Source organism: Leucopleurus acutus, assembly GCF_964270905.1.
Source record: "Leucopleurus acutus genome assembly, chromosome: 1".
NCBI classification, from domain to species: Eukaryota; Metazoa; Chordata; class Mammalia; order Artiodactyla; family Delphinidae; genus Leucopleurus; species Leucopleurus acutus.
Window position 1 is genome coordinate 24399094 of NC_139142.1, and position 276591 is coordinate 24675684.

Consider the following 276591-nt stretch of genomic DNA (forward strand, 5'->3'; position numbering starts at 1 on the left):
AAAACCCCCAAAGCCATATCAGTACACCTTTACAATATTCATATCACAGGGTCACTTAGACAAAATTTATTTTTAACATAAGTGCTAGCATTTTATACACTCAAATACACACATACAATTTTAACTCGTTTACCTATTAAAAGACATGAACATGAACATGACATTCTTTTTTTTTTAGATTTTTCTTTTTCAGTTTGACAATCCAGTGTTTGGTGTAGGCACCCTAAGACAGAGCCTCACCTTTAAATTTTTGAGAGAAATATTTATAGGAATCAGTGAAAATAAATCAGAAGGTGAGTAATGAACAAAAACCACTCGTCTCTTAACTAAATGTTGGGGGAAAGGTCTTCTTGAAAAAAATACGTGCTTTGAGCCTTAAAAAAAAAGAGGCTGAGTGAATGCTAGCTCTTGTATGTGGAACTTTGAGAAAATGTCTTAATCTATTTGAGTTTCTATTTTCTCATTTATAAAGTAGAGAAAATAAAAGACTTTTTCCAAGGTTGGAGAGAAGATTCAATGAGATCATGTACTGGAAGATTCTAGCATGAGGCTACATACATAGTAGGTGAACAATAAACACTACCTTCTTTCCTTCCTTATTTCTAGGTAGGAAGGGACGAGAAGAAGTGTCTGTACGTGTGAGTGTGCACATGTCTGTGAAGTGGGGCTAGCATATTAAGACACATTTTTTAATTAAAAAAACTGCAGAATGGACAACAAATGAACAGTTAAGGAATGTCACAGACCTAGCGCATATTACGCATGTTTTATACTGATTGGAAATGCACCAGCACCCAGTCAAGGGGGTGATCTGGTCACATAGCGGAGTGGAGACTTCTGTGTTCACATGAAAGCAATGAGTGCAATTTCCAAGAGCTATGCAAGTTGCTGCCTATTAATAGGCATGTTTGATAATTCACCATGGTCTCTGTCAGACCACTGTCCACTATTTTTATAATGAGCCCTGCTTTGAAGAGGCCAACACTGTTCCTTAAGCAGGAACAAACACCTGTTTCCCCTGAATAAGCAAGCCCAACCAAAAAGAGGCTGATTAAATCCATCATGAGGAAAGCCTCTGTTGTATAAAAGGTCTTGTCCATGCAGTGTTTCCCAAGTGTGGCATGGGCACCTCCAGGGGTGCAAGGGATGCTTACTAGAACATGGGCACAGCAGTGTGGAGGTGCCAACTCATGCGGAATGTGAGAACCAACTATTAACATTTCAGAAATTTTTGAGCTGGTTGATGACACTTTGGTAGCATGAAATCAACTATGCTAGGAATATTTACACCACAGAAATAGGCAAACATCACAAATCAGAGTCTGAGAAGATGAGATTTAAGGAAAGTCTTCAGAGAGGGTGAGAGAATTAGCCACATAAATATCTGGGGAGAATGTTCCAGAAGTAATAGTCAGTGCAAAGGCCTTAAGCCTGGAGCAGGCTGATATGTTTGAAGAACAGCAAGGAGGCTGGTGCTATTGGAGTGGAGTGAGTGGAAGACATGAAGCCAGAGGTGAGGCGGGTTATCAGGTAGCTAGAGAATGAGTGATGACCTAGTCTCTAAGAACGTGATCGTCGTACGAGGTGAGTTATGCCAACCAAGGCAAAAGGCAACATCCCAGGGGAGAGAGGAGATGCTTGTCCCCAAAGAGGGCTTCTTCTGGTACTAACATCTGCCATGTCTACATATTTTTTTCATCAAATTTTTGAAAAGGGGCCACTTTCAGGGAATGTGCTCAGAGGACAGCAGCTCCCCTGCCCCCTCCCCCTATCGTGCATCTGATTTAGAAGAGCGGGGAGCAAGGCAGGCATGAGCACGAAGCCTCTCCAGAGGAGTTTCCCAAGCCAGGAAATATTAATGAGCTGGGGATGTAAAAATCATGTGGTATGTGATGGAGCCCAAGGCGTGTGAGCCCCAGAGGCCTGGGCAAGTGTTTTCTCAGTGACGCCACCCTGGCTGCTGCACCTCCCTCTCCACTCCCTGTCCTGCCCATTTAGACCAAGGCGTGCAGCTCAAGCAAGGCCCAGGATCAGATGGCTAAAGCCAGTGGGACCCTCAGTGGGAGGCAAGGACATTCAGATGGAGGGCTCAGTGATCTGGATGAGCAGGGAGATGGGAATCCCTCTAAGTGGATAGATAGCTCCAGAAGCTTTCAGACTGGTCTAGATGTCAGCTCACCTCTGGGCCCCTGCAAGTCTCTTATGTGTCTGCAGAAATTAAATGACTTGCTCAATTCAATCTAACTACTTATTGAGCTCCGATCTTTTCCAGCCACTCCTGGATCTAAGCAGAGTAAGACACGGTTCTCGCCTTCAGGGGCATCACAAAGTAGTGGGAGAAAGTGTACTTTAGAGACATAAAGCAGAGCGATAAAGAGTCCAGGCACTGGAAGCTCCGTGGGACGCAACCTGGGGGCACGGACTGCTTCACCATGGTGCTGCCACAGGGCCTTGGCATGGAGTGGGAGCTCAGCAAACATGTACAGGAAGAATGAACAGTAAAAACAGAAGCTGAAGAGCAGTGCTGAGGATCATCTGACTTCTGTCCCACGCGGCGGCCTCCACACCACCCCGCTTTGTACAATGACGGCAATCCTGCGCCTCCACACTTCCCTGGATGCCCACCTCAGATGACTCCTCAGGACAAAGCAGCACATGTCTGGTGATCTGGGGTAACCCACGAGTTAAGAACTAAGCTGCCCAGGACCACTTGCTGTGAGGAGGATCATGGGAATTTACCCAGCCTGCTTAGGGGTGACCACTCTATCCCGCCTGCTGAGCCTCCTCCATCAGATTGGCAGTCCTCCCCTCCAGCCCGGACCAGCACTGGAGATACTGACGTTCCCCTGCCTGCATCTTGGGGAGTCAAAAAGGCTAACCAAGGAAAACCAAGCTTTCTCTCCCACAGGCGCCAGGTAGAATCTGATTTCAGGACTGGTAACATCAGAATTGGGTTAATCTACACTTGACACCCTATGGTCTGCCCACATTCTCTCCTAAAGCCCTTCCATTTCTTTCTTGGACTGTGGACATTTCCATGGCCTCTAGAAAATTGCCACAGTGGCCCAGCCAAAAGCTAGAGACGACCTTACATTTAATATCACAGGCCTCGAGCCAGCTGCCCCAGGCATTTACCCTTTGGCCTTCTCTAACCCTCTGGCTCAAGAAATGGGAAAATGGGAGCCAGGGAGTGCTCTCTACCGGGTAGGCCAACTGCTACCCTCTCCTGAGCCACAGGAGGACGCAGGCAGCCACACATGCAGGTGGTTTGCTCCAGTGCCCACATGGAGGGCCCAGACTGGTGCAGAAGCTCAAAATGCTTGTCTACTGTGTGAGAATCCAGCAGGAGAGGGAAAGTGAGTGACATTATCTAATTGCCAGCTAATTTACATAATTATTAAATGGCATACTCCTTATGGGGGATTCACATCTTTGCAAACGTCTCACGATCCAGCTGCTTAGGAGGCAGCGGGGCCCTCACACAACTCCGACACATGGGCTATTTGCCATCGGCACAGCTCAGGAGATCTGGCTGCCATGTGCCTTTCCACCTCCCTCCCTACAGCTCCTCTGTTCCCTTGACAGACTCAGAGGAAAGTGGGGCCTGTGTCTAGAACCACGGTCAGTGGGAACGATGATTACTGTCCTCAGTGTCTCAGACTGGGCTTGCCAGTTCTTCCTCTAGAACAGCGGTCCCTAACCTTTTGGCACCAGGGACTGGTTTCATGGAAGACAATTTTTCCACAGACCGGGGCAGGGGGGATGGTTTTGGGATGATTCAAGCACATTACATTTATTGTGCATTTTATTTCTGTTATTATTACATTGTAATATGTAATGAAATAATTATACAACTCACCGTAATGCAGAATCAGTGGGAGCCCTGAGCTCGTTGTCACTTGCCACCCACTGATAGGGTTTTGATATGAGTCTGCAAGCGACTGATTTATCATGGTCTCTGTGCAGTCAGATCTCTCTGCTAACAATCATCTGTAGTTGCAGCCGCTCCCCAGCACTGGCCTCACCGCCTCAGCTCCACCTCAGATCATCAAGCGTTAGATTCTCACAAGGAGCACGCAACCTAGATCCCTCGCGTGCGCAGTTCACAGTAGGGCTCCAGTTCCTATGAGAATCTAATGCTGCCCCCGATCTGACAGGAGGCGGAGCTCAGGCGGTAATGCGAGCGAAGGGGAGCGGCTGTAAATACAGATGAAGCTTCGCTTGCTGGCCCGCTGCTCACCTCCTGCTGTGTGGCCTGGTTCCTAACAGGCCACGGACCGGTACTGGTCTGTGGCCCAGGGTTTGGGGACCCCCTGCTCTGGAACTTCTCATCAGCATCCTTCTTATGTCCCTCATCAGGACCAGAAAGTCCCTATAATGGCTCTCTGTTGGTTCTACTGGCCTCCCTTTCACCATACCTTTTGCCCCCCTTTGAAGGTAAAATGATTTTCACCACCAATCTGAGTCCAGCTCATTTAGGTGGGCTTCATCCCAATCCCAGATCTTGTGAGCCAATTTAGCCAGTTAGGACATTCCAATCTCCTGCCATAGTGATTAGTTTAAGGATGGGTCTGTCACCCAAACTGAGTCAAACTGGAGTTCACTCTGGAACTTTTTCTGGAATTATTGGGAGAAGGGCCCTCTTTTTTTACCTCATTGTCAAACAACTATAGTGAAATCCAGAATTGATGAGAGATACCATTGTTACTATTCCAGATAATCTTGTCTAATAATGAAGACAACAAAGAAGTAGAGCCGAGAGATGGATAGAGATGGATTTCTAGTGATGTTTTAGCACCTAAATGTAGCCAGACCTGAAGCCCAATGGATCCTGGGACTTTCATTACATGAACCAAAACTTTCTTTTCTCTCCTTGTTTAAGTAAGTTTTAGTTGGGTTGTGACCAAGCGTCCTGACTGATACACTCCTAATACTAGACCTTAAAAAAATACTGTCATTGACACATCAACAGAAGCTTTCATTTCATATGGCCACTCATGCCTGGCAGGACTCCCCGTGACTTGAGAGACATGTCAGATGTCTCACCCCCACCACCAATGCTCTACACCCCTCTTGCCCATGTCCCTGGGCATGCTCTATCCCCAGGTGCTTTGGAGGGGATGCAGGCTCATCCTTGCACAGCAGCCTCAGAGATTCACTCTGTCAACTAAACTATGCCCCTCTTGACACTACACCACTAGGGCAGCCCCTCACACTCATTACTCTCTATCTTAACTCAACAGCAAAGGCTGTACTGCAGGCGGGGGGGGGGGGGGGGTGGGGGCGGTGGGGTGGGAGGGTGAAGGCATGAATTCTCTCCGAAATATGAAAGTAGTTCAGGGTAGGGATGCAGAGCATGGGCTTCGGCGTCAGGCAGGGCTGTATTTAAACCCAGACCGTCATTACTATAGCTATTTAGCCTTGGGCAACTCTCTGAATCTTTGATTCATCTGAGAGACAGAGAGAAAGAGAGAGAGAGAATGATAATACCTACCTCATAGGGTAGTTTTGGACTTTATTAACTTTTAAAATGCACAGAGAGGTACAACTACTTTTGGAAAACTGCATGGCAATAGCTACTAAAGCTGAATATTTTTGTCCCATGACTCCGTAATTCCCCTCCTAGGTATACACCAGCAGAAATGCTTACCTATGTCCAACCCAAGACATGCACAAAAATCTTCATAACAACATTAGTCCTAATAGCCAAAACCTAGAAAATAACCCAATGTCCATCTGCGGTAGAATGGAATAGAAAATTGTCATCTATTCATGCAAAATGCCATACAGCACTGAGAAAGATTGGTCTTCAGAGAGCCACATGGATGCATCTCACAGAAGAGCACATATTCTTTCTTTTTTTTTTTGCGGTACGCGGGCCTCTCACTGTTGTGGCCTCTCCCGTTGCAGAGCACAGGCTCCGGACGTGCAGGCTCAGTGGCCATGGCTCACGGGCCCAGCCGCTCTGCGGCATGTGGGATCTTCCCAGACCGGGGCACGAACCCATGTCCCCTGCATCGGCAGGTGGACTCTCAACCACTGTGCCACCAGGGAAGCCCTTCTTTTTTTTTTTTTTTAACATCTTTATTGGAGTGTAATTGCTGTACAATGGTGTGTCAGTTTCTGCTTTATAACAAACTGAATCAGCTATACATATACATATATCTCCATATCTCCTCCCTCTTGCGTCTCCCTCCCACCCTCCCTATCCCACCCCTCTAGGTGGTCACAAAGCACGGAGCTGATCTCCCTGTGCTATGTGGCTGCTTCCCACTAGCTATCTATCTTACATTTGGTGGTGTATATACGTCCATGCCACTCTCTCACTTAGTCCCAGCTTACCCTTCCCCCTCCCTGTGTCAGTCTCTAAGGTCCAAACAGAACACAGGCATTAGAGTAAGTGCCCATTTCAGGGAGGTTAAACCCATGGGCTCTGGAGCCAGATCTCCTGAGTGCAAATCCCAGATGTACCACTAGCTACCTGTGTAACCTGGAGCAAGTCACTTATCTTCTCTGAGCCTCAGCTGCCTCATCTGTAAAATGGAGTTAATAGTGAGTTACCATGGAAGGGCACTTGATAAGGGTAAAGCCCTTAGAGAGCAGTGCTCGGCACAGGTAAGTACCGAGTGAATGCTAGCTACCGCTGCTGCCGCTGCTACCGCTGCTACCGCTGCTGCCGCTGCTACCGCTGCTGCCGCTGCTACCGCTGCTACCGCTGCTGCCGCTGCTACCGCTGCTACCGCTGCTGCCGCTGCTACCGCTGCTGCCGCTGCTGCCGCTGCCGCTACTTGCCCTTGATGCCTCTATTTCCTCCTAGCAGCATGGCTGACGTTGGTGCCTCAACTGGCCTGCTCGGGGAGAGTAACATGGACAGATGGACATCTTTTAAACTTCATCCCAATGACACAGACAATGGTAAGAGTCACATCTGAGTCTTCGTGTGAGGAACCTTTGGAGGTACAGGGGTGTTTGGACATACAGAGGCAACTCGACAGTAGCAAGAGCAGTATCTTCAGGGGCCTGAGGCAGTCTTAAATTGGAAGGGAGATCCCACAGGCTCTCTCAAGGACAGAGTTTCTGTCTAGTGAATGGAAGTTCTAGAAAGAGTATTTGTGTCTTTATCTTACACACAGACCACCTTCAGATGAAGTGGGCTACCCCGTCACTGGAGATATCCCGGAAGAGACTGGAAACCCTTTGGCGTTGCATGTCCAGTACTAAATAGGTCTTTGCATGAAGTGCAGTAGAGTCCAGAAGAACAAAAGATAACTCTGGCCCAGTGTGGTCAGGGAAGAATTCTCAGTGGAGGGGGAACTTAATGGAAACTTGAAGGATACGAGGCATAGGCAACTGAGGAAAAGTCTGCTGTGGGGAAAAGACCGCTAGACCGGAGTCAGAATGAGGCTCTGTCTTTCCAACTATGGGTCAAGTGACCTTATGGGAAACTCTATGATCTATCCAATTTTTATTTCTTCTCTTGCAAATTAGGGAAAACAATGAATCCACCTTCCAGGATGTCGTGAACACCTAGGGAGGTAACAGACTACACAACGTAAGGTGATAATCATGCCTTCTTATCGTCATGCCTGACAATCCTTTAAGGTTCATACTAAAAGCAACTCATGGCATTAGTCTCTGCCCCTCCTATCACTTTTACTCCATCCTAAGGGTGTCCTGAGTTTTCTAGTGTGCAAAACGCAACCACGACAAACGCTTCCCCGCAGACGACAGAACTCGGGCCTTGCAAGGTGCCGACAGGCTCTCCAGCATCCTAGGTGCAGCTAGGAACTCAAGAGGCTGGGGTCATTCCCTCATTCATCCTCCTCCCTCCCCCGTCCCCTCCTCTCCCAGACAGCGGGCCTCCCAGTCCGGAGTTCCAAGCCATGGGCTGGGAAGCCATCTGGCTGCTGGGAGAGTTAATAATTTATAGTGAAGATAATCACCCTTCAAGATCCTCGCCTCTTGGGACCATTAAAAAGGATTCCATTGAGAGTCAGTGAGTTCTTTACATGAGGGGACAGGGAGAAGGGGAGAGGGGAGGGCTGGATGCGGGGAGGAAACGGGGAAGAGAAAGGGAGGGAAAATCAACTAGGTGCTCAGCTGACCTTCCACCTAACTGAGGTAGGGGGAGAGGGAAGGTATTCAGTTCAGGAAGACAATCTTATCCAGCTTGCGCAGCACCAGCCCAGAAAGAGTGCAATTTACGGTCTTTTCTCCTAGCCAACTCTCTCTACACAAAGAGAAAAAAATCAAACATGCAAGAGATGCAGAGAGAGATGCAGACAAGAGGAAACAAGCCTGCCCAGCAGTCGTGTCTGGGGCTGCTGGGATGGCTCTCTCTGTTCTCGTTCCAGGGCACAGTAAGGCCCCCACTGTGCTAACTATTCCCATTACTTGACAAATTCTCCATTAACAAGCAAGCGGTGCCAGAGCTGACGGGGGCAAAGCAGAAGGACTCACCGGGGCTCTGCACAGACTCGAGATGCGCAGACCCAGACCCGTGAGTCCCCAGCTTCATTACGGGGCAAACGCAGGGCCTGACACAGCCCATCTGTGGGGTGCACCTTGGAGGCGTGAGGTGCAGGCTACGCTTCCTGCAGTGTGATGCGATGGCTGAGGGTAGAGGAGCACGTGCGGGCAGGGACAGGGAATGCCATCTCTAGGAAGGATTACAGCGGGAGTGTGGACTGAGCCTGGGGGTCTGGGGCAGGCTAAGGACAGCCTCTAAGAAGGAGGCAGAGCTGAACAGTGTGTTCAGGACCAAGGCAATGGCAACTTGGTCCTCCCATGATTTTGGAAAGCCGCACTGTTCTCCCAGCACACACATCTTATAAAAGAGAAGCGGCACCCACAGCAAGCACTCCTATCACACTCACTCTGTGCAAGGCATACACCAAGTATCTTACACTCTAAGAAGTAGTAACTATTATTATTCCTATTTTATAGATGAGTAAACTGAGACCCCCCAAGAGATCAAATAATTTTCGCAGAGTCACACAGCTAATAAGGGGCAAAACCAGGTCTGGCTCCAAAATCCATGCCGCGGCTCTGCCATCTCCTCTTCTCCACACTCAGGCTGCCCAGGGGTCCCTGACTCTGTGTCAGGACATTCCAGTCCTGGCCCAGAGAGCCAAGATCTCAAAGGGGAGTGCTCTGGCTACACTCTGATCAATTTAACTATACCAATGATTCCCTCTCCCCAGACCATGTACCAGCCTCCTAACAGGTCTCCCTGCTTCCATCCTTGCCCCTTATGGGATATCTTCTACACAGTAGTCAGAGTGACCTTGTAAAGTGGAAGTCATTATTTCTTTATTCAAAATCCTCCAATAATTTCTCTACATACTCAGAATGAAATCCAACAACCTCCCTGTGGCCTACAAGACCCTACATGGTCTGGCCCCCAGGCCACCTCTCCAATCTCATCTACTACTTCTCATCTCCTTACTTACTGGGCCTCAGACATGCTGCCTCTTTGGAGTTTGCAGAATTCACCGAGTACAGTTTAACCTCAGAGCCTTTGCGTGGGCTGTTCCCACTGCCTGGACTGCCCTTCCCCAAACCTTCTCACGTTCCACTCCCTCTCCTCCAGATCTCCACTCCAGCATCTCCTCTTTCTAAAATAGCTTTGGGGTACCAGTTAGCACTCTCCAGTCTTCTCACCTTCCATCTTTGTGGGGAAACTGTGTGCCTCCTTATCTTCCCATCCTATCTGTTGCCTAGGAATTGAAAAGGAGATGCAGGTACTGCCAAGAAACAACCAGACCTTAGCGCCGACCCTTCCCAGGAAGTCATAGCCTGAGAGAGGGAGGTGGCCAGAGGAAAGGGATCTAAATCAGAAAAGTGTTTTTGTCAGATGAGCATCCCTGTCAGTGGCTGAGGAGACCTGGGCAGGGCACAATGACCCAATGACCACATCTGTTGCAACACCCCCAGATCCCACTGGCCACTGTCCCCACTGCCAATTCCCACAGACTATGAATTGTTGCCAACCCTCATAGTCTGTCCTGCAGAGAGGCATAAACATGTGAGGGAGAAAGAGAAGAAAGGAAGACAGTGGCAAGGAAAAGACACGGCTAGGGGGCACTCTTGGGACTCTCCCAGATCAGGGCAAGTTATTAGCAGCTTACAAGCTTTGCAGGAATGTGGGTATGGTGCCTGGCACACAGTGAGTCATAGATAAATGTTTGCTGAGATAAATGTTTGCTGACTCAACTAAGGTGAGGAAGCAAATGGAAGTTAGAAGAATTCAAGGGAGAGACTTCTGGGTCAGACCACTGGCAGACCAGGTCTAGTATCTCATTCCCGACAATATAATAGGTACTGCTGCCGCCCCGCACCCCCGAAGATGAAGAACGTCAGAGCTCGAGAAGACAGTGAAGATCACCTGATTCAAACCCTTCATTCTAGGCGGGGGAGGGAGGAAGGACCCTGGGGATGGTCAAGCTAGTGTCCAAGATCTCACAACTGGGCAGTGCCGAAGTGACACTAGACCCCAGGGATCTGGACCCTTTGTCCAGGGATCTTTCCATGAGACCAGTGGCTTTCCTTTCTTAGGTCACTGAGACACTTATTTCTTCCAAAAGAAGAAGTAATGCATCAAAACCCAAAATATGACAGTGAAAAGCAGAGTTGCTCTGTAGAAGTGGGAGGTGAAAGCTCCCTTTCCCCCACCTTGACTTCCAGAGTGGTTCTCAAGACTGTATCATCAAAACCTCTAGAGTCCTAAAGGGCAGTTTCAAAACCACTGTACCATACCAGCCTCAACATAGACAGGGCTATCCCTCAGATCTCCTACTTTCCTCTCCAAAAGCTACAAAGAGACTGTCATTTACACAAATCTCTCTTGAACAGATTTGCCTTTTCATTCGTACTAGCTTGGGACTGAGTCTTACAACTTTGCATCCCTTACAGTTGCTAGCAACAGTTGCTACAGTATCAGTGAATACTCAGGAGAGGGACACATTCCTTGAGTTTACCACCCTCTGCATGAAATGGGTCTGCCTATTATTTGTCCTGAGTTTCTCCCCAGTAAATTTCAAGCAGTGTCCCTGCCCTCTGCCCTGGTATTCTGAGGTTTGGTTAAGAGCTAGACTCTGAAGTCAGACAGAACCAGATTCTGATCCCAGCTCACCACTTAGGAGCTATGTAAACTTTGGCAGGTACTTAATTCCTCTGAACCTCAGGGTTCTCATCTGTAAAACAGGAGAGGTAATACTAGTAGCTAAAGGTTTGCTGTGAGGATTCAGGGGCAGTGGGGGTGTGCACATAAAGGCCCTAGCAGAAACTGGCCCGCAGTAAGCATTCAATGACTGTTAGCCGTTACCATCACCATCATTGCTATTTCTCTGCTTGCCTTATGCACATAATAATTCTGGTGTTAATGACCAAAATTCTTCACCTCTCTCTATCTCTAGGCACTTTACCATCTAACATTACTGCACCCAACCCTTGACACCAAGCTCAGACATGTGACTTGCTTTGGCGGAATGGGATGTTAGCAAAAATGACATGAGCAGAGGCTTGGAAAGTAATTTTACCTTGCTCCCCTGCCATGAGACCATGCCTAAGCTCACCTCCTAGAGGATGAGACATGTAAAAGGGAAGTGAGTCATCGCAGAGAGCCCCAATCCTGAGGCAGCTAAGGAAACAACGCCCAAGTTCTTAGCTCCAGATTTACTGTGAGCCCTTAACATGGAACCTCCAAGCCTATGAACCCCATGATATGGTCCAACCTCAACAGCTTCAGTGTCACTGCCTTTTCCGAAGGACAACACCACAGAGAAGCAAAAGGTGGGAGCCTTGTGAGAGCAGAAGCTAGGTGGTGTGGAAAGTCAGTGGATCAGGGCAGCTTCTGTACGCTGGGAGCAGAGAATGTTCAACCAGCAATACACATGGAAACCGCCATACATAACACGCATGGAGCAAACAAATAGGTACTAAGTCCCTATAGCAATGACCTCATAAGGTTCATTAAAAGTAGTATGCACTAACGTGTGTAGAGTACCTCAGAGTTTACAAAACACTCTCGTCTTACCTTCATAGTGACAAGATGTCAATTTTTTCAACTCTCTTTTACATATGAAGCAAGTGAAGCTCAGAGAGAGAACGTGGTTTGTTCAGGTTCACAGAACCAGTAAGTGATGTAACTGAATCTTAAATTCAGGCCCTTGAACAGTAAGTCCTATGTTTCTATCATTATGTCACACTGATTAGCATTAGATCATTATTTCTGGGATCTGTTAGATAAGGAAGGAGAATACATGAATCCTCCCTTCACATGTCCGCAGTACACTTCACTAATCAATCATAGAAACTTTCTATTAAGCCAGATGGAGCCTCCGACTCCCTCTCAAACCAACGGTCAAAGCATATACTACCCATACGTCAATCACACCATAACATTTGAAGTGAAACCTCTGGGCTTACCCTGCAGTAATTAAACACATTGGATGGCACTCAATGGACTCACCTATGCCAGACTGTCTTATAACAGATAGTGACTTATTACCTAATGACAAACTTCTCATCTAGGTTACCAATCCAAAATCTGCAATCATTCAAACGCAGTTTTCATTATCCTCAAAAGGTAGAGAGTTCCCATGACATCTTTCTCTACAAAGTTCTAGGTTTAACTTAATAGTAAAAATATCTTGAAGTTTCCAAAATAAAAAATCAGTGTCACTTTCAAACTCATGGCTCAAAAAATTAACTAGTCTATCAACATGACTTCAACTTTAGGGCTCATTGAATAATTCTGTAATATTTAAGGTCTTTTGTTTATGATACATTATTATATAACCAGGACTACCTGTAATTTTGCATTAATTTTCCCAATTTACTTATTAGTACCCATTTATATCTTAGCTTTAAAAAATGTGCTATGTTTGAAAGGTAACAAAATTACACCTCTTCTGTAAAATATCCTATAACTCCATCTCTCTAAGCCAGAATGGGCTTTTGTTATTCTCAACTAAGGAAGTCTTTTTATAAACAGAAAGGTGAGTGCCTAAGAGACGGTGACCAGAGGGAGCTAAGAAGTCACAATCTTCACTTCATTCAACACAACTCACACTTATTCATTCATTCAACAAACCCCCAATAAATACCTGCTGCTTACCAGGCACCACGTAAGGCCCTGACTCCCAAAGATCCCAGCCACTTAGGGAGTGAGGGGAGATAAACGAGCAAGCAACAGTCATAATGGGAGGTGATGGTACTTTAATAAAAACGTACAACTGTTACACGAGCACAAAAGATGGAGCCAATGACTAGCCAAGAGGGAGGAGAAGACTTTTGAGCTGCACTTCAAAGAATGAGGGTTTTTGCTAGACCAAGCCATGGGGGTGGCATGCCAGCAGAGGGAAAGGCATGAATGAAGCCAGGGAAAAGTTAAAGATCGTGGGATACTCAGGAAGTAATCAGAAGTTCTATTTGGCTGGAATGTAGGGTGGGTGGGAGGTAAGAGTGGGGAAAAATGTAAAGCTCGAGAGCCGTGCTGGAGGCAGAGTTCCAAAGGGCTTGGATGCCAAGCTCAAGAGACCTTGGGGACCCACTGAGAGACTTTAAACAGAGGGAACGATGGGATAAAGTCTGCATTTTAGATGGTGTGGGAACTAGTTTTAAAAGGAATACATGAGGACACAGAGAAACCAATTAAGAGGTCATTGCTCTTATCCAGAAGATAGGGAAAGATCCTGAACTTGATCCCTATACCTAGTTCTTAACCATCCATGGCCATACCCCACATACCTGAACAGCCAGGTTGATCCAATACCCGAGACCACATCCTATCCATGTAGATAATCCAAAAGAGGGAGAAGGTAGCTAATAGTCCCTGTTCTAGACTCCGTGCTTTCCCTTGGAACTACCTGATTTTCAGAATTCCTGACTCTATCTTGACATGTCCAGACCTCTCAACCTCTGGTCACATGCCTACACAACCAAGTGCTTTTGTCCTCAAGCCTCCAGATAGATAGTTATTTGATGCCTCAAATCCTCCCTGGGGTGCAGGGTGCTCAGGGGTGAGCCAGGGCTGCTCTAGGAATAGTGGACCAAAATAGAAGCTTAGCAGGTATGACCCAATTCTGAAACCTGAATACCCACCACCAACGTCATCAGGACAAAGGATGACCACATGTCTGAACCCACTGGGTGCTCTAAAAGGAAGCCAACCCCATCCTGAGCACAGAAAAAGAAAAAAAGAACACATTAAGTCTGGTGCAAGTGTGCCTATGAAGGTGGGATAGGGATGGCCTTCAGAAGAAATTCTACAAGGATTAGTCCACCAGAATTAGCCTAAACCCACATTTCCTAAAGTGTGCTCCTTAGAAAACCAATCCTATGAGATGCTCTAAAAACAAAAAGAAAAAGAAAGAAAAGTCTTCATGGTCAAATACGTTTCAGAAACATTGCTATTGACAGAATGTTGACAAACATTCATATATAGAAGCCTGATACCCAATGTGATGGTATTAGGAGGTAGGGCCTTTAGGAGGTGATTGGACATAAAGGTGGAGCCCTCACAAATGGGATTAGGGCCCTTATAAGGAGAGACACGAGAGAGCTTGCTTCCCCCCTCTCTCTGCTCTCTGTCATGTGAGGATACAAGAAGACAGCCATCTGCAAATCAGGAAGTGGTTCCTTCCCAGAAACCAGATCTGCCTGTACCTTGATCCGAGACTTCCCAGCCTCCAGAACTGTGAGAAATAAATGTTTGCTGTTGAAGCCACCCACTCTACAGTATATTTATTATAGCAGCCTGAGCTGACTTAGACAGACATCAAACTGTTTCCCCTTTTTAGAGATTTGCAATGAACAGTAGAATATTAAAGGCTCCAAGGAGCCTTGTAGGAAAGAAATGTGAATGAATCTGGTTGAGCTTCCTCTTTTGAAGATGGGCAAACTGAGGCTTGAAACATTTCTTCATAGCTCTTCATTGTTAGTTACTGTTCCCTAAGCTGCAAGTGAAGATAAGCGACCATCTGGCAAGGACCATGCCTTACTCTCTATGAATGCCCAGAGCCTGGTCACCTGCTTGATATTCAAGAGGTCCCTGAATATTTGTTGACTGATGTGGACAAAAGAAAATCTGGAGTTCTTTTGAGTGGAGATCAGTACGCAAGCCTTAGATATTTTATCATTCTCTCATTCATCCACTCAAAAATATTTATTGAGCACCTATTATGTTCTGTGTGTGCTGCTAGCCCTGGGAAAAGAGCTATGAATAAGACAGGCCCAGCCTTTACCCTCAGTGAGCTTACAGCCTCATCAGGGAGGGAAGATCAAGAACGCTTGAAAGGTAGTGACAGGCTCTGCAAAGATAAAGTATAGGTTTGAGGTGCTCCAGCCCCCTCCATCTTTCTCCTAGAGTCTCTCTTTCCAAGGATGGCTGTTATTTCTATTACTGTATCACCATTAAAATAGTTTCCTTCCCACACTCACCCTCTTGCTTCCTTATTTGTAGTACAAAAAAAAAAAAAAAGGAAAAAGAAAAAGGAAAAAAGAAAATTTCCCAACACACTGTCAGAGTAAAAGTAATTGTGAAATCCCAAGTATATATGGAGCTGTGACTGCCTCTCCATGGAAACATCTCCTCCCCAGGAAGCATCTGCCCTTCTCAGTTAGTCAGAAAGAGCCAGCACACAGAGCCCCATTCAAGGCAACGTGGGGGCTGGTCTCTACAACACCTTCCCCAAATAATAAGGCTCCCAGAGAGTTTACCTTGGGTCAGCCCAAGCTCCTCTAGCAGCTGTGTGTGTGTGTGTGTGTGTGTGTGTGTGTGTGTGTGTGTTCTTCCCATTTTATTCCTGAGGCTTGGACTTCCCCACTCAGGCAGTTGCTCTCCGACCCTGGGTAGCCAGCTGTGCCTCTTTTGAACTCTTCCCTCTGTGGCCTCTGGAATTCTTGTTGTTCATACTTGACTTCTCACAACACAAAAGACTGTATCTTCTCTAATCGAATGATTTCTTTGCCAAACACTCTTAGTTGGGGCCACTTCTATCTCAGGGTGGGAGCTGAGTAGACAATGTCCTTTCTTCCCACCCTTGTTCCTCCATTGTCGTTCAAGGGTCCTATGCCATCTGCAACCCCATCCTCTATCCTCATAGCGCTTATCTACTACCTGTGGTCAATTAGGTTATTGTTTAAAAATATTCACTTACCAACCCAACTACCTCCATGGGTAGAGTGTACTTCCCCACCCCGTGACTTTAGCCAAAGAAATGTTAGCAGGCATGACATGACCAAAGGTTTGAAAACGCTTGTTCTTTTACACCTCTGCCATCATGATGAGAAGAGCAGCCTGAGCTAGCCTGCCAGTCTCAAGAGGTGAATGACCAGAGCCATTTCAGCCAGCCCCCTCAACCATGACCAACCCAGATCAACCAGATCCCATACAGCCTGCAGATGCAAAATCAACAGAATTAGCCAGATGAGTCTGGCCCAAATCTACTATCTCCAGATGTGGAGCTAAATCAATGTGTGCTATATGTTAAATGCCAGCAAGATTTTTATAGTTATTTGTTATGCAGTAAAAACTGACCAATACATCATCCCAAGATTACTCTGTCACATTTGCTGAGACATTTAACTGGCCAACAGTTCCCTCCTACACCCTGACTCCTACCACTGTGTACAATTCCCACGTGCACAGTGCCCTAGATTCATAGCCCTTGTTCTCTTCTGCTCCATAACTTTCACCTTCATCCTTACCCCCTTCATACCCACCTGGACTTTGACCTCATCCAGAACTACTTCTCCACCAAACACCTATCTTAGAAAATCTTATTTCTATCTCGCATCCTGTCCTAATCCTCTTCTTTAAACTTACAGAGCCACTCTCACAGTATATCGCCCCTTCCCCACCACCGCCTTCGCTTAACATCTTCCCTAGAAGTTCATGGCCAGTCATTCCCTCACCCCTTGGACTCCCAACACATCCACACCAACAGTCCTCCCACTTGAGGAAATCTAAGCACACACTTCCCTTGCCCTTGAGCAACTGATCAGTACCAGAAACCAACAGCCCATCCGTGTCATTGAGCTCAACTACAATTCTGTCCCTTGTCACCCTCAGTGACTCAGCAAGCCTTAAACTTTTTCCCAATCTGCTCCCTTCTACAGCTCTTCTAAACCCTTTCCACCTTCTTCACTAAGCAGGTGCTACAGGGGCTCCTGTGTTACTGAGAAAAATGGAGGCCTTTAGTCATGAAGGCCTGTAATCCCCTCCCCTTCAGCTACACTTTGCTCCTTCCCGTCTCGATGAAATCTGGTCCTGTCAAGACTGCCTCCTCGTCAGTGCTTTCTCCCAGCCATCCCACCTCCCAGGAGCTTCTTCTATCAATACTTCCCTCTCTTCTGTACCCTCTCCACTCCTTTCCCACCTACCCACTGCTCAGCAGCATTCTAGTAATCTGAAAACGAAACAAAAACCTTCCCTCTTCCCCCACCTTTGAGATAATCTCTGTAATTCTTTTCTCCATTAAAACTCAAAATCTCCATTCCTCCCATTCTGTCCTAATCCTCTGCATTCTGACTTCTGTCTCCCATGTGTCCCCGACTCACAAAGCTCTTCCCAAGGTTACCAGTGGCTCTGGGAATACCCAAACCAGAGCTTCTTCTCCACTCCCACCCTCTGAGGACTTCTGGCTGCTTTTGAGCCTGTTGGACCCCCTTTCATGAATCTCCTGCCTCTATCCTCCACTTCCTTCTCTGAAAACCACTCTTTCAAAGCCACTTCACCTTTGAAAGTCACTCTCAGTGCAGTTGCTGCTCTTCTCCCCTCCTCCTTTGGATGTCAGTGTCCCAAGGTCTCATAAACTACCCACTTCTGATCCAGGATGTCACGCAGGCAACTCAGACATAACTAAAACCAAACTCATTATTTCCCTCCTTCGCATCCTCCCTTAACAGTTTCTCCTGACTTTTTATCTTTCTTAATATCATCATCCATTCACTAAACCCAGCTAGCAACCTGGGCGTTATCCCATTAGCCTCATCTCACAACTCCACATCCCATCAGCCTTCACATGTTCTGATGCCGTCTCTCAAATATCCCTCATTTCCTTCTCTCTCTCCTGTCATCTTTCCATATCCCTCTCTCCTCCTTCCCTTCCTCCCCACCCACCCCACTCACTCAGTTCAGGCACATCTCTCTCATTTGGATTATTTCATAATCCTAATAACTGACCTTTGTATTTCCAGCTTCTTCCTACTCCCAACTCTCCTTATACACTGCTTCCAAGCCAGAATTAACTTTCTAAAACTCACATTTATACATAGCACTCCCATGCTTCTAAAGAAATTCCAAAGCCTCCGTTGTTGCCAAAAGGAAAGAGTCCAATCTCCGTAGAATCAGACTCCAGGATCAACTAACATTTTTGAAATCTTACCAGATACCAAGCACTGTTCTCATTTTATTCCTACAGAAACCCACTGATATGTCATTACTTCAATTTTAAGGATCGGGAAAATTGAGATTACAAGGCTAAGTAACTTGCTCAAGGTCACACAGCTAGGAATTAGCTAAGATCAAACACAAGCCTTCTTACTCAAATCGAGGTGCTTTCCATTGAGTCCTTTAGTGATTAGCCTTTGAGATTAATAACTTGGACTTTGGCTGCATGATAGTCTATGTATAGCTGATGGAGCTCCTCGAAAGTGGCCTCCCTCTTCCAAATTTGTCACCCTATTCAATTTCCTCTGGAAACCAAAATTTGAGTGGACCTCACTTTAATCCTGGGTTTTCTGGTCCTACCAACCTTAAACTAGAGCTGTGACACAATTTCATTTTCCCACCAGCTGGTCAAGGACTCCTGTGACCTTTGATTATTGTTATATTCTAGGAAGACTAAGTTCTTGGAGAGAATTAACATCCCAGATAATGGGCCTGCTTTCCAACCAGGACTGGGGGAATCTAGTCTTGGGTTTTCAGACTTACAGATATTGTGGAGGAATAAAACCTGATCCTCCCCAAAAAAGAGAGCTAGCCTAATATGGAACATAGAGTTATCAATATTTTATTTCATCATGTAAAGACTTTTTTTTTTTTTTTTTTTTTGCGGTACGCGGGCCCCTCACTGTTGTGGCCTCTCCCGTTGCAGAGCACAGGCTCTGGACGTGCAAGCTCAGCGGCCATGGCTCACGGGCCCAACCGCTCTGCGGCATGTGGGATCTTCCCAGACCGGGGCACGAACCCGTGTCCCCTGCATCAGCAGGTGGACTCTCAACCACTGCGCCACCAGGGAAGCCCCTAAAGACATTTTTTAAAACAACAAACTATAGATCAGTTTAAAAAATTATACACACACAAACACATATGTGTATTATATATGTATTTATATCGATATGGCTAGATCTAAAAAATGTTGAAGGGAGAAACAAAGCAAGATGCAGAATATGTTATGATACTGTTTATATAAATTAGAGGAATACTTATGCACAACAAAACAATACCATGTATTGTTTATTCAGGCTTGTAAATGTATGCAAAAGTATGAAAAACATTTCTAGAAGGATACCTATCAATATCACGGTAGTGCTTCTCTCTAAAACAGAACTTCTCAATCTACAGACTATTAACATCTTGAACCAGATAATCCTTTGTTGTGTGTTACGTGTGGTGAGGGCTGTCCTATACATTGCAGGATGTTTAGCAACATCCCTGGCCCCTACCGACTAGACAGGAGCAGGCCCAAAATTGCCCTGGTTGAGAACCACTTCCCCAAGAGAAAGGAGAGGACAATGTAACTGAAGAGAAGATGGTTAAAAATAATTTTAAAAATCTATGCCTGTAATATTTTTATTCTTAAAAAAGTGCTTGAGTCAAATACGTGCCTTTTGTTGTTCATTTGAGTGATAAGAATATGAGGGGGTTACTTTTCTGAATATTATAAATTTATAAAGTAAAAAGCTACCATCTATGATAAAACCATAATTTCATAAAAAAGAATGGCATTTTAAAAATCAAACAAGCAGGAAGGGCGGGCTAAAATACGGTGTTGTGGGTTAAATCGTGTCCCTCAAAAAGATAAGTTGAAATCCTAACCCAGGTACCTGTGAGTGTGTGCCCTTCTTTGGAAATAGGGTCTTTGCAGATGTCACCAAGTCAAAATGAGGTTATACCGGAGTAGAGTGGGCCCTAAATCCAATGACTGGTATCCTTAGAGGGAGAGAGAGATTTGGACACTGAGATATACAGGAAGAGGGCCATGGGATGATGGGAGCAAAGGCTGAAGTGATGCAGCTACAAGTCAAGGAACACCAAGAACTGACAGTAGCCACCAGAAGCTAAGAAGAGGCAAGGAAGACTCTTCCCTAGAGTCTGCAGAAAGAGCACGGCCCTGCCAACACCTTGATGTTACTCTTCTAGCCTCAAGAACTATGAGAGAATAAATTTCTCTTGTCTTATGCCACCCAGTTTGTGATACTTTGTTAGAGAAGCCGTAGGAAACTAATCCATAAAAGGAAGGCTATTCACCTTTTCAAACTCACTGCATTCCTGGCAGGGTCTTCATTCTCCCACCACCCAGAGAAAACTCTGTCTCCAGCAGGTTTGCCTTTGCCACCCACTCAGAAGTTTCAGGGTCTGGTTGGCTAGAGTTCAAGGGGCCCTATGGCTCTGCCACCTCCAGTCAGGGCTGTGGGAGGTGGTGGGACAAGGTGGGAAGGGGCAGAGCTGATACCGGAGCTGCCACTAGTTCCGTGGACTTTGCCATGCTGGGCCTCAGTGTGCCCATCTGCGAAACAGGAACAAAAACAACTACCAGGCACAGGGACACCAGGAAGACACAATGAGATCATGTACATGAAAAACACAAATTCACAGTTATTAGCCCCAAGCAGTCATTTCACATCTAGACCAAAAAAAAAAAGACAATTAGCCCCAGAAAAGACAATTAACTTGATCCCTGTAGGAAAAAAAAAAAATCTGTCTTTGACTATAATTACTTTTACACTTGCTTGGGAAATCTCTATCCAGTCTCAAGAGGGTTAAAAATGAGGAAGGGAAACAGATACATGCTGAAAACAGAATCAAAAATAAAACCGGTTGAAGGTTTTACTTCATGTTCCCTAAAAATTTTTAATCATACTTGCTCCTCTGTTTTCTCTTTAGTTGGTCATCTTGGCCAAAAATTCCGCACATTATCCTTAAACCCAGAGTGGTTACAAGTCACCGTGCTGAGCTTTTCCGATCTGGAGTGGCTGCTGACACCAGCGCCATTTCTTGGAAGTTTGTAACTGAGGAGGAGGAAGGTAAACAGAGAGGAAGGGCCACAAATTCAGAGTGCAGGACAGCGGTGCAAGGCCCGGTAGAGCTTTCACCAGGTACATAAACCCTAGAGCACAAACATAGCAGCAGCGAGAAACAGGTGTGCACGACAGGAAAGAGTGTGTGGAAAGGGCATCTCAACCCCGAAACTTCACAGCATCTCTTGCAGTGTCAGTTATCCGTAGGGTGGGTATCACTTTAAACGCTTCCCAGTCTATTTCCCCCGTTCCAACAGGACTATAATTGGGTTTTTCTTTCCTTTGCAAAGACCTCCAGAAAGCAATTCCCACAAACCTGGTTGCCTTCTCCATTTCCAGCATTTAACTACCCTCAATGCCAGAAAGTTCTTTCTGGGATTCAGCAAATCTCTCAAGCTAGAGGCCATGACAGTCCACTCTTGCTCTGTGCCCTGTGGTTGGGAGTCTGTCCAGTAATAGCTTCCTCCTTCCCTATTTGAGCCATTCCTATTCATGAGGGTCTATGGGGCTTCCTATTGAAAGGAACCTTTAGACGTCAGTTCCACAGTCCCTCCTGTCACTGATGAAGGGACCCAGGCCCAGGGAGGCTGAGCAACTGACCCAAATCATCCCTCAAACTTACTCTACTATATTCATAGAGCTGATGCTCCAAAAATTTAACTTTTTCAGCTCCTTTGAAGAAGAGGGGGTTGGAGTGGGCTCAGGGCACATGATCGGTGACAGGGCCTGGATGGCATCCTCACCCGCCCCCATCACTGGTGACTTTGGTTTTCTTTTACCAAACAGAAATAAAACATGATACAGGAATAACACCTGTAAAACACTACAGAGTTTACAAAAAGCAGTCTTTCCCATATTATCTCATTTAATCTTCACGTTTCCACTTATTTAAAATACACCTTATCATCCCCACTTTAAGCCAAACAGCTTAATGACTTAGTCAAGGTCAGGTCAAAGGTGAGAGTGGATCGAGCCTATACAGAAGCCGGGCATCCATCTTCAAATCGTATGCCAAGTGCCCACACACAACCTCCCTTAGCAAAGTGAGCAGGGGACTCGGACTTGAGAGACTAAGGTGTGAGTCCCAGCCCCCGAACCCACTAGCCGTGTGAACGTGTAGAAGCTGTCCCACCAGCCAGGCTCGGTCTGTTCTGAAGTGAGACAAGGAGGTTGAGCAAACAAGGACCTTAGAAGTCACTTCCAGCTCTGGAGGAGTCTGTCTTGCCTGCCTTTTATTTTGTTGCTGTGCCTATTTTACTTTCACTTACTGGACATCCTAGTATTCTTTCCACCTCCTCCTTTGTGAATTAGTCACTAGAACAAAGTGTGTGATTGAGCATCTGCAGTGTGCCAGGCACAGAGGTACAATGATCAGCAAAGACAGAGGCAGCCCTGCCCTTGTAGAGCTTCTATTCTAGTCTAGTGGGAGAGCCAGGGATTGAATAAACAGTCAGCCAGAAAAGATGCAAAACTGTGCCTATGACAAATGCCACCCAGAGAAGGAACATGGTATGTGAGAGCCACTATAGGGGACTTGCACCCTCCCTGAGGAAGTGAGCCTGAACCAAGATAGAAAGAAGAGAGAAGAGGAAGGAAAGAGCATCCTGGGCAGAGGGAAATCATGGACAAAGGCCCTGTGGTGGAAATGAGCAAGGCAAGGACAAGGGACTGCAAGGTCAGTGGGGCTGGAACAGGGACAGGGACGGGGTGTGTGTGTGGTGTGTAATAAGGATGCAGGGGTAGGCAGGGCCTGGGGCCAGGCCAAAAAGCCCAGGATCAAGGGAGTGGTCTCTATCCTAAGTGCAGCTGAAAACCATTGGGAGGGTTTAGGAAGCTACGGTGCAAGGATGACATGACCAGTCACATCAGGGTAGCTTCAGGTAAGGAAGAGGGATCTGTTACTGCAGGCCTGCTCCCAACAAGCTCAGATAATACCCTCACACAAGCTGCACAGAATCCCACTATGGCTGTCCCCCTGGTCAGGAAAATATGCCTTACTTTCCTTCATTCCCTTGTTTCAGCAAACACCTCATTGCTCTCTGGATGGCCCTCCTCTATAGGGGTGGCCATGGAGGGGCACCTCTCAGATCTCCTGCAGGAGGACTTGCTACAGGGAGCAGAGCTGATAGACAGCCCCAGTGGCCACCCCTTTGGATCCATCGTGGCCCTCATACTGAGCTCACACTTCCCCAGGGCTGCTCCCAGTCAGTGACCAAGCTCATAGGAGCACTGGTGGTGGCCATTCCTGTGCAATGCAGAATTCCTCTAATAGGCAGCTTTTGTCTGGAAACTTCCCATCAGCCTGACTGAGGTTTTCTCAGAGCTGTGCTGCAGCGAGGCTCTTCCTCCCCAGTCCTTCCTTCCTTGCTCCTTACACAGGTGTCAGATCTGCAACAAGGTATGAACACTCTCCATGCCTACACCTGTCCCCTCCCCCTTTATCCTTCACAAGCATTTCCCCCAATAATATTCTTGCATATCTAATCCTGTCTTGATGTCAGCCTCTTGGAGGACCGAAACTGACACACCTACCATCCTCACCCTGTTTTCGTTCTCCTCCCCCCACCTCAGATGAGTAATCCTAAGAGAACTGAAAAGATCCTCTGTCCTGGTCTTGCTTTCACAGGGTTTTTCTGGGACTCAGATAGCATACCCTGTAATTTCTTACAGCATCTTGCCCAATATCCAGGCTTCCAGCCCTCCTAAAATGTCAAGAATCATTTGCCTTCAGGGAAAGCACTAGATGAGCTTTGCCAAAGCTATGGTTTCTCAAGCAGTCAAACCAAAGGGTTCCTTACAGAAGAACTTTTCAAACCATACCTATGATACTCAGGTACTTACAAATACTCTATGTGGATCTAAAAAAGGGGAGGCCTGGTTGGCTGATCTTGGGGGCCTCTAGCCCCACTTTATCCAGAACTGCTCCACTTTTTTCTTTTTGTTGTTGTTTACTTTTGTTTTTGATATTGAGATCCTATTTAAGATTTCATTTGGAAAAAAAAAAACAACAAGGTTCTGCTGCCCTAAGTAGAAATATATGTAATTTAAAAACCACTATTGAGGACTTTCTGGTAATTGCAGGCTATTACCATTGAAAACAACTAAAAATCTGGATAAAATATGCAATATATCTTTTTTAAATCATCAGAATGAAGATTACATAGTAAGGAAATACTAGTTTAACACTGAAGGGAATCAGAGTAGATTCTCCCAGAGAGGTATGGACATCACTTTTGCCATGAAGGTATTTTCTGAGTTTAGCAAATATGAACTTTGTTTTGAAAGCCTGGCAGTGTTAGAGAGATAGAAATCAACGCCCAGAAACTGCATAAGATGGGGGGACCAGAAGGTGACCTTTCTCACAATAAGCTGTGACCCTTGAGTGAGAAGGAACAAGAAACTGACTAGCCCTGAAAAGGATCTGTAGAGAAGGTTTGAATTTGCCTGTTGTTGAGGGCACCTTAAGCTTTTAATTCGATTTGGGAGGTAGGGCTGGGGGGAAGGGGAGTCCTAGATTTAGAGTACCTTCAGATTCCTGCCAGAAAAAAGCAAAATTTCTCTCTAGAGGAAAGCATCGTTTTCATCTCAGCTCTTTAGAGTTATAAATGGATTTCATGTACAATGACCAACACACAATCAAAGATAACCAGGCAGACTATAAAACCATGACTGAGAAACCAAAGCGCTAATACATATGAATGAGCTTTGCTTTCCCTCAGCTCTGAGACCCTGTTGGTACTAGATCTCCACTGGGTCAGAGTAACTGAGTTCTTCTAGGACTACTCCCTGGGATCTGACCAGCCCAATCTATAATCTCCTTTCTAACAATGTGGGAACCTCCATTCTCTAATCAAGAAGCTCAGCTCCCATACTCCCTAAAGGACACGCTGAAAACGTGAACATATGATCCCAGAGTCAGCCTTAGGCTTTCACCACAGGGAGAAAGTTTCACAGTTCTGTCCTGTGGGAAGGTGGAATCACTTACACCATAAAGACAACAGTGCCTTCCCTTCAGCCCATGACCATCACATCACTGCCCCACTTTTCCACTTTCTTCTCTCCAATAGTTCTGACCCTGCCTGCTCTCCCTCTTGGTCAAGACCGCTCTCCTAATTAAAATAAACAAATGTCAGGAAGCAATTACTGCAAAGAGGAGGCAGATGGTAGAATCGTGGCACTCTGGTATTGGATTAAGCAGTAACTTGCTACCTCTTCAAAGTTTCTGCACTTTAATTAAGCACCATTATAGACAGGTTCAATGAGCTTTGGAGTGGGGTTTATCAAATTAGCTTCTTGCAGGGCTGATGCTGTATGATTGTAAGAGGTGTTCCTGATGCACAGCTCAGCTGCCTGAGAGGGCCCGGGAGAGAAGCAAAGGGCGAGAAGGCCCAATCCCACCCCCTCTGCAGGCCAGATCGGGGGTGAAACTCTACTCACAGGGGCAGGGATGGTGAAATAGACTGGGGTAGCTTAAGGGAACACTGAGGTAGGGAAGCCAGACATCCCAGAGCTGAACGCTAGCTCTTCTCCTTCTTGTATGTGCACCGCACAGGATTCTGGCTTGAAGGGGAAGGACCAGAATGGGGGAGGTGGTAGAAAGAGGTTAAATCAGACAGACTCAGTTCTGATCCTTCCTGCATTCCAAACAACACTGGTCAAACTACCTTACTTTTCTGTGCCTCAGGGCTTTTTCCTTCATTTGCAAAATGGAAGCAATAACAGCTAACAATTACTGAATACACACTTGTGCCAGGCACCATTCTAACCACTTTATGAGTTTAGTTTACCTCATTTAATTCTTCTCCCAGCAATCCTATGAGGTAGGTATGATTATTACCCCATTTAACAGATGAGAGGCCTGAAGCACAGGGAAGATAAACTTGCCCAAAGCCACACAGCTGGTAAGTGGAAGAGCCAGAATTCCAAACAGTCAGCCTGGATCCAGAGTCCACGCTCACTCATCGTCACAGAAACCACAGAGCAAAATAAGAAACTATTCCCCACCAATCAGCAATAAAATCAAATGAACCACTGCTACATGCAACACAGATAAATCTTAAAAACTTTACCCTGAGCAAAACAAGACATGAGTATGAGTCTATTTATATGAAATTATAGAAAAAGCGAAGCCAGTAAATAATGACAGAAGCTACATCAGTGATTGCCTGGGGCCAGGGATTGACCACAAAGAGGTACAAGAAAACTTCTTGAGGTGATGGGAACGTTCTATATCTTGATTGTGGTATCAGTTACACAGGTGAATATATCTGCCAATACTCATTGAACTGTACACTTCAAATGGGTGCAGTTTATTGTATGTAACTTAAAACGCTAACAAAAATTTTTTTAACTTACATACTGAATGACTGAATTCAAAAATATGAAGGGTAGTTATCCATGTGTGGTGGGATTCATTCATTGCACAAATAATATTAAGCACTTACTAGGTGTCAGGAAATGTTACAGGTGCTGGTGACATATCAGTGAACAGAATAAAAAACTTTCCTTTGTGGATCATAAGTTCTATTGGGGAGAGATAGATAATAAGCAAATACGTAAGTATAACAAATAGTGTGCCCTATGGTGATAAGTACTCTGGAAGAAAATTAAGCAGAGAAGGAGGAATTGGGAGTGCTGGAGGGAGGGGTTGCAATTTAAGACAAGGGGCTCAGGCAAGGTCCCCTTCCCAGCAAGGCATGTGAGCAGAGATAGGAAAGTAGGTGAGATAATCATGCCTACCATGAAAGCCAGCCCATCGGGCCTCTGTGTTCTCCCTCAGCCTTTCTCCACAGTCTTCTACCCCAAAGCTGCCTCCCAAGAACACATGTATCCAGGCTGCTACCTCATTTACCTCACGCTCTCCAGACTCCCCTTGCCTTGTCTCCCTCTTCTTCTTCCCCCAGCCGGCACAGTCCTGCCCACTAAGGTCTTCAGGTCCCCCTCTCCCTCCCTCTGCTTATGACCCCCCCCACATACATACCTCCCAGGCAAGCCTTCACACCTTACTTCATACCACCTGCTCAGTTTAGGACATCTTGCCACCTCTCAGGTGTAGACTGTCTCCTTCAGACAGGATCCACCAAGAAAGCAAAACCAACTGTATGGTGGCCAGGACACTGACTTCATCCCAAGCAAGATGGCCCAGGGGTTCAGATAACCACCAGTACGTGATCATCTACTAAAGGAGATGCTGGGATTATAAAGCTGAGTATACAGGGCCCCAACCTTCATGGAGACACGTATGTAAACTATAAATTAAGTAGTATGTGATGCCTGTATTAATGGAAACACATCATCATAGTAAAGTACTTGATGTCAGCTTACCATGTGCTGGGAGTTGGACCCAGCCCTTAGTATGCATAGTACCATGTAATTCTTACAATAGCCCCATGAGGTAGGTAACTTATTACTCCCATGTTACAGATGAGGCTCAGAGAGGTTAAGTAACTTGCCCAAGGTCAGACAGCTGATAAGTGGTTGAATCAGAATTGGAACAATGTCTGTTCTGCCCCAGAGCCTCCGGACTAACCACTATAATGAAATATACCCCACAATGAAAGTAGCTCAGGGGAAGATATGTTATCTCTCTCCAGTACTATGGGGATGGCTTCAGATAGGAAGCATTTACTCTGAATTTTAAAAGATGAATAATTTATTTGAAGGTCCATAAGGGGGAGGAGACATTGGAAAGAAGAGGGAAGAAGAATAATCCCGGGATAAAAGGAAACACGAGGAAAAGCATAATGGTACGAAAAGTGGCAAATTGTTGAACACTGCTGGAGGCACAGTGCCAAGGACAGGAGGGTTAAGAACCTGAGCTTGGAGAGGCCATCAGGGACTGAATTTGGAAAGGCCTCCATGCCAAGCTAAGGAGTTATATAGTTATTTTATTTAACAAACTCTTATGCAGGGTTTACTGTGTGCTAAGCACTGTTTTAAGCACTTCATAAATATTAACTCATTTAATTCTTATAACAACACTGCGAAGCAGGTATATTATTATTATCCCCCATTTTATAGGGGAGGGCACTGAGAAACAGAAACGTTATGTAATCTACCCAAGATAACTCAGCTAGTCAATGGAATTCAAACCCAGGCAGCCTGACTCCAGAGTCCAGGCTCTCAGCCACTATCTATGGTATACTAAAGAGATTTTACAGGGGAGGCAGTATTTTATGCAAGGAATGGGTTGACCAGGTTTGTATTATATTTCCCTTACATCCTTCCAACAGTATGTAGGAGAGGAAGAGAAGATGGAGGAAGAAAAGAATGGAGAGTAGGGAGACCACCTGAGAATGTACCAAAGTATTCTAGTTGGAAGCTGGTGATGGTCTGTTGGCAAGAAAGACGCAGAGGAGCAGACGGAGTCCACAGATGTTGAAAAGGTAGAACCAAAGGATTCAATGGCTAATGAGGTGGAGAGAAAGGGATATTGTAGCTGGCTCCCACCTCTCCAGCTCTCATTCCTGGGTAGACAGGGTTGCTGCCCACTCAAGATATGCAGGAAAAGATGAAAAGCAGACTTGGGTGTGTAAAGTTTAAGTCTTAACTTACTATTGATTCTCAATTGCAAGAACCAGTAGGCAGTCACCTATGTAGGTCTGAAGCCAACACCTTTTGTTTATAAGCTGCTGATTTTGATGTACCCGTGGGAGGAGAGGACCAGGATTGGTGATCTAAGGTGTAGGAGGGGGTTCAAGGCTGCCAGTACCAACTGGGGAGTCATCCACTCTTGGATAGCAGTGAAAACCACAGGAGTAGATAGGACCACACAGAAAGAGGAAGTAGAGTATAACGGAAGAGGGTGAGTGGCAGGGCTCTAGAGAATTCAGACATTTAAGGGTTACATAGAAGAAATGAATCAAAAAGAAGGGGTGTTTATAGCTCAGTAAGATTTCTTTAAAGTTCAATGTGGTGAAGTAGGAAAAGAAGCCAGGAGACCAACTCATTGTCTGACCTTGGAGAAACCTCTTTACATCCTTTTGAGGCACAGTCTTTGCCAGTTATGAATCTATGGAACAGGTCAGCAGCAGGCCCATAAGGTGCCCCCCGAATGGGGTCTATTTAACCAAACTGGGAACATTCAGGAAGGTGGCTCCATGGAGGGAGTGCAGGCCAACCAACCAAAGAGGCTACCATCAGGGAATGGAAGCAACCTCGCCCGGCCTTGCCCCTCTAACCAGAGAGTAAAAACCACCTGAGTGACTATATTCTAAGAACACGCGGACACCATTTCATGGGACACTAATGGTGGGGGGATCCCTGAGAAGTAGTCATGAAGGTGTTTTGGAAGAAAAGTCCCACTGTACATAAAGAAACCCCTCCATGGTATCAGGAGGCAAAAAATGAGCCTCTTTGGGGTAGTTTACAAACTGGAAACAAAAGGTGTCTGCACTTCTGTGTCCCACGGGCCTTTTAAACACAACATGTACCAAACTGGACTCATCAGCATCCCACCAGCCCCCAAATCTGCTGTCTACCCTAGTTTCTCTGTCTCAATGAATGCACCCCCAACCTCCCAGCTCCTCAATACGAATGCTTCCCTCCCACCTGCCTGCCCCTCTCTAGCCTCACTGCCACTACAGTGGGTTAATTCCACCATCACCTCTTGCTGGAATTACTGAAATAGACTCTGGTCTCCCCGCAGCCAGTCTTGGTCCCCTCCAACCCACTCTCCATACTGGAACCAGAGGGGTCTTTCCAACAGTTGAGGCAGATCACACAACTCCTCTCCTCACAGCTCTTCAATGACTCCCTGTTGTTTCCAGTCTGAAATCCAAACTCCGACCTGGCAGGACAGGGCCTTCATCATCTGCCTGTCTGCCTCGTCGTTGTCACCACTCTTATCACTTGCCTCTCCCCCAGCAATCAATGTCTCTGCATTGTCCCTCCACCTTTGTACAGGCTGTTCCCTCTCCCTGAATACTCTTCTTTACCCTTTCGGCCTAGGCATAGTCACTTTTTAGATCTTCCATCTAAATTTTTCCAGGCAGACTCCATGGTTCACCCCGAGCTAAGCCGGGTGCCCTTCTTGTGTGAGCTCATAGCACCCTATACTTTACTAGGTTGGTCACATATTTGCAATAATCTATTTACCATTTACTCTTTCAATTGACTGTAAGCTCAAGGATCTAACAGTTTGTTCCTTGTTATATCTCCAACACCGAGCAGAACACATGACAAGTATAATAAGTGCTTAATAAATAGTGAGCAATGAATAGATTATATACCCAAGACGTACACATAAAAACACAGAGTTTGAGAAGAGCAGACTTGGAATGACTCTTAGTGGTCATGTAGAACAACCTCCCACCCAGTGCAGGAATCTCGTCTGACCAACGTTTGGAGGCTCTGCTGAACCCTTCCATTGCTCCACTGACCACTGCTGGGAGGCTCTACTTTCTAGAAGGGTCTTCCTTATACTGAGCTGAAATGGGTCTCCCCAGAACATCTCAGACTTCATCAATCACAGCTCTGCTCTCAGGAGTCACACAGACCAAGTTTACTCTTTGTTCCTTATGACAGCTCCACATATATTTGAAGGCAGCTGTCATGCTCTGCTCATTCCCTCAATTACCTTTTCTTCTACTATACTCTTTACTTGTTTTAAGAGCTCTTCCCTGGCCAGGAATTCCAGTCCTCTCCCACCCTAACCACTCCCTGCTCTGGACAGAACCTCAGACTTAAAGAGTGATGCCCAAAGTGAACTGAGTGTCTTCATATTCAGGGCACTGATAGCCAAAGACAAACAAGGTAACAGAGCATGGGGCTTTAAGTCATAAAGGTGAGTGAAATCTCCAGTTCTCAGCGTTCTCCTCAAACATCCAGGATGAAAGACATAATAGGAGAAAAACCCATGCCACTGAGTGCCTGAAACTCAAAAAATTAGGGCATCTCCACATGGAAACCTGAGTCTGGGGAAAATAAATCCATTTTATCGTTGACTCATCTCTCTGCCAGCTCTCCTAGTATATCTCCCCTTATTACAAAGTTCAATATTTCTTCTTCCTTTGAATATCATTTAATAATTATCATTTTATAATGAGGAAAGACCGACACTGACCTCCCCCCATGCCCAATCCTACTACTCAGAGAGTTAAAATATCCTCTTTCATCCAAACTCTAACCAAGCAAGTTCAAGTACTTAAGAGCCATCCAAGTATGCTGTGAATTATCTCAGCCAATCAGACATACCCAACACAGGATATATTGCAGCATCCCAGTGGAACACTGTGATGGGGGAAAAGAGACACTGCCTTGGGCCAGTGACTTAATCCCTCTAGGTCTCCACTTCTTTATCAGTGAGTAAGGGGACTAGCATAGCACTCAGTCCCCAGTATACGTGTCATTATCAGAAAAACACAAACAAATCAGTCCCTCCAGATGACATTTAGATATCAATCTTCTGGCATTCCTTGCCTTTCAGTTTCCAAACACCAACCCCAGCGGTCCTGAGAGCCACTGATGTCTTGGATGACATGTCCTACACACCCTGTGGTCCAGGGCAGTGGGCATCACAGATAGGTTCTTTCCCCCCTCCGCCACCTTGTGCTCCCAAGTCCACACAAAGGGCAGAAGAGCAGATGGAAGCTATTCTGGGTCTCCCTACTTTGGCTCTAGCCTCATTAGAAGCCCCTGCTATAAAACGGTCCTGCAAACTCCAAGGAGCCCCACGACCCTCAAAGAACGTAAAAAGACTCAATAAGCCACAAAGTTTGGGAGGGAATCTAAATGACCCAGCATCCAGTTACTCAGAGCTCTTTATTTCCATGTATAACATTTTAGAGTTTACTTGCTAACATCTGTTTTGTGTATGATTTCAATAGTATTACATGCATCTGTTAAAAGCTTTTGAAAACATAGGGGGAAAAGTATAATTATAACATACAGAAATGACTAACATTCACCTTTATAGCCTTTCTCTTATGCACACATTATTTAATTGAGATCATAATGTACATATTATTTTACAGCCTGATTCTTCCCTATGCCATTAAATTATTTTAATGATTGCATAGTATTCCATTATCATTATTAATTTAACTAATTTCTCATTTTAAACACCTAGGCTTTTTCAACTTTTGCTCTTATAAATAAAACTGTGACAGATACCCTTTAAAAGATATTTATATATGCCTCTTTCCTTAGGGTAGAGATCTAGTGTGCTTGTGTTACATTGGTAAAAGAAAAATCAAAGGAGACAAATACAGAAAATCAAACTGAGATGGCTGACATCTTTTTTTTCCCTTATAGTCCCAACAAACCCATCTACACATACTCACATTCTTTCGTAAGAACTGCTTAAGGTTGAAACAATGAAAGAGCTTTTTTTTTTTTTGGTCCTATCAAAGCGGCTAAGATTAGCAAAATATATCATAAAGGTATTGGAAAATGTTTGTTCTTATATACTACAGGTAGAAATGTAATATGGCCTAACCTTTAGAGGGATAAATAGTAATATTTCTAATCATAGAAAATGTAGGGTCTGGGCTTCCCTGGTGGCGCAGTGGTTAAGAATCTGCCTGCCAATGCAGGGGACATGGATGGGTTCGAGCCCTGGCCCGGGAAGATCCCACATGCCATGGAACAACTAAGCCCGTGCTCCACAACTACTGAGCCTGCACTCTAGAGCCCGTGAGCCACAACTACTGAGCCCACGTGCCACAACTACTGAAGCCTGTGTGCCTAGAGCCCGTGCTTCGCAACAAGAGAAGCCACCGTAATGAGAAGCCTGCACACTGCAATGAAGAGTAGCCCCCGCTCGCCGCAACTAGAGAAAGCCCGCACACAGCAAGGAAGACCCAACACAGCCAAAAATAAATAAATTAATTCATTTTTAAAAAAGAAAAAAGAAAATGTAGGGTCTAAATATCCAACAATAGGAGATAAAGTAAATTGTGACATCTATATAATAGAATATTTTATATCCTTACAACCTTTTAAATAAAATGTTTAAGAATATTTCTGACACAGTAATACACTCATATTATAACACTAAAAGCAGGAAAAAAAAGACCACATACAGTGTTTCATTACTGTAAAAAATTAAAAGTAAGTGTATCTCACTCACACACACACACACACACACACACACACACACATACCTGGGAGACTCTACACCAAAATGTAAATCATGGTACATGGTAGGAAAATAGTGATTTTTGCTTTGGCCTTCGTGCTTTTCTGAGTTTTTAAAGTTTTCAGTATTAATTATGTACTATTTGCATTACATAAATGCTGTGTGTTAAGGTGGTAACTTAAAAATTATCAAATCAGTGAAGAAAATAAAACAAAATTAACTCGGGTTTCCAAACTCCGAGGCGGTCAGCTCAGTTCACCACGTCTCCTTTCTCAACCTCCACCTTTGGCCATACTCAAGAGGGAAAAGAAGAAAAACAACTACTAGAAAGTGAGCCGGAGACATTGCCCAGCCAGTTCTGAAACTGAGCCAAGTCACTGAGAAAAACTGGGATCAAAGAAACAATCAGACTTGGGAGCTGGAGCCAAACACCATGCTACAAGTTGCCGGTGTCTAACCCTGAAACAGTAACACTGGGAGAACACTTTATCCAGCTCCAAGACACCAACAATGAGTAATTAATACTCCCCAGGCCCCAGGAAGCCTCATTTCATGCAGGGAAAGGCTGAAGCAAAGAGGAGGGGTCTCCCTCACAAAAAGGGCCTTCCACAGTGCACCTGGTTGGCGCCCCACACCTGCCCAGTAACTCACAACCCCAGGTCCCACTCCGGGCAAGCTCCACTCCGGAAGCCATTTTAGCACTGCTCAGAGCACCCTCTCTCTTGGGACACAGACGTAAGAGGAAACATTATCATGTGTAAAGAGAAAGGCACCAGGGACTCAGTTATGAAGCTTTGCATGCTCATATCTTCTTCATGTATATCTTCAAAGAGACAAGCCCTCAACCCAGCCAGACAGGTAGAGTTTGGCAGTCATGGCCCAGACCAGGGCTGTACACTGGATGTCTCCACTCGCTGTCTGTGCAACAATAAGCAAGTGTTTTGATGTTTCTGCACCTCTTCTGGAACATGGTGAAGAGTAATCCTATCTATCCAATGGATTATTGTGATGATTAAATTGAATAATACACATGGTACTTGGAAATTGGTTCCATTTCCTTCACTTGCCTTTGTCCCTGGAAAAAGCCAGGATTCTTACCGGCTGAGAGGGACATGTTCCCCACCCTTAGCAACCAAGACTTCCCTCTCTGGGTGTTAGTAGGGGGACTGGGCTTGATATAAGGCCCACTTGATCAACACATATTGAACAAGAAGGTCCATCACCGTCATTTATTTTTCCCAAGAATCCTAGAGCTAAGAGTTGGGAGGGACTTTAAGGTTACCTAGTTGAACCTCCCCCCCTCACTGCTCCCTTTGTCCTCCAACCTTCCAGCCCTGACAGGTGACCTCCCAGAGGAATCCTCCAGTGGAACGTTCTGGCTACGATTAGCCCAAGCACTTGACAAATGTCACATCATTTTACTCTTGACATTCCCAGAAACAGAAACCATAATGCTGCAACATCTTTAAATGACAGGGAATCCGCAAAGTCCTTTCACAGAGGCTGATTTAAATTTCCCTCATTTCACTTTTTATTTTAAAAATTCTGTCAAATCCTTTCTGGCTGTAGACAAGAACAGGTGTTCCCTGCATTTTCAGGCAGGGAAATGGAGTCATGCTAGTCTCGAATCACACAGCCTTTTGTTTCCCCTCCCGCTTTACCCAGGATGGCACTCTGCTCCCAGATCCTAGAAGCTGTGATGAGGCTCACCCATGGCAGCGACACACCTTCCATGTTAATGGTGGAGAAAAAAGTCCAGGAGGGATAAAAGGGTGTTGCTATGGGTGTTTCTCCCATCCCCACGGCTGCCATTCAGAGCTGTATCTGAATCAGCTACCCATCCTTCCCCTAGGTCGGGGACCTAGCCTGAAATGGACCTTAGATTAAATGGTCTTGGTCCCTGTAACCCACTTCTGCCCTGGTGACCTCGCCCAGAGAGAGGTTTCAATGGTGCGTGTTCAATCGCACTTTCTTCTTGCAGCCCTGGAGTCACACTTCAGACGTGCAGCCTCTAAGAAGATGGAAGGCAGCATGTCGGAGTGTCTAACCATGTCATGGCCGTTCTGGCTCTGCCCGCTGCTCCATCTCTCACCAGCCCATGAGCTCCCCTCCCGAAGCGGTGATATTTCTCCTCTCTCCTCCACCTTCTGCTTCCAGCCCAACTTGTCGGCAGCCCCTTCATGTAGCAAACATACAAGTGGGTTTGGCTTAAAAGGTCAATTGCAGCAGATTTGTACGTGTTCTCTCCCTCTGACGCCAAAGTCCCGTGAAAGCAACGGGAGAACAAGCCGTCCTCAAGGCAGGCTCCCCCTTGCTCCCACCCCCAGCTTCTCGCTCCTCCACCCCCACCCCCACGCCTGAATGGTGTCTTCAGCCGAGGAAGGACAGACGCTTGCAGGCCGAGCGTTCCCACCACCTTCCTCGCAAAGAAAAGCTTGAGCTCCAAAGCTCGGCACACACGTCTGTTCAAGTCACAGCAGAAGCCATCGGGGGTCAGATGGAGAGAGACCTGGGGCTGGGGACGGACCCTTCTGAGCAGATTGACCTCTGTGCTCAAAAGGCTACAGTGTAAAGAATTTAGCCCGGTACAAAGTCAGGGAGGCTATTTGGCTACATTCTCGGGAAGTCATTTCTATTAATGAGGCACCTGTCCTAAAATGCAGTTCTCAAATCAGGGTCCAGGGCCTTTGGTGCCCTGGGAGATTCCTCCAGATGGTCAGCAGGCTGTCACTTCCAATATTAAGGCTTAAAATATGACAGCATGAACACTTCTGCTGCCAGCATGACGTAACCATGGCCTTTTCTTGGGACATCTCTAAGAACCGTGGACTGTCACCACAAGGGACCTTAGAGAGTTCCAAATCTATCCTCACTTCACAGATGAAGAGCCTGAGTCCAGGAGGCAGGAAGAGCCATGCCACAGCCCCTGAGACTAATGCCAGAACCCCAATGCAGGTTCTTTCAACTACACCAAGCCACCCTAAGGAAACACCCATTGTCAACCATAGATCTCCCACCCAAGTCCAGTGAAGGATCTTGTGTGACAAGGGTGGGTGGACCATGGGGAACTTTGCCTGAATCACTGGAACCACTGTTGTTAATCCGATTAAATCCAAAGAGGATTTATTAAGTATATTTTTCATTAGACAATATAAATCCAGCACTTTATAAATATAAATTCAAGGTTTTCTCCGCCTGAGAGCTGTAGGCTGTGTCCAGGATACTACAGTTTAATTGCGCTAGTTTACTGTACCGCTGTGGTTGTCAATCATTAGCATGTATCAGAATCACCTGGAAAGTGTTTTAGACTGCAGCTCGCTGCACCCCTTACCTGAGTTTCAGACTCAGGAAGTCTAGGGCAGGACCAGAGAATGTGTAGTTCACATACGTTCCCAGATGACAGTGGGACCCACTTTGAGAACCATGTACTTAAGCGTCGCTAAGATGGACATTTCCATTTCCAAAGTCCCCACTCCATCTCCCAAGCTACACGTCCACAGCTAATATACACTTTCTCAGTCTCCTCTGCCACTTTATCTGATGGTTTTGCCCAATTATGGTGACGTGCTCGTGCTACAACATAATCTATTGCTCCATTAACAGATGGCTGAAGATTCAGGCTGGCCTCCTTCCCAAGATCGCCTGCCGCTGTGCTATACAAGTTCCCCCAACCTAGACAGAGCAGATGAACCAGCGAGGGGTTTCCAGCCACTGTCCTGACAGCAAACCATTCCTGAAATGCCCCCATTACACCAGCTTTGCCCGGAACTGTTGAACCCCAGGAGTTATCACAATCCAAAGGGGGGAATCTTCAAGTCAGCACACACCCTAGGTCTCCTCCATCCATCTCCACCTTGCAGGGCTTTGCTTCATTTCCAGAAGCAGCTGGTACCAGAAGCTACAGGTACAAAAGTCTATGACATCATTCTGGGGGGACAGCTACTCCTACATAATGTGTTCAGTCCCTCCCTGGCTCAGAGCAGGTTGGGTTGGCCCTGCTTCCGAAAGGGCGAGGCAGCTGCTCACATCAACAGGTGTCTTCCAGCCTCTGGGGCTTGGCAAACCTCCTGGAACACCGGGGTGCTCAGTGGGACATAGCCAAAGAAAGAAAATGGGACCCCAGCTGAGGTTCCGGGGTGCATATTAACCAATAAAGTTCCAGAGTAGGCTTAAGAGCATGACCGTGTGGTCAGACGCCAGGATCCATGGTCCGCTCACCTCGGGCTAGTCATATGGTGCCTTAGGAAAGTCAGTTCCGTTTTCTACACCCTAGTTTTCTCATCCGTCAAACAGGGAAATAATGATAACTACCTTATAGCTCTGTTCACAGGAATCTTTTTTCAAAAGCCTGTGAAATAGTTAACAGAGCACCTGGCACAATAAATGTTAGCTGCTCTTATTATTGTTTACGATTAAGGAAAACCAGAAGGCATGACACCTGGCTTCAACTGCCACATTTCAAAGGCCTTTGGGAGTGTGACCTCAGATTCAACCAGGCCCCGGTAGACAAACTGGCTGGACACCTCTGTGGGCCCCGGGCACCCAATCGCTCATCCGACCCCCAGCAGGTCTGGCCGGGAGCTGGCCGGTGGCGCACTTGCTCCTCTCACATGAGGCCTCTTTGGCAGTTTTCTGGATAGTTCATCTTGGCCTCTCATCAACGTCCATTTTAAGCCACAGTGCAGGCTCCAACAAAATACTTCTGCGGACTTCAATGCTTCTCCCATTGCTGGGCATCACTAGAACTTTCCCTGGAGCCAGGAACCCCATCCTGCAACCGGGGATCAGCCAGAGGTTTTTTTCCTCAGTCACCATTTGACCAACACACGCCCATCACCTGGCCCTGACAGGAATCTGCCAGCTATAATCCAAGTTAAAGAATCTTCCAGGGGCTTCCCTGGTGGTGCAGTGGTTAAGAATCCGCCTGCCAATGCAGGGGACACGGGTTCGAGCCCCAGTCCGGGAAGATCCCACATGCCACGGAGCAACTAAGCCCGTGCGCCACAACTACTGAGTCTGCACTCTAAAACCCACGAGCCACAACTACTGAGCCCATGTGCCACAACTACTGAAGCCCATGCGCCTAGAGCCCATGCTCCACAACAAGATAAGCCACTGCAATGAGAAGCCCGCGTACCACAACGAAGAGTAGCCCCCGCTCGCCGCAACTAGAGAGAGCCCACGCACAGCAATGAAGACCCAACACAGTCAAAAATAAATAAATTAAAAATAAATTTAAAAAAAAAGAATCTTCCAGGAATTTTCCCCAAACTACAGGAAATGAGCTGGCATCTAAATGTTGCTAGACGCTACCTGAAATGAGACACAACTCTAAACTCTACTCCCAGCCAATCATTTGACAAAAGTCTGTTCTGTTGCCCTCACCTAAGTGCTGGACAACTCAGAGGACTTGGACGTTTTAATAAACCTTAGATTTGTAAGAAACAAAGTCTCCCTCCAAGTATGGTTAGGATAAGGGTTTGTTGGGAAGATATGAGGAGCAGGGCAGGCTGGGACCACAAAGCCGTCAGCACAGGAGGAGCTACACCCTCTTTTCCCTTTTCCTTTCCTTCAGGGCGCTACTGCTCTGCTTTCGGCATCGTGCTCCATCTTCACTCTCTGCTGGTCACCATCTCCTAAGGTCAGTTAGGACTAAATCATGATGTTTTAGCTCAGAAACCCCCACTACCAGCTCAGTTTCCCAATTCCAAACTCCTGAGGGAGCAGAGCCGTCAGCCTGACTCATCTTTTTTAAGCTCTAGCTTGCAGGCCAGGATGTGGCTGGGCAGCCATGGGGGCTCCCCTCTGGCACAGAAAGCCATGGCGATGGGGTAGGGTGGGCAAGGTCACAGGATACAAAGCAGGGCTGCTGTCCACTCAGCAGGGGTGATGGGAAGGGCAGCTTCTCTCAGAACAAGGTGTAGCTAAGCTGGGAGGGGAACGAAAGAAGAAAATCAAAGTCATGTTCCAGGCAGAATCCAGCCCAGCAGAGCACTTCCCAGCCCAGGGCTGTACCAAAGCCTTAGATTTGTGACCAGCAGAACAGCAGCCAAAGAACAAGTGTGAAGGGTGGACCTGGGTCCAGGGTTTTACAAAGGGCAGAGATGAATCTGAGTCATATTCTTTCCTCAACTGGAAACACTGTCAAATGTCCCTTGCTCTAGGTTGGAAAAGCTATAAGGTGGGTCATGTTTCTCTAACTATACAGTCAGCACTCCATTGACATTGTGGGAGGGACAATAGGATGGGATGGAGGGGGACGGTGTCAGAGGAGACAACAACATCTCCCACCGTTTGGAGGTATTTTAGAAGTCATCCCCTCTCCTCCCTGATCTGGGCAGGAGGGGAGGAAGCAATGGGAAGGAAATGACCACAGCAATGTCTCAGAGGGATAATGTTGGGTCATGGATACCCCAAGAAGGGACATGTCAGGGCCAACCCAGCTCTTCTCACCAAGAGAGGGGGAGGTAAGACTGCCCCACCTAGTAAATACCCAGCCAGGAAGGATACGAGGGAACTCACACTCTCTCTTGCCAGCCTGTCTGCCAAGACTTGGACACTTCAGAAGTGGTCAGAAGCCCGTGGAAGGACCAAGAACGGCAAGAGGAAAAGCCAAGTGAAAGGCCCGCATGCCAGCAGCCTAGGAGCGCTTGAGCTGAGGTACAACCAAGCATCTCCCCAGCTGCTGTATATGAGGGTTCGGTACAGTTACAGGAACTGTGGCCCACCTGCAAAATCCTGCAGTGCAGCCTTACAGAGTTAGGTGGGAGCCAGAGGGAGAGAGGAGGAGGGGCACGGCATGGAGGAGAAAGCCAGTGCACGGCTGAGCTCCGTGAGAGTGGAAGGTCTCCAGCACCCCAGCTAAAAGCAGTGGCAGCCTCCCGTATCGATTATGCATGGGGGCCGCTGAGCGAACAGACCGGCTGGGCAAGGGCCGAAGCCTATTGGATAATTGATATCCTGGCATTAGCATCCACAGAGCCGCGGGAGAAGTTCCAAGGAAAGAGCCAGAGAACAGACATTCAAGACCTAAGCAAACTGCCACACTTCTTCAGCTTCCTGTGGGTGGAGCAGAAAGGTCTCCTAAGGAGATCACGCAGAGTGATGCCAAAATGTGTGTGTGTGTAGGATACGCACCTCCCACCGCCCATGACATACCCTCCGGTCCTGAATCTCCTAGTCAGACTCCTTCAAGCCCAGGGGGGTGTCACCACCTGACCATTACTGTGAAGTCAGGCTAGGTGACCTCCTTGGTGTCCCTCTGATAACCTATGGCTGCCTCCATCAGAACCTTCTAACTCACTCACCCATCAATTCAAAGCATTTCTTCCATAGGGAAGCCTTCTCCAATGCACCTGACGAACCTCCCATTAGGTTCAAACAGCTCCCTAAAGCCCTCCTTCATAGCTTTATCCCAGTTTGTACTTGGATTTTCAGTACCTCTTTGCTCACTTTCCCTCCCTGCAAATATAAGCTCCATGAAGGAGAGGACTTGTCGGCTCTTTTTGCCACTGTACCCCCAGACCTGCCGCAGTACTTGGCCAGCGTAGAAACTCAACAATCACCTAATAAATAGATAAGTGAGTCCTACTACAACATATTACGGTTGTGTTTATTGTTCTTTCCTCCCAACTAGACTGCGAGATTCTTTGGGGCAAGGACAGTGTCTAACTGGTCTTTTCTCCCCAGCACCACAAGAAGGGGCTGGAGTCAAGCGTTTCTGGCACCCTCGGGCGATTATTTTCCATCACCGGGATGAACCAAACAGCTCACCTCATGTTCTGTCACAGCGCTTAGCATAATTCCTAACCCGCAACAGGTGCTCAGCTATTTTCAGATGATTTACCTCTCACGGAGCCCACACCTAAGACTGGGAATCAATCCTCTACGGCAAACAGTGGCAAGTAGGCCCCGAGTGGTGGTGACACTGCCAAGCAGCCCCTCATGGCCACCCGACATGGACAAAGGCAGTATTTAGAGAAGCAGGAGCCCACCCAGTGGGTGGGAGAGCTGAGTATCAGCCCCCACCCCTGTACTTTCTGGCTGGTGACACAGAGGAAGCATCAGACTTCCTGGTGTGCAGTCTTCTCATCTCTAAAGTGGAAGAAACCTCCCCTGGCCCACAGGTATCCAATCTACCATCCCATGTTGTGGTGACTAAGTACAGCTGCCAGTCATACAGACCCAAGTTGGAGTCCCACCTTCTCGGATTTTCAGCTGGGACGTTGGATAAGGTACTTGACTGAGACTTGAGTCTCAGTTTGCTCATCTGTAAAATAGGGCTAACGATAGTTTACAGGTATGGACTAAGATGATGAGTGAAAAGGCCTTTGTTACAAATGAGCACAGCTAGGCATTTACTGACGGCAGCAGCTTACAGTGGAAAGATCACGGGTTTGAACTCACAAAATCTACTCCAGTTAGCTGGCTGATAGTGGACAAGCTGGGTTCTAAGCTTCAGTATCCTTGTCTGGAGAATGGAGGAAACAAATCTGTCTCTCCTCACACTGGCCGAGTTCCCACCCATCCGGGACACCCGTACTTGCTGCTCCCTGTGGGAAGGCCCCTCCCCAGCATTTCCACGGCTCTTTCATAATTCAGCTCTTAGCTTAGATGTCATCTTCACAAACGGCATTCCCTGCAGCCCTTCCAAGTCACCCACCTGCCCTTTATCTGATTTTATTTCCTTCCTGACAGTTGCTTCTGTCTGAAATTGTCTAATTTTTATGTGTTGATTGTCTATTACCCTTCTCACTAGAATCTGAGCTCTATGAGAGCAGAAAACCTGGTCTGCGCTATGCTCTGCTGTATCACCAGAGCCTAGAATGCTACCTTGCACGTATTACGTGCTCAACAAACACTGAATGAATGAACCAATGAACACCCTCCAGGATCACTATGAAGATACAAGTGGATAATGCATATGAAAGTGCCAAGCACAGTGCCTGGTTCATAGTAGCCTCTTCATGTTCATTTTCCCTGCTTTTCCTGTGAACTTATTTTTTAAGAACTACAGTCCTTAAACATTATCTCAGCTTGAGTACTTACTTAAATTGAGCCAAGGTTACCAGATGGGGGATAAAAAGACGGGAGGGGGAGCAGCCATAATTAACCTCCCCACGCAAATCTCCACCAAGAACTTCTTAACACCTCTGAAACGTCAGAGCGACTGAGCCTCCCAGGATCCCCTGAGCGCTCCAGAAGACAGGTCATCAATTGAGCCATAAGTGCGTCTGCACACATTGCAGATCAGACACAAAGACAAATGGCGCTCAAACCAGTGCCACGGGGGCAGCATCAGCCAGGGTGCAGATCGCAGTCTGGGCCCCCGAGAGGGCTGGGGGCTGAAATTCAGGCCCAGGCAGGTATTGACCAGGATGGGGCCCAAGATGGTCACCCCAGGACACTGCAGCATTCTGCCCTGCTCTGTGACTATTGTCCCCTCCCCTTGCCATCCATCTCTGGAGCCCCTCTGCTCATTCTGGCACATCTCACACTATCCTCCTCTTAGCCCACCAGCTGGGGTGGCTCCCCTACTCTGTCCAAGGTCCCAGGCCAACATGGTAGATGTCTGTCCTCCCTCCTCCTGCCACATGCTGCCAGACTATCCCAGGCCAGGCTCTGACCACGAGGGGGCAAAGGTGGCAATGACTTCACCTTGTCCACACATTCTAGGCATCTACATTCTGAGCGACTGAGCCACAGCTGCCCCAGAGGTCAGAGAAGCAACACATCAGAGGTCAAGAGGCTCACACCGGTGGCTGTCAGGGCTGTCTCCCCAGTGGGCTCTCTCCCAATGGGCTGAACCTAGATACCAGCCAGAACTCACAGCCCTGACCCTCTCCCACCTCTGCGGGACAAGATGTGAGAAGTGTCAGATGTGAACCTCCATTTCAAGTGTCAAAGAACAGCTCTGCAGTTCTCTATACTCAATACCACATTGCCTATCAAAAGGCCAAAGCAAGGCCACAATGGGGATAATCTGTGGTTTCCAACCATCGCACTCAGTGCATTTCACCCAGAAAACCCTTACCACGTGGAGGAGATGGACTGACATGGGCATCACGCCTCTGCCCCAAACCCAGCTTGCATCATCTCCACTGGACTAGAGCATAGGCTGAGTCTCCTCTCCATTGCTATGGGGCATATTCCAAAGGCAGGGGGCTAGAATTAGCCTGAGAGCCAGCTACAGAAAATAGGCACTATGATACCAAGTCTAGCAGAACAGGTGGGTGAGGCAGGGAGAGAGACAAAGAAGGTGGCCCTCAAGCCACCACACATCAATGGCCACAGTACCTGGGGAGAGGACTTCCCAAGGGCACGGGCTGACAGATGACCTTGAACTCTGTCTTCAAACCAGTTCAGCTGTATCCTTGACCCCTTCAGTCCCATTTCCACTTGACACCAAGTTTCTTAGTAAAAGAGAGAGCCAGTTCTTTTACAGGACAGGAGTCCTTACCCTCCACTCCAGCAGACTCCTGGGGTAGCCTGAAACTCCTAAATAACACTGTGCTGACTCTCAGATCGCTTCATTTGGTGTTTTTCGGGCCTCCTCTCGCCAGCTTTACAATGACTTAAGCGATATTGTGTCCCAATGTCCAGCCATACCAAGCTACTGTGTGACTTTATGCTATCCTTAACCTCTCTGAGCCTCAGTCTGTGTATCCCTAGAATAGGGGGTTAAATTAGACAAGTTCCAAAGTTTCATTTTAGCACTAATATTCCACTATTTCATAACTGTTTGAAAGATTATCAGCTGAGTCATCTGTGATAATGGTATCTACTTGATCAGAATTGGACTTGAAACTATTTGGGACCTGCCTGGGTCCTAAGCTGAACGGGCTTTCTGAAGTTTCCCTTAGCCTGGTAAATGTTCGGTCAGTCAATTTCCCCTCCTCATATTCTTATTCCATATAGAGGTGGGGGATCAGGAAGGCAGAAGGCACTGGGCACACTGAGGAGGAACTGGGAAGTACTGCTGAGTGCCCACTTCTTGTAAGGAAGAGAAAAATGCACATGTTCAGGCTCAGTGGCTGACACCTCTCGGGGCCTCTCCTACCCCTCCCCTTTTTGAAATACTTGAAATCTGCCCTAGCAATCTGGAGCCATGCCACCCTCCCTGGGAGAGGAGTTCTGGTGCCAAGCTTCTGATGGCGACCCACATCGACACCCTGGGAGTTGTTCTCCACACGGATCTCTCCCTCATCCCCATATCCAATTCATCATCAACTCCAGCCAATGGTACCACCAAAACATGCCTCAGCTCTGCCAGCTGTCACCCACACCGCTGACCCCACTCCATCTCCAGCACCCGGCACAGTGTCTGGACCCAGCAGGTGCTCCTGCTGAATGAATGGAATCCCAGAGGACTTCTTTTTCCCTGAGAAACAGGGTATTTTGCAGGGCAACACTGAGTTCAACATGTCCAACCCAGCTAAAGCATAAATAAGCAGCCACACCAAACCCTGCACCACCACCTGAGTGAAGAATCCCTGTCGCCTTCCTTCTCGCTCCGGTCTCAAGGCTCAGGAGTGACAATGAAACCACAGGCATCTCCTCACTCTGTGGATAAGATCTGAGCGTAAGTATCAGTTTAACATCTGAGCAGCATTAATTCCCAGGAGCCATCTCCTACCCTTAGGCGGTTTAACAATATCCAAACAACACACAGCCTGTGCGCACGCACGCACGCACGCACGCGCACGCACACACACACGCTCACGCACACACACACGCAAACACACACAACACTCCGGCGGCAGAAGAGAGCACGGCTACAACTCGGATCCAATGCTGGGGCCTCATGGCCCCGTCCCCACAGAAATTTTAAGAATCTGCACCTCGGTTCACTGGCACTGGCGTGGTCTTCATGAACACAAAAAGCAGCCCTCCGACCCCTACCCGCAGCCCCTATCATCAGGGCCAGATACTCAAAGTTTGCTCACAGCTCGAAGAGGAGAAGGGATGATTTAAGATCCTGTTTACTCCAAGTTTCTAGAGTCCCACATTCATCTGTAGGGAGCCACTTGCCACAAAAGCCCTGAGCTGCAGAGCGATGTGGGTGGCCGTGCGGCTCCCCTGCCACGCCCATTTCAAGACTGTCCTCCTTATTTCACCTGGTGGCCCCGCCTCCAACCTTCTCACGCCAGCACACCGGCACTGCACCTGCCTGGGAGCCAACCTCCCAGCCAAAGACACAGAGCCGGGCTCTCGCAGCCCATCTGGCCACATGGCAGAGCAACTCTGGGGACCGGCAGATCCCCAGAAAGCCCCAGCCTCCTCCCTCAGTTTCATCAAGTGCATATCCATGCTGGCCCTCCTGCCTGTCCGTTCTGACTGCCCTGGGAGCATGTTTCACTCTGGTTACCAACACAGGCTCTGGAGTCCAACAGCCTGGGTTTGGATCATGTATCCCTCCCGAGGGGTGTACCTGGAGAAGTCACCCAGCCTCTCCAAGCCTCTGTGCTCTCACCCATAACAAGAGCGCATAAGGTGACTCACAATGCCTACCACACAAGACTGCCGTGAGGACTAAGTGAGTTAACTACCGTAGAGTTCCTGACACCACGTGAGGGGTCCCTCCACTGCTGTCAGCTCCCATGCCCCCGACCCAGCTCCACGAATCCCGCCAATTATGACTTTGATTGCACTGAAACACACAGTTCTCATGGCCTTAAAGAAAGCTCCATGCAAGTAGATGCTTTGAAATATAAGCAAAATAAAGGGAAATGAATTTCTCTTTTACCTTTCCTGCGGTGTCTCTTCCTCTTCCCTGTGTAGAGACTTTTATCTGATTAGAAACAAACTGAGTTGTCAATATATGAAAGAGAGTCACTGATAGAGGCCAAATTCTTCCAATTCCTAGTCACACCACTTTCCACCAGACAACACTGTTAGTGTCACTGTCATTTCGTTACACATTTCCTTAATAATATCCTTCATTTGTAGACTACTCCTCCCAATTCATCCCTCTCCCCAAGAAAGAAAACCTGTGGGTTGGAGGAAAGCCTGAGGGGTGCGCCTCTCGACAGTGACAGTGGTTCCTTCTGGCGGGAGGGATTCCAGGTGATCTTCAATTTCTTCTTCATGCATTTCTCTGTCTACAGAATTTTGTTTTGATTCTCTTTTTTTCCCCCCACAATGTACATGGCACATGTATTCCTTTTTAAAATGAGAAAAAATATAAAGTTACTTCAAGAAGTTCCAGGCCTTGTCTCCAAAGGTAGTTCATGATAGAGAACTAAGGATGATGAATCATTCTCATTTGACCCTCAAGGACTAGGCAAGAAGTGGCCTGACGTAACAAGGGACCTGAACTGTGGAAGCAGGAAGGACGGTACTCATTCATCCCCATGCAAGGTGCTGTTTGTGAACAAAACAAAGTCCCAGCCAGCCCTTGGGGTGAGGATGTCCTACTGGGGCAGACAGACAATGAGCAAAACAAACAGGTATGTAACCTGTCACATGGTGGTAGGTGCTATGAAAATTAAGTAACATAAGAGGGATAAGAGTGCTGGGGAGGGAAGTGCTGTTCTGGAAAGGGTCAGGGGGAAGGTTTGTCCAATGAGGTTCACTTCTGCAGAGGCCTGGGGAAGGGAAGCAGCTGAGGAAACAGCCAGGACAAAGGCTTGGAGGTTGTACTGGACTTGTCGAGTCCAAGGAGCAGCAAGGAGACTCGTGTGACTGGAACAGCACGAGTGAGAAGGAAAGTGGAAGGAGAGGAAGGTAGAAAGTTGCTGAGACTAGATCTGGTGGGGCTTGCCAGTCAGACTCAGGACTCTGGGGCTCACTCGGGGTGGTATCGGAAGCTATAGGAGCCTTTTGAATGCAATGACATAATCAGACTTTCACTTTAAAGGCTCATTCCAGCTTGCTGTGTGAAGAAAAAAAAAAGTATAGAGTCAAGAGTGGAAGCAGCAACCTAAGTGTCCATCGACAGATGAATGGATAAAGATGTGGCACATATATACAATGGAATATTACTCAGCCATAAAAAGAAACGAAATTGAGTTATTTGTAGTGAGGTGGATGGACCCAGAGCCTGTCATACAGAGTGAAGTAAGTCAGAAAGAGGAAAACAAATACTGTATGCTAACGCATACATATGGAATCTAAGAAAAAAAAAATGTTCTGAAGAACCTAGGGGCAGGACAGGAATAAAGACACAGACGTAGAGAATGGACTTGAGGACACGGGGAGGGGGAAGGGGAAGCTGGGACAAAGGGAGAGAGTGGCATGGACATATATATACTACCAAATGTAAAACAGATGGCCAGTAGGAAGCAGCCGCATAGCACAGGGAGATCAGCTCCATGCTTTGTGACCACCTAGAGGGGTGGGATAGGGAGGGTGGAAGGGAGGGAGATGCAAGAGATATGGGAACATATGTATATGTATAGCTGATTCACTTTATTATAAGGCAGAAACTAACACGCCATTGTAAAGCATTTATACTCCAATAAAGATGTTCAGAAAAAAAGAGTGGAAGCAGGAGTCCAGTAGGGAGTTCATTGCAATAGTGCAGGTGAGAGGTGGTAGCGGTGGCTTGGACCACAGGGGTAAGAAGTCTGGATATATTCTGGATTTAGCTTTTAAATGAGAGGCTACTGGCTTGGTTGATAGATTGAACGTGGGATGTGAGAGCAAGAAACGAGTCAAAAACAATTCTAAGTGTGTCCCGGTGAGCAACTAAGAGGATGGAGCTCCCCGTCTGGGAAGAGTAGGTGGGAGCAGAACGTATAATCAAAAGATGCTAAAGCGCGTAAAATTTGAGTTGAATTAGTATTACACAAACAGGTAGAGCTGACGATCAAGCAGGTGGATGTACAAGTTTGAGTTCAAGTGCAAGGTCCAGGCCAGACATATAATTAATTCTGAGAGCCCTAAACTAGGCAGTCTACTTATAATTCCTCACTTAATATTCCCAATTGACCTGTGGGGTGGGTGTGACTTTATTCCTGTTTTGTAAATGACAAATCTGAGACTCGGAGAGGGGAAGTCACTTGCCCAAAGTTTGTACTCATAGAACAGACTCACTCACATTCACATCTGGGTCAGTCTGATTGAGAACCCATGCATCAGGCCTTAAGAAATCCAGATTATAATAACCACATGGCCAGTGAATCCAGGAACATGGCAGCCTGTACCTTCCCCATTCAGTAAGCTGAGCCTTACCTCCTTACGAGATCTTCAATTGTTCTTGTTGCCTCAGCATTGTTCTTGTTGCCTCAGCATCTATGGGCCCAAAGTAACGTCTAGCTCTTACGCGTGGGCTTCTGCCTTGGTTTCCTGATTTGTCCCAGATCCTCCAAGGGACCCGAAATCAGGCTCTAAACACAAGCCTACAGCACTGTAGCCCTAATGCCCCCTCACTTCTTGTCAGTTCCCTGCGTGGGCAGGCACCCCAGGTATCTGCTATACATTTTGAAGTAACCATTACCTGGAGATCTCATGACCTTGACCTCAGATGGCTCCTCCCACTGTGGGACTTTGGTCAAATCATTTGGCCACTAAGCCTCTGTTTCCTCAACCAGCAGAAGGTGGAAGTTAAAATGGAATCTTTTAGGAGTCTGTGAAACATGTCGAAAGGGCAAGTTTTTCTAAATACAGATATTCTATAGTGGAAAAGCCTTGCATCCTGTAGTCCTGTTTTGCATCCTGGTTCTGAGGCTCACTGGCTAGGGAGTCATGAGCAATTTAATCCCTCCTTCCCTAAACGAGGGTGATAATATCAACCTTACGGGGTGTGAGGAACACAATCATATGACACACGGGTGCTCCCTACATGCTAGTTTACTGAATACATACTTTAGAAAAGTCCAAGAACACACAGTGAGCCCAAGCTCCCCAACACCACCTCCTAGGGACTTCTCTTCCTCTGTAGCACACATAAAAGATTCCAGCATGTTCCACGCAGCTATCTGATGATCTCTCTCACCTCCTGCCTTGATCTATGCCACATCCCCCAAAACCTTACATCCTAACAGCTCACCTTTCCACTTGGCCCTAGTCTCATTTCTTCAACTCCTACTCCCAAGAAAACCCTGAGAGATGTATTTGGAGGGAAAGGGAAAGATGAAAAGAAAACCTCCTTGCCTGTCCTATCGGTCACCGGAAGCAGAAGCTTTCTATTAGCAGAATCTGACCAACAGAAAATAAGGATTATCACCACCAGTATTACTGTGGTAATGGCTCTTATATACCAGGCAGAACCACAAAGTAGTAGAGAAAGGGGAGTGGCATGTGGATTAGACCACAAAGGGTTCTAATCTCGTCTGAATCACCTTACCAACTAGATGACCTCAGACAAGTCACTTGATTCTAAGCCATCCCCAACTACCAATATGATGTCATTACCTCTGATTTATAGATAACGACACTTGAATATTAGCTTCATTATTAATACTCATATGGCCTTGGACGCTTGGCTTTGAAGTTTCAGAGAACAGCTATGCAGGACCTACTATGTTCCAGGGCTGCCTTGGACCTGTGAATTTTCTCATTTTGAAGTAGCCCTGAGGTAGGAGTCACAACAGAGCTGTAAATCCAAGTGGCTCAGGAGGTGAAGTATCTACTTAGCTAGTAAATAACAAGCAGGGAGTTACCCTAAACCAAAGCTCATGATGCTTCCCTTGTCATATCTTGACACTCAGAGCACTACAGACTTTGAAGTCAGAAACCAGTGGCTTTACATCTCATTCACTTGCTGAGAAGCCTTGGGTAAATTACTTAACCTCTCTGAGATTCCATTTATCTCATCTTTGAAATGAAGACACCGCTACCTGTCTCATGGGCCGTCATGAGGATCTAGAGAGCATGCGAACAGTTTAGGCACAGTGCATTGCACAAAGAAGCTCCTCAGGACCTAGGGCTCCGTTCTCACTGCTACTTCAGGGCCACTTCAAAATAAGAAGCAATCACACGTTCAAGGCAGCCCTGCGATACAGTAGGTCCTCCACAGCCGTCCTCTGAAACTTCAAAGCCAAGTGTCCAAGGCCATGTGGCTATGAATGACAAAGCTAACATTCAAACACAGCTCTTTTGTCCCAAGTCTAGGGCTCCCCCAAAAGCCAACTCAGAGCAATATGACCGTCCTGAAACCTGAGAGCATCATGGTCTCACTACCAGCCTGCTCCTTTTATCCCCTCTACTCTAGTTCAATTTTCAGCTACCTATACAGATGCACACACCGGAGGAAAATCACCAAGTCAGAAAGACCCCCTCTTGCCAGTTCACAAGGGATCTCCTAGTAAAAAGGCTTCTATCTCCATTTCAAGGAACAGAAACAAAAAGCATCCTATTGACTTTGCGGCATAAAGCAATTAATTCTCCAAGCACAGTTCAGAGCACAAACAGTCCAGCAAGGTCCAACTAAACATAAACGGAAACCAGCACAGCAGCTCTGAAGTCATCAGGTCCCTGAGGAAATGGTGATGCTGCGAAGGCACCTATCAGTCAAAGCTGATGCTGGAGGAGCCATGCATGTCCATGCTGCAAGAGGAATAAAAAACTCAGATCCACAAAGTATAAACTCAGGTTCCTGCACCTCAGGCTCTACCTAGGAAACCACAGGCCCATCTGAAGTATTTTGCAAGAAGCACCAACCCTCAGGCTTCCCTAAAAGATTCTTAGCCTTTTCTCTCTGAAAAATGACAAAATCTGCAGGAGAACAATGTTGACAGATGAAGACTGGCTTGGTCCTTTGTAGTTACTCCCTTGTTCCGCCTTTCCTCCTTCCTGCCCTGTGCCAGGATGAATCAGATGCACCCACATGGACCATAGTCTGGACTTGGCTCAGTGGCCAGTAGAGCCAGTGTCAGCCAGGTAGTGCCCTCCTTGCCTCCGATTCTGCCAAATCCAGTGACTTCTCCATCCTGCCTCCAGAGTTCTGCTCCTACACCACATGTGAATAAGCCACCACTGCTCTAATTCATCCCATGTTCCCAGGGACAAACAGACTAAAGTCTAAATGCCTTTGCCTACGATCTGCATCTCCCAGCACCCACACCAGACCCCACCCATGGCAAAGCAGCCATGTGGCTGGGGTGTGTTGGCTCCACCCCCAGCTCCAGGGGAGGGAATCAAATGGCAATTGGTTCAGAGAGGGGCATGTGACCTAAGCTGGTCCAACCCAAGTGAAGCCCAAGATTTTTCCTCAATGGCTAAGGGAGAAGTTTCCTCTAGCTCTTATGGGTCAGGCTGCTGACCTGAGGTCTAGAGCTGCAGAGCATTTTACTACCATGGGCGAACCAGCCTGAGCCTCTGATAATATTGGACAGCCTTAGACCGAACCAAAGCTGAGATCCATTCTCTAAAATTTTAGTTATGTGAACCTATCCCCCAAAATTCCCTCCATGGTTAAGCCTGATTGAGTTGGGAGTCCCCCTGCTAGGGATCATGCTAACTGAAACACCTACCATTTCAGGTTATTCAAAAACTTGCCTGAACATACCTTCCAGCCCCACGCTCACTCAGTCCTCCACCCATTGCTATAAAGGTCAATCTCCTGTTTATCGGAGGGAATTCCTCATTTTCTTTCTTTTCCTCATGTCATTTCCTTGGCCTATCATCCTTGGTCCTTCTTCCCCATCTGCTGATGTCACTGTTTATGAATTCCACCACCTCAGTGAAGCCTTCTTCACACTCCCTTCTCTGGCAAAAAATAAGCATCCCCTCCATGGAAACCCCCTTCTATCCTGGATCCAGGCCTCCCGCTACGATGTATACATTCATAATGTCCTTTACTAGAGAATGTCAACTATCACTTTTCTCTGTATCCCTAGCACTAAACACAATGCCCCAGGCAAAGGAAGGGTCCAGGAGCTATTTGCTGAGTTGAGTTCATGGAAGCCTGCACCGGACCAGATGGGTCTATGAGCAGTACTGACTTTCCAGAGGGCATTCCTCTCTCCATCCCACCCCCACCCCACCCCAGGCCTCTGTGGAACCACAGATGTGCATTTGAGAGATGGTGGCATGGAGTATACTGTAGATAAGGAATGGGGTAGGAGATCAGCAAATCAAACCCGTCTTGCAAACCTCTTTTAAACACAGTAACCAAACCAAGCAAGGCCAGTGGAGTCCCTCCATCTGCCCAGCAAGGGGTCTCTCTGAACCACTTCTACCAAATCCATCTCCAACCGCCGTGCAACCCTCCCTAGCACCACTCCCCAGGCTCCAGTCCCAGCTGTGCCGTCAACCATGTGTGTGTCCTCGGGCAGATCATCTGACTGCTGATGGCCCTCATCTATACATTGAAGAAGGCGAGCTAGCCATGCTCTAACATGCCACCCACTATCTAAGATGCTGGGATTCTATACAGGAGAATGGAATCTCTCCTTTCCAAACCCCTCATCTGGAGAAATCCCAGACTCTAACACTAATAAAGGGTTAGAGTTTTTCCCACCCTCCAAACCTGTCCCTTCCTTATTTCCAAGGTAAAGGAACACATTTCCCCCCAAGGAGACTAACACAGCACCTGCCTTATGTGCTGAGGAGAGAGGCTCAGCAATCTTTCCTTCCTTCTTAAGACATGAGACTTCAGATGCCAAGATTTGCCAACTGCCTCGTTACACCCAAAATCTAAATCTGGAAGCTCAACAGCACGAGTGGCTGTTGTGGAAAAGTGCTCATGATGTATCTTTAAGTGAAAATCGAGCTAGTGTGACAGCCTCCAAAATGTGATTTCAGTGCATGGCACAGAGCAGGCACTCAATTAGTACTTGTTAAATGGGTGAAGGAATGTCTTTAGAAACAGAATAGCACACCCTGGATTGTGGATGCTTAGATATTAAGCTGGAAAATAGAAATCAAAATTTCCCCATTGGTTATTTTTGGAGTTGGGGACTTACAGGTGAGTTTTTTTTCCCAGTATTTTCTAAATGTTCTGTAATGAACAAATAATATTTTGCAATAAGAAAATCATTAAGTCACTTTTATAAGGAGTTAATTGTTGTAAAAAAAAAAAAGAAGAAGAAAAGAAAAGAAAAAAAGAACCACACATATACAAAAAAAGAAAGAGTGACTGTCATCCAAACGCGCAACCCACACACAAGCCACCCTTCCTCCCTCCCACACATCTCACCCCTTCTCGGAGAAAGCTTCCCCGCCTTCCCTTTTGTGTCTTGATTCCAGGCATCTGGGGAGTCAAGCAATTGCCTTCAAGTGTTATCCTCATCAGAAGCAGAGCCCAATATTGAGGCAATCCCCATTACTCCAGGGCCAGGAGAAAAGCAGGCAAAAAGCTACTCTGCTCCCTTAGGGTGCTCCCCCCGCTTTGCCAGACCATCCCGTCAACCCTGGAGGCGATTCCAGGCAGGGCATGGAGAAGCCGCCGTCTCGTGGGGCACTTGTCTACAGGTGCACATTCACTCACCTGCAGGTCAGGGAAAGGATGCTGAGGAAATGAACTCCCGTGTCCTGGCAAGCTTTTCAGGAAGTTAGTATTTTATCAATGACCCATTAACACATCTCCTTCCGCTTCTCACATATTCTTGCCTCTCTCTCATGGCTCTAGACCAATTTTGTGACCTGAGTCCCTGTCCTTCTTCCCACCTCAACTCACATCGGCCCAGTGCAGATCAGCTCAAGGTGGGCCAGTGGGACCACATGCCTCGAGGGCAGAGGCGACCTCAGGTGAACACGCAGGGAGGGTATTCGGGGAGGCACCAGACAGAAAAGGAAGGACGGAACTGCAGGTGACAAGCATCTAACTAATTAGCAACAAGTCAGAGGTCCTGGGCCATCAGACCTAGAAGAAGGCTGGCCTGGGGGCTCTTGCCAGACGAAAGAAAAATGGAGATGGCTCACAGCACAGAGGGGCAGCCATGCCCCAAAGAAGTCCTTTGTTCCTCCTTCCTCTGGGTTCTCCCCAGCCAGGACAAGCAGGCCTGAGGGCTCTGAAGTAATCCCCCTTGTCACCCACTGTTCATGATTAGCAAACCCAACAGGTGAGATCCAAGAAGCCCAGACAGGGCAAGATTCAGAGTGTCCACCGTCTGTGAACTTTACCTCTCAAAGCCTCAGTTTCCTTGCCTGCAAAAAAGGGAATAAGAATTCCTACTTTTCCTAGCTGTTGCAGAATTCAGTGAGATAATTTTAATAACGCATTTTGCACAGCGCTTAGCATCTAAGCGTTCCATACGTGGCCAGGATTGGCAGCATTTTCTTAACTTCTCTGGTTTTGCTTCACCCCCACCTCATCCTTCAGCTCTCTCTCTGCACAAACATCGGTTTTTCCAACCCACCTCCCCACTCTGAGATGGGATGTTAGAGAGGGGAGGAGAGTCAGACAGACCTCAGTGTTAGGTCCAGCCTGGACACCTCTCCGTGGCTTAGTTTCCTCATCTGTAACAAGGGAACAATAATAACGTACCTCCCTCCCTCCAAGACTCACTGTGAGGATTAAGTCTAGTGATACATATGAAACCCTTACAGTAGGGTCTACATATAGTGAGAACTCTAGCTATCATCTTCCCCCTTGATCCCATCATTCTAAATTAGGTCTCCATAATTCTCAGAGCATTCATCATAATTTATAATTACGTATTTCTTTGTGTTATATAATATCTGCCCCTCCACCCAAGTTTAAATTCCATGAGGGATAAACCAAGTATCTCTCTTGATTGTGGCTTGTGTATTCCCAGCACCTGGTACAGTGCCTGGATATAGTAGGTGTTTAATAAATATCTGTTGGATGAATAAATGAACAGAATATTAACGCTGGCATGGAAGATCACCAAGGTCCCTTCCAGCTCTGAGAGTCTCTGACTATTCTCTATTTTTTGACAGCTTTGGAAGAAAAGTTTAAAATGAGCCCCAGAGAAGCTGTTCACCGATCCCGGGGGAAGACTCGGGATGGTTGCCGCTGACAGACTCCCGAACACTCAAGTTGTGCAGAGATTTACTCTGATTTTTTTAAAACCTGAGAAGGAAGGCTGCCAAGTTTCCAGATTGGGATCATCTTCTCCTCCCTCAGGGCTGCCTGCACACAGGACACGAAACAAGGCTCTGTGGTGAGTAGCAGGGATCCAGGATGGGGGGGCAGGCCTTCTCGTGTTAGCAATGGACAGTCAGCCCTGAGCAAAGACGACCAAACCTCACGGATCAACAGGTGACCACAGCAGTCTCTGTCCTCACCTTTTCACACCTCCAAAGAGAGAAGACTTCACACGTATGTGCATGAAACAAAGGGGGCTCTGGGGCTGGCCCTGGATATCATGACCTCACCCAGTCACAGAAAGTGCTTGCTTTTAATGCAGATTCCTGGGCCATCCTAGAACTTCTAAATCAGATCTGCAGTGGGGCCTAAGTATATGCATTTTGTAAAAGTTCCCCAGATGTCTTGATGCATACCAAAGTCTGAAAGCTGCTATTCTAATGAGAAGAAAATTGACCAATATAAGCATTGCCCCACTGGATACTGGGTCTGTGTAACCAATTAATTCTGCACTTCTAACTCTGGAAACAGAAACTAGCCTAGCCTGCGAACACCTGCTTTGCAGCAGAGGCTATTCTGAACCACCAGTTTATAAGTCTGATGGATCACCTGGGAAGCTTTAACTATACTGCTCCTGGAGTCTTACCCCTAAAGATTGATTTGATTGGGATGAGTTGCAGCACAGGTTTGGGATTTTAACATGGTGATTCTAATAGGCAGCAAAGTCTAAGAACTACTACTCTAACTTACCCTTCCCACCCAGCTCACTAATGCAGGCTCCAGACACCACAAGCAGCCAGAACAGCCTTCACCCAACCAGAGGCTCGGCCTGAGCTGTCATGGGCTGAGAAAGGAAGGGACAGTGACGTTCACATTGCAAGGCTCTGGGATTTCTGGGGCTCAGGATCTGGTCGGAGAATCCACCCTAAAGGCCCCAAGTCTTTATCTCCCAGAAGTTATAGGTGACTTGCTGAGCAGGCATCCGTGTCCTCAGAGTGGATGAGACAACAGAACACGACTGTAAAGAGGTCCCAAAGTCCTGTTCACCAAAGTTTTATTCCAGCTCCGCCGTTTACCAACTCTGCAACCTCAGCAGGTTAGTTAACCTCTTCAAGCCCCACTTTCCTCATCTTTAAAATGGGAATAACATTACTTAACACGTACTCACTGCATCCTCACAACTGTATATGCAAAGCACTTAACACAGGTGTTGGCACGTAGCAAAAGCTCAATCCATCTCAGCCAGTGATAAAATAACAAATCATTCTCTGTTGCTTCATTCTTTTCTTTTTTGCCTTTAGAGGGGCGTGGACCCTTGGCGGCTATTCTGCTGACCTCAGATACTTTCTACTCTTCTAGGGCCCCCTTTTCTTGCCAAGCTTGCCCAGCTCTTTGCTCTTGAGTTTGCTACTTCTCTGAGCCTCAGTTTCCTCATCTCCAAAGTGGGGGTATAGAAAAAGTACTACCCCTGTGTTTATTTTAAAAACCAATGAGCTAACCTATGTAGGGTGCCAAGCAAAAGGCCTGGCACAGGGTCACTCAAAAAACAAACAAACAAACAAAAAAAACCCAAAGATGCTGCAGAAGGTGAAGAATAGTCCTGTTTCTCCCCCCTTGAATTGAGGTTCAGCAAAGAGCCATCTCCATCTGCTCTGGCAGCCAAAGGGTAGAAAAGATGCCTCCTGAAGGCTCACGGGGAGCTGAAAATTCCAAATTTCGAGCCAGGGGAGGAGGCAGCCTTGCCTCCCCTCCACCCGTCCCGGGGGGACGCTGAAGAGCGCTGACTCCAGCTTGGGCCCTTCTCACCAGCTCCCCACCCTCCTCACACCCCATTAGCTCTGGCAATCCAATTCCCTTTCTTCTACCTGGAAATCGATGTTTAATTAACACATTATTGAAAAAATAAACACAGTCTTCAATGGGACTGCAATGAAGCTAATGCAGCTCAGCTTGGGGGCCACAGACCATCCCCTCAGTGAGAAAAATGCTCTTCTCATGTTCTCTGCTTCTCAAGCAAGAAAAAATTCCCCTTTCTCCCTGGAGTCCTCCAGCAGGGGAATCCCAGCTTCTCCCACTGTGTATCCTCCCTCCAGTCTCTAGGCGGGGAGGTCACCCACCCCTTCTTACCCCTGACCCTATGACATAGACACAGACACAGGAGGAAGGAAGAGGGATTAGGTGTCAGTGCATATATCGCTGCTCCATGGGGGAAAGAGGTACCTGCAAGGCGTGGGTGAGCCCATCTCCCCTTTCCCTCCAGACCAGAACGAGCACTCATCCAGCTGAGAGGTCAGCAGCTGTCTTCCCCTGGCTGGAGGAGGGAAGGAGGCCCAGGGGTGGCTCAGCAAGATGATGAGCCCCCGACGCCCTCTGCAGCCCTCACACTCGGGAGCTGATCTGAAGACCTCCTCCTGGGGAGTCTCCTCCTCTGGCTCCCACCCCCTCTTCTCCAGGGTTCAGCACAGCGGGCAGTGCAAGGACTCAGAAACAGCATGAATTCTGGAGTCAGACCCAAGCTTGGGTCCAAAGTCTGCTACTTCTCACTGTGTGATCCTAGACAAGTTAGTTAACCCTTCTGACCAACGGTTTCCTCATCAGACAAATGAGGACACTGCCCATTACAGGAAATACACCAGAACACCACGCTCTGCAAAGAGCAGGTGCTAGGTGGCTGTCCATTCGCCAGCATCTCCACTGAGGGCCACCCCCTGTTGCAACAGCCAACGGGAGTGTGGGCCCATCAGGGATCAGGGCCACAGAGCAAAGCAGAGGCGGGTTGCAGGTTCTCTGCCTTCTGCCCAGCCACCACCACCCCAAACAACCTAAGCTCCCTCCCCTGACAAGGTGCCTGAAGCCGCAAGAAGGTAACTGAGTCACCATGGGAACCAGAGTCTCTAAAGTACCATCAGAAAGACCAGCAGCAGCGCCACTGCTGGGCCAGCGGCTTCCTCTCCCTAAGCCTAACGGGCCACTGACTGGCAGCAGCATCTTCCGCAGGTCCCAGGGTTGTGAGCAGCCAGCCCAGCAAACGGGTCGGCTCTCAGGGTCAAGTTCCCAGACGTGGGGACCAGAGGACAGGCCCACGGAGGTGCTGCGACACAGTGTGGCTATCAGAGTGTTGGAGCCAGGCCACTGGGTTTGAACATGACCTCGTCACTTCCTACCTGCGTGACCTTGCACATGTTATTCAACTTCTTTAGGGCTCAGTTTCTTTATTTGTCATACTGAGATGTTAATAGTACCCACCTCGTAGGGCGGTAGGAAGGTTAAGTGGGATAATGCGTGTCAAGTGCTTAGCATAGTATCTGACACGTAGGACTCAAATGCTGGCTAGCAGAAGTAGTTGTGGTAAGGTAGTTAGGTTAGTAGTCGTCATGTTGGTAGCAGGAGTAGTCAGAAGATTAAGGTCTTAATCCTTTAGAAATAGGGGACAAATGGAAGCACCTCTGGGGAAAGTCTCTTCTCCTAGCCATCTTCTTGGCCTAAAATTTGATTTCCCTATCTGACACGCCTTTCCTCTCTCTGTCCCATGAACAGAAAGTGGGTAATGTCACCTCAAAGAAGGATGACCATATGTTTTATCATCCAAACCAGGACATTTCTGAGAGCTAATAATTACATTAGGACAAAGGCCTAAATGGGCCTGTTTCTACAAACCAGGGCATCTGGTCACCCCACCTCAAAGTCACACAGAAAAGGCTTCTCACGCTGTCTCAAGGTCCTGGAAGAAGGTAAGGCTTCCCTGCTTCTCAGAATCCACTTTACTCTGGTCCCCCACTTCCCCTACCTTCCTGGCCCCAGCATAACATACACCCACACATGCATGCACGCACACACGCACGCATGCACGCTAGAATGTCTATCCCCTCCCTGAGTCGAGGTCAAGGCCACCCCTAGGGCTGGAGCAGAGGGACTAGTAAGGACCCTTCCACATAGTCCATGAATTCAAGCTCTCCAGCCAGCCTCTGGAAACGGAAATGAAACACACTGAGGCTAGTGTCTGGCTCCACGCCTTGCCTTCTTGAGAAGCAAGGGCTAAGCCAGTCTGGGAGAAGCACACAAGCTCCCAGGTCATCAGGATCCAGACACCAGCTGCTTGGACCTCTGAATGGAGCCCCTGCTGTATCTGAGAGTAACCATGATGGGCAGGGCTACATGGGACTAAGAATCTGGAGCACTCCACTGGGGTCTCTTCCTCCAGCACACTCAGGGGATGACCTTGACCGGCACCCAGTGATTCTGATGACCCTGGAGAATAGCCCCCAGTCTCCTTCCAGCTCGGCAGGAAGAGTCTGCCCTCATTAAAGGCACATCTACTCCCTCCCACCTCACCAAGACCCCACTCCCCCACCGACCAAGGAAGAAGGAAAGCTAAGAGGGCACCTCAGGCAGCCTCCAGTACAATCCCATTTGAGAGAGGGCCCACGTCCCACAGGCAGCAAGATGGTATAGAAAGAACACTGCCCGGATAGCCAGAAAACCTGGATTCCAGCTTTGTCTCTGCATCAAACTTGGCATATGACTTTGGACCAGCCATTTAATCTCTCTTCGCCTCAGTTTTCTCATCTGTATCTGAGAGCACTGAATGAGATAATGGCTCATCTCCCTTTTACCTCTAACAGGGTAACATAAGGGTCACGGACTTGGGCTCTGGAATAAAAAAGATCTGAGCTCCAATCCCTGATCTGCCATCTTACTATCTTATTTTATCTAAGTCTCAGTCTCCTCCTCTGTCAAAGGCAGGGAATAATAGCAGAGTCATCCCTCGGTAGCCATGGGGTATTGGTTCTAGGATCCCTCGCAGATTCAAAAATCCTCGGGTGCTCAAGTTTCTTATATAAAATGATGTGGCACAGTTGGCCCTCCATATCCGAGGATGCAGAACCCACGGATACAGAGGGCCAGCTGTATACTACACTGAGTTGTCTGGAAAATTAAAAGAGATACTGAATGTAAAAAAAAAAAAAAAAAAAGAAGCTTGGTATAGAACTTGGTATATATTAAGTACCTCAGAAACGGTAGCTATATCACTACCATTACTACTACTTGATGATGATGATTAACTAGTATTAGTGGGACCACGAAGGAGGCAGAGTCAGTCTGAGCCAGGCATGGAGGAGACCTTTCTATTGAACTCCAAAGTCGCACTTTGCAATTCCTCTAGCATATCTGGACTTGCAGGCAGGGACAGGCAGAGGCAAAGTTCAGCGTTCGCAGAAGACAGGCTCCAAGGTTAGAAACGACACCAAATCCAACACCAAATCCATATGGTTCTTTCTTCCAACCAACAGATATTTGTTGAGCACCTACTACATGCCAGCAAATGTCCTAGGCACTGAGAACACTGCAATGAACAAAAACAGGCAAAGACCCTGACCTCACGGAACCTGAATTCCAGAGGGAGAGACAGACAAGATCACCTTAACACTTCGGTATGTAATGTAGTGTTAGGCAGTGAGCAGCTGACTGGAATGAAAGGCAGAGACGCGGGCCGAAAGTAGCGGGGCGTCAGGGTGAGGGGCGCTATTTTAGAAGGCCACTCAGCAGAGGCCTCTCTGGGGAGGCCTCACTTGAGCACAGACCTGCAGAGCCCTGCTCGAGCCCAGTGCTGCCACCTGTGGCTGGTCCAGTCACGCCTCATCATCTGCAGAGCAGCCAGGGCTGGCCCTCAAGGGTCAGAGCTGCGGAGAGGCTGGTGGTTCCTCCCCCAGCAGGTACGTGCTTGAGGGAAGCAGGGCCTGGTGGCAGCAGGAACCAAGGCCTGCACATTTCTAGGGGGCGAGCTTTGGAAGGGACGTTTCTACTTTTCCAAGTCTCCCATCCACACACGAGGGTCACGTAAGGAGAACACAGCAGGGGGATCCCAAGAGCCTTCTCCTCTCCGCGTTTGGCACAATGATTTGCCCCTGGGGCATCCTACCCCCCATTTGTCCCCTTTCTCTGGCAATGACGTAACCCTTTCTCCCTGACCCCTCAAGGTCAGCGCCAGGAAGGGAGAGGGACATAAGCTACGTACAACAACCAGCATTTTGCCCCAAGGATTTTTTTTTTCTCTTAGGAAAAATGTTTTCCAATTTCACATGTAATTGCTCATAAAGAGGGACACACCTTTAACCAAAGGAGAAGGGAAAATGGCGTCCGATAGTTACGACGGCTGGAGCCCAGGAGGGCGCAGGGGCTCAGCCGCTATCCTGGCCGAGGGCGAGCGCAGCTCCTCAGGGGCTGCAGAGCCTCCCACAAGGCCGGGCCACCCTCCCACGCGGGTGGCTGAGGCCGGGGCGAGCAGGGCCGTCCTCCCCCGCTCTGCCCAGGGCTCCCGAGGTGGCCAGGGAAGCCCTCAGTCTGGCCCACCTCATCCCTTCTCCCCTTTCCGTCCGCAGCCGCCCGCTCGTCCTCCATGAGCACAGCCACCCACGGGCCTGCTCTGGCGAGCGCGGCTCTCCCATGAGGCTTGCCGCCGGAGACAGGCGCCTTCTCCCCCCACCGTCTTCTCAGCTACCCTGAAAACTCCGTCGCCTTCTCACCCCCACCAAACACCGCCGCTCTTTGCCTTCCTCCCCCACAAGAGAGGGAAGGGGAGCCTCCCTTCCCTGTCGCCCCCACACCTCCCCAGAGCCGTGCGCGCGTCCGTGCCCACCAAGCACACTCACGCAGCACGAACAGGCAGGCACCCCCTGCTTGAACCGCACGCACCATGTGGACAATCCGTGTTGTCCGACTGGGAGCACACCGGCGTTTGACAAAACACAAACACCCCTCCAGCCCTCACCCAAAAGGCAACACAAAGGCCACCAAGAATTTTAAGACCAGACATCAGCCGGAGAGTGAGGGCTGGGTAGGACAAAGACATCACTCCAGACTCCCCACGAGCCACGACAACTCTGGGAGATTCTGCAGTGCCCTCTGGCTTGCCACAGCCCACTGAGCAGAGCTGGGTGTTGGTGTGTGTGAGAGCATACATATGTGTGTGTGTGGAGGGGGCATCTGTCTGTCTATTGTCCAGGCATCAAATCTCCCCAGAGGTAACCCAGTCCAGACTCTGCTTTCCCCGTGGAACCTTCCTCTGATGTGCCGCAAACATATATTACACGGATGGTTAAATTGGATCATTATCACCGGGTGCTTATTTGGCCAAAAAAAAAAAAAATCATTAATGTCATCTACCCCCATTCCAACCCCCTTCTTATGAGGTCCCCTCCCCAAAGACTCTCCAACATGCTAATCCCATGAACTGCGACACACCACAGCTTTTGGTAAAGAATAATGGCGAGGAGAGAGAAGAGAGCGGTGTGGGGAGAAGACGTGGGTATCGTTACTGCATTTCCCGTATGAAGACGGGTGGAGAGGAGCCATGGTGGAGGTAGGGGTGGGGACAGCCGTAAAGGGGAACGAAACCAAACGAAATCAAGCCCTTGATCGCCTGTGTCTGTGTGAGAGAGTGTGTGTGCAAGAGCGTGTGCAAAGTGCGTGCGTGTGTAGATGTGCCGACTTAGCCCTCCTATCAGAAGGCTGCATCCGTGTGGCATGTAGGAAAGGCCATCGCACCACTGTTGTGTTGGAAAAAAAAAAAAAGAGCCGCAGAGCCATCAGAATCAGAATTTTCTCATCCAGACAGAAAGGACTAAAGGAAAGGGGGAGGGGGTATATGGGGGTAGGGGAGAGCGGTGTGTGCCAATGGAAGCAAGAGAACAGCAGAATTAGGGGAGGATAGAGGGGGAAATTGGTGGTAGGGCGGAAAAAACTGCACACACACAGAGACACAAACACACACAATACCCAAACGCCAACCCCACCGCTCCACTGTGCATCCAAGACTGACAACCCGTCGTCCCCCATCTCTCTGCTGCCTCTCTGTGCCCCCAAAGCTGGTGCCGATGGATTTCTGTATCTCAGTTTTGCAGCAGTGGGCTAATTACAACCAAGCCCCCTCACCAAATTAACCCCTCCCCTCCTTCTCCTTCTTTCTCTAAAAGGCCAATTGAAGAATAATGTGTTTTTAGAGATAATGGATTTTTTTTTCCCAAGGAACGAGAGAAAGGGGGATGCAGGACAGAAATTCTGCAAGCCGGTGACTTCCGACCTCACCTCCGTCTCTCCTCATGTCCCCATTTGCTGTAGCATCTCATCTACCATTTTCCAACCATCCCCTTACCCCCCACCACCCAAAAGAAAAGACCTTCCTACCATGCACATCGACAAATACATCAACCGCCACCCAATCTCAGTAGCCGATCTCAAAACCCCAAGCATCAAACCACCTCGATACATCCTTTCCCTTATATAAGCAGCAAATCATCAACACGTTCAGTAGAAACGCAGCATTAAAATCAACAAAAAAGGAGGCCAGACCTCCATCAGACCCCTAATAATTAATAATAGGGAGCTACCAGAGCAGCAAAGATGCAGTTGTCTCTCAAAATCTAGAATCCCTTTGATTTCTGGCCCCCGCATGTTAAGAAGCAATTTTTTTAAATTATTATTTCACTAGAAAGGACCGGAAAGCTCCAGAAAAGGCCATTCGCACAGTCCGATTGTTTTTAAAAAATTAACCCAGCCCTGTTGCTCACTTTAATAGCGAACTTCCAGCGTCCAGCCTTTTTCCCCTCTTCCAGAAGGAAGACTGGCTCGCCAGATGAACCCCAGGCTGCAGAAAATGGGCCAAGAGCCCTTACTCTCCACTCCCCAACCAAAAAAAAAAAAAAAAAAAAAAAATTCAAACAATAGGAATGTCTCTGCACAACCAGCACCCGTCTGAAATATCGTTCGCCCCAATATGACTGAGGCAGATTAAGCCAGAAGGTTAAAAAAAAAAAAAAATACCAGCCTTGCTGTGTCTCTCTCTTCCCTCCATCCTTCAGCCACGTACCCAGTAGCCCTTAGGTAAACTTGCCCATCATAACCAGCGGGACCATTTTAACTTGAAAGGCGATGCAGAAGCAAGCCCTTGAATGATGATGGGAGGCTCTACCCAGAATGGCAAATTCACAAAGGCTAGTTCTTCGGGCTCCCCAAACATAACCTCCAGGTGCCCCCAGATAGACTATCCCAGGTACTAAGTCACCCAGCGCACTGGGAGTTCAAATTTCCATTGGAACCTTCATCACAAAGGCAAACGGTCATCTGACCCCCCGAAACTACACGGTCCTCCAGGTGTGACAAGGAGCATCTCTCACCCTCCAGGGCCATCCACAGGACCCAGAGCAGAGGAGGAATTAAGAATGTTGGGGTGGATTGTGGAGGTAAAAGAAAACTATCTCCCCAAGCGGGAATGACCGGAGGAAGCGGGGAAATGACAGCTCCCCTTTTCCCAGCTCTCCTATCTTGTCCGACTCTGTCTAGCTCCATCCTAGCCTAGCTCTGGATGATCTCTGACCTTTGTATTTAAACAAAACATTTTTAATAATGATCAGGGAAGAGAAATCCTACTTTACCTAAACCCCAATAATGGTTCTCAAAAATAAAATTTTCTCACAGCATGATGATATTTCTACATCCAAATCCAAAGAAGAATGCATTTAATGGAAGAAGGGAGAAATTTATTTCTTTTAACAAGTAATCACAGGGTAAGTCACCTGCAAAGCAGCCGAGCCCATAGGTTGGTATGACGTCACTGGCCTAGGAAGGGATGGGGGGGGGACAGATATTTTTCCCTTGTCATCAAGATGATGTTTCTAAAGCAGTTAAGTTTTGTGGTTAAAAAAAGAGAGAGGGAAAGAGCTAAAACTCTGGGTACAACACAATGCCTAGAAAAAAATACATCGAACCAGGCTTTAAGGTCACTGAGAGCTTACAAAGCCCACAGTGCTTACACAGAGGGGAAGTTTTCAGGCAAGCCTGCTACTAAATCATTAATATAAACAAATGGAAGGCAGAGAAGGAAGATTCCCTTCTAGCGGATCCAAACAGGAGTGCTCGCACACACGCGCACACACACACACTCCCTTTTCACCTTCTCTGAGTATGCCCACCTCCACAGCAAGATAGCAGGACTCCAGCCTGAATCTTCAGACTCAAGATCCACCTCCTCACACATCTTCCAAAAAAAAAAAAAAAAAATCACACTCAAACACACACACACACACACACCCTTCAATTCCTCAACAGCTAGGGAAATCCCTATCTCAGTTCAATTTTCTCTTCTTGTGATCCTCAGAGCTTTCCTTCTTCTCTTTCTCATTTGAACTAGCCCCTTCCCCAGGGGGGAAAAAAAAAAAATGAGGGGAAAAGTGATCACAAAATGCAAAAAAAGTATCTGCCCAAAATGAAGTGACAGGTACACGTCACTGCAGACTAACAATCCAAGCAAATAGGAGAAAGACTTTAAAAAAGATTTAAAATCTAAAACATTCTCTGACTTTTTCAACATCTGGAGCAAAAGGACCCAACTTCCAGGAGAAACTGAAGGAAAAGAAAGGCAGTTGGAAAGCCCTTCCCATGGTCAGCCAAGGCTCTCCGATCCAGCCTTCAAAAAAAAAAATCTAGGTTGGTCGCTCCCAGCTGAAAACTTCTGCCCTCTCAGGAGCGACCTCTTCCCAGAACCAACAAGAAGCCCGAGTTGTTTCACATGCCGCCTGCCTTCCTTTCCCCCCACATCTTACCTTTCCAGTTGAGCAGAAGATTTGGGGTCTGTTTGTTTGTTTGATGTTTAATCAACTGAGTTTGCTGGGTATGTTTCCTCTTTGGGGAGGTTCAGATCCCGGAATCTTTCGGTCTCCTTTTCTTTTTCTTTCTCTCTGGTAGGGAGTGGCGGGGAAGAAGGGAGGAGGTGTTGGAGGTGCGAAAAGCAGGTCCTTGGTGGCTCGAGATGCTGGCGGCTTCGAGAGGGGAGGACACACTCCCTCTCGCTCTCAGTGAGTTGCATGCGAGAGGAGATGTGTAGGGCTGCGCTCTAAGCCTGAGACTGCCGGAGGAGCCCAGGAATTTCACGCACTCCAGAGCCGGCCCCTCCCTCTCCCACACAGACCCCGGCATTTAAAGAGACAGCCAGGCTGCCTGGCTCAGGGCTTCACCTCCTCCCTGACTGTTTTTCAAACAGCTGAGAAGATATCAACTGGGAGGGGCACTGTGCAGCCCCCTGCGACTAAGAGGCAGTGTCAGGAGCTCATTTCTCCCTTCATCCCAGCCTAGGAAGGGTCTTCGCTGGATCTGGAGCAGGAATTAAAGACAAAATCCTCATTTACAGCTTCAGTAGACTAAGCCACTTCCTCACTGGGGAAGATGCATGTGTCTCACTGCAGAATGAGGGAGTAGAGAGGACCCTGACCTACCAGTGTGCCTCAGTTTCCCTGAGCAGTCACTCCTCCTTACAAAATTAGGGCAAGCCCTGTGCATCTGGTGGAGGCTGTAACTAGGACACAAAGCCATTCCTCTGCAAGCCCTCTGAATGCCTGCTTAAGACAAGACATAGTGCGGGGGACTGGGGACACACATGAAGGTGACAAATGGGGCTTCCCCTCCAAGGGCTCCTGGCACGGAAGGCAGACAGAGGCACAGCCCACCCTATCTTTGGGGGCTGAGAGCTAAAAGAGACAGAGGCAGGAATCAGGCTCTGTGTTGGATCAGGCAGATGGTTCCCTTCTGTGGCTCGCACCCTGAGCTCAGGGCATTGCCACTGCACACCCAAACCCTTCAAAGTCCATCACCAGTTTTGCCAAAGTAGTCCACGTTTGTGAAAACATTTCCCCAGTCAAGCCTAAACAAGGGATGGCTGTCAGTGGCACCAAACACAAGGTTCTGTTCATCATCAGGCCCTGGTGCCTCACAGTGGGCTAACCAGCCCTGCCCCTTTCTTCTCCTGCCTCCCCTTTCTAAGGGCTGCATGGCACATGGTCCTTCCTCCGGCCAGCGCCAGCGGCGGGAAAAGCCGCTAACAGCTGTTGAACACTCACCACATGCCAGCACATGGGTCAGGTCATTCAGTCCAGTGAGCTTGCTGCCTGTTGACCACTGAGGTTCATTTTACAGTTGAGGAAATCAAAGCTTTATGGAGGGTCCCCTAAGGTCACACAGCAGGAAATAACCAAAATGAAGTTGAACTCATGTGTATCCAACTCCAGAGCCTGCCTGCTCAGCCTCACGTTATACTGCCTCCTTTTCAGGGAGGGTAGTAGTCCTTATATTTCTGCCCTTTACCGGACATTCTTCCAACCATCCTAGCAAACTTGAGGGCATGTGTACTCAGCCTTATTCTCACAGAAAACCAAACAAATAGGTCAACTTTCCTGCCCCAAGGAGTCTTCTATGCTTTGGTGGAAGACAGAGATGTGTTCCTATAAAGCAAGGGAAAAGTAACAGTCATGAAAGCAACGTAAAGGAAGCTCTATGGGATTGTCAAGAAGCAGATGATAACATTTTTTTTTGAGATTTGGGGGTATAAAGGCAAGCTTGGTAGACTAAAGTGGCATTTGGGCTGGGCTTAAATGGACACATGCAATTCCAGCATTACCAGTCTACATTTCCGTCTGTTTTACCTTTCAGATAATAATCTCACTTCCTTATATTTCTTTGGGTCCCCAGTCTTCAATACCTCAATGGTACCCAGCACATAATCGATTAATTTCATGTATGACACCTCACCTTTCACCAGTTTATGCTAGACCTGAAATGCCGTGTCTCCTGATCTATATCTTCCTTACCTGGCCTTCCTTGAAGTCCATGTACCTTATTTGTTTTCAGAATGTGGAAGGGAATTTCAGAGGACACAGTGCATGGGATTGGTCAAGCTGTCTAGAGCTCCTGTGGGAAGAACAATGTAAAGGATCACCATGATCCAGCAGGACACTGGAACTAGCAAGGGCAGCTATAGACTCACCTTTGGGAACAGCAGGAAGAGACCTAAGGGGCCCCCCAGGGAATATGAGGGTATAAGCCCAAAGGGAGAGTCTGAGGACTCACTGCCCTGCAGATGTCACCTCCCATGGGACTCCTCCAGCAAACACCAGCTGTGGAAGGACATTCCCTCAAGAAGTCCACTGCATGTCTACAGGACGACCTAGGGTTAAAACACGTACCTGGATTCCAATCCCAACTTGACCACCTAAATTTCGTGTGATGTGAATAATTTTTTTCCCTCTCCAAGTCTCAGTGTCTTCACCTACAAAACGGAGATAATGCCTATACTTACTTCATAGGATTGTTTCGAGAATTAAATGATAAAATACATGCAGAACACCTGTCCCACGGAAATGTTTTAACAAATGTCCACTACCTTGGCCCAAGGGTCTGCCTCTGCCCCTGCACGGGGTTATTAACTTTGGACTGCCCCTATAGTTAGCATTCCTTTATTTCATCATTTAATTTTTAATATTTTAGCTTACTCTGACATCTGAGGTACTATCATTTACTTGTTTTTAGTCCTTTTGCTTTTTACCTACTTCACCTTGTATACTTTGAGTATACTTGTCATTATCACTTTATTCCATTTAGTAGTTTCTTGGGCTTCTCAAGTGTTATTTACCTTTCAATTACTCTGGTGTATCCTTTTAGTCTGCCTTCTATTCTGAAATCTTTGGGCTCATTTGATCCCGTTCCTCTACAGCATTTTAGCTAACTACCACTCCGCTCATTCTCAGTGATCCAGCATTCCCTCAGAGAGTTCTGGATTTATGAGGCTGGATACGTACAGAAGAGCAGAGATGGACAACAATAAAGACAATAAGACACGTAATGCAACCATAAGCATAAAGCAATGTCAGGTGTCTGCCCAAATGATGGCGCCACACCAGCAATGGTACCGATTTTTTTACAGAAAGACTCAATGGAAGCAACTGAAGGCTTCAGAGACCCTGGCCTTTCACGGCTCTCACCTCTGTCCTGAGCGGCAAGGACCACAGTCAGAGGCCATGAGGTTAAAGGTTCCCTGGCGGACCTACCTTCTTCACTTGACTCTGAGGCTGCTGCCTTCACTCAGGTCAGGAGGAAAACAAAATGGGACAGGGACTCTTCCAATTTTTCTCAAATGTGCCAGACCAGTGCTTTCAGAACGGAACAAGGAACAATTTTATTGCCAATCAAAAGAATAAGTTGTCCATGACATTCTGGGGAAAAAAGTCAAGTTGATACAATGATGAGAATGACAGTAATAATAATAAACACCACCACCAGTCTGGGCCTCCACTTGGTAGCATCCTAGTTAAGATCCCAAGGCTCTGCAAAGAGCACATCTAAGTTCAAATCCCAGCTGCACCATTTGCTGGCCATGAGACCTTGGCCAAGTTATTAACATTTCAACTCTCAGCTTTCTCATCTGTGAAGTGGGAATGATAATGATACCATCCTCAAACATTTCCTGTGACAATTATATCAAAAGCACCTGTAATAGTAAATGGCACTTGGAAGGTCCACAATGGAGTATCAGTTATCATTATCAGAGTGAGATTTAAACTATTTAATATCTGAGGTGGCATGGCAGCAGCCAATCAGACTGGAGGCTGGCCCTAAGCAAATGGTTTGATCCTAACAGGACATACCAGCTATCAGCCCTGATCGTTAGCATTATTTTCACCTGCCTGGTACTAAGGTAAGCACTTGGCATGCGTTATCTCGTTTAATCTTCACAGCAAGTTGGCTTTATGTTATTTATCGAAATATATGCAATTGCATATTTATAAATAAGACTATGCCTATAAAATCAGGGTTATAGATAAAAGACTTAACATATACCTTTCTGTTGCCCTAATGACTCTTGGTATGTGAATTTCAGGTTGCTTTGGGAGTCTTTTGCCTTCATTAAACAGGTTCTTTCTTTTACTTACTGATTCTCTCAATAATCTTTGGGAAACAATGATAGTGGTCAATGGCCTCAGTTTCTTCATCCATTAAATAGGTATACGTACCGTCCTCTCTTTCTGAGTTCCCACTGCTCTACCCTAACACACCCTAGGAATATCAAAGGCTTGTCAAGCCAAGACCAAGTCACAAAAATTGCGCATTAGACAGTTCTGCTAATCCCCAGCCAGCACTGCAGTTGAGTCAAGGTCTCAGATCCCCGCTTGCCTTGCTCCTGAGCAGATTTCGAATTCAGCCTCAAATGCTATTGGCTCAAAGCGGTTCATCCAATGCCACTTTCGAATATCCCTTACCCTGTTCTCTCCTCTCCTCCCACAAGAGCTGGGCTGCATTGCTGCCTCCTGGAGTTTGACATTCCGTCACCCACGTGACAGTGTTTCCAGTGGTATTCATAAGTGACTGCTTATTAATTAGCATTATTAGACATGCACTGTGCAGTGTAGACAGTAATACAGAGGGGCCTGGTATCTCCAAGGAGAGAACTTACACAGAAAGAGTTAAACCTGCAGTCCAGCAAGAGGACACGGCCAGCAGTGAGTCAGGGGGAGTCAAGAGCAACACTCCCCAAATTCTGCAAGCGGCACCTAATCCAGAGAACTGTTCGTCACAGGATGGAAGGAGAACACGTGGATGTGGGATTTACAGGCGTGTGAGGACATAAGCCCAAAGGCGAGCCTAAGCATTCAGGCCTTGAGGGGGTTAGTTCCCAGGGAATGTTTCTAACTCCAGGCATCCCTTCCATCAGGGTATCAGCACCCCCTACCCACCCACCCCCAAAGAGGCTGCAGGAAAGGCTAGCTCCCAGGAAGGCAAAAAGTCTTTAACTTCCAACTCCAGTGGGGAACCCTCTACCCTCATTTTCTTTCCCTGCTTCCTCCATGGAAATAAAATATTCTCAGGCGCTTGCAGCAGTAGAAGCCTCTCAGCCACCTCCCTGAGTTCAGCAGCCATTGTCACTGAGAGGAACCAGCCTTTGGGACAGGACTGCCGATTCCAGCCTCGGGGAGATCCTGGCTAGGACGTGCAATGGCATCCCTGCGCTGCATCCTTCTTCCCCTGAGCACCCAGGAGCAAGCAACTTGACTAGACTGATGATGCAAGAATATCTCACCAGAAACTTTACAAGAAAAATGCTAGAAGGAAACTATTTCCTCCCACGCTGATAATTTTCAGAGCAATTCTAGAATTTCCTGCTTGGGGATCACATTTTAATACGGTCCAGATATATTTGGAGTGTTTAATGGGTTTGAATGTTTGAGTGGCAGGGAGTTACCTATTAATGCTTGATGGTTGCTTTAAAAAAAAAATCATCATTTGCTCCATTTATGACAGAAGTTCTTGTCTGTTTTAAACTTGATTCCTCCCACCAGCTAGGTAAGAGCGGACAGCTGGCACAGGCCACTTTCAGATCGAGTGCTTAGAGGGCAGGACTTGCATCTCCGCATAGTGTAGTGGCAAAGGGCGTGAACTCCAGCTCCAGACCGCACAGGCTGGAATCCAGCTCTACAGCCCACAGGCCACAGGACCTTGGGTGAGTTGCTTGACCATTCTGCACCTCAGTTTCCCCTTCTATGTAATGGGGATCACAATAGTTCCTACCTCAATAGAGTTGTTAGGAGGATTAAGTGAGCTAATATTTTTAAAGTATTCAAACAGTGGTATTCACAGTGTAGAGGCTATGTGTGTTACTTAAATAAAAAATAAAACAACTTCCCATGGGCACTACTTCCCAGGAGGCCCTTAATAAAAGCTTTCTAACAATGGCAATGGTGATGTGCTGGTTCTAGAAAATCTCAGGATCACGGGCAGGAAAGATATCCATTCTGCTATCATTCCTGGAGGTTCAATCAGCCCCAGTTCTGGTGCCATTTGCCCTGTGTCCCTCCCCAGCCCCTGCTTCCCATCGTCTCTCCCTCTCCCTCTGCTGGACGGCCCTCATATCATCCCTGCCCCTTCACACTGTAAAGCCAGCTCAGCCCGGGTGCAGGCAGGAAAGGCAGCACCAACAGTGATGATCTTGTGGAGACTGAAGCGCGCCCCATCTCCATTCCCATCCCCAGCAGCAGCCATTCTCTCGGACCCACGCACCAGGACTATTCTTAAATGATATACTTTTGCCTGGTTGTGGAGGAAAAAAAAGAAAAGAAAGAAAGAAACACCCTCCTCGGGATTCAAGCTGAAGATGGAATGATTGCCAAATGCTAACAGCTTTTCAAACAGGCCGCAGTTAAAAATATGTCTGAAATGGTTTTAACTCAAACTCAAAAAATAGCTTAACCGACTGTGGAGCTGTAGGCAGTAGGGGGTGGGGAAACTGACGAGGAAGAGGGATTCCCTTCAGAGGGGCCCAAGGCAAACCCTCCACAGGGACACAAGAGAGGTGCCTGGCTTATTTCTCCATGGGAATAATACCTTTGAAAACACAGACCAGATCTCCAGGAAATGTGGTGACACCAGAACGCTTGAGCTGCTGCCTACGAGGCGATACTCCTGATATGGGCCAGACTATGTGGCTTCCTGGACCTTCATGACGCTCAGCGTGACCACAGCTGCACCAGCATTGTCTCTGAGCGGGTCAGCAATGCAGAATCTCAGCTCCTACCCCCACTCCAAGCCCAGCAGACCTGCTGAATCAGAATCTGCACTTCAACAAGATGCCCAGGTGATTCAAACTCAAACTCCAATGTCATGGGTGTTACCTTGAACTCTGTCATGACACCTCAACCCTAAAAAGGATTGGATTCAACATATTTCTCCCCATTTACTTATGAGGAAACTGAGGTACAAGGAAGGACTCATCTAAGGTCACCAGCTGAGTCAGGCTAACAGTATCATCCACAGTTCCATCCCCTCCCCGAGGGCTTTAAGTCCCAAATTAGGCTTCATCATGAGACCTAGCCAAGGACAGCAGGGAATTTCTGATGCTTTCTTTCTAGCGGCAAAGGACCTAGAACATAAAACAACAGCTTAAAGCAACGTTTCTCCAAGTAGATTCAGTAGGTCACTATCCCTATCAGATACTCTGAAAGACTCCATTGTCAAATATGATCCGAAAATCCATAATCACACGAATATATTTAAGTCTCTGAGAAGTCTCGCAGAAGAGAAACTTGCTTAACATCGTTTAATATAATGTTCTCCAAAGTTACTTTACCACAAAACCCTTTTTTCCACACAGGAGACCTGTTACTATGAATGACATCATGTTCTGAGAAATACTAGCTGGGATTCACCAACCAGTCACATGCTCAACCGTTCAATCACACGCTCAACCAGTCTGCCGGAAAGCAGAATGTTTCATGATGTTTTGTAAAGGTGGGTGCAGGGGGAGGAGTTCCTTTTACAGCAGCCCCCAAAACATCATCATTCAACCTGATATTGATCACTTCCTGCAGCAGGGAGCTCACTACCACACAGAGCAACCCATCACTGGATGACTCCAATATTTAAAAATGTTATTACATTAAGCCAGAATCCTCCTTCTTGAGCAACAATTGCTTAATATTTATCTTCAGCACCAGTGTGCATAGGGATTTGATCATTGTTTCTAACAGTTACCCTTCACACGCAACTCTAGCAGTAATAGACTAATAAGTCTGCTCTGTCCTCTGCAGTCTAGACCTTCAAATATTTCTCAGAATCATAGAATTTGGAGCTTAAAAGTATTTTAAGTATTACCTAACCCAACCTTTTTATTTTACAGATGAGAAAGCCATGTCCAAGAGCAATCACGTTACTTGCCCGAGATCAAACAGACGGTAGAAACTTAACCTGGGAGACTGGATTTGAATATAATAGGGTGCTTGTGTTCTTTCCTTAGAAGGAGAACTTTCTTTCCTCACGAGGAGCTCCTGGGTGTTTGAGGCTCATGTTTAACCTCCAAGGCCCATGATAAAGAATCACACAGCCTCCTGCATCCTTCCTCCTGGTACCCCTTGCAGATGCCACACTGGGGGCCAGATGACTCACAGAGCTCACCCAGCGTGGGGAGCTGTGTTCCAGCCTCTCCCCTCCTGGGGTGGCCAAGCTGGGACTCTTCTTCACCCCACGCTGCCTCCTCACCATCAACGCCATCTGCACCCTCCTTCTCAAGGATCACCATCTGCTTTCCTGATACCACTCAGCCACCCCCAGCACTTTGCTTGGTTCCCTAACCCACTCCTTGGGCCACTCTCCTTGTAACTTGTGACTTCCCTTTTTTCTTCCCTTTCCACAGTCTTCATCCACTCATTCTTTCACCTCCTCAGCCCACAACTTCATGAGCTTGCATGCGTACAATCTCCTATTTCCTCACTCTCTCTCATGCCAAGCCCCCACTAACCTAGAAATTCCATCAGAGCCCATTGCTTGGGCTAAGATTTTGCTGCTAGGCTATATATGTCTGCTGAATAAATAAATGAGGTTCTTTCTTTCTGCTGTTCTTCTATGCCAACCTGGCCTCGCATATTCTTTAACATCATCACATAAGCCCACTTGCCCCTCTTCCTACTAGTATACTCCCTTCCTACAAAGCAGTTAAGGGCTGGGTACACACTAGGGGTTAGGTAAATGCAAAGCGATAGTACTAGGTCACTAAGAAATATTCCTAAAGATGACTACTGCTCCTTTACTCCCTAGACAGGAGGGCAGTGATCACATATATGTAACCATACATAGCATTTAAAAGTTCTCAATAAATACGTGATAAATGAATTTTTTTTTAAAGTTTGGGCACTTATGAAGCCCATAATGATTTCCACTTGTTTAACATCTATTCTGTGCTGGACATTTCACATATATTATCTCGTTTAATACTTGGAAGAGCTATAAGGCTGGGGCAAGAGGTTCGGGGAAGCAATTCAGATCTATGGCATTCTGGCTTCCATACCTGTGCACTTCCCTCTTCCTCTCTGCACCCACAAAGGTATCCACCAAAAGGGTCCAACGCCGGATCCCTCATTTAAATGGAGATTAGTTTCAGTTCCCTACTTTCTTTCTCTCCTTTCTAATCAGTAGTTCTCCTGTTCTCTGACGTTCCCTTTCCCTGTCTACAACTCCTTGAGAAACCCTTCCCACCCTTCCCATTCTTCACCGCCCATTGGACGTGTGGCAAATACAGGCATCAGCAAACAAAAGTTTTATACCAAAGGTCACTCTGGAAGCAAACCGGAGCCCTATGTGAAGCGTAACTGTGAGAAACAGATTTCAGTGATTAATGCCCTATTCACACTGGAGGTGAAAACAGATTTTAGGCAATTGTTGACTAAGAAAATCTCAAAGTGTGAAAATCTGGCATGTAACTATGGGGAACAGGGAATCATCCTCTTCCCCCACCAAATGCTCTGATGCATCTGCTTCTAAACTCTGAATTAACTGGTTCAAGTCTTCTCTCTTCTTTGCAGCCTCTGGTAATAAGTTGGCACTATCAATGCCAAACACTGGAAAGAAAATTAAAAGTCTAGAAAATCAACCAAACATGGATAAATCACCTCTGAAGCACCCAAATATATCAATAGCCTCACATTTTTCAGTTTTCGAAGATTAACTCTCCGTCTTGCTCTTCCATGCCCCATCACCTTATCTCCAGTTTGTCTTCTAATTCCTGTAACAAGTGTGAGTCACTTCAAAAGCTGATGATCTCCACCCCCTCTTAGTTTTATTGCTTAGGCCTGAAGCACATGTAGACCATGTTGCTGAGGATGGGCAAGATCTCTAGACACCAGGGGGGAAAAAAGACAAGATGCCCCTTTTACTTCCTGGAAAAGTCAAGGGAAAATGATGACATGCCCATGGTTCAAGCTAACTTCCTCACTCTCCTAAATCACACGCCATCTTCCTTCACGTCAATCTCTAGGGTGAATTGACATGCAGAACAGCTCTGCTGGAAGGTGAGACATACCAGGCTTACAAATACAGCTACCTAAACCTCTTTGCTTTGGCTCCCAAGAGCTGGTGACCCTTGCTGATTGGAAATGGTCTCTTCCACTAGGTCTCTTTTTTAAGCTGTATGTTGACTTTTTTCCCTTTTTAAATTTGCAAATCTCTCCTAGTCCAGAGGACTTTATTAACTCTCTCCCTCTCTCTGGATTTTCCTCCAAGAGTCTACCAAATTATGCTTGGGCCTAGATTCACTTACTAACCATATCATATTCCAAGTAGGGAGAACACAGTAGTAAACAAGACAAACAAATCCTCTGTCCTCATGTACCTTAGATTCTAGTAGGGATAAGGAATAGAAAATAATAGAGCCCATGAACACATGAGATACTTTCAAAGAGTGATAACTACTATGAAGAAAACAAAAGCATAGAATTTTATAAAAGTAGCTAGGGGAAAGAAGAACAGCTTTAGACTGCATGGTCTAAAAGGCTTTTCTGGAAACAAAAGGTTTTTTTGACTTAAAACTTGACTAATAAGAAGTATCCCATCATGAATGAATACTTTCTTTCAGGATGATAGGACAAATATTACTTGGTAAAATTCCAGCTAAAAGATAAGTAAAATTTCAGAAATAGCATTAAGGTGCATCACTCTTAGAAGTCAGTCTATAAAATGAGGTGAGAGACGTTTGTTACAGAAAGGACGTGAGAGCAGGGGAGAATCAAGCCATCCAAACATTTTTCTTACCTCAGGGAACATGTAACCACTTCCCAGGAATTTGTAAGCTTCAGGTTTTTATAGCACAGTGGTTAAGAGAATCGACTCTAGAAGCAGACTGCCTGCTATTGAATCCTGGCTCTGCAATCTACCAGCTGTGTGATCTTTGGCAAGCTATGTAACCTCTCTGTGCTTCATTTTGCTGATTTATAAAATAGTTATAATAATGGTACCTACCTCAAAAGGTTGTTATGATAATTAAATCATTTAATATTCGTAAAGCAGTCATAACAAATCACAGAATATAGTATGTGCTGTATAAGTATTACCATCATATTGCCAGGTGCATCCTTTTATGAGCACCCGTGCACGCATCAGCATCAGGCATTCTCACAGCACACTCCTCAGGGCAATCAGTGCAGAGAGCCCTGTGCACATTGAGGGATCCTGATCCCAGCAGGAAGCTGATTCAAGCCTAAAGAGACTTTTTCTCTTTACAAAGTCAGAGATGGAGATTTAGTTCATATAGAGTTGTAGAGGCCTCTGATTCCTTTAGAACCCACTCAAGTCACACAGTGGTTCACAGGAGTCACAAATGGAGCCCCAGTATTCCCATGACTTTTCCCCAGGTCTCTTCTTGGCTATAACCATTAACTGAAGTCCAGAGTGGTCAGTCACCAGATAACAGTACTTGATAGGGGAAAAGGGCAGCCTTCCCAGAGTCACAGCTCATCTAATTCCTGTGTGAGTTATAAGCTTGTCCAAGGCTTAAGATCTAGCATATTGTCTAGCATATCAAAAGTGCACCCAAAATATTTGTGGAATAAATGAATTGTGGCTCTTTCATTATGTTTGTGCTTCAGGTGGACAATAATATACACCCTATAATTAATATAAGCATCTGCTTTCTTTCGCTCACCACTAGGAGGAAAACTAAATAAACGAGGCATTCTAAAACAATCAGTTGGCATCACAGAATAAGAGCAAATGTGAAAGTGGTCGTTAGTTTTTAGGGTGGACATTCATTCAGCAAGTCCTCAACAGCTTGCTACTCTGGTTTTATCTCAACTCTCCTGTGGGGCAATCATTATCAGAGTAGTTTGTGGACAATTTCCCCTCAAATTCCCTACAGAAGTGTATTGCTTGCAGAATCATGGAGAGCTCCCAACAGCTTCCCGTTCGGCAGAGCAGCCTCAGTTTTCTCAGGACCACGGAGAGCTCCCATGCTGCTCAGCGGGTGTGCGGGACTTGCCATCTTTCACAATCACTGAGAACTCCACCAGGAATTGCAGACTGATGACTCCTAGTGAAACCGCCTCCACTGCGATTCAAATATTGGAATGGGGTAAAAGGTGACTGGGGTAAAAAGTGTCCCAAAGTCCGAGAAATAGCCAGAGAATCTGCTTTCCTGCGGTATGACTCAGAGAAGGCCTGAAGACAGCAAACTAATGATTGCAGCTACTTTGTGCCAGATCGGCATTTTTATTTCCCTTTCCCCCACCCCCCAAAGTTAAATGCCCAAGGTGAATTCAAAACCTGCAGTCCAAACTGTGATCAGATCAACGTGGCTGCACCAGACGAAACTGATCTTATCTGAATGGTGACTTTATCCACTTTGGAGAGCAGAACTCATGACAATAATAAGGAGAGACAGAAATAGGAGGAAGAACAGTCACAGCAGAGCCAGGAAAGAATTCACTTTACTATCATTTTGGAGGATTAATTCTAAGCTTCCCTCCTATAAATGTCGTTTTTCACTTCAGCAGGAGGCCTGGGGTCTGAAATTATTCTAGCCAACTCGCAGAATGCACCACTTTACACCTGATTTGCAATGCATTTCTGCTTCCTCCTACCAAGCGCAATGATGTTTGCTTAATGGTCACCTGGCCCCCTGCATGCTCCACTCCCCTGGTGTGAGGAGGTATACACACTGGAGGTCAGGTGGGAGAATGCAGTTGTTAGGAAGGCCTGAGGGTATGTAGGTAAGGAGATACGGTGTGAGCTTACAAGCACGAAAAAGGTATACAGACTCTCACAAAGAATAGGATTGTATGGCTGCAAGGAGTAGAGGGAAGGCAAAATGTGTTGAAGCAACCGTGTGTGCTTTAAATAATGTATTATATCTAGACCCGGACCCGCTAGGTCCCTTACCCACTAGCCAGTTAAAGTGAGAGGATTATATAATTACCTGGATCCTCCTTAATTGGATGTACTAAGTCTTTCCAGTCTCGTCTCCTCAGCAGCCCCCTAAATTCCAGCCTCACTGTATTAATTGCCTTTCTTCAGACTTGCTACATAATTTTACACCTGCATGTTTTTATTCATGCTGTTCCCTCCTCCCAAAACTCCCTCCTACTTCCTCCTCTCCATCTCCCCATTCAGTTAAAATCATATTCACGCTTCAAGGCCCAGATCAAAGGCCACCTCCTCCACAACACTAACCCCTAACTCTCCCCCATAATTATTATTCACTCCTTCACCTCTGTCCTCACAACAGGCTATTTTTAACTCACATTAGAGCTATTTGCTTGCATGTTTCTCTCCCCCTCTAGATTGTAAACTCCTTGAGAGCAGCAGCGTTTTTTTTATAAATTTTTGTATTCATGGCAGCACACTGGAGTTTCTTGATCATGGGTATATCATAATACATTTTTAAGTAAATGAATGATTTTTTCTAATGTAACAATATAAAGCAAAAACCAGAATACCTTCCTCAGTCACTTTTTGCTGGACGTTTGTACAATAACTTGGAAATGGTCGAATCCTTCCAGGTGCTGATTTTCTTCCACCAGCTTAGCAATCAGGAGAGGGAGGAAGAAGAATTGACCATAAGTCTCTAGTGTGCCTGGCTAGGGCTGCATCCACAATCCCCAACAATAAACAGGATGGAGCCTTTGCCTTAAGATCAGAGTGCTCTTACTTGTGCCACTCTTACTTGTGCCACTGGTGACATCTCTCCAACTGATGGTCAGATTCTGGACACTACTTTTGACCCCAAGGTGCTTACTTGATATTTCCTACCCTAGCAGACTTCTCTGAACTTAACTTCTGGACTTTTAAGAGTTATGGTCTCTCTGATTTTACAAGTCCTAGCTTTCCCCCCAAAATTCATACTCTTTCCTACCAGCTCTCTACTATCCTCTGAACCCCAGGTCCTGGATCCTTCAAAGCACCTCTGTGCCAAGTGCCAATGTATCAGCCCGGAGTGACTGTATGTGTGAGTGTGGATGTGAACATGACTAGACACAGCAGCATGTGTGTATAGTTGTTGACACACAGCCTCACTCTGTGTGTCATTATACAAAGGTAGGAGTATACTCCCATTAGGAACAGGGCACTCCTCAAATCCTCATGGGAAGAATGTTGATAAATTTGATGCCAGAGAAATGCCTCCACTGCCTCTCTCATAAACTTTCTACCTAGGAGCAATTGTCAGTTCCCAGGACCTACATCATCCACATCTGGCACTCTTAGAATTGAGTCTGACCATGGGAGGAGAGAGTGGAGGTTGCCGAGTCTCACGTGGAGTTACCTCATCCCTGGTGTCCTCTGGAAGATGCCGGTGCTGAGCTTTGTTTTCCAGTTTCCCCACTCCATGTACCTCCCATGACTGGCTTCTTCAGGTACCACCCCCATATCTTGCTCAATTCCTTTCAGATTTCTCGGCTGAATCTTGATGGGTGGATTATGACCTTTCCATCTGGCTCAGCCCACTGAACTCTGTGTCCTTTGATTTTCATTTATCCGCTCCCTGAGTCTTGAGCTGTAAGTGGGCTCTGTCTTCTGGGTTCGTCCAAGAATACTACCTTTCCTGCCCCTGACAAGCTGAGGAACATGCAGGGCACTTGAGATGAGAAGAGAAGGGAAAAGTAACACCATGCTCTAATAGATGCAACAGTCCTGCATCCTGAATGATCATTTTGTCTCACTTTCTAAAAACTTAGTGGTTAATTTCCACTGCTCCATGATCATCTCTCATTTTTTCCCCCAGTAGCCACCATTTCTGCCAGAACCAGAGGAGTTAAAGAAGCAACCAACATGTAATGCAAGAAGTATAACTCTGAGTTTGAACTTATCTCTACTTCTTTGAGTTCTGGGACATACCTATCTTGAGCCTCACTTTCCCCATCTGCAACATATTTAATTAACCCAGGACTCTGATGACTGAACCAGGCAGCATAAGTGACAATGTCCAGGACAATGCCTGGCACGTAAGAGAAACAATTTGTTCCTGAGCCCTGCGGAGCTGCCCTCAAGGATTCTATGGTTAGTGTGGACTTGTGGCAGGTGGGGGCAGCAGAGGGCCACTGGGGGAGTGGAAGAAAAGGTAGGAGGCCCAGGTCTTCCGAATCCTTGGTTCTGGGAGACAGGTTCCAAGAGCAGGCATCTCAAGACAGGTCAGGTCCTCTGCCAAAGAAATACGGGAGAGAGAGCAGGTAGGTACGCAGAGGCCTACCTGAGATAAGAGAGGGTCATGAGGTCAAGATGTCAATAATTCATGAGAGGATTGGCACCACGGAGCCAGCCGTGCCAGCTGGAGAGCCTGGGGTGCCAGACAGAGAGGCCAGCAACCTGCAGCTACAGAGATTAAGTGGCCTCTCAGAGCTGCCACACCACTGGAAACAGGTTTTCCTTGGCCTCAGCAAAGGCAGCCCACATCAGCAAAACTATTTTGTTGGGGGAAATTTTTTTATATATATATAATAATTCACACCCTTAGCCAAACTATAAAGATTTAAGAGTTTCTTCTGGCCTGATAATGTCCCTGTCTTGAGGCACTTGCTAAAAAGCTCATCCTTGCAGCTTCCTTGTCTCTTATTCCCAAGCTGCAAAAATAATTCTCAAAGAGGCTGCCTCAGGACCCTGGGCCAGGTGTCAAATGTCCACCCTCCGAAATCATGAAGGCACCTGAAACTGTTTCATCATATGTAAAAAGAGGGGACTGGATAGGGCCTTTTTCTTCTTCTAAAGCCTCTCAGAGTCTAAAGCTGAAAGCTTTTCCTTCATTCACCGTGTACTAAGTGGGAGCTCCACTTTGTGCGACCCCCTTTGGTGATGACATCACCTTACAGCCAGGGACCCCAGGTGGAGTATTAGAGCTGGAGTTCAACTGTCCCCAGCATTGACTCCTGGGGCTTTGGTGCCATTCAGGCCTTAAAGGTGTACCTACCACATATGCGTCTTGCCAAAACCACCCCTAGCTGCACATTAGTACCACCTGGGAAGCTTTTCAAAAACCTATCTATGACCAAGATTCCATCACCAGAAATTTTTATTTTATTAGTCTGGGGTAGGGTAGGAATAATGATCAAAGTATCTACTGACCAGTAGGGCATGAGCCCAGCCAGTCAGATGGTTACTGGCAGGACGTCATACCTGCATGTACACACTAAACGTCAACCCTATCCCTGGGCCCCGTTATCAATATGTTTAAAAAGCAGCCCAGGTGATTCTAACATGCAGCCAGAGGGGAGAACCATTGGGCTAGACTTTGCCTCTGAGTAAATATCCAGTGACCGAAGACTCCTCCATGAATGAGAACGGCTCACAGACAAATTGACCTAAAAGACGCTCTCTGCACTAGAAAAGCAAGCAAGGAGATGAGGTTGTGATCACAGGACACACACAGAGGATTCCATGGTCTTTGAGGGCAGGGACAATGTTACCTCTCTGTCTTCGACCCTCCAGTGCCTCTCACAGCACCTGGCAGGCAGTAGGGGGTCAGTAACATCTGATGATGAATGAATAGCACTGACCCTCCGTGGGCTTCTGTCATAAGGCTATATGATCTACACAGCCCCACGGAGGATGCATGACCAGAGTGCAAATACTGCTCATGCACCCTGTAATTCAGGCTGTACTTCCACTGGCTGAAGGGAGGGAGCGCTGTCGCTCATCTCTCACATCAAGCGCCTGCAGGGCATCACTAAGCGCTTAGGAGAAAGTGGGGCCCCTGTCTTCATCCAGCCACCCCACCCCATCATTCTCCTGGGTCGAGGGGAGCTTGCTGTGCGGGTGTGTTTCCAGCCTCAGCAGCCAAAGCCTGTGATCTTGTCTGCAGGAATTTGGAGGGCTGATTCAGCTCTTCCTAAGTCCCCTGGTCTGCCCCTGGGCCTGCTGTCCCAGCCTGAACCATGATGGCCCCTCGTCCGGGCTTCTCCTGCCGCTCCCCTCACCCCATGCAGCACTGACCCACTTCTGCCATCTGCGCCATGGTGTGGGTCTTTGGCCGAAACGGGAAAAAAAAAAAAAAAAGACGGCCATTTGGAATCTTAATGAGACCAAGTTCATTTCATTATGTTGTCATTTCATATTTCACCGCTTTGACGGTGAAGGCACAGGAGACCCCAGAGGGCCTTTCTGCTTTGCACACAGGGTGGAGAGGCAGGAGAAGGAAGGGGGTACATGACTGACAGGAGACCACGCCCCCTCCATCACCCTCTCTGCCCACACCAAAACCAAAGTGGGGGGAGGGCTGGTCCTTTCCTTGGAGACCGGTGATGACAGCCAGATACAGGAGGCTGAAGGAGCACCTTTCCTTACAGAGGGGCTCTGATCAAACCGGGGCAGGAAGCGAGGAGCCCTCCTCAGTGCCGAGCTCTAACATGTTCTCAAGTACAAACAGAGCTGGCCTCGGGGCATCATAGAAATTGCCATTATGAATTCAGATGGCGCACCAGGGGGTGCCTCGCTTTCTATTATTGTGGTTGGTCTCATGAGCCACTCCAGCAATAGGATCTCAAAAGTGCAAGTGCTACCCCCGGGGGCACCATTAGAAACACATTATTTTAAAGCACCACAATAAAGCATGAACTCAAACAACTTCATTGAAATAAAGATTAATATGGAACATGTGTTCCTCAGCCTCCTCCCACCCACACACCCTACAACCCATGCCTTGCTCCCCTGCACAAACACCTGGTAGTCCACTCACCAGACCACCTGCCCAGCCTGCAGTTCAGGGCTTGCTATGATAGGAGACATGGAACTTGGGTGAGCCTCAGGAGACAAGGACGTAGGAAGGCCAAGCCACGCCAGGCACAAGGGCAAGCAGCAGAGAGACCACTCTTGAGATTCCAGGCCTGTGAGCCAGTGGGATGCAGTGTACAAAGGCCCGGACTGGAGTGGAAAGTCCTGCACCTCGCCAGATTCAGCCGCTAAGGAGAGGCATTAACCCGAGCACATCATTTAACCCCTCAGAACCTCAATTATGTTTTCTATAAAAGAAAACTAAATGTCCTTCCTTATTATTCCTGATTCACAGGGTTATGGTGGGGATGAAACAAGGTAAGGCCGGTTGTATGAAATGTCATTAAAACCAGAACATACCATCTCAACATAAGATACATCTACGTTTTATTGTGCTTCACAGATATTATGTTCTTCACAAATTGAAGGTTTGAGGCAACCCTGTGTGGAGCAAGTCTATCGGCGCCGTTTTTCCAACAGCCTTCGCTCACTTCATGTCTCATTCTGTGTCACATTTTGGTAATTCTCACAGTATTTCAAACTTTCTCATTATTATTATGTTTGTTACGATGATCTGTGGCCAGTGATCTTTGATGCTACTCTTGCAAAAATATTACAACTCGTTGAAGGTTCAGATGATGGTTAGCATTTCTGCGATGCAGTGTTTTTTAACTCAGGCATGTACATTGTTTTTTAGACATAAGGTCATTGCACACTTCATAGACTACAATATAGTGTAAACATAACTTTTATATGCACTGGGAGACTGAAAATTTCACGTTTTTTTCAATATTTGCTGTATTTCAGTGGTCTAGAATCTAACCCACGATAATTCCAAGGTATGCCTGTATGCCCTTCTGCAGGGTGTGGTCCGGGGAAAGGGCCTCAGCTTCTCTGGCCACTGAGCCATAGGAAAGCAAGTAAGGCCCACCACCGGCAGATACAACACCTTCCTCTTGGCTCGGCCCAGCTGGGGACTGGGGGGCAGCCAGGGCTTGGACACTCTGGCTTTTTTTTTTACATAGGCCCAGGAGACACAGGCAGTACAGTAGAAGTGGATGAATGAAAAAGAAAACAGATGACCTTCTACTAAACAAGAGCAAAGGGACTTCCCTGGTGGTGCAGTGGTTAAGAATCCATCTGCCATTGCAGGGGACACGGGTTCGAGCCCTGGTCCGGGAAGATCCCACATGCTGTGGAGCAGCTAAGGCCATGCACGACTACTGAAGGCCATGCTCTAGAGCCTGTGCACCACAACGAGGGGTAGCCCCGCTCGCTGCAACTAGAGAAAGTCTGAGCACAGCAATGAAGACCCAACGCAGCCAAATAAATACATAAATAAATAAACAAGAGCAAAGAGGAAGAGGAGATGTGCTCCCGGAGAGCAATAGCAATCAAAATGATCTTACTGAAAGTCATCATCTTCCCTTCCACTAGACAGCATGGAGTTCTTTCCTTACAATCTCTAATCTCCCTGGAAGGGGGGTCAGAGACAGCCTTCCCTCTGTAGACCAGATGAGGCACAGAGAGCTTATTGAATCAGGAGAGAAAACCAGGGACAGAACACCCAGATCCTGGCCTCTAATCCAGTCTCCCTCTCTTAGAACCTAGGTCTTGAAGAGGGTATTTAGAGGTAGTTCTCATTTAAGGGAAACTGTGTAATCAGATGGGGTTGCCTACAATGAATTAACGGACAGAAAAGAAAATTCACGCTACAGGACTGGGCTTTCATCCATCCAGTTCAAAGGACTCAGGATCCTCCCTGAAATCTTGTCCCCAGTTGTAGCTCAGCAGGACCACAGAGGGGTAGCTGGGAGCACCAGAGAACCCCAGGTGGGGGAGAAAATAATGGCGAGGGGTTGGCACAGGTATTAGGACAGAATACCCTGCCGTTACTACTTCTAGTGTCACGCAAGAGGAGAAGGGACAAATTTAAAAGTGGGAGACAGATGCCCCAATGGGTTTTGCATCTCTTTTACTTTCTGTTTCTGGAAGGGAAAGAGGATTGTCATAAAAATAACTGAACTGACATTAAATATTTAAATTTCAGAAATGGAGGAAAAAAGAAAAAAGTGAAAGTGAGATTAAAATATGCTGTAAACAAGGCACAAAGCTGGCCTGTGACAGGAGGGCTCTTCCTCTCTGGCCTAGCAGGTGACACTGCCGTGCCACACCAACATGCCACAAGCCAGACGTTTCCAGGAAAGAGCGTGGGGTAAGAGGATGCACCTTATCTCATCTCTGGGGTCTGGTGAGTCAAGGCAGCAGGCCCAGGTCACAGAGCCTGTGTGTGGGAGCTTGGCTCTGTTTTGTGGACCAGACCGTACTTGTCACCCTGGCCCACTTCCTCTGAAATGCACATCACTGGTCACTGAGGGGACAAGACAGAAAGGTGGAGGATGGAGTGAAACCAGAAAACCAGGGTGGGCCAGCCACAATAGCTCTGCTCCATGGGCCAGGCATGGCTCAAAGTGAAATCTTCAGGGAGCTCTGAGGACAGGGAAGGCAAGAAACACAATTCAGGACCGTGGCTGATAAAGGAGAAATAGAGGGAAATGCACACTGTACCCTCACCATCCTCTTCCATTAAATAGAGGGGATTAAATGAGAAGTGGAGGCACACGAACTCCCCTGGCCTGAGAGTGGGGAGGTAGCAGAACAGAGTAGAAACCTTAGAGTCATAGTGGCCTGGTCAAAACAAGCTGAGGGTCAGAAATGCGGATCTGAAGAGGCATGTGGGGCTCCAAGCCTGAAACCAGGGAAGATCTAGACCAAGTAGGTTAAAATAAGCAGATGGTAAGGCTGTCGAATGCCTTCCACAGTGGACTCAGCCGGCCTTGGAGACTGAACGGAGCACGTGTCGACTCTCGGGTTTAGGCGGCGGATCCAGTGATTTAATGGACTTGTGAACTGTACTTGCAGGTGGGACTACAGAGGTCTAGAGGAAGGATGAGCATCATGGGACATGAAGGAGATTTTCTTTCTAGAAACTTAGAGAACAAAGGGATAGAAGATTAAACTTCTAATAGAAAGGAGGCTTTGTGAGATACTGAGCTCCTTGTCTATAGCAGTATTCAAGTAGCATCTGAGTGGCAGAGATTTCTACATCAAGGGAGCAGCAATCCTACAAGATCTCATGATTCCATTCCATTTCTCTTCTACCCACCCTATCCCCTACCCTCCTCCCCATACACATAGTTACCCTCAACTACCCATGTCATCAAGTTAGTAAGAGAAATTGGTCGGATAATAGAGGGAAAATGCAAGTATACAGAAGTCTGCTAAAATGCAAGGATGTATCCTCTCAAATAAAAGCCCTGTTAATCTTCCACAGTCCAAAGGGAAATGCAGAGACTGTCTTCTTTCCCTCAGTTATAACCATCTGAGTGTTCTTACGCCCTCACTGGGGGATAAGATATTCTTCCAGGTCAGCAGAGTCTCCCTTGATTCAAGGTGCTACCCCTATGTGATACATGAGCAGTGCAGCTCAGAGCACAAAGGGGACTGCAGGGTTCCTGTTAGTTGCTTGTTCAGTAGCATTCACACCCCACATTACACCTTCTTTCTTAAGGAAAGCCCAATTTTGTTTCAGTATCAGGCAACCACAGCTTTATGGAAGGCTGGCCCCGGGCCTAGGGAATGAACCTTGATCAGTTCAAGCCAACAAGGTAATTCCACTCCCCTTGCTAGTAATGGCATGTGATGCCATTCTGACCAGTAAAACCCATGGGGAAAACCTGCACTTCTGCGAAGCTTTCTCTCTCTCGAAAATAAGCATGTGGCTGTCTGCATGTGACACCATCTTGGGATCACCTTGAGACCATGAGGAGAAGCCAACCCAACGGGATAAGCCAAGACACAAAGGATGGTAGAGTGGAATGAGAGAAAGGATTTGGAGACATATTTGAGCCACAGAATTAACCAACCCTGGAATGCTTACATCTAGACTTCTTATTCTTGGAAATGACATAATATTTTTCTTATTTTTAAAACCACTTCTCTGGGCTTCCCTGGTGGTGCAGTGGTTGAGAGTCCGCCTGCCGATGCAGGGGACACGGGTTCGTGCCCCGGTCCGGGAAGATCCCACATGCCGCGGAGCAGCTGGGCCCGTGAGCCATGGCCGCTGAGCCTGTCCGTCCGGAGCCTGTGCTCCGCAATGGGAGAGGCCACAACAGTGAGAGGCCCGTGCAGCAAAAAAAAAAAAAAAAAAAAAAAAACCACTTCTCTTTGGGTTTTATATTACTTGCTACTGAAAGCATTCGAACAGATAGGCACACCATACTGCTTTCACCTCTGGGGCCTTTGCACATGCTCTTCTCCTTCCACCTGGGTCCTTTTTCCTCCCTGACCCTCCTCCAGCTGGATGCTTATTCATCCTTCAGGTTTCAGTATAGATGTCACTGACCCTCTCTCACTGGCGCCCCCAGCATCCTACACTTCCCTTCTCACAGCACTTATCTCGCTGTTCCACCCTGTCCTTCACTAGGCTGTAAGTTCCATGAGGACTGCGACAAAGAACATATTGTTTACTGTTCTATCCCAAGTCTAGCATATAATAGGCACTCAAACATTTTATTTCTTCAACAGATAAGAAGAACAGTTAACATTTATTAAGCACTTTCCACGAACCAAGTTCTAAACACCGTAATCCTCACAACTGCCAATGAAGTGGGCACTTCATTATCGCCATTTTACAGGTGAGGACACAGGCACAGAGACGTTGAGTCACTGGCCCAGGGTCACACAGCTAGAGTGCTAAGCCAGGATTTTAACGCAGGTGGTCTCCCTCCACTACACAATACAAAACCATTGTTGAACACCTACTATATGCAAGGCATGGTTGTAGGTGCTGGAAATACAGTGTGACCAAGACAAAGTTCCTGCCTTTGCAGAACTTACATTTTAACGGGAGGAGACAGATAATAAATAAGTAACAAATGCATACAACCTTATGATCCCAATGTTTAGATTTCACTCTCACCTCCCCATTAATCGATGGTGTGACCTTGGGCCAATTACTCACTGTCTCTGAACCTCAGTACATAATCACGTGCAGAAAAGGACTGATGTGGGAATAAAGTAAGAATACTGATAAAACGCCCTTTTACACCATCCGCCACATAATAGGGGCTCAATAAATGTTAGCTGAATCTGCATCCCCCAAAGTATCAGCCCCATGAAGGAGCCCAGGGAGCTTTAGAACTGGAGAACTGGTTGAAGGAGTCTATTGAGAATCTGATTGCTCAATTAGGAAGGGGTAATTTACCTTCTTAGTCTAGAAGGATTCCAGAACCCAGCCAGCTCCCGACTCCCATTTTTTCCAAGTTATTATCTACATCCGTTGGAGACAAAATAGAGATTGGCAAGGTTGGGGACCAAGATATTAATTTCTGGTGCTAAATCACCAGTCATGATACACGAGAGGCTGCCATTAATGTGTTTGCATTAATAAAGCCCTATCTGGCCTGCTAGGATCTCGATAATTGTCCGGGAGGCCAGCAAGGAGACCATCATCAGTAGAATAGATCACGGTGGTGGATGGTGATGGAAAAGCAAACTCCAAGGTCCTAATTATTGATGGACTCTGTCTCCTTTCACAATTGCATTGAATTATTAATGCATATTTTTTAATCTATTGGAAACTATTCATTATTTCAGAATGGATAAATGCTAATGTATTTAACTGGTAATATTATGAAAACTGACATCACCCTCAGCCCCTCTTTTTGGCTGCCTCAGGGCAAGGGAAAACCAGACATTTACATAAAGTAGAGGAGAGCTGACCCCAGCTAACATCCATGAAGTAAAAAGCAGTCTTAACTCTCAGACATCCTGGCCAGGCTAAGACAGGTCCAGGATTCTGCAAAAGATGGCTTTCAAAACAGTGAGGATGCTACATGCCCACCATAAGCTCCAAGATTATCGGAGAAAATTCCCTGCCTTGTAAGTGGTTCGTGTTCCTTATATATAAAACCAGAAGTTTTATGTCTGAAAGAGTGTGCCCCTCTCCTTCAAATCATTCACCTTTGAAATCTATACACTTAACCCAATGATTTGCCATGGCTTAACACATCTGCAGAACTCTGCTTCTGGATATAACATTAAGTCAGAGTGATCCATCCAAGGAAACCAAATTTATTACTTTATAGACACATGAGTTTGTTGGTTTTCCCAAACCATATTAGCCAGTTTGATAATGGAGATACCTAGGCTTGGCTCTAAATAACGTCTGGCTGTTTCCAAAAATAAAATCCACCCCCTTTAAGAAAAATATTTGCAAAAAGAAAAATATTTGGACCACTGAGAATGTTCAAAGCAATGTGCCACAACATATTTTTAAGCAGCCTAAATGACAGTCTAAAGGTTATTGCCTCAATTCAGTGAATAAACATGCATATGTCAGTGTGTGTGTTTACAACCATGTGTGCAGATGCATAAACAATTACCAAGAAGATATACATTAGTTTTGACAAGGGTCTTCTCAGGGTGCTAAGATTATGGATGATTTATTTTTTAATTGTGTTTTCCTGTACTTTCCAAACTTTCTGCAACAAATCTATATAACTTTTGTAATCAGGATAAAAGCACAATAAATATTTCATAAATATATTTTTAATGTGCCACAGACCCTGAAGGCAACTTCAAATCAGAAGTTACAACAATGCTTGGCTCAGGAAAGCGGTGATGGATTAATGCATTGCCTTCCATGCTACAACTTTTGAAGGACACAACCCTTATTTAGATGTACAATTTCTATTATGTTTGTTGTTGTTGTTGTTTTAAATCACTCTCCATTAACTTAAGGCCACACTGTATGTCATTCCCTCTGTGCCACTGGCAACTAAGCATTGTAATGCAGACTTTGCAATATGTGCAGTCACTAACCCCCATGGACAGGGCCCATGACAGGCCTGCATTGTGCCAAATGTCATTCTGCTACATAGGGTCACGGTCCAGAGCGAGGCCCCAGTGATTTCCTTTGAAAACCCCTGCACCACACTCAAGAAACCTTTCTAAAGAAGAAGAAAAGGCATGACCCCAACCGAAATGTAATTTCTTGTGTTTTGTAGCACAAGATATCCAAGGGTATTGGCAAGAAGCAACAATAACAGTAACAGCGGCTATAAGGACAGGGTGGTCCCAGGTGTTTCAGGTACTGTAAGCAAATGGGAACTTCTGCATCTTCTTAGGGACCAGTTGGTCCCAGGTCCAAAATGCTTTATGATGTTACCATTGATGCTGACCACCAAATGGGATGGCAGAGAAAATGCAGTGAGGTAAGGTCTGATTTGACCACGCTGGCAAGAAAGAGGTAAGGTTCTTGCAATAAAGAAATTGGAGCACTTCAATTCCTGAGATGAGTTCTTCAAATTTCCAGCACATCACATTTTCTTAAAGGAACCAAAATTTCCCTCTCTTGTTACCTCGCATTTGCTCAATTCATTACATCATCTCCTCCAATCTCTCCGATGTGGAATCACCAAGAATACTCAATAACAACAAAAAATAGTCTTAAATACTCCCGAGAAAAAAGGAAACAGAGGAAAGAAAGGGACTGTTACCCAGAGTTGCAGAATGCCCTACACGTTTTTGGCAAATCTGAACTTAGGGGTGCCTCTGTCCTGTCTGATGTGGCCTAAAAACAGCTCAGATCAGCGGTGGAGTCAGAAAATGAGTGATTGACATATCTGTCAATTGTTTTTCATCTATAAAAACTTCACAAAAGCCTGAGATTCCATGGAAAACTATATGGGCAGAGAGAATTCACTAGGAAGAAGGGAACATAGGAACCACCTAGCCTCACCATATCTCTTATACTTTAGCTGATAAGGTAAGCCTTAAAAGGGGTTGTGCAGTGTTGCTGTATGTAAACTATACCTCAATAACCTGACTTAAAAAAAAAAAGAGAGAGACACAAATGCAGAGAGTTAAGAAATTCTCCTACAGAATTTCCCCCTCTCCCCATGTTACTAACTCCTGGTAATGAAGAGGAAGGTATCCCACTCTGGGCTGCTTGGGCTTCACACAGGTGATGAGTATCATAGGGTAATCTATGAGCACTCCATTTCCAGCTGGCCTGGGCATCAAGATAATCTGAGGGGGCCTTGAAGCCACTAAATGTCTTCTATGGTGATAAAAGCCTTCCTACTGTGAAACAACTTTAAACTGTTCTATACCTCTCAAAAACAGACTCCTAAGAGGTACAACTGTGCATCTATAATGATGTAAGGGAGAAATACCTTCTTTGCCAAGGAGCTAATCAGTCAATCAACATCTAACCTTTTAGAAAGAATTCATCCACACTTCACTGGGCTCCCTGTCTATCTAAAAACCAGGAAAGCATCCTGGGATATGCCTGGTAATAGTTCAGCAGATGGCAGAACTTTAAATATGGAAAACAGTCAACTAACCAACCAACAGCTTTTGAGCCTATGTTCTTCTGAGACACAGTACTAGACCCTGGAGGAGACCAAGTATAAAAGAGAATTTCTGCCTTTGGTAATTTCTGATCATCACTGGGGAGATGCCCTACGCGTTAAAAACTGAATACTTCAAAAAATTTTATACTTTACTTTGTATAGATTTTAAGAGTTTAACAGTTTACAATCATCACTTGCACAGAAAATAATTCAGTCCTTCCTATATAGCTATGAAGTCTGTGTTTATCACCCTGTCTTATAATTAGGGAATATAAAACACACATGAAGGGTCATAACATGGGATGTGATGATTGACAAATGTATAGTATGGGTGACATAGGCCATGGGCCTGGCTTCACAAAGAAAAGGAGATGTGAGACTAAAGCTTTATGAATGTAAAATATTTCAGTAGAAGAAAAGAGAAATGATAGCACTTAAGGTAGGTGTTGTGGTGTGAGCAAAGGCGTGACTGCATAATGACGGCCAGAGGGTCAATTACTAAGCTCCAGAAGACCTGGCCCTGGACAGGTCTTCCACCCACGCCTGTCCGATGTGGGTGGAAGAAGGGCTCTAGATATGAGTCCCTTGGCAAAAAATACTCTCCAGCCTTATCTAGAAATATATGACAGTCCCATGTGAGAGAGTAGAGAAAAATGCTGATCAGAAAGAACTGCAGAAGGATGAGCTGCAGAAGGATGAGCTGCTATAACAGAATACAATAACCTGGGTGGCTTACACACAAATGTTTCTTTCTCACAGTTCTGGAGGCTGGGAAGTCCCAGATGAAGGTGCTGGGATCCAGTGTCTGATGAGAGCCCGCTTCCTGGTTTGCAGGTGGCTGTCTTCTCATTGTGTCCTCACATGGCTGAGAGAGAGAGAAAAAGAGAGAAAAAGCTCTAACGTCTTTTTATGAGGGCCCTAATCCTATTCATGTGGGCTCTATCCTCATCAATCACCTCCCAAAGTCCCTACCTACTATCACCATCACACTGGGGGTTAGGACTTCAACATATGAATTGGGTGGGGGGGACACAAACATTCAGTCCATGGCAAGTAGATATCAAAAGGAGTTATGCTGTGATGTTTAGAGAGAGATGTCTAGTTGTCATGGTGCTAAGTCATCTCTACACATTCAGAACCACTGACTAGTCTAATCAGTCTTACCTATCCCTTTCTTCTTCCAACTGCTTTAAAAAAAAGAAATTCTAAGCTCACATGGATGTTGTGTGGTTTAATTATCATTCAGATAGTCCTCCAAAAACCTCTCACGCAAAACATTACAGTGTGAAATGATGTCATTATCAAAATCTAGAATATTCTTGGGCTCCAACAGTAAAGAATTTATAGCCTCTTCTGACTCTTTTCAAACAGGTGGGTAGACCCAGTTAGCAGGCGAAGAAAAAAAGTGGCTTAAAATAAACTGTAATATTTTACTGCAACATATCATTGGCTGAATTCAAGCTTTATCCAAACTACATTCCCCAGAATGTAAGAGAGTGTCCCTGTCTGATGCTAAATTCTAAGCCAGTTGCTTCAGAGCTGTGTGCTGCTTCCTTCTCCATGGTCTGACCTTAACGGCCAGACATTTATCAGTGTTTTTCCTGTAACCAAACAGCACTTGTTCTGTATTACATGTTGCTTAGGCTGCACCACAGAGGCAGCCTGAAAATGCCTTAGCAGCACAGCTTTTTGCATTTCCCTGGAGAAATTAAGCCTCAAGCAGTCATCTTATCCAGATGTATCTTCCCCCTCCAGATTGGGTCTTATCACCAGCTCAGTCACCGTCTTAACCTACTCCTGAGAAATGAGGATTGGGGGCCAGAAATTATGATTGAGCAGCACCCTCTAAGACTCCTGTGCAAGCACATGTTTATTCTGCAGTTAAATTTTCCGAGAGGTTCCAAACTGAGAGATCCCATTATGGAAACTTCAAAGAAATAAAATGAACATCATGGTTCCTTATGTAGGACAATATTCCAAAGTTCAAAATGCTATTCAGGGCTTCCCTGGTGGTGCAGTGGTTAAGAATCCACCTGCTAATGCAGGGGACACGGGTTCGAGCCCTGGTCCAGGAAGATTCCACATGCCGCGGAGCAACTAAGCCCGTGCGCCACAACTGCTGAGCCTGCGCTCTAGAGCCCGCGAACCACAACTACTGAGCACATGTGCCACAACTACTGAAGCCCACGCGTCTAGAGCCCGTGCTCCTCAACGAGAAGCCACCATAATGAGAAACCCGCACACCGCAATGAAGACCTAACGCAGCCAAAAATAAATAAATAAATAAAATAATAATAATGCTATTCATTCTGGAAGACAAGATAGGACATGTCTGTGCCATCGTGTGTGTGCGTGAATAGTCTTAAAAGAATGGCAGCACTATGATGGACAGCCTCTAACTTTCTATGATCCTGTTCACCTTAATATAAGCTTCTTCCTTCTAGGTGAGATGCTGCTCCAGTACAAGTAATGCACGCCACATGACTCCAAGTAACTCAATCGCTCAGCCTTCTTTCCAGAAATTATTAGTGAGCATGCAGAGAGCATGAACCTCACTACCTTGTGAACCAGGTGACCACTAGGCATGTTTTACATCATCTACATGAGAGTCCTCATATCTCGGAAAGCTTGAGATTTACAGAAAGTAACATTGGTCTAGAAGTGAAGACTCTCATCCCTAAGAAAATGAGTTCTAGTGACCTTTTTGGGTGGGAGGAATGGTGAGGATTAAATGCTTAATATTTATTGAGCACCTGCAGTGATCTATGTCCTTTTCAGAACACGGCAGATGAGGCATAACTTCTCTTTCAATCAGGTTAATGAGGAATTGATTTTTGAAGCTTTTTATAAACACGAAGTGAGATACCAATGTTAAACACCAATCATATTGGGAGTGGCACTCACCTAGCTGACTGCCTAACATGGAAAGGAAAATGTGGGCAATCAATAGCAGATCTGTAACTCTTTCCCAGGCTGGTACTAAAGTGCGTTCACCCTCAGCAACATGCGCAGACTCACAGTCTCTTTGCTCAAAACCGTGTTAGTAATCAGAAGAGGACTTTATCTTCCTATAAGTTAATGGGTGTCCTTTACAATAAGGAGATGGGACACAAAATCTAGAAGGGATACAGAGGCCAAGAATAAGCAGAAGGCTCTGTCACAGCCTTTTGCAAAATGTATGTCATGGTTTCTCAAGACAACTGAGCCACCTGGTGTTAGAAAGTTAACAGCTAAAGCTCCTTTCTCTCTGTCTTCCATGCAGGGCAAATAATGCTTTTCCCAAATGAACTTAGGACAGTGTTAGCCAACATCCTCTACAGTGAAGGGGGATTCGGCGTTAAGCTTCTTCACTCCAAGCATTCCCAAGTCAGATCTGGGAACACTGAGGACCACATCCTGTGCTGGATTTGGACTGTGCAGACAAATTTGACTCTTCTGAGGTCTGCGTGAGACACACATCCACATTGGCAACAAAAACTAAAATGATGATAGCTATCATTTACTGAGGATTTAGTATGTGCCAGACCCTGAGTCAGTCAGACACCTGACCTACAGTATCTAATTTAATCCTCACAGCAGCCCCATGGGGTAGGTATTGTTATCGCCATCACAGAGATGAGAAATGGAGAGAAGCGAGTTGCCTAGCTGGTAAGTGTTAGCATTGGAATTCCAGTCTTAGACTGTCAGACTCTTTAAGTCTTGTGCCCTTAATCACCCTACTATCTGCCTTCTAACAATTATAGCTACCATTTATTGAACACTTCAATACATGTTATGCTTAATGATGGGCTGATTACATATGTCATCTCATAACATAGGCAGCTAAGGTGAGTAATTCAGCAACTCTTTAGTCTACTGAGGACTAACTTCATACACCAAGCCAAGAAGTTTCCTAAGTGGGAAGGAAACAAAGACCACTGCCCTGAAGAAGGTCATCATTCTTCCAGTTGACCCAGAAGTGGATCCTGAGACAGCATCAGGATGGGTTTTCCTATCGGGACAATAATGTAGCAAGAACCCACTGAAATATGTAAATAAAGAGGGCCACCTGATTTCATTAAAAAGTCTGAATTATGAAATATTTTTAAAGAAATACTATCTCTTTCACTTTTAAGAACAAATATAACTAGACCTCAGGTAACAATGTATTATTGCCAAGTAAAAATCCTGAATAGTCAAGAAAAATTTTATTCATTATTGCTTTTACTTTCTGCAAATTAAAGTGCTTCTACAGTGCCTGCAAATAGCTTATTCTCTGAAGAAGATGAAAGAGTCCCCCTGAAATCTAGCTTCTGCCTGAGTTATGACAAATTCCAAATTAGTGGTCCCCAGTAAGGTCTATGTTAATTAATATACATTTTTATCTTGCATTGACTCTTTTATTTTGTTTTTTGTTTGTTTGTTTTGCGGTATGCGGGCCTCTCCCTGTTGTGGCCTCTCCCGTTGCGGAGCACAGGCTCTGGACGTGCAGGCTCAGCAGCCATGGCTCACGGGCCCAGCCACTCTGTGGGATCTTCCCGGACCGGGGCACGAACCCATGTCCCCTGCATCAGCAGGCGGACTCTCAACCACTGCACCACCAGGGAAGCCCACACTGACTCTTTTAAATAGCTCTTTTCCAAGGAATGCAAATGGTGTTAGTCCATCATCTCATTTACTTTTATATAACAAGGTAGGCTAACCTGTGACCCACAGATGAAGTTATATCTCCCAAGTCACACACTGAACTGCAAATAGAATCCAAACCCTGCTCTGTCCATCAGAACTTCTGGTCCAGCCCACGTTTGCTCTCCAGATTCTTCCTCCCACTGGGTAAATCATGTCTTTCCCTCATCCTTGACAATCGAAGTCAGGAACTCCTTAGTCTAATTGCTGAAGTCTTTGTGTATAAATTAGTGGTTAATAATGTTATGAATAATTACATATTATTAATAATGATGTCATTATTTTATAATAATAGAAGTCAATAAAAGTATAATAATAATGATGTCATTATTTTTATACCAATAAAAGTCAATCAAGGAGGAACTCTATCTAGTACCCAGACAGAAAGGAAGAAAACAGGGAATGAAAGAAGGATTTGTTTGTTTATTCACCTGTTTTTAAGTTTAGAAGAAACAAAGAATTAGACATGACACATGACAGAACTGCAAGTCGTTCCCCCATTCTACTCTCTACTTCCTCCTTACCTCAAAACCTCAATTTTGTTCAGGGCGACAATATACTCAGCTGAAAACATTAACCTTCCCAGACTTCTTCATAGCTAATAGTCACGTGATCCAGTTCTGGACAATGAGGCATATGCAGAAGTCCATGGGGACTTCTGGGGAAAGCACCTGTCTTCCTGATACCAATACTTCCTCCTCTTCTTTCCTCCTCCTTCTTTCTTTCTGTCAGGAGCATGATCACAACTCCTGGAGATACAGAAACCATCTTTCAATTGTGAGAAAGAAAGTCACATACTGTGAATGATAAAGCATGGTATTCAGTGAGACCCATGAGCATCTATGCTGGCTGTGGATACCCTGCCCCACCTGTGACCTGCCCTTGTGTGAAGAAATCTTTTATTTAATTCACTGTAATCAGGATTTCCAACCTCCACCAAAGAGATTTTTTTAAAGATCCAGTATATTTTTTTGATACCCTAACCAAGACTTAGGGCATTTGGAGTTGAATGGACGTGTAGAGATCATCTAATTGCAACCCTTTTTTAAACAAATAAGAAAACCAAAGAGCAGACAAGAGAGGAGATGTGCCTTGGGTCACAAAGCTGGTGCTTCAGTTCTCAGTACAGTGCTCTTTCTGTGATTCCATGTGGTCTGCCCTGAAGAGTAAATGATTAGAATGAACTAGAGAGAGAAGTATTTCTCAGATGGCCAGATAAAAGCAACTCTGTGAGAGAATAAGCTGGACTCTGTATCTGGACAGAGATGTATTCCAAAACTGTTAACATAGTCCTTACAAGGCAAACAAGCATGAAAGAGAAAGCAAGAAAGCAAGAAAGGAAAGAAAGAAAAGAAAGAGAGAAAGAAAGAAAGAAAGAAAGAGAGAGAGAGAGAAAGCGAGAGAGAGAGAGAGAGAGAGGGAGAGAGGGAGAGAGGGAGAGAGGGAGGGAGGAAGGGAGGAAGGGAGGAAGGAAGGAAGAAAAAGAAAGAAAGAGAGAGAGAGAAAGCAAGAGAGAGAGAGAGAGAGAGAGGGAGAGAGAGAGAGAGAGGGAGAGAGGGAGAGAGGGAGAGAGGGAGGGAGGAAGGGAGGAAGGGAGGAAGGAAGGAAGAAAAAGAAAGAAAGAAAGAAAGAAAAAGAAAGAAAGAAAGAAAGAAAGAAGGAAAGAAAGAAGGAAAGAAAGAAGGAAGGAAGGAAGGAAAGAAAGAAAGAAAGAAAGAAAGAAAGAAAGAAAGAAAGAAAGAAAGAAAGAAAGAAAGAAAGAAGGAAAGAAAGAAAGAAAGAAAGAAGGAAAGAAAGAAAAGAAAGAAAGAAAGAAAGAAAGAAAGAAAGAAAGAAAGAGAAGAAAAGCTCATGGGCTTCTATACCCAAAAGTTGGAAACAACAGTTTATTAAGTTATTTTAGCAATCTCCCCACAGTAAGCTGGAAATAGCAGTGTTGGTCTCATTCTCCTTTAAAAGAAAGTGGAAAATTGCCCTCTTCTTATTAGAGAAAAATCTTTCAAAAGGCAGCTCATTGTATATGCAGTCCATATTGTCTCTGTACAGAGCCTTCTCTATCTCTAGACATTTAGATCATGGACCTTGGAGCCAGACTGCCTGAGTTCAAACTCCACCTGCACCACTCACCAGATGTGTGACCTTGGGTAAGTGGTATAGCCTCCCTGGATTTCTGTTTTCCCATCTGTAAAATGTGTATCATGATAATACTTACTAGGAAGCCTGTTGCATATGTATTTTATCATTACTGTGATAGCCATGATCACATAAAACAGAAGACTGGGGGTTCAAAGAAAAAGAAAATCCAAGTCCCCAGGAATTTTTTGGCAAACGAATAACAGAAGTACTTATATGAATGACTGCCTAGTTTAAACCTAACCAAATATTTGTTGAATGAATGAATGAATGCCAACAGTCGAAGAAAGTCCCAAAGTCTTAAAGTCCCAAAGAATCTTATAGATCTCAGAAAGGATATCTAAGGGTAATGCAGAAACTAAAAATTTTAGTGAAAATTTGGAAATATGGCTAGAATTCATTTAGCCATAAATTAATGAATAGCAAGAAAATGTGTAATTGTACTTTTGGCTTGCATTTCTTTTATAATCTGCTAGAAAAATACGGTGTTTAACTTCATCAGTTTTAATAATAAAACTATATATTTTCTTTTAAAGGAGACAGAATAGCTCTAAATCTATAACGGGAGCCTTAGCAACTGCAGTGAGAATGCCAGGGCATACCTAGCCTGGGGGGCTCAGAACACTTAGTCGGGGCATCTACTGCCGCTTGGTGGGCACTCCCCACCGCCTCTCTGTCCACAAGGACAATGAGAGCAGTAGACTAAGAACTAGGACCCCAAACTATGGATATTTCTGTGTGACTTTGGGCAGGTCCCATAACCTATTTGGGTCTGTTTTCTAACAAGAAAAATGAGAGTCTTGGATTAGATCATTACCAAGTTTCAAGTCCAATAATTCTAAGAAATCTTCTATAGGGGTAAAACTAAAAGTTAAAGGATATAAATTGTGACAACTGTCACAGATATCAATCCAAGGACAATCATTAAGAATATCTCCAAGACAAACTTGGACTGTTTTGCTTACTTTCAATGTACCTATCACTATTAACCTGTATAGTTTCTACCATGATTATTACCACCTTACTATTGCAGAAGGAGTACCTTTTGCATTTACAATATCTAAGCTATTCCAATGACCTGCTATCGCACAACATCTCTAAGGCCATACTCCCAAGAAGGAAAAGGGGAGTGGAGGAGGGGTGACTAGAAGGACTTGCAAGATGGGAAATAAAAACATGCACACAACTTCTATCCGAGAAATTATATTGAATGCCATAACAATTCTGGAGGCAAAGGCAGAATTTTGAGGCAAAGGTCAAGTTGCTTGCTATAGGGGACACCTGTTCCCATTTTGCCTTTCCTAACATCACCCTGAATCTTCCAGCCAAGCAATTTGGCTGAAACTGACCCCACTCCCAGCAAGAGGAGTTGGGTCCTGACTGGCCTCAGCCATCCTGTGTTGCCCCTCTATCCTGGCCACAGTGATTGGTTGAGGAAAAGGCACATATCATGGAATGAATGTGCCCCTCCAAAATTCATACGTTGAAATCTCATCCCAATGTAATAGTATTTGGAGGTAGGGCCTTTGGGAGTTAATTGGGTCATGAGAGTGGAGTCCTCATGAACAGGATTAGCCTTTTTTATAAGAAGAGAGCAGAGATCTAGCTAGCTCTTTCTGCCATGTGAGGATACAACCTGGTAGAGAGCGTTCACCAAAACCTGATCATGCCTGATTTCAGACCTCCGGCCCCCAGAACTGTGATAAATAAACTTCTGTGGCTTATAAGCTACCCAATCTATGTACTTTCTTATAGCAGTCTCAACTGACCAAAATAGCACATGATCAAAATCAGGCCAATCAAGGGCCAGTAAGACTCAACCTGTGGTTAAAACCACCAAAGAAGCAAAGTTTCTCTTTCTCATGGATATGAATGAGGACACTGCCAGGGAGATGTTCACAATCATCTTCAGAAACAAGGGACAGCCTGCTTGATAACAGGACCAATGTCAAGGAGTAAGAGCTAAGAAATGGGGAGAGAAGCCACGTTCTGGTCACTTCACTTGAGTCCTAATTCAGGCCTTAACCAAACCATTTAGTTACAAGGCAAATAGATTCCCCCTTTCCGTTTTAGCCAACTTAGGTTGAGTTTTCCATTCTTTGAAACCTAAAACGTCCTAACTAAAGCACTTTGCTGACTGTTGGGATGGGGATATTGAGTCAAATGAGGGTGCATGCCAGAACCACACATGATTCAGGAGACAAAAGTACCCAAAGCAAATAAGTTAGCAGAAAAGAACTAGCAGAGCAGGCCTCGTAGAAAGGGATCCGACATAATTCCACTAGAAGTAGCTGGTTCGCGTCTACATTTAAAAGATCAGGCACACACCATCCTACTGGTGTCATAGGATGTCTTATGTGGGAGAAATAAAAGCAGGAGGCTTCTGAGACTCTACATCTGTCAAAATGTGCAGCAACTCCACTGAGGGTCACGTTGAGACTCAGTGTTCTGCTGAGAGAAAATCAGAAAAGGTAAAAAGGAAGGCAGGACTTAGGAGATGAAAATCATAAACCATTGCCCAAAAGGCCTGGGAAAGCACAATATGACTTAAGGCAGCATCAGTATCTACAGTGTCCAGCACAACAGGGGAAGTGCCTCTAGGCCACAGCAATACGTGCAGTCAGACAAGTGATTTGATGTGGTTCCAGGTAAGTACCCCTGGGACAGGACCCAGGCAAGGTGAGAGGTACGGGAGAAAAGGTCCCACCTCCTGGGGCAGAAGTTGAGATTGGCAAGAACTAAGCAGGAGATGCTCCCCTTTCATCTCAAGTGTGGTTTCTCCTTATTTACTCCCATCCCTGACACTTCAATAACTTTGTAATTCAATATTGTATTTTATAAAGAACTAGGCAGAAATACTGGAATACTCTTGAATCTTCTAAGTTCCATAAAGGAGGTAATTTGCATCTTTTTGTTTACTGCTCTATCCCCAGCATCCAGCACGGTGTCTGACACATAAAAGTTGTTCAATAAACACTTGTCCAATGAATGGGGTACTTGGCAGGCTATCAGGTTCCAGGATACAAAAAGGGGCTTCAGCTGCAATGGGAAAAGTGAAGCATCCCACAGGAAAGACTGGGCTACTGCATGTGGAAAGGGAAAGGTTAATGGGCATGTAGGTACAGCCACTTCATCATTTGCAATAGAGTAAACGCTATACCCCATTCTCTGGGGAGGGGATTGACGGGAAAGTCAGAGCTGACATTTGGCCAATGCACATTAATTCAGCTATACTGGTTGTTTACGGCTGAATCGTCAGTGCCATTGCTACACTAGTTAAATATTTAGAATATCACCCGAGGGAGAATGGGTACTGTACTTTGGAAACTACTCCCTGGTCTGGACAGCATGGCTCCTGGGCCTGGGCAGGGCTAGGCATGCAGACGAAATCCATCAGGGCCAAGGGATGAATCAAGATGGCAAAGGCTGATAAGGCAGGAGCCAGGTTCTGTAGCTGATGCCAGGATACTTTTTCAGTATCCGTAATGCTTTGGGGTCCTGGGATTAAATCCAGTAAAGGCCAAGAGTAGTCTGAATCTTTTGGAAATTTTATTTATGTCATATAGTTCCCTTTGCACCATGGAGATCAAGATATGCATGCTTGCACCTGCCCCCAAAATAGACATTCTGAAGAAGAAGTATATGACCAAAAAAACCCTTCCTCCACTTCGCCACTGAGCTCTCCATTCTTACTTTGTGGATGTTTATCCTGGATAGTCCCCTCCTACTTGAATCTGCATATTCAAGATCATTCACTTATTCATCCATTCATTCAAATGATGCGCTTTGGGCTTCCCTGGTGGCGCAGTGGTTGAGAGTCTGCCTGCTGATGCAGGGGACACGGGTTCGTGCCCCGGTCCGGGAAGATCCCACATGCCGTGGAGCGGCTGGGCCCGTGAGCCATGGCCGCTGAGCCTGCGCGTCCGGAGCCTGTGCTCCGCAACGGGAGAGACCACAACAGTCAGAGGCCCACGTACCGCAAAAAAAAAAAAAAAAAAAAAATGATGCACTTTGAGCTTATCCATTGGAGTTACAATAGTGAATCAAAGATAACACATCCCTTCATTTATAGAGTGTAACGAGAAAGAAAGATAATAAGTAAATAAATAAATAAAGAAGATGAGGTCATTTAGACAGTGATAAGCACTTTAAAGAAAATAAAACAGGGTAATGGGGTAGAGAGTATCTGTGGGAGAGGGAGATGCGTTAGGTAGAGTGGCAGGGAGGTGCATTTTGAGCCTAAACCAGGTTGAGAGAAGGCAGCAAGCCCAGCAGATATTTGAGGAAAGAGGGTTTGGGAATTAACGACAAGCAAGTGCAAAGGCCCCAAGGAAGAAATGGAAAGAGGACCAGTGTGGCTGGACCATAGCAAGGAAGGAAGGAGGTGAGGTAGCAGAGAAGGTGCTGGATTGTGCCTGGATTGGAAGTCAGACTTAGGAATTAGGACATTAATTAAGGTTTAATGAAGAGCCTGGGGATTTTAAGTAAATGAGTGGAATTATCTGACTTATTTTAAAAGATCATGCCTGTGTGGCTAACAGACGACAGGGGACAAGTGTGGAACCTGGGAGAACAGTCAGGAGGCTGTTGCAGGACTCTGGGCACGAGATACTGGTGGCTTAGGTGGTAAGGGTGGCAGTGGACATGAGAGAAGAGGAAAAATTCTCCTTGGGACCCCTTAGCACCTTGTAATAGTTTTAGTCCCTTCCTTATATCCACATCAAAAAATAACAATAGGGACTTCCCTGGTGGTGCAGTGGTTAAGAATCCGCCTGCCGATGCAGGGTACATGGGTTCAAGCCCTGGTCTGGGAAGATCCCACATGCCGCGGAGCAACTAAGCCCGTGCGCCACAGCTACTGAGCCTGCGCTCTAGAGCCCGTGAGCCACAACTACTGAAGCCTGCAGTGTGCTACAACTAATGAAGCCTGCGCACCTAGAACCCTTGCTCCACAACAACAGAAGCCACCACAATGAGAAGCCTGCGCACTGCAACAAAGAGTAGCCCCCGCTCGCTCCAACTATAGAAAGCCCGCATGCAGCAACGAAGACCCAACACAGCCAAAAATAAAAATAATTAATTAATTTTTTAAAATTACAATAGCTCTGAGAATTAACTGTACCCTGGGCACTGTTGTTCTAAGTATGTACTTTTCATATGCAAGCTCATTTCATCCTTTCAACAAACTCATGAGGAAGACTGTTCTGGGCTAAATTGTGCTCTGCAAAATTCACATGTTGAAGCCCTAACCCCCAATGTGTTGCATTTGAAAATAGGGCCTTTAATTAAGGTTAAATGAGGTCACAAGGGTGGGGCCCTAACCCAATAAAACTAGTGTCCTTATAAGAAGAGAGAGAACCAGGGATGCTCACACACAAAGGAAAGACCACGTGAAGACACAGTGAGAAAACGGCCATCTGCAAGCCAAGGAGAAACCAAAGCTGCCAACACCTTGATCTTGGACTTCCAGCCTCCCAACCCGAGAGAAATAAATTTATGCTTTTAAAGCCACCCCATCTGTGGTATTTTGTTATGACAAACTGAGCAGACTAATACAAAGGCACTAGCATAAGGTAGTGTGGCCTCAGAGCTATGCTTCCTGGGTTCAAATCCTGGCTTCACACTAACTTACCTGTCTCCTTGGCTTCTTAACCATTATGCTTTACTGCCCACCAGAGAAACAGCAATGACGCCAATGAATGTAAATTTACATCAAAATTACATAAACCCTACATATCCCCCAGTGGAAAATGAAGATAAAAAATCCTTGGCCTACAAAGAAGGCAATCTGTCAGTGAGTGGTTCTGTTTAATAGATATGTAATGGGTGGGTGGGAAGAGAACATTGTTTAATACTGGAGTTCAGTGGGAAAAAAGAAGATGTGCCCCCAATGTTTTGACTCCAGACACCTGGCACCTAAATTAAAAATGCATAAAATCCCTCCCCACTGATTGAATCCCTCCCCTCAACGCATGCAATTGGGTCACAGAATCTCAGGTTAGCCCACAGAAAAACAATGGAGTTTCTATCTTTTCCAGACCCTTATGTTTACAAGTAAGGAGACTGAGGCCCAAAATGGCCAGGTAAGTTGGAGTTTCATACAGTTAGTGGGACCCTGCTGTGGAATTGGCCAACTGTAGCTCTAACGGATCCATTTTTTTAATCTCCCTGAAAGCCTATATATTTTAGCAGAAAAGTATGCCCCATCTCAGACATGGCTGAAGTTCAGACTGATCTAATGACCAAAAGAGCTCGAAGAAAGTCTCCTGTGGCTGCTTCTTGCCATTATTTTAATCCTCTTTTCAAGTACACGCAGCTAAAACCACAGCCAGATGGGTGGGAGCAACTCATCCACTGGAAGGGATGGGGCACTGTACTCGCAGCAGATTTTTTTTTTTTCAAATAAATGCTCGTTTCCTTCCACATTTTGCAATAGGACCACTTGATGACACAATTTTTTTTTCCCATTCACATTCAGCTGCATGTACTTCATTACTTTCTACAGATGCTTCCAGACTCAGATCATGCCAGCTCTTTGTCACTGATACACTCCTGCCATTGAGCTGAAGTTAGCAGGAGAAGGGAGGTGGCATTTTTCCTTTGAATGGCTGAGAAACTCCCTCGCCCCCACATCTAATCAGCCACCAAAGTCTGTCATTTCTTCCTTCCCAATGTCTCTCACATCTGCTTCTCCCTCTCTACTCCCACTGTCACTACTCTGGTTCAGGACACAATTGCCTCCTGCCTGGGCTGCTGCTGCGACACCCTCCTCCTGCTTTTCCTACCTCTGGCTTCTTCCTCTTCATTCACCCCAAGTACCACCAGTCTTCTCACTATTTTTATCACTCCCCTGCTCAAAAACCTCTAGGGGCTCCCCATTGCCTAAGGAATAAAGTCCAACCTAAGCTCAGAATTCAAACCCTGTGTGCTGGCCCCAGTCTACCTTCTTAACTAGGTCTCCCACCCTGCCCCCAAATGAGCCCTGTGCTCTAACCAACAGGTTCACCCAAAGTATCCCAAAGATGTCATGCATCAGTTCCCTCCTGTTGTTGCCCTTGTCGTTTATGACTTCCTGACTGTCTTCCACCAAAGCCCTACTGATTCTCTAAAAACCAGCTCTTCATTCCTTCATTCTTCCCTCATTCAACAAGGAATTACTGACAAGCACAGTGCCTCTCCCAAGGTGTTAAAGAGGCAATGAGTGAACAAGACAGACACAATCATTCCTTTATGGCATTTACAGGCTAGTGGGGAAGAGAGATAAATAAACATATAAATAACTACAGTAATATCCACAAATGTGATATAGCCAGTAGGGTTCTTTGAAATAAGGGGAGTGGGAGGTCAGGGAATCCATCTCTGGAGCAGTGAAATCGGAGCTGAGAGCTGAAGAATGAGTTGGCTTGTCGAGACAAAATCATGAAGGCTCCAAGGAGATGAGAGGAGTGGTGAGGAAAGCTGAGATAGGTGCACCCTCCTGAGAGATTAATGTATAGAAAGACAAAGCAGCAGCCACCCCCGAAAATGAAGATGTCACACACTTTGAGTCCTCATTGACCTGTCCCTTCTGCAAGGATAAGAAGACCTTTTATGTGAAAATGGACTACCTGTCCATCACAGATGTGACTGAGTCAATGGATGGTGCAGCCATTGGATAAATACCTAGAGCCAATTAGCAAGGATGCTTGGCAGCCCTGCCTGTTGATTCTCCCAGACCTGCTGGGAACACAACCTGAGACATCCCCAAAGTTCCTGAGCATGTTTCCTATGCTGTCCCAACCATCTGTATGTTATATATGCTCACATGTATATACACATACATACACACACACACACGCACAAATGGGTATTTGTATGAGTATAGATGTAAGGAGATAGAGATGTGTGTGCTAGTGGGTACTAGGGGATACAAAGATGCTCTGATTAGCCTCTTTTTTTTTTTTTTTTTTTTTTTTTTTTTGCGGTACGCGGGCCTCTCACTGTTGTGGCCTCTTCCGTTGCAGAGCACAGGCTCCGGACGCGCAGGCCCAGCGGCCATGGCTCACAGGCCCAGCTGCTTCGCAGCACGTGGGATCCTCCCAGACCGGGGCACGAACCCGTATCCCCTGCATTGGCAGGCGGACTCTCAACCACTGCGCCACCAGGAAAGCCCCTGATTAGCCTCTTTTAATCACCAACCATTCTTCATTCTCTGCCCCTGCCTCTTAAGGGCAGACTATTCCTAGACTTACTGGCCACCGTGTAAGTGAGGCCAAATGGCACCTGAATCTGACCAACCCTTGAGACACCTCTGATTCCTTAGGGAGAGCTCAGTTGGCCTCTACTTCCCCACCCTTCCCAAGACTGTGCCAGTTTTAAGTGGACTCAATGCCCTCCTTCTCCATCACCACCCCCAAATTCTATGCCCAGGAACAGAAGTGAAAGCCACAAGAATCCCCTGGGACACATCCTTGCAAGGGCTGGAGGACCCATGTCATTGTGCCTTTGGTTACTTTTGAAGGGGCTGGGAATGAGAAGAGGTAGAGGGAACTCAAGGTCATCAGCTTTTTCATAAAACATATCTTATGGGAAAAGGGGTGGAAAGAGGTCTCCAGGCAAAGGAACAGACTTGGGAAGCCCCTTAGGAGGAAAGGCCTTGGCATCTCTAAATAGCCATGTTCTTCAAAGTTTGGCTAGAACAAAATGAGTGAGAGAAACAAAGGCTCAAGGGGGATTGTGGATGCTGGCAGGGGCCAGGTAACTCAGACCATTCTAAGTGTGAGGGAAAGCCAATGATGGATTTAAGTCAGACATAGTACCCTCTGGGACCTTCCACACAATTTACCCCAAACTGGGTACCTTCCACACAATTTACCCCAAACCCTGTTCTTTCAGCATCTTGCCATGAGCTGCATGGTGAGGTCTTCTCCATTGGTGTCCACTGATCTCACACTCATGTTCAACATGCCAGAGTTGAATTTGGCCCCTAGAGACCCCATGAACTTTTTAGGTGGAAACCTCCTAATCTAACTCCACCATGTGACCAGTCAGCTTGCCTTGCTTTCTGCCCTGGCTCTTCCTTTCTACTCTAGTTCATCCATTGGGACTGAAGCCCGGTCCTGAAGTCCAGTGACAACTGACTGTTTTCCTGTGACCATTAGCGCTGACTGCTCCCAATACCAAGAATGAACCTTGCTAGAATATCCCTGTCCCACCTAAGAAGTTCAGCCCCCTAATGTTCTGATGCTTCCATCATCAGAGATTGAGCCACAGGTTCTCAAATTGTTCCATGAAACATCCACATCAGAATCACCAGATATGCTTGTTACATGCAGATCCCCAGGCTAGTCTCACCCCCAGACCCTTACAAGGTGGCATCTAGACACCTGCATTTTTTTTCATTTATTTATTTTTACAACTTTATTGGAGTATAACGGTGTGTTAGTTTTTGCTTTATAACAAAGTGAATCAGTTATACATATACATATGTTCCCATATCTCTTCCCTCTTGCGTCTCCCTCCCTCCCACCCTCCCTATCCCACCCCTCTAGGTGGGCACAAAGCACCGAGCTGATCTCCCTGTGCTATATGGCTGCTTCCCACTAGCTATCTATTTTACATTTGGTAGTGTATATATGTCCATGCCACTCTCTCGCTTTGTCACAGCTTCCCCTTCCCCCTCCCCATATCCTCAAGTCCATTCTCTAGTAGGTCTGTGTCTTTATTCCTGTCTTACCCCTAGGTTCTTCATGACATTTCTTTTTCTTAAATTCCATATATATGTGTTAGCATACGGTATTTGTCTTTCTGACTTATTTCACTCTATATGACAGACTCTAGGTCCATCCACCTCATTACAAATAGCTCAATTTTGTTTCTTTTTATGGCTGAGTAATATTCCATTGTATATATGTGCTACATCTTCTTTATCCATTCATCTGTTGATGGGCACTTAGGTTGCTTCTGTGTCCTGGCTATTGTAAATAGAGCCGCAATGAACATTTTGGTACATGACTCTTTTTGAATTATGGTTTTCTCAGGGTATATGCCCAGTAGTGGGATTGCTGGGTCATACGGGAGTTCTATTTGTAGTTTTTTAAGGAACCACCATACCGTTCTCCATACTGGCTGTACCAATTCACATTCCCACCAGCAGTGCAACAGTGTTCCCTTTTCTCCACACCCTCTCCAGCATTTATTGTTTCTAGATTTTTTGATGAAGGCCATTCTGACTGGTGTGAGATGATATCTCATTGTAGTTTTGATTTGCATTTCTCTAATAATTAATGATGTTGAGCATTCTTTCATGTGTTTGTTGGCAGTCTGTATATCTTCTTTGGAGAAATGTCTATTTAGGTCTTCTGCCCATTTTTGGATTGGGTTGTTTGTTTTTTTGTTATTGAGCTGCATGAGCTGCTTATAAATTTTGGAGATTAATCCTTTGTCAGTTGCTTCATTTGCAAATATTTTCTCCCATTCTGAGGGTTGTCTTTTGGTCTTGTTTATGGTTTCCTTTGCTGTGCAAAAGCTTTGAAGTTTCACTAGTTCCCATTTGTTTATTTTTGTTTTTATTTCCATTTCCCTAGGAGGTGGGTCAAAAAGGATCTTGCTGTGATTTATGTCATAGAGTGTTCTGCCTATGTTTTCCTCTAAGAGTTTGATAGTTTCTGGCCTTACATGTAGGTCTTTAATACATTTTGAGCTTATTTTTGTGTATGGTGTTAGGGAGTGATCTAACCTTGTACTATTACATGTACCTGTCCAGTTTTCCCAGTATCACTTATTGAAGTGGCTGTCCTTTCTCCACCGTACATTCCTGCCTCCTTTATCAAAGATAAGGTGACCATACGTGTGTGGGTTTATCTCTGGGCTTTATATCCTGTTCCATTGATCTATCTTTCTGTTTTTGTGTCACTCACTTTCAGATTTTTCATCATTAGTGTGTAGGAATGCCAGAGATTTCTGTGCATTAATTTTGTATCCTGCTACTTTACCAAATTCATTGATTAGCTCTAGTAGTTTTCTGGCAGCATCTTTAGGATTCTCTATGTAGAGTATCATGTCATCTGCAAACAGTGACAGCTTTACTTCTTCTTTTCCGATTTGGATTCCTTTTATTTCCTTTTCTTCTCTGATTGCTGTGCCTAAAACTTCCAAAACTATGTTGAATAAGAGTGGTGAGAGTGGGCAACCTTGTCTTGTTCCTGATCTTAGTGGAAATGCTTTCAGTTTTCACCATTGAGGACGATGTTGGCTGTGGGTTTGTCATATATGGCCTTTATTATGTCGAGGAAATTTCCCTCTATGCCTACTTTCTGCAGGGTTTTTATCATAAATGGGTGTTGAATTTTGTTGAAAGCTTTCTCTGCATCTATTGAGATGATCATATGGTTTTTCTCCTTCAATTTGTTAATATGGTGTATCACGTTGATTCATTTGCGTATATTGAAGAATCCTTGCATTCCTGGAATAAACCCCACTTGATCATGGTGTATGATCCTTTTAATGTGCTGTTGGATTCTGTTTGCTACTATTTTGTTGAGGATTTTTGCGTCTATGTTCATCAGTGATATTGGTTTGTAGTTTTCTTTCTTTGTGACATCCTTGTCTGGTTTTCGTATCAAGGTGATGGTGGCCTCGTAGAATGAGTTTGGGAGTGTTCCTCCCTCTTCTATATTTTGGAAGAGTTTGAGAAGGATAGGTGTTAGCTCTTCTCTGAATGTTTGATAGAATTCACCTGTGAAGCCATCTGGTCCTGGGCTTTTGTTTGTTGGACGATTTTTAATCACAGTTTCAATTTCAGTGCTTGTGATTGGTCTGTTCATATTTTCTCTTTCTTCCTGATTCAGTCTTGGCAGGTTGTGCATTTCTAAGAACTTGTCCATTTCTTCCAGGTTGTCCATTTTATTGGCATAGAGTTGCTTGTAGTCATCTCTCATGATCTTTTGTATTTCTGCAGTGTCAGTTGTTACTTCTCCCTTTTCATTTCTAATTCTGTTGATTTGAGTCTTCTCCCTTTGTTTCTTGATGAGTCTGGCTAATGGTTTATCAATTTTGTTTATCTTCTCAAAGAACCAGCTTTTAGTTTTATTGATCTTTGCTATCGTTTCCTTCATTTCTTTTTCATTTATTTCTGATCTGATTTTTTAAGATTTCTTTCCTTCTGCTAACTTCGGGGTTTTTTTGTTCTTCTTTCTCTAATTGCTTTAGGTGCAAGGTTAGGTTGTTTATTCGAGATGTTTCCTGTTTCTTAAGGTAGGACTGTATTGCTATAAACTTCCCTCTTAGAACTGCTTTTGCTGCATCCCATAGGTTTTGGGTCGTTGTGTATCCATTTTTTATTTCTTCTTTGATTATTTCAGTGATCACTTCGTTATTAAGTAGTGTATTATTTAGCCTCCATGTGTTTGTATTTTTTACAGATCTTTTCCTGTAATTGATATCTAGTCTCATAGTGTTGTGGTCAGAAAAGATACTTGATAAAATTTCAATTTCCTTAAATTTACCAAGGCTTGATTTGTGACCCAAGGTATGATCTATCCTGGAGAAGGTTCCATGAGCACTTGAGAAAAATGTGTATTCTGTTGTTTTTGGATGGAATGTCCTATAAATATCAATTAAGTCCATCTTGTTTAATGTATCATTTAAAGCTTGTGTTTCCTTATTTATTTTCATTTTGGATGATCTGTCCATTGGTGAAAGTGGGGTGTTAAAGTCCCCTACTATGAATGTGTTACTGTCAATTTCCCCTTTTATGGCTGTTAGTATTTGCCTTATGCATTGAGGAAGACACCTGCATTTTTAACAAATGTCCCAGATAATGTTTTCTGACATCAAAGTTTGAGAGCCAACTTTCTAAACCTTGGAATCTTGACAATTAAATTCTGTTTGCACCCCTCTTCCCTAAGCCAATCTTGGCTCACACTGGTCTTTCTGCCAAACACACCCAGGATACTGGGGAATCCAGACCATGCAACTCACAACACAGCCCTGAGAAGAGTGGCTTGAACATGGTTGATACTTTACAAATATGTTCCAAATCATTGTAAATGAACTGAATCTAGGCTAGTAGCCTGCCAGGGCCACTCTAAGCATGCTTGCTTCTGTGTATCATTCTACGTGGGTGAGAGCCATCATTCCAGGACATAAAGTCAGGTGGCAACCTAGATTCTCATGCTAGCTACACATCTTTTCTGCCAACACAAGCAGCTCCCTGAAACTTAGCTGGTCCCTTGGACACTAGATCCTGCAAACCACCTCTGTCACAACCAGCCGTGGAACACAGTGGAGAGCAGGATGCCGATATCCTCCTCACTTAAAGCACGGTGCATTTTAGAGTCATTATTATTACTTTTCTCATGGTAAAATCAGCTTGATTCTGCCCAAATATGTTTCCATTTGGGCCAGTAAGAACAACAAAATCAGTTTTGCTTAATTGATTGCTATAATGGAGAGTTAGCTCTAATAACTCTCATTCCTGTCTATAGCACAGGGGCACTGGGGAGCATCTCAGTGTAGGAAAGCAGAAGGGGACATTGTGGAAAGAGTGTGGCTTTGGCATCAGACAGATCCAGGTTTAATCCAGCTAGTGCTCACTAGCTGAGTGACCTTGAATAAGAGTTCTGGATCTCAGTTGCTTAACCCCCACCTGGAAACTCAGTTTCCTCATCTGTGACGTGGAAATACATTCCCAGTTGACATGGATATAGTAAATCATAGTCCTTCTCTCCCTCCCTGGTGATTCATATGAGGCTAGGAAGAAGGAGCCAGGCCGCCCCGCAGTCCTGCCTCTGCTTGCACTTGAGGCTTATGAAATCGGCATCTGTTGTAGGCCCCTCCACGGCCCCTGGGCTTCCCCATCCTCACAGACAGACCTGGGTAAATAATGAAACACAAGCCACCCTGGATAAGCATGTGACAATAAACCAGATTTTCCATAGCTCAGGTCTTCTGCCTGGGTCATGGCACTCATTAGTCTTAAGTCATTTAAAAGTCAGAGTAACTTTATACTTTGTGCAAGAATAACTTGCAAAAAAATTTTGTAACTCTGTATGGTGATGGTTGTTAACTAGACCGATTGAGGTGATCATTTTGAAACATAGACAAATATTGAATCATTATGTTGTACACCTGAAACTAAAATGTCAATTATGCCTCAATTTAAAAAAAAAAAAGAATAACTTGAAACAAGAGCAACTTTGCATTTCACATAACCTCTGAGAGCAGGAGCAGCCCTGCCGCATTCTCCGTTGTGACTGAGCAGAGCACCAGGTCTGGGGTAAGTGCAGGGAGAGCCAGGCCCGGTATCACATTTCCATACAGCAGAGCAATGCCCACCACCTCTCTCTCTCTGCCCCCACCTCCCTGCTCCTCTCTTCAAAAGGAGCGACTTATCAGACCAGTGAAGGTAGGAGAAGGAATTGAATATTCTTCATTCCACCCCTCTCTCCCTCATTCGCAGGGAGCCCTGACCCCTAGATAGTTTCATCTCTGCTTGTTCATACAGTAAGTTTACCAGGTTCAGCTCCAGTAATAACAACAACAATAATAACAACAACCAATGCCCAGTAAGCACTTACAATATGCCACGCACTGATTCAGTATTTTATAGGCATTAATTCATCTAATCCTCACAACAATACCCTATAAGCCATATTATTATCTCCATTTTACAGATTAAATAACCAAGGTTCAGAGAGATTAAGTAACTTGCCTAAGGTCACAGAGCTACCAAATGGCAGAGTTGAGATTCAGACTCAGGCAGTCTAATTCCAGTGTCCTTGCTGGGCCCACTCTGTTATACTGTCTCTTATTATACTACAAGGGGGAGGTGTCAATTTGAGGGGTAACTTCAATTCAGGGGGCATGTTTTAGAGAGCCACATTATGGCTATATGTCAAGCATGTTCTCATATTCAGCCATGACCTCCTGGAGGTTAAGTAATGATTTTCAATAGCCCTCTGAAGCCAGGAGAGACAAGGTGCCAGGTGAAAAAAATCACACAAGTGTGTACCCAAAGCTACCTGCTAGATCCACCTGGGAAGAGAGCCCAGGTGTTTGCCAGACACATTGAGCCAACATCCTAATCCATCCATTCAACACCAGAGCCAGCAGGGTATGGGAAGAATAGGATGGGCAGCTATGAAGAGCACATGCAGTATGACTTGGGAGGGAAGGAAGGAAAATTTTAATAGTAATAGCAAGTGTTTACATACTACCAGATACTGTTCTAAGGTCTTTATGTATATTATCTCATTTAATTCACACCACAATCCTAGAGGGAAGGATTGTTATTCAACTTTATAAATGGGAAACTGAGACAGAAGCTAAGTAACGTGCCCAAAGCCATGCAGCTGATAATGAGGAGGTTAAGATTCGAAGCCAAGCAGTCTGGCCCAAGTCTATGCCCTTGACCATTACACTCCACTGGAAGGGGAAAAAAAAAAAACAGTGAAAGCAAGCAAGCGAGCTCAGGCTTTGGAGACACACAGAACTGAGTTCAAATTCTGGTTCTACCACTCATTAGTAAAGTAACTAGCAGGTTGTGCAAAATCTCTGAGCCTCAGTTTGCTCCTGTGTAGAAGAGACAGCCCCCCAGCAGGACTCTGAGGGGGATAAAGTAACTTACCAAGTGCCAAGTGTCCAAGAACCTGGTAGGAAGTCAACCAGCATGTTTCACCTCCTCCCACCATCATGGTGCCAGGCCCTGTATTGGCCCTGGAGATGCAAAGTTGCCTAAATATCATCCCTGTCCTCAAGTATCTCCCTCCCTTGCACAGTGGGGTGGAGATAGGGAAACAGGATAATAACATAAAGTGATGCGTACAGTGAGAGAGGCATGAGCCTAGTGCTAGGACAGAGGAGAGAGTGATTTCTTCTGCCCGGGAGGATCAGGCCCTTGGACCTGGATTTGTTGGTTAAATGGGAGTTAGCCAGGTGAGAGAAAAGAGTGAATATTTCCATCTAACTTGAAAACCTTTTACTGCCACCGTTGTCAAGGTCAACGCAGCATTTAGATTCCATCTTCTCTTCCTGCGACACTATAGGGAGGTTAAGAATATCTGTTTCACTAACTTTCTTTGAAGGACATCACAGGCCAATAGCAAGAGAGCTGACCCCATCCAGAGCATTGCCTGTGGGTTGCATTTTAAACTGTTATTGTTTGCTCATAACACAACAGGGAACCCAAGGGGCTGTTTTATATTCCGAATACCTAAGGATTATAATCCATTATAGGGGCGTATTTGTTCCCAGAACTGAGCTAATGCTGGGCAAAGCTGCAGAATTAATTGCCCTGAAGCTATAAATCTCCTATTTATTTCTTGATGAGTTTACAATGACAACTTGTAAATTCCCCCACACATGTCTACCTATACACACACACACACACACACACACATACATACAGACATACAAACAAACACACACTGCCTGGTAGGGAAGGTCAGCCAGGGAGTGACAACAACATAATAATGGCAATAACGAGAGAACAATTCAGTGAGCACTTCCTGCATGTGAGGCTCTACACCAAGTGCCAAAGCTACATGATCTCCCTCAGTCCTCAGAGCAACCCTGTGAGGTAGGTTCTATTGCCCTAATTTTCAATAAGGAGGCAGACTGAGGCTTAGAGCAGCTCAAAGAAGTAAAGTAACTTGCTTAAGATACAGAGCTAGTAAGCAAAGTCAGAACTCAAGACACAGAGCTAGTAAGCAAAGTAAGAACTCAAACCCGAAGCCACGGATAGCAGGTGCATGTCCATACCTATAAGCTGTCAAGAGACCCTCGGGACAAGAGTCAGGGTCCCCACTGAGTGCTATGTCCATCAGGTCTGTTCTTTGCTTTTCCCACAAGGACCAACACAATCTCAAGCAGACTTCTAGGGAATCAATATGTGGGTTCCCCAGACTTAGGGTGGAGCCCATCATGCACACTGCCACTGGGGCTGGAAGAGCGCAAACTAGGAGCTTGCAGGGTCAGTAGTTTGAAAACCAGGTAAAACAGGCACCTGTTCCAGTTCCCAGTCCAAGAGGCTGGGTAGTGGATGGGGTGGAGGGACAGCTGGGAAGTGCTCAGTAGATGATAAATGGAGATGTGGAGGAAGAAAAGGGAAAGGGAGGGTGAAAGGAGGAGACTGTCATAATTGAGAGTAAGAGGAAAATAAGGCAAATTAGCAAGTTTTCAGAAAATAGAAACTCAGGAAGCAGTTGCTAGGGCAATGTAATAAATTCTGCCCAATGACATATTCCTCACTCAGGGGTCCTTGAGACAAGCTGAGCAAACACAATACTAATTCCTACTTTATGACATCTTAAAGGAGCTGTCTAATTCAGGATACAATCTGTAGTGGCGCCAAAATAAGCCTGAGCCCTCCGTGCTCGATACCTCTGACCCAAGCCTTATAATAAGATTACATAAGATCATATAACAAGGTTATATGAAATTCATTCACTCAACAAATATTTATACCATAGTGCCAGGCAGTGTGCTGAGAGCTGATGATATAGTAATGAACAAAACACTCCCAGGCCTTAACACCTAGGAGAGGAGACAAACAGATAGGTAAAATATAAAGTACGCTATAGGGCCATGGGTTCCATGGAGAGAAATAAAGTATGACTTAGGGAGTATCAGGTGGGAGATGGGAACAGGGTGTGACTTTCCACAGAAAGTCAGAGAAGGTCTCACATAAAGGTGAAAATGAGCTGAGATACAGAGAAGGTAAGGGAACAACGGGGGAAAAGGTTTTCAAGCACTGAGAACAACAAGTGCAAAAGCCCTGAGGCATAAACGTGCCTGGCATAGTCAAAGAGCACCGAGGCCAGCATTTCTGGGTCCTAATGCGCAAGGAGAAAAGAGATGAGGTCAGAGAGGTCAAGGAGTGGGGAGGTCTGACCCCATTAGGGAACTTCAGCTTTTATATGAGTCACATGGGGAACCACTGAAGGCTTCTGAGCAGAGGGGTGACAGGAAGAAGCTTATGTCTGTCTGACCAGCATCGTTCTGGATGTTAAGCTGAGAATAGACTTGAGTGGTGTCATGGAGGAAGCAGGGAGACCAGCCAGAAATTCAGTTGAAATCCAGGTGAAATACAATGGGGACCCAGGTCAGGGTGGGGTGGCAGCGGAGGTATTGAGTGGCTAAATCACCATCGGCCAAAGGACTGGATGTGGAGGGTGAGGGCAAGAGGAGTCGAGGTCAACTTCAAGGTTATTCACACCCAACTCTGAGCTCTAAGCTCAATTCCTACAAAGCTCTCAAGTCTCAGCCCCCTTGAATACAATGTGAAGACATTTTATTCTTCATTTTGTTTCATTTCCTTATGGTAAGTATGAATTGGGGTAGTTGTAGGGATTACGATGTACAGGGGAAAATGAATCCCTTCACATTTAAATCCTTCACATTAATTACGCACTGTTCACAGATCTCACTTAATCCTCCCCACACCTCAGGGAGGTAAACACCACAATCACCACTTCATATACTAAGGTTCAGAGAGATGAAGAGCTTGTCCAGGGTCACACAGCATTTAGTCTCAGAGCCCAGATCTCCTGACTGCATATTTCATGAGCTTTCTATTACCTCAATGTTTTTCATTTTGTCAAAGTTCATTCAACAAATATTTATTGAGCAACTCTAGGGTAAATACCAGGCACTGTGTTTATCTTTGGTATGTAGCAGGAAAGTCATGATCCTAGCACTGAAAGAGCTCTCAGTCCTGGCTCAGGAGGGGGACAGACCCAGCCCCCCTCCGCTGTCCACGCTGGGAAGTGCATTCTCTGTGCTTGGGGAGAGAAGGGGCGAAGCATCCTCTGTTCTTCCCCCTTCTCCCTCCTCACTTCCTCTCATTCATAAGCAGGCATGAAGGAAAACTCTAAGGAGTTTTCCTTCTCCCTGGAAAACTACTAGAATTCAGCTCTAGAGCCACTGGCTTGGAACTGGCATGCTGACCCGGTGCAAATGAAGTCACTGTTGCCCAGACCCCCGCTGGGTGTGGCAGAATTGGCTGCAAGCACAGAAACAATAAAGAAATCTCTAACATGTGCCAAGGGAGGGATTATCACATGGGCTCTTGCTTTTTATGAAATAGGAAAAGTGGATTTTTCTAGTTGACTGCATTTGATCATTTTTCCTCCATTTGTTTTAAAGTTGAACATCTGATCTGGCAGGGACTTCTCACATTCAGCTGAAAAAAGATGTCTTTCGAGCTCCTCTCCCAACCTCCCATCAAACAGGATGGGGTTGGCAGGGCTTAGAGCATCATCCCACCACCACCCCTAACACATCACAGCCCTCGGCATAAATCTGCTTAAATTCCTTCTAATTTTGTCCATGCTTACCCACCCAAGCACCTTTTCCTTCCGGGTTTAATTAAAAAAATCTCTTTATATTTTCCCCATGGTCTCACTATATTTTCTCTCTGTTACCTCTGAATTCTTTTATAGAGCGCCCTGCTGTAGGTTACTACTGCCACCTGGAAGCGAAAAACAGGACATCCCAATAGGATCAAGAGGCCCAGAAATCCTCCCTATCCAAATCCAAACTTAGCACAATTGCTGTCACTGCCTAGGAAGGCTCTGAAGGAGAGACAGCAGCAAGGAGCAGGGCAGGGCATCTCAGTTCTCAGGCTGCACACCTGTCACCTGGATCTTCTTAACACACAGATTCTGATTTGGTAGGTCTACAGTGGGCCCGAGATTCTGCATCTCTAAGGAGCTCCCAGGTGATGTCCATGCTGCTGGTCCACGGATCACTCTTTGAGTAGCAAGGACAAAGTAGAAAGTCCATGGGTTAGGAAACCATGGCTCTACTATTAATTCATCAGTCTTGCAAGTGGACAAGATTTATCTCTCCAGAATGTGGTTTGCAGAATATAAACCCCTTATGATGCTGTTAAGAAAAAAAAAATTATGGTCAATCTCAAGTAGGTTTGGGAAATACTACATACTTTATAGGTACACCACACCAGCTGTCAAAGTCCCTGTAAAGTCCTGTTGCAATATTGTTCAATCTGCTTACCCTAGTGGGATGTACCTTCAAGGTCAGGAGACAGTTAACCCCGGGCTGGCCCTAAGCACAGATCCATTGAAGGGAGAGCGCCAAGGTTTCTGAGGTTACCTACTGACAGGTGTCAGGGAAACCTTCAACTTCTAAACACTCACGTTAAAGGTCCTCAACACAAAGACCCTTGGATAATTTAACCAACTTGTCCTCCAGGGGAAGAAACCCAACACCTTAGCCCTCCCATAGCCTCTACTCCTTTGCACCCAGAATATCACCAGAAGCACCCCCAAAATTCATAGGCTGGCATCCCCCACCAAGACCAGCCTTCACCAAATATCTGAAGAAGATCCAGGGAGCAGTTATAAACCCAGCAACAAGAAACCCTGTCTGCCGGGCATATCCATGCGGATGCTTGTCACAGAGACTATACACCAGACTGCTGGGAGTTAATATTCTCTCCTGTTCCCAACATGATTTGTAAGTTTTCAGCCACTAAAATGCCAGCCATAGGCCATCCTTGTGACAATAATTCTGTTTCTATCCAGGAAGGGACTTTTCCTTGGGACCTGTTATCACTTAGGCATAAGTCTTCCTTCTTAAGTACCTCTCCTCCTCCCTCCTTTCCAAGTAAGCAAGGGAGAGGCTGCCAGGGTATTCTCCCCTCAGATCCAAGATCTGGAGGCACCCCCAACAGCAGGGCCTCCGTTCTAGAGTGAGGTCTCAAGGAGGCATATTTCCAGGAAAAGAATCCTGGCTCCACAGAAACTCGAAAAGCGCTGTCTCCCATGGGACCTAATCCTTGCTCTGCAAACAGAAGATCTGTAAGGTTGGCTGAATAGTCTGTGGATTTAGGCAGCAGAACCAGGAATTCTGATCAGCTAAGTTGAGGAAATCCTTTCTCTTTCAGAAATCTCTTCCTAATCCTAAACTTGGAAGCTTTCTATACCAACAAGACTTGAGAGAGAGCAGGCAAAACCCAACTTTAGCTCTCCACCTCTCCTGTACAAGTCAGATGGTCAAAGAGCCCACAGCTAGTACTGAGAACTGGCCCTCACAGCCTCTAAGGCTGAGCTCTCTAGTCAAAGAGAGCTGCAGAAACTCTCTGTCCTCATGGCTTCCCAGGGACTCAAGAGCGAATGTACCAATAAAATAGTTATACAGCCCTCTGTTCTGAAAAACACTTTGTAACTTGAAGCTATAGCATCAGCTGTACTAACCTCTGGAACACAAAGTGGGGCAGGGGAAAGAGAGACCAGTGGGCAAGACCCAATAGAATCATTTCATTTTTTAAATAATTTTTGTAAATGTTCAAGCAGAAAATAACACTAATGGAATTGATTGTCCTATTAAAACTTTCACTACATGTAGCTCAGTGAAATTACAAATTAATAAATGCAATGAACTGCATAAACTCTTCATTTAGTAAATGCCTACCTGGCTCCGCTGGGGCGGGGCAGAGCCCGGGCAGCAGGGTAGGGCAGGAGGACGGGGAGGAGGAACAGATGCTGAGACGGATCAAGCTCTCTGGGGTCATCACCAAGGGGCCTTTATTTATGGCTCTATCTACAAGAACGATGTGACCTCTGCCCTCCCTCTCATAGTTGCACTGAAATGGCCATTCAGTGTGAAAGTATGCTAGGAATGCAGAGAGAGAAAATGAAGACAAGTCCCAGGGTCAGGCTCAAGGTCAGCTCTGCACAGTCTCTCTCAGCTGTCTCATTGGCAAATAGGAAAGTTCCTTAAGCCATGGAGAAAGGGGACTGAGGATAAAGACACAATCTGTCCCAGAGGTCCTGGGCCCATAAGTTTCAAGAGCAGACACCGCCCCAAAAAACTCAGAGAATCCAAAAAGCCAAGCCTGTTCATGGGAGAGGAGGCAGAGAGGAATGCAACCCTATCACCTCCCAGAAGGCCCCTATATCAGTCTGGAATCAAAGTACTATAGACATGGTGACTTAAACATTTATTTCCTCACAATTCTGGAGGCTGGATGTCTAAGATCAAGGTGTTAGTAGAGTTGGTTTCTTCTAGCCTCTCTCCTTGACTTGCAGATGACCATCTTCTCCCTGTGTCTTCATGTGGTCTTCCCTTGGGATGTCTGTGTCCTAATAAGGACACCGGTCATATTGGCTTGTGGCTCACTCATATGACCTAATTTTAATTAAATTCCCTCTGTAAAAACCCTAACCCCAAATACAGTCATATTCTGAGGTATTGAGGGTTAGGACTTCAACATGAATTTAGGGGGAACACAGTTCAGCCCAGAACAATTCATTTTTCCCCTCCTCCTTTCACCCTCTCCCATAAATTTCCAGCTGCTGAAAGATCCAGAATCCCAGCCAGTTCTTATCACCCTCACAGATCAGGTCAGAGGGAAGCAGAGGTGCTCTCATACACACCATCTTCCACTCTGTCCAAAGCCCAAAAAGCCATTTCTCCCTCAATTCACCTAGGGATCCCTACCTAGCCCCTATTACCAGAGGTTTCCATACACGTGGTGGGACCCTATGAGTAGGACCCTGAGCCCCAAGCTGACCTTCCCTCTCCCTTCACATACCAGTTAAGCACACCTCCCTCCCTCTCCCCTGCCCTGTTCATTTCAGGATTACCACATTCAGAGAGCCTACATGACCTATTTAGGTTCTGACCCACTTACAACAGAAATACCAATCACAAAACTATCCAGAAGGAAAAAAAAAAAAAAGATGACCACAAATCTAACTGATTATAAATAAGAGGAAATGATGGAGAAGAAGCCTTCACTGATTTACCTACTGCTGATGCTACTGCAGATGTCCTGAAGGTGAGCTATTAAGGAAATTCGGGCAACATCCAGGTAGCCCCTTTGGCATCAAAGCACTCTGTGGGTTTTCCAGCCTTATAAGTGGCCTGGAAATCAATGAAATAGGTCTGTTTACCTTGTTTGGCTCAAAGATGGGATGAGCATCTCTAAGTGTCTGGAGGAAATTATTTCCTGCCAAGGGATGGGACAACCCATTACACAAGTGTGAAAATTAGGGAATCAAGATGGATACTGGATCAGCCTTTCCCATCCACCTCGAACCAAGAATGAGTGGGATTATTCTAGTGGCCTTTGAAACAGGTTTTTGTAGTAAGGACATATCGGGGTAGCTGCTTGACTCACAACAGTAGTTTATCTCCTTTTCTCTGGTCCATTTCCCAAAGGTAGCTGTGTCTTTGCTATGTGAGTCTGAAGCTCCTGTCACAGCTTATCAGTTCCAGGAAAGACACCTGATCCAAGCCTGAGACAATCAGATTCTCTCGCATAGGAATTTGAGACTTCAGGAGTTTTGAGGTTGGAGATCTTTGCTATTCCTCAGACTTCTGGTAAGGTAGCAACTGGGGACTCTAGGCAGGCCTGGTTCCTGCTCTTCCTGAGGCCTGGCTAGTGTCTTCTACAGATTCTGACACCATCCCAATATCCTTCAAATTAATTGTCCATTTGGCTTACATTCGCCAGGGTTGGTTTCTGTTCGTTGCAATCAAAAGAATCACAAATGATAAAATTTATTTGTATTCATCTTTTAGTCCCAGTACCTACCATAAGATTTAACATATGGTAGATATTCAATAACTTTGTTTTAAATTTATGAAAGCCCAATTTCCCCCTGCCACTCTACATGAGATAAGATTAAGAAGAATGACAGAATGTCCTGTGGTGGACAGGAAAAGATTCTTTGGTGCCAACTTTTCCTGACACAACAAATTATAAAAACACTCTGCTTCTGATTTTCCCTGAAAGGGGAAGACAGGCTTAAATTTTCTAGTTGAAACAATTACCTGGTGCCAGATGCCCAGGAGGTCAGAGGAGGGAAGTACTGGTTCCTAACATCTCTTGTGGAATTCTCAGTGCTGCCAAGGGCAGGCTGAAGGCAACAGACATTTCTCTGTCTTGCTGGGATCTGTTCACCCCAGGTGAACCTTTATGCATGTGTATCCTTACTGGGGCTCCTCACATTTGTACATTCTCCCCACGCAACTTCCATCCATTTGCATGGCCTGGTCTAGGACTTGGGATATTCACCTAGACGTCGTTCCACCCATATCCATCCACCCACTCACCCAACAACTCACGCTGTGATATTCACTGAGCCCCTGGCTGGGCCTTGGACCCTACATCTAGGTGACTGTGCCAGTATGAGCAACATGGTGAGTAGGACAACCCTCTAAGTTCACTCCAGGCCCTCCACTGACCCCTAGACTTCTCAAACACCCTTCTAAATAATCTCTCAGGTCCCAAACTCTTCCTTCTCTAGTCCAACTTCACTACACCCAGACTAGATTCTCAAGATGCCAACTCAGCTTAACCATGTTACTTTTCTACTCAAAACCTTCAATAAAGCCGAAACCTTTAGCTTTGTATTCAAAAACACCCAGAACCTGGATCCAATCTATTTTTTAAATTTTATCTTGAATCTTCCAAATGTAACCCCTGCATGAAACCTCTACTCTCACACTAGCAGCCTGCCCACCGCCTCACTGCTGGCAGATGCCTGCAAGCCTGGAGCTTCTAGAAGCCATGTTGCCAACATGTGTGGGGAAAGAAGCCAACACAGAGAAAGCAGGACCGAGAGATGGAGAGAAAGATTCCTGATGACATCACTTGAGAACCAAGATCGGCCTCAAGCTGTATCTACGTGTGGAGGTTTTGGCTAAAACATCTTTTTGTTTGTTTGTTTCTTTTAGCTTGAACTTTTTTTTCCCTCACAACCAAAAGATAATATATCCCCCTACCCCTCATGGCCCATTTTTAGTCCCTGACTCCTTTTCAAAGCCCTCTAGGATGTGGCCATGGTTCTTATCTATCATTTCCTATAATATTATGTCTATCACTCATGGAAACCTTTCTGTATACAGCCTAGTGACAGTTTTTCTTTTATTTTTCTTTTTATTTTTTTTGCGGTACGCGGGCCTCTCACTGTTGCGGCCTCTCCCGTTGCGGAGCACAGGCTCCGGACGCGCAGGCTCAGCGGCCATAGCTCACGGGCCCAGCCGCTCCACGGCATGTGGGATCCTCCTGGACCGGGGCACAAACCCGTGTCCCCTGCATCGGCAGGCGGACTCTCAACCACTGCGCCACCAGGGAAGCCCTATTTCTTGATCCTTTATACAGGTGAGGGGCTCTCACTATCACCAGTCCCCTCCCATGCCCCCCCTTCCATCCCAGCTTGCTAAAACCAACATCTGGTTCAGCAGTCAGAGGCACAGGCTAGGGCAGCTTCAGGAACCCAGGGGGAGCAAATGCTGTTCAATCTTCCAAAGCTACTTACCCAACTGCCCATTCAGAACCCACTCCGGCTGAACCTTGGATTCCAGCAGCCAATACAGTCAAGTTGTCTTCCCACAGTGACCAGCCAGGGGAAGAAGGTGAAAGAAGGTTTCAGAGGAGGTGGTGGAAGAGAGAAAGGAGAGGTCAAAGTTAGAGGAAGAGAAAGCCCCAGGCTGAGACTATCTGCTGATGCGCAGAGCCACGAGCTGAAGCCAAGGAAGGTGCAGACCTGGAGTGTGAACTGCAGCTGGGACCCGGGCCACCTGAGGATGCTCTGTACCTTCTGCTTGTGTTGCCCCTTTCTCCACTTAACCCCGAATTGCTTCTGAGACCAACCTGCAAGGGAGCTCTCAGAGGGCACACCTTCCAGTAGGGGCTATCTACCAGGAGGTAGTGTCAGGTCCCACAGGTTAAGTGCTCCATCCTACTAAACTGCTCCCTCCTCCCCCAATTTCAGACACCAGTTGCAAGCCCAGGTGTCACCTGCGTTTCTGACCAACCTGTTATGGATTGGAAGTTCCCACTGCCTCCTCCTTCATTTTGATTAACTTTCTAGAGTGGCTCACAGAACTCAGAGAAACATTTTACTCATTAGGTTATCAGTTTATTATGAAAGGATACAACTCAGGAACAGTCAGACAGAAGAGATGCTTAGGACAAGGTACGGGGAAAGGGCACAGAGCTCCCATGCGTCTCCAGGCACGCCATGCTCCCACCACCTCCACGTGTTCACCAACCCAGAAACTCTCCAAACTCCATACTTCAGAGTTTTTACGGAGGCTTCATTACATAGGCATGGTTAATTAAATCATTGGCCATCGATGATTAACTCGACCTCTAGCCCCTCTCCCCTCCCAGAGGTCAGGAGGTAAGACTGAAAGTTCACACCTCCAATCACGTGGCTGGGTCTCCTGGCAACAGCCCCCATCCTTAGGTTACCTAGGGGCTTTCCAAAAGTCATCCATTAACATAATAAAAGACACCTCCCTAGCTCTTGTCACACAGGAATTTCCAAGGGTTTTAGGAGTTCTCTGTCAGAAATGGGACAAAGATCAAATACATACTTCTTGCTTTAAATCACAATAGCACAGGTCTGTAGTATTAGCATCTTCTCACAGATCAAGGAGGAAACCAGAACCTAGAGAGGTAAAGTAACTTGCCCAGGTCACACAGTTATAAGTAGGAGAGCCAGAGCCAGGATTTAAGTCCGAAAGTCTGGCTCTGGAGAATCTGTGCTCTTAAGCATCAAGCTAGGCCGACATTAATGTCCCATTTACGGATGAGGCAGCCCAAGACCCATGTCACAGTGACATGACTAGACAGTAGCAAATCTAGGTCTTCTAGAGCCAGGCTATTCTCACCATCCCATCTGATCACCAAATTCCCAAAGTATATTTGAACAAAAATAGGACAATGAGGATCCAACTGCTTTCTTATTCCTAGAATCCAACTCTCACTCCTGTACCCTATCTCTGCCCTCCACTCTCCAGTCTTAAGTCCTCTGCTCTTTAAATGGAGCGAAATAAATTAACTACATTGATGGGTTTTTTCCCTCTCCTTCTCCCAGCCTCACCAACTCGGTCTTCAGTCTGCCACCATAAATCACTGGCAATTCAAAAAATGGTTTCTGAGAAAACGGGCCTTCGTGTCTTGATGGATGTGTAAATTTCCATCTCCTCCATGCATGTCTCACATTTCAGAGGGAAAAAAATCTTTATTGGCGTTAGCACATTCATGAGTTTAAATAAAAACAAATACATCTCTATTGACTGTAGTTATTATGCTCGGTTTCATGCAACGTAAGTGCTTCAAATAAAAATAGATTGGTCGGAGTGAGTGTGCATCAGTTCCAATAACGATGCAGCCAGTTTCCGTAGCATATGCGTTTCAGTTAATGTTCCCCCAGCTTGCAGGAGGGGAAGCACATTACTGCATGGAGCTTTTAGGCTCCATTTTCTGTCTAAATGCTCCAGGTAGGTGTGAATGTTTACTAGTGTCATGAAATGCATCTGGCAGGCAAAGCCTGGCCTTTGCAGAAGAGACCAAAGTGCAATTGCTGAAGATGGGCCAGACTGGGCAGAAAGTGCAAATCCTGTGGCATGTGAGCCCAGCAGCAACCCATCAAATGTGTACGCAGTACCTACTGCATGCCTGTCACCTGAGCAAGGGCCAACCTAGGACTGAATATTTAGAATTACGTATTTAGGCTCGTCTCCTGAATGGGGTAGCAGCTCATGAAAGGAAGGGCATCTCTCTGTTTTAATCATCACGAATTCTCTAAGTCAGGTTAAAGGCATGGGCCTGGGCATCAGACTACCTGGATTCAAATCCCAGCTCCATCATTTAAACAGTAAGCAAACATTTATGGAGCACCAACTGTATACCAGAACTTTTTCTAGGTGCTGAGGCTACAGCACTGAGCAAAGTCTCTGTTCCTATGAAGCTTATATTCTAGAGCAGGGAAGGTTTAACTCTAAGTAAGAAACATTTCTTGAACTTCAGATTCTTCATCAGTAAGATGGGGATAATAGCACCTGCTTCACGGTGTTGTTGTGAAATTTAAATAAGAAAATTCCTCTGATGTATTTGGCACAGGGTCTGGCATACAGTAAGGGCTGAATGTCAGCTCCCAGCATATTCATTGTCAGTAAGGACACCTCGTATGCAGCATTTTAAATTCTTTGGGCCTTTCTTCTTATTCTAGCCCCTATTGCAGCCAACAGCTCAGTGGCCGCTGATAGGCTCCTACAGGTACAGCCTGACAGTCCATTCACCTTAGGCCCATGTCTAAGACTTCTCACCTCCCATCCTAAGGCTCCTCTGCTCATGTCAAGCCTTGGCCCCCATGTAAATGCAACCTGGAACTACAGTGGAGTTAGCACGTTGGGGAGAACCTCTAGCCAGGGTGTTGTGGGTTGAACTGCATACCACAAAAAGCTATATTGAGGTCCTAACCCCTGTGACCTAAGAAATACATATGCCCTGGTTTCCTGGCACACAGCTCCTAAAACCCTTGGAACCTTCGAAGTCCTAAGTGTCTTCTTATATGCTAATGAGATGACTGGTGGTTGGGGTCTCCTGGATAGCCTCAGGATGGGGGCTGGTTGTCAGGGGAACCAACTGTGTGATTACAGGGTTGGAACTTTCAACCCCACCCACTCACCCCCAGACCTCCAGGGAGGGAGAGGGGCTAACGGTTGAGTTAATCACTGATGGCCAATGATTTAATCAATCATGCCTAAATAATGAAGCCTCCATAAAAATCCCAAAAGTACTGGTGAACTCCTGGAGTTTCCTGGAGGGTGGCGTGCCTGGAGAGGGCATGGAAACACTGCACCCCCTTCCCCATACCTTGCCTTGTGCATCTCTTCCATCTGGCTGTTCCTGAGTAGTATCCTTTTATAGTAAACTGGTAATCTAGTAAGTAATCTGTTTTCCTGAGTTCTTTGAGCCATTCTAGCTCATTACTGAGCCCAAGGAAGGAGTTGTAGGAACCTCCAATTTATAGCTGGCCAATCAGAAGTATAGTGGACTTGTGATTGGCATCTGAAGAGGGAGCAGTCTTGTGGGACTGAACTCTTATGTGGGATCCAATGCTATCTCCAGGTAGATAGTATGAGAGTTGAGTTAAATTATAGGACACCCAGCTAGTTTTGTAGAATTGCTTGGTGTGAGAAAAAACACCCACACATTTGGTGTCAGAAGTGAAGTACTGAGAGTAGTACTGTGAGTCCAGGGAGAAACAAATGTTTCCCTTTCACCCCAGTACCTATAAATGTGATCTGATTTGAAATAGGGTCTTTGCAGATGTAATCAAGTTAGGTTAAGGACATACTTAAATAGAGTGGTTCCCATATTCAATGGCTAGTTTCCTTATAAGGAAAGAAGGATCTGGAGATACACAGACATAGAGAGACGGAAGAAGGCCATGTGAAATAGAAGCAGAAGTTAGAATGATGCAGCTACAAACCCAGGAAAGCTAAGGATGCCAGCAACCGCTGGAAGCTAAGAAGAAACAAGAAAAGATGCTTCCCTAGAGCCTTCAGATGGAGAATTGCCCTTGCCAACAACTTGATTTCAGACTTTCAGCTTCAAAACTGTGAGAGAATAAATTTCTGTTTTTGTGGTATTTGTCACGGCAGCCCAGGAAAACGAATACACATGGGGTATAGAAGTGAATGGGTAGATGCTTCTTCCTTACCCGCCCTGGACAGGTGGCCCTGGGATATGTTTCATATGGCCTCTCAGATGTCCCATGGTGTCTGTCACCCAAACACCCATAGCGTGGCCACCCCAGTAGTACACCCTTGTTGGGGCTCTCCCTCCTTCCTTTTTTTGCCTTTCCTGTTGCTCACTCCTGCCCCCTGGGATCACCCTTCAATAAAGGACTCCTACATACGCTATTTGTCTCAAGTTCTGCTTTCTGGGAAACCCAGGTTAAGACAGCTAGTACCTGGCAGGCACATGGTTGACATTCAATAAATGTGTATTGACTGACTGAATAAATGAATGAAGATATAAATGAACACCCAATCCTGTCCTCAAGAGGCTTTCAATTAAATTATCAAAACAAAACACACACACACACACACACACACACACACACAATATATGAAAAAATAAATTTTAGAGGCACTGGGAGGACAAAGAAGAACTTGAAATTCCCAGCTGCCTGACTGAGCCCAGGTGGTGGGTAGAGCAGCCATTTCTAACATTTTCTATGGCTTTGATCTCTGGCACCTCCACACACATATTAGTCAGGGTTCTTAATTGCAAACAACAGAATCCACTCTGATTAATTTAAGAAGAGAGCTTTGGTAAAGGACACTAGAGAGCTCATAGAATTTCCAAGAGGACCACTCTCTGAAGAACAGTATTAATCATATCATAAGTGTTTCTCTGGGGAATAAAAAGCCACGAGAAAAATAACAGCCGCAAATCAGATTCTGCTGGCTGAGCAAACCAGTCCCTGGCTGTATTCTGGAAAATCTGGGAAATCCACAGGGTGGCCTTGGCCTTGGGGAGATCACTCTAATCCAGAGGTGAGCCAAGAAGAGGGAAATGAACCATCCACACCTCACCACCCTGGGGGCCTGTATTAAAACTCCAGGCCCTCAGGGTCAGCTGATTGCAATCTCTTTTCCAGGGCTTTCCATGTTACTAAAATGTTCAAGCTTTCCTATCTGTTAAGTAGCTAAACCAGGATTGCAGGCCAGGGTCCAGGTCCTCGATGCTCAAACCCTCATGTGGTTTGTGAACAGGCAGGGGAAGCACTGCTAAGCTTGTTAGAAATGCAGAATCTGGACGTCAACCAAGAGTGGCTGATTCAAAATCCAAGGCTTAACGGGATCCCCTGGCCAATCTCTGTGCACATCAAAGTTTGAGATGCACTGGTCTGGTCCCTTTCCTTAATTCCGGTGGTTCCCAAATCTGGCTAATCATGAGGCACCCCCCACCAGAACTTTTTAAAATGTAGATTCCCAGGCTCCACCCCAGATGAGCCTATCGAACAGGCCTGGAGTGGGCCCAGGTCACTGTGTTTTTTAGTTTTAATTTCCTTGGAGGTTTTCATGATCACCTAGGTTTGGGAACTGCCACCCTCCAGGATACAGCTCTGGTCCCTCAATAACCATCCTCTCAATCAGCAGGAAGGCCAGGAGACCAACATTCTTGGGAATCACCTGGCAAACCTGACCAACATGCAGATTTCCAGTCCCACCCCAGAGATTCAGATTTCAAAGAGTCTGGACAGAGCCATCATAAGACTGTAGGAGGTCCCAGGTACTGTTACCATGGCGGCTCCAGCCTGCCTCATAAGGGACATATTAAAAGCCATTTTCTTCCCACTATAAATGTAAATGATATGTAACTATGAGAGAGTGGACTGACTTGTGGTTGATGAGTTGACATAGCTACATTTTCTAGACATTTAATTAAACATTTATTAATTTTGATTTTTCAATTTTCTTTTTATATATTATGGCCAGTATTTTTTCCTCCTCAGGGTTCAAATGTTTACAAAGGCCGCTGAAGAGCTTCTAAGCTTTTCCACCATGTACTGTGCCTGAAGCACTGAATGGATACAATGATGGTGTGTTTGGGAAGGGCTCAGGACTCCGCATTTTAACAAGAACCCCAAGGTGACCCTAGAGGTGTCCTCAGACCACACCTTGACCACTGGCCTTCAGAGGAATGAGGGACATCTCCAAGGCGAACCTGCATTACAACTAGCTGGGAAGGAAAAGCCACCTGGGCTGGCATGGAGGAGGGATGGCGAGAGTTCTGCGGACCAGCGGGAACACCCCATGACTCCAGAGAAGCCCCCCGACCAGGGCATATCCCCATACAGATCACCGAATACAAAGCACATGGCATACAGGAAACGCTGCAACCACCCATGCTATTCAGCATTGCTCAGACTGTCCCCAGGACCATAGCTAAGCCCCTACAACAAGAAAATCCAGCTGAACTTGAAAGGATCAGAAGAGTATAACAAAGTGTATAAGTGGACAGTTCTGGGAAACAGGATTATTTAGTTGGAAAAGAAAAGACCAGATGATCCACGATAGTCTCCAAGCAAATGGTGAACGATCATGTGGGCATGAGGCCTCCCTCCCTGAGCCCGAGCATCTGGGCTTGGCATGGAGCCCAGAGGGGCAGGCCTGCCAGAGCCTCTTTGTGAGGTCTGAGGATCTTTCTGGGAGATCTTGTAATCCATAGAAGCCCAGGGTCAGGAAGGAGGGATGAATCTAGACAGGCTCTCAGACCTAGTCCCAGCCAGTCCTCAACGGGACCAGGTCTCAAGTCCAGCGATGGTGGATGCTGGAAATAAAAAGTGAAGAGAGACATCTCAAGAGAAGGGCTGAGATCAGAGCAGATGCAGAATGGCTTTAGGACACTACCTGCCAGCTCAGTGTGACCCCAAGAGTACATTCAAAGACATTCTCTGTCCTCACCCTACCCCCACCAAGGCATTCTTCAGTGCAGAATCAGGGACAGCCTTGGCATCTCAAAAGCTTCAGAGAAAGGATGGACAGCCCTGCAGAGAGATCTTGGGAAGGGTGTGGTCTCCACTGGCAAACAGTTGGGGACCCTGGCGGGGGAAAGAGCCTGTGGACTCAGGGGAGCCAGAGCAACAGCTGCAGAGCCCTGAGGCTGCAGACCAGCTCTGACATGATAGTTCAAGACCCCTGCCCCCAGGCCCTCCCACATGTGTCAGGGATGGAACAACTTTGGAGGGCTGAGGTCCTGGGTAAGCAGGTAAATTCCAGAAGCAGGAAGGGAAATGGGTCATGGCCATCCATGTGACCTGCTAGCCCTCTCATACCCGTAAGGCCTGGGAAATAGGCCGCCGGGGTTAACAGTGAGTGGTAGTGACCAGATGGCCATCACAGGATCAAACGGGGAGCTTAAAGGCACTGACCTTGATCCTTTCCTGAATGGCAGATGCCCTGGGTACCTCGAAGAGTGCAGTCACAGAGTCTATAGATGTGAACAAAACCAAGAGAGAAAGGAAGCAACCAACACTTACCCTACTGGCAGCTACAGTGCTGTAGCTGGGTGATTAATTGAACTAATCCTTCCCTGACCTCCGAAAACAGGCATTGTTATCCTCATTCTCAGGGATGGAAACAGGCACCGAGAAATTTTATCTCTTGCTCAAGGTCACATAGCCAGCACACACAGGAGCTTGTATTTGAACACACTTTTGTTAAACTCCAGAGCACAGGTTCTTAACCCCTGTGCTATCTGTGCAGAGCTGGTGGCAGAACTAATGAAAAGATGGAAGCAGGTCCTGCTGTGAACACCTGGTCTCTGAGGCTATAAGGAACAGTGTCCATAAAGCCCTCATAATACGGTAACAGGAGAAACCCACCCTCTATTACACTGCTGATGCTGAGTGGCACAGAGACCAGGAGACGAGCACATTCTGTGCTCCGCTTTCTACCCACAGCCTATTGAGCTCCCAAAGAACCACCGCCTACATCCTTCTGCCAGACGCTGCCCCAGGGGACTCAGAGCCCCAACGACCAGTGGGTTGGTTGTGCCAACTGCCCAGAGAGTAACAGGCAGTGCCCCCAATGACACCAGACACCCTGCACTCCATTCTGCACCCCCTCTCCACACCCACAGCACACACACTACCAGTGACCCCAAGTTTGGCTTCTGCATTCACTCTAGCTTCAGGACTGCAGGGCCCTGCAACCATGGGAACAGACGTTCCCCTCGGCCATGGCTGGACTTGGATCTCAGCAGTGATGGACAAGCATCATTGACCAGGATGGATGGGCAGCTGGAGAGAATGAGAAGGAGGCACCAGCTCCCACCCCTATCCCATCTCCATTTGCAGAACAGTTGCCACCTCCCTTCCAAGGCAAGAGAGGGCAAGGACATCTCAGACAGCTGTGCACACCCACCCTGCTCCCTCCCTGCCACTGTTCCCATTCTGAGCACCCAGAAGGCAACAGAGGCACAGCTGCCCGCCCAGCACCTTGCATAGTGCTGTTGTCTCTCTCCCCTCGCTTCCCCCTCATCAAACATCTCTCAGTGCTTATTCTGCTGTGACGGAATGACCCTTCTATTACTGCACTGTCATTACTGTTGTGTGGATTTATACTTGTGGTTCAAGAAAGACACCGAGTGTGTTACCAAAAGGGCATGGAGAACGACGTAACAGAATGTGCGGTGGTCTTCCCTGAATGGAAGGACTACACCTGATTTTTATTTTCTTTCTTTCTAAATGTACCTTATTTTCCTTCTACCACTTATATGTTTTTTTATTCATTTAACGCTAATTGGCGGGACTTCCCTAGCGGCGCAGTGGTTAAGAATCCGCCTGCCAACGCAGGGGACACAGCTTCGAGCCCTGGACCGGGAAGATCCCACATTTCGCAGAGCAACTAAGCCCGTGCGCCACAACTACTGAGCCTGCGCTCTAGAGCCCGCGAACCACAACTACTGAGCCCGCGCACCTAGAGCCCGTGCTCCACAACAAGAGAAGCCACCACAATGAGAAGCCCGCACACCGCGACGAAGAGTAGCCCCCGCTCAAAGCAACTAGAGAAAGCCTGCGCGCAGCAACGAAGACCCAACGCAGCCAAAAATAATAATAATAATAATAAAAAAGCTAATTGGCATGTCATGGCCGTGGGCCCTCCTTTGTATGTTGAGAATGAGGTCCTCCAGGTAGGTCACTGGTAATGACAAACCCCACGTGCCACTGATTACCTAGGGATGGGGGTATCCTTGGGCCTGAAGCAAGACTTAATTAGAAGGTACCAGAAGAGAGTATAAAATAGGAGAGACTCTGAGACCCACGGAGACAAGCTGGCTGGGGTAGGGTCAGAAATCTGTATGTGGTAAACTGGATGTATTTTTGTGTCGTATGCATTTATCCCTTTGGTTTCCTCTGAACGCTCTGAAAAATCTCGAATCTCTGCATCTTTTGGCTCCATTAAAAAGGACTTAGGAAGATGTTTGCCTGCGCTGGGGCCTGACCTTTAAAGGGGGGAATAGCACATCCCTGGAATCACTGTTTCAGTGACCATAGGGAACCCTGCCCCCACCAAAGACAACTGAAACTCAGGGAGCCCTTGAGTCACACCATCCTTCCCTACCTGCAAGGCTCTCCTGACAATGCTGGCATTTTTGCTTTTGTTTAAATAAGGATTATGAAACTAGGATGGTTTTAATAAGGAATGTGATTCATTTATACAAGTACACATGTACATACTCCTACCCCACCCCTACCCCCAAACCCACACACGCACACACACATGGGCTTCGTTCAACACAGATGACGATTCTCTCCCCCTCAGAAGTACTCGTCAGTCATCAAAAAGCAGAGTTCACTCATTGCACCCCTCCGGGGGGCACCCTCTACCTGGATGTCTGTGAATGTCACCCCTTTGACTGCCACAGACCTGAGGTCAGCAATCTACAATGTGCCACCTGGTTTTGTTACTGGAACACAGCCACGTCCATCCATTTATGAGTGGCAGATTTCACACTACAGCAGCAGAGGTGGGTATTTGCAACAGAGATTGTAATGCCTGCAAAGCCAAAAATAGTCTCGGGCCTTTTACAAGTTTGTCATCCTTTGCCATCGACCAAGATGTGGATGACGCTTCCTGGAGTCATGTGATGAGCAACCCTAAGGGAGATCTAGGCAGGGGCCACCCAGGACAGAGCAGGGCTCAGATGGAGCACACACAGCTCAGGACCCCCAAAACCCCTCCCAGCACATCTACCCACATGCTCAGCACCCTTATCCAGGGCTACCAGAAGGCAGTGACCTTGGCAGAGAACTTAAAACTCGGGAGTGTGGAGTCAGGCTGACTTGGGAATCATAAAGCCAGTCTTCTGGGATTATATTTCCTCATCTGCAAAATGGTGTTCACAGAATTTCTCTAATAGGAACATTGTGAGAATCAAATTAGGAATTGCAAGTTACATGTTTAGCATAGTACCTTCCACATAGCAAGCCTTCAACAAGGGTCAGCTCTTACCTAAGGCAGTGGTGGTAGAATCAGTAATAGTTTTATCATCAGCCTACACAGTTTCACTCTAGTGAAAGCACTGTCCACTTCCTACCCTGCCAAAAATGTGGGAATGAAAGGCAAGACCCCAGAAGGATTTTGCTCACGGCCCAGCACCTGGAACCCACAGAGGGCTTGGAAGTTTCCTTTGGCTGCTGGTGCCTGCAGAAAGGTGTAAATTCTCTGGAACGATTCCAATAGGAGGTTCTCTCAGGAACATCAGGTCCCCTAATTGCACAGCACACACACGTGCACACAGGCATACAAAACAAGAAAGGCTTAGGACATCTTCAAATTCTTTATGTGGCAGTTATGAATGGAGGGGCCAGAATTATACCACATTTTGCTATTTCCTAATGTCTTAGGAATTAGGCTCTAAATTGATTTTTTAATTTTAATTGAGTGCATCTGTAGACTGGTCTGTGTGTGGGGAGCCAAGATACCCTGTCACAAATGAGCAAACGCCTCATCCTGAAGACTCTACTAGGCCCCCTAAGGCAGATAACCCCACAGGAGGAGAGGGGTTTTTCTAGAGGCAGGCAGGTGATCAGGTTCTGGGGATGCCCAGATCAGAGAAGTCCCTAAATATTTTTTTCCATGTGAAGCTTTACACAGTTATCTACTTTTCTGCAAACTTTCCCCTTTCTTCAATGCCACCTTAATTTTGTTCACTTAGCTGCTAATACACCTTTAACTCCTGCTCAATTACCTTTTTAAAAAGGGGTTATTGGCCAAACAAATCTGCGTATCATTGCAGTCCCAGCTGAGGGTTGGGAAACAGAACTCTGATAGCACATTTTTTCAGGTCTGAGAAACTCTTAGTTATAAAAGTCATCACTGATTTAACAATAGCTCTTGGTGGAGGAGAGGAGCAAAACACTATAGAGTGTACAAGACTGCAAGACACGACATGACTTCAGATATATTTAAATGGGGAAGGGGTCTTAGAGGAGAAACTAAGAAGAATTACAATAGCCACAACAGTTACCAATTATTGAGCAGCTACTATGTTCCAAGGACCATGCCAGGTTCTTTTCCTGGGTTTTCTCATCGAGTCCCTACCCCTTTGTAAAATAGGTATTGTTATCCTATTTTACAGAAAAAGAAACAAACTTATGGAGCCTCAATTCCTAGAACAGCTGAGCCCCTAAATAACCATATCCGGAGCAGCACACTTTTTTACCTCTCCCCACTCCAAGAATTGGCTCCAGGGTTCCACCAGAGACCTCAGCCAGAAACCAAATCCCTGAAGTGACACAAGCCCACTCCCTTCCTCCAAAAGAGGCCACAGAGCCCAGCTACGGATACTTGCTGATGCCTCTGCTGTCCCTCCCCCTAAGTACTCCAAAGTCCCCAGTTCAAGAAAACATTTTCAAAAATGCACTCGTACGATGATTATTGAAACTAGAATGGAAAAGGATTGGGAGACGCAGGTGTCAAAAAGTCACAGTAAGACGGTGGGGAAGGGGGTCACAGCTCCTTCCCTACGTGTGAAGATGGAGGGGACATACACACACACACACACAATCCCACCCCCAGAGGAGTGCACTCCCCCTTCTCTGCAAGCTCCCTCTAGATGCCTGCCTTCCTCTAAGGACACCACCCCGACAATCCTCAGGAGCTAGGGCAGGTCGAGCTGGAAATTAGCTTCAGTTGGTCTCCTAATTGCAGATATCAAGCAGGAATCGGATCAATCCAGCCACAGGCAGGCAGAGACGGAATCAATTCCAGCCCGGCCAACATCACTAGCTTTTTCTTTCTGCAGCCCTCAGGCAGTGCCATAAGACCTGTGGCAGCAGGGTAAGGCCAGTGCCCCAAGGAGGCTTATAGTTGCCCCCTGAGTAATGGAAACTTACCCTGACTTCTAATTGACTGCCTCCTTTCCCCTGACGGCTCCAGGAAGGGAGGCATGACAAGGGGTGGGGCAATCCCTCTGGCCCTTGACCCTATTTTTGTGCACATTATTGTCCTGATTTCCCAGATAAGGAGGCAGTCACCCGCTCAGGGTACACAGGAGGCGGCAGAGCTTGGACTCAAATCCAGGTCTGCCCAACACCTAGCCTCTTCCAGTTTAGTTTAAATATCACTTATTAAGCACCGACTTTGCGCTGCTATGCACCAAGCCCTGGGTGAGGAGACGCGGGAACACAGAAACGGATCAAATATGGTACCTATCACTAAGAAACATCAATCCACTACTCCACTAGTTCCCACGCCTGTCTGCACAATAGGAATCACTGGGAGAGATTTTTTTTTCTTTAAACAGGGCAGACTTTTTAAAATTTTTATTTATTTTATTTTATTTATTTTTATTTTTGGCTGTGTTGGGTCTTCGTTGCCACGCGCGGGTGCTACTCTTCGTTGCGGTGCGTGGGCTTCTCATTGCAGTGGCTTCTCTTGTTGCAGAGCACGGGCTCTAGGTGTGCGGGCTTCAGCAGTTGTGGCACGTGGGCTCAGTAGTTGTGGCGCACGGGCTTAGTTGCTCCGCGGCACGTGGGATCTTCCTGGACCAGAGCTCAAACCCGTGTCCCCTGCATTGACAGGAGGATTCTTAACCACTGCGCCACCATGGAAGTCCCAAGAATATTTTAAAACAAGGACTCCTGGCCCCCATTCCAGAAAATTCCATTTCTGTAGGTTTAGGGAGGGACCCAGGAAATCATTGCTTTTTAAAGACTCCCCAGGTTGGAAGTGGATAAGTTGCGGGGGAAATTTTTGTTTCTTATTAATATACAGAAACATATATCTAAATACTGAGATTGTCTGAGTGACATTTACTTTGGGGGGTCAATAGTTATTAAATTAAAATTTTTCTAATTAAGCAAAAGCATCTCCTGGTGATTCTGAAAGTGCAGCCAGCTTTGGGAATTGACACCACACAGTGCCGCCTCCAGCATTTCTTTGGAATTGCTGCCCACTTTGATAAGACATGGCAGTGGAGCAGGGGGCAAGGTAGCTGACAGGTACATTCACACTAAGATTTTAGAGGCTTAATAAGATGCCACTCTCCCAAGGTACCACCATTGTAAAATAAAACCTTACAGCGAAAGCACTGTTTACCCTCAAAAAATAAATCCCTAATGGTAAAATACAGACACCAGGGGAGCTGTTTTGAGGCAGGAGAGTCTCTCGACTTCTTCAAATAGCACAGCAGCTGTATGCAAGAAATAATCAGGACCTAAATAAGTTCCATGAAGCCTTGTCCAGAGCTGAGGGAGAAGCCAGCTGCTTCATCACTGACACAAGACGCTGTTTATGCTTCAGCTTTATCGAGTTGCAGGGAGGGTAAGGCCTAGCAGTTTATAGGCCAACCGCCTGGTGGCAGCTGGGCTGTCTGAGAGCTAGCCAGCTCAGGACTGCCTCAACCCGAATACTTATTCATCCTCAAATCATCCAGCCAAGCCCAGAGCCCTCCACCAGGAGAAGAGCACCACATCGGAACAGCAAGGGCCCCCTCGAGGTTCCCATTTGTCAGTGAGATTGAGCATCCAGGCTGCACCCAGCTCAGTGCCAGAACCTAGAGGTTGCAAAGAAAAAGCCAACCACCCCTATTCTCAGGGGCCCTGTGATCCGGCTGGGAAGAGAAGACAAACCCATATGCTGAAGATGAAGGCAAGATAAAAGAGCATGACCAGGCTGAGTGACTCCTGAAAACCATACCTTTCCAGGGAGAATGGAATAATTTAGTAACAGTTAGCCTAGACGACAGCTAACACCTACAAAGATGCCATGTGCCAGGCATTGTTTTAAGCACTTCATATGGGTTAATTCATTTAATCCTCAAAGCAACTGTAGAAAGATGGGCATTGTGCAAAGACACTGAACCACAGAGATGGTAACTGACTTGCCCAAGTCACACAGCTAGCCAAGTGCTGCAGTTGAGACTAAACCCAAGTGGTGCAACTGCAGAGCAGTGGTGTGCTGGTAAGTACTTAACAGCTGGCTTTCCTGGGGGTGGAGCCCTGTTGTATTTGCTGATTTTCATGGTGTAAATACCCCCACCATGGCCAATTTCGAGCTACTAATGTGATGCCATTGAGCACAGAGCTGGGAAGAGATGGACAGTAGCGCACCATCGTATGGTATTTCTACCATACAAGTTCAATAGACGTAACTTCAAGAGCGTAGAAAATAGTCAAATGTAGTAAAATAAAGTGATGAGTATTGAGTACTTATTACCTTTGGTTTTAATTTGTAAGTCACAGAATTTAATTTTTAATAATGACTTTTAATAATTGATTCACAAAACTCCTAAATTTGGGAAATTGGCTCTCACAAGCTGGTGCACACTGGCTCAAGCACACTACTGATCCAGAGTTACAACATTACACAAGACTGAGGAATGGAGGATGGCACAATTGCTACTCTGAGGGGATCTTACATGGAATAAGAATGAGTCATTTGTGGAAGACCAGATTTAAGGTCATTATAAGGAAACTTTTTAACAGACAAAACTGTCCAAAGATAGATTTGACTTCCTAGGTAGACACTGAGTTCCCAATCACCAGAGAAATCCCAGCAAAGACTAGACAACTACTTGACAACAGGACAGAGTGTAAGCTCCAGGTTACTGTTAGATTAGTACTTTCCAAACTGTAGTTTGAAACTTCATATTGAGATACTAAGTCACAAAAATCAATTTAGTGAGTTGTAGGGTCAGCATTTTTAAATGAAATAAAATAGAAAACATAGGCATATTATGGGTAAATTTGGCTTTGTGAAACATTTGTTATACATTTGTTTATTTAATGTGCATATGTACAAATAATGTATATGCATGCATACTGTGTCATGTAAAAAAACATGTAAAATTTTTTATTGTTAGTCATGATCAAAGAAGTTTGAAAAGTATTGCAATAAATGATAAGGTCCCTCCTAACGTTGAGATTCTATGACTCCATACCTTATTAACTACCATTTGATAGGTACTTCCTTGTCCCAAAAGGACAAGAACGGGGGTGGGGACTGATCACCACAGATATCTCCAGCCCCTGGCCCACTATCTGACCCACCGAATGTCCTTAAAGATACATTCAGTGAAGGGGACAGTTAGGGAAATGAGCATTAAAAACGTTTCCCTCCAAGGGTAGGAACTCGGCACAGGCAATTCACCCAGGAAAAATTAAGCCTAAAATGATACTTTTCTATGGCATCTCTTCCCGGAACTGTCCTTCAGGTGGTAAAAGTGCTCTGCAGAGTCCATCCTGACCAAGGGAAGTTCCCCCAGAATTTATGGGTGGAGACGGGCAGGGGAGTGACTCACAGGAGATTAACAAGAGCAGTGTGTGGAATGCTTGCCTGGAGCTTCTCAGAAAGAGGAATAGGAAGCCTCTGTTGCAGGAAGAAGGGTAAACTCACACCCAGCGCTGGGGAAAGAGGCTGGAGAGTGTAGCCAGATGTGGGGAAGTAACATAGAAAGCTGAGGAGAGGATAAAGAAGCAGGAAAGATGACAGTGTTGTTTAGTCGAGAAAAGCTACATGGTAACAGAAGACAGACAGCAGTGCCCAGGATATAGGTACTTGCAACGAAATGCTTGCTTTATGTCTGTTTTCCCCTCTAAATTCTGAATTCCATGAGTACCAGACTCACTGGCTGGTCTGTCCCGGTCACCTCTTCAGAAAGCAATAAATATTTGTTCACTCAACACATAGATGAGTTTAGGAAGGTGAGATCTATTATAACAGCGAGTCCTACCACATATTCTGGGACTTCCCTGGTGGTCCAGTGGTTAAGACTCTGTGCTCCCAAGGCAGCGGGTCCGGGTTCGATCCCTGATCAGGGAACTAGATCCCGCATGCCACAGCTAAAAGATCCGCATGCTGCAACTAAAAAAAAACAAAAACAAAAAATTCCCACATGCAGCAATGAAGATCTTGCACATAGCAAAGAAGATCCCGCATGCCGCAACTAAGCCCAGCGCGGCCAAATAAATAAGTAAATAAATTTTTAAAAAAAAATCCTACCACATATTCTAAACTGGACTGCCTCCCATTTTGAAAATCACTAACAGATTTCAGCCCCCAATAACACTGGTACTGGGCAAGGACTAGAATCCATTCATTCAAAAAATATTTCTGAGACCCAACTATGTCCCAGTTGCGTTTCTAGGTGGCCAAGTATTACTAGCTAAGCCCAGGTCTTGGCAAGATGACCAAGGGCTTCTCCTATATTCACAAAACTGAATCCAACAGGTCAGTTTGCCCAAACACAAAGGAGAATGCTCATCTCCCAACCTACTTAAAGAATTGGTTGTAGAACTTTCAGGGCAAGGGAGAGTATGTGTTTCACCTTATCCATTCCCAGTTCTCCCAGCTGTACCAAGGAAAATGCTGAATAAGGCAGAAAACGCTGGCTATCAGGGCTAGAGCTGAGTTGAAGATACTTTGCAAAAAGGTGATACAAGGCAGATCTAGGAGCACCATGCACACAACACACCCTGCCCTAAGAGAATTTTCAGAGGAGACTTGGGAGGCACCAGCTGCAGGAGGGAGAACAGAGCAGGCCTGCAGAGCACACCTCCCCAACCCAGGGCTCAGGAAGCTATGCAGCTCGGCAGGAAGAAGGCAGACATGGAAGTCAAAGAAGCTAGTTCTGGGCTTTTTTTTTTTTTTTTAACATCTTTATTGGAGTATAATTGCTTTACAATGGTGCGTTAGTTTCTGCTGTATAACAAAGTGAATCACTTACACATATACATATGTTCCCATATCTCTTCCCTCTTGCGTCTCCCTCCCTCCCACCCTCCCTATCCCACCCTTCTAGAGGGTCACAAACCACCTAGCTGATCTCCCTATGCTATGCGGCTACTTCCCACTAGCTATCTATTTTACATTTGGTAGTGTATATATGTCCATGCCACTCTCTCACTTTGTCACAGCTTGCCCTTACCTGTCCCCATATCCTCAAGTCCATGCTCTAGTAGGTCTGTGTCTTTATTCCCATCTTACCCCTAGGTTCTTCATGACATTTTTTTTCTTGAATTCCATATATATGTGTTAGCATATGGTATTTGTTTTTCTCTTTCTGACTTACTTCACTCTGTATGACAGACTCTAGGTCTAACCACCTCACTACAAATAACTCAATTTCATTTCTTTTTATGGCTGAGGAATATTCCATTGTATATATGTGCCACATCTTTATCCATTCATCTGTTGATGGGCACTTAGGTTGCTTCTGTGTCCTGGCTATTGTACATAGAGCTGCAATGAACATTTTGGTACATGACTCTTTTTGAATTATGGTTTTCTCAGGGTATATGCCCAGTAGTGGGATTGCTGGGTCGTATGGTAGTTCTATTTGTAGTTTTTTAAGGAACCTCCATACTGTTCTCCATAGTGGCTGTATCAATTTACATTCCTACCAACAGTGCAAGAGTGTTCCTTTTCTCCACAGCCTCTCCAGCATTTATTGTTTCTAGATTTTTTGATGAAGGCCATTCTGACTGGTGTGAGATGATATCTCATTGTAGTTTTGATTTGCATTTCTCTAATGATTAATGATCTTGAGCATTCTTTCACGTGTTTGTTTTGACAAAATTCAACACCCATTTATGATAAAAACCCTGCAGAAAGTAGGCACAGAGGGAACTTTCCTCAACATAATAAAGGCCATATATGACAAACCCACAGCCAACATCGTCCTCAATGGTGAAAAACTGAAAGCATTTCCACTAAGATCAGGAACAAGACAAGGTTTTCCACTCTCACCACTTTTATTCAACATAGTTTAGGAAGTTCTAGCCACAGCAGTCAGAGAAGAAAAAGAAATAAAAGGAATCCAAATCGGAAAAGAAGAAGTAAAGCTGTCACTGTTTACAGATGACATGATACTTACTATACATAGAGAATCCTAAGGATGCTACCAGAAAACTACTAGAGCTAATCAATGAATTTGGTAAAGTAGCAGGATACAAAATTAATGCCCAGAAATATCTGGCATTCTTATACACTAATGATGAAAAATCTGAAAGTGAAATTAAGAAAACACTCACATTTACCACTGCAACAAAAAGAATAAAATATCTAGGAATAAACCTACCTAAGGAGATGAAAGACCTGTATGCAGAAAATTATAAGACACTGATGAAAGAAATTAAAGATGATACAAATAGATGGAGAGATATACCATGTTCTTGGATTGGAAGAATCAACATTGTGAAAATGACTCTACTACCCAAAGCAATCTACAGATTCAATGTAATCCCTATCAAACTACCACTGGCATTTTTCACAGAACTAGAACAAAAATTTTCACAATTTGTATGGAAACACAAAAGACCCCGAATAGCCAAAGCAATCTTGAGAACGAAAAACAGAGCTGGAGGAATCAGTCTCCCTGACTTCAGACTATACTACAAAGCTACAGTAATCAAGACAGTATGGTACTGGCACAAAAACAGAAAGATAGATCAATGGAACAGGATAGAAAGCCCAGAGATAAACCCACACACATATGGTCACCTTATCTTTGATAAAGGAAGCAAGAATATACAGTGGAGAAAAGACAGCCTCTTCAATAAGTGGTGCTGGGAAAACTGGACAGGTACATGTAAAAGTATGAAATTAGAACACTCCCTAACACCATACACAAAAATAAATTCAAAATGGATTAAAGATCTAAATGTAAGGCCAGACACTATCAAACTCTTAGAGGAAAACACAGGCAGAACACTCTATGACATAAATCACAGCAAGATCCTTTTTGACCCACCTCCTAGAGAAATGGAAATAAAAATAAACAAATGGGATCTAATGAAATTTCAAAGCTTTTGCACAGCAAAGGAAACCATAAACAAGACCAAAAGACAACCCTCAGAATGGGAGAAAATATTTGCAAATGAAGCAACTGACGAAGGATTAATCTCCAAAATTTACAAGCAGCTCATGCAGCTCAATAACAAAAAAACAAACAGCCCAATCTTCTGCCTTCTCTTTAGGCAGAAGACCTAAATAGACATTCCTCCAAAGAAGATATACAGATTGCCAACAAATACATAGTTCTCGGCTTTTGACTTTGTCCTTCACTAATTGGGAAAGTTCCTGAACTTCCCTGAGGCTCAATTCCCTTGCCTGTAAAATAGAGATAACATCATCTACCATCCAGAGTCATTTTAAGGAGTCATGAATGAAAGTGCCAAACGCATAGCAGACATGCAATAGTAGTTGATGCAAATATTGAGAACTGGGTGGCAACAGTGTTGTTTACTCCCAGCCACACCAACACTAAAGAGCCTTTCCTGGGCACGTCACTGGCACCCCCTCACCCAGGCAACCAGGCTCAGTGACAGATACCCTACGTGCCTTTTTCTGAACACTGCCTTCATGTTCTCCCCCTTATTCTCCTTCTCTCACCTCCTTGGGCTTTTGTTTACACTCCCTCAGGGAACTTACTTCATGGTGCTGGGTATTTCCCCTTTCTTGCTCTCTCTCCTTTACTCCTGTTTCTGTTCAAACCGGCTCTTCTAATTCCCTAAGTAAATGGATCTCCTTTTCCTTTCTTCCCCAGATATCTGAAATTATTCCCCATCTTGCTCCATATCTCAGACTCAAAGCAAAAGTGAAACTAATTTAAAAAAAGGGAAGGTGGGAGGGCTTCCCTGGTGGCAGAGTGGTTGAGAGTCCACCTGCCGATACAGGGGACACTGGTTCGTGCCCTGGTCCGGGAAGATCCCACATGCCGTGGAGCGGCTAGGCCCGTGAGCCATGGCCGCTGAGCCTGCGCGTCCAGAGCCTGTGCTCTGCAACGGGAGAGGCCACAAAAGTGAGAGGCCCACGTACCGCAAAAAAAAAAAAAAAAAAAAAAAGGTTGGGGGTAGGGGGGAAATGTCTAGCCTCACCAGGTACATGCTTTTCAAATGTTCTGTCTACTTATATTAAAAATGTTAAAAACACTTATGGAGCCAAGCTTGGAGATCAGCAACAAGTAGAATTACAGAGAGAAAAAAAATACTTATCCCATGAAGAATTACCCAGAAGAAATGAGTTCAGCAAGACTGCAGGATACAAAATCAATATACAAAAATCAATTGTAGGGCTTCCCTGGTGGCGCAGTGGTTGAGAGTCCACCTGCCGATGCAGGGGACACGGGTTTGTGCCCCGGTCCAGGAGGATCCCACATGCCGCGGAGCGGCTGGGCCCGTGAGCTATGGCCGCTGAGCCTGCGCGTCCGGAGCCTGTGCTCCGCAACGGGAGAGGCCACGACAGTGAGAGGCCCGCATACCGCAAAAAAAAAAAAAAAAAAAAAAATCAATTGTATTTCTATACACTTGCAATGAACAATCTAAAAATGAAATTAAGAAACAACTCCATTTACAATAGCAAAGATAATTAAATACTTAGGAATAAACTTAAGAAGTGTAAGCTTGTACTCTGAAAACTACAAAACATTGCTGATATCAATTAAGACTTAAAAAATAGAAAGCCATCCCATGTTCATTGATCAGAAGACTTAATATTGTTAAGATGGCAGTACACCCCAAATGTACGTACAGATTCAATATATCAAAATCCCTACTGCCTTTGTGCAGAAATTGACATGCTGATCCTAAAATTCATACGGAAATTCAAGAGATCCAGAATAGTCAAAATAATCTTGAAAAAGAACAAATTTGCAGGACTTACACTTCCCAATTTCAAAAGTTACTTCAAAGCTACTGTAATCAACACAGGGTGGCACTGGCCTAAGGATAAATATATAGATCAATGAAATAAAACTTAAGAGTCCCAGAATTCAATTTTTTTTTTTTTTTTTTTTTTGCGGTACACAGGCCTCTCACTGTTGTGGCCTCTCCCGTTGCAGAGCACAGGCTCCCGACGCGCAGGCTCAGCGGTCACGGCTCACGGGCCCAGCCGCCCCGCGGCACATGGGATCTTACCGGACCAGGGCACGAACCCATGTCCCCTGCACCAGCAGGCGGACTCTCAACCACTGCGCCACCAGGGAAGCCCCCAGAATTCAATTTTTTATGTCTCATATATATAGGTGTGCAATTAATGTTAGCTATTTAGAGGTCCTCTTCCCCATTCTCTTCTCACCATCACCCTTGGGTACTTAGCTCCTTATGTGTGACTATTCCAATGTACTTGGCCAGGACATTTTTTTGATTGAAAATGAAACTGAAACTCCCCCGTCAATTCAAAGTGATTTTTTTTCTTCTTATAAAAGAGAAAAGTAGCAAGGAAATCAAATAGAGCAAAACACACAAGGAATAGGCATCCTGAGCCAATGCTGTGAGGTGCCACACTAACTTCACTCACACAAAAAAGTAAGGTGCAAGCCAACCCATTGGTCTGAATCATCCAACGTTGTTTCTAGGACTCAGTTCAAAAAGTCTTGGGGCTTCCCTGGTGGCGCAGTGGTTGAGAGTCTGCCTGCCGATGCAGGGGACGCGGGTTCGTGCCCCGGTCTGGGAAGATCCCACGTGCCGCGGAGCGGCTGGGCCCGAGAGCCATGGCCGCTGAGCCTGCACGTCCGGAGCCTGTGCTCCGCAACGGGAGAGGCCACAACAGTGAGAGGCCCGCGTACCGCAAAAAAAAAAAAAAAAGTCTTGGGGCTTCCCTGGTGGCTCAGTGGTTGAGAGTCCGCCTGCCGATGCAGGGGACACAGGTTCGTGCCCCAGTCCGGGAAGATCCCACGTGCCGCGGAGCGGCTGGGCCCGAGAGCCATGGCCGCTGAGCCTGTGCGTCGGGAGCCTGTGCTCTGCAACGGGAGAGGCCACAACAGTGAGAGGCCCACGTACCAAAAAAAAAAAAGTCTGGACCTCCTAAAGCCCAGAATACAGCCTCCAAGTTTATGCTTCTAAATCAGTTAGGATTATTTCAGTTGCAAGGAGTAGAAATATGACCAACAGTGGCTTCAACTATAGAGACAGTTATTACTTACTAGACAAGTAGAGGTAGGTGGTCCCAGGGTAAGTACCCCAGCTTGGCCTAGTTCCATCAATCCTCTGCCATCCTCCTTATATTACATTCCCCTCACAGTCACATCATGGCTGCAATATTCCAACCATCACCATGGCTGCAATATTCCAACCATCATATAATCACACAACAGTATCCGAAACACTATTCAAAAAAGAGAGCAGCAGCATAAATAAACAGCTCACACAACTCAACATCAAAAAAAGAAACAGCCCAATTAAAAAATGGGCAGAAGAATTGAATAGACATTTTTCCAAAGAGGAAATGCAGATGGCCAACAGGCACATGAAAAGATGCTCAACATCACTAATCATCAGGGAAATGCAATCAAAACCAAAATGAGGTATCACCTCACACCTGTCAGAATGGCTATCATCAAAAAGAACACAAATAACAAATGTTAGCAAGGATGAGGAAAAAAGGGAACCCTTGTACATTGTTGGTGGGAAGGTAAATTGGTGCAGTCACTATGGAAAACATTATGGAGGTTTCTCAAAAAACTGAAAATAGAACTACCATATGACCCAGCAATTCCACTCCTGGGTATATATTTTTAAAAAAAACAGAACACTGATTTGAAAAGATGCATACACCCCAATGTTCATAGTAGCATTATTTACAGCTCCCAAAATATGGAAGCAACCTAAGTGTCCATCAACAGATGAATGGATAAAGAAGATGTGATTATATATATATATATATATATATATGTATATAAAATACACATTATATATAAAATACACATTATATGTAATACACATTATACACACACACACAATGGAATACTACTCAGCCATAAAAAAGAATGAAATTTTGCCATTTGCAGCAACATGGATGGACTTGGAGGGCATTATGCTAAGTGAAATAAGTCAGAGAAAGACAAATACTGTATGGTATCACTTATACGTGGACTCTTAAAAACACAACAAACTTGTGAATATTACAAAAGAGAAGCAGACTCACAGATATAGAGAACAAACTAGTGGTAACCAGTGGGGAGAGGAAAAGGGGGAAGGGCAATATAGGGATAAAGGATTAAGAGGTACAAACCATTAGCTATAAAACAAACTATAAGGATATATTGCATAACATGGGGAATAGAGCAAATATTTTGAAATAACTATAAATGGACAGTAATCTTTAAAAATGTATAGAAAATAAAGTTTTAAAAAAGAGAGAGCAGCAAAATGGTTTTTTCCTTTTATACTTCTTACTTACCAGGAAGGAAACATCTTTTCCAGAAGCCCCCAACAGGTCTTATTGTTGCAGCTCATTGGCCAACACTCAGTCACCATAGACTGTCAAACAGAGAAGGAGAACTGGAGTTAACCTACCCTGATCCCATTTTAGGCACCTTCCCAGATTTACCTGGCCTGGCTTACTCAAGGAAAAGGCTCTAACCACCACTATCTTCAACTCACCTCCTGACATGACCACACCGGCTCAGCCTCCCTGAAGGTGAGGGCTGAGCTTTGATGTGGACCTCACCACACCCACCAGCAGCCCTGGCTCCCAGGCCTGGCCGCGATGGGACCACAGAGCCTGGTGCCACTGTTTTGTATTTGTGTACTGTGTGATGATATCAAAGGTTTCTCTTACTATGGGCCGTGGGCAAAAAAAAAGCTTGAAGCACCTGTACCTCTTCACCTTCCTCACCCAAATGCATGAGCTGTGGAGACATGTACTGTAAAAGGTTGCAGACCACCCACGGGTAGTACACGGTGAGAGAGAAACACAGACAGACAGCGCTGGGTCTCTCCCCACACATGTGAGTTCATGTAATTACACACTTCCTTCAGAGAGCATTAAGTTCACTGAGAAAAGCTGATCAGTTCTCTTGTTTCTTGCCTGTTTTTAAACACTTCTGACTTGGCTCAGCAGATGGCCCCTGGCCCTTCCAGCCTCCATGGAGAAGTGTGGAGGGTACGAAGCCTGGCCGGCGGCCGAGGTCAAGCCCCGCTTACAAATCACGCTCTGGCCAGGCTTGAGGCAAATTTCCATCTGGTACTCAGGGAACCGAAGCCTTTAGATTAATCCCAGATCTGTCAGCTTCTATCATGTTCATGTGGGAAACATGGGAGCAGGGAGGGGGGCACCTAGAACCAGGTTCCAATTCAATTCACTCTTGCCCTTTCTCTGCCTGAGGCCCCCCACTCGCTGCCCTTTATCAGCCTGGTTCCCACACACACCCTTCCTTTCTTGACTCTTTGAATGCTCTTCCTCACTTCTCTTCTCTGGTCTCTCTAGGCAACCTCCCTCTGCGATTCCCAAGTGGGTAAGAGCCTGAGCTCTGGGGTCTGACAGTTGGGGGTTCAAGCCCTGAGCCCACCACTGCTGGTTGGGTTTCCTGGACAAGCTGCTTGACCTCCCCGTGACTTGGCTTCCTTATCTACAAATTGGGATGATAATGCCTCCCTCCCAGGGTTGCTGTGAGGATCACATGAAACATTCACGGGTAACGTGTTCCAAATACTTACAGAGGGCCAGTCACCGTTCTAGATTTACAGATTACCCCAACAGACATGGAAAAGGCTTAAAGCAGTATCTGGAATGTGTAGGTGCACAATAAATGCTAGCTACGGTTATGACAGTATAATTAGAGGTCTTCTTCCCCTCATCCCATGGGCACTTGGGAATTCATTCATTCATTCAACAGTCGACTGCTGCCCTTCCACTCTTGGGGTGGCCCAGGGCTGAATAAGGGAGGCACTGCAGTGTACCAGAGTTTGCAGACTAGCCAAGGGCTTCCCTTCTCCTGTTGGGCTGACTGACGACTGTTTAGACCTAATCACAAAGTGTGTTGATGGAGCTATATCATTTCTCAGCGTGACAGTATTTTGATAACTGCATCTCCAAACAAGAACTAGCACAGGCCGCTCTCCACAGAGCTGGCAAGAATAAACCCTGCTGGGGGTACCCCAAACCTGTGGGTGGCACAACATGGGAATCATCACACAGAACCTCTCTCCTATATCTCAAGTAGAGAAGGAGAAATGAAACCCATGGCGAGAGGTGGTCCTGGGCAGGACAGACAACACTGGGCTAGAAGGCAAAGGGCCCAAGAGTGAGAGCTCACTGCCACTTCCCTGTGGCTTCATAAGAGTCCTTCTGAGTCTCTGTTTGCTAATCCCTAAAATGGGTACAGCAATCTCCCCTACCTCCCTCCTGAAACATTGTGAATGTTTAGTGAGACACTAGGTAAAGAAAGGCTATGAAATACCCAATGTGCAGTGTCCGTGGAAGGGATGAGCCTTATTTGTGTTGCTTTTCAATACAAGGCAGGCGAGTTGAGAACAGAGGTTGCAAACCATGGCCCCATCCAGCCCGCAGCTGTGATGGGTTTGGCTGTGCTCTGTGTGGTGTGTTTTTTAAATGTGGATTTGTTGCCAGCATTTAAAATCCAGGACATTTCACATAAAAATCCAGATTTCTGGCTTGTCCTAAAAATCGGAAGATTTAGCAACAATTAGCCACAGCTGAACAGCATCTGCCCCTTCAGCCACGGTCAGGAGGGAGCTCCATGCGCCAGAGGCAGCACTCCAAACACACAGAGACCTCTCCTCGAACACACACACACACACACACACACACACACAAACACAAACACACACACACACACACCTGTTCACTCACTCACCTTAGTGGCCTGGGCTCTGTGTTTGAGACTCCCGGTCCACTGGTAGGACCTTAAGCCTTGATGTCAATCAGACCTGGACACTAATTTCAGCTCAGCTACTTTATACCCCGTGTGACCCCGAGAATTACTTCACCACTCTGAGCCTCAGTTTCCTATTCTATTAAATAAGCATTCATTTATTCAACAAATATTTCTCGAGCACCTATTCCAGGCCAGGCATTCAGCAAACAAGATAGACAAAGCAGACACTAAAAACACGTAAAACATAAGACAACTGTCCGATTATGATCAGTGCTATGAAAGAAGTAAAAACATGGTGAGGTTCTAGAGAGTGGCCGGTGGGTTCGGGTGTAGGCGCGCCTTTAGCTAAGGTGGTCAGGAAAGGTCTTACCAAAGAGCTAGGGAAATAACTGCATTCACCACCTAGGGCAGTTTGGGGAATTAAAAGTGAGGCACTTAACACCTTGCGAGGACGCTGCTAGTCAGCACCCGCCCCTTTGTCTGATCGAGGTCTCCCAAGGAGGCCTGAGAAGAAGGAACCGAGGACGGGGGAGGGGCAGCTCCCAGAAGCAGGTGGAGCCCGGGCCTCTCCACCAGCACCCACCAGCCCCTCTCTTCCAGTGCCCTGCTTTCAAAGCCTCTGCAATTATCCCGTCTATAAATACAGCCTGCCAGCAAAGAGGGACAGAGACACAGGCAGGAGGAATTAACCCCTGAGTGCGGGCCTCCCCCAACTCTCTCCCCCTGTCAGTTTCCCCTCCCCCTTCCTCCCCACTCCCTGCGATCAGCCCCTCCCCCTCCAGCCCAGAACACTTTCCCACCAGCTGCCGAATCAACGTTTGACTTGTACAAACAGTCGCCTCACTGCAAGCGGGAAGGGATTCAGAGGAGGCAGTGGATAACAACCTGTTCCTGGTGGTATTTATTCTACAAGCCTGCAGCGCTCAGTGTCAACCCTCACACCAACCCTCTGCTCCTTGCAGACACCCAGCACAGGGCCTCTCTAAAGGCCTCTTTCAAAGGGCATGTCTGTCTCCAGCCTCACTCTCCCTAGGAAGGGGAACAACTTGGTGCAGGCCTAGGATTGAGTTACACTGAAAAAGAGTCTTTGTTTAAATAAAAGCCACGGTTAGAGTTCCTATCTGTCCACAGGGATCCACAAGATGCCCCTTCTCCCTGGCTCCCAGCTCACTGCTCTTCTCTGGGTTTCCAGAACAACACAGCTGCCTCCTACCTCAGGGCACTTCTGTTCCCAGTGTCAGCAAAAGCAGGCCACAGTGTCCAGTGAATACCTCCTCCTCTTTCAGATCGAGGAAGCCCTCCCAGGTGCCCCAAACTACAGCAAAGCCCTCATACGGCTTGATAGGCCTTATAGCTACCTGTCCCTTCCCCTATACCCTGTCCGGTGAGTTATGTATCTGTTGATATTCACTGTTGTATGCCTATACCAAGCACAGTGCCTAGAACCTGGTTGGTACAAACACTGGTGAATGAGTGAACAGGTGATTGAATGAATGAATAAACGAATGTCCGGTCATGGGTTAACACCATGAGATGTGCAGAACCACCACAAAACTCCTCTAGGATGTAAGCACGGGGCGGGGCGGGGGGGGGGGGGTCCAGGGTGGTGCCTGTCTGTTCAACACTGTCCTCAGCACTTGCCCATTGCCTAGCCCATGTTACATGCTCAGTGAACACCTGGTAATGGAGGTGAGTGAGTGAGAGTTCCTGCTGCCAAGAAGCCTCTATTTAGGTATTACCAGCCCAGAGGAGGGCTTTTCAGCAATACTGCAGCACAGTTCAGAAATTTCTTTTTTTGCAGCAAAGCTACAATAATCATTACAAAGCAAGTTGTAAAGTTGTTATTAAAAAAAAAAACACCCAATTAATTTTAACCATTGGTAAGAAGGGAATCAACACCTGAAACTAATATGACATTGTAAATCAACTATACTCCAATAAAATTTTTAAAAAAAGAAGGAACTCAACAGGTAAATTACGATCTGCACATGAAATGCGGTTCCCAAGCAGTAGATGGTGTGATGGAGGAAGAGGGCTAGTGCCGACCAGAATGGTCAAGGTAGGACCAGCTGCGGGCCAGAGTTGTATGGGGGGTGAGGAGAGGGCTCCCCTCATTAATTTAGTCAACAAGTCTTAAAAACACAAAAACACAGGGAAAGCTCCAAGAGCAGTGCCTGTCCCAAGGGAGGGCTCAATCAGCCCTGAGAACCATTAGCTATTAACTTGTATGAAGCAGCTGACAGCTATGGGCATGCCACGGTAGAGGAGAAAAGATCCCAGCTCTCCTGGAAATCTCATTCTAGCAGAAGGACAAGTAAATAAATTAATTTCAGAAGAGGAAAAGCCCTATAAATAAAATGACTGCAGAGGCCAGCTTTAAGCAGGGTGGTCAGGAAAGCCTCTGTGAGCCGGTGAGGGGAGAGTGGAGGCAAGAATGATGCAGTCATTGAAGAACCAGGTGGGGATGTGGGTGAACGGGAGGATGGGGCGTGGGGGGCTCTAGGACAAGGAACAGGCTAAGCTGCTCATGCAGAGGCACTACCTAGCTGGATGGAACCTAGCTAGAACCTACCTAGCTAGAACAGCTAGATGGACTCCAGAAACAGGAAGACCAGAATGGCTGAACCAGTAGTGAGCACGACATAAAGAATGACCCACAATCCCCTACTCACCATTCCTGTTATCTACTGAATGTCTGTGCCCTCCACCGCTCCCCAGCTGGTTACCGCAGTGGGGCTCCCCATTTCCTGTGGCAGGGCAAACTGAGGAAAAGGTAGATAAAATTAAAAGCTTTCTTCATCGCAGGGTTTCTAAGAACTTTTAACGTGCTAATGGCTCTTCAAGATAGAGATATAGATGCAGTGTTTCCCAAACTTATTTGACAAGGGAGGAAAAGCCCCTCACAGAACTGTGATCTAAGGAAATCACTTCTGGAAGAGCTGCACTAGACACTGGTATTACATCCTTCCTGGCCCTCCTGCAGAAGGCCAAGCTGCTCATGAGCTCCTGAACCAAACTCTGATGCTCTCTGGGAGGGGTCAGACTTAGAAGGAAAGGAATAAAGGATGTCCTCAATAAACCTAGCTCCTCAGCCCATCCTTCCAGCACCCCCCTGACTCTTCATCTTTAACTGGGCTTACTCACCCTCACATTTAGAAAGAACCTCTGGTGTTCCAGGCCTGGGCAAGGCAACAGTCATGGGGCCTCAGTCCCTTCTTCCCACCTCCACTTTGGCCCCTTCCTTCCCTTGTGTGCTTACTTGGCTCCCCGGCCACTGAATTTTGCTTCCCCTTATACATCCCACACTCACCTCTGTGGCTTCCCCAATTTTATACACTCCCTTGCTCCTGCTTCCATCAGACATCCTTGGTAAACACTACCCAGGCCAAACAGCCCTAACCTTGAAACACTCTGATGTCAGCACATAACAGCTGCTCCCTGTTGGAGGCGGGTAGTGGGTACTCAAGCCTACCAATGGGATACTCACATCAATTACGGAGACACCAACCAGCCTCCAGTAAGGTCCGTTAGCAAAAGGGAGCTGTACTTCCACTAGGCAGAAAAAGCATCAATTTCAGCTGCAAAATCCTGGCAGGTCTTGGTCAAGTTAGTAGCTAAGCTATAGAACTCTGACTGCTTTATTGTTCAAGGAATCATTCACCACAACTACCAAGCGTGTACTTTACTTGTCATTTACAGTCCTTTGTGTCATTAGGGTTGAGTGGTACATTTAAACAAACAAAGGAACAAAATCAGAGGATTTTACTCCTGATCAGGAAGGAATAACAGGGCCTAGATTTACTCTCACACCTTAAACAACTTGGAAAAACCACAAAAGAAAGGGACATAAATTCTCAGAGATTAGGTAACAGGCAACACAGGACTGTGATCAGATGAGCCCTCCTATTACACCAGCTTACGTAAAGATAGTTTCTGACTGCGACAAAAGCAGGGGGTGTACAAACAGAGCCTGGCAGTCTCTCTGAGTTCCGGAGCCCGAAATCAAAGCTCAAGGACCCCATGGTCGCTATAATCTGTGGGGCAGAGTAGCAGAGAGGAGATACTGCAGAAAGCTCTTCTCGAGTGATTCGCTGAGCAACGATGTGCACATTTGCGAGAGGGAACTACCCGAGGCACGCGGAGAGATCCCCTGAAAAGGAGTAGGCCAAGTAACCCCCAAAGGTCTGGGAAGAGTTCATGTTCCAACCAGCCAGCGTCCAAAATGACACTTCAGGCCTCCAAGTATCAGTGTCAATTCTGACCCTGTGTCAACCGTCCTTCACGAGTTTAGGTCATTCTCTCCTCTCCCCCGCCCCGCGAACAGTTACATGAGTAAATAGCCATGGGTGACCATCCTGCTGGTCCTTTATGCAGATTGAGTGCCATCCTCTTCGGCTGCCCCTAGAGATGCCATGTTCAATTAACCATCCCTTAACTCCACAGCTGAGGACCCCTCTGACTGCCCGTGACCTTTCTGCTCACTACAACAAATTTATCCACCTAGCTTCTGCAGGGTGCTATTGCCTCAGGCTCCTACCTTCCCCATTGCTCTCATGCAGCACTATTCTGTACAGGCACCTCCTGCCGCCGGCCCTTGGTCTCTGGAGGAGAGCCACCTCACTGATGAGGGCGTTCCTCTTACCCACAAACTCCTTACTGCTTCTATAAATCCTCAGGGTCTTCCAGTGGAACATCATCCTTTGTGGGTTTTCTGGCTTTAATAGTATATCCACTCTACCACGCTCATTTCTCTCAACCATTTGTCCCCTCCTCCCACCAAGCCCCAGAGAAATCTGGGCATCTTTTAGTGTGGGCCAACACTTTTCCCAAGCTTCTAGGACCTATTGCAGCAGTGTGCCCCCAGCAGAGGACTCCCTCCCAAATGGAAAAACTCTCCCTCAACCAACTCTACATTCCATCCCACCTTGATCAAGCATCTCAAAAACCAGCCCCAAGCATACTCTCTTGGCTCCTGCTGGAATATGTTGCTTGGGTCCTGCAGCTCTCAAAGGAGAGAGCTTATCAGTTTGTCCCTAACCAGGTGTCATGACTGTACCCTAATTTTTGGCCCAGTGGCCAGGAGGGGAGGTGCAGCATGCTTAGGGAGGCACACGCTGTCTTGCAGAGATCTTTGCATTGTCTTCAAGGAAAGGGGAACACCAGCCCTTAATAGGGAGGAAAAGGTCATTCCTGCAGGCTCAGAGAGTATGGAAGAATCTGATCATTCAACATTTTCAGCTACATCAACCAGAAGTCCCCATTCCATGTGTTACGATCCCGTGCTTTCCTAACCAGGGCCCCGACCTTGGTTAGATTCGACCTAAGCACTTGCTTATGTTGCTAATTTAACTTTCTTTGAAGTCATCTCTTCTTTCTAGTGATTAAGTCCTGAGCCTGGGCCTCAGATTTCCCTGCTCTCCTTCCGCTGGTGATGAGAACCTCTTTACCTGCCACAAGGAAGTCCTCTGGCCTTCACTCTTAGCCTTATAGTTGCGACCGATCGCTCTCAACTCTGCAATGTCTTCTTTCAAAGCATTATTTGAGCTTAGCAACATCTACCCAATTTCACTGTCCTCATGGCTACTCTTTATCCCATATTTCTCAAATGCTGATACACTACACCAGCTAATCCATTCTTTTCCACTGGTATACACCCCAGATCACCACAAATTATAGCTTGTGCTACCCCACCTACCGTGAGTAACATGGTGCTCGCTGCCAGCCAGGCAATGGTGATCCAGCTCCCAAACCCCATCCTAGTATCCACTTTCCCAGACTACATTAGGCAGCTACAGTCACAGGTCAGGTTCATTATGGAGGGTTCTAGGAATCAACAACACCTGTGGAGGGAAAGGGAAAGAAGCACCAGGTGAGCCTCCACTGACCCTCAGAGGCGTTCTGAAGCTGAGATGACACCTCCAGGTTATCCTGAGTTGGGGGAGAGGCGACAAGAGCTTTCTACCCTGACTTCCGGCAGCCATTGGATGTAAGCACCCCCGGAAGTGGGTGTGACCTTGAACTGGGTGGCTGTTTGTAACAGGCCACCCTGGGAGGGCTGACAGCGGAGAGCTCTCAGCCACAGCACTCGCAGCAGATAAGCAACCAGCCCTTCGCTCCTAAAGGAAGATCTGATGGTGCATCCGGTGTCCACCACCCCTCCCAAATAAACTACCTGCATCCAAGTCCTGGCCTCAGGCTTTGCTCTCAGGGAAACTGGAATGAAAACAACAGGGACCAACTGTGATGTTTAGTTCACTTATAAGGAAGGAGAGATTCTCATAGCCCATTAAACTGTTATTTAGGAGAAGAAGAAAGGGAGTGCTTGCCTAAGAGAAAAGGGGTCTTCCTAGTCTCTGGAAGAAACTTAAGTGAAGCCTCAGAGATGTTCTTCCCTATTCCTTTTCCAGGAAAGTCCTTTATTTCTCCCATATTGGACCTACTATTCAAGGAGGACTAATGGGCCTCTGAACTCTGAACATCATCAGTCTCCATGAATGAAACGCTGGGCATTCAGGAGCTGAACTGCCAAAGTCTGGTGGAGAGCTTTGTATTAAATGTGAGAACAGAGCAAGGCCAGGCTGGGTGTCCAGGACCTGACAGAGGTCTAGGCCTGGAGTAGAGCCACATGCAAGAGGGCAAGTTCAACCCACTATGCCCAATATTTGCCTCCTTCCTCCTCTTCCTTCAACACATCTTTCCAGGGTGCAACCCAACTTGAGGCAGCACAGGAGCATAGGGAGAAATCTTAGAGCTTTAAGCAGCTGGTAGAAACTGGTAGAGGACTGGTTACGTTGCAAGTCCGAGGCAGGCCTAGGAGGAAATCAGGCTGACGTGATATGATAGTGATCCAGGGGCAGGAGGAGGCGCGTTCTCTCGGCTGCCCTCATTCATATCACCATTCTAGCCAGACCCCTGCTCCCCTGGGCTGACTGGCTGCACCAGCCACACACAGCAGCCCCAGCCAGGGCCGCCAGCAGCCACAGGTCAGCATCCACACGGGCCCATCCTCTCCCCTTCTCCGTGGCGTGGACTCTAATCTGCCCTCCTTCCTTACTGAAGATGTTCTCTCTTTATGAAAGAACAGAAAGTTTGGATGAGTGAGGTGTGGTATAAAAACCACTGCCCTTGGCATCAGACTGACAAAGGTTCCGTCTCTGCTCTACCACTTACCACTCCTGGCTCTTGGGCAACTTCTTCTGTATGCCTTGCTTTTCTCATTTGTAAACTGTGACTGTTGCTTCCTAACTTATAAGGTGGCTGTGAGGATTAAATGAGATAATATATTTGAACCTTGCCCAAGGTGCTTAATGAAATCTACTTCCTACCCCTCCCACCATCAGCTGATTTTGATTGCCCTCAACTATACTAAGAGCTACTGAGATACAACACATGACATTTATCAAAGAATTTACAATCTTTATGCCCCACAAAGGCAGGGACAATGTCTATTTTATTCACTAACATATACCCAGCCTCTAGCACAATGCCTAGCACATGTGGACACTCAGAAATATTTGTTGACTGAATAATGAATGAATTGTATAAACCTGAATCTTAATATCGTAAGACCCTAAAAAAGCCTCTAGTCCAGGGATGGCAAATCATTTACTTGTTGCCCACCCCAACTGATATGTATCAATAGTTAAGACCTACTTGGGACTTTCCTGGTGGTCCAGTGGTTAAGATTCCGCCTTCCAATGCAGGGGATGCAGGTTCGATTCCCTGGTCAGAGAACTAAGATTCCACATGCTGCAGGGCAACTCAGCCTATGCATTCTAGAGCCTGCACGCCCCAACTAGAAACCCTGTGCGCTGCAACTACTGAGCCCGCGCTCTAGAGCCAGCACTCCACAACTAGAGAGAAGCACGCCTGCCACAATGAAGATCCCTTGGGCAACAGCTAAGACCCAATGCAGCCAAATAAATAAATTAATTTTTTTTTAAATAGTTAATACCTACAGCACTGTGTTGAGAAAGATTCTGAGGCCACATCTGTCTCAGCAGGAGAGAATGGTGTGATCAGTTAGCAATATCTACCAAAAGTATGAAAAGGGATCAAGCATCACTAATGCCTATCTTACCCTTTCTGGTTCAAACTAACGCATCATTTTACAGATGAGGAAATGGGAGCTCAAAGATCACACAGACAGTTAACGGCAGAATTGAACACAAACGTTCCGCTTTGGATGTGAGCAGCAAAGGCCTGATGTGGAGGATATGGCAGCAAGTTGGGAACAGAAGGCCAGAGAGACTCCAAGCAGCCCCTGTCCCAAGATAAACATTTCTGCTCAACCCCCATTAGCAGAGGTATCAATACAAGCAGAAATCCAGAAGAAATGCTGATGGATAGAACAGACTGAGAAATTTCAATTAGGCCCAGTGTGGTTAATTCCCTCTTAACCACATCATTTCCCTTTAGGTCACTTCAGTTCTGCATCCACCTCCCCCCACTTCATTTTTGGTAAGTGGGCACCCCTCCCTGTTCCTCAGCCTCCCAGTTTCCTGAGTTGCAGCCCTCACTTAAGATAGATTGGTCTCATCTCTCTCAAGATCACTGCCTGGAAGAAGCAGAGAGAAGAGTAATTAGCGAATTCAGCATTCTGGTAACTCTTCTACAGGGAAGGATAATCATTTGTTAGTTTAAGTAAATCCCCACGCCTTGATTAGCTGTCTGATGTTGAGGAAAAAATGAGAATGGGCTCACTCACTGCACCTGGGGCTCTGCACGAGCCTTGGGAGACAAACAAGAGTCCAAATAAATTTTTTTCTTTTAAAACTAAAGACTCCTCCCAAGGAAGGGGAGCCTGACTTCCCACCCCATAAGTGTGGGCTGTACATTGAGACTTCCTTCTAAAGAGTATGATATAAAAGGGGCAAAAACAATAATAACAACTTTATACTGGAGAAACCTGACAAATGCTGTCTTAGCCAGGTGGTCAAGGTCGGCATCGTCAGTGAAAAGTCACATTGATACAGTGTGATGAGAAGGGCACTTCACCTCTATGGTCTTCCTCCCCAAAACACACGACCCCAGTCTAGTCATGAGAAACCCCAACTGAGAGACAGTCTACAAAATGCCTGACCAGTGCACCTCAAAACTGTCAGGGTCATCAAAAGCAAGGAAAGTCTGAGAAATTGTCACAGCCAAGAGGAGCCTAAACGTAATGGGATATTCTGGGTGGGATCCTGGGACAGAAAAAGGACGTAAGGCAAAAACTCAGGAAAGCTGAATAAAGTGTGGACTTCAGTTAATAATAATGTATCAATGTTGGTTCATCAATTATAATAAATGTGCCCTACTAATATAAAATGTTAATACTAGGGGAAACTGGATGGAGGGTATGTGGGAATTCTCTGCATTATCTTCACAATTTTCCATACATGTAAAATTACTCTAAAATAAAACTTTTCTTCATTGACAGCAGGGGTCTTAAGGGTCATCTCAGAAGAGCCCAGGCAGGTGGCTCTGGCAGCACTTCTGGCAATAGGATTCATCCACATTCTCCCTCCCTCTGAAATGACTCTTTCTTATTGAGCAGCCAGCTGGCCTCTTCTCTTCCCACCCTACTGGTCTGAGTTCTGCCCTCTGAAACCCACAGAAAAAGTCTGCAGTCTAGACTCTCCTCTCCAACACAGCCCTCAAATGTCTCAGAGTTACGCTTTATCAAACAAAAAGAGACCTGCAAACATCTTCCAGGCCCAAATCTTTTTTTTTTTTTTTTTTAATTTTTGGCCACACCACATGGCATGTGGCATCTTAGTTCCCCAACCAGGGATGAACTCACACCCCCTGCAGTAGAAGCGCTGAGTCTTAACCACTGGACCGCCAGGGAAGTCCCCCAGACCTTCTTTTTTTTTTTTTTTTTTTTGCGGTACGCGGGCCTCTCACTGTTGTGGCCTCTCCCGTTGCGGAGCACAGGCTCCGGACGCGCAGGCTCAGCGGCCATGGCTCACGGGACGAGCCGCTCCGCGGCATGTGGGATCTTCCCGGACCGGGGCACGAACCAATGTCCCCTGCGTCGGCAGGCGGACTCTCAACCACTGTACCACCAGGGAAGCCCCAGAACTTCATTTTTAAGACAAACTCAGGCCCAGGAGGCAGGAAACCCCCCACCCAGTCACACACACACTGAAATCCAGGTTTGCTCATACAAGTCCAAAGCCCTTTTCTTTATAGTGTGCTGCTCTTACGAAGAAGATTAACATGTATCCCTGTACACATTGTCATTTCCTTCACCGTCCATCATAATCTGAGATGTCCATCTGCACCAGAACCCTCCCAGGAAGACCCTCATCAGCTTGTGAATGTTTCCCTTGCCCTCTCCACAATCCTTTCCAGAAGCAGTCGTGGCTAAGGATGTTAAAGAAACCAATATCCCCCCCTCCTGAGAGTTGATGTCCCAAATTGAGCAGAATGCTCCAGATGAGAGCTAACCAATGTTACTGTGGCACAAAATTATAAATAGATGAGCACACCTTCCTTAAGCAAGCCTCTGATATACACTAGCTAACTGTCATACAGATAAAGCATGAAACCTCCTGAAGCCTTTAGCCAACCAAAATATCGAAGTTACCATCACCACACAGCTCCAATCCCCTTCCTTCCTCTCTCTTCCAAAAAGCTGTTACACACTGAGGAGGGCTAAGGGAAGGAGCCAGGTGAGAACCAGCATTCACTGAGACTGCACAAGGTGCACTGTGCCTATTACATACATTACCCATTGATTCATTTAGCATTTACCGAGGCCATGATAGGCCAGGAATATAAAGATCATAAGATACCATCTAGGCGCTCAATGATTTCAGTTTAGTACGAAAGACATTCATGTCAACAACAAAATGTAGAAACATGTGACAACCATGAAAGCATGAGATTAGGAGGTAACACCCAATACCTTGTGAGGAAGGATTATTTGCCTACATATAACTATATTTTCCAGATGAGGAAGCTGAGGCTTCAAAAAGTCAAACACTTATCCCAAGAAATGAGTTAGTGATGGAGGCAGAGATGTGAATTCTGGGTACAAAGCTCCAAAGTCCATACTTTCCCAAACTAAGTTGTTGATACATGTTGTACAAAATGTGTCCCATGGTCAATTAGGTTTGAGACTATAGAATGCCACTTCCTTCCCTTGGAAACTCAAAACACCCATATGAATAATAAAGACTCTAAGAAGTCTTACACTAAAATATCTGTTTAACCCTGTAGTGTGACCACTGAAATATTTTTTTCTTAACTCTTTTTTTTCAGAGAATACTTATTAATATAGAGAATTAATGTTACAGGGACTATACTTTGGAAAGTATATCCTGCTGTCATCCCTAAGGTAAACAAATGCAGCTATCACACCCCTGGCGGGGGGAAATCTTGACAGATTAGAAATGTGACAAAGCCAAAACAGTCCCTTTGAATAAATACATAACCCATGAGGCTTAATAGAATGACTTTTAGCCTAGATGACATGAAAGTAAAGATATATGTTGGGCCAAGACCACTGCATTCATCTCCAAATTCTATTCATTGCCCAAACAGCCTTCCAGAGTTCCCCAGGTAGCTCTGAGGTTCTTGACTTGCAGGAGGGCAATAGAAACTCTGAAGATATGAAACCAAAGGGGAGGTAATGAGAGAAGAGAAAGACACCAGCAACACAAGTCAGGAGAGAGACCCATAAAGGGAGGGAAAAGGAAGTTCCTTGGAGAGGAGGAGAGAAGTAAATGCTAACCTGTAATAGTAGCTTTGGCTTCCAGGCACTTCTCATGATCATGAAATGCTATTGATAGCATCGTATCTATTTCCTTTTTCATATTAATCCCCCTACATCAGAGTTTCTTTTTTCCTTTTTCTTTTTTTTTTTTTTTTTTGTCTGTGCTACACAGCTTGTGATATCTTAGTTCCCTGACCAAGGATGGAACCCCGGGCCCTCGGCAGTGAAAGCTCAGAGTCCTAACCATGGGACCGCCAGGGAATTCCCCAGAGTTTCTAACTTATAGTGCTATTGACATTTGGGGCCAGCCAAGTCTTTGGTGGGGGAAGAGGACTGCCCTGTGCATTGTAAGGTATTTAGTAGCATCCCTAGCCTCTACCATATGCCAGAACTACATGCCAGTAGCACCCTTCCCCCAGTTTTAAGAAAAAAAATGTCTCCAGATGTTGCCAAATGTCTCCTAGGGGGCAAAATCACTCCCAGTTTTGAACCACTGCCCTAAAGGTTCTTTGGTATCCATCACCAACACATGCTACCGTAAAATCCAAATAAGCGATTACCCTGCAAAACAAAGACATAACCTCTTCTGAATATTACTCCCTGGGCCTCAAGCTGCTTTCCAACAGAGCCCCACTGCTTACTGCCAGGTTGTCTGACTTCTAATCATTCCTGAGGGCCCATCTCAATCTCACCATCTCCTGCTATGAAGTCTTCCTGCCAACTTGAGTCAGCTGTGACCTACCCCTTCCTGCTCTATTCTGCCACCCATGATACAGTAGTGGTACATGATTGACTTCAATCGAAGGTCTACACATATTTGATCTTGTACTGTCCTGTAATTCATTATGAGTGAGCAAACACTGATATAGCACGTATGAAGTGTCAGACATGTGCTGGTGCAGTGGGACGTAGGAGACATAAGGGTATGATCTTTACCTTTAAGTAGAGTACAGTCTCATGGAGAAGGCAGACCCAGAGTTACAGTCCTACATAGCTGCTTGTCTCGTCTCCTCTGTGGGATCCCTGAAGGTAAAGGCAAAACTCCAATCCTTCGTTTATGTCCACCACAGAGCTGAGCACACAGTGGGTGCCCAAGAGATTACACTGAACTTGAATCAGTAAGGAAGGAGAGCTTCTCTGAGAACTCATCTCCACAAAGGCAATTACCATGCTTCTAGGACTCCACTGGGCAACTTCTTTTATGAAGTGATGGTAAAAGTAAATGGAATTTGTTATAGATAACTAATGAGAACCTACTGTAGAGCACAGGGAACTCTACTCGGTGCTCTGTGGTGACCTAAATGGGAAGGAAATCCAAAAAAGAGGGCATACATGTATACGTATGGCTGATTCACTTTGCTGTACAGCAGAAACTGACACAGGAGTGTAAAGCAACGATACTCCAATAAAAAAATAAATAAATAAAATAAAATAAACATATCTAGGTTCTGAGTGGGGAAAAAAAAGTATCTTATGGTTACAAGTGACAGAAACCTTCACTTAAACTGACTTAAAAAGTATAAAAAGACTAAAAAGACTTAGAGTAAAAAGAAATTGATAGCACGTGTCACTGAAGAGCCCAGGTGACCACAATGGTGGAAGCCAACTGAAAGACAACCCCCGCCCCCCAGCAGTGCTCAAAGCTGGAATAGTCTGAGCAACAAAATAAATAAAGTAGCATTGGATTCTATCCCATACTTGTATAAATAAATGATGAATACATATATGGGGGAGAAGAGAAATCTCCCATACAGAAGAATTCCAAATAAGTTATGTAGATACTCCATCCTCAAAAAGAAGCAACACAAATCCCCACTCCTTAAGCATGGGCTGCACATACTGACTTCCTTCCAAAAAGAACGGTATGGAAAGGGCGATAAAAGAATAATTTGACAGTGTCCAGCCATTGTAAAGTGAGGCATCCTTAAGGTTTTTTGAAAGAGTGTTTAAAGAATAAATATAATCATTCCTTAAGTAAATAAATAAATAGCTTGACAGTGGAGAAACCTGACAGACCCCACCTCAGCCAGGTGATCAAGGTCAGCAACAGCAGCGATGTCATGTTGACCGTAGGCACCCTTGATATGTGATGAGAATGACACTTGGCTTCTGTGGTCTTCCTCCAAACACATACAACCGCAGCCTAATCATGAGAAAAACATCAGGCAAATGCCAATTAAGGGGCCTTTTACAGAACATCTGACCAGTATTCGCCAAAAGTGTCAAAGTCACCAAAAGCAAGGAAAGTCTGAGAAACTGTCACAGCCAAGAGGAGTCTACATGGAATGTGGTGTCCAGGAGGGGCCCCTGAAACGGAAAAGGGCATTAGGGGACGACTAAGAAAACGTGAATAAAATATGGACTTCATTCAATAATAATGTACCAATGTTAGCTCATTAACTGAGATAAATGTGCCACACGAATGTAAGATGTTAATAACAGGAGAAACTGGGTGTGACGTCTATGGGAATTCTCTGTACTGTTTTCACAATGTTTCTGTAATTCTAAAACTATTTTTAAAAAAATAAGGTTATATTAATTAAAAGTAAATGGTGGGGGCTTCCCTGGTGGCGCAGTGGTTGAGAGTCCGCCTGCTGAGGCAGGGGACACGGGTTCGTGCCCCGGTCCGGGAAGATCCCACATGCCGCGGAGCAGCTGGGCCCGTGAGCCATGGCCGCTGAGCCTGCGCGTCCGGAGCCTGTGCTCCGCAACGGGAGAGGCCACAACAGTGAGAGGCCCGCGTGCCGCAAAAAAAAAAAAAAAAAAAGTAAATGGTATTTGTTTTTATTTGAAAAACATTAAAAGATGGCAATCCTACATAAGTTACCCTACCTTTTTTTTTAACTATTGCTCCATAAAATCCAAAAATCCACAACCCACTGCTTGAATAGTGAAAGTACAGAAAAGGAAAGAGGGAGGGGTCCAAGAAACACATTTAAACTATTAGGAAGTAACGAAGACTTTGCAAAAATAATTATCAACAACAAACAGGCTAGGGAATACTTGGAAAATGTGTAATACATACAAAATCACTAAATCTTAAAAGTCTGCATTACTGAGTCTTTGGGTGGGAATATACTAAGGCTCTAACATTCTTGAAAAGTAATGAAGAACAGAGGGACAGGAGTGTGGGAAGACAGGTGGAGGTTTACACCCTCCTAAGCCAGAAGAAAACAAGAGCCCTAAATGGGCATGGTTTAAGAAGGCTAGCTTTAGCATTTCGAAGAAACAATGGAAGAGAGTTTAAAATGTTTAAACAACAAAGATGAATAGAGGTCCCCTCGACCACAAGATAACAGAGCAGAGACGCAGTTGCCAGTTTGAATCAGGAGGCAGAATCCACTGTATCATCACTCAGAAATGCTCAGTAAATAGTAGCAGTGGTTGTTAGTATCATTACTGACACATCGAGCTCCCCTGACCATACAGTCTTTTTCTTTCCTCTCCTTTGACTTGAACTAGTGTTACATGTGGCATTTATACACAAGCCTTGAAAAGAACCAAGCTGATGGCTAGGAAAGTTTCCCAAGGATTCTGTCCTTACCATTCACACGAGAAGAGTGACCAAAGACGGGGGAGCACAATCCAGGGCAGCAAAAGGAGGTCAGGCCAGTGCATTTCAAAAGGGCACCTCGGTCTAGAGTCTATACAGTTCTAAACCCACATCAGGACACGCTCCCCCCAGCCTCTCCTTCCAGCACCCTGCGGCCCACCCCACCCCATCGAACATAATTCTCCAGCAGCACACTTTCCTACTCACCCTTGCCAGCCACCAAAAAACTGAGGAGGGCTTCCCTGGTGGCGAAGTGGTTAAGAATCCATCTGCCAATGCAGGGGACACGGCTTCCAGCCCTGGTCCAGGAAGATCCCACATGCTGCGGAGCAACAAAGCCTGTGCACCACAACTACTGAGCCTGTGCTCTAGAGCCCGTGAGCCACAACTACTGAAGCCCGCCCGCCACCGCAATGAGAAGCCCGCGCACCACAATGAAGAGTAGCCCCCGCTGGCCGCAACTAGAGAAAGCCCGCGTGCAGGAACAAAGACCCAACTCAGCCAAAAATATATAACTAAATAAATTTATTTAAAAAAAAACAAAACAAAAAAAACCCCCTGAGGAATCTGGGCTAAATACAAGCAGAAGGCTTCCCCAGTGTGGAAGGGGGCCCAGCAGCCAACAGCCCATTTTGGGAGGTAGAGTGGTAGCAACTTACATCTGGTGAGCCAAGAAGCCGGGAAAGACCAAGACCATCTCCACAGCTGGTGCTGGTCAACCTTCGGCGAAAGCGTTAAAACTGAGACTAGAGTCTGTAAAGACAGCATTTCCTTAGCCAAGTTTGAACTTTGCCAAAGAGGCTCAAGGCCTTTGATGTAGTTCATTTTAGGTCACAGCTCTGGTCCACCCAGCCCTGAGGAAATTGCGGCTTCATGGAAGAGTTCCATCCACGGGCCCTGGAAAGACGCACAGACCTCAAGGCCAGCCACAGAATAGAGGAGATGATCTCTACTGACCTATATACAGGGTCCAAGAACTTGAAAATGAGAGGAATGCGGGTAATGAGTCTGTCTTCTAAAGACTGAGCAAAGATATGCAAAGCCTGCCTGGTGATATTAACATATCTATACATGGAATGTGTTCATTAAAGGGGAAATCTCTTAAGGCGGTAGTTTAGCAAATTGTCCTGACTCCTTTATAGGTGGTAAAATCAACTAGTGAGTTACCAGCATTTTTTTAAAAAATGAAATAACACAGAATAGAAAATATGATTGCATCACATGTAATAAGAGTAAGTATTGTTTATTGTTTTCAATAAGTGTGTGTGTGTACATGTGTACTGGTCTCAATTTAAAATGTATCTCTTTACTGTTAGTTTTTTTTGACAGTGACTGCTTTCAAGTAAATATTGGTAGAGTCTAACAAAGTTTTAGTCAAACTAGTCATTCATTTATTCATTCATGCAGAGCACTCCTATTATGTGCCAGGCCTCCACAGGGCACTGAGAATACAACACTAATAGTCACAATAGTACAGCTCTTGTTATATATTTGGCACACCTCTAAGTTCCTTATATATGCAAATGTATTAGCCCTCGAAACAAGCCTATGAGATAGTTTGCATGATTATCAACATCTTGTTCAGATGAGTAACTTGCTCAACTCCTCATAGCTAGTAAGTGGCAGAGCTGGAATTTGAACAGTTCAGTCTAGCTGCAGAATCTCTTCTCTTATCCACCAAGCAATAGTACCCAAGGACTTGCCCTATTGCTCCCAACAATATCTCTGTTGCAGCAATGAATTGTATTAACCCGAGGCCACTACAGGTTGCACCTGTGTCGCTAACGCCCCTGGTCTGAACTGTTGTGCTAGCAAGTCAAATGGAGGCTTATACTTAGGCTTCCCGAGAAGTCTGCCATAAGAGACAGAATACACTGCCCAGAGTACCCTTTCCCCTGGGCATTTCTAGCCACACAAATCAATGGCCTGGCATTCTCTCGACACAAATTATGTGCATTCATGTCAATGAGCTTTATGAGCTGACAGATCAGTATTTGGGGCTGCAAGCCCAAGGGTCAGTCTAGGCCACAGAGACTTCAACAAAGGAAATGCCCCTGAATAGCTGTATGCCCTTGTCTAAGTTACCTTTCTGTGCCTCAGTTTCCTCAACTATGCGATAGGGATAATAACAGTATCTATCTCATAATATTGTTGTAAGAATTTAATGAAATAGGAAATGTAAGCAAATGCCTGGTATTTAGTAAGTGCTTATTAAATGTTTGCTAGCTATTATTATTTATTGGGCACTTTGCTAGTATCAAATTTATCAACCAATGCAAGAGAGAATGTGTAAGCAATATTGGGCCTACAGCATTCTATGCCGGGCTAGAGGAGTTCAGGGAAGAGGTACTTAAGTTAACCAGCAAATTTCAGAGTGAAGATATTATTTTGAGATGAGTCTTGAGGACTGAACCAACAGGTGAAGAATGAAGGAAAGGACATTCCATCCAGACAGACAGAGTGAACAACTTGGCAGAGACACAGAGGACCTTCGTGTGCAAAACCACCAAAAAAATCTCCAGCAAATTCCTGCAGCACAAGTTTTTCCAAAGTTGTTTCAGGCATTGAAATATATATGCAATGTGCATTTTACATATACTCACTTCAAGGCAAATGAAAACCTCAGCCCTAAAAGAAACTTAAGGGAAAAAGCATCAGTTCCTAAATACATTAGAAACGGGAATCTCTCCCATGAAGCTGGACGTGCTTTAGAGAAGTGGGCTCCCAGACCTAGGAACTTGTTAGAAATGCAGATTCTCGGCCTCCCCCAGACCTACTGAATCAGAAATTCTAGAGGTAGGGCCCAGCCATCTGGGTTTAGAGAAATTTGCCAAGAAGGAAACAAAGATAAAAGCAACAGCAGTCCAGGCAACAGCTCCTGTGAAGAGCTATGCTCCCTGTAACCAGAGCCAGGCACAATTTACACAGTGGCTAAATAGCTCAGGCTCTGTAAACCCATCGACCTGGGTTTGAACCCCAGTTTTGGTGCCTGATGCCTGCTACTTCCCTTAACCACTGCATTCTCATCTGCAAAATAGAGATAATGATTCCTCCCTCTTAAGATTGTTCTCAGGACTTGGTAAGATGGTACCTATAAGGCACTGCACAGAGCAGCTCATTAAGTGCGAGCCAGTATGCCTAAAGGGGAACTCAAGCAAATTCATCCTCTCCAAGAGTGATAATGTCTCTGAGTTCTAACAGCTTTTGGAACAGCAGCCTTCAAGTTGGGGTACACATGCTGTTGGGGGTATAAGAGGACTTTGTTTGGGGACATGGATAGACTGATAAAGATCAATTTCCAAATCTTCATTTTTCCTACAGACTCCCCTAAAATTGATCTGCCTGCAGCTGGGGCACCAGGCAAGTTCTCCTTCCACAACTTTCCTATCTTCTCTTTCACAGTAGCCCTCCTCCCACTTACCAAAAGCAAGACATAGTGCTCACACATCCCAAATCTTACTATGTGTCCTGGGAGACAAACTTCCAGGGCTCCAAACAGGGAATAAATAGAAATATTGAGGTTGTGAATGTCTCTAATGAGAGGGGAAAATCCATTTGCAAATGAGCAACTCAAATGACGGGTTACAATTTCTTTTCCAAGTCAGGCGTTTTCCACATAATCAAATGGGGACCTAATTTGCGCTGTCAGCTGATAGATCATTAAAACAAATTTTTGATGATAGACCACTATGTGATTTTTAATATATGACTTGGAAGCAGTTCAAATAATTCAAATGTAACAATTTTCCTTACATTTCCACTTACTTATGTGAACGTTTTCAGCACTTTAACCTTTTATTTTAATTGAAATATGTTACGCTAGTTTCAGGTGTACAATGTAATGATTCAATACTAGTACAGATTGCAAAATGATGACAATAAGTCTAGTTAACATCCGTCAGCACTTACGTCTTAATAAACAAAAACTTGGCTTGCAATTGATGTCGAACTGTCTCAATCAAGCAATAAGTAATATTCACCCACAGATACATGATACAAGTTTTTAAAATGCCATCCATCTCACAGCAGATGCATTTCCAATGAATTTCACTTCTGTGTTTAATAATTCCATATCAAAATTATAATATATCTATGTTGCTTTTCTCAATTACATAGTATAATAATTTTAATGATAATTCAATCCAGAAGGAATGTTTTAATACTTAAAGCCTTTTAGGCACATGAAATGTTTTAAAATGCTGTTTCAATCTATATGTATGTTTTTGTTGCAGAGAAGCGTGATACAGAAATCGATAAAAAACTTTCAAGCATAAAAATATATTACATGAGGATAAAATTCTGTGGGGAAAGTGGAATGAAAATGTGAGTTCAAGGAGAAAAAGCAATGATGTAAAATTTTCTGACTACTAAAGAAAAGCTCTTTTGTATATTTTTAAACAGAAGACAGTAGTATCAAATCATTATGGTATTTAGACTGGAAACTTTAAAAAGGGCAATGTAAAGGTTTATTTAAAATTTTTTAAATTTCAGTATTTATTATTTGCCCAAAATTACATTCTTTGTAATTTTTATGTAAAGTTATAGTAACTGTAGATGCAAAGTTAAAAATGTACAAGGGGTACACTGCCTCTCAAATTTTTTTCAGGGGATATGCAAGGAAAACATGCGAATACCTCTGCTCTAGAAAATCTCCCCCTTATTGTTCTTCTCTTTCTTTAGTAGGTGAATATATTAAACAGAAGTGACATTCTCAGCGCTATATGGCATGCTAAGAAGCACTCCAGAGGAGGAACCATCGCTGTCTCTGTTTTCAAAAACTCACCACCTAGTTGAACCAACCAGAAAAAAGTGATGCAAAGCAACTGAGGTATGTGGCAGACACTGGTCTTGCCCACATGGTGCTCACGCACTCCGGTATCCTTGCTAAGCAAATCCAGACTAGGGCAGCAATATGCCAGGTACTCATTTTTTCAGCCTCCCTTCCCCTGAGGGGTGAACACGTGACAAAATTCTAGCTGGTGAAACATAAGTAAAGACCTGAGGGCTTCTGGGAAAGCTTTTGCTTTCCTAATAAAACCATATAGATGAGACTAGCTCTGCCTGTCCTTTCTTCTTCCTAACTTGAATGCGGATGCAATGCCTGGAGCTACAGCATTTATGCCAAAACTATGAGGCAACGAGCATGAGAACAAAGACAACATACTAAGGATGGCAATATGGACACATGGAAAGATCCTGGGTCCCTGATGGCATAGCTGAGCAGTGAACTAATGCCAGCAAGCGCTTACCTCTAGATCTTCTACTACAGTAAATACATGTATACACATATTTCAATTGCTGTAAACCAGTGCTAGCTGGATATCCCAGTTACTTGTACTGTGTAACAAGCTACTCTAACAGTGCCATTAAAATAAGTCATTTTATTAAGCTCACAGATTTTGCAGGTCAGGAATTCAGACAGGGTCCATCTGGAATGGTTTGTCTTTACTGCATGATATCCGGAGCCTCTGTTGAGAAGACTCAACCGGGTGAGTGACTCAAACACCCAGGAACTAGAATAGCTGGCCCTGGAGAATCCATTTCCATGAAAACTTCTTCACTCACGTGTCTGGTACCCAGGCTAGAATGATAAAAGACTGGGCTCAGATGGGACTGTTGACCAAGTGCCAACACATGTGGCCTCTCCATGTGGCTTAGGCTTTTCCAGCACAATGGCTGGGTTCTGAGAGCAAGCATTCCAAGAGACCTAGAAGGAAGCTGCATGGATTTGTATGATCCAGGCTCACGCAGGAATCAGTGTCATTTCTACAGTACTCAGTTGGTCGAAGCAGTCACCAGATTCAAGAAGACGAGACACAGATGCCAGCTCTCAATTAGAGGCGTAAAAAGAACTTGCAACCATTTTTCTTTAAAACACCGCATCGGTTGAGGTATTTTTCCTTGCAAATTAACACATTCCTAACTGATACAATGGATGATATAACATAACATAAAGTGGATGCGAAGTTGAACAGTACAAGTAGGCTATTGAACTCAAAGGAGGAAGAGATAATGAGAATCAAGAAAGCCTTCATTATAAACACTGATTGAGGGCCTGTAAGTGCACAGCCCAGAATAAAATGCCAAGAGGATTGCAAAAATACTGCAAGACCCCATATCTATCCCCCATGCTAGATATGAGTTCAGATCTCAATCTGCTATTCTCAACCAACTTGGCTTTGGAAAATCCTAGCTGAGCCTCAGTTTGTGTATCAGCAGAAAGGAGAGCATATGCCAAGGTTAGGGTGAGGTCTAAATAAAATAGAATGAGAAGGGCCTTGCATGGTGCATGTCACTCAGGAAGTGTTCAATAAATGCTATGCATGTGTTTATTTATTAAAAGAACTTACCCATGTGGGAAAATTGAATGAGTATCTACAATTGACAGAGTCAGTATCCCCCAAACATAAGTCAGAGCCCCAAACCCACCTTATGGACTCAGCAAGGTTTACTGACATTTGTTTTGTACAGAGCTTAGAGGACTTAGACCAATTTCTCTGGAGGAAAACCAAAACAGACTTGAGAAGATCTTCTGATGTCTAGGCTGATGTCAAGCCTTTTCCCTGCAAAGCCCATCCCGACCCCTGCTACCAGTTTAGAAAAATCTATAGCATTTCTCACAAGAGGCCAACCATTCCAATCTGGGATAAGTTTTCTAAATATTAGATCTGAAATGATTTATTTTATCCCTAAATGCATTGGGCCACAATCTTCCTGAATGGATTAAGTCATACCATCTATTTTTAGCAGCTGGCTCATTCAGTCCATTTCCTTACTATAAATACCTGAGTGCACTCGTTTCAAAGTAGATCTCTTTTGTCATCTGATTGTCCCAGTCTAGGTTAGAGGGGGATCGAGGAGAGAATGGAAAATGAGACAGAGAATAGAGAAAGAGAGACTGCATTGCTCTACTCTGCGCAGCAGCTATTTTCACAGACTCATAGATCCCTAGCGGCCTGAACACAGGAGAAAGCCAAGAGGGTCTAGCCCTTCTCAGTGTGCTAACCTTGAGAAGGTGGCAGCTATCTGGGACTCGATGGAGCCACCCAGACTCTCTCCTATCATTTCAACCACTGAAAGTTTCCTTTTCATAATCCCATGTCTCAGTCTCCCTACTCCTAACACACTGACACTAACCCCAGCCCCCAAGGCAGGCCAAGAGAGGTTTCTCCTGGTCTTAATGCCCTTGAGTGAAAATAAATTATTATAATATTTCATACCCATCTCCCTGGAGTCTCGAAGAAGGGGACACTGAGCTCTCGACGAATACTGATCAAAGCATTAAGAGGAAATAGGCCAGAGTCAAATTAAGGAGTGGGTCTGCCGGGCAGCTGCATGGAGCACAACTACACAAGGAAAGATACGTTCAAACATCACTGGATGCCGGTGTGTCGCTGGAAATTAAGGAGATAGATAGAGGAAAAATGCAAGTTCGAAACTCTTCTCAGGAAAGTAGAATGTGTGGTTAAAGGAATACTGCAAGATGATCCTGAAGTTGTAGCTAAGACCTCTAAGGGCCATGATTTCAATAGTGAATATTTGTCATTTAAGGTAGCTAATATCTTAATATTCTCCCTATTTTGAGGTTTCTACCAGCAGTCCTCCTTCTCCATTCTTTTTTCACTTTCCCAGTTTTCAACTCCTCCTCCAAATTAAAGCTAAACAAACTTTTTTTTTTTTTTTTTTTGCGGGACACGGGCCTCTCACTGTTGTGGCCTCTCCCGTTGCGGAGCACAGGCTCCAGACACGCAGGCTCAGCGGCCATGGCTCACAGGCCCAGCCGCTCCGCAGCATGTGGGATCTTCCCAGACCGGGGCACGAACCCGTGTCCTCTGCATCGGCAGGTGGACCCTCAACCACTGTGCCACCAGGGAAGCCCTGAACAAACATTTTGATTGAACAAATATATTGATTTGGGGGGGCAAGAAATTATCAACACTCTACCAAGATTCCCACATGTCTCAGTCTGGACACTTCCCCCAAGGATCTCAAAGGGGTACAAAAACCCACTTATCCAAGTTTCAAGCACCAAGGAAACACTGTGCTCCCAAAAGCAGCCAATGGGAGCAGAGTCTCCTGGCTTCTCTCAGATGAAATGCAAATGTGCCTCAAATAATAGAAAAGTATTCATCAAATGTTTTCAAAAACAATTCATACATGATGATCCAGTGGGTTTTATCTCAGGAATGCAAGGCTGGTTTAACATTCAAATATCAATCAATGTAATTCAACATACTAACAGAACAAAAAAGAAGAAAACAATTATCTCAATAGACTCAGAAAGATTATTAGAAAATTATTGAGAATAAAACCTCTCAGGGCTCTTGGAAGTTGAGGAAGAGCGACACAGATATGATGGCTGCATCACTGCCTCCACCACCCCTCTGACACCTCCAACCACATCCTCTACCATCACAGAATGATAATCCAGGATCTACCATTCCTATTTAGTAACTGTGCATGATTATTCCAAAATAGAGAAAGTTGGAGAAGTATCTATGGAATTATGTGTAAGGGTAGACACAAAACTACAGGTCAAGTGGTAGCCATGAAAAAATCAGACTAGAAAGTAAAGAGGAAGTGTTCCTAGAGCCTCAACTCAGGAAATTTCTCTTTTAGAACTCTGTCATCCAAACATAGTCAATCTTCAAATGTGGTTATGCAAGAATCCAGGTTACATCTCATCTTTGAATTCCTTGGATCTCAAAAGTACTTGGATTCTATCCCTCCAGGTCTGTTCATGGATTCTTCACTTGTTAAGAGTTATTTGTAATAAACCCTACAAGGGATTGTGTTTTGTCAGCCTAGAAGATCTCTTCACAGAGATTTAAAACCTCAAAATCTATTGATAACAAAGGAACAATTAAACTAGTTGACTTTGGCTTTGCCAGAGCTTCTGGAATACCTATTAGAGTATACATACATGAGTTAGTAACACTCTGGTAGAGATCTCCAGAAGTACTGCTGGGGTCAGCTCACTACTCGACTCCAGTTGACATGTGGCATATAGACACCATATTTGCAGAATTAACAACAAAGAAGCCACTTTTCTATGGGAATTCAGAAGTTGATCAACTCTTTAAAATATTCAGAACTTTGGGCCCCCCCAGTAATGAAGCATGGCCAGAAGTGGCATCTTTACAGGACTATAAGAATACATTTCCCAAGTGAAAACCAGGAAGCTAGCATCCCATGTCAAAAGCTTGGTTGAAAATGGCTTGGATTTGCTTTCAAAAACATTAGTTTATAATCCTGTCAAAGAAATTGCTGACAAAATAAAACTGAGCTACCCATATTTTAATGGTTTAGACAATCATATTAAGAAGATGTAGCATTCTGACAAAAAGTTTCCACATGTATCAAGAACAGACTGTTCTATTTTTACTGTTAACTCTATTTTTATCCCATGTATTTTTCTTTTCTTTGTTGTAAAGTTTAAGCCATACTTCATCTTCTAATTTCAGGTATAACTTAAAATGTAAATACTGTTCTATATGAATTTAAATGTAATTCTGTATATGTGTGTAGATCTCACTGTAACAACTGTTTTTTTACTATAATAAAACTATAAATCTAGTATTGATGACAAAAAAATGAGAAAAAAAATTTAAACCTTTTTTTTTTTTTTTTTCCGGTATGTGGGCCCCTCACTGTTGTAGCCTCTCCCATTGCAGAGCAACAGGCTCCAGACGCGCAGGCTCAGCGGCCATGGCTCACGGGCCTAGCCGCTCCGTGGCATGTGGGATCTTCCCCGAACGGGACATGAACCCATGTCCCCTGCATCGGCAGGCAGACTCTCAACCACTGCACCACCAGGGAAGCCCCAAAATTTAAATCTTTTAGTAAATTAAGAACAGAAGAAAACTTCTTCAGCCTGATAAAGGGCATCTTGGAAAAACCTACAACTAACATCACACTGACTGAATGGCTTTCCCCTTAAGATCAAGAACAAGGCAAGAATATCTGCTCTCACGATTTTTTTAACATTATACTAAAAGTCCTACCAGGTTGATAAGGCAGTAGAATAAATAAAAAGCATCCAGCTTTGAAAAGAAGCAAAACTGTCTTTGTCACAGATAACGTGATTGTTTACATAGAAAATCCTAAAATACCTGCAAAAGAGCTGATTTTACCAAGGACAAAGGTACAAGGTCTATGTATATTTAAAATAAAAAGAAGGGACTTCCCTGGCGCAGTGGTTGAGAGTCCGCCTGCCGATGCGGGGGACACGGGTTCGTGCCCCGGTCTGGGAAGATCCCACATGCTGCAGAGCAGCTAGGCCCGTGAGCCATGGCCGTTGAGCCTGCGCATCCGGAGCCTGTGCTCCGCAACGGGAGAGGCCACAACAGTGAGAGGCCCACTTACCGGGGAAAAAAAGAAGAATTTCTAAATGGTAGAAACAAAGAGTTAGAAATTGAAATAAAATAGATACCATTAATTTTTTAAAATACTGTATTAGTTCTCAACTGCTACATAATGAATTACCAAGTTAGCAGCTTGAAACAACAAACATCTATAATCTCACACAGTTTCTACAAGTCTGGAATCTGGGAAAAGCTTCACCAGGTGGTCTGGCTCAGCATCTCTCAGGAGGTTGCAGTCAAGATATCAGCCAGGGCTGCTGTCATCTGAAGGCTTGACTGGGTCTGGAGGATGCACTTTCAAGATCACTCATTCACATCTTGTTAGTGGAGGCCTCCGTTCCTCGTTTATGAGGGTATCTGTTCTTCACCACATTTGACCTTCCAGTAGAGCTGTTCTCATGTTTTCCAGAGCAAGCAATCCAACAGAGAACAAGGAAGAAGCCATGATGCCTTTTACTGCCTACTCTCAGAAGTGGCATTCCATCACTTTGCCATATCCTATTGGTCACGCAGACCTGGTACGATATGTGTGCATTGCAGGGGGGACTGTACAAGGGCATGTATACCAGGAGGGAAGGAGCATTGAGGGCCAACCTGGAGGCTGGCTACCACAAATAACTTTGTGACAGCACCAAAAGATATAAAACCCTTGTGGATAAATTTAACAAAATACATGCTAAACCTCCACACTGAAAATGATAAAATAATCACTGAAAAAAATTTAAAAGACCTAAATAAAGGACGATATATACAATGTTTATGGATTGTCAGACACAATATTAAGATATTAATATTTCCCAATGTATTGGATTCAATGTAATCTCAATCACAATGCCACAGGTTTTTCTCAATAGAAACTGATGAGCCGATAATAAAATCTGTATGTAAATGTTAAGGATTTAAAAGAGCCAAAACAACTTTGAAAAAGAAGAACAAAGACGGAGGACTTAGACTACCTCCTACACTACATCCCCAAATAGTGTAAGACCTACAATATTTTAGGATCTCCAATAAAGCTATAATAATACAGACAGTGTGCTATTAACATAGGAGAGACATACAGATCAGTGGAACAGAATAAAATGTCCAGATATAGACCCACTCATATGGTCAATTAATATTTGACAAAAATGCCAAAGTAATATAAGGGGAAAGGATTTTCAACAAATGTTGCTAGAACAATTGAATATCCCAGAAAGAAAATAAACTTTGAACATTGTCTTACAATATAAACAAAAGTTAACTTAAAATTGATCATTAAAGAATATATAATGAAGAAAACACAGTCTCTTCAATAAGTGGTGCTGGGAAAACTGGACACTTACATGTACGAGAATGAAATTACAAAATTCTCTAACATCATATACAAAAATAAACTCCGAATGGATTAAAGACCTAAATGTAAGACCAGATACTATAAAACTCCTAGCGGAAAATATAGGCAGAATACTCTGACATAAATCGCAGCAATATTTTTTGGATCCATCTCCTAAAGTAAAGGAAATAAAAGCAAAAATAAACAAATGGGACCTAATTAAACTTAAAAGCTTTTGAAAACCATTGACAAAACAAAAAAACTACCTACTAAATGGGAAAAAATATTTACAAATTATATGACCAATACGGGATTAATATCCAATATATACAAACAGCTCATACAACTCAACATCATAAAAAAAATCCAATTAAAAAATGGGCAAAAAAACTGAATAGACATTTTTTTCCAAAAAGGAAGTGCAGATGGCTGAGAAGAGATGCTCAGCATCACTAATCATCATGGAAATGCAAATCAGAACCACATGAGATATTACCTCACACCTGTCAGAATGGCTATCATCAAAAGGAACACAAACAGGGACTTTCCTGGTGGTCCAGTGGCTAAGTCTCCGTGCTCCCAATGCAGAGGGCCCAGGTTTGATCCCTGGTCAGGGAACTAGATCCCACATGCCACAACTGAGAGTTTGCATGCTGCAACTAAAGACCCTGTATGCTGCAACTAAAGATCCCATGTGCCACAACAAGGATCCCACATGCAGCAACGAAGATCCCAGCACAGCCAAATAAATAAGTAAATATTTAAAAAAAAGGGACACAAATAACAAATGTTGGTGAGGATGTGGAGAAAAGGGAACCCTTGTACATTGTTGGTAGGAATGTAAATTGGTGCAGCCACTGGGGAAAACAATAGGGAGGTTTCTTAAGAAACTAAAAATAGAACTACTATATGACCCAGCAATTCCACTCCTGGATATATATCCAAAAATAAAAAACCACCAAAAACACTAATTTAAAAGGATACATGCACCCCAATGTTCATAGCAGCATTATTTACAATGGCCAAGATATGGAAGCAACCTAAGTGTCCATCAACAGGTGAATGGATAAAGAAGATGCAAGATACATACACACACACACACACACACACACACACACACACACGCAATGGAATACTACTCAGCCACAAAAAAGAACAAAATTTTGCCATTTACAGCAACATTGATGGACTTGGAGGACATTATGCTAAGTGAAATAAGTCAGACAGAGAAAGACAAATACCATTTGTATTTGTATTCTCTATATCAGTGAGAATATAGAGAACAAACTAGTAGTTTGTTCACAGACCACTCACAGATATAGAGAACAACCTAGTGGTTACCAGTAGGGAGAAGGCAGGTGGGGGGGCAATATAGGGGTAGGGGAGTAAGAGGTACAAACTATTAGATATAAAATAAGCTACAATGGGTCTTCCCTGGTGGCACAATGGTTGAGAGTCCGCCTGCCGATGTAGGGGACACGGGTTCGTGCCCCGGTCCAGGAAGACCCCACATGCCGCAGAGCGGCTAGGCTCGTGAGCCATGGCCGCTGAACCTGCGCATCCGGAGCCTGTGCTCCACAACGGGAGAGGCCACAACAGTGAGAGGCCCACGTACCGTGCAAAAAAAAAAAAAAAAGCTACAAGGTGATATTGCAAGACATGGGGAACACAGCCAATATTTTATAATAACTCTAAATGAAGCATAACCTGTAAAAATTGTGAATCACTATATTACACAACTGTAACTTATATAATATTGCAGAGCAACTATACTTCAATTTAAAAAATTGATCATCAGTTCCAGGAAGATGGCGGAAGAGTAAGACGCGGAGATCACCTTCCTCCCCACAGATACACCAGAAATACATCTACACGTGGAACAACTCCTACAGGACACCTACTGAACGCTGGCAGAAGACCTCAGACCTCCCAAAAGGCGAGGAACCCCCCACGTACCTGGGTAGGGCAAAAGAAAAAAGAAAAAACAGAAACAAAAGAACAGGGACGGGACCCGCACCAGTGGGAGCGAGCTGTGAAGGAGGAAAGGTCTCCACACGCTAGAAGCCCCTTCGCGGGCGGAGACTGCGGGTGGCAGAGGGGGGAAGCTTCGGAGCCGCGGAGGACAGCGCAGCAACAGGGGTGCGGAGGGAAAAGCGGAGAGATTCCCGCACAGTCAGGGCCGACCGGCACTCACCAGGCCGAGAGGCTTGTCTGCTCCCCCGCCGGGGCGGGCGGGCCTGGAGCTGAGGCTCGGGCTTCGGTCGGAGCGCCGGGAGAGGACTGGGGTTGGCGGCGTGAGCACAGCCTGCAGGGGGTTGGTGCACCACGGCTAGCCGGGAGGGAGTCCGGGGAAAAGTCTGGACCTGCCGAAGAGGCAAGAGACTTTTCTTCCCTCTTTGTTTCCTGGTGCGCGAGGAGAGGGGATTAACAGCGCTGCTTAAAGGAGCTCCAGAGACGGGTGCGAGCCACGGCTAAAAGCGCGGACCTCAGAGACGGGCATGAGACGCTAAGGCTGCTGCTGCCGCCACCAAGAAGCCTGTGTGCGAGCACAGGTCACTATCCACACCCCCCTTCCAGGGAGCCTGTGCAGCCCGCCAGTGCCAGGTTCCCGGGATCCAGGGACAACTTCCCCGGAAGAACGCACGGCGCGCCTCAGGCTGGTGCAACGTTACGCCGGCCTCTGCCGCCGCAGGCCCGCCCCGCACTCCGTGCCCCACCCCCCCGGCCTGAGTGAGCCAGAGCCCCCGAATCAGCGGCTCCTTTAACCCCGTCTTGTCTGAGCGAAGAACAGGTGCCCTCCGGCGACCTACAGGCAAAGGCGGGGCCAGATCCAAAGCTGAACCCCGGGAGCTGTGAGAACAAAGAAGAGAAAGGGAAATCTCTCCCAGCAGCCTCAGAAGCAGCGGATTAAAGCTCCACAATCAACTTGATGTACCCTGCAGCTGTGGAATACATGAAGAGACAACGAATCACCCCAAATTGAGGAGGTGGACTTGAGAGCAAGATTTATGATTTTTTCCCCTTTTCCTCTTTTTGTGAGTGTGTATGTGTATGTTTCTGTGTGAGACTTTGTCTGTATAGCTTTGCTTCCACCATTGGTACTAGGGTTCTATCCGTCCGTTTTTGTTTTCTTTTTTTCTCTTAATAATTATTTTTTTATTTTAATAACTTTATTATATTTTATCTTACTATATTTTATTTTACTTTATCTTCTTTCTTTTTCTCCTTCCTTCCCTCCTTCCTTCCTTCCTTCCTCCCTCCCTCCCTCCTTTCTTTCTTTCTTTCTACTTCTACTAATTCTTTCTTTCTACTTGTTCTCCCTTTTATTCTGAGCCGTGTGGATGAAAGGCTCTTGGTGCTGCAGCCAGGAGTCAGTGCTGTGCCTCTGAGGTGGGAGAGCCAACTTCAGGACACTGGTCCACAAGAGACCTCCCAGCTCCACATAATATCAAACGGCAAAAATCTCCCAGAGATCTCCATCTCAACACCAGCACCCAGCTTCACTCAACGACCAGCAAGCTACAGTGCTGGACACCCTATGCCAAACAACTAGCAAGACAGAAACACAACCCCACCCATTAGCACAGAGGCTGCCTAAAATCATAATAAGTCCACAGACACCCCAAAACACACCACCAGAGGTGGACCTGCCCAACAGAAAGACAAGATCCAGCCTCATCCACCAGAACACAGGCACTAGCCCCCTCCACTAGGAAGCCTACACAACCCACTGAACCAACCTTAGCCACTGGGGACAGACACCAAAAACAATGGGAACTACGAACCTGCAGCCTGCAAAAAGGAGACCCCAAACACAGTAAGATAAGCAAAATGAGAAGACAGAAAAATGCACAGCAGATGAAGGAGCAAGATAAAAACCCACCAGACCTAACAAATGAAGAGGAAGTAGGCAGTCTACCTGAATAAGAATTCAGAATAATGATAGTAAAGATGATCCAAAATCTTGGAAATAGAATAGAGAAAATGCAAGAAACATTTAACAAGGACCTAGAAGAACTAAAGATGAAACAAACAACGATGAACAACACAATAAATGAAATTAAAAATACTCTAGATGGGATCAATAGCAGAATAACTGAGGCAGAAGAACAGATAAGTGACCTGGAAGATAAAATAGTGGAAATAACTACTGCAGAGCAGAATAAAGAAAAAAGAATGAAAAGAACTGAGGACAGTCTCAGAGACCTCTGGGACAACATTAAACGCACCAACATTCAAATTATAGGGGCTCCAGAAGAAGAAGAGAAAAAGAAAGGGACTGAGAAAATATTTGAAGAGATTATAGTTGAAAACTTCCCTAATATAGGAAAGGAAATAGTTAATCAAGTCCAGGAAGCACACAGAGTCCCATACAGGATAAATCCAAGGAGAAACACGCCAAGACACATATTAATCAAACTGTCAAAAATTAAATACAAAGAAAACATATTAAAAGCAGCAAGGGAAAAACAACAAATAACACTCAAGGGAATCCCCGTAAGATTAACAGCTGATCTTTCAGCAGAAACTCTGCAAGCCAGAAGGGACTGGCAGGACATATTTAAAGCGATGAAGGAGAAAAACCTGCAACCAGGATTACGCTACCCAGCAAGGATCTCATTCAGATTTGATGGAGAAATTAAAACCTTTACAGACAAGCAAAAGCTGAGAGAGCTCAGCACCACCAAACCAGCTTTACAACAATTGCTAAAGGAACTTCTCTAGGCAAGAAACACCAGAGAAGGAAAAGACCTACAATAACGAACCCGTAACAATTAAGAAAATGGGAATAGGAACATACATATCAATAACTACCTTAAATGTTAATGGACTAAATGCTCCCAGCAAAAGACACAGATTGGCTGAATGGATACAAAAACAAGACCCATATATTTGCTGTCTACAAGAGACCCACTTCAGACCTAGAGACACATACAGACTGAAAGTAAGGGGATGGAAAAAGATATCTCATGCAATGGAAACCAAAAGAAAGCTGGAGTACCAATTCTCATATCAGACAAAATAGACTTTAAAATAAAGATTATTAGAAGAGAAAAAGAAGGACACTACATAATGATCAAGGGATCGATCCAAGAAGAGGATATAACAGTTGTAAATATTTATGCACCCAACATAGGAGCACCTCAATACATAAGGCAAATACTAACAGCCATAAAAGGGAAAATCGACAGTAACACATTCATAGTAGGGGACTTTAACACCCCACTTTCACCAATGGACAGATCATCCAAAATGAAAATAAATAAGGAAACACAAGCTTTAAATGATACATTAAACAAGATGGACTTAATTGATATTTATAGGACATGCCATTCAAAAACAACAGAATACACATTTTTCTCAAGTGTTCATGGAACATTTTACAGGATAGATCATACCATGGGTCACAAATCAAGGCTTGGTAAATTTAAGAAAACTGAAATTGTATCAAGTATCTCTTCCGACCACAACACTATGAGACTAGATATCAATTACAGGAAAAGATCTGTAAAAAATACAAACACATGGAGGCTAAACAATACACTACTTAATAACGAAGTGATCACTGAAGAAATCAAAGAGGAAATAAAAAAATACCTAGAAACAAATGACAATGGAGACACGACGACCCAAAACCTATGGGATGCAGCAAAAGCAGTTCTAAGAGGGAAGTTTATAGCAATACAATCCTACCTTAAGAAACAGGAAACATCTCGAATAAACAACTTCACCTTGCCCCTAAAGCAATTAGAGAAAGAAGAACAAAAAAAACCCCAAAGTTAGCAGAAGGAAAGAAATCTTAAAAATCAGGTCAGAAATAAATGAAAAAGAAATGAAGGAAACGATAGCAAAGATCAATAAAACTAAAAGCTGGTTCTTTGAAAGGATAAACAAAATTGATAAACCATTAGCCAGACTCATCAAGAAACAAAGGGAGAAGACTCAAATCAATAGAATTAGAAATGAAAAAGGAGAAGTAACAACTGACACTGCAGAAATACAAAAGATCATGAGAGATGACTATAAGCAACTCTATGCCAATAAAATGGACAACCTGGAAGAAATGGACAAATTCTTAGAAAGGCACAACCTGCCAAGACTGAATCAGGAAGAAAGAGAAAATATGAACAGACCAATCACAAGCACTGAAATTGAAACTGTGATTAAAAATCTTCCAACAAACAAAAGCCCAGGACCAGGTGGCTTCACAGGCGAATTCTATCAAACATTTAGAGAAGAGCTAGCACTTATCCTTCTCAAACTCTTCCAACATATAGCAGAGGGAGGAACACTCCCAAACTCATTCTACGAGGCCACTATCACCTTGATACCAAAACCAGACAAGGATGTCACAAAGAAAGAAAACTATAGGCCAATATCACTAATGAACATAGATGCAAAAATCCTCAACAAAATACCAGCAAACAGAATCCAATAGCACATTAAACGGACCATACATCATGATCAAGTGGGGTTTATTCCAGGAATGCAAGGATTCTTCAATATACACAAATCGATCAATGTGAAACACCATATTAACAAATTGAAGGAGAAAAACCATATGATCATCTCAATAGATGCAGAGAAAGCTTTCAACAAAATTCAACACCCATTTATGATAAAAACCTTGCAGAAAGTAGGCACAGAGGGAACTTTCCTCAACATAATAAAGGCCATATATTACAAACCCACAGACAACATTGTCCTCAATGGTGAAAAACTGAAAGCATTTCCACTAAGATCAGGAACAAGACAAGGTTGCCCACTCTCACCACTCTTATTCAACATAGTTTTGGAAGTTTTAGGCACAGCAATCAGAGAAGAAAAGGAAATAAAAGGAATCCAAATTGGAAAAGAAGAAGTACAGCTGTCACTGTTTGCAGATGACATGATACTATACATAGAGAATCCTAAGGATGCTACCAGAAAACTACTAGAGCTAATCAATGAATTTGATAAAGTAGCAGGATACAAAATTAATGCCCAGAAATATCTGGCATTCCTATACACTAATGATGAAAAATCTGAAAGTGAAATCAAGAAAACACTCCCATTTACCATTGTAACAAAAAGAATAAAATATCTAGGAGTAAACCTACCTAAGGAGACAAAAGACTGTATGCAGAAAATTATAAGACACTGATGAAAGAAATTAAAGATGATACAAATAGATAGAGATATACCATGTTCTTGGATTGGAAGAATCAACATTGTGAAAATGACTCTACTACCCAAAGCAATCTACAGATTCAATGCTATCCCTATCAAACTACCAATGGTATTTTTTACAGAACTAGAACAAAAAAATTTCACAATTTGTATGGAAACACAAAACACCCTGAATAGCCAAAGCAATCTTGAGAACGAAAAACGGAGCTGGAGGAATCAGTCTCCCTGACTTCAGACTATACTACAAAGGTACAGTAATCAAGACAGTATGGTACTGGCACAAAAACAGAAAGATCAATGGAACAGGATAGAAAGCCCAGAGACAAACCCACGCACATATGGTCACCTTATCTTTGATAAAGGAGGCAGGAATGTACAGTGGAGAAAGGACAACCTCTTCAATACGTGATGCTGGGAAAACTGGACAGGTACATGTAAAAGTAAGAGATTAGATCACTCCCTAACACCATACACAAAAATAAGCTCAAAATGGATTAAAGATCTAAATGTAAGGCCAGAAACTATCAAACTCTTAGAGGAAAACATAGGCAGAAAACTCTATGACATAAATCACAGCAAGATCCTTGTTGACCCACCTCCTAGGGAAATGGAAATAAAAACAAAAATAAACAAATGGGACCTAATGAAACTTCAAAGCTTTTGCACAGCAAAGGAAACCATAAACAAAACCAAAAGACAACCCTCAGAATGGGAGAAAATATTTGCAAATGAAGCAACTGACAAAGGATTAATCTCCAAAATTTATAAGCAGCTCATGCAGCTCAATAACAAAAAAACAAACAACCCAATCCGAAAATGGCCAGGAGACCTAAATAGACATTTCTCCAAAGAAGATATACAGACTGCCAACAAACACATGAAAGAATGCTCATCGTCATTAATCATTAGAGAAATGCAAATCAAAACTACAATGAGATATCATCTCACACCAGTCAGAATGGCCATCATCAAAAAATCTAGAAACAATAAATGCTGGAGAGGCTGTGGAGAAAAGGGAACCCTCTTGCACTGTTGGTGGGAATGTAAATTGATACAGCCACTGTGGAGAACAGTATGGAGGTTCCTTAAAAAACTACAAATAGAACTACCGTATGACCCAGCAATCCCACTACTGGGCATATACCCTGAGAAAACCATAATTCAAAAAGAGTCATGTACCACAATGTTCATTGCAGCTCTATTTACAATAGCCAGGACATGGAAGCAACCTAAGTGTCCATCAACAGATGAATTGATAAATAAGATGTGGCACATATATACAATGGAATATTACTCAGCCATAAAGAGAAATGTAATTGAGTTATTTGTAGCAAGGTGGATTGATTTAGAGTCTGTCATACAGAGTGAAGTCAGAAAGAGAAAAACAAATACTGTATGCTAACATATTTATGGAATCTAAAAAAAAAATGGTTATAAAGAACCTAGGGGCAGGACATGAATAAAGACGCAGATGTAGAGAATGGACTTGAGGACACAGGAAGGGGGAAGTGTAAGCTGGGACGAAGTAAGAGACTAGCGTTGACTTATATATACTACCAAATGTAAAACAGATAGCTAGTGGGAAGCAGCCACATAGCACAGGGACAACAGTTCAGTGCTTTGTGACCACCTAGACGGTTAGGATAGGGAGGGTGGGAGGGAGACGCAAGAGGGAGGAGATATGGGGATATATGTATATGTATGGCTGATTCACTTTGTTATAAAGCAGAAACTAACACACCATTGTAAAGCAATTATACTCCAATACAGATGTTAAAAAAATAAATAAAACATTCGGGCTTCCCTGGTGGCGCAGTGGTTGAGAGTCTGCCTGCCAATGCAGGGGACATGGGTTCGTGCCCCAGTCCGGGAAGATCCCACATGCCGTGGAGCGGCTAGGCCTGTGAGCCATGGCTGCTGAGCCTGCACGTCCGGAGCCTGTGCTCCGCAACAGGAGAGGCCACAACAGTGAGAGGCCCGTGTACCTCAAAAATAACTAACTAAATAAATAATAAATAAAACATTGGGAAAAAAAAGTGAATGGTAAACAAATTGTGTTATAATAGAATACTACTCACCAGTAACAAGGAACAAACTATTGACATAAATAAGCTAGACACAAAAAAGTGTATAGTGTATGATTTCATTTATAGAAACCCTAGAAAAGACAAATTTAATTTAAGGTGATCCAGAATAGATCAGTGGTTACCTAGAGTGAGAGTAGAGGACTGACTGCAAAAGGCCAATTGGGAACTCAACAGAAATGTGCTATATCTTGTTTATGGTGGTGGTTAAATGGCTGTATACGTTCATTGAAACTCATTAAACTGTACACTTAAAATAGGTGTGTTTTATTATATAATATATATATTATAAGTTATATATATATAATTATATATAATATATATATAATTATATATTATATATAATATATATATTATAAGTTATACCTCAACAAAATTAATTAAAACATTGTTCAAAAAATACATTCATGGGACTTCCCCGGTGGCACAGTGGTTAAGAATCCACCTGCCAACGCAGGGGACACGGGTTCGAGCCTGGTCCGGGTAGATCCCACATGCCGTGGAGCAGCTAATCCTGTGAGCCACAACTACTGAGCTTGCACTCTAGAGCCCGTGAGCCACAAATACTGAGCCCGCACGCCACAATTACTGAAGCCTGCGCACCTAGAACCCGTGCTCCACAACAAGAGAAGCCACCACAATGAGAAGACCACGCACCGCAACAAAGAGTAGCCCTCACTCGCCGCAACTAGAGAAAGCCTGCACATAGCAATGAAGACCCAACGCAGCCAAAAATAAATACATAAATAAATAAATACATTCATGTGGTTGAAAACAGCAACTAGTACAAAAAGCTAGACATTGAAAACTTAGTCCTCTCCCACACCAAATATCCAGACCTCCAAACACCCCATCTCCCTACCCAAAGGTAACCACTATTCCCAGTGATTTTATGCATTAGTCAAAATTGTCCACGTGTATATGTGAATACACCTCTATATTGGTATTTGTATACAGACATTTACGTAGCTACACATGCACAGACACACACATATACTTTGTTTACAGGCAAGTAGACATCTTTTGTATTATAGCAGGTGCTTCGGCGCCTGGCGTCTCATTTTCTCATACCACCTCTGATTTCTGCTCTGACAGATTCCCACCTTGAACACCAGCACTTTCTTCAAAGCCACAGGAGCCTGCTCAGTCCACAGGCAAATGCAGCCAGAAGTAGGAGGCAGTTAACACCATGGAACAACCTTAACCAATGAAGGATGGCTTCGTTAATAAATATCCCAGCCTTCCTTCTTACCAACAAGACAGACAATTCTGGGAGACAGACCTTCTGTGTGTTTTTCAAAGGTCTGGGCTTATTCGGGCTTCTCTTGGCTATGGCAACAACTCAGTACATACTTTATTTGCATTTTCTGTCTCCCTCTCTTCACTCCCTGATTTCTTTTTCCTGGGATCTCTTCCTAAATAAACTACTTGCACCCACGTCCTTGTCCGAGGCTCTCTTTTAAGGGAACACAAACCAAGCCATATACACACCTTACTTTTTTAACAATATATTTTGTAGGTTGCACCATATTAGCCCATACGATCTACCGCATTGCATCTCAAATATACTCCACTGTATGGATGTACCAGTTTTTATAACCATCCCCCCATCAGTAGATATTCATGTTGTTTATAGTCTCTTGCTACTGTATACAATGTTTTTCAAAACATGCTTTTGCATATATCTTTGTAAGTTAAATCTCTAGAGATGGAATGGATAAGGCAAAGGGGTGGCCATGGTAGTCTTTAAATAGGAGGCATCCCTAATATGACTCACCTGTAAAATCTTACCTGTACACATAGCTTTTCAGTCACAAATCCGGGGTGTATTGATGTGCAACTATCCCTATCAGAGCTGATACAAGGCTGTAATCCTACATCCTATGGCCCTTCTGCTCAACTCTCTAGCCCTCTTTTCCATGGATCAACCTGTCATCTCACTGTGAACTAAATATCAGTACAATCAGGAGGAGGCCTGAGACAGAAAGAGTAAGAACACAAGCTAAAATACAGAGAAATGGAAACAGAGGGAAACTATATGTGAAACCATTCGTTGATTGCCAGGCAAGTTAGAAAAGTTAGAAAAAGTTAGAAAATACTCCTTATTCACAGAAGGAGTAAAGAGAACTGGACTAGGGATCAGGAAGTTCTAGTTCTCTCTCAGCCAAACAAGTGGTGTCCTTGGATAAGGTAGTCTCCCTTTGCCTCAATTTCCTCATTTGTAAAATGAAGAGGTGGGCCTAAGTCATTCTTTCTGGAGCCCTCCTCACCCTGATATTCCAGTTTCTACGACCCAGGCAGTTTGTAGAAATGGCTACCTTATATACCAAGGTGTCAACCCAGCCACCATCTGTTAAAAACTCCTCTCTCAACCACAGGCAGATGCTAGAAGATACAGGCACACCTTAGAGATATTGCAGGTTTGGGTCCAGAACACCATAATATAGCTAATATCACAATAAAGTGAGACACACCAAAATTTTTGATTTCCCAGTGCATATAAAAGTTATGCTTACACTCTACTACTGTAGTCTATGAAGTGTGCAATAGCATTATGTGTAAAAAAATGTACATAACTTAATTAAAGTTATGCTAAATATGATCTGAGCCTTCAGCAAGTTGACATCTTTTTGCGATAGTAACACCAAATATCACTAATCACAGATCACCACAACAAACATAACAATAATGAAGTTTGAAATATTGTGAGAATTACCAACATGTGGCACAGAGACATAAAGTGAGCAAATGCTATTGGAAAAATGGCATCAATAGACTTGCTTGATGCAAGGTTGCCACAAAGCTTCAATTTGTTAAAAAAAAAAAAAAAAGCATTATCTGCAAATAAATACCAGTAAAATGAGGTGTGCCTATACTATGTGAGCTGCCTCCCACTTTAAATCACAACAGAAATGCATATACCTCAAGAACAAATGCAAACATCCCTGAGAATAGGGAGCCCTTTTTGCTTGTAACCATCAGTCAGAGCCGATTTCTGCAGAGCACTCTCTGGGAACAAGGCTTTAACCCCCATGGGGAGCTGGAGCTCAGGCTGTAGGGTCAGAAGGACCTGAACTCAAATCCTAGTTCCTCCACACATTACCTATATGGCCTTGACTAGCTCTGTAGAGATGAGGCAAATAAAGCTACTTTGTCGGCCTGCTGGGAGAACTAGAAGAGATGTTAAACAGTAAACTTGTACCTCGGGCTGAGTGTGAGCTTCCAAAGTTGTGGTAAAAGAAAGTCAGCTAAAGCCCAGATGAAGTGGTTGACTTGCATTTGAGGGCCATGTTAACCTGTATCACACACACACTAGCACACATTTTTAAGAGCTATATACTTGCTATAAACTGAACGTTTGTGCCCCCCTCCCATTCATATATTAAATCCTATGCCCCAGTGTGATGCTCTTAGGAGGTGGGGCTGATCTCAGGTGGTCTTGGCCTTCAGCAGCTTGAAGCAGGATATCAGTTCCCTGGCCAGAGACTGAAGTCAGGCCGCAGCAGTGAGAGCGCTGAATCCTAACCACTAGGCCAGTGGCCAGTGACAAGGGCCTGGCCCGCTGGCTTTGTAGAAATGAATGTCCACAAGAGATGGAAAGTAGTGAAACAAGTAAAGTGTTTATCAGGAGGAAAAAGGGTACGTGTGAATAGACTCAAATGGCAGTCTCAGAGAGAGAGTCGAGCCCTCGTGGTAGTTTGAATCACTTATATGGGGCATTTCTTCCAGGTATCCTCTGCCAGTCATCTGGTTTTGCCTGACTCTGAGTCTGTGTTTGGTTTCTCCCAGGGTCCTCCCCTGTGTGCGCACGCATCTCTTAGCCAAGATGGATTCTAGCGAACAAGCCCATGTGTAGGTTGACATCACCTACTATGGGGCGGCGCCCTCTCCCTTTTTGACTCCCAAGGAGCCTTTCTGTGCATGTGTAGTCGGGAAGGTCTCCTTGACCTCAAGAATGAGAAATATGTGGTGTCTTTATCTCTTACCTGGGCAGGGCACCTGCTATTATCTTCATTTTGGAGTATTTTTGCACAGGAAACAAACTCCAGCTGCTCCGCCTGGGGCCCATCTATCTCCTGCCTCAGGGTCTTTGGGAGGGGATGGGTCATGAGGGTGGAGACCTCATGAATGGGGTTAGTACCCTTATAAAAGAGGCCCCAGAGAGGTTCCTAGCCCAGCTGGCACGTGAGAATGCAGTAAGAAGATGGCCATCTCTGAACCAGGAAGCAGATTCTCACCAGACACCGAATCTTCCAGAGCTTTGGTCTTGGCCTTCCCAGCCCCTAGAACTGTGAGAAAGCAATTTTGTTTACCAGCCACCCAGTCTGTGGTATTTTTGTTACAGCCCAAATAGACTAAGATAGTACTAATGCTATATATTAATCGTTCACCATTATTTAACAGCCTTGTTTCACAAATTTAACAACAGAATTCTGTTGCTATGAATATTTAGGGTATTTCCAATTTCCATTTATAAGTAATGAGTCAATGAATTATCTCATATATACTCATCTTTGACACTATCGCTTAACAGGTCCTAAATAGATACTAGACAACCAGAACTTTTGTGGGGGGAAGGGCCTAGATAATAATTGCACAAGACACAAGTGAACCCCAAGTTCATCCAAAAAGTATTTGCTGAGCTTCTAGAAGCTAAGCACTGTCCAGGCACACTTCTATATCACCTTACAGTGCTGCCCCGAAAGGGTACACGTGTGCCTTTTTTTATACAGTGGATGTGGTTTTGTCATGTAAATTGGATTCTTATCAAATGGGAGATGAGACAAGAGCTGAGGTTTAAATACTATTATTTCTCAGCTTCCCAGAGACCAGAAAGCAAGAAGAAACTCTTCAGAGAAGTGAAAGGAGAGGACAGAGTAATCGGGAATACAAAGGACCCCAAACTGAATATGGTGTATCCTGTTTTCTCCAGTCATCAGAACATGAGAGTCCAGCCACCTGGGTGCAGTTTCAACATAATTTATTCAACACGTCAACTATTTACCAAGCATCAATTACAGCCAATAATAACTCAGCTATCATTCACTGAGGCAGACTAGAGTAGGGGTTAGGAGTGCAGGCTCTGCCTTTAAAAGAGTGAGGTCAATCTATACGGAACAATCTGTATGATAATAAGCGACTAAAGTAAGGTGCAAAACTGTGCAGCAAAACCTGCCGTGTGTATAAAGAGGAGAGGATATGTATGCTTGTTTATGCACTTTATAACTCTGGAAGGATTCATAAATACTGGCGAAAGTAGCATTACTTCTAGTCTTGATGCAGTAACAGGAACCAGATTTACCCTCCTTCCTTCAACAGCTTTAAAAAAAAAGACGAGGAAACAATGGTTTAAGACACTGTGCAGCAGACAGTGCTGGAAGGGTCGCTGACGGCTGACGGAAGGAAAAGGAAGAAAGTGGCCGTATAACTGCCCAGCTTACTACTAGGAGGTCCTTTCCAGGTGGAACCCAGTGCTCTCCCTGAGTTAAGGAGGCAGAGCTTGCATTCAGGGTGGCCAAAGCAGCTAGACTGACAGGGCAGAGGGTCAGAGAAGAGAGAGCTCCTGGGACTTGCAGAGGATTCCCTCTAGTCATTGCCTGAGTACCGGTCGGTGCATGTGCGAGAAGCTACCAGAGGCTGGAAAAGAACCACCGCAAAGGAAGCCAGCCCAACAATTTCCCGACTGTACGCGGGGCTGGAACCAGTTCACGTGCCTGCCAGCCCAAAGGGAAAGACCTCGTAATAAGCTGGGCATGGGGTAAAATCCTCAGAAGTGGGAACAAACTAGACTTAGACAAAAGACTATTCTGGATCTGCATAATAAAGCATAGAAGTGAAGCCTCCTGGGTGAATGATTGAGGGGCAGAAAAGGGGAACTTGGGGATCAGGGTCAGGGCTTGAAGTATAACTACCTGTTCACTATACACCTTTTTGCAGTGTTTGGAACTTTTACTGTGTGTATATATTCCTTTTTTTAAACTTTATTTTTTAAAGAAGGAAGGCTTTGGAGTCAGACTGCCTGAGAATCTGGCTCCATCTCTTGTAAGCTGACTCAGGCAAGTCACTGAAACACTTCAAGCCTCGGGTTTCTCACGGGTGGAATGGATTTCTTTGGATCGTTGTGAAGATCAATTGAAATGTTTATATAAGAGCTAGCAGTATCTGGCACTCCTGTACAAATGTTGGTTTTGCTTCCCTCTAACCCATGTTTCTGGCAAAAGCACCCCATTTTTCCTTTGGGGGAAACACCCCTGCCCCACTCATCCATTTGTTTCAGGTGACCATGACTACCCTCCAGTTCCGGAGATGGGCATGTTATTATGGTCTCAGGGCCTTTGGGGGTGATTAGGTCATGAGGGTGGAGGCCTCAGGAGTGAGATGAGTACCTTAGATAAGAGACCCTGGAGAGTTTCATCATCCCTTCTGCCAAGTGTGGTTATAGCAAAAATGACCATCTAGGAAGCAGGTAGATACAGAATCTACCAGTACCTTTACCTTGAACTTCCCAGCCTCCAGAACTATAAGAAATAAATTTCTGTTGTTTCTGACCAATCACCACATTTCATGCCCCTGGACAGCAGCTTAATTAAATTGGTCTAACGAGAGTAGTGTCCAGACTTTTGCTAAAAATGTTGGGAAAGAGACGCCATTTTTTTCAGGATTTTTCAGGGCTGCAAAGTGAACAGACTGAAGCTGCTGGTGGTCATTTTCAGGGCACCAGCTTGAGAATGAAACCAAGACAGAAGAAAATGAAGCCAAGAACTGGAAAGAGATATGGTCTTGATGGTGTCATTTGAGAACAGGGATGAGTGATGCTTAACGGCAGCTTCTGTCACTTGCAACCAGAAGAGGCCTGACAAATTCAGTAGCAATCATCATTATTCAATCCATTCAACAAGCTCTGAGCCCAGATTAGGTGCCAGAAAGTGTGCCAAGAGCTAGGCGTTCGAACGTGAGATCGCTGCCTTTAACAAGTTTATGGTCTAGTGGAGGAGACAGACACTTACACAAAGTGACAACTGCTAGGACAGAGATATTCCCAGGGTTCTGTAGGTGAGACATCTAGACCATCCTGGGAGGAGGGGGCTAGCCATCCAGAAAGACTTTGTGAGGAGTGATGCCTAAACTGAGGCTCAGCGGATGCCAAAGAAGTGGCCACGAGAAAAGAGGAAGTAAGCACATTCTAAACAAAGAGGTAAAGGAAGGCAGATGGGTTCAGACATGAGGGGTCAGTGGAGATAGATGAGGCTAAAGAAATAAGCAAGAAAAAAATCATGAAGCACTTTGTATGTCATGCCCTAGAGCTTGGACTTTGTATCCTGATCATTGTGGGATGCTATTCAAAGACTTAAAACAGGGGAGACGTATGATCAGATTTTTGTGTGGAAAATAGACTAGAAGGAAAGACAGGTAAGGAAGACCAATTAAAAGGATGTGGGAGTAATCCATGCTTGACATGATGAGAGACTAAGTTAAGAAATTAGGAGCAGGGATGGAGAGAGTGAAAGAATGAATTAAAAAAAAAAGAATTTGAGAAGTTTTAAGGAGAAAGAATTGACTGGATTTGATGCTGAAGGATAATGTATTTCAGTTTGGAACATTAAAATAGGAATATTAGGGCTTCCCTGGGGGCACAGTGGTTGAGAGTCCGCCTGCCGATGCAGGGGACACGGGTTCGTGCCCCGGTCCGGGAAGATCCCACATGCCGCGGAGCGGCTGGGCCGGTGAGCCATGGACGCTGAGCCTGCGTGTTTGGAGCCTGTGCTCCGCAGCGGGAGAGGCCACAGCAGTGAGACGCCCGTGTACCGAAAAAAATTTTAAAAAATAGGAATATTAGTTAACAACTTTATAGCACTTACTCCCCAGCAAGTCCTGTTACAAGTGCTTTACACAAATTAACTCACTCAATCCAGCACCATGAGGTAGAGACTACTGAGATTTCTCATTTTACAGATGAGGAACTGGGTCTCTGAGACGTAAAATAACTTGCCTGGGGTTACAGTCCAGTAAGTGGTATAACTGCAGCCCCAAAAGGGGCAACCTAGGACCCAAGCCTGTGTTAGTGACCATGAACACGCACATTGTTTAAAAGGTAGATAAAAAACTAAGAGCAGCTGGCCAAGAAAATAAAAACAAATGACTAGGAAAACAGAGGGAAGGCTGGAGAGCTCAGTGTCACAGAAATAAGGAAGATGAATGCCAGTTTCTTACTTCAGTTGTAATTAAATACCCAATCAGGTAACTGGAGGAAGACAGGCCGAGCTTAGCTGAGAAAAGATGGGAGGCACTTCCACACATATGATCTCCTTTATTTTTCACAGTTCTGTGAAATAGGTGTTTTCATAGCCCAAATTTCTAGATGTGGAAACCGAGGCTTAGAGAGGTCAGGGGACTTCACGAGGTCACTCAGCTGGTACGTGACCCAGCCATTTCTCAGACCTGGACATCGCAGGCATTCTGTGCTTGGTTCACCATAGTGCTGCTGTCCAGGTGCCCAGGGCTGTACCAGGGTGGGAGGAGGGGCATACAAGGATGGTCACATCCCTGCTCCCAGTGGGTCTGTAATCTTGTTGCTCAGATGAGGTTATGACAAATGAAAACATAACAGTCATAAGAAAGCAGCATATAGGTGTGTGCCTGGTTAAGTGATACAGACTCTGGGCACCTAGAGCAGGTGAGGAGGCATCAGAGAGCTGGTGGACATGGGCTGGGTATTGAAGGACAGGCCGAGTATAAAAATGAAAGGATATGGGGCATTTCCAGGAATTGGGCCCTCACCTGTATGCTCTGAGCCAGTGATAGGCATCTGCTGTTTCCACCTGTGCAACATCTCTGCTCTGTTCTTCTATTGTCCTTTGAATTTTCCTCCCCATTGAGAACCCATGTGGTTTGGATAGGGGTGGCCCCAATCCTCCCTCAGATTCCAGGGGCGGGCACTTGATGCCAGTCTGGTCAATCACTGGGCTTCATTTCTCCGAACACAATGATTGGCTCTGAACCCAATCCAGCCCGCTGATCTCACACATAATCTTATGTGTGTGCTGGAACTTTGGGAGGGAGAAACTCTCCCTGAGACAGCTGCCTGCAGGAATGATATTAGCTTGGAGATGCTGGGGGCCACGTTGTGTAGAGGTCTGCCTGGGCATGAACCCACACTGAGGAAAGGGGACAGGAGACAGAGCGATCTGATGATAAGGTTTAGGATCCAGCCACGGCTGACTGCAAACATCCCTGGACTCTTCGGTTACTACAACTAATAAATTCCCTTTGTTGTTTATGCCAGTTTGCATTGGGATTTCTGTCACTGGCAGGTGAAAAGGGTCTGATTGACACAACCCCCCAAAGGTGATGAACTCCAGGAATCCAAAGTTAGGGTCTGTCTGCCTTTCCCAGACGATAGGAGAGGAGGTATAGTAGTAAGGTAAGGTCCATAAAAGACACAAGGGCTATGGGCTTCTGTAGAGGGTGAGATCGGTATAGACTTCACAGAAATGACTTTAGTTTCAAGTGTATCTCAAAAGCTGGATGACATTCTACCAACTGACATTTAGGCAAGTGCAGCATGGGAGGAAAGGGATTGTCTCACAGGTGAAAGCAGAGAAGGAAGAATGCAGGGCATATTCAGGGTGTATCGCAAGGTCAGGTTTGGCGAGAGGACGAAGATGTGAGGGGCAACTCTGAAAGGTCAGGTTGCAAAGGTGCAGTGGAAGGCCCCAAGCATCTGGAAGTGTATTTGGGGGATGCTTAGGGATGCAGATATGACAGTTTCATGACATGTTCCTCCTCCAAGGTCTCTAGAAATGTTTGCATTCCAGAGAAACCAGAGCAGGCTCTCAGGATGTCATAAAGCAGTAAAGAGCTAAGTGTCCAGGTAAGAGAGGAAAGGGATGGTTTTGTTCTCCGGCCCCACTCTGTGGGCAGGAGAGCATATCGTGTCCTCCGGGCCCAGATTCCTCCTCCCTGCTCCCGCTGAGCCCAGGACAGGAGATTAGGTGGATCCTCATGCAGGCACCTTCTCCAGGAGGAGCTTCCCAACCAGGGGCCCCTCGAGGCACCCAGCCCTAGGAAGGGGGAGTGGTCTGAGTTTCCTGGGGGCGTGCAGCTCCCCTCAGCCTCCCCTGTGGCGCCTCGCAGCACCTCTCAGCAGCCACTGCTGACGAGGGGATGTGTCCCTGCTGCTTGAGTTAATTACAGTAATTATACCTGCTCTCTCTTTGGCTCTGGTTGCCTTTGTTCCCAGTTTCCTGCCGGCTCATTTGCAAATCTAATCACTCTGTGGATTGATTTAAAGGAAAAAAAAAAAAAGAAAGAAAGAACGGGATAAAGAGACAAAGATAGGGAGCAGAGAATGTGGGAGGGAAAAAGTGGGGGTGGGAGTGGGCTGAGAAGAGGGGGAGGAGTGGAGACGGACGGAGAGTGGTGGGCAAAGCGGATAAGCGCATCAGAGAAAGGAAAGGACGCTACGAGCACCTATCTCAGGTGAGGAGGCTCATGGAGCTGTGGACAAGGGTTGGGAATTGAGGACGGGCCGAGCATAGAAGTAGGAGGATTTGGGGCATTTCCAGGGACCGGGCCCTCACCTGGGTGCTCTGAGCCAGTCAGAGGCATCTGCTGTTTCCACCGGTGCAGCATCTCTGCCAGGTTCTTCTATTGTCCTTTGAGGGACCACTCCTCCCCATTGAGAACCCATGTGGTTTGGATAGGACTGCCCCACTTGTCCCTCAGATTCCAGGGGCGGGCACTTGATGCCAGAGTCACCCCCAGGCCCGGAAGGTGGGACTGCGAGACCACCATCTCCATAGCTCTCAGGCCTTTCCACAGAGTCCCCAGTTTCTCTCCAGACAAGGCTGGTCTGGCACAAGTGACAGGAAGCTGGAAGAGCCCCAAATTCCAACAACACCAGTAGAGATCCCTGCTCCGTAAATATTGCTCTTCCAGGTGTTTGTGGGATTTGGGCTCATCCAGAACACCTGCCCGGTCTTTCAGCGTCAGATGGCTGAGAGGTGGGAGTGAGGGCTCATGTAGGAAGCAGGAAGGAAGCAGAAAGTACTCAGGAGAGAAATCTGGGAGCTGGGTGCTGAGTTTTTCTCTCTCACCCCAATCACACCCTGGAGACTCTTAGGGAAATATCCTGGCTGTGATATTGTGATTTGTACTAATAAATATATATGTATATATTTGGTCTTTATTCTGTTTCTGGCACAGAGCTCCTAAAACCCTTGGAACGTCCTAAGTGATAAGAGCTGTAAAGGTGTCTCCGTGTTCATAACAAACCCCTTTCAACCACACCTGAGTATATGTTAATGTGAGGTGACTTTTGGAAAGCACCTAAGGGTGGGGGTTGGCTGCCAGAAGAACAGCCGTGTGAAGAGAGGGTTGGAACTTTCAGTCCCACCCACTGGATTCTAGGGCAGGGAAAGGGGCTGGAGGTTGTCAGTTGTCGATGGCCAGTGATTTAATCAATCATGCCTATGTAATGAAACCTGTACTAAAAACCCAAAAGGATGGGGTTCAGAGTGTTTCCAAGTTGGGGTGCCAGAACCCTTCCATGCACCACTGAGCTGGACCCAAATCCTCTTGAGGACAGAGGGTCCTTTGTTCAGGACCTCATCTTATGTATCTCTTCAGCTGGATGTTGATTCGTATTCTTTAATATTCTCTGTAATAAACTGGTGATCTAGTGAGTAAACTAGTTTCCTGAGTTCTGTGAGCAGCTCTAGCAAATTAATTGAACGCAAGGAGGGGCTCATGAGAACCTCTGATTTATAGCCAGTTGGACAGAAGAAGCACAAGTAACAACCCAGGCTTGCAACCGGCATCTGAAGTACAGGGCAGTCTTGTGGGGCTGAGCCCTTAACCTGCGGAGTCTGATGCTACCTCCAGGTAGATAGTGTCAGAACTGAGTTAAATTGTAAGAGACCCAGCTGGTTTTGAAGAATTAATTGGTGTGGGAAAAAACCCCACACGTCGTGACCAGAATCATAGCTCAAGGATTTTCCAAATGTGCTCCGAGGAGCACTGAGATTCCATGGAGAATCCCCACGGGGAAGGGGGCAAGTGGGCATGTATAACACACCCCTTTCAATGACATTTATCCAGTTCATATATTGGGTTTCACCTGAACTTTTGTTTGAAAATAATACAAATTTAAGAAGAAAAGAATTTCCTACTATAAAGGATTAAAAAAACTGATCTACTTCTGAACAACTTCTCACCTGTCAGGTAGGGTAAACTGTGACTTAAATGGACCAAGTCGCCTATTCAAATCACATGACAATCAGATCACAGGCCTTTTAACTCACGGTCAAGGGAGATTTTCACCACCCCATGCTGCTTGTCAGGATATAAGGGGAATGATGCCAGGGATCTTGCCAAAGCACCTGACTCTTCTTGGGCTCCTATGAAATGAGGGGAATGTGGCTGATAGCATTATCCTGCCAGAAGCCCTCAGTGAATCCAGGATTCCTCACTCCTCAGTCCTCTGGATGAGCGCAATAGGCAGAGTGCATTTTCTGGAATGGCTGCAACTCCAATCCCATGTGCTCTTCCCAGAACCTTGCCATCACCAACAACAACACCCTATCAAGAACTAGAATTTATTTTTTCTCCTCTTGATACAGGAAGGGACTTTGTGATTGCCACAGAGAACAAGATATGGTGAAAGTGATGCTGCATGACTTTCCAAGTTGAGTTAGAACTAAGGCAATACAACTTCTACCTGGCGTTCTCATTTGGGAAGCTCACTGTTGGAACCCAGCCACCATGCTGTGAGGAAGCCCAAGCTACATGGAGAAACCATGTGTAGGTGTTCTGGCAACAGCCCCAGCAAAGGTCCCAGCCAACAGCCAGCATCAACTGTTAGACATGAGAGTGAGGAAACCTTCAGATAATTCTAAACCCAGATGTTGAGTCACCCCCAGCTTCTGAGTCTCCCAACGCTGTGGAACAGAAACAAACCATCTTTACTGTGCCCTGTTCAAATTCCTGACAGAGTCTGTGAGCAATTATTTTATGCCACTAGGTTTTGGGGTAGTTTGTTACATGGCAATGGATAGCCAGAACAGATGGTATCCAGAAGCTGGAGCAGATATTCCCCATATCAAGTTAGATTCAGTTAAGCAAGCAACCAACAACCAGGGATCCCAAGAATAGAGTTGATGCCATGAATCCAAGCCCTCAGCTACTACCTGAATTTACCCTCAGCACTTCCAGTTAATTCTCAAGAGAAGGTCAGAGTTCAGGTAAGCATGGAGGCAGAAGTGGGAATGGGAGTGGGTGTCAACTCCCCACAATGGATTCAGACAATGTTTACTAAGTACCTACCAGGAGTCAGACACAGAACAGAGTCCCCGCCCTATAGGAGCACAGTATAATTGGGGAGGCAGACACATCTACACTCAGAAGTAATTATAATGCAAAGTTAAGTTGCTATTAAAAATAAATAAGAACGTCAGCCTTAAATGTTTCATATTCTGGGATGGTTCTTATCCACTCATAGGTATAAATGATACTCACCTTATGGTTCTCAGCCCTTAGAATTGAAATCTCTCAGTCCAATCCTTGTAATAAAAGATCTATGGTACACCCTTGCTTTGGAAAGTCAAGGGCTTAATAAATGTCTTTATATACTTTATATAACCCTGGGGAAGCAAATGTTATTTGTACCCCAAAATCCATTCTCCCATTCTCCAGAATAATAAGACCCATGGCATTTCCAGGTTAATAGCTGCTTGGAATGAGGATTATGTTTCTCAGCTTCTGCCTCCTTGAAGCTATATGTGGCTAAGTGACCAACGGGATGTACAGTAGGTGAGGTATGAAACTTCTGAGTTGCATCCTTAAAAGGAGAGCGTATGCCCTTCTTAGCACTATTTCTGCCTCCTTCCTAGCTGGAATGAGGATGGGGTATTGAGCCATTCTGGATGATAAGATGAGAGAAATGCCTTAGAAATTGCAGAACCCAGCTCCCTTGCACCTTGGAACCCAGTCCAGCTGTGGTCTGCCTGGTAGAGCCTGGCAAATAAACTCTAGTCTTGTTTAAGGCACTATTATTTGAAGGGTCTCTGTTACTAAATCAAATCCTACCCCAGAAGTCCATTAACTTAAGTTCTTTATTTATTTCTGTGTGCATACACACACACACACACACACACACACACATAACTGTGGCCCAGCCCCCAGTAGATACTCAAGAATTAGTTGAGGAATTTGTTGTTGCATGAGATCAACTGTATTACATTACTGGCATCACTGCTCCCTGCTGCCAGGGGCACCAACTCACAAGAGTGCAAGAGCAAGTTTTCCCACGGGCTTTTGATGCCCCTGAGGGTACCTTGTGGTATACCAAGTGATATACAAAGCAGCACTTTGCTCAAAGATTTGGTAAAAAGACTTTTGAATTGTTTATCTCTTAAAAGGTTTTGTCCTATGCACAAAACAGAAGCAGCAAAACTCCACCTTCCCGTGTCAGCCAATCTTGTACTTTTTGTGGACACCAGGATAGAAGGAAATGTTTACGTTTAGCAGCGAGTGATTGAAAAAGTTGTTCTTTTTGTGTTACCAGGGAAACCTCAGCAGTATCCGAGTGGACGGGGCTAGTACTTCAGGGAGAGGAGGTTAAGCCAGCCTTTCCCTAAACATGCTCTGTTGATGAATGCTACATGTGGAAAAGAAAGAAAAGGTTTCATTGTCAAATGAGTTTAGGAAAAGCCAGATTTTCTAAAAAGATGAACAAGTGTCTCTGCTATGGGATTCCTCAGGGTTTTCAATACGGTGATTCATATTATGAATCTCCAACAGGGGGATATGGTGTCCAGAGGTGCCCATAGTGCACCTGCACATGGACAGTTCATGGTGGAGCCTCTCCAAGGAACTCACTTGCTGAGTTGTATAAATGTGACTCTCATTGTTGGTCAAGTCTGCCAAAGCCAAGGAGTAGGAACATGCTTTTAGCCTATTAAATTCTGGAGAGAGTCATGTGCCAAACCAACACTTCTGCTATATACTTTGCCGTTTCCCTTTCCACTCCCCTCTCCCTAGTTGTGATGGTTAGTTCTATCTGTCGGCATGGCTAGGCCACAGTACCCACGTATCCAATCAAACTCTCGGTGCGATGTTCAAGGTATTCTGTAGATGTCGTTAACATCTACAATCAGATGACTTTAAGGAAAGATTATCCATGGTAATGTAGCTAGGCCTCATCCAACCAGCAGAAAGGCCCTGAGAGCAAAACTGAAGTTTCCCTGAGGAAGAGGAAACTCAGCCCATAGACTGCAGCAGCAGCTCCTGCCCAAGAGCTTTTGAGCCTGCTGGTCTGCTCAGCATTTATAAATCTGTAAATTTTGGACTTGCCTACCATCAAATAAGCCATCTGAGCCACGCCAGCTACTTTTGTTTACCAGAGTAAGCCAAAGCTAACTCCCGCATATACTGTTGGGGTAAATTTCTTAATAATACAAAGTTCCAAGAATTCTGGAATTTTGTATGTATCTCTTCCAAGTGTAATATTATGAACTGAGAACTTGGATAGATAGACAAAAATCCAAAAGTTTGAAACATTAACTTGAAAGTCAAACATTCAGAACATTCCAAAAATCATCCAAGGTGGTGACAGGCGTGCTATTGTCCTTTAGGTTGCCATTAATGACCTTGACAATGACAGTAAATCATAACCAGCAGTCAGTCTTAAGAGTGTAAGATTTACTTAGGTACAGGGCTACCCCTGGTGGCTCAGTGATTAAGAATCCACCCGCCAATGCAGGGGACACGGGTTTGAGCCCTGGTCCGGGAAGATCCCATGTGCCGCGAAGCAACTAAGCCCGTGCGCCACAACTACTGAGCCTGCACTCTAAAGCCCGTGAGCCACAACTACTGAGCCCGCATGCTGCAACTACTGAAGCCCACGCACCTAGAGCCCGTGCTCCGCAACAAGAGAAGCCACCGCAATGAGAAGCCCGCGCACCGCAACAAAGAGTAGCCCCCGCTCAGCGCAACTAGAGAAAGCCCGCGTGTAGCAACAAAGACCCAATGCACCAAAAAATAAATAAAATAAGTAAATTTATTTTAAAAAAAAAGATTTACTTAGGTTCATCATATGGGTTCATTATATAGGTTCATCATGTGGGTTTTATTGCTGTGGAAACACAATACGAAACGAATCTAAACTTCGATATTCCTTGTGTGAGAAACCCCTGGGCGATGATTGCATGTAACCCTCTCTCTTGCAGCAACATTCAAAACAAAAAGCAAACTTGGAAAGAAAATCTCCAAAGTTTCTACACCACGAGAAGAGAAATGTTAGCTAGGATCAATACAATGAAAAGCAAAATCAAATAAGCAAATCTAAACATTGTTTGAAGCCCTCTGTGAGGTCAAGTTCAGAATTGTCTGTAAAGGTGAAGCTCAAGTAATGAGAGAAAATGTGGTACAACTTTGCTCTCTATATTTTTGTCCCAATCTGTGTTCAAACAAGCAGTCAAGCTTAAAACGGTGGTCATATTGAACTTATTCATACAGGCAGATATTAATACACTCAAAAGCATTCTAGAACAGTTGGTCAAAACTCTAGAGAGAACTGAGATCTCTTTGCTTTATTTTAATAGTCTTTTTAGAATTTTTTCTGATTATAGAAATAGTGCAGACTTCCGGGTAGAACCATCTGAGTAGAGCAGGCACACAGAATCTCTTTCTTTAAGTACTCAATGAAATAAAGCAAAAAAAAGTGAAACAAACCAGCAAGAAGTCATGAGCAGCAACCAATGAAGAAAAGCAGTAAAACCTTGTACTACAGAATTCCAAATGGTAACCAAGAAAAGAAACAGAATATTCTGGTGTGATCAGAATGACTGTTTACATCATTTTTGACAAGAGTAGAACATAGGAAGGTAATTGAGCCCAAAGATTCCTGAGAATTCTCACCAATACTGTACAATTTGAGGAGATGTGAACTGAGAGAGTAAGTAGGCAGATCTAGGAAAAGCCGTGGGAAAATTCCAGTGAATAGAAACCCCTCCATCCCACCATGGGGTCTCTGCGGAGGCAGGCAGGATCCCTGGGGCTTACCATCTTTCTAGGGAGAGAGACAACAGGGAAAAGAAACATTATAGATCCAATCTAACAGTCAAGAAAAAAAAGTAATCCAAGGAACAGAACTAGGTTCTCCATGAGAGTTTTCTTTTATAGAGCTTTAAACATATAAAATCCATAAACAGGAGATGATAGAACAATAAAATGAAACTACAAGGGATTTCACAGAGCTAAGGAACCAAATTGTGAACCAAGATAAATGCATTACAAATCTAATAAATAAATTAGAAATAGCTGAATGAAATGAAATAGACACAGCTGAAATACAGAATAAACAGGTTTGGGGGAAGAGCTGATGTAATCACAGTGAATGAGGAGAAAATAGATTAAAGCAATTAGATAAGGAATTACAGGTGTAGAGGACAAAGCTTGTCAAATGTAAGAATAATTGGTACCCCTAAGTTTTAAAAAATAGAAATCAAGAAATATTCTGAAATATAATTCAGGAAAATTTCATTGAAATGAAGGAAGAATCAGCAATTCAAAATGATACATCATACAGATCAAGAATAATTATTCCAGAACAATAGGCATCATGATATAGCCTGCTTAAGTTAATGAACATCAAAGAAAATAATAATGAAAATAAACAAGTCATGATAGATACCAAGAAGACACATCCTAGTTGAATTATTGGACCTCAGAGATAAGAAAGAATAAACAGAATAAGCAAGAAGGAAGCTATCAGACTGGTTTCAGACTTCTCACAGCAACACTCAATACCAGAAGACAGAAGGATGATGTCCACAAAGGTCTGAGGGAAAGCAACTTTGACGTAACTGCAAATTACAACAGATTGTTGTATGAACGTAAAGTTACAGTCAGATGTGCCCAAACTCGATAGAACAAAGACAGCAGAGCAACCCAGCACCTTCTTTTTAAAACTACTCAATGAAATTAAAAAAACCAGGGCAGCGAATGTGTTAGAAGAAACCCTCAGGAAAATACCCTATAAAAGGAGACTTAGATCTCGGGCCGCAGGGCCCCTGTGGAGATTTTCCCTTCTCTGGGGGAAAAAAATGAGACCAATAGACCTGACCTTTGTTTTCAGGCCCTGGGTTTCAAGTGCATCTGCACAGCAGCAAAATGGGAATATCTGCAAAGCCTGTAATTGATGCCTTTGTTTGGAATCTTGCTCACCTGGTCACGTCCATATCACTTCCTGATATGAAACAAGGCAAAATGAAGCTATCATTGGATTTCACTCTGGGCCCACACTTTCTGCCCTAAGGAAAGTAACTAAAATCATGGATGACCCTTCATTTCGTGGGGACAACTTCACTGCAAACCCTGCTGTCTGTTCCCAGCCACTGCATAACCAAACCCAGCTCTGAAGTCCAGAACCTTTCAGACAACTCTAGAAACAAGGCTGGAAGCAGGGTGGCTGTCAGTGTCTAGACAATGTCTGGGTGCTGCCTTTGATCAGGAACAAAGGGCATGTGATGTTCTTTTCCCCATCTGTCTCTTGAAGTGCTGAAATTGACAGCTCACTGCAAGAAAAAGAATTACAGCACATTTGGCCCCACAGAGAGACATTGCAAGATAAGAAACCCCCCAATAACATGAGTGCAGGGACAAGTCCCCAGAGTGTGCCCCTAGAATGACAGGGCATGCACATGCCAGCTAAATTCTCCTCTGAGGCAATCTCGCGCTCACTGACAGATGAGAGCATGAGGGGCAGGAACCTAACTGGAGAGGCAGTGTAGCAGAGTGGTTAGGATGAGGCCCTGGCACCAGATGGCCTGGGTTTTAATCCCCTCCGCAACTTCCTGTGCAACTTTGGCAATTTTCTTTAATCTGTGCTTCAGTTTCCCCATCTAAAATGAGGCTAACTATAGTACCTACTTCATAAGGCAGTTATGGGGATTAAATGTTAATCCACGTAGTGTACTTAGAAAAGCACCTGGCATATTGTAAACTCAGTATTAGCTATGAGTAGTAATTCTGGGCACGAGTAACCTTGAAGTGTTTATACACACATAGAGAGACCAGTGCCATCCTGGGCAAGGAGGCTTCTCTGCCCAGGAGCTGGAAGCAAGCAATCTTCCCCTCTTACGAAGTCCTCTGAGAAAATAAAATTCGGGGGCAGGGGGCTAAGGTTTCCTCCCTGGGCTCCTATGAATACCTATGTCCCACAACTGGTTCAGCGTGGGCCAGGACCACATCCTCTCTCTCAAGGTCTGGTTGACATCAGGTATCATGCATTTTAAGTAGAGCTTTATCACTTACAAATGGACCTCCTCCGTGCATTCTGTACAGTCCTCACCACAGTGGTGCAGATGAAGTGCAATTATTCCCATTTTCAGATGAGAAAACTGAGGCTCAGAGCAGTCAAGTGACTTTCCCAACTTCACAGAGCTTGAAGTAGATAAGCTGGGATGCAAATCCATTTTTCTGCCTCCAAATCAATGCCTCCAAATCCATTTTTCTGCCTCCAAATCCCACCCTTGTATATGTGTCACTGTCTCTCTGGTTTTTTTCTCTCTGATGTCTGACTGTCTCTTTCTCCCTGATTTCTTCTCCGATTTTCATTTCTCCGATCCCTTTCTTCTTCCTTCCCAGTTCAGATCTTAGATTCCCCACAATCCATCCAAAACCAAAGAAAGGACTTAGGGCAAACAGCAGCCCAGGTAACAAGCCTGACTGGGGACTAGGTTCTGGGTGCAGAATGCAGGACAAATTTGTTACTCCAAAAATAAGAGCAGAAGGGCTCATCATAACAGGGAGAGAGAGAAGAAACCACTGCAAAAAGCAGCCCCTCAGCCGCCCTGTCCTCTTTTCCATTTCCATTCTACCCTCTTTACAATCCTCTGTTCTCATCATTCTCGGGGAAACCAATGCTCATTCTAAGAGAAGAAAACCCAAAGAAATGAGGTGATAGTGGCACCTCTAAAGGGAAGAGAGAAGGGGGCCATACCCTGGGCAGAGAGGTGACTCTGGCAGCTGCAGAAGAGAAGCCCCATACGGTGTCCTGCTTCAAGGGATTGCTGTCCGTTTAGAAGAGGGAAACGGGCCACTGCATCTCAGAGCCTCTAAAATGGCAGTCCAAACTACAAAGCTTGTGTTTTTCCCTCCCCACAGTAATGACCAACTACTACCAACTGGGCAGGGAAAGGGCGCCACCAACTGGGCAGGGAAAGGGCGCCACCTCCTGGTCAGACACAAGTTTAGGACCAATAGAGGCAGCTGACAACCAAGTCATACCTTCTGAAGGGCAACATTAGCACAGTCTTCAGTGCCTTACACAACAGTCACCCATGGCCCCTTCTAGGCTTTGGAAATTAGCAGACTCTGTTGAGCTATAGCATAAGGATGCTGCCTCTTCAACAATTAGGGTCAGCAAGATCACTACCCTTGTCTGTATGGCCATGTTTAGCTGGCAACTATCTAAATGTCATCTTGAATTTGCCATTATTTTTTTTTAATAACTGGGAAAGGAAATGGGGAACGAGTTGATACTAGTAAGAAGGTAAAATTCTCATAAACTTTGGACAATGGAGGCAAAGGTGAATTATTAGCCTTGATTGGCCACCCAGCATCCTCCAGCCAGCCAAGTCTGTGTCTAATCATGGAGGAAAAAAAGTGAAATGAAAGGCATTATGACGGGCTTGAAATAGAGCAACAAAGGTTATGTCTAAAAGGCAAGATGCCATTAGAGATTATATAATTTGATCAGAATATCTTTGATAACATGTAAATCTATTCTGGCTTTCAGACACTTTGCTTCTACATGTGTGCAAAAGTATATTATAACAAAAGCAAAGGCAGCAGTGTCCTCCTGGCTTATGGAACAGACCATGTGGTAAATGTTTACACCCTGTTTTCCCCAGTGTCAGCACCATGTGACAATATCAATACAGCATGACCAGAAAGGAGTTAGTGGCAACATGGTGTGTGGAGACAATATGGGGACCAAGACATGAATCCAAATCCCAACTCTCTTATTTGAAAGCTCTGTGGCTTTAGGAAAGTCAGAATAAATCTCCCTGGTCTCAGTTTTCCATTTGTAAAATGGGATGATAACAGTTCTTGCCAAACCTACCTCCCAGAGATGATGTAAGGCTCAATGCAGTAAAGTAAAAGCAATAGGGAAGGAAACTAATGTTTAATGTGTATGTGCATGTGCTGCAATGGGCTAAGTACCTTACATACCTTATCTCATTTAACCCCATGATAAATATATTATTACCTGCACTTTACAAATTAGGACATTTGTAGAGGTTACCTAAATTTTCCAAAGGTCACACAGGTTTAAGTGGTAGGTGGAATTCAAATTTAGGAGCACCTGACTTTTCAATGCAATATTTTATAAACTATGAAGCACTAGACAAATGTAAGAGCAGTTTTTATCTAGGAAATTTGCGGACAATGACTTAGAAGTGAGAAGTTAGGAACATTCAGTATATATTCATCTTCCTACTTCCCTTGCTCTTTGCCTCAGACCTCAGATTCTCTCTCTACTCAACTCCCAAAACCTGTCTTCTGGAAAGTTCCAATATGAGTCATCTACACGTATCTGTGGACAGGCTTGAAGTGGAGGGGCCTTCTCATGGGAGTGCCTGCTTTTTTAGCTTCTCTCTAGTGGCCAAGTGACAGCATCCCTCTAAGGGAATTTCCAACAGGGAGCTGTGGTTCTGGGAGTGGACATGTCTTCATAATTCCTGAAGCCACATCATCGAAGGCTCTGTCTAGGATGGACCTTACTGTTGATATTATGGACCATCATGACTATTCTTCCCTCAGTGTCCCCTTTGTCCCCATCAGAGACAGAATGCCAGATTGAATGGACTGGTAGTGAGTCCCAGGGTAGATTCTGTATGTTCTATTATGCATTCCAATCTCTCAGATGCCTTGAATTCCATACCAGGGCTACAGCTGCCTTTCTCCATTTCAACCTGTTAGTCCTAAGGTAACCTAACTGTCCCCAGTCCTCCCAATCTCAAAACCTTGTGTCACTCAACAGTATAATCTTCCACACAGATGACAGAACTAAATCCATGGTGTCTGGCACACAGTAGGGACTCAATGAACATTTGTAGAGCTCATGCATTGAACAAACATTGACTGGGCATCATCAATGTGTCAGGAGCTGGGGATACTACAGTAAACAAATAGGTGAAAGGCAAGGATAGATGAAGGATAAGTATGTGATGAAACCTTATGCAGAAATTAGTACTAACAAGAAAGTTAAGTAGGACAGGAGGCAGTGCATCCTGAGTGATGAAGGGGAGGGTCTGTTTTAGAATGGTCAGGATAGGCCTCTCTGAAAAACTGACATTAGAGCCCAGATCAGATTGAAGCGAGGGCATGAGACATGCAGATATCTGGAAAGAAAGTTTTCCAGGCAGAGGGAATGCCAAATACAAAGGCCCTGAGGCACGTCCAAACTTGGAATTGGAGTCCAGACAAGAAGGCCAAGGACAAAATGAGCTAAGACAAAGGTACTAAAAGATGAGGTTGGAAAGACAGACCAGGTAGGGTTCTATAGCACTTGAGGGCCATGGGAAGGACTAAGAAGGGAAGTCTTTGAAGTCTTTTTGATGAGAAAGCGAAATGATCTGACATTTATATTTTTAAATGGAATGGATATTTTTATATAACTTACACATTATTCATATATTATAGATATTCATATGTTATATGTATAGTGCATGTTTTATTGTACTTGTTAAATATTAAATAATTTTAAAGTTAATCTAAGTTTGATTGTGCTCAAAATATACAAAATGAGGTAACTAATTAGGCATGAAGCCCATTTTGTCATCAGTCATCATATGAAGGGAAAATGATTTAGATGTAAGATGGGAGCTACAGAGCTATAATGTATCCTGAATATAAAATAGAGTCTAGATACAGAATAATAGTCTGAAAATAGATATACTTCCTTACAATAAACCAAAAAAAAAAAAAGCCCAATCATTTATTATGCCTGAATTTTTTTTTTTTTGCTATATTGTTGATTTGCTCAAAAAATATATTAAAATGTATCTTAAATGCCTGAGGAAATTTTTTCCATGCGATTTTTAAAAGTTGAGACTGACTATACGTAACGTAAAATATACCGTTTTAACCATTTTTAAGTGTACAGTTCAGTGGCGCTAAGAACAGTGACATTGTTCTGCAACCATTACATCATCCAGCTCCAGAGCTTTATTCATCTTCCAAAACTGACACTTTGTACCCATTAAACACTTACTCCTCATTTTCCCCTCCCCCAGCCCCTGTCAACCAACATTCTACTTTTTATCTCTATAAATGTAACTACTCCACACAGAAGTGGGATCATACAGTATTTGTCCTTTTGTGACTGTCTTATTTCACTTAGCATAACGTCTTCAGGGTTCATCTATGTTGCAGCATGTGTCAGAATTTCATTCCTTTTTAAAGTTGAATAACATTATATTGTATGTATACGATATACATTTTGTTTATCCATTCCTCCATCGATGGACACTTGGATTTCTTATACCTTTTGGCTATTGTGAAAAATGCTGTGATGAACATGGGTGTACAAATAGAGTGAGACTTAGGATGAGCTGAAAGATGACTATATTTTGGCTTAGGCCAAAACTGGTGAGAATTGTTCAGATTCAGATATGTTTTGACGGTAAGCTGACAGAACTTGATGATAGTGTGTAAGGACAGGTAAGAAACAAAGAGCCTCTTAGGGTTTTTGTCTGAACAAGTAGGAGTGTCATTACTAAGACAGGGAAAACTTGGGGAGAAGCAGGTTGCTGGGGACAAGACAAGAGTACAGTTTTGGACATGGAAGTATAAGCTCCCAGTGGAAACGTTCAGCAGGCAACTAGATATGAGTGTGAAGTTCAGGATGAAAGTTTAAGGCCAGAGTTACAACTGCATATAAGGGTAGTAAAGCCTTGGAAATGGACAAGGTCTCCGAAGGTAGGATGGATCTAGAGGAAAGAGGACAACAGGCTAACTGATTGACTGTATTCTCCTCGCTTACCTCCACACCCAGTAGACACCCACTTCCTGTTTGATATCTCTCAAATGTGGACCCCCCTGTCCACCCTCTTAGTCAAAAGTCTTCCTGTTTCACCTAGACCACTGCAATTGCTCTCAACTGGTCTTAACTACCTCTAAGATCACTTCATTAGGTCATTCTTCACATAGTTACCAGGGGGATCTTTGTCAAACAAATCTGGCTTTGCCACTCCTGCTTTAAAGCCTGAATACAAACTCTATAATGAATGGATTAGTCTGACATCACTTGAACCCAGTAACCAAAGTTTACTTCACTAACCTCACTAACTAATGACTCAACGGGAAACACAAAACTACCCATGAAGTCTTCCTCCAAAAGAAAGAGAACCTGGATCTGGTCAAGTCTCTAGCTTCAACTACCAGTTCATAGGCAATGCTGGGGTTAGGGGAGCTTGCTAAAAGGCACCACGAGGTACAATCGGCCAATCCAAGCTTTGGGGGCCCCACAGGACAAACAACTGTTTCCTAACAGTTTTTTAATTAAAAAAGGTTTTTTTAATCAAGAGGTGGATAGGTAGAGAGCTAATACACAGTGAGAAAGGCTTAAGAGACAAATCACCCGTATGCCGCAGGTGGACTCTGTTTGGATTCTGACTCAAACAGACCAACTGTAAAAAGACATTTTTGAGAAAACAAGCGAAAATTGAAAATGGACCAGATTTTAAATGACAGTAAGGAATGTTTGTTTATTTTGTTGGGCATGAAAATTATATTGTAGTTTTATTTTTGAAAGAAACTATCTGGTATACTTTTGTGATTATATATTCCTTTATTTATTTATTTTTTCAATGAATAAGCAGATTTCTTTCTTTTTTTTAACATCTTTATTGGAGTATAATTGCTTTACAATGGTGTGTTAGTTTCTGCTTTATAACAAAGTGAATCAGCTATACATATACATATATCCCCATATCCCCTCCCTCTTGCATCTCACTCCGACCCTCCCTATCCCACCCCTCTAGGTGGTCACAAAGCACTGAGCTGATCTCCCTGTGCTATGCGGCTGCTTCCCACTAGCTATCTATTTTACATTTGGTAGTGTATATATGTCCATGCCACTCTCTCACTTCATCCCAGCTTATATACTCTTTTAAAGAAATTATACTGAAGTTTCCATGGGTACTGTATTTGCTTCAGATACTCCAGCAATTAAAAAGAATCGGGAAGTAATCAATAGAAAAAGTCAGTGGTTATTAAAGCTGGGTTATGGATATGTAAGACTCCCTCATACTCATCTCTACTTTTATGTGTGAGACTTTTCCATTATAAAAAGTAAAAAGAAGAAAAGAGAAAACCTTAAAACATGTAGCAAGTTAAGCATTAAGTTGGCCCTATGTATCTTCACTTCTTTCTTCTTTCTGTCACCCTCATGACACGTTATGTTCCAGATACACCAAAACCCTTGGTTATCTAATAAAATATACTCACAATTCATTAACACATATGTTATCAGACGTTAACTAATATTGATTTTGGTTTCCTTAAAGTCACAAATAGCCAAAATGTCTACAACCAACACCAATGTATTGCTAACAATGGTCTCCAACAGAACAGCATTTATTTTGTGTTGCAAATGCATACATTGTATTGGAACACTACATATCCCCAATTTCGTGAACACCTATCTGATTTTCTTTAATGCCTCCAAGCCTTTTCTTGCATTGTTTCCTCTTTCTGGTGGCCCTTCTGTACTTCACCACTTGGCAGACTCCTCCAGTGTTCACCTCAAATGCTAGCTCCCTTATGAACCTCTCCAGGGCCCTCAGTGAATTCTCTCATCCTTGTCCCCCACCTCCCATTCTAAGCAGTCGTTTGCTCCCTCCTCTGCTCACCTGGCTCCTTGCACAGACCTCATTATCACTGTATGTTGTAATTGTTGGCTGTCTCCACTGCTAAACTGAGAACACCTTGGTGTGTTTTCTCCACAGGTATATCAGCCAACTTAGCACACAGCTCAATAAATTCTTGAAGGAAAAATGAGACAGGAAGGGAAGGAGTGAAGGAGGGAGGAAGGGAAGGAGAGATAGAGGGAGGAAAGGACGCTTTTATCCTCTCCCTTCTAACTACAGAGAGAGTCCCAAGACAATATCTGTGTCCCCAGAGAGCCCAGAAGCATTTTATCCCTCACTGCTCACATCAAGCATCTCAAAGAACCCACTGCCCACCCAGCCCATGCTCCATCAATGTGGACAGTCTCTAAGCATAAGTAAATTTCCTTCATGGATCCCCTACTCCTCTGCCTCCTCTAATTCCAAAATCAGCAATGACAAAATGGACAGAATTCAATCTCCAAATTGCTATAGAACTTTGCCTTCTCAACCCATACCCTGTAGACCAATGGAGGATGGGCATAGCCGTGTTTCTGGGCTTTTCCTGATAGCTCCCACTTGGGGAGGCCTCCAGCAGGATGCTTTGGTGTTTTGAAGGATCCAAGGTCCTGACAGAAGCAGGAAACGTGATTATGGCCACTCTCTCCAGCCAATTCCTGGCTCGGGCACTCTAACAGCTCTTAAGAAGAATTACCTCTCCATCATGATGAAGACGGAAAGAGGAGGCCACTTCTGTTGTACATGGCCTGCAGAGTTAACTCTTGGGAGCCCACAGACTCTGACCCAGACCTCTAATAGCTGGAAAACCCCAGGGTCCTGAAAGGTGCTGATATCCCCACCCCAGAGGATGCTCCCACAACCCTCACAGAAGAGCTGTGCACGTTCAGTTAGGTCACTACCTCTGGCGTCCCTTCTAAAGCCACTCCTCCTCAGGCCAATTCCAGGACCACAGGTTGAGGATCAGTTTTCCACTTACACTATAATTAGAACCCAAGGGGGTGTTTGAATCTACTTGGCACGCCCCACCTCCTTCTCTAGAATCAAAATATGTCCCCTATGCTCAGCTAGATTTTGTCCCAAGAAAGAAACTCCGCTACATTTTGGTTTATGGGACAAACATGAAATTAATCTGATACACACAGAGAGTAGGGAGCATATTAGTGGGGTGTGTTCAAACGGGAAGGTTTTTGCTGGAGTTGTAACAGAAGGGGATAAATGCTTAAATGACCCAAATTTGCATTGAAATGACCTCCAACACACAATCCCCAGCCCCAAGGCATGTGCACCACTGGTGTTCTGGAATCTCCAGCCAAGAGAGGCAGTATAGAGGAGTGGTTAAGAGCAGTTCTCTGGAATCAGGCAAACCCAGGTCCAAATGCTGACTCCGTCCCTTAATAGCTGTGGGTCTTGGGAGAGGATTTCTCCCAGCCTGATTACTCATCTGTCAGGTCTCTCTCTTTTTAGCTCCCTCACCAGGAGTGGTAGATATGACATATAAATCACCCAGTGCCTTTTGTAGTAGCCATTACGGCTCCTGCCCTAATGAATGGTTTTTGTGATCAGTCCAGAGGAACAATAAAAGCTGAGCCCAGAGCTTGCATCATCAACAGGATTGACCTGTGCCAGGCACTGTTCAGATGCTAAACGTACACTGTATTAACTCATGTAATCCTCATAATAATCTTAAAACTATTATGCCTTCCATTTTATAGATGACCAAACCAAGGCACCATGATTTTAACATATTTTGCTCAAGGTTACACAGCTAATAAGCAATGGAATCAGGATTCAAATTCAGGTCACCTGGCTCCAAAATCCAGCTCTGAACTGCCACACCACTACCTCTAGTAGAATATACCAGCAACCTGTGTTTTCACAGTCATGTGGATATACACCCTGTACTCCTATCCCATGGACCGTTTGGTGGAAACAAGCTCACCAGCCAATGGACAGGTCATATGGTCTCGCTACAGAGAAGTCAGGACTGGTTGGCATTTTTCTTGTCTTTTATGATGTGTGAGCCTGCAGGGCTCACTATAACGTCTGGACCTTCCATAAGCTGTTCCCTTCCTGGCCTGCTCCTTCTGGGAAATTCCTTCAAGGCTTCAGGATTTAGCTCAAACATCAGTCTCTTCTGAAAGCCTTTCCCAATTAAACACCCTGACTCTGTGCTTTCCCAACACCCTGAACAAATATCTAACAGAAGCATTTATTGCACAGCATTGTCATGCTTGGAGGATGTCTCTGTCATCCCTCTGAGATGCATGTTCCATGAGGATGGGGCCAGTGTCTTACCTCACCCAGTGATCCAGCCAACATGCTTTCCTTGCTCTAGCAGCACACAGTAAGTGCTCAAGAAACGTTGTTGCATGATCAAATGAGAACTTTTTCCTCCAGGGTCCCTAGTGAAGGGACTTCAGAAACACTGTGTTGATGGTAATTTTGCTGTATCATCCAGTCCAATATTTTATAAACAAATCTTGATTGAGATCAACCATCAAATCTCTCTGTGTTCCTCACCAGATTAAAAGTGTACCTCTCCCCCCAGCTCCTCAAGAAGAGAGAAAGGTTAAAGGAAAAGGAGGAGAAATGTGGGAGAGGTATGTTACAATGTGTCAAATGTGAGTTCAGATACTTCATTTTAAAAGAAACCAGATATGAAAAGGAATGAAGTACCGTTACATGCTATAACATGGGTGAACCTCAAAACTATGCTCCAAAAAGGTGACAGGAGCCAGACACTGTATGATTCCTTTTACATGAAATATACAGAATAAGCAAATCCATAGAGACACAAAGAAGGTTAGTGGATTCCCGAGGCTGGAGGTGGGGGTGGGGAATGAGGAAGGATTACTTAAGGGGTACGAAAAAGTTTTGAAACCAGAGAAAGAACACGGTGAATGCACAAAATGCCTCTGAATCGTACACTTTAAAGTGGTTAATTGTATGCTATATGAATTTCACCTCAATTTTTAAAAAATAAAAGAAATAGGGACTTCCCTGGTGGCACAGTGGTTAAGAATCCGCCTGCTGATGCAGGGGACACGGGTTCGCGCCCTGGTCCGGGAAGATCCCACGTGCTGCGGAGCTACTAAGCCCGTGCGCCACAGCTACTGAGCCTGTGCTCTAGAGCCCGTGAGCCACAACTACTGAAGCCTGCCCGCTCTAGGGCCTGCATGTCGCAACTACTGAGCACGCGTTCTGCAACTACTGAAGCCCGCACACCTAGAGCCCGTGCTCCGCAACAAGAGAAGCCATCGCAATGAGAAGCCCGCGCACTGCAATGAAGAGTAGCCCCGACTCACCGCAACTAGAGAAAGCCCGTGCCCAGCAACCAAGACCCAATGCAGCCAAAAATAATTAATTTTTTTTAAAAAAGAGCCACTACCATCATTTAAAAAAAAAAAGAAACAAATTATCTCTAGACCCACCCTGAGGAGGTTGTCCATACGATGGTCAGCTGTTGAGTGCAGAGAGCCCACCCTGCGCCTCATCACAGCCACAGTGTCTGGGGTAAGAGACAACACAGCACAACACTGGCACAGGAGAGACAGGGCAAGTCTGCAGTTTGCTAGCCCACAATCTACCTATGCCCAAGAGAGGTTCAGAGACCCTCCGAAAGGCATTTTCAAGGACTCCCATCTGGGATATGATCACCACAGCTGAGTAGAAACATTATGTGTGGGAAGAACGGGGCCAGGGGACAAAGCATTCTAAGTGCCCTAGCTTAATACAGACTTTGCTCAAGAATCTTAAAATCAATACAGCTGTCACTTAGCTTGTGAAGGATCAGGCTCCTGGGACAAGACACATTCCTATGGGCCTAACACACCAGAAAGGAGAAAGGATTCCACCCAAGATATTTCAAAAAGATGCACTTCTCTGAATCTGTCCTGCCTTCCTTTCTTCACTTCTCTGACCCGAGAGACCCCAGCCCAGTGGGGACATGCCAACTTCTCCAAAGCCAGGAGCTTATATTGCAACTTAAAGACAGTGGTCTTGATTTCTCTTTCTGAGAACCTTCCAGAATGATCTGTTTTCACCAGCAAAGCCTGTTAACAATTCACAGGAAATAAAAATAGAATCTGGGTAATAAAATAAAGTCTAACCTTTTTTTCCCCTTGGTGCTTAGTCTAGTTTCACTTACTTATAAGGTGCGGCGTGCAGAGACCTCCAATCCGGCGTTTCAGACCAGAGTTCCCCGTGAGAAACACCTGCCCCAACACGTCAGCTCAGGAGGGCCATGTGCAGAAGCGCTGCACACGACACTGCAATTCAAACCTCAGCTCAGGAGGGCCGTGTGCAGAAGCGCTGCACAGGACACTGCAATTGAAGATGGTGGCTGCAGGCCGTGTGCAGAGACGCTGAGCCCGGCGTGGTGAACTGGAGCCACGGGCAGCACAGCTGTGCCCACCGGCGAGAACTCCGCCCCACTCCCCGCTGCAGAAATCCCTATGCAGCAGCCCCGCTCATGGTCTGTAGGGAAGGGGGAGAGCTTGTGCTCTAGAGCACAGAAAGAATAAAGCTTTCCTTTGCTTCCAAACTGAACTCTGTCTCATTCTATCGGCTTGAACGACACCAAGCAAAAGGACCCTTGTTGGGAACCTACTTGGGAGGGCTGGTAACACTGTGTCCCCGAGAGTCCAATATAATTCAAGGTCTTCTCCTATTTAGATGCCATTTAAGCTAGGGAGTTGGGAAAAGCGGGAAGAATGATTACAGACCCTAGAGGCCGGGACATCTACAGTGGATACTTGCTGTTTGTCCACAGTTGAACCACCAGCCTCCTTTTTTCTCCCCCACCCTCAGTCCACATGACAGTAGTGGACTCCCAATCGCCAACTTTGTTCAACTTAAACTACCCTGGCCACAGTTGATTGAACCAAGAGTGAGCACTTGACTTAAGCTAGTCCATCAGAGACCTTTCCGTGAGAAATATAGAACCGGGGCCATGAGAAAGAACTGGATCACTCCACGAAGCTGCACACGTATGTATCAATGTGAGAACAGAGGGACAGCGGTGTTTCCCGGCCTGTGATCTGGTCTGCGGTCAGCTACTCCTAAAATGGTTCCCAGTGGTCTACACCTCCTGGTATTCATGCCCATATATAATCCACCACCCCCTCCCTTGACTGTGGGCTGGAACTAGTGACTTGCTTCTAACAAATAGAATATGGAAAACGTGATGTCACTTCTGAGATTAGGTTATAAAAAGCTGTGGTTTCCATTTTGCTCCCTTTCACTCTAGCTCTTCACACTTGCTTGCTCGGATGAAGCAAACTGCCACAGATTGTGAGCTGCCCTATGGTGCAGTACACATGGCCAGGAGCTAAGGATGGCTTCCCACCAAGAGCCAGCAAGGAATTGTGGTCCAACACCTGTCCAGGAACTGAATCCTGCCAACCACCATGTGCTGAGTTTAGAAAAATATCCTTTCCCAGTTGAGCCTTGAGGTGACTGCAGCTCTGGCTGACATCTTTGATTGTATCCTATGAGAAGAAGAAGGCCCAGCTAAGATGCACCAGGATGCCTGACCTGAAACTGTGATATACTAAAGGATGTTTTAGGTCATTAAGTTTTGGGGTAATTTGTTACACAGCAATGTAATACATGGTGTGAGGAGAAGAAAGGAAAGCCAGACTGAAGAAAGAGGAGAATGAAGCAGACACACACAGAGAAGGAGAAATGACAGAGGGAAACTTGGTAGTCAGAGATCCCCATGGATTGGAGTGGATGTGGGGAGACCAGTTAGAGGCAATGGGTGTTGTTCAGGCAAGAGATGATGGTAGCTTAAAGTAGCATGGATGCAGTGTCCTCTTCTGTGATGGAGAAAACTAAGGGAGGAAAACGTTCAAGGAGAAAATCACGAGATCAGTTTTCTTTTAACATATGGCCAATTAATATATGAGCTCATGACATAATTCCACTCAGCAAGCACATATTAAACTGTGTTGGTGCTCTTCCAACACTACAAACATGAGGAAGATGAGTCAAAGTGCTCAAAGGTGCTCAAGCGTCCCCAGGGTGCTCAAAGCTTGGGGGAGGAAAGACAAGCACAATACAATGTATACAGTGTATACATTTGGCCTGTGAGCAGAGAGCTATATGTTGAAGAGGAAAGGGAGTGATTAATTGTGTCTGAGAAGACAGAGAGGCTCCTCAGAGGGGACATCAACATGTGCCCTGATCACACCTATAGGAAAATGCATTTCTGTGCAGGAACAAGGACATAAAAAGAATTCAAAGTAATAAAAAGAATACATTTCTATGTTCCTTGTATTCTTCCTTGTCTTGAGGGTATAATACAACAAGTCTTTCTTCCAGTTAGGGGAACATAAAGGACTTAGATCAAGGAGTGAAGGGAGATGGTGTGAGGCAGTTTGGTGTTTCCTCTGTCTCACAGATGGTAGCCTCTGCCCACTTTGAAAAAACAGATCAAGGCACGAGCTTTTATGGAGAAAACAGTAGCTTTAACTTAGTCACAGTTACGAGTGGAGGCTCTGGAGATAGACAGACTTAGCTGGTCTCGGTGTACCCAGACCCTGCCACTTATCAGCTATGAGACTGTGGCCAAGTTACTTAACCTCTTTCTCTAAGCCTCAGTTTCCTCATTGTGAAGAGGAGATAAGGATTAAATTAAGTCATATTGCAATGCTTCTCAAATGGGGATCCACAAATACATTTTCTGAGTCTAAAGAGTTTTCTAAAACTATATTTTGTAGTTCTCAATTGGATAGTAAGCAGAAAATTATAATGTTAACATATTCCAGATTATCTGGTTGACTACCTCATAATTAAGTCCTGCTGGGAAAGCTCAGTGTCCAAGTTTTTGATGCCATTTGCACAAGTGTTGGCACCAGTGACAACTATTGTAACGAGTTTAGGCTGGTAAAGAAAGAGAGAGAGACACAGAGAGAGACAGACAGACGCAGAGACACTTAATACGTAAATGCTGCTTTGAGTTAAAGATGGGCCAAATGATGTCACATCACATTGCACATGTGGAAGCTTCAGGGTGGTGAATTGGTTAAATAGAGAAATTCGTGGGAGAATTGAGTCATCACTCAGCACGAGGGCACAGTGATGTGACTAAAGAACCTGCACCAAAGTCATCCACTACAATTTACAGTATGAACAGCTATTTAGTTTCAACAAACATCGTCATCTGTCACGTTAAATAAATGATGTTGATTTAAATTATTGTGTTGTACTTTTGTTTGCTTTTAATTTATAAATTTCATTTTGTTTTATAGTTGCTTAAACACTGTAAGCATAAGAATCTGAGACCTAGTTGTGTGTCAATACATATTTATGGAGCAAAATGATAAAAATAGTTTATTAACTCTAGGAGCCCATGAAAGAGTATTTTTCCTTTAAAAGGAGGCCATCTGTTAGCCAGATTGTTAAAATGCAAAACAAGTGTTGTGAGGTATTTAGCATGGTGTGTAGAAATGGTAATTATTATTAAATCTGAAAGAGAATACTGGGGTTCCAGTTCCAGGTAAGATGGAGTAAGTGCCCTTAACCCTGCTTCTCCCATTGAAGGCAGCTGTAAATCTTGGGCAGAATGCATGGAGCAGCTATCTGAGAACTCTCAAAATTAAATAGTGTTTTTACCATTTTTTCCATCTGGTATCCACCAGTCTGAACTCAATGCAGCCCAAAACCCAGAAGGGGCACTGGGGCACAGAGAGTAAGTTCCAGGAGAAGCCTCTAGCTCTGGCTTGGGGAACTCCTAAAGCTCAGAGAGAGTGCAAAAATCTCCTAGATTTTTTTTCTTCTTTTCCTCAATTCTCTCACACTCTAGCTCCCAAACAATGCTCTGGTAACAATGAATCCCACAGGAACAAAAACTCAGAAAGAGGGGAAACTTCCTCTATGATTGGAGGAGCTATGGTCCCAAAAGAATGGAGTGAACCTCCATTGGAGGTTGAACCTCCAACCTGGAGTGAATGGAGTGAACCTCCATTGCTTTTTCTCCCTTTGTCTTTCTACTCCTTGGACCCTGACATGGGCACACTTGTGAAAGTGGGTGGCAAAATTGTATAAATAAAATCTTAGATTTCTGACTGAAGAACAGAAAAACCCAAGGACCCAGAAAATAATAGGGAGATCAGGGAGAGGAAGCAGCTTAGGAAAGTGACCCCATCTAACTGATTATGGGGTTGCCTCCAAGCTGTGCCTGCGTGGATCTGATCCCAAACAGCAAACCAAAGACTATGAACCATGAACTAACATACAGATCACCCCCCAGGTCCCAGAGTAGCCACTGGGTGGCACACACATGGGAGAGATTCAAGTAGCATATATAAAGGATTTAGAAACCAAATCGATATGGAAACAGCCCACAGAAAGTGAATTAGAACTTGCAGCCTACACCTGACCAGATCAGCTGCCTACTTAAATAAAAATATTACCATTATCCATAAGCCTTTAAAAAGACCCTGAATCTCATAACAAAATATGAAAAACATTCAGGGTACAACTCAAAATTACTTGACATGTGAAGAATCAGAAAATTTTCAGCTCACTTGGGAAAAGACAGTCAACAGATGTCAACACCTAGACAACACAAAAGTTGGAATCAGCTGGTAAAGTATTTAAAGCAGCTACTATTAAAATGCTCCAATAAATAATTCCTAACACTCTGGAAATTAATGTAAATATAGAAACTCTGAGCAAAGAAATGGAAAACGTCAAGAAGAACCAAAAGGAAAGTTTAGAACTGAAGAATACAGTATGAGTTCAACGGCAGAATAGGATTACATAGGAAGGAGTCAACCAACTGGTAGAGAATAAAATTATCCAAAATGAATAACAAAGATAAAGAAAATGAGAGGGAAAAAAAAAAAAGAACAGAGCCTTACCTGTGGGACACTAATTGAAGGTCTAATATTTGTGTTAATAGAGTCCCAGAGAGGGGCTTCCCTGGCACAGTGGTTAAGAGTCAGCCTGTCAATGCAGGGGACATGGGTTCAAGCCCTGGTCCGGGAATATCCCACATGCTGCAGTGCAACTAAGCCCATGGCCACAACTACTGAGCCTGAGCTCTAGAGCTCACGAGCCACAACTACCGAGCCTGTGTGCCACAACACTGAAGCCCGTGCACCTAGAGTCCATGCTCCACAACAACAGAAGCCACTGCATTAAGAAGCCAGCACCCCAACAAAGAGTAGCCCCTGCTGGCCACTACTAGAGAAAGCCTGCATGCAGCAACCAACACCCAATGCAGCCATAAATAAGTAAATAAATTTATTTTTTAAAAAAAAAATAGAGTCCCAGAGAGAAAAAATAGTACCTTGCTGAAAATTTTTTGAAGAAATAATAGCTGAAAACCCTCCAAATCTGGAAAAAGAAATAAACATACGAATTCAAGAAGCTCAGCAAATCCAAAAAAAGGATAAACCCAAAGAAACCCATGCCCAAATGCATCATAATCAAATTGCTGTAAACTAAATACAAAATAAAAGTCATGAAAGCAACCAGAGAAAAACAACACATTAGCTATAGGAGAACAGTGATTCAGATGACTGTGGATTTGTTATGAGAAACCATGGAGACCAGAGGAAGTGGCACACCATTTTTAAGGTGCTGAAAATAAAGCACTATCAACCAAGATTTCATACTTGTCAAAAATATCCTTCAGAATTTAAGACAAAATAAAGACCTCCTCAGATGAAGAAAAACTAAGATGCCAGCAGACCTGCTCTAAAAGAATTGTTAAAGGAAATTCTTCAGACAGAAGGGAAATAATACCAGAAGAAAATCTGTAACATCAGAATGAAGGAAGAGCATCAGAAAGGGTAAATATCTGGTTAGGTATAATAAACTATTCTCATTTCTTAAGTTATTTAAAATGTGTTTGATGATTAAAAGCAGAATTGTAACATCACCTGGTGAACTTTTCAATGTGTGCAGGTACACTATGTAAGATAATTACAACCTCAAATGGGAGAATAGAGAGATTGATGTGGTGAGATTTCTCCATTCCACCTGAAGTGGGAAAATATTGACTCTAAGTAGTTTGTGAAAAGTTAAGATGTATATTGTAATCCCTATAGCAACCACTAAATAAAAATGTACAAAGAAACAGACTCAAAAAATAAAGAAACGTGAGTGAAACACTAAAAATGATTTAAATAGTCTAAATAGACAAAGAAATAAACATACACATTGAAGAAGCTCAGCAAATCCAAAAAAGAATAAACCCAAAGAAACCCATGCCCAAATGCATCATAATCAAATTGCTGTAAACTAGATACAAAATAAAACTACAAAAAAATACTAAATAAAATGGAAAGGGGAATCAGAGGGACAAAAAGAGAGTACAATCCAGAAAGCAAATAATAAAATGGTAGACCTAAATCAAAACTTATTAATAATTACATTAAGTAAAAAGGATCTAAACACACCAATTAAAAGACAAATATTGTCAGAATACATTTTTTTAAACCCCTGACACAACTATGTGCTGTTTACAAGAAACTTATTAAAAATAAAAAGAGGGGGAAGGCATACAATGCAAACACTAAAAATAAAGTCACAGTGGCTATATTAATATCAGACCAAAAAGATTTCAGAAATGAGAAAATTACTGAGTCATTCACCAGAAGAAATAGCAATCCTAACTGTGTACCTAACAACAGAGCTTCAAAATACATGAAGCAAAAACTGATAAGAACTGAAAGGAGAAGCAGGCAACTCTATAATTATAGCTGGAGACTTTGACACTCTTAATAATTAGAACTAGTAAACAGAAAATCAGCAAGAATATAGAAGAACTAAACAACATCATCAAACAACTGGATCTGATTGACATTTACACAGCACTTCACCCAACAACAGAAGAATACACATCATTCTCAATACTGCACTCCACTCAAGAATAGCAGAATACATGTTCTTGGAACATTCACAAAGATAGATCAAATAGTGGGTGAAAAACTAAACCAACAAGTTTTAAAGAACTGAAACCATGCAAAGAATGTTCTCTGACCATAATGGAATTAAACTAGATCAGTAACAGAAGAATAATAGAAAAATCTCCAAATGCTTGGAAATTAAACAACAAACTTCTACATAATTCACAGGCCAAAGAAGAGTCTCAAGGGAAATTAGGAAATATTTTTAACTAAACAAAAATAAAAACACAACACATCAAAATTTGTGAGATGTAGCTAAGGTCATAATTCTAGAGAAATCTATAGCATTAAGTGATTATATTAGAACACAATGAAGGTTTCAAGTCAATAATCCAAGTTTCCACTGTAAGAAAGCAGAAGAGAAGAACAAAGTAAACAGAGAGCAAGCAAAAGGAAAGAAATAATAAATATTGAAGAAATCAATGAAATTGAAAGCAGAAAAAAAAAAAGGAAATCAGTACAACCAAAAGCTAGTTATGAAAAGATAAATAAAATTGAAAATTTTCTAGAAGGAAAAAGAAGAAATACAAAGTTTCAATACCAGGATTGAAAGAGGAGCTATCACTATAAACCCCACATACATTAAAATGACAGTAAGAGAATACTATAAACAATTCTACACACGTAAATTTGACAACTTAGATAAAATGACCACTTCTTCAAAAACCACAAGCTACTCAAACTCTCCCAAGATGAAATAGGTAACCCAAATAGTGCTATAACTATTAAATTATAGTTTAAAAATCTTCCCCCCAAAATAATCCCCAGGATTTTACTGGCAAATTCTACTATTTAAAGAAGAAATAATACAATTCTAGACAATCTCTTCCAGAAAATAGGAGGGAACACTTTGTCTCAATTTATGAACTTAGCATTACCCTAATGCCAAAAATTAAAGACAGTACTCCCTACCCCCCCCCCCAAAAAAAAGAGAAAAGAAAGAAAGAAGTGAGAAGAAAGAAGAAAAGAAAACTGGAGACCAATATCCCTAATGAAAATAGATGCAAAATCTTCAAAATATATTAGCAAATTAAGTCCAGGAGAACATAGAAAGAATAATACACTACAAACAAGTGAAGTTTATTCTGGAAATTCAAGGATGGATTGATATTGGAAAATCAATCTATGCAAACCACTATATCAACAATCTAAAAAGAAAAACCTCATATCAGTTGATACAGGAAAACATTGGACAAAGTGCAACATATAATCACTTTTTAAAATCCCACCAAACTGGAATACAAGGGAACTTCCTCAACCTAACAAAAAACAACTATAAAAACCCCACAGCTAGCATCATACTTAATGGTGAAAGATTGAATTATTTTCCCCTAAGGTTAGGAAGAAGGAGAACTAATTTCAAGATGGTGGAGGAGTGAGATGTGGAGATCACCCTCCTCCCAACAAATACATCAAAAATACGTCTCCATGTGAAACAACTCCTACAGAACACCTCCTGAACGCTGGCAGAAGACCTCAGACCTCCCAAAAGGCAAGAAACTCCCCACATACCTGGGTAGGGCAAAAGAAAAAACAGAGACAAAAGAATAGGGACAGGACCTGCACCTCTGGGAAGGACCTGTGAAGGAGGAAAAGTTTCCACATACTGGGGAGCCCCTTCATTGGTGGGGATGGGGTGTGGGCAGGGGCGGAGCTTCGGAGCCACGAAGGAGAGCGCAGCAACAGGGGTGCGGAGGGCAAAGTGGAGAGATTCCAACACAGAGGATTGGTGCCCACCAGCGCTCACCAGCCTGAGAGACTTCTCTGCTTACCCACTGGGATGGGTGGGGCCTGGGAGCTGAGGCTTGGGCTTCGGAAGTCAGACGCCAAGGAGAGGACTGGGGTTGGCTCCGTGAACACAGCCTGAAGGGGGCTCGTGAGCCTCAGCTAGCCGGGAGGGAGTCCGGGAAAAAGTCTGGGCCTGCCAGAGAGGCAAGAGACCATTGTTACTGGGTGTGCGAAGAGAGGGGATTCCTTCCCTGTGTGCCCACAGAAGGCAGAGCACCGCCTAAATGAGCTCCAGAGACGGGCGTGAGCTGCGGCTATCAGCGCGGACACCAGAGATGGGCATGAAATGCTAAGGCTGCTGCTGCAGCCACCAAGAAGCCTGTGTGCAAGCACAGGTCACTATCCACACCTCCCCTCCCGGGAGCCTGTGCAGCCTGCCACTGCCAGGGTCCCGTGATCCAGGGACAACTTTCCCAGGAAAACACAGGGTGTGCCTCAGGCCGTTGCAATGTCAAGCCAGCCTCTGCCACCTCAGGCCCGCCCCACATTCCAGTTATGATTACTGTACCCCTCCCTCCCCCTGGCGTGAGAGCAAGAGAGCCCGAATCAGCTGCTGCTTTAACCCCCTCCTGTCTGGGTGGGGAACAGACTCCTGAGGGTGGCCTACAGGCAGAGGCAGGGCCAAAACCAAAGCTGAACCCCAGGAGCTGCGCAAACAAAGAAGAGAAGGGGAATTTCTCCATGCAGCCTCAGGAGCAGTGGATTAAATCCCCACAATCAACTTGATAAACCCTGCATCTGAAGAATAGCTGAATAGACAATGAATGTTCCCAAAATTGAGGTGGTGGACTTTGGGAGCAACTGTAGACTTGGGGCTTGCTTTCTGTGTCTAATTTGTTTATGCTTTTATGCTTACCTTAGTTTAGTATTTAGTGCTTATTATCACTGGTGGATTTGTTTAGGGTTTGGTTGCTCTCTTCCTTTTTTCTTTTTATATAATTTTTTTTCTCTTTTTGTGAGTGTGTATGTGTATGCTTCTTTGTGTGATTTTGTCTGCATAGCTTTGCTTTTACCCTTTGTCATAGGGTTCTGGCTGTTCATTTTTTTGTTTGTTTGTTTTGTTTCTTTCTTATTTTTCTTCTGAGCTGTGTGGCTGTCAGGGTCTTGGTGCTCTGGCTGCATGTCGGGCCTGAGCCTCCAAGGTGGGAGGGCTGAGTCCAGGACATTGGACCACAAGAAACCTCCCAGCCCCACTGATAATATCAGTCAGCAAGAGCTCTCCCAGAGATCTGCGTCTCAACACTAAGACCCAGCTCCACCCAATGACCAGCAAGCTCCAGTGCTGGACACCCCATGCCAAACAACTAGCAAGACAGGAGTACAACCCCACCCATTAGCAGAGAGGCTGCCTAAAGTCATACTAAGTTCAAGACACTCCAAAACACACCACTGGACGCAGCCATGCCCACCAGAAGGAAAAGATACAGCCCCACCCACCAGAACACAGGCACCAGTCCCCTCCACCAGGAAGCCTACACAAGCCACTGAAACAACCTCACCCATTGGGGGCAGACAGCAAAAACAATGGGAACTACGAACCTGCAGCCTGCAAAAAGGAGACCCTAAACAAAGTAAGTTAAACAAAAGGAGAAGACAGAGAAATATGCAGCAGATGAAGGAACAAGATGAAAATCCACCAGACCAAACAAATGACGAGGAAATAGGCAGTCTACCTGAAAAAGAATTCAGAGTAATGATAGTAAAAATGATCCAAAATCTTGGAAATAGAATAGAGAAAATACAAGAAACGTTTAACAAGGACCTAGAAGAACTAAAGAACAAACAAACAATGATGAACAACACAATAAATGAAATTAAAAATTCTCTAGAAGGAATCAATAGCAGAATAACTGAGGCAGAAAAATGGATAAGTGACCTGGAAGGTAAAATAGTGGAAATAACTTCCACAGAGCAGAATAAAGAAAAAAGAATGAAAAGAATTGAGGACAGACTCAAAGAGCTCTGGGACAACATTAAACGCACCAACATTCGAATTATAGGGGTCCCAGAAGAAGAAGAGAATAAGAAAGGGTCTGAGAAAATATTTGAAGAGATTATAGTTGAAAACTTCCCTAACATGGGAAAGGAAATAGTCAATCAAGTCTAGGAAGCACAGAGAGTCCCAAACAGGATAAATCCAAGGAGAAACACACTGACACATATTAATAAAACTATCAAAAATTAAATTCAAAGAAAAATGATTAAAAGCAGCAAGGGAAAAGCAACAAATAATATACAAGGGAAAACCCATAAGGTTAACAGCTGATCATTCAGCAGAAACTCTGCAAGCCAGAAGGGAGTGGCAGGACATATTGAAAGTGATGAAAGGGAAAAACCTACAACCAAGATTACTCTACCCAGCAAGGATCTCAGTCAGATTCGATGGAGAATTTAAAACTTTTACAGACAAGCAAAAGTTAAGAGAACTCAGCACCACCAAACCAGCTTTACAACAAATGCTAAAGGAACTTCTCTAGGCAAGAAACACAAGAGAAGGAAAAGACCTATAATAACAAACCCCAAACCATTAAGGAAATGGTAATAGGAGCATAAATATCAATAATTACCTTAAACGTAAATAGATTAAATGTTCCAACCAAAATACACAGACTGGCTGAATGGATACAAAAACAAGTCCCATATATATGCTGTCTACAAAAGGCCCACTTCAGACCTAGGTACACATACAGACTGAAAGTGAGGGTATGGAAAAAGATATTCCATGCAAATGGAAATCAGAAGAGAGCTGGAGTAGCAATACTCATATCAGACAAAATAGACTTTAAAAAAAAGATTATTATAAGAGACAAAGAAAGACACTACATAATGATCAAGGGATGAATACAAGAAGAAGATATAACAATTGTAACTATTTATGCACCCAACATAGGGGTACCACAATACATAAGGCAAATGCTAACAGCCATAAAATGGAAAATCGACAGTGACACAATAATAGTAGGGGACTTTAACACCCCACTTTCACCAATGGACAGATCATCCAAAATGAAAATAAATAAGGAAACACAAGCTTAGAAGACACAGTAGACCAGATAGACTTAATTGATAACTATAGGACATTCTATCCAAAAACAACAGAATACACTTTCTTCTCAAGTGCTCATGGAACATTCTCCAGGATAGATCATACCTTGGGTCACAAATCAAGCCTCGGTAAATTTAAGAAAATTGAAATTGTATCAAGTATCATTTCCAACCACAATGCTATGAGACTAGATATCAATTACAGGAAAAAACCTGGAAAAAATACAAACACATGGAAGCTAAACAATATACTACTTAATAACCAAGAGATTACTGAAGAAAGCAAAGAGGAAATCAAAAAATACCTAGAAACAAATGACAATGAAAACACAATGACCCAAAACCTATGGGATGCAGCAAAAGCAGTTCTAAGAAGGAAGTTTACAGCAATACAATCTTACCTCAAGAAACAAGAAACATCTCAAATAAACAACCTAAACTTATGCCTAAAGCAAGTAGAGAAAGAAGAAAAAAAAACCAAAGTTAGCAGAAAGAAATAAATCATAAAGATCAGATCAGAAATAAGTGAAAAAGAATTTAAGAAAGCAATAACAAAGATCAATAAAACTGAAAGCTGGTTCTTTGAGAAGATAAACAAAACTGATAAGCCATTAGCCAGACTCATTGAGAAAAAGAGGGAGAGGACTCAAATCAATAAAATTAGAAATGAAAAAGAAGTTACAACAGACATCGCAGAAATACAAAGCATCCTAAGAGACAACTGCAAACAACTCTATGCCAATAAAATGGACAACCTGGAAGAAATGGACAAATTCTTAGAAAAGCACAACCTTCTGAGACTGAACCAGGAAGAAATAGAAAATATAAGCCGACCAATCACAAGCATGGAAATTGAAACTAATTAAAAATCTTCCAACAAACAAAAGCCCAGGACCAGATGGCTTCACAGACGAATTCTATCATTTAGAGAAGAGCTAACCCCTATCCTTCTCAAATTCTTCCAAAACATAGCAGAGGGAGGAATGCTCCCAAACTCAGTCTACGAAACCACCATCACCCTGATACCAAAACCAGACAGAGATGTCACAAAAAAATTACAGACCAATATCACTGGTGAACGTAGATGCAAAAATCCTCAACAAAATACTAGCAAACAGAATCCAACAGCACGTTAAAGGATCATACACCATGATCAAGTGGGGTTTATCCCAGGATTGTAAGGATTCTTCAATATATGCAAATCAATCAATGTGATACACCATATTAACAAACGATAAAATCATATGATCATCTCAATAGATGCAGAAAAAGCTTTTGACAAAATTCAACACCCATTTATGATAAAAACTCTTCAGAAAGTGGGCATAGAAAGAACCTACCTCAATATAATAAAGGCCATATATGACAAACCCACAGCCAATATTGTTCTCAATGGTGAAAAACTGAAACCATTTCCTCTAAGATCAGGAACAAGACAAGGTTTCCCACTCTCACCGCTATTATTCAACATAGTTTTGGAAGTTTTAGCCACAGCAATCAGAGAAGAAAAGGAAATAAAAGGAATCCAAATGGGAAAAGAAGAAGTAAAGCTGTCACTGTTTGCAGATGACATGACACTATACATAGAGAATCCTAAAGATGTTACCAGAAAACTACTAGAGCTAATCAGTGAATTTGGTAAAGTGGCAGGATACAAAATTAATGCATAGAAATCTCTTGCATTCCTATACACTAACGACAAAAAATATGAAAGAAAAATTAAGGAAACAATCCCATTTACAACTGCAACAAAAAGAATAACATACCTAGGAACAAACCTACCTAAGGAGACAAAAGACCTTTATGCAGAAAGCTACAAGACACTGATTAAAGAAATTAAAGATGATACAAACAGATGGAGAGATGTACCATGTTCTTGGATTGGAAGAATCAACATTGTGAAAGTGACTATACTACCCAAAGCAATCTACAGATTCAATGCAATCCCTATCAAGCTACCAAAGGCATTTTTCACAGAACTGGAACAAACAATTTTAAAATTTGTATAGAAACACAAAAGACCTTGAACACCCAAAGCAATCTTGAGAAAGAAAAATGGAGGTGGAGGAATCAGGCTCCCTGACTACAGACTATATTACAAAGCTACAGTCATCAAGACAGTATGGTACTGGCACAAAAACAGAAATATAGATCAATGGAACAGGATAGAAAGCCCAGAGATGAACCTATGCACATATAGTCACCTTATTTTTGATAAAGGAGGCAAGAATATACAATGGAGAAAAGACAGCCTCTTCAATAAGTGGTGCTGGGAAAACCGGACAGCTACATGTAAAAGAATGAAATTAGAACAATCCCTAACACCATACACAAAAATAAGCTCAAAATGGATTAAAGACCTAAATTTAAGGCCAGACACTATCAAACTCTTAGAGGAAAACATAGGCAGAACACTCTATGACATAAATTACAGCAAGATCCTTTTTGCACCTCCTAGAGAAATGGAAATAAAAACAAAAATAAACAAATGGGACCTAAATGAAACTTAAAAGCTTTTACACAGCAAAGGAAGCCATAAACAAGATTAAAAGACAACCCTCAGAATGGGAGAAAATATTTGCAAATGAAGCAACTGACAAAGGCTTAATCTCCAAAATAAACAAGCAGCTCATGCAGCTCAATATAAAAAAAAAAAAAAAAACCGAATCCAAAAATGGGCAGGACACCTAAATAGACATTTCTCCAAAGAAGATATACAGATTGCCAACAAACACATGAAAGGATGCTCAACATCACTAATCACTAGAGAAATGCAAATCAAAACCACAGTGAGGTATCACCTCACATGGGTCAGAATAGCCATCAGCAAAATTTCTACAAACAATAAATGCTAGAGAGGGTGTGGAGTAAAGGGAACCTTCTTGCACTGTTGGTGCAAATGTAAATTGATACAGCCACTATGGAGAACAGTATGGAGGTTCCTTAAAAGAACTAAAAATAGAAGTACCATATGACCCAGTAATCCCACTACTGGGCATATAACCTGAGAAGACCATAATTCAAAAAGAGACATGTACCACAATGTTCACTGCAGCATTATTTACAATAGCCAGGACATGGAATCAACCTAAGTGTCCATTAACAGATGAATGGATAAAGAAGTTGTGGCACATGTATACAATGGAATATTACTCGGCCGTAAAAAAGTGAAATTAGTTATTTGTAGTGAGGTGGATGGACCTAGAGTCTGTCATACAGAGTGAAGTAAGTCAGAAAGAGAAAAACAAATACCATATGCTAACACGTATATATGGAATTTAAAAAAAATGGTTCTGAAGAACCTGGGGCAGGACAGGAGTAAAGATTCAGATGCAGAGAATGGACTTGAGGACTTGGGGAGGGGGAAGGGTAAGCTGGGACGAAGTGAGAGAGTGGCACGGACATATATACACTACCTAATGTAAAATAGATAGCTAGTGGGAAGCAGCCGCATAGCACAGGGAGATCAGCTCGGTGCTTTGCGACGACCTAGAGAGGTGGGATAGGGAGGGTGGAAGGGAGGTGCAAGAGGAAGGGGATATGGGGATATAGGTATACATATAACTGATTCACTTTTTTATACAGCAGAAACTAATACAACATTATAAAGCAATTATACTCCAATAAAGATGTTAAAAAAAAAAAAAGGAAGAAGACATACTCTCACCAGTCCAATCAACATCATACTGGAAATTGTAGTTAATGTAACTAGGCAAGAAAAAGAAATAAAATACCTACAGATTGGAAAGGAAGAAATAAAAATGTCTTTATTCACAAACATAATTTTCTAAATATAGAAATCAACAATAACAACAACAGCAAAATTCATAGAAACGGTAAGTGAGTTTAACAAGGTCACAGGCCACCAGTTCAACGTTCAACACACAAAAATCAATCGCAGTTTGTTTGGTTTTTTTTGGCTGCATTGGGTCTTCATTGCTTGCGCGGGCTTCCTCCAGTTGTAGCGAGCAGGGGCTATTCTTCATTGTGGTGTGAGGGCTTCTCATTGTGGTGGCTTCTCTTGTTGCGGAGCACAGGCCCTAGGCATGCGGGCTTCAGTAGTTGTGGCTAGCAAGGTCAGTAGTTGTGGCTCATGGGCTCTAGAGCACAGGCTCAGTAGTTGTGGCGCATGGGCTTTGTTGCTCCACGGCATGTGGGATTTTCCCAACCAGGGCTCAAACCCATTTCCCCTGCATTGGCAGGCAGATTCTTAACCACTGCGCCACCAGGGAAGCCCCAATCATAGTTTTAGACACTAGTAAAAATACATACCATTTTCATATTTCATATTCAAGAAAAATAAAATACTTATGTATAAACCTAACAAAATATGCATGGGACCTGTGAGTTGAAAAAACTACAAAATGCTGATGAAAGAATTCAAATTTGGCCTAAATAAATGACAAAACATACTCTGCTCACAGACTGGAAAACTCAGTATAGTAAAGATATTCATTTTTCCCAGATTGATCTATAGATTCATACAATTTCAGTCAAAGTTCCAGCAGGATTTTTTTTTATAGAATTGGGCAAACTAATTCTAAAATTTATATGGAAAAGCAAAGAAACTAGAATAGTGCTACGGACTGAGTGTTTGTGTACCCCTAAAATTCATATGCTGAAACCCCAATCCTCAGTGTGATGGTATTTGGAGATGCAGCTTTGGGGAGGTCATGAGAGTGGAGCCCTCATAATGGAATTACTGCCCTTAGAAGAACAGGCAAGAGAGAGTTTACTTCCTCTCTCTTTCCTCCATGTGAAGAATACAGCAAGGCAGCCAGCTATGAACTAAGAGGAGGCTCTCACCAGCCATGCTGACACCCTGATCTCAAACTTCCTACCTCCAGAACTGAAACATAAATGTTTGTTGTTTAAGTCACTCATTCTGTGTCATTCTGTTTTAGCAGCCCAAACTGATGAAGACAAATAGCTAAACCAATCTTGGAAAATGAAGAGTAAGGTTGGAGAAGTCACACTACCCGAATTTTAATACTCTTTATAAAGCTACAGTAGTCAAGACATGGAATTAGCAAAGAAATAGACATGCACGTATCAATGAAACAGAACAGAGTCCAAAAATAGCCCCATACAAACATGACCAACTCATTTTTTTTTTTTTTTTTTTTTTTACAAAAGTGCAAAAGCCATTCAATGGGGAAAGGACAGTCTTTTCAGCAAATGGTACTGGAACAACTGGACATCCATATGCTAAAATAAAAAAAACTGAACTTCAACTTAAATTTCACACCATATACAAAAATTAACTCAACTGGATCATATATCTAAATATAAAACTACAAAACTTGTGGAAGACATGGGCAAAATCTTTGAGATCTAAAGTTAGGCAAAACATTCTTAGATAAGACACAAAGTATAAAGCATAAAAGAAAAAAACTGAAATTCAGATTTCTTCAAAACTAGAAACTTTGGTCTGCAGAAGACACTGTTAAGAGACTGAAAAGACAAGCTACAGACTGGAAGAAAATATTTTTAAATCACGTGTTCAACAAAGGGCTTGTATCCAGAATATATAAAGAATTCTCAAAACTCAACAACAGGAAAACAAGTAGCACAATTTAAAAATGGACAAAGGACTGAAATAAACACTTCATCAAGGAGGATATATGGATGTCAAAAAAATGTTCAACATTATTAACCATTAGGAAAATGCAAATTAAAATCATAGTGACTTACCGCTACACACATTAAATGGCTAAAATAAAATTTTAAATACCCAAAATGCCAAATACTGATTAAAATATGGACTAACTAGAACTCTCCCACCTTGCTGATAGGAATGCAAAATGGTGTGGCCACTCCAGAAAGTAGCTTGGCAACTTCTTACAAAGTTAAACGTACACTTACCACATGACCCAGCAATCCAACTTCTAATTATTTACCCTAAGAAATGAAAACCCAAGTTCACACAAAAACCTGAACACAAATGTTTATAGTGGCTTTATTCATTATTGTCCCAAACTGGAGGCAACCTAACTATCCTTCAAAAGGTGAATGGATAAACAAACTGTGGAACAACCATACAGTGGAATATCAACCACTCAGCAATAAAAATGAACAGATTTTAATACACACAACAACTTGAATGAACCTCTAAGGTGTTATGCTGAATGAAAAAGCCAGTTTCAAAGCGTGAGCTACTATATGATTCCCTTTATATGACATTCTCGAAAACACAAAACTCTAGTGATGGCAAACAGACAAGTCAGTGGCAGAGGTTGGAGGTGAGAAAACAATGTGACTAGAAAGAGCTAGCATGAGGGACCACTGTTTTAATTATGGTGGTGGTTACATAAATCCATATATGTGTCAAAATTAATAGAATCGTATACACACAAAACATTAATTTTACTATATAATAATTTTTAAATAAAATTTTAAAAATAAATACTAACCTATGAGACAGACAAGCTATACCAACTCAAAGCTAAGAATACATTGTTTTGCAGTCCCTTCCCTGATCCTTGCAAATAGTTTGCAAGATTCTCTCAGGCTGTGAGCTACCACAGTACGTTGAGCTTCAGGGTTCAGAAGCCAACCTGGGGCAGATTGCTACCCTATTTGAGCACCCAACTATTGGGTTCTCAAGAATTTTAGCAAATAAATTAATTGGAAGATGATTCTTAGCATTAAATAATGATTCTTCACTTACCAAAAGGTTCCTTTGCAACGAGAACTGTCTAGTCCCCTTCAGTCTGTATAGATTGCAGACCTAATGGCAAAGAAATAAAAAACCTAAAACAATGGAAACCACTGCTTATTGAACTGAAGTGATGCCCTACGCAATCCTAAACTTAGTAGGTAAAGCAATGAGAAAATTGAACGAAATTTACCAATGTTTGAGGTACACAAAAAATTTTAAATCCAGCCATTGTCTGCAAGATGTATTCGATAGTCACTTGACCCAGCATGCAATGAATTACAGGCACAGTGGTTGGAGAATCATCATCTAAAGTCTGAATTGCCTTCTCCCCAAAACAGAAAGAGAAAAGTGGAGTTATCTCACTTCTCTGCTCCTTTTCCCAGCCTCTCTCTTTCATCATTATTCTCAAGGAGGAAATATCACAAACCTACTCTCAAGACTCTGCAGAGAAATTGGAGAAGCTTTCAGGCCTCTGTCCAGAAGACCCTCTGACTATCTTATTTAATTCTCCCATCAAACCATGAAATAGGTACTTATATTGTTTACGAATGCTTTTGGCTGCAAGGAACAGAATAATCAATTCACAGCAACATTAACAAACAAGGGTTCATTTTTCTCACATGAAACTTGGGCAGTTAGGCTTTGTTTTAGCTGCTCCATGATGGAGGTCCCTGAATAGGTGTCTCCACATTCTCCTGGTCTCTTGGGAACAAAATTGCTGCCACAGCCATAGCATTAGTCAACAAATTTCTACTGTAGGAAGCAGGGGGCAGCATGAGCAGGGGGGGTTCCTCCCACCAACCAACTTCACGTCAAGAAGGAAGCAGGTGGCAGACAGAATAGAGAGATGCTCTTTGTCTGCCTTCTCATATCAGGGAGGGAAAATGCCAGAACTACTCCCCAAATGTTCCCTTTTCATCTCATTGGCCAGAACTGATCACATGTTCACTCTAGGATCAGGACCTAGGCCCACCTCCCCAGAAATCATGGGAAGTGACACCTGAACAAAATTGATATTCTGGTGGCAAGGAAAAAAAGGAGGCAATAAACATTGCCTGCCATGGTACAGTTACTATTTCCTCCTTTTTACAGATGAGAAAACTGTGGCTTAGAAAAGATAAGAGACTTGCCCAAGGTCACCCAGCTGATAAGTGCAGGAGCCAGACTGCAAACCCCAAACTGTCTGGCTGCCAAGCCTGTGCTCTCAACCTCTGTTAGTACCTCTTTGGAATGCAGTTGATGTTGTGATCAATTCCTTCCCTCCCTGAGGCCGCAAGCCAGGAGGGCTAGTAGAGATTGCACTGCTAATGACTATGCAAGTCTTAGAAGACAGAACAGAGCAAGAGTCCCACTGTGGGTCAGCATCTGGGTCATCCTGCACCTGCTTACCTGATGGCAGGGGAGAGCATGTCTATGAAACCTCCATCTTCCTATGGCTCTGTCTTCCTTGGCCTCTCCCCACTGGCCTCCATCTTCCTCTTTGAAGAGGCCCTTAGAAACCATCCAGGGGAACAGAGCTGGGTAAGGGAGCTGGGTTGGAAATTCTGCCCCTCTGGCTTGCTCCCTGACCCAGCCACTCTGGGCTGCTTCCTTGGCCCTGTTCAGTTAGCTCATCTTCTCCCTGCTGATTTTCCTAGGGACCCTGATATCCAAAATAACTCAAAAGTCACCATATGTGACTCTAATGCATACATATCCTCCCTTAAATGAGGGCTGCAGACTGTATTTATTTCAATGAGAAAACAAATAAGCAGGTAATAAATTGTCCCTCTTTTTCTGTGTTCCTAGTGGGCCCCACAATTAGCAAGAACCAACTGTCACATTAATTTCACTGTCAGGGACCAGCACTAAGGGTGACATCATACTGTTCACTAGCCTGGGTGGGAGGTAGGCACACCTGTGGCCCTGAAGTGGACCAGTGGGGAAAGGGAAGTGGACACTATTCATGAACAGGTTCCATGTCAAATCCTACTGTGTTTTTTTCTGGGCTGTTTCCCAAGAGGAGAGAGCTGGGTCTCTAAAAACTTAAAGGCATCATGGTTTCGGGCACAGGCACAAATAGATTTTCCAACACTGGTTATGTTCTCAACACACTGCTGGTACCTCCATCCCTGTTTCAGGAGGTCTTGTAGGGAAAGAGCAATCTTGTTGTGTTTAAGTAATGGTCTCTCCGTTCCAAAAGAATTTCTGCAACATTATTGAGTGGGACAAGGAAGGATTAGCAAGTCCGCAGATTATCTGAGCAATAAAGATATACTGCCATAGGCCTTTTCATTTGGAACTCAGTCTTGGTCAATATCAACATCTTATGGCAAGTTGATAAATCCCGGTATCAACCGCCGTGGAAGAAGTGTCAACACCTGCTGCCGGCAACTTAGTTTATGGTGAATCAAGATCTTGAACGAGGCTTTAAATTTGCTGATGCCTTTTTCTGTGGGGTTTGGTTTGTCGCGGCTCACCCAGCCAGATCGATTCGATGCGTCGTGCTGGGGAAGAGGAAAAGGTTTGTGGCTCTCAGAGTATTAGCAAGTTCATTTCACACTGATGCTGTGACAGAGGCCAGGGGAGGGTTTACAGAGGCGGCATTCATCAAGCTGGCTGGTCGTCCATGACATCCCTCAGGCTTGGAGCCGAGAGACAGGGAAGGCGGGCGCTGATGGCTGGCAGTTCATAGGGAGAATTGTGGCTTTCTTTGAGAGAGGACATGTAGTGAAAAGGGGGTGGGATCCGGAGGCTCTGATGACTCCCACGCTAGGAAAGGAGCCAGCTCTCAGGAGCTGTTTGGGTCTAAGGGCATTTTTCCCTTCCTGGAGAGTCTGTGGCAGACTGACTGCAAAAATGGCCCTAATTCTCCATCCTTCCCACACCACTTGCAATGTGACCTGGTAGTTCTTCTCATCAAGAAGTTGAAACTATTTCCCTGTTCTTTAAATCTAGGCTTCCTTGTAAGTTCCTCTGACCAACAGAATGTGGGCAGCAACATATCAGCTCCAAACTAGGCCTCTAGAGGCCTCACCTACTCCCCTCTCCCTCTCCCTCTCCCTCTCCCACTCTCCACAACCCCCCTTTCTCCCTCCCCTGTCATGAGAACACCATCAGCTAGCCTTCTGGAGGGGAGAGAGCATGTGGAGAAGAGCCAAGTCTCCCCAGCTGAGGTCATTCTGAACCAATCAGCCTCCAGCCAACCTGACCACAGATGCTGAGCCCAGCTGAGCCCAGCCCAGATCAGCAGAGCCATAAGCCTGTGAGCAATGATAAATGGTTATTGTTTCAAGTCAGTGAGGTTTGGGGGATTTTTTTTGTTTTTTTGGGTTTTTTTGGTGGGGGATGTTTTTTTATGTAGCATTATTATGTCAATAGATAATTGATACATGGTTCATCCAATTGTTTTAGTAACCAAAGCAATGCCCAGGAGAAATCACCCCAGGCCGTGAACTTCAGGGTTCCTGACTCTCTGAGGACCAGAGTTCTACAAACTGGTCTAAAAACCTGAAGTCTGTATACACTATGTACATGCAACAAAAACTCCACAAAGCCAGTCCATGCCTTCCCCCAAAAATACTGACAGCAAAAGGCCATACACATTTCCCCAATTTAACTTAATCTTAGGGGTAAATGTAATGATCTCCAAGACAACCAGGTCAGATCTAGCTCCAGGACTCTGAACAACACTTCTTTTTTCTGGAATGGATAGACAAGTACCAGCTAGCCCCCACCTCCCCACACAGCCTCCCTAAGTCAGTGAAATATTTTCTGTAAAATGGTAAAATTTCTACTGCTCCTGTAATAAATTACCACAAATTTAGTGTCTTCAACAATATAAATACATTATCTGCTTGTTCTAGAGGTCAAAGTTGGACATGGGTCTCAATGAACTAAAATCAGTGTGGTGTCAGGGCTGCCTTCCCTTCTGGAAGTTCTAGGGGAGAATCTGTACCTTATCTTTCCAGCTTCTAGAGGTTGCCCTCATTCCTTAGCTCATGGCCCTTTCCCCCATCTTCAAAGTCAGCAACAATGGATTGAGTCCTTCTCATGTCACATCTCTCTGACCTACTCTCCTGCCTCACTATTCTACCTTTAAGGACTCAGGTTATTAAATTGGACAATCCAATAATCCAAGATAATATCACCATCTCAAAATCTTACCCTTAATCATATCTTCAAACTCCCGTTTGCATTATAAAGTAATGTAGTTACAGTTTCCAGGGATTAGGACATAGACATCTTTGGGGGCCATTATTCTGCCTCCCACAATTTCACTGTGATTTTGTATAATAAAGATGGAAAGACAGGAAGCTTTTGTTTTTCTCAGACATCTCCATAGAACTGAGGGGCCTACACCTGGAATTCTATAAAATGGGATCATGTTAGAAAAGAAGGGAGAGATGGAAATGAACCAGGATCAATAATATCCCCTAATTCATCCACAAAGTTGCAGGGCATCCTACCCTCCATGAAATGGTGATCTCACTACTGAGGAAGCAGTAATTCAAGGGCAGGGTTAGATAGCTTTATTCTACAAGGAACACAGCTCTTCAGGATGTCATAACCCTGAACAGAACTGCCAGAAAACTGTTGACACCTCTCATGGCAATTCCAGAAAGGCCATTCAGGAGCCATGGCAGACTCTGAAACCAATGAGGTTCTTTCCCCACTTACTGAACCCTGTGCTAATAGTTGAGGGGTTGCAGAGATGGATCTGAAGAGATTCTGCCCGCAAAGGGCTTACAGACTAGAGATTATACAGAACAGGCATTTAAATAAATGACGGTTACAATTTTTAGAAAGAGAAAAGCATCACAAGAAATAAACAGATAAAATGTGATGAAAGTTCGGAGCAAAAGAAGATGGGAAGAGTGCAGAGTGGATAGGAAGAAGAGGAGAAAAAGAATAAGCTGGGAGGGCATGCTGAAAGAATTTAAGGAAGCACAATATAAATTAAAGTTATAAACTTTATGGTTTAAGCTGGGGTAGACAAACTTTTTCTGCAAAGGGGCAAACAGTAAATATTTTAGGCTTTGCCGGTCATATGGTCTCTGTTGCAACTACTTAACTCTTCTGATGTAGTGCAAAAGCAGCTAAGAAAGCATGTGAGCATGGCTGGGTTCCAATGAAACTTTATTTATAAAAAGAGATGGGCCAAATCTGGCAGATCCCCATTTTAAGCCATGCTGTAGGCATCAAGTAGCATAATCATGAAAGGATTTATGGAAGATATAATGCTTTGGTTAAGCTTTGGTGAATGGATAGGACTTGAATGTGAAGGAAGAACAATCAAGAAGAAGGTAAATTAACAATCTTTATGGGATACTGAAGAGACCAAGTCCTTAAGGGTTTCAAATAGAGGATTTTGTATGGGGGAAATACTGGAAACACAACTAGTTTGAGTAGAGGTATTTTATGGAGAGCCTAGATAGGCAAGGAAAGAAGTTTTGGTGTAAGACGATGGGAATTAGGAAGCCGTGGATAGGCTTTGACCTGGTAAATGATGGCATGCAAATATTTTTCAAATCACTAAGTTCAAGGATTGGCGTCTAGGGCCATAAAAGCACGCGAAGCAGAGGTCCTGAAGACTGTCGCTACAGGATTAAAAGCTCGCCCTTTAATCCCCAGCCAACAACTGGTCATGATGTCACCTGTTTCCACACACAATTGGAGCTGGTCTGCACCTCACTCAGAGCTGGGCCCGGATTCCCAGAAGATTCAAGGTGCCCATTAGGGTCTGAGCTTGGTTTCCCCGAAGCACTGGGCGTTTCTGCCTTCCTGTCCTTTGTGAAGAGGGCTCTCCCTCCACCTCTTCCCCTGCTCTCTGCTCTGCCTCCTCCACCCCAGAGCCTTCTTGCTGCTGTGAATCGCATGTTATAACAAATGAGTTACCGAAGTCTCCAACAAGCTGCTCATCGTTAACCCCAGCAGGAGAAAAGCAGCCGCGACCTGGAGCTGGGACTTTGTTAGAGTTGGTAATGAGGTAACGGGAAAATATTTCTGCCTGATTAGAATCCCAAATGAGCGGCTGACAAGGTGAGCAGAGAAAGGCCAGCTTCTAGCTCTCTCCCCATCGCCTCCCACACCTCTCCCTGCTCCCAAGCAGCGCTCCAGGCAGGAAAGGGTTCTTTGCCAGCAGTTAAAACCATAAAGAACAAACACAAAGCAGCCCCAGAAACTCCCTTTCCATCTCTCTTCTCCCTCTCCCTAGGAGGATATACCTCCATCTTATTCATTTTTCCATGCATACGGACCGCTGCCACCTGCTAACACCCTAACGATGCCACCTGGACCATACATAATTGGTCACAGGTGCCCCATGGGTCCTGGCAAGGTCCTCACTCAGAAAGAAATAGAAATGCAGGAGAATGCTGCATCTGACTAGCCACTGGAAACATGAGGCCACAGGCCAAATTCCCACAGCAACCAGTCAGAGCCAATTCTCCAATGCAAAGAATTTTGCTTGCGTTCAATTCAGAGAATATTCTGATATCCCCATTTTCTTCTAGTTGACTGATTTTAGAAAGCATCTGGATTAGCTCCAGAGTGAATTGATTCACCACAATAGTGATTTTTAGAAGGAAAATAAAAACTCACAACATATTTTGGAGGTAGTTCATGGTTCAATAAAAAAATAATATTTGGGTTCAGTTTGGGATTCAGGTTGTGCTTATGGTCAACTTCCTGTGTCAGAGGGACTTGAATTTTTAAAGCTTACGAGATATTTATGTAGTCCTGGATTATGAATTCAAAGGAAGAGAAGATATGTTGCTGTAGTAAGAAAAGAAAGTATTCCAGGATTTGGTAAAATCCCCCCTGGGGTGCCTGTGAGTTCTGTTTGTGGGATACAGCCCAGTCTGGCTCCTCTACCGGGCAAGGCAGCTCCCACTTCATTTCTAAGGGACCCCACCGCTACCAAGGTCCCTTTGCTGTGCCCACAACAGAAGCAGGCTTTGGCTGTTTTAGCTACCATTAAGCATCTGACGTTTTAGCTACCATTAAGCAAATCACACCAGAGCAGTGGTCCTCAAGCTTGGTTGTACATTGTTATCTCCCAGGGAGTTTTAAAAAAATGAGGATGCCAGGGTCCACCCTCAGAGATGTTGATTTAATTGGTATGGAGTATGGCTTGGGTGTTGGGACTTTTAAGTGTGCTTCCAGAGCTGAGAGCTACTGGTCTAGTGTACTGCTTCTCAAACTTCAATGTATATATGGATAGCTTGGGCTCTTGTTAAAATGAAGGTTCTGATTCAATAGGTCTTGGATAGACCTGAGATTCTACATTTCCAGCAAGCTCCCATGCTGCTGGTCCTTGGACCACTTTGACTAGAAACGATCTAGCATATCATCCTGAAGTGCTATTATATTTATTAGACACTATATTTGACAGAACTCAGTCAACCACAATCAGTAGAAATCCAACTCAAACTGGAATAATTGAAAGGAGGAATTCATTGGTACAAATAAGTGGGGAAATCCAAGGGTGGGGCTGGCTTTAGGCATGGATATATCCAGGAGCTCAAATTATGTCACTAGGACCTTCTGTTTCTATTTTTGCTTTCCCAGGTTTCCCTGGTGGTGCAGTGGTTAAGAGTCTGCCTGCCAACGCACGGGACACGGGTTCAAGCCCTGGTCTGGGAAGATCCCACATGCTGCGGAGCAACTAAGCCCGTGTGCCACAACTACTGAGCCTGCGCTCTAGAACGCACGAGCCACAACTACTGAAGCCCGTGTGCCTAGAGCCCGTGCTCCACAACAAGAGAAGCCACCGCATGAGAAGCCCGCGCGCCGCAATGAAGAGTAGCCCCCGCTCGCTGCAACTAGAGAAAGCCTGCGCTCGGCAACGAAGACCCAGTGCAGCCAAAAATAAATAAATAAATAAAAAATTTTTAAAAATGTAAAATATTTTTGCTTTCCCTTTAGTGTGCTCCATTTTCAGTCAGGCTCTCTCCATGCGGCATCAAAGAAGTTCCAAACAGTTCCAGACTTACCTCACACACACAGTTGGCAAAGCCAGAGAAAAGAGCGTGCCACTGTCTCCTTCACCATCCACCACTGGCCCCTGAATATGACTCATAATCCCCACTGCTGGACAGGGACGGGCAGAGCTCCACAGTTAATAGCCTCACCTGAAACACAGGTATTGGGGAATGACAGTTTCCCAAGGGAGGGATGGAGAGCAAACCACAAAGGAGCTGATGTCCCCCATGAGCACCACAGTCACGTGCCAGAAGCTCTTCGGATGTTCTCTGCCACCTCCCCTTCGCTTGCTGTTGGCTCTCACCCACCATGACTCTTCTCTGCTCTTCACAAATGGGAAGGGCCTCCCTATTCCTCAGCAATCTGTCCCTTATAGAGTCTCTCCAGTCAGATGCTCACAACTGGGTGAACAGAAGCCAAGGAAGTCCTTAAAACTCCAACTTCCTACATCTCTCCTGACCTCCAGGACCAGAACAGGAAGAGGGCCACAGAACAGACAGTGCTTTAGAGATAGAAAAAACGTTCAGAGATCATGTTGAATCCCTCCATTTTACAGATGAGAACACTGAGGCTCAGAGTAACTGAGTAACTTGTCTGAGAACACTCAGGCGAAGACTGGCAGAGCCACAACCTAAATTCAGGTTTTCATTTCTGTCAGTCACCAGGAAACTGACCCAAGCTGTCAGAAACAGAGGGACTGGTCGCCAACTAACTCAGTATTGGGTTTGTTTTGATGCTAAATGCGCCACTGGCCGGAACCAGTCCACAGCACCACTCTCCGGGCCCCAGCGTCCGCGGGAGTGGCGACACTGGCAGGGCTGCTGCATCCGAGGACGGCCTCACTCCACGGGACCTCGCCCGCCAGTCTACCAGCCGCCGTGCCCTTGCCCTGGCCGAGGCTGCACCAGCTCTCCCGGCCGTAATGATCCGTGACTGCATCCAGACTCCTGGGACGCTCGACCTTCCTTTGCAAACACAAGGGCCTGGGGAGAGAGGGGGAGGGAAGCAGGCGGAGCCTGGGCCTGGCTGGGGGAGCCTCCCCCAACCCTGGCCCCCAGCAGGGACCCCAGCAGTGCTGCCCCCTGCAGGCATCTGCCCAGGTGAGGCGGGCCAAGGAAGCGGGCAGCAGGATCGCATGTGGGAAAGGACGGACACACGGACACACACACACACACAGAGTCTCGGCCATGACTTGGGCCCAGCCACCCGTCCTGCCAATCCACCCCCCTCCCCAGGTTGGAGGCAGCGGGAAGACTTGCCAACCTCCAGCTACCGCCCCTCATGCCACTCCCCAACTCCGAAAACCCCAGGCTGCTGGCCAACAAGAAAGCAGAGGGTCCCATGGCAAATTTCTTATGGGAGTGGGGCTGCCCCTACCTCCTACAAAGAGGCTGGGAATTGTGGCCAAGAGATGGGGCAGCTCTCAGCTCCGGAGTGGGCTCCAGGGGTGTGCAGTGCAGGGAGAGGCTGCCCAGCCCCTAAACTGTCACAGTCAGGTTGATTTTACCTTCAAGTTTCCATCACCTCCATCCCAACCTTCACCCACCCTGTCCAGCCATCATCCAGCTAACCCTGTGTGGTTTTCTGCTTTGCACTTCTCACTGCCCAATGTTATATATTTGTTTGTTGTCTCTCCCTCACCTGACCCCATTCACTGCTACATACTCAGCACCTACAACGGTACCTGGCCTGCAAAAGACAATAATTGTGACGGACGCCATGACAGCAATAGCCTCAGCTGAAGAGAGCTGCCCTTCCCAGGTTGGCCCACATCCCTGGACTGATGGAGGTCCAGCATCTAGGCCCGACCTAGGACAACTCTGTAGGTCAGGTCTAGCTCCAGAGCGCCCTTTGGGGTTGACTGCGGCTGTGTGGTTCCCCTTTGCCCACTCCCGTGTCTGTTCCCTCCTTTCCACAGGTGTTGGTGCAAGGACACTCCTCACCATCGTGCTCAATAAACTCAGCCTCAGTGCCCACTTCCCAGGGAGCCAGAGCACAGCAGTACACATCTCTGGAATGAAAATGGGCAGAGAGAGAGGAAAAAGGAAAGAGCTTTGACTTTCTACTGTTGTTCACCATCCATATCCCCAAAGTACCTCAAATCTGCCTATTTCTCTCCCCGTCCAATGCCACCACCGAAATTAAAGCCACCACTCTCTCTTGTTTGGAGCCCTGTATCTCCTCTGGAACGGACGCTGTGAGGCCCACCCCAGACCCTCTATCTAGCATCCCCTGAACACAGCTGCAGCCGTGGTGGAGGGTTGCCAAGAGGCCGGCAGCTTCCCTCCTCAAGCAGCTCCCCTGCTTTCTCCCAGGGCTTTCTGACACAGCACAGCAGCTTGCTCGGCCCAGAGCAGGGCAGCCCGGAGTGCTAGGGATCTTACGGCCCCCCAGGGACCCTCCGCAAGAACCACAGATGACCACCCATCCCCACTCCTCGGGAGGACAATGCTGAGGCATATTCCACAAGATTCCTCAGAGGTCCCCAACGGGATTCAGCCCCTCCATCACTACCCCAACTCTTCTTCTCAGTTCCCCCCATTCCCTCACTTGTGCTTCCCAAGTAAAACCTAGCAGCACCTAAATCCTTGTCTCAGTACCTGCTCTGGGGGGAATCCAAACTGGGTGAGCCTCCTGACTGACCTGGGCTTCCGCTCTTGCTGCTTTGAGCTTCTAAGGACAGCGCTGCAGAGAACCAGCCTTCCAGGCTCCTCCAGGCCACAGGGACTTCGCTGTGTGCCTCAGTCTACTATTTCCTTCAGCAACTCTTTGTTGAGTGCCTACTGCTTCAGACATTGGGGTACACGGCAAAGCAAAGTCAAAAATCCTCCCACGCCTCCCCAAGTCCCTTCTCACCAGATTCTTGCTTCTCTTGCCTCACTCCTATTTACCATTTAAGTCTCAGCTTGTAAAGCATGGCCTGTGTTCATTCAGGAAGGTCTCCAAACCCTGCCTTCTCCATGCAGTCTTCCTCCACCAGGGTGAGAGAGCTCCCCTGCCCTACTCCAGGGCCAGGTGCACCACCTGTCTTAGTCTGCTTGGCTGTCATATGAAATACTATAGACTGTGTGGCTTAAACAACAGAAGTTTATCTCTCACAGTTCTAGAGGCTTGGGGAATCCAAGATCAAGGTGCCAGCAGATTGGCTTCCTGGGGAGAGCTTACTTCCTCTATGTCCTCATATGGTCTTTCCTCAGTGTGTGCAAGCTTCTTCTTCTTATAAGGCCACCAATCCCATCATGACTCTAATTATCCCCCAAAGGTCCCATCTTCAAATACCATCCCATTGTGAGCTAGAGGCTTCAACATATGAATCTGAGGAGGACACAGATATTGAGTCCATAACACCAGTGATGAGAATGATCAGGTAAGAGATTGGTCCTCAGATGACTGAGGCAAAAACTGAATCATTTGGGCTTAAAGACTGAAATATAAGACATGATACCATAAAACTCCTAGAAAAGAACGTAAGCAAAACATTCTCTGACATAAATCGTACCAATGTTTTCTTAGCTCAGTCTCCCAAGGCAATAGAAATAAAAACAAAATTAAACAAATGGGACCTAATCAAACTTATAAGCTTTTGCACAGCAAAAGGAAACCATAAACAAAACTAAAAGACAACCTACAGACTGGGAGAAAAATATTTGCAAATGATGTGACTGACAAGGTCTTAATTTGTAAAATATACAAACAGCTCATACAAGTCAATAACAAAAAAATGAACAACACAATCTGAAAGATGGGCAGAAGACTTAAATAGACATTTCTCCAAAGAAGACATACAGATGGCCAAGAGGCACATGAAAAGACTCTCAACATCACTAATTATTAGAGAAATGCAAATCAAAACTACAATGAGATATCACCTCACACCAGTCAGAATGGCCATCATTCAAAATACTACTATATTTAAAATAGATAACCAACAAGGACCTACTGTATAGCACAGGAAACTCTGCTCAGTATCTTGTAATAAACTAAATGGGAAAAGAATCTGAAAAAGAATAGATACATGTAAATGTATAACTGAATCACTTTGCTGTACACAAGAAACTAACACAGCATTGCTAATCAACTATACTCCAATTAAAAACATGTCTACAAATGACAAACGCTGGAGGGAGTGTGCAGAAAAAGGAACCCTCCTACACTGTTGGTGGGAATGTAAATTGGTACAGACACTATGGAGAAGAGTATGGATGTTAGTTAAGACACTAAAAATAGAGCTGCCATATGATTCAGCAATCCCACTCCTGGGCATATGTCCAGAGAAAAACATGGTTTGAAAGGATATATGCACCCCAATGTTCATTGCAGTGCTGTTTACAATAGCCAAGACATGCAAGCAACCTAAATGTCCATCGACAGACAAATGGATAAAGAAGATGTGGTACATATACACAATGGAATATTACTCAGCCATTAAAAAGAATGAAATAATGCCATTTGCAGCAACATGGATGGACCTGGAGATTATCATACTAAGTGAAGTAAGTCAGACAGAGAAAGACAAATATCATATGATATCACTTATATGCAGAATCTGAAAAAAATGATACAAATGAACTTATTTACAACACAGAAACAGACTCATAGACTTAGAGAAGGAACTTATGGTTACCAGGGGGGAAGGGTAGGGGGTAGGGATAGACTAGGAGTTTGGGATTGACATGTACACACTACTATATTTAAAATAGATAACCAACAAAGACCCACTGTATAGCACAGGGAACTCTGCTCAATATCCTGTGATAAGCTAAATGGGAAAAGAATTTGAAAAAGAATAGATACATGTATATGTATAACTGAATCACTTTGCTGTACACATGAAACTAACACAGCATTGTTAATCAACTATACTCCAATTAAAAAAAAAAAGTCTACAAATGCCAAATGCCGGAGGGAGTGTGGAGAAAAGGGAACCCTCCTACTCTGTTGGTGGGAATGTAAGTTGGTGCAGCCACTGTGGAAAACAGTATGGAGGTTCCTCAAAAAACTAAAAATAGAGTTGTCATATGATCCAGCAATCCCACTCCTGGGCATATATCCGGACAAAACAAAATTTGAAAAGATACATGCACCCCTATGCTCATAGCAGCACCATTTACAAGAGCCAAGACATGGAAACAACCTACAATAGATGTCCATCAACAAATGAACAGAAAAAGAAAATGTGGTATATACAATATATACAATGGAATATTACTCAGCCATTTTCAGCAACATGGATGGACCTAGAGATTATCAGACTAAGTGAAGTAAGTCAAAAAGAGAGACAAATACCATATGATATCACTTATATCTAAAGTGTGGAATCTAAAATATGACACAAATGAACATACCTACAAAACAAACAGACTCACAGATATAAGAGAACAGACTTGTGGTTGCCAAGGGGGAGGCGGTGGGGGTGGGGGAGGGGAGGACTCGGAGTTTGGGTCAGCAGATGCAGACTATTATGTATAGAATGGATAAACAACAAGGTCCTACTGTATAGCACAGGGAACTATATTCAATATCCTGTGATAAACCATAATGGAAAAGAACATGGAAAAGAATATATATATGTATAACTGAATCAGTTTGCTGTATAGCAGAAATTAACATAACATTGTAAATCAACTATATGTCAATAAAACTTTTTTAAAACTGCATCATTCATTCATCCATTAAACTGACATTTATTAGTACTTACTATGTACCAGTACTCTGCACTGAGGTTCCAGTGTTGATTCAAGTAAATTTAGCTCCTGCCTTCATAAATATTACAGTCTTCAAGATATGACAACCAGAGGCTGTGGGGAAGAGAGCACCAGATGTCAGCGCAGGTCTCTGCAGAGTTCAGTCATTCATTCAACAAACATTTGGTGAGTTTGACTGTGTGCCAGGACACAGGGAGAAATCACAGTCACTGCCCTCACAAGGCTCACAATCCTGGAGGTACAGGCAGATTGCAAATACAACATGGTAAGTTCTACAGAGTTGAGTCATGACATATGTGCATGTAACATTTGTTCATGTAATTATACAGCAAAAAGAGAGAGAGAAAATAATCAGAGAAATAAAACAGTGGTTCATCCACCATTCCTCCCACTAAGCAATGCCCCAGCATCAGCACAAGATGATAAAGAGAAGCCATCAGACCTTCAGTTTTTTCCACTCCTTATTGCCTTTCTCGGTGTGATCATTGCCCACCTCACTGACACCCATTTATCATTAAAAACACGTTTTTCTTCACTCAAGGTCCCTAAACTAAAGCCAACTACCTCATCTGGTCATCAGTCAAAGAGGTGGGATCACTTTCATCACTGGCTGGGCTGGACTTCTTAAGGGGTCTGACGTAATTTGTGGGTGGGTTGACCAGACAATTTATCATCCAAACCAGGACACCGCTGAGAGTGAAGTGAGGTGATATTGACAATTATTCCAGAGAAAGAGGCATAAGTTGGGACTGTCTGGGCAAGCCAGGCATATGGCATCTCTATTTATGGGTGACTTAGGGGATTTTTATTTATTTTTTTATCTGAAAAGAGTTTTTTTTTTAGCAAACAATATGTTTTGTTATACAAGTATTAATTATAAGAATGTTTTCTAGTTTTTATTTTAATTTTATTTTTAATAGATTAAAAGTTCACAATCATTCAGAAGGAACACAGTAAAAAGTCTCCCTCTCATTCTGTCCTCAGCCATTCAGTCGCTCCCAGAGGCAACCAATGGCATATTTTTCTTCTTTAACACAAATAATAGCATGGTATTCACACTCTTCTGCACTTACTTTTTTCTCTTAACAATATACCTTAGAGATAATTCCATGTCAATATGACAAGCTTCCTCCTAATATACAGTGCTTACTATTTCACTGTATGGATGTACATAATTTATTCAACCAGTCTCCATTGATGAGCATAAAGATTGTTTCTCATCTTTTGCTGCAATGAATGACCTTGACCATACAACATTTTGCAAATGTGCCAGTGTATCTGCAGGACAAATTCCTGGAAGTGGAACTGCTGAGTCAAAGGGCATATCAGTTAAGATTCTGTTTGGTTGCTCATAACAGAAAAGCCAAAAACACAGTCATTTAAACAAGAAAGATATTTATTTCTCCCTTAAATAAAAGGAGTCTGGAGATGGGCCATCCAGAGCTGCCGTGGGCTTCTAAGTGTCATAGAGACCAGAATTCTATCTTTTTGCTCTGACATCTCCTGTCTAAAGCTTATACAATTGTGCAGGCCTTCTTTAAGTAAAAGAACACAAAATTACAAATAATTATTTAGAATGAGGGAAAAAATCATAATGCATTATAAATTTTTAAAAGCTGAAATAACACAAACATCACTACACCCAGGAAAAATAATTATTCACCTTCCCAACATACCTTTATAACAGGTTTTTTTTCTACTTTTTTTGTGCTACATGATCCTTGATCACTTTTCCATAAGATAAGATTTTGTAATATCTAATGGAAAATAAATAAAAAGATAACTGAATTTTTCTTTCAGCATGGTTCATTAAAATTTATTTTTACTGTTGATAGTTGATACGCATAAAACATATGAAACATACTATTTGTAGTACTACTGCAGGTTCTGCCCTACAAATATAGGAATTCTGATGAACTCTACGATTCATAACGCCCATCAAAAACTATTTGGTGTTTGTAAACATGTAAGCTAAGTTACTGAGCATGGTCCTGATAGGAGAAATCTTCCATTTTACTAGGCACCAGTGAGTACCAAATTCTCCACTTACAATTTTATACATCTGGTAAGTGGAAGAGTATTACACAGACTAGCTTCCGGCTTTGTACATTTCAGCCTTTTTTTCTCCTCCACCACTGCTAAATACTTCTGATGATGGGCATAGGACACATTCACATCATGATATGACCTCTGGCCCTGCATCTTGATATCATAAAGTCCAGGGAGTTGGCACAGTGAGCAGTAAGTGTCTTCATGGAAGCCATTCCTACAACAGGACAACTTGGAATTGACCGCAAACCACAGAAGCAGATACAGTCAAACACCAACTACATGTACCTACAGTTCAGCTTCCTCTTAGCTGGATCCCCAAAATTCCCATGGCCGTTCCAATACCATCCAACACAACACATGGTCATCCAATACCATGACACAAGGAAAATCAGAGTCGAAATAGCAGTCTTAACTATTTTCAGTTGACATATCTTACTTCTGCAAAGATGGTTGCAAAAGCATATGACCCCATGAACACATTGCTAAGGCCCTTCTGGGGTCTTGGAAGATGCCTGTGCAACTGAGGGGCTCTGAGGCTTAAGCTCCACTACCTGCATGGTAGGATGCCCCTGGCCAGCAGGGTTCTAGAGTCATCTGGTCAATCACATACACATGATTCGTGGAAGGGAGGCAGAAGCCCTTCTTCCTTTGCCAGTGGCAGTTGCTGAAGCGCCAGTTTCAGCAGGTATGAGTTTTTGCTGTGGCCAGTAGGCTCTAGATCCTATGGTCTATCGCCACTTTGGGTCCACAGGCTGTGTAGGGCAGCTGTATGGATCCGGCAACAGCCTTCTCTTGTTTTCTGTTTGTCTGTTTCAATGTAATTTTAATTCTAATTTCATACACGCAGGAAAGAAAAGAATACAATAAACGCCCATATACCATCCACCTAGTTTTAACCATTATTAATATTTTGCCTTTTCTGCCTCATAACTGGATCATTTCTTAGTAAATTAAAAACATCATGACACTTAATTCTTAAATATTTAACATGTATCTCCAAAGAGTAGGGATACGTCTCCAATTAACAATACCAATATTATATGTAACAAAGATAGCAGTAATTCCTTAATACCACCTAAAACTCACTTCATATTCAAATTTCTATAACTGTCCTAAAAAAAATGTATACCTGTTTCTTTGAAACGAGGATCCAGTAAGTTTCACACAATAAATTTATTATGGCTCTTAAGTGTTGTCTCATCTATGCCAATTCCCCCTCATGACGTTGACCCTTTGAAGAGGTCAGGCCAGCTGTCATATAGAATGTCCCAAATTCTAAATATGTCTATCTCCTTATGCTGTCACTTAATCCCTAGAATTTCCCACGAAATGTGGTAGATCTAAAGGCTTGGGTTTCTTTTTTTTTTTGGCTCAGTCAAGCTGACGCATAAATTTAATCATTACGTGTTAACTTGGCATCCACGTGCATCTCCTAAACCCACACTTAATCTCCGAAGAAAGACAATAACAAGGTTGTAATTCTTCCTAACGTGTCATAGCTATCTTGCATACAACTAAAAACGCACTAAACCCTCCTCCAGGAAAGGAGGTAAAGTCCTTAAGTGATACTTTTCTCCTTGATATCTCATAGCTTAAATACTATGATGTAAAATTAATACTTAAATACTATAATAAAAAGTCACTACAGCTTATGTTACATGATATGGGAAAAGAAAGGGAAGAAAACATAAACACGCATATACACGTAAACATGCATAACAAAATAAGGAGGAGATATTCATGACAATTACTTTCCTGTAACTGGTCACATGGTCATAGCTGGTATTTATAACTACCCTCTTCCACTACCCATTCTGTGTTCCTTTTGCCTTCAGCAAGCACTCAGATGATCATAGTTCTTTACCTGTTGTGATGCAAACCTTCATTCCTGGGCCATTAGCAGACTAATATTCAATGAAATATTTGTTATATATTACATGCTATGCATAATTTTGGGATCTCTTTACATTTTGCTCTGGCCCTCTATTTATTTTTTTAAAGACACTTTTTAAAAAAATTATTTATTGTCTGCATTGGGTCTTCGCTGCTGCGCGCGGGCTTTCTCTAGCTGTGGCGAGCAGGGGCTACTTTTTGTTGCGGCACACGGGCTTCTCATTGTGGTGGCTTCTCTTTGTTGTGGAGCATGGACTCTAGGCGCACAGGCTTCAGTAGTTGTGGCACACGGGCTCAGTAGTTGTGGCTCGCAGGCTCTAGAGCTCAGGCTCAGTAGTTGTGGCACACAGACTTAGTTGCTCCACAGCATATGGGATCTTCCCGGACCAGGGCTCGAACTCATGTCCCCTGCATTTGCAGGCAGATTCTTAACCACTGCACCACCAGGGAAGTCCCAGCTCTGTGCCATTTATTAGTTTCTACAGACATTTGTCTATAGGTACTATGGTTTGTCTGATATAATTAATTCCCACGTGGTGTAACTAGAACTAAAATCCACGTTTCCTGATTCCTCATCCAGTAATCTTTCAAAGGATAAAGGAAAATAAAATAGCTTGTTAGGATAATACAATTTATTTTCTTTCTTTTGCATTTTATCTGGGTAATTTTTTATTTTTTGTTATATCTCAACTCCAAACTGAGCTTGAATAACCTCTTCTGCTTGAAGACGAGACAGCTCTGATTCAAAACTTGCCAAATCCTGAGTTCAGAATTTTGTTTTCTTTCCGAGATGAATATAAAAGCACCTACAAGTCAAGGAAAATGTTCTTCCTCGTACGGGCCAGCAGAAGCACTTGAGCGCCAGGGGGCCGGCCCTCCCCTTGGCCCAAAGGCCAGATAGCCTCGGCACCTCACTCCGCCATCTTTGCTTCTTCTCAAGTCCAAGGCTTGGGTTTCTTAAAACCATATTTATTGAGGTATAATTTATATCTGTAAAACATCATCTTTTTTACTTTACAGTTCTATGTGTTTTGACAAATGCAAATAGTCGTAATCTAAAAGCTTGGTTTGATTCAGATTTAACACATAAAGTCAAAATACTTTAACAGGATGCTTTGAATTTCCTATTGAACTTATATATCACATCTGCAGGCAAATGATGTCTAGTTGTCCCACAATTAATGGTACTAATTTTGAACATTGGGTTCCTATAGCTTTCTGTATATCTATATCCTTTGGTAAAAGTTAATGGAAAACTACAGCAATACGAGAAGAACCACCAAGAGAGCACAGCCTTCAGGAAGGAAGGCTTGGGTCATTCTACCAGATAGAGAACGCTGAACAGCTGAATGCTGGCTGAGAACAAAAGGAACAAGGGATAGATGGCAGAAGAAGGAAGTTACAATAATCAACAGAGGCCGGTTGCAAAAATGTAGTAAATATGCATATATTCTTCCTTGTTTTATTAGGTCTTTTCTTCCTCTTTCTTTCCCCTATTATTTTATACAAGGAGTGTTAGTGGCAGCTAATCTTCTAAATTAGTCTTTAGAATATCAAATGAGATGACGAGAGAAGTAGAAGGGAGAAAAACATCAGTCAGAGATGGACACAATGACTGATGAGACTTTGGGTCTTTCCTCTTGGGGGAGGGGGTGGCTATCTTCTCATTTGCGTTATTTTATGTAACTATGCTTTCCTTTAGATGGAAGTACTTCTGCAATCTTATCTCTACTACTACCCTTTCATAGACTCTACTCCAGCCGTACGGGCTTCCTGTACCTCAAACAGACCAAGCACATTCCAGCCTCAGGGATTTTGGTACTTGCTGGTCCCTCAGCCTGGAATAATCTCCTAGATAGCCAAGCTGCTAGTCCCTTATCTCCTTGGTGTTCAAACGCCATCTCATCAAGGAGGCCTTTCTTATTTAAATAGTAATGTCTACCCTCTCTCCAGAACTCCCTGTCCCCTTTTCCTGCTCTCTTGTCACAGCACGTATCATGACTTGAGATACTGTCCACCACCACCCCCACTAGGATTATAAGCTCCGTGAGGATGAGGGTTTGAAGCTATTTTATTTATTGCTAAATCCCTAGCACCTTGAAAGTTATTGGCACATAACAGGCACTCGGTAAATATCTATATGACTAAATCAATGAATGAAGCTAATATAAGACCTGTGGGACTTTCATGTAAACGGGACCAGAAGACGTAAATTTGGGGAGCAATGGGAGTGGATGAAACTACCTTAAAGGAGGTAAAGCTGTAGATGGGAAATACTAGGTCACAAGTCTTGTTAAGAGTTAAGTGTAAGAGTTTAGTCAACTGTATTTCAATTGAAAAAAGTTCAGTGTCTAAACTGGAGATGAAGAGTTTAGTGAGGACAAGATGAAAATGCTGTAGGCAGGTGAGGGTCAACAGTAAGAGCCAACACATAAGATATGTCAGGCACTTTATATGTGTATTAATTTACAACAACTGTAAGGGTTCAATACTATTACTATTTCCAATTTACTGGCAACTAAATGAGCACAGAGCATTTGAGACTTGGCCAGGGCCATTTGGCAAAGCTGCAGTTAGAAACTGAGCTTTTAGTCTTCGTGTTTTTCCCACTGCACTGTGACTGCCTTGATAAGAGCTTATTAGGACTGCACCGAGACTGTGGAGGACCCCGTCTACAGTCCCCATCACTGTGCTCAACAAGAAATGTAGGAAGAGCACACTTAGAGTGGGGCTAAGTGGTCCATGAGGGCTGAAACACATTACCAGAAAGGGCTTTGGCTGGAGGACCAGGAGACATGCGTTCTCATCCTGGCTTTGCCACTGACTCTCAGGAACCGGGGACTAGTTCCTGCCTGCTCTGACCATCCCCTTCCTCATTGTGCAAAGAGGGAGCCAACTCATACAATCTCACATTCCTTCCAGTTTGGAAATTCCAGTCTATAAACAAGCATCAACTCCATTAGCAAGTATGATTAGCACATACCATAGATGCACCTTTCCTGTAACACCAGGTACAAGGTGTTAGGGGAAAATCAGCAAATAATTGGCAGTTAGTAGAAAGACATTTTCTGATGGAATCAAAAGCTCTAAGAAGCTTACTGGGAACCATAACTTGGAAAGGCGGTGTGATGGAGAGGACTGGGCAACTGAAATGTCCCTATACGTTGGCACTGCACAACTTGGAGGTGTATTTGTCAACGGAGTTCTTCCTTTCATTATTATAATGATGAGCAAAAATGGAAACTCTGCAACATGGCAAGGGAGAAGCTAGGAATAAAATTTAATTCCTGAAAACCTGGATAGAACCTTATAGCAGCCATGATCCTAAAAGGAGGAGTTATTATGCATATACATAGATCTATAAATAACTGGAAGTTTCTGTTGACCCTACACATACCTGCCCTCATCCTGTGTTTTGTGTACATGCGTATATACACATCATATGTGCACATCTAAGAGTACATGTGTATCTATATATACCCACAGGAGTGGCCAGATCTATATTTATATATTAGAGCCTGGCTTAAAATGGGGGATAATGACACTGAAAATTATTCTAAGCTTTTCAAAGACATAAATGACCAAAATGCCTCCTGACTCCTGAATTACATTACCCAGAAAGAGCTTAATAACACGTTATTATCGCTTCTCCTCACTGACAGGATTTCAGGGCTGAAAAGACAAATAAGAAATGCATTCGTAATCACCAGCATAGTCACCTCTGCCAAGCTGTGGCCACTGCTAATTCCAGGTAGGTGCTGTTGGGTGGAAGAAAGCCTGGGGCCGGTAATGTGACTTGGTGCTTGGTAATTGTCACCAGTTCAGTTGGACTGTCACCATCTGAGAGGGCGTGGCTATGGGGAGCTCATGGAACAAACAGAGAATCCCATGGGTGAAGGTCAGAGGAGAGAGAATGCATTATGGGAACCAAAACAGAATTTCTCGGTTCAACTGACACAATGGAGGTGAAATTCCTTGTAAACTGTAAAGTGCTTCACAAATGTGACTGTGAATGGGAAGGGCTATCATTAATGGGTCCTGTTTGCGTTATCAAGGCTGCCGTGTATAGCTGTACAGGCTGTGCGTTGCTCAACTTCTGAGAATTAGTTTATGTGAATGGTGCCCCCTGGAGTTGTACATTGTGGCAGCCTTGGTGGTGGAAGTGGGGCTAAGTTGGTTGACAAAGACCAATATGGGGGCTGATGTTCCCCTCCTGGACAATGCTTGAGCCCCAGTGATGAACAATCCAGAGAGCTGGTCAACAATTCTAACAGCAACTTGCTAATGGTTTGGAAAATTTGCTGCTGGGTAATTAAAAGGCAGTTACAAATAAGATCTCTGAGGGCAAGAGCCATGTCTTATTCACTTAGTATCCTGAGTCTTACAACATGTTTGGTACATGATAAATGTACAACATGTTTGGTATACGATAAATGTTCAGAAAATGTTTGTCGAATGTAGGAATGGATGGATATTGAATGAATGAAAGATGGAGACTCATCAGGGTCAGCTCCTGGGGAGAACTGGTTGTACTGATTGCAAAAAGCATGTTTAGCTCAGCAGATGTGACTGCACACTCTGCCCCGTGTCTCGTCTCCCACGATTCGGGCTCTGACTAGCCTTTTGTGAAGTGCTATGGGCACGTCATGAGTTCAGCAAGGGTTTGTTCAAGGTTTATGACATGCCTCACCCGATGCTGGGTGCTGTGGGCCTGTGTAGTGGTGATGACAGTGGAGCCAGCAAACATATCACAATCCCTGCCATCAACATCTTACAATCGAAATGGTTTAGTCAGATGTAAGGCCATGGAGAAATGAAATAATGCTATAAGTGATATGAGCCCAAATGCCAATGAACAGCAAAGATGGTAAGCAGTGTAGAAGTTCAGGACAGAAAGCACAGATTTCTGCTCTGCCACTTGCTGTATGCTCATGAGACATTTACTTACCTATTCTGAGACCCCTTTTCCAGTTTGTAAGACTGAGGTAATCGTGCCTACCATGCAAGGCCCTTAAACAGAAGATTAAAACAGATAATGTATTTAAAATGCATAGCACAGTGCCTGGCACATGGCAGAAATTTCCAGAATGTTGGTTCTTGTATAAGGACTCTCCAGTCAAATGTGACAGAATCCCAGATGATCCCAACTTAAGAAAAAAAAAAAAAAAAAAGGGTGTGTGTGTGGTTGGTGTGTATATATAACCCTAAAGTGAAGCAGTATGAAGGCTTCTGGCATAGGGGGGTCCAGGAGCTCAATCAATATCACTAGGGTTCTGCCTGTATTTCCATTTCTCATACAAACTTTCTCTAGAGCTTTTCTAGGGTAAGAACAGCTGCCAGCACCCAGAGTCCAGCTTAGCCTCAGAAAGAAGAGCTCTCCTCCCAGAAATCAGGAACAGGAAAGTCTCAGGGAGCACTCTGATTGGTCCAGCACCACCCATGAAACCATCCCTATCCAATGGCTGTGGCCAGAATAATGAAATGATCTGATTGGCGAGGCCTGAGTTGTTCCCACTCCTGAGCTTATGGGAGCAGGGAGGGGGTGGAGGGTGTTTAGCCCTATCCAAACGCTGTGGAATGACTTTCTGAGTGGAAAAGTGTTGCCTATTTCTTCTATATACTCGGAAGAAATACATAAAAGACACAGCTGCATGTGTCTAGGAAAAAAAAATAGCAGAGCTAGTTATTTCTTGACAGAAGCAAAAAAAAAGATTCCTATTAGATAAATATACAAACACCAGGTGTATGTGTGTAAATTCCCTTGGCCCCTGGACTCAGAAATGGTCCCCGCCCAGCTGGGGTAAGCGAGCCAGGACTTTGCGACCCCGGTGAGCAGGTACAGTTACCCTCCGCAAAGCAGAAGGCAGGAAAGCCAATTCGGGTGGGGCCACGAGAGGCTGTGGGAGACCAAAAGCTGAGCTTTGGTTTGTGGGGAGACGGTGGCATGGGAAGGGGAGGGAGACAGACAAGCCCCGTCTGGCTGACCTTCTGGCCCCTTCTGCAGGACCCAGGGACGGGCTCCAGAGTCAGCGTTGATCTAAGTGCCTATTCCAGACACGCACCGGGCAGGGACGTCCTGGCGCCCAGGGAGGAGCCGCTCGTGGTTACAGCAGCACAGAGGGCCCCCCGGCCATGACAGCGGGAGGGGGCCGGGCCAGGTGGCCGCACAGCCTCTGCACAGGCCAGTCAGCTGCTCTGAGACGCCGTGAAGCCTCCTTCCCTGATGTTCTGTTCCATTTTCTTGTCTTGAAAAAAAAAGAGTGGGGAAGGGGGGACTGTTTACTTAAACATCCTGTAACTGTGGCCTTGAGTAACCAAGCCTTTAATGTCAGAGAGCAGAGAGAGAGAGAACGTGCAGCACATGCATATAACTTGCCGTCACTATCACCATTTTAAATCACTTATCATGCATTTGTTTGTCACTGCATATTTTTCCAAATTCAATTTAGGACAGAAGTTAGAGCAGGCCCCAGAGTCAAAACACACCGGTTCATATCCCAGCCCCCTCTGTAAAATGCAGTAGTTGTGAGAATTAGAATAAAGGATGTTAAAGTACTGAAGAGCACCTGGCATACAGAAACTACCCCACCTTCTTTGAGTTTATATCAACTCGAACGTAGAAACCCAGTTTGGAGTTTCTACTTGTAATGATATCTACTGAGCTGAAAGAGATGTTCTGTGATAGTCGGAATTCTAAGAGGGCTCCCGAGACTCCCACCCCCTCAACTCCCACACACAACCCTATACATCTTGTATAATCCCCTCCCTTTAAATGTGGGTGAGACTGAATATGATGGGATGCCACTCCGTGATTTGGTCATGTTACTTGGCAAAGGTGGAAGGATTTTGCAGCATCCTTGAGTTGGAGATAACCAAAATGGAGCTTATCCTGGGTGGGCCTGGCTTAATCAGGTGATCCCTTAAAAGAGGGACTAGGTCCTTCCTGAGGTTAGAGTCACACTCTCCTGCTGGCCTTGAAGAAGCAAAGCCATGTTGTGAACTGCCTGTGGAGAGGGGCAGCCTTTGAGAGCTGAGGGCCTCTATGCTACAACCACAAGGACCTGAATTCTGCCAACAACCTCACTGAACTTGAAAGAGGGTCTCAAGCCTCAGAAAAGAACACAACCAGGCTGACTCTGTGTTCAGCCTTGATCACAACCTTGTGAGACCCTGGGCAGAGGACCCAGCTAAGATGTGGGACTCCTGACCTACAGAAACTGTGAGAGAAATGTGTGCTGTTGGAAGTGACTAAGTCTGTGATATTGTTACACAGCAATAGAAAACTAATATATATTCTATGTCTGCTTAAAGCCTTGTTGAACTCTTTTAAAACGGGGTGTGCCTGAGTGTGTGTGTGTGTGTGTATGTGTGTGTGTGTGTGTGAGAGAGAGAGAGAGAGAGAGAGAGAGAGGAAGAGAGAGAGAAATGATTTAAAACATGGCCCCAGGGACTTCCCTGGTGGCACAGTGGTTAAGAATCCGCCTGCTAATGCAGGGAACACGGGTTCGGGCCCTGGTCCGGGAAGATCCCACATGCTGCAGCCCATGCGTCACAACTACTGAGCCTGCGCTCTAGAGCCTGCGAGTCACAACTACTGTGCCCGCGTGCCACACCTACTGAAGCCCGTGTGCCTAGAACCCATGCTCCGCAACAAAAGAAGCCACTGCAATGAGAAACCCACACACCGCAACGAAGAGTAGCCCCCGCGCACCGCAACGAAGAGTAGCCCCTGCTCACCGCAACTAGAGAAAGCCCGCGCGCAGCAACAAAGACCCAACGCAGCCAAAAATAATAAATAAATAAAATAAAAAACAAACAAAAACAAAAAACATGGCCCCATTATTTTTGTTATAGTTGAAAATATGGAGTATCATTCATTCAACAAGCATTTACTGAGTACATACTTACTATATGCAAGGCAATGGACTAGGAACTTAAACAGGATCAGAAACCAAAACTGGAAACTTGTTACTGCTGCTTCCTAAGAGAATTAAAGGGAAAATGTTTAATGTTGAAACATGTCTTCTTAAACCACTGTTATCAGAGCTTATGCTTGTCATGGATGAGTTTCTTTGAGATAGTGAATGAATAATAATAATAGTAGTAGTAGTAGTAATGATAATAATAGCTAATGTTATTAAGTGCCTAGTATGCCCCAAGCCTCTTCCCATTCAATCCTCATAACACTAAGAGGTAGGAAGTTGGTATCTTTATTATTTTTGTATCATAGAGGAAGATACGGAAGAATAGAAAGGTAAATGACTTGTCCAAGGACTCACACAGCTGGTAGAAAGCAAAGCCAGAAATAACCCAGCTCTGTCTGGCAAATTCCATGCAAACAAACTTTTGTTGATCACCTACTATCTTGTGGGATCTTAAATGGTTCTTTTTGCTTCTTATCCCCTTTGCCACCCACCTTCCAGAGGATGCCTCTCCCTTCCATTTTACTGAGACAGTGGTGGCTACCCATGTCTGTCTCCCCAGATTTCCTCCAGAAACAATAGAGAACAAGAAGAAAAATGAAAGCTACACAAAAACCACACCCTCAGCATGGCTGAAAGACAGAGAATGCCTAAACTTCAAAATCACTGTAAGTCAAAAAAGAAGGGACTTCCCTAGTGGCGCAGTGGTTAAGAATCCACCTGCCAATGCAGGGGACACGGGTTTGCGCCCTGGTCTGGGAAGATCCCACATGCCGCAGAACAACTAAGCCCGTGCACCACAACTACTGAGCCTGCGCTCTAGAGCCCATGAGCCACAACTACTGAGCCCACGCGCCACAACTACTGAAGCTCGCACGCCTAGAGCCCGTGCTCCACAATAAGAGAAGCCACCGCGATGAGAAGCCCACACCCCGCAACGAAGAGTAGCCCCTGCTCACCGCAACTAAAGAGAGCCCACGTGCAGCAACGAAGACCCAACACAGCCAAAAATAAATTTTTTAAAATAAATAAAAGAAAAGAAAAAAGAGAAAAAAATTCCCACTGAGTGAACTTCCACATTCCTGCTTCACCACCAGAGCTCCAGTGAGCTCAGGGAAACCTGCAGGCATGTATTCTGGGGGAGAAACAGGGCCAAAGGAAGGGAGAGGCGTCCTTTGGCAGCGGGCTGGTCCTGCAAGCCAAAAGAGAACTAAAAGATCACAAGTATCTCATTATACATCCCTTACCAAATGGAAGACTCGGTATATTGTGACAGATTAGGATTTTTGCACTCTTCAGTGCTGGGATCCTCCCCTCCCCATTTCCTGTTCACTGCCCTTTTCCCCATCCCCACCATTAAGTAGCAACCAGGCTTCTCCCTTTTATTGGCTGGGAAGAGGTAAGACTGCAAAATGGCAGTGGGGGGGGGGGCGGCGTTTACTAGCTTTTGATTCAGAAAGCTAGGTATCTGGATTTTTCTTTAGGAGATGGAATAGGCTCAAAATGTAAGCAAAGGATTTGGGAGAAAAACATTAGGAGTAAAGAGCAAGATTCTCTCCTCCCCCTGCACCCTCCAACACTTCCCCCAATCCGACCTCAGCTACAAAGAAAATTTTTCCCCAGAGGTGGTAAGAGGGGAGATAGAGGAACTTGATGAGAGCTGAGGCATCACTGGGTCCCCGAGAAGGAGCCCTACATCCTCTGCCTCGCTCCTATTTTAGGTCTCAGAAGTCCAGAGGGGTGTGTGGTCAGAGCACACCTGTGAGCATTTCCTAGGTAGAGCTGCCTCTGGACTGGAGAGTGGTCACCTAGTGTCTCTACTCTTACGGTCTCAGCGCTTCCCTGTGCCCCCGTGTGGCTCAGGACAGCGGTCTGTCTGGTGACTGCTGTACCCAGAAGTCACGACGAAGTTGCCCTGAGAGGGTGGAGAAGAGAGGAATGAGGGTCATTCGGGCAAACGTGGTGTTAGAGGCTCACAAGGGAAATGTCTCCAGGAAAGGTAAGCAGTAGCCGAGGACTGGTCCAGCCCAGCGAGTGCCTGCATGGTCAGACAGCATCAGGGGCACGTTGGCCCCTGCGGATGCTTTGGTCCCATGGAAACCCTCAGAACTCAGAAACGGGGGAGAACTGACTATAATGAAACCTCTGCCTCCTGGATGAATGGGCTTCAGGCTGAATTGCAGAGACCCAGAGGCCTTCCTGACCCCCGCCTCCTTTGTGAGAGAGGTAGAACATGGCTGTGGAGCATTGTCTGGGGAGCTGAGGCAGGAGGAGAAGGTGGTCCCACAGCTCGGGGATTCTCAGGCTGATGAGACATCATCAGACCTGCTGCAACGACAACAGACATGATTACAGCTCTTCCTCTTTGAGAAACAGCCAGTGGCCAACACCCCTTTCCCTTTTTGATTGCCCAGTAACGGGGTGTTACTGGAAACTGAGGAGGAGGGGTGCAGTACAAGGAGAAATGCAGAGGCGAGTGGAAGGAGGGTGAGGTAAAGAACTCTGGGAGTGGAGGCCTTCCATTTGACCAGCTGGTTCCCAGATGACCCTCCGACTCAGGTTCCCAAGTGGGCCGGGCTGCTCACATCCCTGGTAAAGGGGACGTACCATCGCCCTGATGCCAGGGCACAGCTGGTCCTTAGCGTCCCCTGGAACAGAGCGCCACACAGCTTGCTCCACACGGGGTAATGATCACATTTTAAGACCATGTGTTTGTTTGCCTGCCGGCCTTTCCCACCCCAAAGGATATCTTCCTTTTTACCTCTGTCTCTCCTTTTTCTATAGGACCCAGCTCCTCCAAGGTGGACAGGAAGTATTCGGTGAATAAATCACTTCACAAATGCCTAACAACCTCTGGGACGTGTCACCTTTGTTACCACCTCTGAACTCACCTAGTGAGCTACTTAATACAGCCACTACCAGGAGAAGTAAGAACACATGCCCCATAAAGAAACACAGCGGACAAGGAGGAAGTAACCCCAGGGCAACTGGAGAGTAATTGTCCCGCTCTGGGAGACCCCTGACTGCAGTTAGGTGTCATAACTTTGCTTTGGCTTCTCCCTCAAGGAATGTCAGCACCTGAAAGGAGGGTAATCTGGTGATCCTGGCACCTTGCGACTCAAAGTGTGGTCCCTAGACTGGCAGCATCAGCATCACCTGGGGGCTTGTTGGAAATGCAGGACCTCAGACCCCACCCAGACCTGCTGAACCAGAGTTTGCATTTAACAAGAATACGGATTCAGGTTTGAGTAGTGAGGCCTTTGATTACAGAGAAACGGTTAGGAGTGGGGAGACCAGTGAGGTGATGCAACTAATTACTATTCAACAGTCAAAAGAAAACCAAAGAGACCTAGAGCACAACGTGTGACATCCGATGCCCAAACCAGCCTGCCTGATCCCAGCATGGCCATTGTGAGATTTTTAGCCTATGAACATTCACGACTGAACTAGAAGGCCAGTGGGATGTACCCACCTGCCACGTTCCCAACAAAGCCTTGGCCACTACCCCTTGTCCGTAGCGGGCCTGTCTTGACAACCCTAACCCCCCTCTAACCTCTCTCCTCAGGAAAAATTGACCATTTCCTACGTTATTCCCAGCACAAGGTAGGCACTCAATAATTGTGTGCCAAGTAATGAAAGCGTTGTGCTAGCAGGCTTGGATCAATTAGTGATTGTAATTGAAGCTGAATGTAATTAATTATATAATTTGGGGCTGTTCAAGTTTACTTCTACTAAAATTACATCATGAGAAAGGGGCATGAGGAAGGATTACAGAGAGAAGGAGGGGAGGTAAGCTTCCACGTACAACAGTTGCCCATGGAGTCAGACCTCCTGCCGGCTGTGTATGTAACTAGGACATTCTGGTCCTGAATCCCATTTGGACACAGAGTCCGAAATCAAGGACTTCACCTCAGTACCAGGGTTGTGCGGCAGTGGGCACTGTCAGCAGCAGACTCTGCTCAATTTGGGGGTATTAATCCTTGCCTTGATCCATTTCCACTGCTGCATGTTTTCCATTATTCACGCCAAGCGAGTCTCCTCTCTGCTCACACTCAGAGGATGTCAGAGCTAAAAAGGCTCTTTGGGGGTCTTTAGGCCAGTGCTTTTTAGCCCAATCAGACCTCATGCACCCTTTTCACAACAAATATTTTGCAATGCCCCCGGCCATCCTGAAACAAAATCCATAGAAACTATCATCTATGTATATATAAAATTAATCTACTTGCATAATTTTTGAAAGTCAGACTGATGCAGGTACACTGGCCATTCAAATGCAGGCTCTGCATTGTCATTGGTTATGTGTTTTCCCAGAAGAGTGACCAATAATTCTAAAGAAACAAATCACCCCTCAACTCTCATGGTAATTGCATTCCTGTAAAATTCAACAGGTATTAATACCATGAAAAAAAAAAAAGGTTTGCCTTTATATGTAAAACAGAGTTAGGCTGTAGATTCAGTTCAGTCGGGATTTTTACCACATGAATATCCTGGACACCACACTGGTCACAGGACAATTCTTCGCTGGGTAAAGCTGCCCTGTCCATAGGAAGATGTCTAGCGTCCCTGACCCCACCCCATCGGTGCCAGTAGCAATCCCTAGTCATTATGATAACCAAAAATGTCCTCACACATTTCCAGAAAGTGCCTGGGGGTAGTAGCACCCCCATGGAGAACCCCTCATTTAGCCCAGTCTCCTTAATTTGCAGGTAAGAAATCAGAGGATTAGGGAGGAGAAGGCTTGCGCTAAGTGACCAGCTGGTCAGCACCCACCCATCTCCGGACTCCCATTCCAGGATCCCTCCTAGCTCCACACTGCAGCTTCCAAGCTGAACACTGCGGGAGGAGATCAGGCTTTTGGCCGGAACTCCTTTGGTTCCCATGCTCAGATTCATTATTGCTCCCCACACCCCCAGAAGACCAAAGTCCCTCCAAAGGAAAACACAGCCATACAGTGTCAAATAAAGTCCTCTAAGCTAGGGAATGACATCTCAACACCTTTCAATTAATCTGCCCAAGTGAGCCCAAGATGATCTCCTCCCCACCATCAGAGAGCTAACTTGATCGTCTTCGTGTCTTCATTTATATCTGAAACTCTCCCAGGTAAAGAAAGGATCCTACTTTGAGGCCCAAAACAGCACTTAGGCATTACATGCCAACACTGCTCAATTAGGAGCAGTTGACGTGTGTGCTGTGTTAAGAAGGATTCTGGAGCCATATCCCAGTTCAACTTGAGAGGATACAATGACCAACTTGTGGAGTTTGCATGGGCCATGGTAGGGGCCAGGTGTTTGTTACGTCTGTCTTAGAACCCCAGACAAATCCAATCTATTTTCCTAGGTCAAAAGCTTTGCCAGTGACAGTCTATTTTATACCACTGGCTTCTCTGTTTAAAACTTGAGGCAAATGTCTCCTTCCTGATGGTTGACACAGTTCAATCATGAGATAAATTGCTTTGCTACAAATGGCAGTACTAGACTCTCATCTCAGAATCTCACTCATTCACTCAGGACCTGTGAGTTGAGCATACACTGTGCATCAGTCATTGGCAGTGGGGAGATGTAGCAAACCTGTCATATTGCATGTAAGAATCATCCTTTTCCAAGGTCTCTAATTCATAAAATAGTATGAACCACACCAAAACTCAGCATTAATACCCACCATTTTTCATCTGAAATTGATATACCCTTAGTTAAGGGATCAAGATGACACAGTGCACAATATACCCTGAGAAAACCATAATTCAAAAAGAGCCATGTACCACAATGTTCACTGCAGCACTATTTACAATAGCCAGGACATGGAAGCAACCTAATTGTCCATAGACAGATGAATGGATAAAGAAGATGTGGCACATATATACAGTGGAATACTACACAGCCATAAAAAGAAACGAAATTGAGTTATTTGTAGTGAGGTGGATGGACCTAGAGTCTGTCATACAGAGAGTGAAGTAAGTCAGAAAGAGAAAAACAAATACTGTATGCTAACACATACATATGGAATCTAAAAAAAAACAAAACCAAAAACAGGTTCTCATGAACCTAGGGGCAGTACAGGAATAAAGACACAGACATAGAGAATGGACATGAGGACACGGGGAGGGGGAAGGGTAAGCTGGGACAAAGTAAGAAAGTAACATTGGCATATATACACTACCAAATGTAAAACAGATAGCTAGTGGGAAGCAGCTGCATGGCACAGTGAGATCAGCTCGGTGCTTTGCGACCACCTAGAGGGGTGGGATAAGGAGGGTGGGAGGGAGACACAAGAGGGAGGGGATATGGGGATATATGTATACATATAGCTGATTCACTTTGTTATACAGCAAAAACTAACACAACGCTGTAAGGCAGTTATACTCCAATAAAGATGTTAAAAAAAAAAAAAGATGACACAGTGCATAGCAATTGATTATAATTAATGCCTTGAATATTTTTTTCTTTTTTGCTAGGACAGCCATATTTTAAGGAAAGTGTCTTTAGAAAAAATGGCTAAATATTGGCTATCTTTAAAGTTAATGAAAATAGGTAATCTAGAAAGACATCCATAGGAATACAAAATAATCGTTCAAAGAGCTGCCTGTTTAATAAATACTTATTAGAAATACAAAATTAAGTCAAATACTCTTGCATGAATTGGTTTTAAAAATCTTTAAAGTGAAAAGGAAAAAAAGGCAAGAAATAACAGGAAGGTTAAATGGATCTGAAAACGTTCAAGAATACTTAACTTGAGGTAAACTAGGCTTTGGGAGAATGGATCGTTGGGCAAACAGGGTTTTGGCCATATGACCGTAGGCAAGTTGGCTTTAGGTGAATTGAACAAGAGCCAGTTTGGTGGGACATGTTGGGAGGCAAGGAGGCCAATGAGGGGATCAGATCTGAACCAGGATGCTGGTGGTTGAGTGGGAGAGGAGAGGATACAGGACATACAAGGTGATATAGTTTATGGGGCATTTCTATGAAGGTCAAGACCCTCACTTCAAAGGCTGACTCCTGGCTTTTGCACCTGGGTGACTGCTGGTGGCACCAACCACTAAGACAGTGAATGCAGGTCCCTTGGTAAAAATGAAATTTGGGGAAATACTGGCCCCGAAGAGAGACAGAGATGGTCTCATCAAATCTTGCTTCCAGGTAGAGCTGCTGACTGGCATCACTGGTCCCCGAGAGTTGTTTAAATCCTTTTCTCTCCTCCCAGACCCCAGACCTCCTGGCTCACCTCTGCCCCCACCGGCAGGAGGCTCTCTCCTTACCCAAAGCCGGCTGCTCTTGTGAAATATACCCCAGTTCCTTAAAGGCAGGCGTCATGTCTGATTCATCTTGTCTCTCCACTCCCCTCCGCAATAAAAGGGCATTGAAGGGATGCATGTGACATACATGAATCGAGGCATGTGTAAGTGGCCACGTGATGACCAATGAAAGGCTTACTATGGCCTCCACTGTCCTGGTGTCAAAGAGCATGCAAGAGACAAAGAGGTGGCCCTTGCCCTCCAAGGACTGCACAGGGCACGCAGACAGCTGAGTGTGGATGGTGGGGGTAGACAGACGTATCAGGAGAACTGAGAGGGGGAGGAGAGGAGCTCAACAAGGGCAGTGATCTTGGGAAGTTCCCTACAGAAGGCAGGACTTGAGAGCTGTCATGAACATAGAAAGCAGAGGGCTTGGATATAAGGAAAAGCAGAGAGAGGCAGAGTGAACACCCAGAGCAAGACCGTGGAGATGGGGTGACCATGGAGATGTCTATAAAACAGCAAGATCAGCCTGTTTAGGAATCTGACAACCCAGACAGGCAGAGAGAGGTGACAACCCTCACAGGAGCTCTCATCTCACTCAACGGGACGTGTGAAGTAGGAAAAGCAGAAGAAAGAGAAGCTTCCACACACACAGTCCAGTTCCCAAACTCATCCTTGGTTAAACATGGGCTCTGTGAACTGGCCAGCTCAGCTCTCAGGCCAATGGGGAGCACCTACGGGAGGCTGTCTTTACCTTAAATGCTCCCAGGATGTCTCTTTCAAACTAACACTGTGATTAAAGAAAGAGCTCCTGCCAGCTCTCTGGTGGTAACCTGGGTGGACAGCAACTACGAGAATCGATAAGAGAAATTAACCCTATTTCAGCCAAAAAGCCAGTTTCTAAATACCCTATGGATCGTCAGAAAATAGCCATGGCTATTATAGAAAGCGTGTCCATACAACTGGTATCCAGCCAGAATGGCATGGCCTTTGTGTTGGTTTTGACCAGAAAATAACATATAAGGTAACCAATCAGCAGCCCTCACTCTCATCGTCTCAACAACAGCAGTAACAATAAGACCTTACTGTAATTTAACTCTGTTTTCTCTTGCTCAGCTCTCTGGAGAGTGTCCAGTCTATAATCGTCTCTTTATTTTCTATCCCTGTAGACATGTCTATTATTCTCCTCTAGACTTCCTCTGGGTTCTCCACATCTTCCAAACGTGGGTCCAGGGCCCTTAAAGATAATAGCTGCAATGATAAGGGCACTTTGGGTTAAAATGCAAATACCCAATTTAAAGTAACACACAGAAAAGGGAGAGGCAGATTTATTGGCTCATGTAATTGAAAAACCAAGGTGGATCTGGTCTGCAGGAATGGCTGGATCTAGGAGTTCAAAAGAGAGGCAGGCAAGATAGCCACTGGAACTTAGGAACCAGTGGAAAGACAGTCATCCTCCACAGTCTTCGCTGAAAGTCACAGGAATGCCCTTGGAGTCATGAGCCCATACTGGAACCAATGTCTGTGGCCAGAGAGATGGCCATCTGTCTACCCCCATGGCGTGTGGGAGACACTGGATCAGCATACTTGCAGGAATGGGTGTCGCTACAGGAGAAGGGAGTTCTGTTAAAGCTGCAAGGGATGCTGGGTAGATAAACTGTTCACTTGCACGCTATGTCTCTGTTAGTTTCTTAGCGTTGCTCTTCCCTGTCGCTTTCACTGGCACTATCTATTCACATTCATCACAGTCCTCCAAGAAAGGGCAACCTATGGACAACCACTCCATTTCATAGCAGGGGAAGCAGAGGCTCAGAAACCGAAACAAGCTGCCCAGTGATAGCAGAATTAGGCTGATGGGCCTGACCTCCAGCTGCCCGGCTCAGTGTAGGCGACACTGGCCCCCGTCCAGAGAATACGGTCCAGGACAAAGGTAGGAAAAAGATCACAGCCTACTCTGGACACACTGTGCCATCTGGTTATTATGGACATAAGCTGTTACAAGTCGGAACTCACTTCTAATCAGCTCATTATAACATCCTGAATGTTCCTGGTTTCTCTTCTAAATCCCATGTCAGTCATCATTTTTCCCTGCATACCTGAGGGGAGGCAGGAGGGAGAGGAAGAAGTGAAAAAGGCAGAACCTCCTCTATATTCCTACTTACCATGGGGCAAAATTGAATCTCTGCCAATGTCAACTTCCCTTATAAGGATTTCCCTAGAAGGGGATGCATTCCAGCATCCAAGGCTGCCCAAGAGGCTTGACGTGAGGCCTCGCTGGCTGGGTGAGCCCTGGGCCATACAGGCCGACCCTCTGCAGAGAAATGACTACTCCTAGGGTGCCACTGCCCAGCTGCGCTCACTGCGGGAAGCACGGAAGCCCACCACTTCAGGAACCCACTAGCTCCAGACTGAGGAGGCTGCAGGAAGGCAGGATGGGTCCAACCTCTAGCAGCCTCAGTGGAAGCAGTCCACTCCAGCAGAGGAAAATGGAAAGTCAGTAGTTGAGAGCCGAAGCTCTGGCTGCAGACTACCTTGGCTCAAAGCCTGGCTCCACCATTCACTGCTTGTGTGCCTCTAGCAAGCAACCTAAGCCTCCGTGCCTCAGTTTACTCACCTGTACACAGAGGATAACAGTGGTCCCTAGACTTCATAGGGTTGTCATATGGCTGGGAGGAGTGATGGCCAGCATCCAGCAGAGGTTGCTACATGCCCAAATAAAACATCAAGTTGTACCTACCACCTCAAGATCACAAAATGGCTGCTAAAGTTCCAGACATCCAAAACCACACACCAGTCTCCCCTGCTGGAATGAAGAAGAAGGGGCAATACTCACAAACTATACCTATTATCAATATCTAAAAAAAAAGCTTCCCAGAATCACTCCAAAAGATTCCTCTTCACCTGCCATGTCGTGTGCCACCACCAGCTGCAAGGGAAGCTGGGAAACCAAGACCTCACTTTTTCAGCCTCTCAAGTAGAGGGCAGGGTTAAGCAAAGGCGTTGGGAATACGGTCTGCTATGGGGGCTAATCACAAAAATAAGTGACATTTATTGAGCACTTGCTATGGTTTCTCTTCTCTAAGCATTTCTGCAAGCACACTGCATATATTATCTAACTTCCTCCTCCCAATGACCCCGTGAGGTAGGTACTATTATTCCCACTATTCACATCTAGGAATTGGAGCCCAGAGAAGTTGTGTTGCTTGCCCAAGATCACACAGAACACTGAGGGCAACAGGAGTTGAACTCAGGCCAACTGTAGAGAGAGCCCAGGCCCTTGGGCTGGAGGGCATCACCTCCATGATGGTAGCAGCCGCTGTCAACAGATGTTTACAGATACTCTGATGTGCACATGCTTACATTTGGCACAAAAGGAGCAAGCACCCGGGGGCCAGGGAAGAAGACCCCCACCTACACACAGCCCTGGAAACTCCAAGAGGGCAAGGGGTACCCAGAGCCCCTGACCTCTGTCCCCAACTCATCGACCTGGAAGGACTTCATGTCCCACCCAGTGTCACCCTGGAGGAAAGTCCTGCTGCTGGCACTCCACCCTCCAGCCTTCCCTCTGCTATTACTCACCTAGAGGAAGGATCACCAAGCACTTCCGTCATTCGTGGCTTGGGCAGTCAGTCGTGGGCTAGAAACAGTCGACCACCAGCCCAGCTGAGACTCTGACTTCCCCTCTGGGCACTGGGAGGTGGTTGCCAGTCCAGGCTGATGCAGAGGACACCAGGCCCACCACTCAGGAGTGACTGACCAGAGGGCTCCCTGCCAACCTCCCACTAGTGATTTCCCTGTCTAGGGCTGCAAATACACCTGGAAAACAAAATTGCTAGTGCCAGGCCTATCTTTTGGTGGGAGGGGTTTGGTGCTCACGCTTCTGATGTTACATCCATTTGTCACTACATTTGTGTGTTTGCTTAAAGAGTTAACGTGTGGTAAATGTAAACATCAAAATTACACAGCCATTTGTATTACCTTGTGTTGGTATAGCTGCATTTTTTAGTTTCCTGGGAGCCTTTTAATTTGGAAATAGCCAGGCCTCCCTTAATCTCAAAGAGGCTCTGCCTAACGCCCACCTGTGGAGAAGTTCATACGCTGCATTTCTTCCTTCTCCAGAAGATACCTGGAAGGTGCATGAGCCTAACGCTGGGTCCCAACCCTGGCTGGGGAGCTTGAAAGAACAAAATCAGTACATCCCCGCTGTCCATATGATGTTTCCCGGGGTGTGGCACGATGAGGGGGTGTTCCTCCTTCGTGGTATTCTTCCTCAAACCCCTAATCCTATTCTCATCACAAGAAAACATCAGACAAGCCAAACTTGAAAGACGATCTACAAGTACCTGGCCAGTGCCCTTCCAAAGTGTCAAGGTCATGAAAAACAAGGGACGTCTGAGGAGCTGTCCTAGAGCAGGGACTAAGGAGACGTGACGAATGTAAAGTACGTCCTAGACTGGATCCTGGGACGTGGCGAGGACATTCATGAGGAAATTGATGAAACTGGAATAGTTTAGGTGATGGTATTGTACTAATGTTAATTCTTAGTGTTAATAAAGGTTACCCTGGTTATGTAAGGTGTTAACATTGGGGAGAGCTAGGTGAACGCTATGTGGGTACCCTCTGGGTACTATCTTTACAACCTACTGTAAATCTAAAGTTATTTCAAAATAAAAAGTTTTAAAAAATTGTTTTAAGTGCCTGGCCCTCATTCAAACCAAGTTAATCAGAATCTTGGGCATTCAGAGCTCTCCCGGTGATCCCGATGTGCAGGTAGAGTTGAGAGCTATAGACCAGAGATTTCAACTGTGAGTGTGTACATCAGAATTCCCTGAAGGGCTTATTAAAACAGACTGGTGGGTCCCACTCCCAGAGTTTCTGCTTCGGCAGATCTGGAGTGGGGTCTGAGATCTGCATTTCTCACCAGCTCCTGGGTTACACTGATGCTGCCTGTCCCAGGGCCACACCTTGAGAACCACTGACCAGAGCCTTGCAGCTCAAAGCATCACCCTCAGACAAGCAGCATCAGCATCCCCCGGGAGCTGGTTAGAAATGCTGAACCTCAGGCCCCACGCACACCCACTGAGGCAGAACCTGTTTTAACATTAGCCTAGGTTACTTGTGTATACAGGGAAGTTTGGAAAGCACTGCTCAGGAAGGAGGGATGAGGAAATGGGAGCTGAAATGTCAGGGGTCAGGGGGCTATGGACACCCATCGCTTCACCGCTTCACCAGCCTGGACTTCCCTTTACACACGGGAGAGAGAAAAACAGGAAGAAACACCAGAGGCTCTTTGCTATTGCTAAGCCAAAGGCAGAACTGGGCAGAAAGAGCGCTTCCTGTCCCTTGCAGTGCTGGCCAGGGGCACGGTGACCTGGCTAGCAGAGGAGCTAGCCGATGACGGGGGCTGAGGCAGCCTCCAGAGAAGTCGAGTAAACCGGGCCAGGAGGCACTGGCTGTAGGAACACGGACATCACAGCCCAAGGTTTAATATTTACTCTGCTGAGGGTCCCTCATCCTTCCTTCAGAAAAGGGGAGAGCAGCTTTGTGATAAGCTTTACTCCACAGGAAGGAAGGAGGGAGGGAGGAAGGAAAGGAGGTGAGAGCAGAGCCTTTCTGAACAAATGGGTTTTTACCAAAATATTTGCAGACTTAAGGCTTAGGAGACGGGGCCTCCCCAGTCCCCCTTGGCCAGTTACAAACAGCAGCGGCACCAGGTCGCCGGGCATTCAAGGCCTCTCACCCCCGATCCAGCCCAGCAAACATCACCCCCAGCAGGCCAGGCTGCCAGGAACTCTCTGAGACCCTGTTCATCCTGTCTGTTCAGTTCTTGCCCAGTCACCAGTTCCCAGCTCAGACCCTAGCTCCGCCTGGCCACACCCTGAGACTGCTGAAGCCCCAGTGTCCCTCGGCAAGGCTCCATCCCATCCTTCTCACATTTGCTTACACTGAGGGTAATTCCAAACCTCCAAAGCACTGCCCCTGAGGATTTGTGCCCCGTGGAGCCACACTCATTTTCTGAGATGTCATCAGAAGTCCCTACAGCCGTGAAGTGGTGGAGGACGGGAGCACCTAGCAGCCCACGATGCTGAGAGTGACCACCCCTGATCCCGGGAGTGGGCTCAGAACACGGCGGAAATTAACCTGACAAGCAAACAAGGCAGTGTTCCTAGCAGAGGGAGGCTGGCGTGTGCAGCTTCTTTTTAAATACACAGGTTTCAACTCCCTTGAAAATAGTGAAGCATTCTGAGAGTCTAAATATTTGCGTGTTTATTGAGCACTTACTACAAACCAGGGCATCCGCACTTCCTATGAGCTGGGTGCATACTTGAGAAGCCAAATGGGCCATCGAGTTGGAATTCTCCTCAGGTGGATGAGAAGAGGGAAGGGGAACTATAGCCATGTTGCCCAAATCAAAGAAGCCAACACCTAAATTGAATAAGGATCCAAGGGTTAAAAGAGAAGGTGCTCTTCAAAGTAAGCTGGTGCTGACTTCCTGACACATTGTAACTGCTGGGAGAAGAAAGCCGCAGGATTTTACTGGAAGCACCAAACCCAAATCAATGTATGGAAGTTCCACAGGACAGAAGGGAGCAGGGCAAAGGTCCCACGTATAAACGCACGTGCACACTCTCTGAGCTGCAGAACAGAGATCCTGAGACGGATCCACCAGAGGTGGCTCCACCTGGCAGAGCAGAAGGCACAGACCAGTGGTCAGTCGATAAAGACGCACCTCAGGCCAAGTACACAGGATGACGAGACACCAGAGTGATTGTTATACAGTGAAGAATCTGCCTGGTCTTTGTTGCTTTGTCTGCTCCTGGGAGACGACCTCTCAATCCTTGGACTTTCTTAGTGATGGGAGAATCTTTGTTATTCATGGTGTGCCCCCTGGATCACACCTGAGCTTATGCTAAATGACTCAGGATGGGGTTGATAGCAGCCCCACCTTCTCCAGGGAGGGAAGGGGGCCTGGAGATTGTGTTCAGTCATGTGGTCAATGATTCAATCAATCATGCTTATATAATGAAACCCTGATAAAAACTCTGGACACTGAAGCTCAGTGAACGCATTTCTGTGCCAAGAGGTTCCCTTCACAGCAAGAACCCAGACGCTCTGCATTTGGGATCCTCCCAGCCCTCACCCTGTGCATCTCTTCATTCACCTGGTCACAGGTGTAGTGCTTTCCTGAGTTCTGTGAGTCATTCAGCAAATTATCAAATCTAAGGGGGTTGTGGGAACCCCCAAATTTGTAGTCAGTTGGTCAAAAGTGTAGATGGCCTAGGGACCCCCAAACCTGCAACTTGTGTCTGAAGTGAGGGCAGTCTTATGGGAACTATGTGCTTAAGGGAACAGAGTCTGTACTAGCTCTAGCTGGTCAGCATCAGAATTGCACTGCAGTATCACAGTGGTCCAGGTCCATCCTGTCTTAGGCCTGAGGAACATGCAGGACTCAGTCTGCACTTCCAGAACTTTTTGTCTCCTTCACCCATCCACTCCCCCACTTCCACTGAAAACCCAACTTTCTCTGAAGTCAGGTTGTTAGAGTCACAATTCAGGCACATATGACAGCTCACGGAGCAGGCGTAATCCATATCTCCAGCACTGTGGAATAAAAAGCAAAGCATGGACCCTCATTCAGCAGCTGTGTGACTTCAAGCAAATTACTAAACTTCTCTGAGCCTCAGTTCCCATCTCTGTGAGATGAGGCTAACGACCCCTCGCCCTCATAGAGCTGATGAGACAAGTCAATGATGTAACTTATTTACAAAGAACCTAGCATGTTCTCTCACACGTGGAAGGCACTCAGTAAACACTGACCCCTCCTATTTTCAAACTGCTCTGTACCCCAAGCTCTCCCAGCCTCTCAGCTCTCTCTGGATAACTGTTCTGGCAACATGCTGATGTCTTAGATCCCAAGGCAGCAGGAAGCCAACCATTAAACCCAAAGTGAAAAGCGAGTAACCATTACCTTGAACAAAAAGGACATTTATATTTACTTCAGTGGCTATAAAAGACACCATAAAATGTAATATGCAGCGTGCGTCCTCGTGACTCATAACAGATCTTGCAAATTATTCTCTCAGGTCTCTGGGTGCAACCAACTGGTCACTAAGAACAATTAATTCTTTCAGGAAATAAAGGGATTGCGAATCATCTCTGGTCAGTGAAAAATCTGCTTCTTGTGTTATGAATAAAGAGGACGGAAAATGAGACTTAAATTTAGGGTTTTTTCTGCCCTCATGAATGCAGTGAAGTAAGATTGGAGAGATTTAAACACAATTACTCTCTGTGAGCCTGGGTGCTCGGTGAGAGCTAGGACCTGCCATATCTGGGGTCTTGGGGATCTGGAGACCACACAAACACAGGAGTTTGCGGGTGTCCCCAAAACAGGACCAGATGATCGAGTCGGGGGGGAGGGGCAGGCTAGCAACAGGCAATAAGGTAGACGTAGAGTCCAGACAGGCGACAAAGAGGTTTCAGAGTGGAAGCCCAGCCACGGTGACTGAACTTTAGACTACAGTCTCCAGGACCGGGGGTATCAAATGATGAATCCAAGGGCTAAGTCAGAAGCCAACTGGTAGAACAAGGCAGGTGCCAGGTCACAGGGAATGAGGTGAGAAACCGGGGGAACCAAAGTCAGAGGTTTCAGCTGAGCCTCTGAGTTCCTGGCCTTGGGCTTCCTAACCACTCCAACCAAGGTCTCAGTCTTAGAAAGTGAGAGAAACATACAAGAATCAGAAAGCTGCCGCACAGTGGAAGGGTGGAAGGATTTCAGGGCCAGGAAGCCGAGCAGATCACAATGTCGCACGGCATCCAGACCCACTCCTACCTAGTGGCCAAAGTGGATTCACTCCCGACCTGGAATAAAAATCCCACTGACCAAGCCCTGCTCCGCAACCCTGAAGGGGTTTTTATTGAATCACAGTACATAAAACACCAAAGGGGTCACCACGACAGCAGTGAACTCACAGCTGCCACAGAGGCTGGCGTGGGCGCCAAGCCATCTCGCTACGGTCGGCACCTCTGGGGGGGGTGACAGCGCAAGGAGAGGAAACTGTTCTCCAGTTCAGAGACCACGCTCCCTTCCAGCAAAATCA

At 44.9% G+C, this 276591-nt stretch overlaps 1 pseudogene across 1 annotated transcript; it reads left to right on the top strand.

The window, feature by feature from the left end:
• The first annotated feature begins 1541 nt into the window (after positions 1 to 1541).
• On the top strand, positions 1542 to 174792 carry LOC309968403 (cyclin-dependent kinase 1-like; annotated as a pseudogene). The gene is made up of 3 exons: positions 1542 to 1584; positions 6616 to 6861; positions 173912 to 174792. The product of its transcript is annotated as a cyclin-dependent kinase 1-like (transcript).
• Positions 174793 to 276591: the final 101799 nt, after the last annotated feature.